General features: G+C 38.8%; 9 protein-coding genes and 1 pseudogene across 15 annotated transcripts; 6 read left to right on the forward strand and 4 right to left on the reverse strand.

The window, feature by feature from the left end:
• The first annotated feature begins 25,640 nt into the window (after window positions 1-25,640).
• Window positions 25,641-70,034, forward strand: LOC127623250 (potassium voltage-gated channel subfamily G member 4-like). The gene is made up of 3 exons (XM_052097606.1): window positions 25,641-25,813; window positions 27,057-27,989; window positions 69,086-70,034. The coding sequence occupies exons 2-3, from the start codon at window positions 27,240-27,242 to the stop codon at window positions 69,956-69,958; spliced, it is 1,623 nt and encodes a 540-aa protein (XP_051953566.1). The 5' UTR covers window positions 25,641-25,813; window positions 27,057-27,239; the 3' UTR covers window positions 69,959-70,034.
• A 23,345-nt stretch (window positions 70,035-93,379) lies between these two features.
• si:dkey-246g23.4 (uncharacterized protein LOC559426 homolog) lies at window positions 93,380-109,863 on the forward strand. 3 transcript variants are annotated; one of them, XM_052097768.1, is made up of 7 exons: window positions 93,380-93,514; window positions 96,074-96,212; window positions 97,319-97,589; window positions 98,653-98,796; window positions 99,503-100,336; window positions 106,069-106,256; window positions 108,829-109,862. In XM_052097768.1, exons 3-6 carry the CDS (start codon window positions 97,367-97,369, stop codon window positions 106,221-106,223), a joined length of 1,356 nt encoding a protein of 451 aa, XP_051953728.1. In that variant the 5' UTR covers window positions 93,380-93,514; window positions 96,074-96,212; window positions 97,319-97,366; the 3' UTR covers window positions 106,224-106,256; window positions 108,829-109,862. The 3 variants fall into 3 exon arrangements, with proteins under 3 accessions (XP_051953728.1, XP_051953726.1, XP_051953727.1); XM_052097766.1 differs by having other exon boundaries at window positions 106,069-106,211; XM_052097767.1 differs by lacking the exon at window positions 96,074-96,212 and having other exon boundaries at window positions 93,381-93,514; window positions 106,069-106,211; window positions 108,829-109,863.
• A 16,349-nt stretch (window positions 109,864-126,212) lies between these two features.
• Window positions 126,213-145,713, forward strand: LOC127623104 (WAP four-disulfide core domain protein 1-like). Of its 2 annotated transcripts, XM_052097358.1 has the most exons (6): window positions 126,213-126,341; window positions 144,139-144,334; window positions 144,473-144,556; window positions 145,046-145,186; window positions 145,464-145,514; window positions 145,637-145,713. In XM_052097358.1, exons 1-6 carry the CDS (start codon window positions 126,222-126,224, stop codon window positions 145,693-145,695), a joined length of 651 nt encoding a protein of 216 aa, XP_051953318.1. In that variant the 5' UTR covers window positions 126,213-126,221; the 3' UTR covers window positions 145,696-145,713. The 2 variants fall into 2 exon arrangements, with proteins under 2 accessions (XP_051953318.1, XP_051953319.1); XM_052097359.1 differs by lacking the exon at window positions 145,464-145,514.
• A 1,441-nt stretch (window positions 145,714-147,154) lies between these two features.
• On the reverse strand, window positions 147,155-163,358 carry LOC127623103 (U3 small nucleolar RNA-associated protein 4 homolog). Its single transcript, XM_052097357.1, has 17 exons — window positions 163,242-163,358; window positions 162,760-162,928; window positions 162,422-162,610; window positions 160,759-160,843; window positions 160,581-160,670; window positions 160,266-160,477; window positions 159,931-160,102; window positions 156,495-156,586; window positions 156,311-156,407; window positions 156,150-156,214; window positions 150,410-150,532; window positions 150,098-150,254; window positions 149,431-149,537; window positions 149,251-149,346; window positions 148,955-149,140; window positions 147,536-147,646; window positions 147,155-147,418 (listed from the first exon to the last, which is right to left on the reverse strand). The coding sequence occupies exons 2-17, from the start codon at window positions 162,916-162,918 to the stop codon at window positions 147,302-147,304; spliced, it is 2,058 nt and encodes a 685-aa protein (XP_051953317.1). The 5' UTR covers window positions 162,919-162,928; window positions 163,242-163,358; the 3' UTR covers window positions 147,155-147,301.
• An 883-nt stretch (window positions 163,359-164,241) lies between these two features.
• Window positions 164,242-191,736, forward strand: LOC127623296 (VPS9 domain-containing protein 1-like). Of its 3 annotated transcripts, none has more exons than XM_052097692.1 (13): window positions 164,242-164,374; window positions 171,815-171,895; window positions 175,059-175,121; window positions 175,721-175,773; window positions 175,977-176,064; window positions 176,212-176,297; window positions 176,396-176,919; window positions 177,290-177,419; window positions 178,102-178,307; window positions 180,048-180,132; window positions 182,798-182,902; window positions 185,274-185,386; window positions 190,555-191,736. In XM_052097692.1, the coding sequence occupies exons 2-12, from the start codon at window positions 171,824-171,826 to the stop codon at window positions 185,383-185,385; spliced, it is 1,524 nt and encodes a 507-aa protein (XP_051953652.1). In that variant the 5' UTR covers window positions 164,242-164,374; window positions 171,815-171,823; the 3' UTR covers window position 185,386; window positions 190,555-191,736. The 3 variants fall into 3 exon arrangements, with proteins under 3 accessions (XP_051953652.1, XP_051953654.1, XP_051953653.1); XM_052097693.1 differs by lacking the exon at window positions 164,242-164,374 and adding an exon at window positions 168,705-168,906; XM_052097694.1 differs by lacking the exon at window positions 171,815-171,895 and having other exon boundaries at window positions 164,248-164,374.
• A 1,335-nt stretch (window positions 191,737-193,071) lies between these two features.
• Window positions 193,072-196,179, reverse strand: LOC127623248 (uncharacterized). Its single transcript, XM_052097604.1, has 6 exons — window positions 196,021-196,179; window positions 195,231-195,338; window positions 194,977-195,116; window positions 194,665-194,761; window positions 194,035-194,159; window positions 193,072-193,898 (listed from the first exon to the last, which is right to left on the reverse strand). Exons 1-6 carry the CDS (start codon window positions 196,103-196,105, stop codon window positions 193,722-193,724), a joined length of 732 nt encoding a protein of 243 aa, XP_051953564.1. The 5' UTR covers window positions 196,106-196,179; the 3' UTR covers window positions 193,072-193,721.
• Window positions 196,180-197,081: 902 nt separating this feature from the next.
• On the forward strand, window positions 197,082-200,860 carry LOC127623217 (uncharacterized). Of its 2 annotated transcripts, none has more exons than XM_052097550.1 (3): window positions 197,082-197,159; window positions 198,230-198,560; window positions 198,679-200,860. In XM_052097550.1, exons 2-3 carry the CDS (start codon window positions 198,231-198,233, stop codon window positions 200,206-200,208), a joined length of 1,860 nt encoding a protein of 619 aa, XP_051953510.1. In that variant the 5' UTR covers window positions 197,082-197,159; window position 198,230; the 3' UTR covers window positions 200,209-200,860. The 2 variants fall into 2 exon arrangements, with proteins under 2 accessions (XP_051953510.1, XP_051953511.1); XM_052097551.1 differs by lacking the exon at window positions 197,082-197,159 and adding an exon at window positions 197,170-197,262.
• A 411-nt stretch (window positions 200,861-201,271) lies between these two features.
• Window positions 201,272-205,412, reverse strand: LOC127623006 (peptide deformylase, mitochondrial-like; annotated as a pseudogene).
• uri1 (URI1 prefoldin like chaperone) lies at window positions 205,174-213,665 on the forward strand. The gene is made up of 11 exons (XM_052097738.1): window positions 205,174-205,597; window positions 207,442-207,476; window positions 207,758-207,836; window positions 208,060-208,195; window positions 208,299-208,390; window positions 208,511-208,571; window positions 208,660-208,846; window positions 210,178-210,424; window positions 210,626-210,777; window positions 211,352-211,595; window positions 212,850-213,665. The coding sequence occupies exons 1-11, from the start codon at window positions 205,499-205,501 to the stop codon at window positions 213,030-213,032; spliced, it is 1,515 nt and encodes a 504-aa protein (XP_051953698.1). The 5' UTR covers window positions 205,174-205,498; the 3' UTR covers window positions 213,033-213,665.
• A 20,805-nt stretch (window positions 213,666-234,470) lies between these two features.
• Window positions 234,471-248,270, reverse strand: tshz3a (teashirt zinc finger homeobox 3a). Its single transcript, XM_052097424.1, has 2 exons — window positions 247,868-248,270; window positions 234,471-237,847 (listed from the first exon to the last, which is right to left on the reverse strand). The coding sequence occupies exons 1-2, from the start codon at window positions 247,905-247,907 to the stop codon at window positions 234,888-234,890; spliced, it is 3,000 nt and encodes a 999-aa protein (XP_051953384.1). The 5' UTR covers window positions 247,908-248,270; the 3' UTR covers window positions 234,471-234,887.
• Between the last annotated feature and the right edge of the window lie 13,702 nt (window positions 248,271-261,972).

The raw sequence follows: 261,972 nt of genomic DNA on the forward strand, positions 1-261,972 counted from the left end.
CAGAGTTGTTGTTTTTGGTTTTTTCATTTTGAGATAGGATAGTTTAGCATAATTGATAATCTATACCTTGAGAGCAAGAAGATTATTTTAACAGCAGAAAGATTTATTTCATTAGCCTTTTCAAAAACATGTTTTATATTACATTAACCAATTAATATCTTGAGATATGTACTTCATAGCAATTTTGTACAGATTTCACTAACAACACACACCAGCGCTTGCAATCCCATTAGCCAAGCTATATTTACAGTATCACTTTTTTTAAAAACAGTTATTACATAATAAGTTAATATTAAATATTAAGGACAAAAATGTTGTTTAATTACTATTTCATTAGGCAAATTCATTAACTTCTATCCTTCTGGAAGATGTAGTCAAGAAGATATCTATAATAGATATACAGTATTGCCCTTGATACTGTAAAGATTGGTTAAAGGGATAGTTCACCCAAAATTACAGTTCACCTTTCATGATTTACTCACCCTCATGCCATCCAAGATCACAAACAATGATTTTTAGAAGAATATTTAAGCTTTCAGCTTTTTGGTACAAAAATGTTGATGCTACAAAAACCACATAAAGGCAGCATAAAAGTAATCTATAAAACTCCAGTGTTTAAATACATTTCTTCTGAAGCGATATGATAGGTGTTGGTGAGAAACAGATATAACTTGTGCTTCCTGCCCGGTGGATGGCGATGTGCACAAAGAATGTAAATCGCCAAAACACTAGAAGAAGAATGTGAACGTGAATGTGGAGATTTATAGCAAAAAATCAAACAAAAAAAGAGACATAAATATTTATATGTTTCTCATATCATATTCTTTATCACTAACATATTCACTCAGAACAAAAATATATATATATTGCAGGTTGTTCACTTAATGAAAATGAACTATAACAACTCAATTCTAGAAAATGTTGTTTTAAATTTAAATTAGTAAAAAATGAAGTTTACTTAAATCCATTTGAGTAAAGTCTACATTAATATATTTTGGAGCATTGATGAAACTGGCCAGGAGATTTTGATTTCCCAGCATGCTTTGCAGGGGACTGGATGGTGTGAACAAATGTTGAAACAAAGTGTTATTTTATTCATTTCTGAGCAAGATAAGACCAGGATGAGTTTTGTTCATGTTTATGGTTCTGTTGTATAATTTTTGTAGTGCTTGTTTGGTTGGAGTTTGGTGAGTTACCATTTTTGTGAAGACTGGTGCTTGTGCTTTGTTTGAGGATGGACTTGCACAATCTAATGATGTTTCATTTGAATGCTGCTGAGCTCTATAAGCATCAACTATCTCACGGACCATGCAAGCTTCACTGTCCTTACACTTGCTCGCCTGGCATGTAACGATTAAAATAAATAATTTGATCCAACATAAGACAATTAATAAAATAAACTGTAGTACATTACTAAAATTACATTAGACCAACATAAAATAATTAAGTTTGATTAACCTAATAAAGTAGAGTTAAACAAACTATAGTAAATTGATTTGACCTAATCCAACTATATTATGTTGGTTTAATGAAACAGAATTAATTAGAAGTAACTTAATTAAATTGCTTGTAAAACATTTCTTAAATGAAGTAAAGGTAATTAATTTGTTTTTGAGTGTTGCTTCAGAAGAGATGGACTTAACCATTGGAGACTTATAGATAACTTTTATGATACCTTTATGTGGTTTTTGGAGTGTCAAAATTATGGTACCATTCACTTGCATTGAATGGACTATACGTAGCTGAAATATTCTTCTAAAAATCTTTTTTTATGTTCAGCAGAAAAAAGAAAGTCATACTCATCTTGGATGGCATTAGGATTTCTGGGTGAAACAAATAGATACATAGATGTTTCAAATGAAGGCAAAAGCTATTTAGACAATTTCTGGATGTCAAACGTTAGTGAAACATGTCCATAATTAATGTGATGAACAACACCTAAGGTTACTCTGCTAGAACACCTGTTTGAACTTGTGGGCTGGTGACTTTATGCATTTACTAAAAGTCACCTTCGGACCAGTTGGCTAAAGGTTATTGCAAAATGTACTTTATTGTTTTGAATCTAATGCTATTTAAGTCTTACATTTTTAGTAGTGTCTAACATGCCCTTAAAACCTTTGGACATTTTTCAAATTTCTTTTTATACCTACTGTATCTATACCAACCTGTCTTTTCTCTCATCTCCTCCCTACAGATAGATTGAGGCACAGGCAGCAAAATGGCACCACAGCAGGCTTCAAGGCCCTGTTAAAAGTGTTCTGTCAATGAGTTATGAAGTTATTTAGTACATTGTAATGACAGACAGAGCAGTGAGCTCTAAGGAATGGCGGACTCTCTCTCTCTCAATCTATATATATATATATATATATATATATATATATATATATATATATATATATATATATATATATATATATATGGATGTGTGTGGATATATGATAATAAAACACCTCAAGGGCTTATTCTCACATCCTGAAATTGATCATGGGATTGGGGGCTTCTCTGGAAGAGCCTCTCTGCTCCACTTCCTCTCACCTGTCCCTGACCCTCCTCTTGGAGCAGAGTGAACACTAAAAACGTATTAAACAAACCCAGTGATTTATCACAAGCTGAACTTCAGTGATGCTCAGAGGCTCCCACACACCTAAGAGGAGCTTGATGGAACAACCAACATAAAACTTTTGAAAGTGTGACCTTTATGTGATATTATAATTAGCTTATATTATAATTCATGAACCTTGTTTCTTTATATTTCTTAGTTATGTTTGTTTGTTTTGTGAATATCAGTGAAGGGAATAAAGTCCAGCTGGAAGAAAAGAGGAAAATTAGCTCATTAATATTCCACCATGTCTGTCTTTAATTTTCTCTTTCCATTTTTATCTCACACCTCCATGAAAACAGCTGACCTGTATGTGGTGTTCACTGGCCAACCATATGTACATACTGTATGTTTTTGTGTACATCCCCTGAATATCTTAAGGTCAATAATATACATTTCTCCACATGTGTCTCACTCATTTCTGTCTACTATGGATTAGTGGCTCGCCCTGAAATGGTATCAAAATAGGCAAGCTTTCCTTCCAATGGTAATTACATTGAGTGAGGAGGCGAATGCACTGTAACCATATCAGCAGTGAATTAGAAAAAGCTCTCCATTTCTGCCCTTTGAGAGCCATTGTAGTGGATTCAAGTAAGTTATTTTCCATTTACAGAGTTCCACAACTGGAACAGTTTCTATGCATGTCCACACAAAGACTAAAGCTAAAGAACAAATCACAGAGAGAAGGCTCTGTCATGAGTGCCTTTGCTTTTAATGTACCGTAATAGCAGTTGAAGTATCTATGTGGTAATGATACTGGCATCACATCTAATGGGAAACATGAGTACATTTCTATCATTGCAAGGCAGCCTCAGAACCTTGAAATGTATTTTCTCAGGCAGGATTTAATTCAATCATGCATCTCATCCAACCCTCAGCTTTCTTTCTGCGTGCACTGTAACGTTTGAAGTTCTTTACAGTGAAACAGTATGCAACGGAAAGTGGGCTCTCCAGTGCGATTACACAAACTGGAGATCAAATGTTACTTTCTCTTGTCTTGTTCTGCTGCTTGGCTTGGAAACAGCATGGAAATGTTGTACTACCAAAAAGTACTACCAAATTACCACAGATATTCTGAATGTCATTGCAATAGATAACTAATTATCAAACAAAGTAGAATCTATTTTTAAGATGAAGTTTGTAGTTTTTTAGATGGATTTTGAATACCTTCTACTCTCTCAGCTTTAAATGCATAGACAATTAAGATATCTTAAAATTTCTTTTGGTGGTGGTGTGGTGGAAAAATAACACATTTCACTTTTAAAGAAAGATAGCATATAGCAAAATATTGAATGCAAATTTAACGAAGGGAAAACATGTTTAGTTTCTTTAACATTTCACTCTGCTTTTTTGTATTATTCAGTATGCAGATTTAAATTCCCTATTTCACTCAGTAAGATACAAAATAATTAGTGGCTTCACTTTGAGTAGTACGGGAATAAAAGTGGCATTTGTGTGTTTGTGAAGGTGTGTGGTAATCTGTTTGAGTATTAATAAGCAGAGGTGGACAGTAAAGAAATACATTTACTTGAGTACTGTACTCAAGTACACCTTTTGAGTATCTGTGCTTTACGAGTATTATTTTTTCTGGATACTTGTGACTTTAGCTTCTCTTCATTTGAAAGACAAATGTCATATTTTTCACTCTACATGTATATCAAGGTCCTTGAGTAGAAAGTCGTTACCATGTAGCAGCAAAAAAATCTGTAAATCAGTGTAAGATTTTTTTTCTTCCCTAAATCGTGATTGTTTTTTGCAGGCGACAGACAGCCAAGCAATAATCACTTTGTAGAGTCACGTGTCATGAAGTTCAATGATTTCCCAGCATTTTTTGAACACCGATCAGTTGGCAAAATGGAAGAGGGCAGTTACTCAGCTCAGATTGTGCACCCATGGCCATACTTCGAAAATATATTCCAGTTTTCTGAAAATGTTAAAGATTTGTTTCGTTTTAAATGTTTGCTTTGTTTGCCTTAAATTAACCATATCGCAGCCTTCAAAAACTTGCCGTCCAACCTGCAGAAGCATATTGAGGTATGTAAATTTTAAATTTCTCGTGAAAGCTTGAAATTATCTGTGCTTCAGAGCTAAAGTTTCAGTATGAAGTATGATCGGTCAAATAATTTTTTATGGATTTGCCCAACAAGTTGACACAGCCTTGTGGATATACCGCTAACGCATAGGTAAGGTTCGACAATGACGTTAGTTTGCTTATGCAAAAGCTGTAAAAAATGCAAAATATAAATGAGCTTAAGGGTTAAATAAGTTAATATCTTTTAAATTTTATAGTTTTTTTTTGTGGTTGTTACCTTGCATAATTACTATAGTTATGTGTAGAGCTGCAGGGTTAAATCATAAAAAGATTGTGATCTCGATTCAAACACCCACAAGAGCTCTTTCCTAAATTATATCGGTTTGCCTGTCTATTAACCCTTAGACAAAAATTATACCAGATCAGTCAAATCTGCATTGGTGCTGCCGCTGAACCAGAGAGAGCAGCTATCATGTATAGGTATTTTTTAGTCTTGGACTTACAAAGTACATGGTCATGTCTGTATTTACAGCAATTTCATTGTCCACTTGATTGAAATGTGGAGGAATGTATACACATAGATGTGTTCACACTGCCAGAGCTGTGTGAGAACACTACCATGCTGCTTTTGTGGGTAGGAGTGTTAAATAAAAAAATAAAGATGATTATGGCTTTTTTGTCAATTCAGTTGTTTAATTACTATAGGTTTTGTAACATTCTAAAAGCTCTTTATTCCACAGATACTACAAGCTAGTCAGTGTATTCAGTAGGTTTCTTCAGAGGCATAATGTATTGTAAGTATTACATACAACAATGCAACAATAATAAAATAATGTGTTGACATAAAAAAGGAAATTGATGCTTAAATACTTTTAAAACCAAGTACTTCTGTACTTTTACTTAAGTTAAAATCTGTCTTTACAACATTCATTTGTAATGGAGTAATATTTGACCAGTAGTATCTGTACTTTCACTCAAGTAATGGACTTTTTTGGGTGTTACAAACTGGTAATTACATGGGTATTATGCTATAAATGTGGTTTATGAGGACATTTCTGGCGTTACCATAACTGAAATCGCTAGTTTTAGTTTTAGTTAGTTTTAGGGGATAGAATCTATAGTTTGAACACACTGTATAAAAATCTGTATGTCTATAGAGAGTGTCCTCATAAGGATAGCCACACCAACGTGTGTGTGGGTGTGTTTGCATTAACATTCTAATCTGGCCGATCCACACTTGAGAATACCTCAAACAAAGATCATTACAATTCATTTTCATCTTAAACACGTTTCACAACAACAATCCTATATTATCAGCCAATAATAGCTGAGATGCTTTGAAATGTTTACCTCTGTTCACCCAAATATCTATTATGCTCACTAGACTGAGGATAACTAGATAACTAGACTGAGGACCACTGTGGAAATATCAGGGTTATATAAAGAGAATACTCTGTCATTGTTTACTCCAAACCCATTGGACTTAGTTCTGTTAAAAGGATAGTTCAACCTAAAAATAAAAATATCTTATCATTTACTCACCCTCATGCCATCCCAGTTGTGCATGACATTCTTTCTTCAGCAGAAGATTTTTAGAAGAATATCTCAGCTCTGTTGGTACACACAATGCAAGTGAATGGTGATCAGACCTTTGTAGCTCCAAAAATCACAAGGAAACATTAAAGTAATCCATATGACTCCAGTGTTTAAATCCATTTTCTTTAGAAGCAATATAATAGGTGTGGGTGAGAAACCAACACGTTCTCACACCCAAGGCGTCAAAGATTGTTTACTTGTGCAAGAGCCCAGCGCGTCAATCTACAAACGCCAAAAACCCCCTCTGGTTTGCAAAGCTTCCGGCAAGTGCGTTCTTTTCAAAAAGAAACATTTGATGTCAAATGACTTACGTGACGAGCATTCAAATTTTTGCATCATTTAAGTATACGTTGTGGTACTATTTTGTCATCGTGACATATGTTGGGGGTATGATGTTCATTTCATGTGAAATAAGCAACATTTATTTACTCTTTGATTTGGTTAATATTTAATTTGTTGTTTATCTTTCAATTTAATCTGTCTCTACACATCCTGCACAGCTGAAGTGACCCGTTTCATTCTGGGTGTATTCCGAGTCTAACAATCATTTTATTTGAAGAACAAACCTAAATGTATGTTTTTAGTCACCAAACACATTCCCCCTGTATCCACCGTAACACAACCTGCACAAGTTTCATTCTAAGACATTAAAAAATTGCCGCCTCAAGCGTAATGACACGGGTTTGATGTCAGACGCTAATGTCATTGGCTCTAATGTGTCTTGTGACCGATTGTCACAAGCTCAAGTTTTTATCATTGGCTCTCGCGTGCGTGTCTTGTGGCTGATTACAACGACCTCAGGTTCAGATGTACATGTATTTTTTTAATGAGATGTGCTGGTAGTATGGTTTGGAATATTATTATAGTTTATATTTTTTTAAATAAATGAATAAACATCTTTTCCATTGTTGAGAACTGGTTAGGTTTAGGCATAAATGTGCAGTTGGGTGCATAAAAATATCAATAAATAGTGTAATGTATATAAAATTATATATATCAAAGTGTCTCTTTCATGTTTTATATTGTTGATTATCGGTTTAGAAATGTGTTGGGTTAGGGATCTAAAATATTATATATGATTGTACAATGTAATTTCACACTAATATATTTATAAGTATAATAAAACATTTGGGTTAAACATTTAAAATAAGATTCAAAGACTGATAACTGACAACAAAATGTTCTCGCTGAAAACAATGGGGTTTCTCACCGCATCAATAACAGAATGCCAAGGGTCACCTTTGGCATCATCGTGCAGATTCTGACGGCTTCTGAACAAGCATCAAAACTGGACGCTTAGGGAATGAAAATGGGTTGGAGAAACATACAAATTTAAGCCCCCGTATAGAACTTACACCGCCCCTGGCTTGCAAGATCGAAATGGGAGAAAGGTGCTCCAAATCGTGCCTACCCGCCCCTGAACAAAGCTTGAAGCGATGGAAAAAAGATGTCCCGACAGGCTACTCAGCCTTAAAGGCTCTATATGGTTAGAATTATATGGGTCTATATGGGAATAGAATTGGATGATCATAATGTATTCTTACATTATGAAGAAACACATGATAACCATGATCAGCAGTGCAGGTAGGTACACCATGACACAGGATCTTCTCAGTGGTCTTGCAATAATTAGCATCAACAATGTGATTGCTCAGCAGATATGACTAAGTCATTGAAGATTTTGCATCACTGAAAACTAGGAGGGCAGGGTTCAAATTTAAATTAGGTGAAATAGCACAAGGTAGCAGCAAATTGTAAGAAATATGCCATTTTCTTTATGTATTGACTATAATTTAGTTGTGCAATTTAAGTTATGTACTGTGTATATAATGTCAGTGTTAATAGAATGTGCCATTTAAATATATACTATATATATATATATATATATATATATATATATATATATATATATATATATATATATGTAGTTACTTCATTTCTAAATTAATTGTCTGGCCATTTTAATTTAAAGGGTTAGTTCACCCAAAAATGAAAATTCTCTCATCATTTACTCACCCTCATGCCATTGCAGATGTGTATGACTTCCCTTTTGCAGAATACAAATGAAGATTTGTAGAAAAGCATCTCAGCCCTGTAGGTCCATACCAGTGGTTTAGTAGTGTCTGAAGAGTGAATTGACCCCCCACACCAAAAAAAACAAAAAAAAACAAACAAACACATGCACCCGATCTTGTATATTTACATATATATACAGTACATATGTAAAAAATTATTCCATTAAAAAAATTATCTGTTGTAGTTATAGTCTCACGTCAATTTACAAAATGTTTCTCAGGGTAAGTTTCTTGTGTATGGTAACTTTATGTTAAATTTGTATTTAAATTTATAGGGCATCCTTTCATTATGCTATGAAAATTACTCTAATTAATAAACTAATACATACATAATTCACAGTATACTGTTAAGCATTGTATAGCTTATATGAGTTTAGTTATGTTCACATTAACACATTATCTTGTATTACATATATGGCCTACATAAGAAGTAATGTTTTTTTTTTTTTACTTGTGTACTATAATGCTTTTGTGTGTATAGTGAAAATTTTGTCCTACTTAGAAACACACATTTTAATGATTTCATATCATGAGAAAAAGGCACACACACACATATGTTGGTGCAGCTCACCATAGACATAATGATTTTTATACTGTACAAACTATAGATTCTATCATAACCCTAACCCTCACAAAAAACCTTCTGCATTTATACATTTTCAATAAACCATCGTTTAGGTTCTTTTTTAAGCGATTAAATTATGGGGACACAAGAAATGTCCTCATAAACTACATTTATAGCATAATACCCTTGTAATTGTCAGTTTATAAACTTAAAAAAAGTCCTCGTAAACCACTTAAACCTGCCCACACTCACACACACACACACAAAAGAAGACATTTGATATAATTACGGGACACAGTTGTCCAGCATCTGCAAACAGCATCAATAACTAGCACGGGTGCAATAACATGCAGTATTTTCACAAAGTTTAATTGCATGAGTTAAATTTACATTACTATATATATATTTACATTTAGCAGAGAAATAAAGGTCGGATCTCTGGTGGTTCTGGAACTTCCACCGGTTTGAAGGTTAACTTCCAACATGGAAACTCGAGTTTCACAATCATTATTACAACTTGAGGGTGCATTCATATGCAACTTTTGAGTGGGAAACACATATGTACGATTATTTATGTTAGCACGAGAAGGCAGCATAATCCAATAATTGGGTTATAATTGATGATATGGAAATAAATCAAACAGTATTTTGACCGCTGAAACCAATTTTATTGTCTAAATGCCTTATTTGCCTGTTGCCAATATATGATGTAATGCATTGGAATGATCAGAATTATAATATATTATATTTATAATTATTTGAGTTATTAAATAATACATTATTTTGGGAGCCTTTCTCCTGTAATATTTACAGTATATATATGATTATTTGTGATTCATTCAAATAAACAAACATCATGCAGTTCGTTTGATTAAAAATGTTTATTGATTGACAGCCCTAATTAATACACATTCATACTGTGCATGATTCATAAGTGCATTTTATTCCAAAGAAAAAAAATTGTCTTCATAATATTTCAGCAAAAGGTAATAACTGGCTCTGCCTTTAAAACAACATTGAAAAGCATTGTTTGAAGCCACTGTTGTAGGTAATGCAGCCTTTCTAAAATCTTGCCAATAGTTGGCACTGATCTAATAAAGGTTATAAAAATAACAGTAAATAACAATTTAAAAAAGGTTTGGAATAAGTTAATATGCCCTCTAGGGTGAACTTGGCTTCCATGTCACGGTAAAAAGTCTCCTCAAAAGTGAGTGCGTTGGTGTTTCAGGTGTTCCACATCTGGCAAACTTGCAGTCAGGTCTGGCTCCATTCTGATATAGAACATATTTTTTTTAATTTTAGATGGATAAAATCAAGTCAATTTAAAAATGTTTGTCTTGAATATGTCAGAGTAGCGATGTGGGCTTGTACTGATCAACTGTATTGAAACTACCCCAAATGGGAAAAAACTGACAAAAAATAATAATAATAATAATAATAATACATAAGTCTTATATAGCGCTTTCCAAGGAACTCAAAGACGCTTTACAAATGAAACAATCAATGGTGAGAGTGGTATTATAGATTGTAGGCAAGGTGAAACAGATGGGTTTTGAGCAGTTTTTTGTAGGTGGTTAGTGAGTCCGAGTTTCTGATGTGGATGGGGAGTGAGTTCCAAAGGGTGGGGGCAGCGATGGCGAATGCTCGAATGCAAGTTCGGTGTATTGATTTGGTGATGGGTTTGAGAAGGCCTAAGTCGGCAGAGCGGAGGCGTCGGTAGGGGCGGTGATGCTGTAAGAGGTCTGTGAGATATGGAGGTGCCAAGTTATTGAGGGCTTTGTAAGTGATGAGCAGAACTTTGTAATGGATGCGCTGTTGTACAGGGAGCCAGTGAAGCTGTTGAAGGACAGGGGTGATGTGGTCTCTGGAGCAGGTGTGGGTGAGGAGGCGGGCAGCGGAGTTTTGAACGTATTGCAGTTTTTTTATATCAGAGGATGGGAGACCATATAGGAGACTATTGCAGTAGTCGAGTCTTGATGTAATGAATGCATGAATGAGAGTTTTCGCAGCAGATGTGGAGAGGGTAGGGCGTAGACGAGCAATATTACGTAGGTGGAAAAAGGCAGTTCCCTTCCGAGGGAACTCGCACTGCGTCGTTGAAAACGACTCTTTGGGGAACGCTCCTTAGCGTGCGCCTCTGAATTATGAATGAAACTATTCCAATCTTGATTGGTGTTGCGTCATGACGTAACATGTGACGGCATAACCGGATGCATAAAAGTGACGCCGGTACACATACACATTAGCTTTCGCTCTTCAGCAAGCGCTCTATGTTGAAATTGTTTGTCTTATTTGGTGTTGTTTGTCTGATTTAAAAATATTATGGCCACCGAACAGTTCAAGAAGTGCGTGCACTCCTGCCCTCGTTTCATTACGGGTAGGGACACGCACGCTTTATGTGTGAACTGTTTGGGAGCACAGCACGCACAGGCAGCTCTCGAGGGATCTGCCTGTGAAAGTTGTGAAGCACTAGCATGAGAGTGCTGCGCTCCCGGTTGGCGTGCTTCGATGAGCACGGTCAGGCTCGCGTTCCCCATGGTTTTGGTCCCGCGTCTGTTGAGGCAGCGCGGCGATTGAAATCGCGGGGTTCGCAGCGGGATTTTGCAGATGAGAATGAGACTGCTGCGGCACGTTCTCATTCTTCGTTTGAGGATCCCGAGCCTACTGTGAGTGGTGCAGAAGCCCGCGTCGCGGCTTCTTCTGCCCATGATCAGGTCCCCTTGCTTGAGCTCACTGCTTCCGAGGAAGTGGATATGCTCAGCATCGATGCGGACGACCGTGAGCCAAACACGCCAGTTTTTGGCCAAGCTTATGAGGAGCTGATTGAGGTTGTGACGCGTGCCGTGGCCAGACTGAATATCAGCTGGCCACAAAATGAGCAGGGAACGCAAGTTGAAAGCAATTAGACGTGCGTTTCCTGCGGCACAGATCACAAACTCAGCGCCGGGGTTTGCCGTTTTCCCCGATCTCCACAAAGATATCTAAAACGAGATCGTGGGGTAAACCGCATTCGTCCCGTATCTCCAGCCCCAGTGTTTGATTACAGATGATGTTTTGGGGGCACGGTATATGGGCTAAAACCCGGCGCTGCCTAGTAAGCCCTGCAGAGATACATCTGCTTTAATAAGTAGGGCTTACATGGCCGCACACAATCGGTGTTGGTTTCCCGCCGTCTCTGACGCTTCGGGCCACATCAATTTCCAGCGAACGCACAGCGAACGTTCGTGTCAAAAAAAAAATAAATAAATAAATAAATAAATAAATAAATAAAAAATAAAAACAACAAGCATCAATTGTGGTCACAAGATCCGTATCGACTAAATCCTGCCGGTTTCCCGCTTCAGGAAGTCGGGTACAGTGCTCGAAAAACACCCAAGACCAGCCTCGAGAGGCTGGTTCCCTTAGTTGAAGCTTCAGGAAAGAGGTCCTACCGAGGTGGTAGAACCTCGGAGGGCTGTCCCCCCCCGCTGCAGAGCAACCGAGGTTGCTCTCGCAGCGGAGTCCTCAGGAAATCGGTGTCGGTTCCCGCCGTCTCTGACGCTTCGGGCCACATCAATTTCCAGCGAACGCACACCGTGCCGTTCGTGTCAAAAAAAAAAAAACAAGCATCAGTGGTGGTCACAGAAACCGTATCGACTAAATCCTGCCGGTCTTTCGCTTCAGGAAGTCGAGAACAGTGCTTGAAAAACACCCGAGACCAGCCTCGAGAGGCTGGTTCCCTTAGTGGAAGCTTCGGGAAAGAGGTCCTACCGAGGTGGTAGAACCTCGGAGGGCTGTCCCCCCCCCCTCAGCGGAGTCCTCAGGAAATCGGTGTCGGTTCCCGCCGTCTCTGACGCTTCGGGCCACATCAATTTCCAGCGAACGCACACCGTGCCGTTCGCGTCAAAAAATAAAAAACGCACATCAATTGTGGTCACAAGGACTGTATCGACTAAATCCTGCCGGTATCTCGCTTCAGGAAGTCGAGAACAGTGCTCGAAAAACACCCGAGACCAGAGGGGTGGTTGGAGGAGAGGCTGGTTCCCGTAGTAGATTTTGTAGAGGCATGGAATCATCTTCCCAACATATCTGCATGGGTCCTGCATATAATAAAATCAGGGTACAAACTGCAGTTCGGGCACCGCCCCCCCCAAATTCTCTGGGGTGGTGCAGACTACAGTGGTTCCGGAGCAGGCTCAGGTGATGGAACAAGAAGTGCAATCTCTGCTGCTGAAGGAGGCCATAGAATGTGTTCCTCATTCAGACAGGGAGTCCGGTCTTTACAGCCGGTACTTTATAGTTCCAAAAAAAAAAAAAAAAAAAAGGATGGGGGTTGAGGCCGATTTTAGATCTCAGAGTTTTGAACCGGCCTTTGAGGAGGTTCAGGTTCAAAATGCTTACCATTCCTGTCATCGTGAGTCAGATCAGATCCGAGGACTGGTTTGTCACGATAGATCTAAAAGACGCCTATTTTCATGTACCCATCCTTCCATGTCACAGGAGGTTCCTGAGGTTCGCTTTCGGGGGCAAGGGTACCAATATCGGGTTCTTCCGTTCGGCCTAGCACTCTCTCCCCGCACATTCACCAAATGTATGGATGCAGCTCCTGCTCCTCTGAGACTTCAGGGCATCCGCATACTGAATTTTATCGATGACTGGCTCATTCTGGCCCAGTCTCGAGAAATGGCGGTTCGGCATCGAGATGTCGTCCTTGGCCATATTCGAAGTTTGGGGTTGAGACTCAACACAAAAGAGTGTGTTACAACCATCCCAGTGCACAACGTTTCTGGGTGTTGTGTGGGACTCGGTTACGATGCAGGCACGCATGTCTCCTGCACGTATCGAGTCCGTTCTGGCGATGGTGTCCGGGTTAAAACTAGGCCAGGCCATCACCGTAAAGCAGTTTCAAAGACTGCTGGGCCTCATGGCAGCGGCATCCAACTTGATACCTTTGGGCCTTCTACACATGAGGCCCCTCCAGTGGTGGCTGAAAGCCAAGGTGTTTTCCCCAAGGGGAATCCATTTCGTATAATCAGAGTAACGCGCAGATGCCTTCGTTCTCTGCTAATATGGAAGAAACCTTGGTTCCTGTCCCTAGGGCCAGTGTTGGGAGCGTCATGTCGCCGGAAAACCGTTTCGACAGACGCCTCCCTCACTGGCTGGGGCGCGGTCATGGACGGCCGCTTTGCCAGGGGTCTGTGGCAGGACCATCATCATTCTTGGCACATAAACTGTCTAGAGATGTTGGCTGTGTTCAGGGCTCTGAGGAGCTTCCTTCCAGACATCAAAGGTTACCATGTCCTAGTACGTTCGGACAATACATCAGTGGTAGCTTATCTGAACCGACAAGGAGGACTCAGATCGCGCCCTCTGTGCAGACTGGCGCATCAGATAATTCTTTGGTCCCAAGGGAAAATACTGTCTATCAGAGCATGTATATTCCGGGGGTTCAGAATCAGGGAGCAGACATCCTGTCGAGGCAAGGGCTGAGGCCCGGGGAATGGAGACTTCATCCAGAGGTGGTGAAGTTGATATGGGACAAATTTGGACCATCAGAAGTGGATCTATTCGCGTCTCGAGAGACGTCCCACTGTCCACTTTGGTTCTCCCTCTCACATCCAGCCCCACTGGGGTTGGACGCCATGGTACAGGCTTGGCCGAGGCTTCGCCTGTACGCATTTCCCCGATCGCTCTGCTCCCGGGAGTCCTGGAAAGGGTCCGCCAAGAGGGCATCAGTCTACTTCTGGTTGCCCCATGTGGCCGGCCGAGTATGGTTCTCAGACATAATTTCACTCCTGATAGCTCCGCCATGGCAGATTCCTCTGAGGAGGGATCTGTTGTCTCAGGCGGGGGCATAGTCTTCCACCCTCGTCCAGAGCTGTGGAAACTGTGGGTCTGGCCCCTGAGGGGGTTCAGTACCTAAATGCTGGTCTATCAGCGGGGGTGGTTGAAACCATACTTAGCTCTAGGGCTCCGTCTACTAGGAGATTATATGGCCTCAAGTGGAATGTGTTCTCCACTTGGTGTAGAGAACATGAATTAGATCCAGTTAACTGCCCGGTGGCTTCAGTTCTGGAGTTTCTTCAAGATCGTTTCTCTGCGGGTCTCTCCCTTCCACACTTAAGGTGTACGTGGCTGCCATTTCGGCGTTCCATGCACCACTGAGTGATGGGCCTCTGGGGAGGCACCAGCTGGTCATTCGTTTTCTCCGTGGTACATGGAGGATGAGACTGACAACCAGGTCCAGGGTTCCTGCCTGGGACCTGGCGGTGGTTCTCGAAGGGTTATCCCTGGCCCCCTTCGAACCCCTTCAGTCGGCTTCAGCCCAAGGACCTGACGTTCAAGATGGCTTTTCTCTTAGCTATTACCTCTCTAAAGAGGGTGGGTGATCTTCAAGCCCTGGCAGTGACGCCAGCTTGCTTGGAGTTTGCCCCTGGCGGAGTTAAAGCCATTTTACACCCGAGACCTGGCTATGTGCCTAAGGTGCCGTCTAACACGGCACGGTCTACGGTCCTGCAGGCTTTTTATCCTCCACCTCATGTGTCGGCAGAAGAAGAGAGGCTCCATTTGCTCTGCCCTGTCAGAGCTTTGAGTGTTTACCTCGAGAGGTCCTCTTCTTGGAGGAGGTCGGACCAACTGTTAGTGTGTTTTGGGTCACCTAAGAAGGGGCTCCCTGCCTCGAAACAAACCATTAGTAATTGGATTGTTCAGGCTATTATCTCGGCCTACAAGGTGCGCAATTTGCCTTCACCTTTGGCCGTGAGGGCTCATTCAACTAGAGGCATGGCGTCCTCTAGGGCTCTCTTATCGGGAGTACCCCTCCAGGAGATCTGTGAGGCATCCAGTTGGGCTACCCCGCACACTTTCATCAGGTTTTATAGTCTGCACCTCCCTAGTACGCCTGGCGCACGTGTGCTCTCGTCCTAGCTGAGTGCCTGAGTTCAGTTTCACCCTAGGGCAGGCCTTTTTTCGGTGCGTGGCCTAGTGGGCATTCATTCCCCAAAGAGTCGTTTTCAACGACGCAGTGTGAGTTCCCTCGGAAGGGAACGTCTCGGGTTATGACTATAACCCTTGTTCCCTGAGAAGGGAACGAGACACTGCGTCGTCCTGCCATGCCCCTCAAGGCCTGAGAGCGGCTTGCTTCATCGCTAGGCTAATGTGTATGTGTACCGGCGTCACTTTTATGCATCCGGTTATGCCGTCACATGTTACGTCATGACGCAACACCAATCAAGATTGGAATAGTTTCATTCATAATTCAGAGGCGCACGCTAAGGAGCGTTCCCCAAAGAGTCGTTTTCAACGACGCAGTGTCTCATTCCCTTCTCAGGGAACAAGGGTTATAGTCATAACCCAAGACGTTTTGGTGATATGACGGATATGGGGCTTAAATGTGAGTGTGGGGTCAAAAATGAAACCACGATTTCGGATCTGGGTAGAGGTGGTAACTGTATGGCCATCAACGGAGAGAGTGAAGTCTTGGGAGGAGGGGAGGAGTGATTTGGGACCAATGACGATGATTTCCGATTTATTGCAATTTAGTTTAAGGAAGTTGGCGTTCATCCAGGATTTTATTGCAGAGAGGCAGGTTGTGATGGTTAATACTGTGGCAGGAGTGATGGATCTGGTGTTAAGGTATAGTTGTGTGTCGTCTGCGTAACTATGGAATTTTAATCCATGCTTATGAATGATAAGTCCAAGGGGAAGCATGTACAGTATAAACAGAAGGGGACCTAGCACCGAGCCTTGAGGGACTCCATGATTGACAGGTATGGTGTGAGACGTACAGTTGTTGATGGATATGAATTGAGATCTGTTGGTAAGGTAGGAGGTGAACCAGGAGAGAGCTGAGCCAGAGATGCCAAGATGTTGTAGGCGTTGTAAAAGGATGGAGTGGTCAATGGTGTCGAAGGCGGCAGAGAGGTCAAGTAGGGGGAGGATGGAGAGGGAACCAGAGTCAGAGGCGAGCAGGAGGTCATTTGTTACTTTGAGTAGTGTAGTTTCAGTAGAGTGATGAGTACGGAATCCAGACTGAAAGGTTTCGTAGAGCTGATTTGATAGGAGGTGGTGTTTTAGTTGAGAGGCGACCGAGCGTTCCAGGATTTTAGACAGGAAAGGTAGGTTAGAGATAGGGCGGAAGTTGTTGGGGTTGTCAGGATCCAGGCCAGGTTTTTTAAGTATTGGTGTGATGGCTGCAACTTTGAAGGAAGAAGGAACTGTTCCAGAGGTGAGAGAAGAGTTGATGATAGCCATGATGAGTGGGCTGAGGCAGGGGAGGCAGTGCTTGACCAGTGCAGATGGAATGGGGTCCAGTGGGCAGGTTGTGAGGTGGATATTGTTGAAGTGGTTAGTGAGATCGGTTTCTGTAATGACTGATAGGGAGGGGAGAATGATGTGAAATGGAATGGATGAGTCAGATTGAGGGTCTGTGCTGGGTGAAATGTTCACAGAGGGTTCTTGGTGAATGCTGTCGATTTTGTATTTAAAGAATTCGATGAAATTATTGCATTTGTCCATGGTGAATAAGTGAGTGATGTTGTCAATGGGTTTGAGTAATTTATTAACTGTGGAAAACAGAGTCCGAGGGTTGGAGGATCCAGAGTGAATGATCTCAGAGTAAAATGCTGTGCGGGCTGATGTGAGCGCTGATCTATAATGATGGCTGTGATCCTTGTAGGCTTGTAGGTGTACAGTGAGTCCAGTTTTCTTATGTAGGCGTTCCAGTTGTCTGCATTCTTTTTTGAGTTTGTGCAGTTCAGGAGTGAACCAGGGAGCAGAGCGGGAAAAAGTAACTGTTGCAGTTTTCACTGGTGCGAGAGTATTGAGGCTTGATGTGAGCGTGCAATTGTAGTGAGCTAAAAGGTCGGCGGTGGTTGAGTTTTCAGGGATGCTGGGTATGGAAATTTTGTTTGTGATATGGGAGGAAAAGGCGGTGAGACAGAGAGACTTTAGATTTCGGTAAGATATGGTGCATGTCTGCTTGAAGTGAGGGCTGGGGAGGTTGATGTGAAATGATATGGCGAGATGATCGGATATGGCCAGGTCTGTGTGTGTGAGAGTGTCAATATTAAGTCCAGTTGAGCAGACCAAGTCCAAAGTGTGTCCACGGGTGTGGGTGGGGAAATCGACATGTTGTGTGAAGTTAAAACTGTGTATAATGTCCATGAAATCCATGGTGGGTTTGGAGGTGGAAGAGTCGATATGGAAATTGAAGTCACCTATGAGTAATGTGGTTAATGAAGTTGTGCAGAGTTGAGTTATAAATTCTGAGAAATCTGACAGGAAGGAAGGATTTGGTTTGGGAGGGCGATAAATTGTTGAAATAGTCAGAGGAGTGGGGCCTAAGAATTTAAATGAGAGGTGTTCAAAAGAGGGAACCGATGGGATGGGGAGAGGGCGAAGCTTGAGAGTTTGTCTGTGGATGACAGCAATACCACCACCCCTGCCTTCAGGACGAGGTTGGTCCATATATGAGAATCCAGTCGGGGTGGCTTGGTTGAGGGAGAAATAGTCATGAGGTATTTGCCAGGTTTCAGTTAAACAGATTAAATCTAATTGTGAGTCCAGGATGAATTCGTTGAGAATGATGCTTTTATTGTTAAGGGATCTTATGTTCAGTAGCCCAAGCTTGAGAGACTTTTGTTTTGAAAGGGATGATGCGGAAATGGGAACTGACCGGAGGTTGAAATGGTTCACGTGACGTTGGCTCTGATGACGTTGTGCGTTGCTGTTTTGATGCCGGGACGCAGAAGAGAAGCAATGAGGAAGTGTTGCGCCGAAGCTGTCATTCCCGGTGGATATGTGTATTAAGTTTCTACGGGAGCCTCTGTGGATGTAACAGTGGCGTTGAAGTAGTCCGACGGTTTTTATTTCAGCGATGAGCTCCGGAGTAGCCGATGGATAACAGTTTAGCTGGAGTAGCTGTTTGGCTGAGTACCGGAAAACCATGAAGTTGTTAGTGGATTTTGGCAACCAAGTAGGCAGAATGAAGAGCAGAAAAAGAACTAGGACCAGGTACTGCATCGTCCGGGAGGAAAGATTGACTCATCTTGGGCAGGAGAAGTTTGCGTAGCCGCCCGAAAGCGCGGGTGTTAACCCGATCGATCCAGCGGCGTTGCCAACTATACGATCCGTAGTCCCTAAACGCAGCCGAACCAAACTGGGTCGGGTCCTTCGGCAGCAGAGACGTGCAGGTGAAAAGGTCCAGGTAAGTGCTGAGGTAGTATTAATTCAATAAGAAGGTTTGTTTTGATTTCCCGGATAAAATAAAAACCGTAGTCCGACGGTTTTTATTTCAGCGATGAGCTCCGGAGTAGCCGATGGATAACAGTTTAGCTGGAGTAGCTGTTTGGCTGAGTACCGGAAAACCATGAAGTTGTTAGTGGATTTTGGCAGCCAAGTAGGCAGAATGAAGAGCAGAAAAAGAACTAGGACCAGGTACTGCATCGTCCGGGAGGAAAGATTGAGTCGTCTTGGGCAGGAGAAGTTTGCATAGCCGCCCGAAAGCGCGGGTGTTAACCCGATCGATCCAGCGGCGTTGCCAACTATACGAGCCGTAGTCCCTAAACGCAGCCGAACCAAACTGGGTCGGGTCCTTCGGCAGCAGAGACGTGCAGGTGAAAAGGTCCAGGTAAGTGCTGAGGTAGTATTAATTCAATAAGAAGGTTTGTTTTGATTTCCCGGAGATGACAGCCTGGGCTGGAACAGACAAAAGATGACAGCCTGGGCTGGAACAGACAAACAGGAACCAACTGGCAGACACCTAACAGGGAACAAATCCACAACGAACTGGCACAAGACAAAAAACATGATGGGGTTAAATAGGGAAGAAAACAAGGAGATATAGGGTCCACCTATTGGTCCAATGTTGGCATCCAATAGCGTGGCTGAAGGTCTCCAGCGCGTTCTGTCTTTTCGTGAGCATTTAATTAATACTTTGTTTATTTGATTTGATTTCCATGTTTTATTAATCTTATTGTTTATTCTTCTCTTTATTTCATCTGACTCCAATCATGAAAAACCTTGTTGATGTATCTATACTCTGAATTAAAGTTTTGTATCTTATTATTTTTAACAATTCTCTCTTCTAGACTGCATTTGTTATTTCAAATTTATTCGGATCCTGTGCCGGCTGGACGCACTACAAATTCATCAGTTTCAGATATTAGTAAGTTTTAGACTAAGTCCTCATAGTTTCTCGGCTTTACCCGTTTAGTCTTATTTGGCTAGGTTCAATATAGATTCTCGAACTCACCATTTATCCCCAGTCAATTAAGTTCTGTTTTAAATATTCTCAGCCCTACTCTTAGTATTCCCGTTTAATTATACTTGGCTAAGCTATATTATAGATTATCGGTTCGCCGTTTAGACTTTTAGTACATACTTAACTAACTGGGTTACTACTGAAGTAGCTTAGTTAAGCCAACTCTGACCATAGATTTGTAGTTAATTAGAAATATACTAGAAAACAGTCCTTCAGAATGAATCATAATAACAATTTATTTTACGAGGTAATAATAATACATTCGAACAATCCAATTAAAATTATAAATCAAACTCAAAGCTATCAGTGAACCAAGCATGATAATATAATTAAAGTTGCATTCCATTCAAACATTTACCAAGCATAAGAAATTTAAATTGCAATTACCTGGAAGAGAAAAATGACACACAATGTTTTCTGTGTGGGTCATCCGAATACAGACTCCCTGAGCTCCACTGCCATCCTTCCTTAAGTACCAAACAATTCTATTGTTATTTCAGATGTGTATGTTTGATGTTATTTAGGATTTGGTTTACAATTATGGAGTTATGAGTAGATTTTTGAAACTTGTGATTGAGTAGGTCATTTGATTTTTACAAAGAAAGCACCTAATATGCATACAGCATCTGGTCTCTGTGAGAGATCTGGGAGGTGTCTTGCCCCTGAAAGTATACTGTATTTTACTAAGTTCTTAAATCTTACTTGTGATTTGACCTTGCTAAAAGGGAATGAGACCAAACATGTATGATCAGAAAACCTTTTACATTAAAGTACAGGATAAGTCATAACTTTGTTTTTGGTGTCCTTGGAGTGAGGGGGAGAAGGAGAGAGAGAGCAGATGTTTTGCAAGAACAGGATAAGTCATCCTAAATTTACCTTAGGTGAGATAGAGGTCAGATGTGAGATTAGCTTTTTATGGTCCTTAAAATTTAGGGAGTGTTGTCTTAGGTGGAGATGCTCATCTGTGTGAGAATTTTATGACGTTGGGTCTCGCAGAGTTCTTTGTCTTTACCGGAAGTTATGTGGACAATTTGGTACCAGTCTAACTAAGATAATGGGCAGGTGGGAACAATCAACTAATAATGAGACAGGTAACAAGGCAAACGAAAGGGCGGGGTTATCACTGAAGACAGAAACAAATGCACAAGGGAATGAGAAAACACAAACCCAAGTACATTCACAAAGCAAAATACAAGTGCCTGGACTCAGAGTAAATAAATAAAACCAAACAAAGTTGCAAATAGAAAAGTCCAGGGTGGGGCTGGGGGAACAGACCGAGGGGGGAGGGAGGGGTAAAACAAAGATGTGGCATCACATTAAGGGTCCGGCAGGCGGCCTGAGAGGAGGGTCCAGGAAGGTGACGGGGTCTGGCAGCCTGAGAGGCGGCTCTAGGTAGGGAAGCGACCGCCACCTCCTGGTCCCTCAACCTCCTGCCCATCAGCAACTGGCTGCTCCGCCTCCTGGCGGACAGCAGCAGGCCCCTTTACCGCCTGGTGGACAACAGTAGGCCCCTCCGCCTCCTGGCGGCAGCAGCGGGCCCCTCCGCCTTCTGCCGGTCAGCAACCGGCTGCTCAGCCTCCTGGCGGACAGCAATGAGCCCCTCCACCTCCTGGAGGGAAAAACAGGGCAACAAACAAGATGTTGGGATGGGCTGGAGCAGGGCTGGAACAGACAAGCAGGAACCAACTGTCAGATACCTGACAGGGAACTAATCTACAATGAACTGGCACAGGACAAAAAACACAATGAGGTTAAATAAGGAAGAAAACAAGGAGATAATGAGGAGGGCAGGTGGGAACAACCAACTAATAATCAGACAGGTATCAAGGCAAACAAGAGGACAGGGTTACCACTGAAGACAGACACAAATGCACAAGGGAATGAGAAAACACAAACCCAAGAGCATTCACATGGCACAAGACAAAACATAAGTGCCTGGACCCAGCCACAGAGTAAATAAATCAAACCAACAGAAGTGGCTGAATCCAAGACATAAAACAGACATAGAACTCGTACATGTCAGGGATCTGCCTCAAAGGGAAAAAACCCAAAACTAAGGGTAGAACCCTGACAGAATATCTTATTTCACTGGGAAATACTTCACAATATGGTGGTCAAAGGGTTTCATGATGACAGTGATGGGCAGAGGAGAGGAGACAGTGATAATTAATCTTTCATTCAATTCAATGGCACAGTGACAAAGTTTAAGGACACACTGAGTTTGAAGATTGAGTCTCCTGACATTTTAAAATTGATGGATGCACTCAATGTCTTGTAATAAGAAAGAGAATAAAAGAAATGTGTCCCCACAAGTCTGATTTGATCCCGCATGGTGAAGAAATGGAGCAGTGGCATCTGTAAACTGATCAGAGATTAGGGAAGTGAGATGATCGGGTTGAGGTCTCAAGTTCTTATCCAGGTGTGTCATTACAGGTAATCTGATCAGCAGGTAAGGACTGCTGATGTAAATACTGTAGACTCAATAAATGTGGAAATAAAACACAGCACGCACAGCAGAGGACGGTCCCATGTTAGTTTCACTGCTGGCTGCAGTTATGGCAATGTCATGTGTTCTTGTCAAATAACATTCCTGTTGTTCACAGATGTGGACGCTTCTAGAGTTGCATGTGAGAGTTAATTGATAGGCAGATGGATTCATTCGATAGAACATGAGAATTGTTCAAAATGCTGACAGGGCACATTTGGCACAGGAAAGGCTCAGATGTGCTTCACTCCATGCAATTGATGAAGACGATGCTATTTTTGGCCCTCCTTTATGGGGATATCCGGTCTGCTATTCACTCTTTCTCTCTCCCATATGCACACACAGAGAATAAGAGAGGTGTGTGACTGCGAGGGAGTTCTACATTCCTGGCTGTTCTCAAATTCCAACTTAAGCTCAAATGGGTGTTTGATGTCTGCATAAAGGGGTAGGTCCATGCATTCCCGCTTCCAGCATTAATGTGCAATACAGAACACCATGGAAGGCTTCTCTCTCTCTCTTGAAAATTGCAACATCTGCAGCCCTCCAGCAGAAAACCCATTTAACCTGCTTCTCTTGGCTAGCTGCAGGGTTTGATTACACATTTGAATGTTAAGTAAATCATCCTGGATTAGGATTGCTGACCAGATGACAAAAGAGAACATGGTGATGTGCAAACCAGCACTGCCTCCCTTCACATGCCAAAACTCACCAAGTTGTGGTGCTCAAAGCACAAAATCATTCTTTGATTATATCAACTCAATCAGCAGGAGAAAGAATTAATCAAACCCCAATTATCGGGATTGAATTTAGAGTGAGAAACTCTTGCCGGCTCGCACATTTTATGAACTCACTCTGTCACTCACTTACTCTCCTTTGCTCCATCTCATTTTCCTGGCAGGCCACCATTTGGCAGTAATCTACTAGCTATTCACACATCTGCTTGAAGAGCAAGGTTGATCAGAATGTGCAGTGGATCAAACAAATTTCAGGGGGACACACAACTGCCCACCAGCTGCCAGAGCTGTCTGTCCCCCAACTCAATACACTCAATCATTCAGGCTGATCTCGTCTCTCTCTCTCTCTGTTGCTAGAGATTACAATTTAATCCTCAAACTGATTTCTGTCCTTTTTTCCTTCATTTAACTCTCAAACAATCACTTTCTCTCTCAAATTTAGCAGAACCATCCCTCCACCACAGCACCATTAACGAGGCCACTCATTTGCGTGTATATAGGGGAACAAGTGTACATATATGCTGAAATGACATACAAATCATTTGAAGATGTATTGAAAATCAGTACAGTGTGTGTGTGTGTGTGTGTGTGTGTGTGTGTGCAGAGCTGTATCAAGGAATTCTGGGCCCCTGACTGTCTATTGGTCTGGGCCCCTTTCATATATCCCCTTGGACCTGTGGCCCCTAGAATCATTATCACCTTTCATTCCATTAGCAACAGCCCTGTCTCTCTCTCTGTGTGTGTGTGTGTGTGTGTGTGTGTGTGTGTGTGTGTGTGTGTGTGTGTGTGTGTGTGTGTGTGTGTGTGTGTGTGCAAATATTTGAAATACAGTTGCATGTGTGTATTTTACTGAATGTATTAATTCTGGATTTCTGTACTACATATGAGGAAAGTATGCTGGTATTTTATTTTTGCACTTTATTCATTTAAAGGAATATCCGGGTCAATACAAGTTAAGCTCAATCGACAGAATTTGTGGCATAGTGTTGATTACCACATATAAAAAATAAAAAAATAATTTATTTGACTTTTCTTTTAAAAAAAAACAAAATCTGGATTACAGTGAGGCACTTATGATGGAAGTGAATGGGGTCCAATCCGTAAACTTTAAAATACTCACTGTTTCAAAAGTATTGTTTAACCACAAGATTATACTACAAGAATATGCGTGTTAACATGTTTTTAGATAAAACCGCTTACAAGTCTTTTATGATTAAAATTACAGTATATCCAATTTTACAACTTCCTTGCAATGATGACATATTGTTGTAAACCCTGTAATCCCACAAAACAACGATTTAAACAACTTTACAGCTACAAAAAAGATTTAAATGAAGAATAAATGGAAGTGCTTTTATGAAATTATAAGCATCACATTTCTTCCTTCAAGACCCCAACAAGAATTGGCTCCATTCATGTTTTAAGTGCCTTAATGTAACCACGATTTTTCTTTTTTTTTTAGAAAATGAGGGACGAAAGGAGGGCTGGGAACCTGGAATATTTCTTTAAAGTTGAGAGAAAGAGAGTGGTCTTGCCCATACTTGTGTAACTGTTCTTGGATTTTATGTGTGCAGACCACCCTCACATACAGTGATGGATAGTGGAAATGCACAATGCCAGCTGTCTCGCTTTCAAGTGTATTACTGTAATATGCCACCAGGACCTATCCAAACATGCTTAGCTATTTTTGCATTTCCCTAGGCAGGTGCAACCTATTGTACAGTATGCTCACCTTGAACGCGTCTGTTTGGATGCTTTAGACTTCATAACATTGCTGCCAGGTAAACAGCATGTATGCAAAAAACTATATGCTGTTGAAATCTGAATCAAACTAATTGGACTGACCCATGGTGCCTGATCTGCGTGCAATGCGTAAACAGAGAGTCAACAAAAAGAGATCATGATCTCTAATGTGTGTGTATGCAGATTTCTGTAGATGTATGAACCTTGCAGCAGTTTGAACTCACGAGGGACAAAAACAGATGTTCTGTTGCGAATTTGCGACTGCAGACTATTCTGCTTGTTTCATTTTCAAATACATTAAAATCGTCTTTGTCACCACGAAAGCGGTTAAAATGGGGTTAAAGTTTCTAGTATCCGTTTTTATCACGCGCTCAGTTCCTTTGACGCACACATGAGACATCGCAAACTAGTTTAAAATAATAGTCAGTGGTAAGTTGTTTGTGTGGGTGCGCGAACTTTACCTGACCAGGGTTTTCTATCAGTCTCTACGTTAGACTTCGCTTTAAATTTAATTTCTCTCTCTCTCTCTCTCTCTCTCTCTCTCTCAGGGACAGGGTTGATGTGTCAGCAGCGCATAATTTTCGCAATCTAACACATTTCCCGCCTCTGACTTAAGCGTTACATCAAGAACCGTTAGTTAAATAGTGAAGCGAGTTTGTTTTAAAGGATATGCAGCATTATGGAGCGTATATGTCTGTGCTGAAGAAAGTGAGGACCGGTTACTGTGGAGTCGTGTCGAGGGGTGAGTTGGGACTTTTAACTTTGATATATATATATATATATATATATATATATATATATATATATATATATATATATATATATATATATATATATATATATATATGCATTCGTTAACTTTTGCTTTTGGTCTGGCAGTGAAGCTTTTTGATTAGCTTTAATTTAATGCCTGTTTGTGCTTTCGAAGCCTGAATCTATTCTAAGATGTGTTTCGAATCTAATATGGAAAATGTTTATACACAGAAGAAGGACAATTAGGCTAGATTTGAACTAATTTTTTTTATAGTTTAAATAAAAACATTAATTAATAACACAAAATTATTAGTGCCACTAATATAAAATTAATCTGATTATTCAGTAGGCTAGCATAGTCAGAGGTTCAGTGACTTTTTCCATAAATTAGCATTTTTTAGGCACATAAAGTCACCCTTGAATATTCCTGTGTTTTGTCTGCTGTTGTTAAGGTCTCTGTTTTTATGTTTAGACAGTTGAAATTATTTAGTCAAATCATTGTATAAAGCACATAACATATATCTGAACCAAAGTATAAGTGATACAGTTAAAAGTGTAACTGTATAACTGAGGAAATTATTGCTGTAATAAACAAAGAAACAATGAATAAGGGACAAAAAGTGTAAATATTTCAGATTAATAAAATAAAATATCTTCAGTACTATTTTGCCAATCATTAGCAACATTTTTACATCCTTCCTAATTTCTGCCTCATTTTAACACTTAAGTGTGACTGTGAAGAATCTTGCTCCACTCTCTGTTTGCTCATCAGACTGTACTGTAGATAATGTTCCTGACAGAGCCACTGGGATGCTCAACACACTTCCCTCAATTAACTTTCCACACAGTATAGCAAGCTTCTCTCCCAACGGGAATACTCTTCTATTAATAAATAGTTTATCACTCTCACTTTCTCCCACCCTTTCCAAGCATAATGAAACACATTGACAACAGCAAATTATTCAGTGTCTGTAAAGAGTTGTAGGATGCCTGGAGGATAGAGCTCAAATGCCCAATCTCCAGAGACTTTTGCGGGTTCACTCAATCTGTGTCAAAGAGCATCCTGCTTTATTGAAATTAGGAGGAGCATGGCTGTAAAGATTACCTGTGAAGGATAACATTGTCAAGTAATTTCAACAAAAAGCAATGATTGCTGGTTATTGTACAAATGCAAAGTTAAGGTAATTGTTTTGCCTTGTTGACTTTTGTTGTCTTCTTGTTGTCTCTAACAGTGTGTAAATGATGTGGACTGTTTGGCTCTTCGCTGAACTCTGCATTAGGTCCTATGGGATCCACCTTGGTGTTTTTTGGATAAACATCTCAATGCCCAGCACCCAGGTAAAAAGCTAACACACAACACTTAGTCAACTTGAACATAACCCTACCGCTTGGTCAACATTTTCTTCAATGCCACCATGCCAATTATCAGCAACGCGAACCATGACTTCAGCAAGCTCTCGGTCAGTGACGACAGCAGCTTGGACCACATCTTTACAGAGATCCCGGAAACAGAAACTATCAAAGGTGTGTACTATCAACGCGCCCAGTTCATTCGCCGACCAGAAGATCTGCTTTCGATGGACCATGGCCTGCAGGCCCTTATCAACGTGGGGGGAAACCGTTACACCTTCCCCTGGAGCACCCTGGAGCAGTTTCCTTTGACACGCTTAGGACGTCTGAGACCCTGCAGCAGCCCTGAGGAAATCGCCCGAGTTTGTGACGATTATGACGAGGCACATCGCGAGTTCTTCTTCGACCGTAGCCCCAGTGCATTCCGCATTATTCTTAACTTCCTAGCGGCGGGAAAACTGCGTATGTTACGGGAGATGTGTGTGCTTTCGCTGCACGATGAGCTGAACTATTGGGGCGTGGAGATGGCGTACATGGAGCGTTGCTGCAAGCGCAAGATGTACACGCGTATCGAGGAAGTCGCGGAGCTGGAGCGGCGGGAGGAGGAGCGACGTCGGCACAGTATGCAGCTGTGCCCTCCTGTCGAGGAGACACGTTGTTGCAAGTTCATGAATGGTTTGAGGGACATGGTGGAGAACCCTCAGTCGGGCTTGCCAGGAAAGATGTTCGCCTGCTTGTCTGTGTTGATGGTGGTGGTGACAGTGGTCAGTTTGTGCATCAGCACCATGCCGGACCTTCGAGAGGAGGAGAATAGGGTGAGTGTGTACAAATGCTGATACAGCGAATGTGGCAGAAACTCAAGCAGATAAACATTTGGTCTGTATATTCTCTTGGCAGATGTTTTTTTAGCAAACCAACTTACTGGAAATAGAGTCATTTATATGTAAATCCATCTGTAATTGCTTTCTGATGAATTGCTCAGCTCTTTTTGGTGTAGTCGGGCACATTTTACTTCTGTGCATTTTTGCCTGTGACCACATGTCAGGATGTAAGCAGCAAACACCAAACACATGTTCTCTTGTCAAACCCCCCTTCGCCTCAGGTAAAATGTGACTACATTGCTGGAGGTGTTCCTGGTCATCATGCAGACCTTTGTGAGTTATTCCTAGTGAGGAATAATGAATGCACCTCGGCAGTGCTCTCCAATGTCAGTAAATACCCAGAGTGTAATGAGCTGGACTAGTGATGCCTCCGCAATGTCAGCAAACACACACCTAGTATAATGAACCAGCTCCTAAGAGATTTCTGGAATGTCAGCAGGCACACAAGGGGGTCTGCTTGACAAGACTAGACCTTTTTGGTGCTAAATGACTATGCATTTTAATTGCCTTAGGTAGACACCTCACTTCATCCAATGTGGTTGTTGTAGACAGCATGTGGTTTCTGTTCACACGTTATTGCTTCCATACAAAAAAATTATACTGTGTGTGTTATGCTGTGTATGTCAAGTTAAAAATCTGGCAAAGACAAGCAGTGTCTAGTCAGTGACACTAGCATGTAGTGTCCAACAAGCAGAGTCCAGCTTTCTACTGGAAGTAGCAGGACTGTCATATTTAATTCCCACTGCTGGGCTGTTTGTCACTGTCGCTAGCATGGTTGAACAGGAATGGCCTGAGCATGGAGTCATTCATCTCTGCTCATAAAAGTGTGTACGTGTTTGTTTGTGTGTGTGTGTGTGTGTGTGTGTGTGTGTGTGTGTGTGTGTGTGTGTGTGTGTGTGTGTGTGCGCATTTGTACAATGAGTGATAACATTATATATATCTCCCAGAACTTTAAAATTATTTTTGTGAAGTCGAATGTGAGGTATGTGCAGATGTTTCACAGTTCATTAACATTCATAAAGTTTAATGCCACTATAAATTTATATGTGACATTTTATCTTAGAGCTCAATTTGAGATTTTGGAAGATGAGGCAGAAAATCTCTAGTAAACAAGAAACTCAAACACAAGTGTAAACATGTGAGAAACAGTGTGGAGAACACTGTGTGCAAACTCAAAATGAGCTGAAAGATAAATACAGTGAATACATCCAGCAACTCACTGGCTTAGCTGAGTATTTGACATCACTGTGATCCTAACAGACCCATGTAGAAATATACTTGGTCTACATGAATCTACTGTATGTATCTATCTACAGTGGCCCTGGATATACTGTACACACAATATCAAACCAAATGGTGTTTATTTTAAAGAGACAGAAAGCTCAAGAACACTGAAGTCAAGCAAAACATTGGACAAAAAAGTTAATAAGGTTTTAAATTGTAATATGTAAAACAATAGATATATTTTTTTCAAATTAAGATAAAGTATTTGGACACTTTCTGGTTGTCAAAATGTGTGGAACATGCTCACAGTTAATGTGATGAACTACACATGTGGTTACTCTGTTAGGACACCTTTGTGAACTTGAGAGGTACTAACTTCATACATTCATTCAAATTTCACTTGTGACCAATTGGTTAAGTCAAAAATGGGTAAGAACAGTGAAGTTAGTATACATTTTTAAGTGTCTAAATTCCTTTTGGGGCCACTGTATACTCTCAAGTATGCTCTCAATTTGACATTTGAACTGTTGGGTTCAAATTAAACTGTGGTTTAAATTTTAAGTGTTTCCACTTGAGACTGTGACAAGGGTAGAAACGAGATAAACACTTATTTTGTAGCATCTGAAAATACTCTTTAAACACTTTTAATCAAGCAACCTTGGGAATCAGTCTGGTGAGATCAAGTGTGTTTTGCACTTGAGGGCAGACTATGTTCTCATAATCCCAAACAGCATTTAATTCATTGTTTAGATAACAACAAATACATTCTTGTAAGGTGATAAAATTAGTTTTATCAGGCAGCATATCCCCTAATACCATTTATCTTTGCTGGAGCTTCTGTATAGTTTTCTTACAGATTTGTATATGTATTATACCATTTCTTTTAATTAACCTTCATTCTATTGTGCTATTGGTTATGTTTTCAAGCCATATAGTATGTGGATGAAAGGATTAAAACATTAGCTAGTAAACAGAATCCATACCACCAGTGGTATTTGTGATCTACTCATTTTTCCTTTTATTTGCCTCTCTTCACTCCAGTCCTGTTTTCTCTATGTCAAATATACATTCAGATTTTAATTTTCTTCTTTTGGGTTGTCTTCACTCTGCCCTCTTATCTTTTCTCTGGCTTTTCTCACCTTCACTTTTGTTTCTCCTCTCAACCCATTCTTTTCCCCTACCTTTCCCCTTTTATCTCACTTTTACCGCTCCCCAGGGCTGCAGGTGTAAATTTTTGCTTTTTTTTTAATCTACAGCAGTGAGGACTCTCACTCACCCAGTGCTGGTGACACATACACTTATTCATTGTGTGCGTGGAAGTGTCTTGTATTGTTCAAAGTAAACTTGTACTGCTTGTATGCCTTGAAAATGTTTGGGAACTGGAAACCAGTTCTTATTTGGAACCTGCTGCAAAAAAATTGCGTAAGCAATTAACTGTTCTTGAACGTGCAACTTTAAATGAACCAAGAATTCAGTTATTTCTGGAAAGTTGTTGATATAAGAATGTGTAAAGACTCACATTATGAGTTTTGTTGAAATTAGTGGTATTTTATAAAAAAAGATTATGAATGAATAAAATATCCTAATTAAAATGCCTGTGTGAAATCAATATGCAAGAACCTGTTCTGTTAAAATAGGAAATTGTCTTATCAGGCTGCTAAGGGCAGTAAATCCATAAAGAATTACATTTCTTATTTCCAAATATTTATTTCTCAAAAACACTAAAGGAATCGTAATGGAACCGTTAAGTAACCGTGATCATTAAGAGGAATCAGAACAGGAATTGTTAAATTCCTTACAATTCCCATCCCTAGCCATGATAACTCAAGACTCTGCAAATGGCTTGTATTAGAATATTTGCTCATTAATTTACTGTTTTATACACAAAATGACCTGAACTGAAAAATGTAGAGAGCAATAAACAATGAAGCATGATGTTTTCAAGCCAGTGTTTTTAATTTGACTAAAAGTCCTTGGACAGTACCAGTACCAAGACCGATCACAATTTTGCTCATGAGTAAGTCACTTAACCCCAGGAGTGCTGTTCTTAAAATCATTTAATTGTTAAATATAGGGCTGTCAGTAACAATACCAAAATTATAGTAGTCAATACCTGTAAAATCAAGGCTGATATCATTGCTTTATTATTATTATTTATTTTTCAAATTTTACTACTGATTTGCTATCAATGTACTGGTTCTTTTGACATCCTTAGTGCTGTTCTATGGTGCAATAGTGTGATTTTGCAGTTCAGAAACCGTTGTGATTTATTATGGCTTTTAAATATTATTTAATTATATTTTTGCCTTTAATTCAATAGGATACCTATAGGATAGAGCAGAAGTAACAAATGAAGTGGAAATAATAGGGAGAAGATGGATGGGCTGGGAATGAAAACGCCCCAAGCCGGAACCAAACTCAGGTCAACTGCATATAAGTGCCACTGTGCAAGATGTTGGAGCATATGCACCATGCCACATATTCATCTTTCAGCTTTTCTGATGGTGTGGTGATGCTTTGGAATTTAATGTATGTGGACACGGCTAAAAGTTTTTCCTCTTCTGTTTGCTCATCTTTGACTCCGATATAGTATCTGAAGTAAGTAGTTTCATCCATCAGAAAACTCATTCCACAAGTTGCCTCATCCTAGAATTAGAGAAGCATTTTTCTATAGCATACCTGCTCACTTGGATCTTCCCATATTATTTTCTTGCATAAAATGTGCAAGGTACACTTTGTGCACTGTGCGCCTTGCTCTCCCTTTGGCTCACTTTCTATACTTTTACATACTGCATAGATGTACAAACACATACACAAACAGGGGCGTGTGAAGATGTTTAGGGGTGGGGGGGTCTTATTCACCACATCATAAATACGATAAAGAAATCATAGGACCTTTATAAAACACGTTAAAACTCCACAAAGCAGTAACAAATTGGTGAGTACACTAGTATTTTTGACCATTTATTACTAGTGCTGGAAAATGTAGCCATTAATTTCTGCGATTAATACTTCTTTTTTTTTTTTTTTTTTACTTCCTTCATGTGATAGTAGGTAGTTTTCCTGAGTTGTTCCTAGCAGGCTATTCAGCCTCACAGGCTCTGATTAGGGTGGGGTGTGGTTAGGACATCTGCTGCCTGCCAGAAACAAACCCAGGCACTTTTTGTACAATGGCGAAACTACCAATATTTTTCCCACATTCTGTAGCTAACATTGCCATATAAACATTTTCAGGAGGTACACGCTTGACTCAACTGCACATCCTCGCACAGAAACTGATTGTGTGGAGCAATGCATGCTTATTCATTTAGTACGAAGCATGTCCCGGGCATAACAAACATGGGAGCGGATTTACTGTATTGAGAATGAAGACTTTATCCGCAAGTGGGCGAGTGATGCAGGCAAGCTGCCGTATCTCTTTGCATCCAGTGAAAACGCTCACTGAATTTCATCTGAAACTGTTTCAAAAGCAAAACCTCCCGAGAGAGTCCCAGTGTGCGCGCGATAGAGTCTGAGAAGAAGGACCTGTCCATTCAGCAAGCTACGCCCAGGTATACTTGTAGAGACTGAATGGCAGTCAGAGAAAATAATCGTTTTGAGATTTTAAACTTCAGCATTCATTATGTTTTATATCTGCATTTACAGTATAGTGTCTAATAATGCATTGGCAATGTACTCTTTAAGTTTCTCTTACCAATAAAGTTTGATATGAATTGAATCTGCCGATTTGATCCTATTATTAAAAAAAGTCTTCTGGAAAACATGTATAAAACATGTGGCATGTATACATATGCTTGTATCAAAAATTAATACCTTTACAAATTTGTCTAATTAACTCTATCCGGAAAAAACAACAACTTTAAAACTTAAAAGATTTTTACATGTACACAATTAAAAATTTAAATAAATGATGACTAACCAATTTCTTGCAAGTTCTTTGACACAGAGTATAAAGTATATATTTATGATGATTTTTTTTAATCACGATTAATCACTGAACATTTTCACAATTAATTAGTTAAAAAAAAAAATTATCAATTCACATCCTTACTTATTACATATAACATATTTGACCGAAAATAGTGAGACATTGTATGCACATGTAACATTATGGTCCACTTTAACACGAAAAGTCAGGTTAACATAAAAACACAGATCCATTCAGTCCATTGAAGCTGTTGGATTTATGGTGCATTACAGTGGCTTCTCCCACTCTTACATCAGTTGAGTGCAGAGAACGCCTCTGGGCGCTTCAGCAGCCTAAAAGAGTATATTCTTCTTCTAAAAGAGCATATTTCCCTTCTAAAATAGTGTCACTCACGGAGAGCATCTTTTTAAAGATGCCTTTTCCGTTTGTGTATATTTCCTGGTTGCGATCGTTACCTCTCCGCTTCCCATGGCCACTATCGAGGCCGTGTCGGTTAGCACTGGTAGGGATTTGGGGACCAATTTCTTGCAAGTTCTTTTGATTTCAGAGTATAAAGTATATATTTATGATGATTTTTAAAAGTTTGTAGTAATTTTCTGTAATTAATCACGATTTATCACAGAAACTTTTCGCAATTAATTAATTAAAAAAATGTTAATTGATTCACATCCCTACTTATTACATATAACATTTTTGACCGAAAATAGTGAGACAGCTATGTACATTGTATGCACATGTAACATTATGGTCCACTTTAACACAAAAAGTCAGGTTAACACAAATTGCGCTATTTAAATGACTAGTGGGCTGTTTTACACTGCCATATAAAAAAGCGACCCTGCGCTGCAATAGGAAAGAGTCAAAAAATAAATAAATAAAATAAATCTGAAATTTGCATTTGTATCATCATCAAACTTCTGACTCTTCGAGTTGAACCGCAGTGTCATGTGTGTGAAAGTCAATCAAGAGGGACAATAAAGGCTAATCCTGTTTCTTATATAGATGGATTATGCTTAACTATTTAATAAGAGCATAGGTTTATAGCCTGCTTACAAGTTAATTTAAATTAAATGCCTTGCTGAAAGTGTTCTTTTAAAAACACAATTGACTATACGTACACCTTGAATTAGAGGAACAAGTTACTGCATAAATATATAAAGGAATCATATACTGTATAAAACACAACTCAAATGCAGGCTATTACAGATGAAATTGTATTTCAGATTGTGAATTTTAATAACAAAATTGATGTTGGTGTACATTTCTATCGATCATATTAACAATAATTCAGCAAATAATCATCAAATTATGGAGAACAGTTTTTTTAACTTGGCATATATCCAGATGTGCAGTGTAGTGAAGCATACTTTTAGCATGTTTAAGAGATGATTCAGGTGTCTGGATCACAGTAGTGTAGTGATGCTGTTCAGTCCTTTCAAAGTTTTCAGATAACGGTGGGCTGCTGAATCGGCCCGCAACATCAGAATTGCATTCAGCAGTGATTTTGTGGGTAGATGTGCGCCGTTGCCTGATGAGACCGCTTCAGCACTGGCTTCAGACTCAAGTCGCGAGATGGGCATGGCGCCACGGTGCACACCGCATGCTCATCACTTGTGTCTGTCACCATCTGTTCAGCCCTTGGTCCGACCTAGCATTCCTATGGGCAGGAGTTCCCCTAGGCCAGGTCTCCAGGCACGTCGTGGTTACGACAGATGCCTATTGATCTGGGGCAAGCATTTGTTAGTCCGGACAGGCAGCCTACGCTCTCGTCAAATGTCGCAACTCGCCCGCCGTCGCCTCCTCTTGAGTCAGCAGCGACTCAAGTCCTTGCGAGCCACTCATATCCTGGGCAACCTCAACAGCACAGCTGTCGCAGCAGGTCACGCTCAGGGGAGAGTGGAGAATCCACCCTTAGGTGGTCCATCCGATTCGGTCAAGCGCAGGTGGACCTGTTTGCTTCCCGGGAATCCTCTCACTGCCCTCTCTGGTATTCTCTGACCAAGGCTCCATTCGGAACAGACGCACTGGCACGCAGCTGGCCCCTGGGGTTCCGCAAGTATGCATTTCCCCATTGGGCCTAATTGCACAGACATTGTGCAAGGTCAGGGAGGACCAGGAGCAGGTCATCCTAGTGGCACCTTATTGGCCCACCCGAACTGGGTTCTCTGACCTCGAGCTCCTCGCGACAGCCTCACCCTGGCAAATTCCCCTGAGGAAGGACCTTCCTTCTCAGGGACGTGGCACCATCTGGCACCCACAACCAGACCTCTGGAATCTCCTCTTCTGTCCCTTGGATGGGATGCGGAAAACGTGGCCTACCACCGGCAGTGGTAGAAACGATCACTCAGACCAGGGCTCCCTCGACGAGGCACCTGTATGACCTGAAGTGGCATCTGTTTGCGAAGCGGTGTTCTTCCTGATGCGAAGACCCCCAGAGTTGCGCAGTCAGATCAGTGCTTTCCTTTATGCAGGAGATGCTGGAGGTGACCTCACCTCCATCAAGAGGATAGGGGACCTGTAGGCATTCTCTGTCAGTGAACCATGCTTATTTTTCAGTCCTTATTTTTTGAGCAGGTGACTTGTCCCTGAGGTGCAGGGTACCGGTTGATGCCTACAAGTGCGTTGGGGATAGTTACGCGACAGCCTGGTGCGCTGGCTACGAGGCACACAGAGCTCTGCCCGTCTCGCACTGCCAGTCAACATAACACAGTTCAGTAGTTGTGCCGTTTTCCATAGGGACCCCTAGTGTCACTACATCGACACATCGTCTAGTGAGAGACAGAAGGGGAACATCATGGTTACTAACGTAAACTCTGTTCCGTGATGGACGGAACGAAACGTTGTGTCCCTCCTGCCACAACACTGAACTACCTGCTGAAATGGCCGGGACCTTGTCTCGGCTCCTCAGTGCGAAACCTGAATGAGTGGTTGCATTCCAGCTCCTTATATACTCGTATGTCTAGGGGAGTGGCATGCAAATTCCACTCGCCAATTTTCATTGGCCTTTTCTCAAAGATCAGAGATGTCTGGGGCTCCCAGGAGTGACCCCTAATGTCACTACATCGACACAACGTTTCGTTCCCTCCATCAAGGAATGGAGGTTACGTTAGTAACCATGACGTTTTGAGAATGGTTCTAATTTACAAATAATTTTACATATTTATTGAAATAACTATAGGTCACTCCAGGACATCCCTGTTTTTGGCTTTATTTGTGTCTTTTGCTGTATGCTTCAACGAACTGCCTGTGGGAAAATAAATCACCCTTGAAGTCCCACTACTCTTGAGGACTGTAGCATGTTTTCCCCTGGGACTTTTTTTTAACTAAGCTTTACCTATTTTTTTCTTTTTTACATCGAAGGTATATTTTTATAACGTTTCTTAAATGCTTCCCTCACCGGTATTTTTAACACTGTCTTGGATCTGTTTGGATTGCTCTTGGTGGTGTATAAGTGTTTCCTTGGAAATACATGGATGCTTCCAAACACAATTCTGAAATTAAACCATATTCAATCACGTGAAACACCTCAACTGCAGGAAGATGGACCTTTGTTTACCATCTGATGCATATTGTACACTAAAATGTCAAGAGCTGATGAGATCCAAAAAATAAGTCTTCCAGGAAGCAATGTTTTACCATGCAGTTGCAATGAATGATTTTGATTTTGAGAACAAATTAGTCCTTCAATGGTGTTTAAGCAGTTGGTAGCCAGTTTAAAAGTATATTATCGTGGTAGCATTGGTTTCAGATTTACATGTTGTGGGACATGTCCCTAAACGTCACATGGGACAGGTAAATCTCTCTGTGGTTAGTCATTTTACATGCTGGTCAAACTTCCTGTTTTAGTGAGTGAGCCATAGTAAGCCACAATGTGCTCCAGACTTTAATCTAGTCAAAATGTAGTAAATGTCAGCCTAGTGAGAATACCTCACTGTTACGATGGTTAAGTCAAAACACAGTAGTGAATTGCCTAATATTCTTTTAACACAGCTTTTTTTTTTTACTTCAGTGTAATTTCTTGACATTATGAGTTCTTTGTTCTATAGTTCTAACTAATTCTCAGTTATACACCAGGGTTACATGTTCAGTTGAAGTCAGAAGTTTACATACAAAGAGGTTGAAGTCATTAAACAATTTTTTTAACCACTCCACAGATTTAATATTAGCATACTATAGTTTTGGCAAGTTGTTTAGGACAACTTCTTTGTGCATGACCTGAGTAATTTTTCCAACAATAGTTTGCAGATGAATAGTTTCACTTTTAATTGACTACATCACAATTCCTGTGGGTCAGAAGTTTACTTATACTAAGTTAACTGTGCCTTTACGCAGCTTGGAAAATTCCAGAAAATTATGTCAAGCCTTTAGACAATTAGCCAATTAGCTTCTGATAAGAGGTTTACTGAATTTACACTACCTGTGAATGTATTTTAAGGCCTACCTTCAAATTCAGTGCCTCTTTGCTTGACATCATGGGGAAATCAAATAAAATCAGCCGAGACCTCAGATATTTTTTTTTTGGAAATCCACAAGACTGTTTCATCCTTGGGAGCAATTTCCAAACGCCTGAAGGTACCATAAAACAATAGTATGCAAGTCTAAACACCATGGGGCCACGTAGCCATCATATCGCTCCTGAAGGAGACACATTCTGTTTCCTAGAGATGAACGTAGTTTGGGGCGAAAAGTGCAAATCAATCCCAGAACAACAGCATAGGACCTTGTGAAGATGCTGTTGGAAACAAGTAGACAAGTGTCTATATCCACAGTAAAACGAGTCCTATATCAACATAACCTAAAAAGACTGCTCAGCAAGGAAGAAGCCAATTCTCCAAATTCGCCATAAAAAAGCCAGACTACAGTTCGCAAGTGCATATGGGGACAAAGATCTTACTTTTTGGAACTTTTTGGCCATAATGACCATTGTTGTGTTTTGAGGAAAATGGTGAGGCTTGCAAGCAGAAGAACACCATGGGAGAGGCAGCAGCATGTTGTGGGGTGCTTTGCTGCCGGACGGACTGGTGCACTTCACAAAATAGATGTCATCATGAGGAAGGAACATTTTGAGGATATATTGAAGCAAAATCTAAAGGCATCAGCCATGAAGTTAAAGCTCGGTCACAAATGGGTCTTCCAAATGGACAATTACCCCAAGCATACCTCCAAAGTTTTGGCAAAATGGCTGAAGGACAACAAAGTCAAGGTATTGGAGTGACAATCACAAAGCCCTGACCTCAATCTGATAGAAAAGTTGTGGGCAGAACTGAAAAAGCGTGTGTGAGCAAGGAGGCCTACAAACCTGACTCAGTTACACCAGTTCTGTCTGGAGGAATGGGCCAAAATTCCAGCAACTTATTGTGACAGGGTTTCCACGGGTCTTAAAAAGTCTTAATTCACCCTTCTGCAAAATAAGGCCTTAAAAATGTCTTAAATCAGAGCAACAAGTCTTTAATTCATTAGGTCATGGCATTAAATGTTGTACGAGGGATTGTTTTCTCGTTGCGGGATAGTTTTCTCATTACGTTTAAGTATTGTGACCAGACGTCCTGTTTTGAAGAGGTGTGTCCTGACAATTCTCTAAACATTGTAATTATGTCCTGGTTTCAGCTGGTAGGCTCACTGATTTTTTGTACTTACATTTGATGTACACATTTTCCTTCTCGCTCTTGTCTTTGGTATTGTTTGCAGAGAAGAGAAGCAATTTCGAAGCATTGCATGTTGATTTGACGATACTTTCATTCTAGTCATTCTGCAAATGTGCTGAAATGTATTTGGATACCATGGCAATGACGTCATACGCTTGGTGCGCACTCTTTGTCATCCTGTCAGTTAACACAGGTAGAAATGCAACGAGCTGAAAGAAGCCGATCCATTTCTTCGTGCAGCACGTGAATGTGTAAGCGAGTATTTTTCTGTAATGTTCATTTCCCCATGAACATGGAGGTAAATCAGACAATGTCACATTTAGACAGCTACACTGCACTTTTTACATAGTACAAGCACTTATATGTACAGATGTGGGGGTTGTATTTAGAATTTTTGGTTACAATGTTGTGAATTATTGTGAAGTCATTTCATAATTACTTATGCAATATGACAACTAAATCTAAAATAATATATATATTTTCACAAACTATATAGCCTATACAGTTAAGTGCAGAAGTTTGCATAACCCATTTGTTTTTACAAGTTTCCACACCCCTTTCAGAATATACACAAATAGCTATAAGAGATTATATTTTATATGTAGTACAAATTATATTTGTACTGCCCTTCAAAAACTACATAACTCAAAATGTACTCTTATTTACACAAAACGTATTGTTCAAAAGTTTGCACCCCTTGGTTCTTGTTATGTTTTCTTCTTGAGCATCAGTAATTGTTTGAACCTTTTGTAATAGTTGTGTTTTAGTCCCTCAATTGTCAAAATCTGGACCTCATAAATAGCCACTGTTGGGAAGAACTCACATGTACAGAAGATGCTGAGAAACCAAATAATTTTACTGTAGTTGGGTTTTATTCTTCACTGCTCAGGACACAGCAGGGATTCATGAACAATTATTACATAAACAGTCATTGGTCATCGAGAGTGTAACACACCATATTAGAAACCAAGGGAATGTAATCTTCTTAACAGGATCATGTGTGTAAATTCAGTTACTATTTTGTCCTGTATAATATATGTGAGGATGTGTCATGTCAAATAGCTTCTTAGGGGCAGTACTAAATAAAAACAAAATGCAATCCCCCCAACCCCCCACAGACACATTGATTCCTTACATTTTCTTTAGTTGGTCTTAAAAAAAGTCTTACATTTTTCTACATAAAACCTGCAGAAACCCTGTGTGAGAAACTTGTGGAAGGCTACCCAAAATGTTTAACCCAAGTTAAACAATTTAAAGGCAATGCTACCAAATACTAATAAATTGTATGTAAATTTCTGACCCACTGGGAATTTGATGAAAGAAGTATAATGAGCTTGAATACCTGAAGGCAAAGGTAAACCAATGCGCTTTTTAAGCACTTGAAATTGCATCAACTAGCCAATGAGACAATCTTTGCTTGGACACCGAAACACCCCTGTTGCAGCCATCAAAGCACACAAAAAACTCCTCTTACTTACGCCACTGGCTTGTACGTTCAACATAAACTCACTGTGCCCAAACTAGGCAAAGCATATGCAATCTTTCATTCTCCTCTGGCTCAAATTTAGAAGGATAGAAAGCCTGAAAATTAATAGTCTGTCAGCGAAATTATGTAGAAACGACCTTGGGCAAATAGCCCAAGTGATGTCTTAACACCGCCCTTGATCACCCTGGTGAAAAATCCATACATAAGGGATTAATCGACAGGGTATGCAAATCATAAATAGCTTTATATAAATGTTTTTTCAAGATCTGCTGTTGTAAGAATTGGTTTCCATGATATTTAAATGTATATTTACCCATATAAGGCAATACATATGAATTATATGAAATACTATTTCAGTTTCAGACAATGATCATTGATTCATTGCTATCTTTTCAGATTTTCCCCATGCTTTGCCCATCAACTTCAAGCACTGAATCACCTGCTCCCAAACTCAGAGGTTCCAGCTCCAATGCAGGATGCATTTTAAAATTTATAATATGCTCCTTTATTGTTCTCTGATGTGAAATCAGACTTAAGTAATATTTCCATGTATTCAAATGAAAGTGCAATAAACATTTGCCTAAATAATTAATATTGTGTTCTTTTGGCTGCATTTCTAACGGTTCACCCAAAAATGTAAATTATCATAATTTGCTCACCCTCATGTTCTTTCAAACCCAAATGTTCAATTTTTTCCCCCTGTAGAACACAAGTTGTAAATGTTGACATTGCTTTTATTCCCATGTCATGAAAGTGAATGGGAACTGAGGCTGTTAGTCTCTATACATACTTCCTAACATTTCCTTTCTTGGGGCTTGAGTAAATGAGGATATTTTTCATATTTGGGTGAACTATCGCTTTACATTTTTCATTCAGCGTTTTACCAAGACATTTGAATTTAGTAAGGTTTAAAGTTAAGCCTTTAAGTTTAAAGACAATGCTTTGACCTTGAGCTAGTCTTTGTCAGGTCAACCAAAATGAAATTTTTCTTTTTTCATTTTCTTTTTTTTGTTCTCAGTTGAAACAATGTATGGAAACAATGGAAAAATTTAAACATTTAAGAGACCACTGCAAAATTATTAATTAAACTATTTATTTGTACGTGTTTGAGTAAAATGGGCATTTTTTTATTTTATTCTATGAAGTACAGACAACATTTCTCAGCATTTCAAGCCAAGTACAAGGTTATCCTGGAAGAAATCTTGCTTCATTCTGCTCTGATAATCTTCTACAACTCTGAGGATTGGTTTTTCCAGCAGGACAATGCTCCATGCCACACAGACAGGTCAATCAATGTGTGGATGGAGGACCATCGGATTGTATTAACAGTATGTGAGCTAGGAATTAATTTAAACTGTCCTTATTCTACATCATTATTATGTAAGGAAACTTATAATATAATTAATCTTGTTCGGCAACAATTATAAGCAAGATAAATTACAAATAATTACATTATTTATCTGAATACAATTCTCCACAATTAAAATCGTAATTTTTGGTTTAATAACGTTTCGTTGTATCCGCTCACAATTTCTATTGTAAGGAATTAGCTTTAATAAGGGAATTAGGATTAATTCACTTATTGGAGTAATATTATTCTCATGGTTTATTGACAATAATATCACACATATTTTGGGTATAGCTTTAAAGTGAGATCTTTTAAAAACAGGGATGAGATTATTTATCAAAATATACCACAGTCAAATTATCTTTGAATACAGACAAACTTTATTGCTATTCTAAACGTAGACTAATCTAACACATAAAACATGAAACAGGTTAGTGAGAAAAGTGACAGAATGATCAATACAGAGAAAGTGAACTTTATGGAGTCTGTTTACAATGCCTCAAGAACCATTTATCCTTCTTTGAGTCTAATTCTATTTGCAATCGGATTACCCAAAGTATTTAAATAATACCCCTGCACTTTCAGCAAAAGTCTGGAGATGTATTTGCGTGTCGTTGCGTTTCCTTGTGTTGCTTGGTTCTTAGGCGTTTGAAGAAAGTTTGTTCCGTTGATGTCTTGAATTATGTTATGATTGTTGATAGTTGTTGTCTAGATGGATGATGAGGTTGGCTTTGAAGCAAGGCCTTCTGCAAGGTGTGTGAACTGTAGAGCAGAGAGTGAGAAGCTTCCTCAGGAATTCGTGTCCTGAGTTTCCTTGGACTCTACATAGCACGGAGGCTGCAAGCCGTGAGGGCAAGAGCGCAGAGGAGCTGCAGAGGAATGTGAAGAGCAAGAGAGCCGAAGCAGAGAGTAGACAGAGAGAGAGTTCTTCCTTGGTAGGAAACTTTTGAACTGAAATTGGCTGCACCCCAAAGATGTCCTGAGCCAATCAGATGTGGCTTTTCAAAGTCAAAAGGTCAACTGGTCTGTTCTTTTCAAAGTTGATTTACAATCCTTTGTGTGGAAGATTCTAAAAAAACTTCCCACTCATAATTGTGCATGTTTTAATCATTTTATATCTTGGATACAACTAAATATATACAAAATGTATTAACATAAACATTCCTGATGTGCAGAAAGGATTTAAACAATAGTAAACTTGAGGTGTTTTATCCTGAATAGTTACCATTCTTAGTAAAAATTACACGAATAACACAAGATTAAAGATTATAATCATTGATTTGTCAGTTATAAGTGATTACAAATCACTACACATTTTAAAAGGTACATCAGGCTATAATCATTAATTTGTCAGTTATAAAAGCAATCACAGGTCAAAGTAATTTTCTGAATTATCTAGGTATTGTGTACATTTTGGGTCCAAATGCATGCTGTACATTTTAGAGGGTTAACTCAGCGAAGTACAGTGACTTTGTGTGTAATGTTCATGGATTAAGATGAGATGTCTTTATATTAGGATTGTGCAAACATGAGGTGCTTTAAAAAGGAAACCTTTAGAAGAAAGCCTGCTTTAGCTCTGTGTGAAAGTTCAGAATGTCATACTAAGTATGCACCAAGTCACCATTCCATGGGTTGAGGGGTCTCTGATCAATGGCCTCTTTCAATGGTAGTCTTCGCCCCATTATACACTTCAACAAACATTATTTGTTTTTGTTTTTGCTTGTTTTCCAATAGAAATATCTAAAACTCCTTTAAAACAACATACATTTTCTTTAGCAGCTATACTGCAGAAGAAAAAATTGTTATCTGAGAATGTTGAACATAATATTAAAAATACAAATATTTTTAAATATCTAAAAATACTTAAAAAAAGATGCATTCACCTGAGAAGCAGCATAGAAGATATTTAGACATCTTGAATAGAAGTATATTTTGTCTTTACTGCACTCGCAGAAGTATAACCAAGTGAAAAATTAAACGTATATACAAAATACACTTACTGTATATTTAAGATAAATTCTCTTAAATATCAATCTTATATGTTGCTTCTCAAGTAAATGTATCTTGTTTTAAGAATTTTTAGAAAAAAAGACAAAACACTTGATAACAATATATTTTTTTGCAGTTAAATTCTTTATGAATTAAATTAATAAAAAGTATGTTTCCCCTTTAATTCAGTGAATGTCATTTAGAGGTATTTTTTTATCTTTATTGTTAGTAAGCACATTTAATACAACCTTTTAAGTTGGGGCACAAGCTGAATAATCGGTTAAGACCTAATGATTAATCACTGCAATAATCTCAGAATAATCATTCTAATAATCGTTAGATTAATCGATTATCAAAATAATCATTAGTTGCAGCCCTAATTACAATGTAATATATATTTTTTCCTGGATAAAAAAAACATTAAATAACTATGTGATGGGGTGGGCGATATAAGCAACAAAGTATATGGTAATATAATTTACATTTTTGGTCAATAATGATATGTATTATATGGATTATAGCCGTATAAAAACGTATACAAAATTATAAGTTCCTTTTTTATTTAAAATTATGCCCAATGTAGCCTAATGGAAGACCTGTCATGTCCATTACAATAAAACTCTTTATAAATAAATAAATATAAAAAATAATATTTGTTCTATTTTTATCTACTCTACATCACTTTTTTAATACAAGCACAAATAGGCTGTTCTATTTGAATATAAGCATTTTCTTTGATTACATTTCCTTCAAGACTATTCAATTCAATTAGATGGAAATTTGTTGTTAAATTGAAATGATACATCTTAAAAATAGGCAAAAATATTGTGGGAGGGCGGGGCCGGGACTTACACTCTAAAATGGTCTTTTTTCACCTTTTACAATGTGACATGGCATTATCCATAGTTATATATGAGAAAAATTTAGACAAACCTTTGATTCTTTCTGCTTATCTCAGACGCTGTTTGTTTGAAGTGGCGTTTGTGAACTGTGCATGCCGAGTGACCTTGTGATTAAACCGCATCCTGCCTGATGGTACTTCTGTAAAATGAGACTACCGTCTAGTGGTAGCTGCTTTTATTGCACAAAGTTACATGTGAATCATGCAAGGCAAAACCAGTGGAAAAATGAATGAAACAGAAAACACACAAAAAGATTTCAATGAATGCACGCGTGTAACTTGATCCACATATGCACGTTCAATGCTTCACAAGGTCTTTTTGTGTTTTATTTGGAATGTTTTCCTTTGGTTAGACTCACAAATTGAGTTACATTTAAACAAAAGGGAACATTTGTATTCACAAATATGTCTCTATTTGTACAAATCGCTGCACATTCATTTAATTCGGAATATCACAGACACAAGTTGAAAGGCAGATGTGTGTGGATAGTAGGATGCATGTTGGACATTTATCGAATTGATGGATAAGTGTTTACGCATTTGTGAATAATTCTGAAACTATATTTATCCCATACTATAGCGCCCCTTGTGGCAACATTGAGAGTGCAATGCTTTCGTGGTGTTTTGAATTGCATTCTGACATATGTGAAATCGAGCTTACTTACAGTATCTGGAAATGTTTGCGTTCACATACTTCCAAAAAAAAATTTAGGTTTTGTGCCTAAGAGTAAAGAATGCATACATATTATCCGAGAGTATTTCTATAATTAGTCTGAAGCAGAGATGCCCTGACAGATGGAGAGGACAGAGAGCTGCTGGTGCAGGATTACAGCAGTAAACCTCGCTTGACAGGATTTGCTGTAACCTGCTGAAAAGGACAGATCAAATGGACCGAGCGCAGTGTCAGTCTCCTGAGACGAGGGAGGACACAGATGAGAATGAACAGAATGAGAGTGCTGCAGTTAGATGAAAGGTGTGGGTGAGTGTGACTACTGCATCAAAAGGTCATGTGGGTGCAGTCAAAGGTAGATGTAAGAGGATACTGTGTGTATGTGTATGCGAGGGGCACTTTTTGGGTTAGAGGTGTATTTGGGTGAGCTGATCTCCTTCAGCAGATTCTTTGCAACCCTGCTTCACACACACACACACGCACACATAGTAGCTTATCACAGTCAAGTTGAGTGGATGCACCAGTGTCATGAGAATGCAGAAGGCAGGACACAAATGCAGAGATGAAAAATAAAAGGGAAATGTTTTAATAACAAGGGCAAAAACACAAACCAAAACTCCCACAGGAGGGAAAAACAAACATAAACTACCCCGAAGGGGAAAAAGGTTAATTCAGGCTAGGGCAGTGGGAAACCGGACCGAAACAGGAACCAGGTGGGGAAACAGGACTGACAGGGAAGACTGAACACACAAGACTGGAAACAAGATGAACTGGCACTGGACAGCAAACACAAGGAGACTAAAATAGGGAGAGAAATCAAACTGGTTAACAGGGGACAGGTGAGGAAAATAAACAAATAATAAGCAGACAATGAGGCTATATACGCCCATGCCAAATGACAAACAAGATGAGAGAATGCGTAGCAACACCAAACAAAGCGATGCCACGCATTATCACACTAAATTAGATCTGAGCGTACACACAACAAGACAGGACACCTGTGCGAGAGTTTGGCCACACACACACCCGACACCATAGACCAAAGTGACTGAACCTCAGCACAACATGAAGACAGCTCGCAACCCAAGTGCACAATGCGAGCGCAACACGAGGCACACCCATGTTCGCGAGAGACAAACTATTGACGCAAGTGCAAGCTGCCAAGATGACATAAGCAGGATGCACCCACGTTAATAACAGACAGACATGGAGCACTAGTTTCCTGATCCTGACACAGACCGAAACCGAACCATACATGAAATCAGGATCCAGACACCATACTCCCAACCAGGGCTGGACTGGGACAAAAAATCGGCCCGGGCATTTTGACTAGAGACCGGCCCACCAGGTATTATTGGCAAAGCCATAAAGCCTTTGAATGAAAACAAATGCTGTTCTGACAGCGATGTACACTGTCTTGTTGGTATATATGTATCAATCTAATAAACTTAAACCTACACCATCCTCCCTATTCTGGTATTCTAAACAGTAATTAGCGGAAAACAAAAGACTGCTTGGTTAAGTTAACCTCCTCCTGAACTGTCTATATACAACACATGGTGGAAACCTGAAATTAAGACAGAGAAGACTAGAGGTGAGACATGATCATTAATGAATATTAAAATTAATAAATGACAGATTTAGTGGTATTTTCATAAACTATTTATTTACCACATCAACAAACAGCATGGCAGCACAAAATATTTTTTTTAACATGGCAGCCTTTAAAAAGTGAAAGGAGACAGAGAAAGAAAGGTGAGAAAGAATAACACTTAATTTACTTTTTGATGGCATTTTACACAGTACTGGTACAGTATTTAGAAAATGTTGGAAAATACTGACATCATATACAGTACTTACTTCTTAAGAAATTATGATGGGACCCTGAAAAACAGGACACAAGTAAAAAGGACAGAGAAGGGTGAGAAAGAATGGCATTTGTTGGACTTGCTCATATGATCACACTACTTGTATCTTTATTCCACAAAAATAGCTGAATCATATACAGTAGTACTTACGTAGGAACTTAAAAAGTTGCATGGTCTAGAGAACCTCTTAAAGTATGATTAGACCCTGAAAAACAGGACATAGAGGAACAACGATTAGATAAATAATAAAATCTATTAAGGACAGATTGTGATTGAATTGTATCACCAAAGACTATTTACTCACTGCATCAATAAAAAGTCACCCACAACACTTCCACAGCAGCAACACTGAACATATCTTAACATATGGAATATGGAAACCTTTAAGAAGTGAAAGGACAGACAGCTGAAGGGTTAGAAAGACTTGCACTTAATGGATTTTTTCAGACGATGACACTACTGGTATGTTTACTCTAGAGAAATGGTTGAATCATATTCTATATAGTACTTACTTAAAATGAACCCACTTCAGGCTTCCAAAATTGACTGACAGTCTGAAACGAAACAATGACAGATTAAGGCTGAAAGAAAACTCTCATATTTATATTATCTAATATTTATTCTATCTACTGTCTTATGCATTAAAACCTATTAAAATGGACACATTCTAAGCATTTTCTGAGCACGTGACTTGTTTGAAGTGAAGATAGATACAAAACCTATTCATTTGACTGTACTTTTAGGCAATAACAATAAAGTTGAACTTAATCTTAACTGAAACATAATTAGGAATGTTTTGATAATTTTATTTCACCCCACCAGGTTACAAAAGCAGCTTTCTCAGCAGGTCACTCTTCTCAGCTACCCTGTCAATGACCATGTCGGAGTCCAATGACATGAGAATGTCCTTTTCAGTGGCCATCAGCATAAACATCTCAAGCCTGTTTCCAGACAGGCTGCTTCGGAGTCTGCTTTTAATGAATTTGAGTGTAGAGAATGTTCTTTCACAGGCAACCTGAGTGAGAGAGAGGGTCAGCAGGTACTTGTATGCCAGCCCAAGGAGACAGTTGGCATCAGACAGCATGTTGAACTTTCTTCGTCCCATTCTTCAGATCTATCCTTTGCTGTTCTGGTCCTGTAGTCATCTACATGTGATGTCTTAAGCCTTTCCCACTGTCCAGCAAAACTTTTCAGTTCTGACTGAAGGTTATTTACTGTAGCCCTGCTGTCAAATTTCAGGAGACATGTGCTGAGGTTTTGAAGTGCATTACTAGGAAGAGAAACTGTTCTGACCTGGCTAAACTTCCTGGGGTCCAACCAAGCAATAACTGTGTCCAGGATGGTGTTGTGCACTTTCACCTCATATGTTTTCTCAGCATTGATTTGCAACTCATCTTCAGTCATCTCTCCGGCCATGCGTTTTCTCTTCTTGGCTCTCTTTTCAGGTAGTGCAGCCTCCACTTCCATGTCTGTGTTGTCCTCCCTCTCCTCGAGTTTCTGATTTGTCTGTTTCACAAATGTGTCTGCAGCTGCCTTCACAGTTGGGAAGTCCCTGGCGATACTTTTGAGGCTATCTTGTGTGGCAGTCACCATATGATGGGCAGAGAGAATGTCCATCCCCGTTGACTGGAGGTACTTCGACAGAGGAGTTGTTTGCTCAACCACTCGAAGAAATATCTGTGCTGTTAAGACAGTTTTATGTGCTCTGGCACAAACAGCTGGCTTTTCTTTTTCCCTCTTTTCAATGGCTTCCAGCGTGAGCACTACATCAATGAAGAGGCCATCATCTGGTTTTCCAAAATGTCCAAAGATTTTTTGGAGGACATCATGCTTGGCCCACCACCGTGTCTCACCTATTGGACTGAGGCGTCTGTGTCTTGTCTCTTCTTGGGTTTGTTTTTCCCACAGATTAACCCTGTGATAGGACTCCTTGATGAACACAGCTATGTCATTAAGTAAATTAAAGAGTGATCCACTTTCAATGACACTTTGTGTTGTGTCAGCAAGCACAAGATTAAGTATGTGTGCATAGCACCACACATGCACATGAGTTGGAGACTGGGCAATCATAAGTGCTGAAAAGCCTTTGTACTGGCCCTGCATATTTGAAGCACCATCTTTTGCATTCCCAATGCACATGGCCTTGTCCAGATTCAGATGCTCTAAAACTCCAGAAAGCAAGTTTACAAAGTACTGCCCCGTGGATGCTTCGCACCTCACTATGGAGACAAGCCTCTCCTGCACAGCCTCAGTAACATACCTGATAATTACTGAACACTGATCATAACCTGTGATGTCTTGGTTTGTGTCCAGCTGAACAGAGAACATCCCAGCTCTCTGGACATCACTGGTGATGCTCTCTTGAATGAAATGGCCAATTGCATCAATCACTGAGTTGACAGTTGTTTTGGAGAGTAGGGTGACGAGAGACCCTCTACCTCTTGATCCACTGGACTGATGCAACTTCTTGCTTTTCTCAATGCAGTCATTCAAATGTTCTCTAAGGCACATATCATACTTGCCTAATAACACAATCAATTCCAGAAAGTTACCATGATCGATAGTGTTATCACCCAAAGTGTATGCAGCCTCATTCTCCACATGCCTATAGCTGAGTCCCCTCTTCCCTAGTACTTTGACCACGTCCACTATACTCTCCAAAACTTGCCGTCTCTTTTTCACTTGTGCTCTGTGAGCTGACAACTGACTGCCAGCAAACAAGCTGCTGATGTTGCCTTTTGAGCACCTTAAGAAAAAAGCTTCAGCACAGGTCTGGTGTGTAGTGTTCTTTTCATGCTCCTCTGTGTGCAGATGTACATGTCGCCAGTCACTCATGCCTGTTATAAATGCGCTGGTGTCAGTCCGCCTTGTAAATGCCAGACACACAAAGCAGAACAATAAATGGCGTTCTTTGCAATAAGTAAGCCACTTCCTGCTGGTGCCATCTTTACGGCTGAACACCCTCATCACAACTGCATTGCTGGTGTTCTGCTGTGGGTGGTAATCTAAGAATGCCTGTAATATGGCGGGTTCAGGGCGAGCAAAGTAATCTATGCCCTGGCTCTCACTCTCCTGGTCTTCCAACTCTCTCTCTTGCTCAATCTCTTTCTCTTGCTCCATCTCTCTCTCTCCTGCTCTTGCATTTCTCTCTCCTGCTCTTGCATTTCTCTCTCCTGCTCCATCTCTCTCTCCTGCTCTTGCATTTCTCTCTCCTGCTCCATCTCTCTCTCCTGCTCTTGCATTTCTCTCTCCTGCTCTTGCATTTCTCTCTCCTGCTCCATCTCTCTCTCCTGCTCCATCTCTCTCTCCTGCTCTTGCATTTCTCTCTCCTGCTCTTGCATTTCTCTCTCCTGCTCCATCTCTCTCTCCTGCTCCATCTCTCTCTCCTGCTCTTGCATTTCTCTCTCCTGCTCCATCTCTCTCTCCTCCTCTTGCATTTCTCTCTCCTGCTCCATCTCTCTCTCCTCCTCTTGCATCTCTCTCTCCTGCTCCATCTCTCTCTCCTGCTCTTCTGTCTCCTCTGTTACAGACTTCTCCACTTGTGATGATGGATCAACCTGGTGTAACATGTAAGGATTGGCACAATTTGTTGAGATTTTGGGGAGTTCCTCAATAACAAGGTGACCAAAGACTACAATAATCAGTGATAAAATTGCCTAATTACTGTTTAATAATATCAAACATAAATTAAATATAATTATTATTATCAATATAACAATAATGTACCAAATGCAATATGTTTATTTTTAACCTTTAATTATTAAAGGTTACAAGTAGGGTGGCCCCATACCATACCATAGTTATAACATCAAGGTCCAAAAATATTTAAAATTGTTTGGAAAAACGCAGACATTAAATAATAACATGGCGGCACACAACAGTGCAGTAGTGGTCAGTTAACTATTTTTGTGAGCTCATCTAAAGTGAGGACTATTTATGCCTTGTAAAGCATTTACAAAAGGAGATTTAAATGCTGTTAATAATTTCTCTGTTCTGTATCACTGTGTTGTGTTTGTTTCATTTTTCTGTTTAGAAGATAACTGAGTCTTTAAATCTCCTTTATAAATGCTTTACAAGGCATGAGTAGTCCTCACTTTAGATGAGCTCACAAAAATAGTTAACTGACCACTACTAAATGCTTTATAACTACCTGAATTTACTCCATTTACTTACACTTTCTAAGTGATCTTATGAACCACTGACAACTCTTAAATAACTGGTTTGTAAATAATGCTATACTTCATTTAGAAATTATTAATTAATCATTAACAAAGTATGAAAATACAATTATTAAACACATTATAGATATGCTTATAAATCAAGAAAAAAGCATTTATAGCTGTATTTACAAACTGCTTATTAATGTCTATAAATGCTTTTATAAATGATGAATTAACTGTTTACTCATGCTTACTTAATGATTAATAGCGTGCAGTTATTATAAAGTGTTACCAAAATATCTACCACTAGACCATTTAAGAAGTCAGACAAAACTTTCGGATCATCGATGGATGCATTTATTTACGGGTTGAGAGAGGCTGCACAGTTTGACCAGAGGGCAGCGGGCGCACACCAGGCTGCCGGATGGTGTTGCTAAGACTTGCAATGTATAACTATTATCAGACCTGGCCTCGAGTCACGGCCCCGACTCTCCCGATTGCCACTCCGCCCTTGCTTAGTTATAATAATTTTCGTTCCGCCTCGTCCCTCATCTCGTCAACGAAAACTCGAAAACGTCTCGTCATGTTTTAGTCACCTTAGAGCCAGCCAGCCATTTTTAGCTAGTCATCGTCGCGTTATCTTCATTAAAAAAAGTGTGTCAACTTACCTCAAGTTCAGTTCTGCCACTTGGACCGGCAGCCGCCTCGGGTCTCTCCTCCTCCTGCCTCCCCTTTCCCTCTTCAACCTGCTGCTGGCCTCCATCACTTGCTAATTTTACTGAAGTGGAAGCTCCACTATAGCCACCACCAAACAACTGTGATATTTTAGCACATTTGGCAGCATCTGCCTGAAGGGCTAGTTTCTTTTTTGCCCTAATTTTTTCGGCTCCTCCTTTACGTTTTTTGTTCTCCATTTTTGTTCAGCAGCAATGATATGTGATTGCTGATCCGTTGACGGGGGAGGGTGCATCTGACCTCCTCGGCTGTAATTGGACCAGCCCAGAGTCGATCATGACCAATTGGCCAATCCACCACCTTTAATAGTTTATACCGTTGCAAAAAAAAACAAAAAACATCGGCCCACAAAAGAAGAAAAATCACCATCAGTATGCCCGATGTGCGAGTTTTATAGGCCGTTCAGACAAAAAAAAAAATGTAAGTATGTAGGCTACCGGCCCACAAAGCACGTCGGCCCACCGGGCAAATGCCCGAAATGCCCGATGGCCAGTCCAGCCCTGCTCCCAACATGAAACAAGACAGACTGAAGAGCACACGGTAGGGAATACAACCGAAACTGCTCGCTCACAAAGACAGACCACGAAACACAAGACAGACATGGGATGATGATGCCACGGTCCTATCAGTCCAAAACCCAGACTGACAGAATGACAGGACAGTGACAAATTTTAATAATCTGCGCATTTTTGACGCTTGCATAGAGTGATAGATTGAAGCCACGTGAGGAAACAGATAGAACTTGTGTACGTTTTAAACCCTTGCATGCCTTAATTGACACTTGCGTGTGGTAGTTCATTGCTGCGTGAGTAAACGGGAAGAACCCACGGCCTCGTTTTACCTTGCAATGCAATCATTGTTCATGCAATACAACCTCTCGTGCAGTAGGGAAGCTCTGCTGCGTGAGCAAGATCATTCTTCTGCCTTTGCTTACGCAAACATCTTTAATTTAGTCATTCGTGGGGTGGGCTCTTAGTGTTTTGTGTGTAACCTCAAATATTATTGGTTATTCCCCTTTCCCGTAAGTTAGTTGTCACCTGTTCTTCACAAGAGACATGGCTTCACCAAGGGACCATCTGCATGTGAGTCATTATTACTTTATTTGTTGCAATTTTTGTTCATGTAATAGGGCTGATTACATTCTACATAATGTTTATCTTTGACACTTTAAAAACAGTAAGTTTACAACCAGATTACTAGCTAGCTGTTGCATTCTTATGATGTTAGATACATAGAACCATTTATCATAAAAAATGTATCCTGTATTAAGACTCCAGTAAGTGGCAAATCGAGACAGTCGATTCAGCAGGATGGCTGATCAACAGGGGAGGTGTGTGCAGAGAACAGACTGCTGGTTATTCAACATTTTAGTTTAACATTATTCATTTTGAATAGTCATCTGCTTGATCCTGTCATAAAACACCTTTGTGATGAGGAGGAGGGTGGGGCCAGGCCGTGAGTACACACGGCCTGCCCTGGATCAGGATAATAAGCGGGGAGGGGGGGATACAGGCGCCAGTTCGAGAGAGAGATAGATGCACACGGCCGCGCTGCATGTATGTCTGTGTTTGTCTTATGTTTTATGTTGTTTTAAGTTAATTTTGTTAACATTAAACCTTTATTTTGACTGTTCAGCCAGTTCCCGCCTTCTCATTGCCCATGTTACATGTTCTGTAGTATCTTGAATCATGTTTGTCTTGGACATATACAATTAGCCAATTTGTACTATTAATTTCTCACCATTTTTATAACATGTTGGGCCTAATAATGGTTTCTCTTTTCATACATGATTGGCCGAGTTGCGGGATCCTGCTAGGTATGTTGTTTCCCTTTTAAAAGGTGCTCTAGCTAATGAGTAGTTCAATATCTCAGATTGGTAAGTAAATCCTGTTGAGTGGCTTGTCATTGAATTTAACATTGCACTTCTGTATCACATTGGAATGTCATGATTACCATTGACCACAATAATATTGATTTATTGCTTTATGTGTAGTATAAGGCCTCAAGGGATTCAGTTTTTTTCAACAGTTTTGAGTTTTTTTCTACAGATGAAGGGCAGGTTCAGTGAGAGCCGGTCTAGAGATACAGCTGCTGGCAACATGGAATCCATGTAATCCAGGTCAAGTGGAGTTCTCAAAAGTGGTAGTTACTCCAAAAGTTGGCACTTCAGAATGTGCTGCAAAATAATGTGAGGAGCGGACGTGTGAACGGCGAGATCTGCGCACTTTGCTAGTTTTAATACTGTTTGTGTCATAAACAGGTGAGATTCAATCCACCCTGATTCTTAACTGTTCTAAAATTCAAAATCCTCAGGCTCTAGAGACATTAACATGCTCAAGCTGATTCCCCTTAGCGGTAGGCCAAAAGCCCCAGACTCAATTCAGACAGTGAACTGAAAGAAATCCGGAGTGAATTGATGAATGTGTCGGCAATGCTTACGAAGGTCATTGCAGACAGATCTTGCTGTGATATGTTGATTGATCATTTCCATGAAGATGAAAGTTGGTTACAAGATTGTAAGATGTCGAGAAACTGATCGATTATCTGGAGTCATCAGATGCTGCTAATCCGCTAGCGACCAAGGGAGATTTGGATTGCATTTGGGAAAAACTGGAGGATTTTGGAGAATTGTAATCGACTAAACAATGTCCGTATTGTTGGAATTCCTGAGCATGAGGAAGGCCGAGATATGATGAAATTCCTAGATGAGCTCTTCCCGAGTCGCTTCACATAACAAGCCATAAGCTGGAAATCGGCTGGAGTTTGTTTTTAGTAGTATAATTTCTTCGGGACAGCTTATGGATGATCTGCTCGTTTTGGGTTCTTATGCCTTGTGTTGCCTGGAGTTGGTTTTGTGGAATATTTCTTTCAGTGAGTGAGTTTGACTGCCCAAAGAACTGAATGGCTCATTTTTTGTTTGTTTGTGCGGGTTCTGCTAGTAGCCGAAGCTTTTTCTGAGGGGCAGTGGTGGCTCAGTGGTTGAGGCTTAGGGTGACTGACCAAAAGGTCAGGGGTTCAAGCCCCAGCACCACCAAGATGCCACGGTTGGACCATTGAGCAAGGCCCTTAACCCTATCTGCTCCAGGGGTGCCGTATCATGGCTGACCCTGCACTCTGACCCCAGCTTAGCTGGGATATGTGAAAACTAATACATTTCACTGTATATATGCAAAAATAAAGGCCAAATTTTGTGACCAAAATAAAGGATTCTATTCTAGGCATTATAGACAATAACTATAAATAAGTGAGAAAGATTAATTTCAGATTATTGGACTGAAAGATTGTTTTGAGGGGATGGAAGTCGGCTGGAGTGTCCCCATTTCAGGAGTGGTGCACGGAGATGGGAGGGTGGCGGCATATGAGGAAATGGTATTTAGTTGACTGGGTCATTTGGATTTATTTGTTTGGAAATGGGGCAAATGGTTGCCGTTCTTGGAGGGCTCTCAGGGAGAGGTAGTGGAGAGAGAGGTTTAGATATAGATGTGTGTGATTATTATATATACAGTACTGTGCAAAAGTATTAGGCACTTGTGAAAAATGTTGTGATGATGTCTTCAAAAATAATGCCATAAATATGCAATTTCATCTATCAATTAACATCATACAAAGTCCAGTAAACATAAAAAAAGCTAATTAAATATTTGGTGTGGCCACCATGGAGTTTAAAACAGCCCACATTCTCCTACATACACCTGGATACAGTTTTTTCTTGGTTGTTGGCAGATGGGATGTACCAAGCTTCTTGGAGAAATCACCACAGTTCTTCTATCTATTTAGTCTCAATTGCTTCTGTCTCTTTATGTAATCTCAGAATGACATGCTGTTCAGTAGAGGGCTCTGTGGGGGCAATGCCATCTCTTGCAGAGTACCCTGTTCTTCTATTCTAATCTTTTTTTATTTGCAAAAGTAATGTTTGGGAGTATAAAATTAATTTTTCCACTAAAGATGACGATATAAATAACCATCTTAAGACAAATGTTTTTGTGAAAAATCTTAAGTGCCTAAAACTTTTGCACAGTACTATATATTTATTTATTTTGTATTTTTTTTGTATATGCTCATGTGTCCATGGTAGTGTTTGTTGGGGGTCGGGTGGGGTTGGGCATTGGGAGGGGTAGTGTGGTAGGGGTAGTGTTAAATGTTGATTCCATGTATATATGTTTTGTTTCTCGTGTTTTCTGTGTGAATCAATACAAATTATAATCACAAAAAAATAAGAACAAAATATAATCGAAACAAGCAACACATATTACATAATTAGTGATCACCTAGTAATCTTAAACCTTAAATGTTTTTTTGTTTCCTATGGGGGCAACAGATATTTGAGAGGCCGGGGGATGGACTTTGAGTGGGCCAAATATCTTCCAATTAAAAAGTGATCTGCAATTACTCAAGTGATGTGGAATGAAAGCTCTGGTTCACCATCTTTATCTAGCATCATGGCATACTGTGAGAAGTGCCACAGACCTTGAAATAATTGTCCGTATCTTTTACATCATGTTTGTAACAGTATATAGATGGGCAAGGAGGAGGCGGGAACCAGCAGAACAGTCAACATAAACTTTAATGAGAAACTCAATTTAAAACAAACATAAACAGACACATTTGCAATGCAGCCACGTACATTCTCTCCCGAACCGGTGTCTCCGGCTGCCCTTTATCTCACTCTCCTGCTGATCAGCTGATTTCAATATGTTATTTTGATAGGTGAAACTGTAAGGATAAAAAAAAAAAAAACTATATTTAAAAAAATGAAATTGAATTTGGTACTTGGATTTTTTTGGTTTGGTTGTTAAAATGTGTTAAAAAACAACATTAATTTTCTGAGGTGGTTTATGTTCTCTCACATTTAGAGTAAAATCATCTATCTACATTTGTATGACAGCAATTATCTAAAAAGTGTCATTTCTGAAAAGTATCCTGTGAAGAAGGCTAATTTGCCACTGGTGCAGTAAACTAAAGCTATTACTTACAGTTTAGGCACAATTCAGGACTTAAAGCATAGCGTTGGTTGATGTGTAGGAACCCTTGTACAAGGGATGGAAAGCATACAGTAATAAAACACAATCAAACATGCAAAATGACAAGATAGCAATATCTAGGCTTATAACAAAAAGAAAATGCTTTCTCTAAAATGTTTATATTGCATGCTTATTTATATGTGCAAGAAATTTACTTTTTTTATCTAATGTGACATACATTATGCTAATTAAAGATAGTCCCCTAATAGCAACTTTGAAATCAATGGTTTAAAGTCACCAATGTAGACGCAGGCACTTTGCAACATTCTGTTACTATAGCTATGATGTATTTTCCTGGGGTCACAACCATTCAATTAATTATAACGTGTCTTACAACTGCAATGGCAAAAGGCGGATTCTACATTATATTATATAAAAATAAATAGCAGTTCTTAATGTTCTGTATAGTAACATCACATGAATGCAACAGCTAGGTCGTAAACTACCTGTTTTTAAAGTGTCTTCCAAAGATCTACAGTTCTTGCATACATTATATAACATTAAATAAGCCCTGTTGTTATATGAAGAATTAGCAACAAATAAAGTAATATTGACTCACCTGCTTAGGGACCCTTGATGAAGCCATGTCTCTCACGAAGAACAGGCGAGTTTATGGTTCTTTGGAATAACAGTGAGCCAGTCACAACTGACTTCTGGAAAAAGATAATAACAATGATATTTAAGGTTACACACAAAACACTAAGAGCTCGCTGGTGTTTGCGCGAGCAAAGGCAGAAGAATCTAAATAATTGTAGCATCTGGACCAATCAGACACACAAAGTTTCATTAATTAATGAATAATCCAACAGACGTCTCAAGACCGTAACAAGCAAAGGTCCAAGTAGGCCCAAGCAGGCTCTGAGATGTCTGCTCTCCCACTGATCATTATCAGCTTTTACTCTCTCTTTGCTGATCCAGCTACTAGTGGACCTCAGAGACATTCTAGGTGGGGGAAGGTAGCCACATGCAAAGCAAAGTTATGTAACTCACTCCATTGCCCCATAGGAAAGACACATAAAGCCCATAAAACAGACTTTTCTTTGTTAATTTATAGAAAAACTGTTCTATAAATGAACATGCATATCCTCTGGACATTGTGTATATGATTATTACTGTTAATAATCTTGTTATTTTAATCAGAGCATAAATCTGCCAGCTTACTCCAATCAAGCAAATGAGTCAGCTTCCAAACAAAGGAACTTTTCCCGCTGGAAAATTGCACCTTTCTCATTGGTTAAGCCAGACTCAAGAGGAGTGACCTCCCTCAGGAGGTAAAGGGCACTGTCGGAGTGACCTCCTTCTCTCTTCCTTCTCTTCCTTCTTCTCCGGATTGCTGTTTGTGTGAGACCGGAAACACTCGGTCCGTCCGTGAGGTCACGGGCCGGCAGGTCTCAAACACATCAAGCCATGTGTAACTTCTCACCACAACGGAGTCAAACTAACACTGCAAGTTCATCATCATTTCTTCATTCAACGTGGAACAAATTGATTGCAACTTTAACACCATCGACTCAAGGAACCATCAAGACTTTCTCTTGAGACTGCATCCGGGTGTTCTCTCAAATGCCAAGGCATTGCAAGTATTGCACAATTAACTAACTAAACAGAGGTTTAGTATAAGCTGTGATCCCCTTTGTTAACAAAGGTGCTTTGAAGTAAGAAACTGATGGTTTTTCAGATGGTTAAATTACTCTTTTCATAGCTTCAGTCTCCTGTTCTGTTTTCATTCACTTTCATTTTTCCATTTCCCATGTATGCGTGATTTGTGTGTATGTGTTTGTTTAGATTAGTGGTGTTCGTGATTTAGTTAAATAAAGGTTTTGTGTACATTCTTGCGAGTTGATTCTGGTCTGCTTGTAAATCAACGCCAATTTAATGATTTGATCACTGCTTCATGCTAAGAAAAAGTAATTTTTCTGTGGTCACGAAAAATATCCTTTCCGAGAGTTGGTAGACGATCAATACCGAGCAGTGTTGTATTAAGTATCCATTTGTCATACTTGAGTAAAAGTAAAGTTACCTTCATGTAAACTTACTCAAGTAAAAGTTAAAGTAGCTCATGAGAAAACGACTCAAGTAAAAGTATTAAAGTAACTGTATGTATCAAAAGTGACGGAACATTTAATTAAACCCATGGCAACTTACAGTATATGATTGGTATTGCTCATCTTTACTCACCCTCATGCCATACCAAATGTGCGTTTGCCTTGTTGCACAATGTAAAAATAACTGGAGTGATAATATACTTTTGTTGGGTACATGCACATGTGGTAGGGGGTGGTAGAGAATGAGATAGCGGATAAATTGCCAAAAAAAGCGCTCGATAAAAGAGAAACTGATGTTCAAGTACCGTTAGGGAAAAATTAGGTTAAAGCTATAATTTGGAAGAAATTAAACAATGAGTGGCAAGAAAGATGGGACAGTGGTTATATGGGTAGATGGCTTTATAAAATTATGAAGACAGTGGTAAGCAAAAGGCATGTAGGGAAGAACAGAAGAGAAGAAGTAATATTAACCAGGTTAAGGTTGGGACATCCTGGGTAAACACGGGGATGTGATGTGTGATAGCTGTGGGGTCTTAGAAAGTGTGGAGTGCGTATTGTTGTAGTGTAGTAAATATTGTACATCTCGTAGATGTTTAATGGAATGTATTGAGAAGAGGCCGGTGAGCGCTGAGGATTTATTGGGCGCAGACAAAGGGGATACAAAGCAATATTTACTTTTTACTTTTTATTAGAAGATACTGTAGAACATAATATGTGCAAAACCTAGGTCTGGACTGTGAGGGGGTTGGGTGGACAATGGAGGAGCTGAACACTCAGCACCATCTGAAATCTGATCCTTAAACACAGATATGGGGCCTAGGCGGAGCATCTAGGTACCTGGTTCTAGGCAGAAGATATAGTATAGAGAAAATATACGGTGAGTGGCGGTAATACACCAAGGAGTGAATGGAAGAAGAAGAAAGGGAGAACAATGATCTTTCTCGCGCTGCAGACGTTTTGCATGCACAGGAGCTCTCATTCGTTCCAGGGTTTAAAACGAGCGGCAATCAACTACTGCATGCCAGTGTCAATAATGCGCACACATGCTTAAAACGCCCACACAAGTTCTTCCTGTTTCCTCGCGTGGCTTTAATCCATCGCGCATGCGAGCCTCAATAATTATGGATGGTCTATGCCACTTATTTTCTTTTCAATCCGATACTAATAATTTAATGTCCAATAGCGTTGAAACAGACACCAATACCGATATTTTTAAATAAATATTATTAGTTAAACCATAGTTACCACACAATTAGCCATGGCTAATACTACAATATTACTGTAGTAAAACCATGGGTTTATTGAAATATTATGGATATTATTTAGAAGGTAAAATTCAGTGGAGTGCATTTTGAAGGATTATAAAGATTAAAATGTTGGCCTGAAAGTGAGAGAGAAAGAGAGAGTGTTTGTGTTGGTTTGGAAGACATGATGAGATGTAGAAAGAGACAGCCCATAGGAACGAAAAATCACAAATCTCTTTAAAATCAGCCTGAAACAGCATACACAACCCATTTCACTCCGGTAATGTGATGTTTTTCAAAGTTAAAAGCATGTTAAAGGAAATTCAAGGAGAAATAATGTAATCTCACTCTCCTGTCTCATCTATAGTTTTGGAAAAGATCTCAACCATTTTATAAACTGTCTGCAATAAAAAGTAAAGGATTTTAATATGAACACATTTACCAATACCAAATTATCTCAGCAATACTAGACACATTGATTTAGTTAACCCTGTACACTTACTGTATGTCAACAAATGTCTCATTTGTGTGCACTGTATTTGTATTTCTTCCAAGGAATGTTAAGAGAAACATCTGAGACAAAGTTGATACTGAAACATATCTAAAAACTCAATAAATCTCTTGAAATATAGGTATAATATTTAGAAAGTGTATGTGTGTGTTTGCGTGTGTATATGTGTTTATAGTTTCCAGGGAAGAATATGGAGGTTGGTTGACCCAGACGTGTGTATATCTGATCATCTGTCATGTTCCTGTATATCTCTGATCTGTGACTGTATTAGTGAGCACCAGAAGGTTTAGGGTTTCTGGGTTACTGCAATGTAGTACACAGTTCTCTCAGTGTCTCAGACGCTCCATCTCTGTCTCTGCCTCACTCTCTCAATCCCTAGCAGTGACCTCAAAGTGATTTTAACATATGGCCTCATCAGCACACACAATCTGGTAAACACCGCATGACAGATTGAGCACACTTTTATAGATTTTTGCTTACTTTATCCTTTATGTCTTTGAAACAACACTTAATCAGAATTTTGAATAGAGAGCAGCTGGGGCTGAGAGTTCAGGGATTTAAATAAAAGTAATATGCTGACCTCACCAATTTTCCAACTGTGGTCTTTTCTAGAAGCTCTTGGAATGACATAGCATTAATGACTCCTTGCCAAAAAAAAATTCAACAACACATATTTTGGCAAGAGAAAGTGAACAGAGAGAGAGAGAGAGAGAATGAATAATGATGGATCAGATGATGGAAGAGAGACAGAGGCAGGCGTGTAGGCTGATGTCTGAAGTGCTAGATCAGGAAGATACGGTGAGCAGCAACAGAGACCTAATCGCATTACATCATATCAGACTGTACAGCTTTACTACTGTTGCTGTAATTACTATAGCACTATGTTAAATGTCCATTTACCAGTAACTCTATTTCAGTTTGTTTTTTTGTTTTGTTTTTATGTTTTCTGGGCATTATTCTTGGTGCTTTACTGTAGAAAGGTGTAGAGTGTAGGGTGACGCAACAGCATTAAATCAGAGGGTTTTACAAACTCTATGGAAAATGTTTTTTAGAGAGTCCTCTGTGTTATCTTTTACCACTTCTATGACAAATTCACAAGCTCCAAAACATCAGTGACCAGTGTTGGGGTGTCTGTGAGCTTTGTGACATTTTTTCTTCAGACTTTCAACCACTCCAACCAAGTTTTTTTGTATACCTTTACACTTCAAGTTTTTTTGTACAGAAATATTAAATGTACCCATTTTCTACAAAGCTAAAAATGTAATTTAAGAAATATGTTTTTGGAATGGATGAGTTGGATATCATCGAGTTCGTTGAAAGAATGCTAAGAGTGGGCAAAACTGCTATCGAGGCAAAGGGTGGCTACTTTGAAGAATCATTTTGGAAGCAAATGTGACCACAGCATTATTCCCATACAGTATTTCCATTCATGTAGAAAATAAATAATAATCAAGAATGTGTAGTTGTGTCCAAACTTTTGACTGGTACTGCATGTCATCAGCACAATGAAGATCAAGATTCAGAGATACAAAACAAATAGAAAATTAAAGATAATTGTTGTTTTGCATGTACATTATCTTTTATACTTAAGGAGTCCCTAATAATCTAGCACAAGTTTATGTAGTATTTAAATAATTCTCACTATTCTGGCAATTCTTTTTTGTCCCTCCTCCATCTGGCTCCTATCTCTTCATAGTTCTGTCCAAGAAGGAACTTTGAGTTTAAGACTTGTCCTAATGCTACATTCAAGTCCTCATGGGAAGTTCCTACTTACGAGAAATTACCACATGATGTGCCTTTGAGTGATTTTGGTCTGAATAAAATGGATGCATCAGGCAATTTCAGATTTCTTTCTCTTTATCACTTCCTGAGAAAGACAGGAAGCATTTAGCGCTAATGTAACAAAATAAAGAGCAAATAATATCCATTAGGTATCCATTACTGATGCTTTGTCTATAAGTTTTATCATTCTTTTGCTGCCACAAAGAATATTAGAAAAAGAAGTTTGGTTGCACAAGTCTGTCTCCTCATTAAACTTGCTAAATGAGTGGTATTTTGGCAAGCTTTATCACTGTTCTCCAGTAATAGTACACAAAATGTGAACAAACTATATTGTACTGTCAGCATTTACAATTACTTCTGATTGTGATCAATAGCATTTGCTTCCACCATAATGCTGCAATTGTCATGCCCCCAACTCAGTGTTTCCAATTAATTCCTGCTCATTTCGACATGACTTGATCACTTGAATGCAGCAGAAGCCTTTTCATTACTTTATAGACTTACTGTAAACACCCGTCTATCCACATACCCCTCAATCATTTTATGAATTGGGGAGACTGGGGCTAGCTGTGGGTGTCACAAGGGCTTCATCGAAGCAATAATAAGATTTGGAGTCAAAAGTCCAATTGTGAAAATGCGTGTTTTCTCTAGCAGAGGACTTGTATGTTGGTTTCAGTTACCTAGTACAAAATGCTCTTAAAAGAGAAAAAAAAATCTCTATCGACATATTTTTGCCATAACCTTTGGGTGAACAAGCAAACATACTGTAATCAAACCACACGGGGAAAAATGAAGGTAAGGATCAGCTATGAAGGGATGCAAACTATGCAGGGATTCAAACTACTCGCCTTTCAGCTAGTTACTTCTTTTAAGCTAATTTGCCCAAATTGTTTTGTAACATTTTCTACATTAACTTGTTAAATCACTTGAAAGGGTTGTGTTTGTGCTCGTTTGAATCGGGATAGTCTGCTGTAAGTTACAATACATCAGTGTTTATGTTACATATATGATTTGGGAATTATAAGACAAAAAACGTGACAAAAAGACATTTCTGTTTATTATATTTAGAGTATGTGTATCTGTGAGAATTTCATACACTAATACTCACTGCAGTTTGGCCTCTTTATATAACACTTTATATAACACACAGCTATCTCATCTTTTTTATGGTTCATTTTTTTTCACTGGTATAAGCCCAATCCAATGAATCCTATATATATATATATATATATTAAATATGTTAAAAAAAAGGAGTACAAAATGTATAAAAAAAAGAGTTTGATCAAAAGATCTGATGCAATCTTATAAACAATCTTACTGGTCGGTCATTTTTGACCAGGAACACACAATGTGTTAGCACAAAACGAACACAACACAAAGGGTTAAAAGCTTTAAATGCAATAAAAAAAAAGCTTTAAATACAACAAGCTACTTTTTACATTTTGCTTAAAAGTTTAAAATACACTGTTTAATGTATGCCTAGATTTAAAGAGAGGAGTAGATTTTGTTTTTGTGGTAATGACGGGGACATGTTCCTCCATCACCCCCTAATGTTCACAGTTTTATTGTGACAACTTGCCCCACATCTTGACAACATACCCTAATAATGTGCGTTCAATTAACTATTATTTTCTTGGGCAATAACAGTGAAAATGTTCAAGCTTTTTTATAGCTAAGATTTTAAGGTATGTGGCTTTGTAAAAAAAAAAAAAAGATCTACCCTGAAAACTAGTGACAACTAGCCCCAGTCTCCACTATATGCTCACAGTGTTATTTAAATGCTATTTAATTTTCAGTCATGCAGTTGCCCTTAGTACCAGGAGCTGGTGTGCAAAACATTTTCATAGAATATGAGAGTATACATGTCTACTTGCAAGTGTTTTCCATAACTTCATTTGAGTCTTGAATATTAAATGTTGAGAGAAATCCTGTTTAAGGTTTCCCAGGCCTGCCATGCTACAGCACATGAACACTTATGCATATGGGCTAGATATTGCAGCTGTTTCGTTTCTCATGCATAATGTCTTTTTTGATGAATAACTAATGTATTTTTTAACATTCCTTGAAATATTATATGTGAACATTTTTGGAATTCCGAGTTCAAATGAGATTTTTCGGAAACAGCTGACCCAGGAGTTTTTTGTATGTGGTCTAATAAACAATGCTGAAAACATTAATACCAGCAGCATACAAAATTCGTAACACACTACACTTCCTCTTTCATATGTGAAAAAGAATGTGTACTGTAAAAAATTTGAAAAGTTCTGTATACTGCTGGTACTAATGTTTTCATTGGACCCTCTAGAAGTGTGTTGTCAGATGAACTATAGTGTGTATATGTACAGTTGAAATCAGAAGTTTACATACACCTTAGCCAAATACATTTAAACTCAGTTTTTCACAATTCCCGACATTTAATTGTAGAAAACATTCCCTGTCTTAGGCCAGTTAGGATCACTACTTTTAGCTTTTATTTCTTTCATCACATTCCTAGTGGGTCAAAATTTTACCTACACTTTGTTAGTATTTGGTATCATTGCCTTTAAATTTATTAACTTGTTTCAAACTTTTGGGTAGCCTTCCACAAACTTCTCACAATAAGATGGAATTTTGGCCCATTCCTCCAGACAGAACTGGTGTAACAGAGTTGTAGGCCTCCTTGCTTGCTTCTTCAATCGGATTGAGGTCAGGGGTTTGTGATGCCAACTCCAACACCTTGACTTTGTTGTCCTTAAGCCATCTTGCCACAACTTTGGAGGTATGCTTGGGGTAATTATCCATTTGGAAGACCCATTTGCGACTAAGCTTTAACTTCCTGGCTGATGTCTTTAGATGTTGCTTTGATATATCCACATAATTTTCCTTCGTCGTGATACCATCTTTTTTTGTGAAATGCACCACTCCCTCCTGCAGCAAAGCACCCCCACAAAATGATGCTGCCACCCCCATGCTTCACGGTTGGGATGGTGTTCTACGACTTGCAAGCCTCACCCGTTTTCCTCCAAACATACTGATGATCTTTATGGCCAAACAGTTACATTTTTGTTTCATCAGACCAGAGGACATTTCCCTCGTGTTTCCTAGAACTCATATTTTGAAGTGTTTCCCCAAGACTACGTTACCCAGTATGCACTGCCCTCATCACGGCCATCTGTTCCTGATTGTTCTCACCTGTTTTCCATTCCCTCATTATCTTTTGTTTGTATAAATACCCTTTAGTTTTTGCATTCCTTTGTCAGTTCTTGTTTGTTGTTATTTTGAGTTCCTGTTTGTTGTTTCACTGTCATAATTTTTATTAAAGCCTGCAAATAGATCCTACATCTCCTGTCTCATCTCACCAACTACTCGTGACAGAAGAACTGACACAACATGGATCTAGTTGCTGTTCGAATTCTGCTTCTCAAGCAAGGGGACCGTCCAGTTGAGGATCATGTCCGTGAGTTCTTAGAACTAGCGAATTTAGTGCACTATTCAGACCACTCTCTGGTGGATTGAATAGTGCACTGAAGGAACTGATGCCTCCAGCTGATCCTCACTGGACAGTCTGAATATGTTGAGAAGGCTCTGGAACATTGCGGTTCCCCTTTCACAGTGGATTATGGCGGGAACCCTGGGCCAAAACCTGGATCTTCGGCTCCTTGCTCCAAGCCTTCCGTGGCTCCTTCGTCCAAGCCTGCCATGGCCAACGAGTCAGCACCCATGCCTGTAGCCTCAACAATCCCAGAGCCAATGCCTGTGGCCTTGCCCGCTCCCATAACTATGCTCCCGGCTGTCCGGAAAAGGAGAAGGAAAAAGACACCTTCTAACCAGTCTCTGCCAATGCTCACTACCACGGAGGTCGTTCCCCAGTTGCTGCCAGTGCTCATGACCACAGAAGTTGTTCCCCAGTCGCTGCTTGTGCTCATGACCTCAGAGGTCGTTCCCCAGTCACTGCCAGTGCACATGACCACGGAAGTCATTCACCAGTCGCCGCCAGTGCTCACAACAATGGAGGTCAGTTCCCAGTCGTTGAAAGTGCTCACGACCACGGAGGTCATTTCCCAGTCGCTGCCAGCTCTCGTCGAGCTTCCCACGGCTCCGCCTACCATGGCTTCGCCCCTCGAGCCTCCACGGCTCCACCTTCTATGGCTTATCCCCTCAAGCCTCCCACGGCACAAGTTGGGAGAGTGACAGTATGAGGAAGAGAGATAAAGAAAGAGGACAAATTGTCTGGGCTGTGTGCATGCTGAACATTTCGGAACTCAAAGCTGCTGCATTTTAATATTATGGTAGCTCTAACTCTGAGTCTGTAGCTTCAATGAATGATTGAGAAATTATGATAAATTTTACTGATGAAAAAAGAGAGCATTAATGATAATGATAAGCTTAAAGTGTTTGTGAAATGAGGAACCTTGTGTCTGCAGTGCTTCAGTTTATAGCAAAGCACTGTTGCATTCTTAATTGTGTTTTGTAGAGAGATGATTTGAGAGAAGCATTGATTCCTTTTCTATAACTTACGGATTCCAGTAGTTCCTGGTAGTTCCAGGTTTGTTGACTGCTTTACAGTACCATGTCACATTGTGACATTCTTTCAGAATCTTTAACAGCGTATTAGGCTGTGCAAAAAACTTAAATTAAAATGTCGGGTTCTATACAAGTTAAACTTAATTAACAGCATTTGTGGCATAATTTTGATTACCACAAAAAAATTATTTAAACCCCTCTTGTTTATTAAAAGAAAAAGCAGTTACAGGAAGGCACTTGTCAGTATAATGGAAGGCCAATTGATAAGCTAAAATGCACATAGTTTCAAAAGTATAGCCACAAGACGTCATACTATGTTAAAATATTAACATAGTATGATAAATTTGCTTATTACATGGGTCTCTGGAATACTCAATTCTGATTGGTCAATGGTACCATCAAGCGCTCTTCTATTTTTCAGTAATTCGGGTATTGCGAGCCACCATTCTTGCTTCTTTGATCACTGTGCATTCTCTACAAGTAAGCTAATACAATTATTTCAACTCAAATCAATGTTTCATGTGAATTTATTTATTTATTTGACAAGTAGTCTTGTAATAAGATGCAATAGGACCAGTCAGACATTCATTAATAGCCTAAAAACCAACAGAATTCTGATGCAAACCAGAGGTGGATTTCAGCATTTCTTCTCAAGTTTGTTTTTGCTTAGTAGCCATTTAATAAGCAGGATAATGTACAGTCAGCCAGTTGTTATTGCAAAATAAACCCCTTCAGGCAGACTACACAGATATCAGTTTGCAAGTAAGGGACAACCGTAAATTCAATAACGGGATTGCAAGGTTTCTTTGCAATGACAACTAAGTAGTATTAGATTTAACTTTATACACAAAAGGTTATAAGCATATTTATAACACAAAATTCATGTTAACATGAAAAAATCATGTGGCAAGACATTTGAAATGTTGTGTATTTTAGCATCTATGGACTGGCCCTATTCACTCCCATTGTAACTGTAACTGTATAACTTTTTTTTTTTAAAGAGAGGAGATGATCACAATGATTTTCTTTTGTGGAAAACAACATTACGCCACACAAATGCTGTAAATTATGTTTAACTTGTATTGAACAGAGAATGTTAATTTGATCTTTGCTGTAATGAGGTAGTTCTACACCCAGTATCTTGAATTAAACACATTATATAGACATGTTTTTGTGATATCCATGGTATAAATCTAATGATTGACCCTAGTCTTTTAAATTATTGAAAATAAATGGTGTCACAGGTAATCTTTAATTCTTCTGTACTTTATTCTCTGGAGCCATGCTGCTAATTTGCTAACATAGCATGATTGCGACAGATTCCCTCGAGTTTTGCTTGAGCAAATGCATCTCGTCAAATATGAATTAAATCTGCTATCTCACCTTCTCTCCACTGATTCTCATTGCCCCTCCCCCAGTTGTTTTATTTTTTATAATGAGGCACTTGCTGGCACCGAATGATATATGCACATGATGTGTGATGTTTTCCAAATTGATTAATTCTAATTTGACGTGTAAATTCTGATCTGATTGCATCAGGTATGCATAGTTTCTAAAACCACAAGAGAAATCATATCAATTCAACATGATTTGTGAACAGTGTTTTAATTGGCATTTTCCAAAAATCAATCTGAGCTCTGACTCTTGCTTATTAACTGATACCACCTGACTTATTGGTTAATGTTACTTGAATACTAAAAGTAAATACAAAATTATTCTGGAGGATGTGATGCTATCTGCCCTCTCCTTATCTTATTCATTTCTCCTCCCCCCTTTTTTGTATTAATGACTTCTTGCGCCGTGACTAATTTTAAATCTCCCTTGCCTTTCATTAAGCCTAATTTAACTTTAATTTGCTAAACCTATTGCTTTTAAAGCTAAATGCAAAGCATACTTTATCAATAATCAATTGTGAATTAAATTAGACTGTCTTCTCTTCTAATTCTCTCTTTCTCTTTCCCTCTTTATAGGGTGAGTGCTCCCAAAAGTGCCATTACATGTTCGTGGTTGAGACCGTATGTGTGGCCTGGTTCTCCCTGGAGTTTCTGATACGTTTCGTGCAGGCTCGCAGCAAGCTGGAGTTTATCCGCGGACCTCTGAACATCATTGATGCCATGGCCATCCTTCCCTACTACGTATCCCTAGTTATGGTCGAGGAGAACCCCAACAATGAATATGAGCGACCCACAGGAGGTAAGGGCTATTTGGACAAGCTGGGGTTGGTATTGCGTATCCTACGTGCCCTTCGGATCCTGTATGTGATGCGGCTGGCCCGCCACTCTCTGGGATTGCAGACGTTGGGGCTGACAGTTCGGCGGAGCACGAGAGAGTTCGGTCTGCTGCTTCTTTTCCTTTGTGTAGCTGTAACACTCTTCTCACCATTGGTGCACCTGGCAGAGAGCGAGCTTACCGGGACGCAGGACTTCAGTAGCATTCCCGCTTCCTACTGGTGGGCAATAATTTCCATGACAACTGTGGGTTATGGGGACATGGTGCCAAGAAGCATACCTGGTCAGGTCGTGGCACTCAGCAGCATTCTGAGTGGGATTCTTATCATGGCTTTCCCGGCAACTTCCATCTTTCACATGTTTTCTCGCTCCTACCAGGAGCTGAAACAGGAACACGATAGGCTCTTAAAGGAGGAATGCGCGGCAGCCACCGCAGCTGCTATCACTGGGTCCGAGGAGGAGCAGGACAAAGGATGGTTGGACTATACACCTCCTAGACTAGTTCTTACCCCAGACACAGAGACGCCAGGCTCTATCGAAGACCTCTCTCTACTGGGGAATGTTGGAGAGACTTCCGGGAATACCAAACACCCCTTACCAACTGGCGCCTTTTAACTTATGCAGACAGTGTACTCATCCCTTGACTGAACTGCATCAAACCTGTTCTTCCTTGCCCTCAGACTGAACCCTAGTGCAGTGGACATAATTTTCATAGACAGCTCTGTCTAAAGAGTTAAACCTTCATGATTTGAGTGAAGCTATTTTGTCTTCCATCAGCCGCAAGCTGACTTCATCTCATTAAAACACTATTTCCTTTGTAGTTCCACTGTGGACCTAACTGCTCAGATATATCATGGAAAATCATTTAGTGGTTAAAAAAGTTAGTCTAACTTTTTCTCTCTGAAGCCTTGTCCCACACCATTAGATACAGCAGTGAAATATTATTCCCTTAATTTGACTGTCTGTGTTTTATTTATTTTTTTTACAAATCCAAAGATTTCTTTTTGATGATGTTTTAATTTTTGTTCAGGTTCAAGAATTTGCTCTTCCAGTAAATGGGCAATTACATATTGGTCAGAATAGACATGCAATGGCTCTTGTACAGTTCCAAATAAAGACAGCAGTAATCTCACAGCCCTCTCTGGATTGTTGTTTTGTTCATAGGATTTCTAATCTTCTTCCATGAAACCCTCAATCATTAGACACAGTCACCCTGTTCTCTTTGTTTTACGAAACAGGCACATATGTGCCCTCACCATCTGTCGACTCACACATGCAGCAATGACGGAGCACTGAGTATGTGTTTTTGTGTGTTATGAGGTCAGTCCCCTATTATTGAGAGGTGTTTTATTATTTTTTCATAATTTTTTTTGTCCTTTTTGAAGATTTCCCCCTTGGTGAATCTGCTGCCCCCAGGTGAAGAGCTCCTTTGTCAAATGTCTCAAACTTGTACCAATGATTACAGGGGAGGCCGATCCAGCTGTGGGGTAAATTTTGATGAAGCTAGGGATTAAAAATGATGCAGTAAATTCTCAGAGATGCAAGGCCTTCCACTGAGTCTTAGCAGGTTTTGCTTTGTCAGCAAGTTACAAATTTGCACTTCTAAACCAATTATTCTGTCACATTGAATCAGATATTCCATAAACAGCCTTGCCACTCCACCGAAAGTTACTGAAAGCTGAATCATGGATCGGAAAATGTGCAGAAGAATGCAAAAGAGTTTAATGGGACAATCAAATTGCACGTGTACCTTTTCTGATAATAAACCAGCTGGTTGAATCATTAAATGGGCATCAGCTTGTTCTTCACATAAAGGTTAAACGCGTTTATTGCTTGTTTTTCTATTATGGTTGTCACAAGAATCCTGTCCCAAACCATCCAGTAGTGTTTCGTAATCTGCTCCTGAATTCATTAATAGATATCCTGCCCAGGGAGTCAGCAATTTCAAAATCATTCAAGTGCATGGAAATATTCACTCCCTAGAAATTTGGTTGCTAGCTTTATTACTTACCGTAAATGTAAACGTGTCTTCTTCGATCTCTCAAGTCATAAGATATTGAGGACGAGTGCACTTTTAAAAATAACACTGTACATTTAAACAGTTATGCACAATACAAAAATACACAATAAACAAAAAAAAAATATGCCAGAAGGATATCGGTCATTGTATTTTACACAGCGAATATTTATTATGAGATGGACCCTTTTTACATTTTTAGATTTGGAATGCAGAAGCAAACTATAGCAGTAACATACACTCAGTTTTTACAATGGTTTGAATTATCTTAGTTTTTTTTATGGTAATTTTCTTCACCACAGATTTAATTGAATTTAATCTAGAATTACAGTTGAGACATTTATAATGTTGCAAATGACATTCTATTTAAATAAATTATATTTATTTTTTTATTTTTTTCTTCAAACATTCTGTTTACCCACAAATCCTCCACTTGCAATTATGGCACTTTACGGATTTTAGCATATTTAGAAACACTTCAAACTTCTGCTCATCGACCTATAATACTAATTTATAATCATGTATTATCCAGTCTTTACATTATTTTACCCATTCTACCCTTTTCTTCATATTTGCCAATTTCAGATGTGGCTTTTTATTTGAAACTCAGTCTTAAAGGCCATTATCCCAGAGTCTTCTCTTCATTCTTGCAGATGAAATGAGTGTTTGGCATGTACTGGTCATTAAAAGATGATAGACTAAAGATTTTTAGAGAAATTTGTTTCTTTTTGGCCATTTTTAAAACCAAAATTTTACTTTGAAGTGCAAAGTGACAAAGGGAATTACAAGGATATCAATAATTCAGCAACTGAAAAAAGTGTTTTGCCCATGCTCTCTACGTTGTTTTAGTGTCTGATTGACTTAAGGAATTTTGCAGATCAGCAATGGCGCAAACATGCCAGCAAAATTGCCATTGAGCGCAATTTGCCGTTGAGCATAATTCTGACCGCAATAGAGTGAGGATGCCGCGGACCATCGTATTTGACACACCCTGCTGGGACTGTACAGCATAACTTTGAACCTGACACCTGGATCATCTCATAAACGTACAGAATGTGCGCTTGATGACACTGGATGTATGCCAGGTTATAAAGCTCTTCTCCATCATTTGATGATTCTTTGACTTGTTGACATGATCGATTGAAAATTTTCACAAATATCTATTTTAAATTAAATTCATTGTACTGCCTACTTTCATTTGGCAGTAATAGCATGATCTAAATTGCACTAGGCAACTTTTGTGAATGAAGCGCATTCTACAATGAGCCTATTGCGAATAGAAAAAAGGCTTGTTTGTGTGGAAAGGATTGACAATGACTTAAATACTCAAGATACAGTGTAATTTCAGTGCTAATTGTTAAGGAATCCGACACTGGTTTTGGCTCAGAAATGCCATACGCGAAAGTGGTGCAAGTTAGTGAATCTGCCCCAGATATTTCAAACAGTAATCATTTTCAATCTTGTTTTGGCAGTATTCTTCAATACTTTCAAAGGATCAATATAATGCATCCTTGGTAAACAGAAGAATAAATTTCTTTCAAGAACAAAAATGTCTTAGTGATTCCAAACATTTGAACGGTAATGTATATAGTGGTGAATGGAAGACTAAAAAGAAAATCTCCACTATAAAGTATCTATGACTTCCCAAAAGAGGGGAAAATTTGAAAGAGTTGGATTACGATAGAAGAGACAAATCAGAGACAAAAAGACAAATCTGCTGTCATTCCCTCAGCAGTTATATTTGAAACCTCATTGTAGCAGTGTTGGCTATTTTTTATTATAATTAATGCCAGATATTAAAGGAAGTATGCAAAGCATTCTTTAAGTATTACATTTACACTAAATAGAAAAAACTTTATAAAATATACAAATGTTTGCTAGATTTACAATGCTAAATAAGGTTTAAATGCATCATCACAATCTGTGAAAAGGTCCACTGTAATCGTGTCGCAGGTAATTGAGTATTCTGCATACCAATGTTTAATGTATTAAAGCCCTTTCTAGCCTACCACAAGGTAGGTTTAGGATGAATCTCAAACGTTTTGCAGAACAAGGTTTACTGGGGCCACAACCATAAAGTACTTATAGTAAATTGTTATGTAACATAACCTAAAAGTGAGAGCTAGGGCCTTAAACGTTTTGATGGTTCGTATTCGATTGCAGTTATGACAATTTACCACTTAGTAACCCTCTGCACCATTTAACAGCATTATATGTTTCAGGCTTCTCGAGATATGCTATAAGACTGGCTTTTAGCAGTAGCACTTATTGAGGTATCTTGTTAAAATGTTGGCTAGAATTATGTATCGTAAGCCATAATTTACAAAAGAAGCCCATATCTAGATGACAAGTGTCTTCTCCTAGCATCAGTGATTGATGGAGAAAAGATCAAGAAGGCTTTAAGACGTCATCCATCAGGGCTATTTGATAGTTAGATTGATTCCTTTTGATGGTCAAGTTGCTATTCAGACTTCAAAGTGTTGCAAACTTTTAAGATTTAGCTCTCAAGTCTCAACCCATTTACAGTGCAGTTGACATCGAGGTCTGAGCAATCAGGTCAATGAAGTGTGAGTTAGGACATTTTCAAGCACACACACAGGTGAAGTGTTGCTTGAATGGTATGGTTGCGTGTCTATGACAGGTACACTATAAATGCAGTCCAATGATGGATGGATGGATGGGTGGCCATTCCAATCTATCTCTCATTGTCTCATTGGACTTTTGATTATGGCCTTCAGTGAAGAAAATCACTCCTGCTGCTCTATTTAAAATTATGGGTTTTAAAGTCAACATGAAGTCAAAATTGATCATAATTACTTTTTTAATGCAAGTTCCTGGTTGAATTGGGCATGATTCATCAATTCATGTTATTCCAAAGAACTGGACCTGCTTCTGCAACACATTCCCTTTTTGGCTGACATTACCTAGGCCACGCAGGCGATCAATTGCAAACTAGATACTCAGTCATTGTTTTAGGCTATTGAAGGCAGCCTTTCTAAAATCTTAACAATTGTTAACAGTAATATAATGGCAGTTTTTTCATGACAACTCTTGGAAAGACAAATTATGGCAATAATGGCAAAAAATGATAGACATTGAGGTTGGTCTCCAATCTGGTGTGGAATGCCCACTTTTCACAATCCAAGCTATTCCCCAAGGGGTCAAATTAAGTCTCGTCCTACTTTTTGAATATTCTGTTTCACTTGGAAATACGTCATATTATGTAAGTAAAATGGGTTGCAATTGGCATTTCATGTTGACTTTAAATATTCATATCTCAAGTACAGCTTGTATGAGCTCTGCATATATGTCTGGAAGCTACAACTGTAATTTTATTATCATCCGGTATTTCAGGCTCAAATGTGTCCCTTTATGGCAGCATTTAGCCAAAGCATTTGATCTTGGCAGAAAGGCTAAAAGTGAACAGATGTTTGAGTTTGCAATATTTGGTTTTATTTGGTTTTATAAGTTATTGAGGTTATAATTAACATTGGCTTACATTTTTTTTGTCAGTCTGTCCAACTTGTTTGTTTGTAAGAAATGTGTCTCTCTTGATATCCTGTCCTTTGTCTAACACTACAGTGACCTACTGTACTGATATAGCCTACAGAAGTAGATATTGGAATGAACCATTTAATCCCATTTTCACTTAAACAGTCCACAGATTTTAGTAGCAGCATCGAGCATTGCTATTTCAAATACACAATCGGTAATAGAAATGTTATCTTTGGCATCACACAGTGTCATAACCATGATAAAGCTGAGGTCAAGGGGCTACAAATTTCCGATGGAATTTTGGAAGTAAAAAGATTTTACAAATTGTTATTTAAGGCAGTGCAGTTAAATTGTTAATTATTAAGACATTAACTAAATCTGTTTATTACAAAAATATATGTGTGGACAGTGGAAACTTGACATGGAGTCTTTCTCTCCTCTGTCTGTCATGGTGGTATGAGCCTCAATGAGCCAGTGTGTTTCCCGTCAATTTTAGCTGACAGCATGACCAGAGATCTACTGTAGTGTGGCAAAGTTTTGGAATGGGTCTCACTTGGGAAGTTAAAGCATTATATATAAGTTAGTATAAACAGTCTTCTCCTTACTCGCCATCGCTGGCATGCCAATGATTACATTGGCACGCGTGCAATAGGTTGCCAATCTCTACTCCAGTGGGAGACATTTTCAGTGATATTTTTGCAGGTTTACTTCACAGTGTGCATCAATGTATCATTTACACACCTCACAAACCTGAGCGAAAGAGCAGGAAGGACAGTTAAAGCATACATTCATAGCAGAATAAGTTGTGTTCATTAAAACAGTGCCATATAAGGTGCTATCGCTTAATACATTTGCTCGCTTTGGGTGATGTGTTATCATTAGACATTTATTCTGTTCATTCGTAGCATCTGGCTCATAGAAAATCCCTCTTTCCTAGTTTTCTTTATTCTCGATTTAAAAGAAAAGTTCCTCTGTGAAACTCTAATCTTCATTCTGATAACCCAACAGAAGGTGGAGTAAAATAGAAACAGCAAACATTAAAATAAAGGAAAGTTCTGGTTCGATACAACTTCTCTGTTGACAGCATCTGTGATGTTTACAGAAATTAAATTACAATGGATATCTATGGGGCAAATCATTGCAACAAATAAACTTTAAAGTACACAAAAATTGTCATACCCACCTTTATATTTATTGGAAAAGACATATGAGACTAGTATGATAAAATCGCTTGCCTTGTCTGTACAAAGTTATGTCCAGTCTTTCCAATCTTTCTGAATATCCAAACTCCTGTCATGACCACGTAAAGCTGGTAAGCTCTGTACATGTATCACATGATACTGTTTGTGAAAGGATACCAGAAATTAGTGATGTCAAAGTACCAGTACTTTAGTGCCAAGTTGGTACTAAAATAAAAAAGATGTCACAATACCAGTTTCTGCAGTACCGGTAGTACCGAGTACTGACTTAATTCGGTCCCAGAGAGCTGTTTGACTAACACTTCGACCGCCAAAGGCTGCAATCTTAGTCTGCATAAGCTGCATGCTTTTAATAAATGTGTGAAGCAGACTGCTCATATACTGGAAGTTCCATAGACATTGAGAATCATTAATTGAGATTACAAAGCAAAGCTCTAATCCACTGTGAAGCATGCAGCACATGTAGACTTATATATAATTAAAGCATTTGTGCTTTAACGATCACACTGGGCCATGAAGCAGACTATTTTTCTGAACAAGTGAAGCTTCCATCCAAAAAACTTCAAAACAAAACTCACTTCAAATTGAAAGCATGATTTAAAAAAAAAAAACCTCAATGTTATGTTAAAATATAGTTGTTCGGGGGCCTGGGTAGCTCAGCGAGTATTGATGCCGACTACCAACCCTGGAGTCACAAGTTTGAATCTAGGGCGTGCTGATTGACTCTAGCCAGGTCTCCTAAGCAAACAAATTGGCCTGGTTGCTAGGGAGGGTAAAGTCACATGGGGTAACCTCCTCGTGGTCGCGATTAGTGGTTCTCGCTCTCAATGGGGCCTGTGGTAAATTGAGCATGGATCATGGAGAGTAGCATGAGCCTCCACATGTGTCATGCACAGTGAGCCAAGTGATGAGATGCACCAATTGACTATTTCAGAAGCGGAGGCAACAGAGACTTGTCCTCCACCACCCGGATTGAGGTGAGCAACCGCGTCACCACGAGGACCTACTAAGTAATGGGAATTGGGAATTCCAAATTGGGAGAAAAGGATATAAAATAAAACAAAAAATAAAAACATTTTGAGTCGATTACAGTTGGGCACTATTAATAACACTTAAGCAATGCATGCTTAAAGGTGCTGGAAGCGATTTTCTTCATGAAAAGGTATGCAAAGAAATGTACTACTCCCTGAAAGATATTAATGAAACAAGAGTCGTGAGATATCTCACCAGTCTCTGTGACACTTCTAGACTCTATTAACAGCTATCAAAAATGTGTACACAAGCAACAGACACTGACACTTTCAGCCAGTCAATCATTTTGCACGTTCTCATAGTTTCGAAGTTGTAGAGAATTATTAAGGCTTAAATGTGCACTTAGTAACTTTTTGTTTGTAGCATCATTCAAAATCAATAGTTTTCAGGTACAGATACTACTGTAGAAATTCACTATTCACAATCAGCCATGATTTATTTATTCCAAGAGTGAAAGTGTCCAATAACAAGACTTACTTGAGTTGCATTCAGCTGGTCATGTGATTCTAAAATGGCACCTGCCCCATGTAAAATAAAAAAAGCTTTTATAAGGTTACCGATATGACAAGTCTTCATCTAATTTTAGTGCTCATGATTTTATATGCATTTTTCAAAATTACAATTAATTTATTTAGGAGTGAAACTTTTTTAATTGGGAAAAATTACTGAGTGAACCATTAATGACATTTATATGCCATGTTGCTCATAACAGTTGTCAGGTGAGGGTGCTATTTTGACTATGTTTCTGCTTGTTGTTGGTCACAATAAAGCAAATTTAGTATCTTTGGAGTGTGGGGTTTTGGAAAGAGGGGGCGTGGCTTATCCAACATCTCAGCTTGTGGAAATTCTAGAATGGCTAAAATTGCTTACAGCATATTTAATTGAGAAACACTTGAGGGAAACATGCATTTTATTTTAATTTATTGTTTACCATAGAGGTTAACTTTAAATAGGCTAAAGGAGTGTGTTCATTATGATATTACCATATTAGCATTTGCGGTGTTATCGAGAACCGTGAAACTTTACTGGTATACTGGTAAACCAACTACTGAAATTTTTATATTGTGACAATACAACCAGAAAGGGATCATTTAAACAACTTTACAGCTCGAATAATATTATTGTTATTATTATTTATTTAATCATTTTTAGAAATAATTAAGATAAGTGTTTAACAAAAGTACAGCTTCACATTATTGGTTTAAACCCTTTGAAATACATTGCCCATGAAACCTCTATTGCAAGTGTTTGTAAGTGTAATTGCAATTTTTGTTTGCTTTTATAAGCTGAGACGCAAGATAAAATTTCATAGGTAAAGTAAACGCATGTCAGAGATGCTGTCCAGCTTAAGTTGTATTGAACCCTTAGCATTCCTATAATACAATATTTTACAAATAACAACTGAAATGTAAGATGTAAATGAAAGCCATGGGTTCTCATTTTCCTTATAATTTAAGATTCTCAGACACTTAAGCAGGTGTTTGGGCATGATGGCTGTGTCTTAATCCTGTTGTCAATTGAGACGTCTTGCAAGTCTTTTGCTGATGTCTATACTTAATGTTTAGCTCAGGTTCAAATTATTCCTTCGGAGATCAGCAACATACTGTGTCTGATTTTGATTTGCATTGCCTTCAATCTTTCAGACAAGCTAATACACTTGACTTTTTTCAGTATTTTATGGTGAAAAATGCTGACTTTAAATTATGCCTTCTCTCTTATGCTGTAATGAAAATAGCATCTTACCCAGGTGGCATGTTATGTGCAATCAGCCAATCAACATCTGTTCTTCTAAATTAGACTTTCAGAGAAATTTGTTGTAATATGACATTATATACAGAAATAGATTAAAGAGAGACAATGAATCACAACAATAAACACTAATACAAAAAAGTTAACGAAATGAAAAGAGATTAGTGTCTGTTTCATTACTGCAAAGCCTCTATTTCACTCCAATGGGACATTATGCTATGCATCACATCTCTGGTTCCAGAATTGCCCAGACTCTGTGCTTTATGATATTGCATCTTTTTGTATCATCAAATAAACACATTTAATGTCATAGCCAATGTCGTACTTGCATACTGCATATTGCACCAAACACTAAATGCGGCATACTACTTTTTAACATTATACATTTAGTCATTTTGCAGGCACAACATTATAAGCAACGTAACAAGCAGTTAGTCATACAAAAGTCAACAACATCTGCAGTATCGCACTGCCAATTCTCACAGTGACTAGAGTAGTGATGCTAGCACAGAAAAAAGAGACAGACAGAGAATACTGTATATATATTTATGTATTTTTTATTTTTTATTTTTTTTAAATAGTAAGTGCATTTAGTGTGGACTGGTTAAGTGCTCACAGAACAGATGTGTTTTCAGCTGTTTCTTGAATGCTGAGATCGTATCAGCAGATCGTGTGGAGGTTGGAAGCTCAATCCACCACCGAGGAACAGAAAGACTAAATGATCGCGAAATGGACTTTGTGCCTTTTTGCGTTGGGACCACCAGGCACTGCTTGTTCATTTACCACAGAGAGCATGTTGGGACATAGACCTGGAGGAATGAATCAAAGTAAGTGCTGTTACATTGGCTGTCCTGAAGGCCAAAATAATTTATGGAAACAGTAAGCATTATGAAAATATGACATCTGGTACGGATTACACATTACAGAACTAAAATATTAATTATTATTGTAATATTTTAGATTACACTTTTAAGGAAATCTAATCTGATTACTATTAGATTACTTGTTGCATGTTTTGATGAAAATCTAATTTTAAAGTATTGTAAACATGAAATTTGCTATTTCACAGTTCCTCTATGCTCTTTATTGGCATTCAGGTACTCTCCACATTCAGAATACATGCACATTCAGTATACATACTGCAGAAATATTAAGAGTAGTATGTAAGTTTGCTATTACAACTATATATTGTGTCATTAGTAGCTGTTATGGTGTAAATGGCAGTAATTTGTCTTTCTGTGATTGTTATAATACAGGCTTGTTCTCTTGTGCTCTACCGAGGGGGGTGATGTTAGAATCATACATTAGCTAAAGATATTAAAGACAAAGAGATGAAGTGAGAGAGATGTGGGAGGAGAGGGTACAGAGAGGAAGCAGGCATATAGCAATAAAAAGACAGGACACTGATGATTATTGCCTTTAAGGACAGATTAAAGGGCCACGTTTATCATCTCTTTACCATGGGTAATTAGTTCCAACTTCTAACTTTCTAGAACCAATAAATTAAGCCCACCTTAAATAGCCCATATGACAGGGATGAGCTAGTCTAGAGGCCATGATGACCGAGTGATGTCATGTCAGAGCATGTAAAAATGTCCCTAAATCAGTGTGACTGTAATGTATTAATGAGCTTCATCAGACCTCACGAAGTAAAGTGATGAATCTATAAAATGTCTGCTTAGAAATGGTGTGATGAGTCCATTTATGACTTATCATCACCTTGTAAAACTCCTTTTTTATTTTTATCAGGGGCGGTAGAGTGTTAAAAGTGTGTGTGTGGGGGTATACAGAATTAAACTGATTAGCTTTGCTCATAAATATTAATTATGAGTTAAGGTATTCAACCTGTTGTCCTGTCTGATTTGCTGAAAGGTAGACTTTGTGTGCATTCCATTACAAAGGACTCCCTATAACCTAATCCCTTCAAAGGAGTGTAGGGCTCAATAATACCAGTCATTAGGAATGCACTTCATCGTCATTTATCCATGCCAAAGGAGCCGCTGCCATCGCACAAAGGCTGATGCTAATAATGACCATCACCTGCACCAAGTCAGAAATGTTTATACATGATTGTACCTTACAATTAACTATTTTCAGAATGCAAACGAAATAAATGCTTTAAAAGAATTTTAAGCTTCATGATGAAATGTTTGTTTTAGTAACAAAAAAAAATTAACAAAAAAATGACCCAGTATACAAATGTACAGTATATGTTCAAATATTAAATAAATAAAATGCAATAGTGAATATTTTTTTTTATTTCAACTCTTTCAACTAGAATAACAGATCAAGTGAATTTACAGGAAAATAACAAGCAAAAGCAAGTTTCAAACAGAAAGCCAGGGGTTTACATTTTTCAAAAACTTCATTATAATAATCAAAAGACTTTATAAATCACAGATTTTTGTTATAGAACCAGAGTGTGTTTAGAGGTGCAGCTGGTTTAATTTACAACAAACCTGCAGATTTATGACATATGGACCGGTTCTGGTCTGCTTGGCAGTGAAGTGTCCATCAGTTGAACCCTATGGAACCCTTTTTGGAGAGCCCTTCAAAGCAGCTTTTTATGAGCCCTTTGGTTTGGAATGACCCTTCAACATGGCAGCCACAGTTGTTCCCCCTTTAAAGTGCCCTTTTGGAGGTGGACTTATCCCATTTGGAATGCAGGTTTTGGTATGTTCAACCCAATCTCATGAAAAGTCATACATCATTTATGAGTTGGCTATTTCGTATGGTCTCACACAATGTTGTTCGCATAAACTCGAAGAATTCATCAAGTGCAAATCCTAGGATGTATAATGCGGAAGTAAGCGGAAGTCTGTGCACGAGGCGTTAAGGACATACCTATTAATATTATGCACTTACCCAAACCCCTTCTCTAAACTTAGCCAATTAGTAGAGTGTGTAAACATGATAGGAAGCTGTTGTGTGTGACAGACGCAAGTAGCTGTCACGTATTACATGGAAATGATGTCCAGCGACAGTGAAAGCTGTAGTGAAAGTCTTGGGAATTCAAATGAGTGCAGTTGCGTGATATCATGCGAATTAGCCAAATTTAGATAAGTTGTATGAATCCTGACGATTTCGCCATGAGAGTGTTTCACGTAAATTAGTGCTAGCCAAAGTAGGACTACTTTTTACTGCTTGCACTGTAATGGTTAAAATTATTTTGTTTAAAAGAGACATTTGTGTATAAATACAGAGATGTTGAGCAGTTTATTGCACATTCTGCATTTTAAAGAGCCTTTTCAAGTCTAGTCTACAGTGGTGGAGAAATACTGTACAGTTCCAGTAAAGTGTGCTAGATTGTAGTCTGCTGCACTCAGAACTCGTCTGAAAGATTGACCATTGGTGGCATTCCACAACAATTCATTCTAAGGGCCGTTCACAGAGTACATGTTCTTGTGTTCCATTTGCACAGTTTTTTTTAACTTGTTGGACTAAATGTCTTTGGCTGTTGCATCTTGTTTTGTTGTTTTTTAAGCATCTCATGCCACGAGTATCACATTTTTAAGACCCTGTGTCAAGTTAAAAACTATTTAACTTTTAAAAACCCTTCCCGAAACCCCTGTGCTTGTTCATTCAGTTACGCACCATATAGCTGTTGTTGGAAGCAGGAATATCCTATGTTATTGGCTTCTTAGTGTCTTGTATTGTCTTGTAATTTAAACTGTTTGTGCTAACTACAATGCATCACAGAAACATGTTTCACAGTGTTATCCTCTTATTCCATTTAATTTCAGTTACACAAGTCTGATACTGTAGAACTGGCTTTAATTTCCTTTCTGTGTCTGTCCTGCTTAACACCAGCAGAGATATCACTGGTCTCGGTCTGGATCACTGCCAAATGTTAGCCTGCCTCAAATCAAGAAATTGAACACCTCAAAAACATCCTATAAAACTTGTCCACAGGGATCTCCATGTGTGACAAGAATCAATCAAGCCACCAATTTGTCCCCCCATTTGTCTTCAAACATAACAATGATGAAGAAAAAAAACCCAGATCAACTGGATTGAAATCAGGTCCCCCAAACCATGGAAGATCTTTGGCATACCATCTAAGATGTATTAAGTGACATACTGTATGAAGAACTGGCCCCTGCTCTCTTACTTGCCCATTTGGCAACCAAGTCAGGACCCATACACCTCTACACCACTGGTTTGTTGGCACAGTATATAATGATCAATATGACCAATTTATGATGCCTTGATCATTTTAACCATTTTACAATCGTCTATAATGGTTTAACACTTTTAATCATGCAATCAACAAGGAATAAGTGATCCTTTTTTATTCAGGTCTCCTAGCAACCAAATTGGCCTGGTTGCTAGGAAAGGTAGAGTCACACGGGGTAACCTCCTCGTGGTCGGTATAATGTGGTTCGCTCTTGGTGGGGTGAGTTGTGTGTAGATGCCACGGTGGATGGCGTGGGCCTCCACACGCACAATATCTCCATGGTAACCCGTTCAACGAGCCATGTGATAAGAAGCGCTGGTTGAATGTCTTAGACCCAGAGGCAGCTGAGATTCGTCCTCCGCCACCCGGATTGAGGCGAATAACTACGCCACCATGAGGACTTGGAGCAAATTGGGAATTGACATTCCAAGTTGGGAGAAAAAGGGGAGAAAATAAAGTAAAAAAATAAACAAAAAAAATTATTTTAAGAGTTAGCCTTAATATTAATTGAAAAACATAATGTCAGACCACTTATCTGAATCTATCTATCTATCTATATTTCTATCTATCTATCTATCTATCTGCCTGTCTGTCTGATATCTGTTTTACCCTTACATAAATTTTTTTAAGTTTCCTCCATAATTCATACAGTATAGCCTACCTTGGCGAACATTATGTTCAGTAATATTTTATTCATGTTTAAACCTTCAAAACGTACTTTCTCCAAGATAAATTAAAGGTGCTGTAATCAATATTTTTGGGAATATCATCAAATGGTTCTGCTACATGATGGATATCACTGAAATAGATGTCTTGAGAAGTCAGACCTGTATTTGTGCCCTAGGCTCTGTAAAGAGTCAAAAAGCTTTTAAGCAGAAACTCATCCTGCCTTTCGGTCATTGTGCATGTTCAGGTTTGCTGGCATCAGGTTGGCTGATATGTCTTTGGAAGACTTGGTTACAAAAACCTGAAAGGATGGGTCAGATTAATTCAGTGTCAGAAAGTAGCAATTACTGAAATGACTTACGGCACATTAAAATCATGGAAACGTACATAATGCCTGCAGGTTTTTAGACAGTACATCGACACTATAACCAGGTAAGTCTGTATGTAATGTTGCAACCTGCACAGCTTAAATCAGATGACATGCGAGCAATCCAAAGGAAATACAAACTCTCACATCACTTTGTTTTATGAGTACACGACCATAATAACCCTCAGGAGCCTGACTGTTGTATTTTCTGACTCATTTACACATATGATCCACCCTTTCCTTATCCCCCAGTTTAACCTTTGGAGATCTGACATCATCAAAGCAGCCCAGAGGCTTAGTGCTACAACACGCCAGGAGGATGCTCACTGATGCCTACGGGTAAGACTACATCTTAACTCTAGTTTTTTAGTTTGCTTCCTATACTGCACATAATATGTGATAACACACTCTATTTTGGTTCCAACAGTGTATATTTCTAAGCTGTGGTAAAACCATGGAGGAAGGGATGTTTTTGACACTGTGAAATCAATTCCTCTTGAGGACCAAATATGGTCACCATGGACACCAAAACACAGCCATGACGCAAGCATTGGGGGACCTTTGGAGTCACACCTTTCTGATAATTACAAGACAGTAGAATCATGGTAATAGTTAAACACATACACACAAGATTGCTCGTCAATTTGATCAGTTTCTAAAAAAAAACATAAAACTATATACATGTGTGAAATACTCCATCATTTTGCATCAATTTGTCCTAGAAACATATTTAATGATTTAGCCCACATTTAAATGATTACACCAAGCAATGGTTAGGAGAAACATAATCATTATGTTGTTAGAAGTTTACTCTAGTCTTATGCATAAGCTAAAAATTGGTTTTCTGGGCTAAAGTGACTCAAAATGATGGAGCAGGTCGTATATACTTTGTTTATGCATTTGGCAAATGGTTAGAGTGGTTTCCAGTGCATTCAATTTATATTTTCTATTTCACGTGTTCTCTGGAATTCGAGCGATAACCTTGCTGTTGCTAGTGCCATGCTCATTAGTTGAGTTACAGGAACATTGTTGCAAAACTCCATGCACTCCTACTGAAATTGTTTTTGAAAAGGCAATATTCAATGGCATTGAAAAAGACCCTTAGAGGATCTTGTACATGATGAATTTGTGTCTTTAGTTAAAGTAATTTAGACCCCAATGAAGTTGAATGTAAACAAATCCCTCCATCATTTCGGGAGTCAAGTCTGCGCCATCTTGCATCTATGTTCGATCCTCATCTCGTGATAAGCTCGCACCTCTCTTGAGAGGGACAACTCAGCCAAAAAATAGGAGAGCAGACTATTACTTGGAAGAAAAGAATCACATTTTAATTTATATATTTTTGTCTCAAAAATTGTTCAACCAATTTGTGTCACAGAAGTGTATTTGAGAAATGGCAAATTGTCTCTTCATTCTGGATGAATACACATAGACAGAGTACAACCTTCTGGGATGGTAATCAAACAGAGCAATTTCAGTGGAATTGGAATTTAGAAGTTCTTTATGGTTCAGAGAGACCCTGGATGGCTGCTGTCTCAACTTTTGCTCCGACACCCTAGTTCAGTTATCAACAGCAAAGCCATCTGTGTACGTGCACAGACACCTGTGCTTTTTGTGTGAAAGCCACTGGAGTGTAAGGATTGCCAGAGGAGGATGCCCTTCTAGCAACGACAATGCAAAAAATAAAAACAGTTAACCGTCACAACATGTTATTCCACTATTCAGTTTATTAGCGTCATAAGAGCCACTCTAAGGAATAATACTCATGCATTCTTTTTAAGCCTCTAATTCATTTGTCATGTAATACCAGTTTAGTGTGCATCTGCACATTTTAAAGGGAAATTTCACCCAAAAGTTTTAATTCTGACATAATTTACTCAAAATTATATTATTGCAAACTTTTATGACTTTCTTTGTTTCATGGAACACAAAATAATATGTTATGTTGAATGCCTCAGTCACCATTTACTTTCACTGAATGGATAAAAGATGTAATAGATGTAAAACATTCGGTCAATGTGTCATTTTGTGTTCCACAGAAGAAAGAAAGCGATGTTCGGTTTGGAACATCAAGATGAGAAATTGATGAAGTAAATATCCCCAAAATATTAGAGGGACCCTGAACATAGAGTCCCTTATAAAATGATCCACGGCTCAGTAAAATCTAAATTTAATTTGATTAACACCTTGCTTGCCACATCATTCAATTCGAGATCAATCTAAAGGCTGATATCCACTTTCATAACCTTAAAATCAGAAATGTTTTTTTTTTTCTTAAATTAACATTCCAGGTTCAATACAAATTAAGCTCAATCAACAGCATTTATAGAACAATCTCGATTACCAAATGGAAGTGAATGGGGCCAATCTGTACACATTAAAATCCTCACTGTTTAAAAGTATAGTCACAAGATGCAAATAATATGTGTGTTACTGTAAACATTATTTTAGCGATAAAATCACTTGCTAACCTTTTCTGTGTAAAGTTATAATGGTGTAAACCGTAAGATGACCATAAAAATCCAAATTTAAACAACGTTACACCTCAAATAATACATAAGATTTAACAGAAGAATAAAGTGCTTTCATAAAATTATGAGCTTGACGTTTCTACCTTTAAAGCTTCCCAAAAAAATGGCCCCATTCACTTCCATTGTAAGTTTATTTTTGAGAAAAGGAGGGCAGAGTCGAAGTTATTTTTTGTGGTCCTCAACAATATGCCACAAATGCTGTCGATTGAGCTAAACTTGTATTGAACCCAGAATATTCCTTTAATAAGATGTTTCAAGGTACATACCTTGAATATACAAAACCCCAAGGTTGGCCTCCTCACAAGCATGCAATGTGCACTCTTATAGACATGTTTTAAAACATGCAGGGAACTGTTCTTGTGTGAGCCATGTTTTTTTTCTCCTGATTGTGGGCTCAATTGGCTGAGGGTTGTCTGTTGCAGTTGGTTGGTTATCAAAGTTCTTTTAATTGGCTCATACTAAGGATTTCATCCATGATTGGACCAAAGACACATAGCAATTAGTAAGAGAACCTCCAGCCTATGAATCTTTCTTGATACGCAACATTCAGCTTAACAGCTTATCACGTGACTATAATGTATGTTATCTTAACCCTTCAATGCTGTTTGTGTTAGGAATTCCTTGTCTTGTTTCACTGTTGCCCTTTTTCTGCCACCTTTGCATTCCTTAGTTTTCACTTTTGTCTTTTGGTTAGCCTTCGTGTTCACTTGTCATTGTTTAGAACTACACTTCCCAGAATCCACCTGCCAACTTCACTGCCATTTTGTTCATTGTTTTCACCTGTATCTCATTCAGTCATCACTCACTGTGTATTTAAGCCCTGCTTTTTGTTCACCCCTTGTCGTTCGTTGAGTGTTGTTAGCCTGGTATGTGTTTCCTGCCCGTTTCCTCTGTCTTGTGTTTATTTCCCCATTGTGGGTTTTTTCTTTGTGTTTATTTGTTTATCTGTTTATAATAAAGTAAGCTTGCATTTAGACCCGCTCTCCTCGTTTGCCTTCGCTGTCTGCACGCGTAACAGAACGAACGACCAATATGGATCTAGCAGCTTACCTGATGGAACTGACCCAGGCGGAGTTGACCATCCGCGAGTACTCCCACTTCTTTTCCGCTGTTGCCATCCACACTGGCTTCGACGACACATCCCTGAAAACCATCTACCAGCTCGGGCTACCAACATACCAGCTGAGGGGATTGTCGAACTCCAGAGACCTCACGTGGAGGGAATATGTGGATCTAGTCTTGGGAGAACTCGCTGCCGGGGAACCACCTCTCTCGATCCCGGTTTCCGCCACTGGGCTTTCCGTGCCTGCCACGGCCAACGAGCCAGCGTTGCCAGCTTCGTCCGCCCGGCGGAGGAGGAGAAGAGGAAAGGCTTCTGCTCCCCAGTCTCTGCCTGCCACGGCCAGCGAGCCAGAGCCCTCGCCTGCCCTGTTCTGCGAGCCAGAGCCCTCGCCTGCCCTGTTCTGCGAGCCAGAGCCCTCGCCTGCCCTGTTCTGCGAGCCAGAGCCCTCGCCTGCGCCGGTCAGCGAGCCAGAGCCCTCGCCTGCGCCGGTCAGCGAGCCAGAGCCCTCGCCTGCGCCGGTCAGCGAGCCAGAGCCCTCGCCTGCGCCGGTCAGCGAGCCAGAGCCCTCGTCAGCCAAGGTCAGCGAACCCAAGCCAGCGCATACCACGGTCACCCAGCCAGTACCTGTCGCCTTGGTCGTCCTTGAGCCAGCGCCTGTAGCCTCGACCGTCCCTGAGCCAGCGCCTGTAGCCTCGACCGTCCCTGAGCCAGCGCCTGTAGCCTCGACCGTCCCTGAGCCAGCGCCTGTAGCCTCGACCGTCCCTGAGCCAGCGCCTGTAGCCTCGACCGTCCCTGAGCCAGCGCCTGTAGCCTCGACCGTCCCTGAGCCAGCGCCTGTAGCCTCGACCGTCCCTGAGCCAGCCTGTAGCCTCGACCGTCCCTGAGCCAGCGCCTGTAGCCTCGACCGTCCCTGAGCCAGCGCCTGTAGCCTCGACCGTTCCCGGGCCAACGCCAATAGCCAGGACTGACCAAAAGCCAGCGCCAATGGTCATGCCCGTCCTAGAGCCTGTGCCCCTCGAGCCTCCTGAGCTTCCCAGAGCTCCGCCTCCCGAGCTTCCCAGAGCTCCGCCTCCCGAGCTTCCCAGAGCTCCGCCTCCCGAGCTTCCCAGAGCTCCGCTTCCCAGAGCTCCGCCTCCCGAGCTTCCCAGAGCTCTGCCTCCCGAGCTTCCCAGAGCTCCGCCCTCTGAGCTTCCCAGAGCTCCGCCTCTCGGGACTCCCGAGCCTCCTACGGCTCTGCCTCCCGAGCCTCCTACGGCTCTGCCTCCCGAGCCTCCTACGGCTCTGCCTCCCGAGCCTCCTACGGCTCTGCCTCCCGAGCCTCCTACGGCTCTGCCTCCAGAACCTTCCAGGCCTCCGCCTCCAGAGCCTCCTACGGCTCCGCCCCCAGAGACTCCCGAGCCTCCTATGGCTCTTCACCCAGAGATTCCAGAGCCTCATATGGCTCTGCCTCCTGAGCCTCCTACGGCTCTACTCCCAGAGACTCTAAAGCCTCCTATGGTGCCGAATTCCTCTGCTCCGCCTCCTGAGCCTTCCAGGGCTCCACCTCTAAAGAATCCTATGGCTCCGCCTCCTGAGCCTTCCTCGGCTCCGCCTCCTGAGCCTTCCTCGGCTCCGCCTCCTGAGCCTTCCTCGGCTCCGCCTCCTGAGCCTTCCTCTGCTCTGCCACCTGAGCCTCAAGAGCCTCACTCAGCTCCGCCTCCTGAGCTTCCAGAGCCTCCCTCAGCTCCGCCTCCAGAGCCTCCCTCAGCTGAGCCTCCCGAGCCTCCTACGGCTCCGCCTCCCGAGCCTCCTGCGGCTCTGCCCCCTGAGCCTCCCAAGCTTTCCATGGTTCCTCCTCCCTCGGCTCTGCCTCCTGAGCCTCCCACGGCTCCACCCCCTGAGGCCTCTGAGCCTCCCGAGCCTCCCTCGGCTCCGCCTCCCGGGCCTCCTACGGCTTCACCGCCAGAGCCTTCCAGGTCACCACCTTTGTGGCCTCCTGACCCTGTTCCCGTCCTGTGGCCTTTCCCCAGGCCTCCTGACCCGGTCCCTGTCCTGTGGCCTCCTCCCAGGCCTCCTGACCCAGTCCCTGTCCTGTGGCCTCCTCCCAGGCCTCCTGACCCAGTCCCTGTCCTGTGGCCTCCTCCCAGGCCTCCTGACCCTGTTCCCGTCCTGTGGCCTCTTCCCAGGCCCCCTGACCCAGTCCCTGTCCTGTGGCCTCCTGACCCTGTTCCCGTCCTGTGGCCTCCTCCCAGGCCCCCAGACCCAGTCCCTGTCCTGTGGCCTCCTCCCAGGCCTCCTGACCCAGTCCTTGCCCGGTGGCCAGCTCCCAGACCACCTGAACCTGTCCTTGCCCTTTGTGCCCCCTTGAACTTCCTGCCTGCCATCTGTGCCCCCTTGGACTTCCTGCCTGCCATCTGTGCCCCCTGGACTGCCTGTCTGCCTGTCGTTGCCCCCCTTGGTCTGTCTGCCCACCACAAGCTCCCCCCCAGTCAATGGACATTTTTTGTTTTGTTGATCGTCTGGAATCCGATCCTTGAGGGGGGGCTATGTTAGGAATTCCTTGTCTTGTTTCACTTTTGCCCTTTGTCTGCCACCTTTGCATTCCTTAGTTTTCACTTTTGTCTTTTGGTTAGCCTTCGTGTTCACTTGTCATTGTTTAGAACTACACTTCCCAGAATCCACCTGCCATCTTCACTGCCATTTTGTTCATTGTTTTCACCTGTATCTCATTCAGTCATCACTCACTGTGTATTTAAGCCCTGCTTTTTGTTCACCCCTTGTCGTTCGTTGAGTGTTGTTAGCCTGGTATGTGTTTCCTGCCCGTTTCCTCTGTCTTGTGTTTATTTCCCCATTGTGGGTTTTTTCTTTGTGTTTATTTGTTTATCTGTTTATAATAAAGTAAGCTTGCATTTAGACCCGCTTTCCTCGTTTGCCTTCGCTGTCTGCACGTGTAACAGTTTGGCTGAAAGGATCAGTTTCTCTAGTCATATTAATCATTCTGCCTCTACCCTCAAGAAATACATCTCTGTCTGGGCCCACTGCCAGCCTGTTCTTTAACTCAAAGAAATGGATCTTTATTTAAAGAAGTGACCACTTCTCAGATATTATGTCATATTAAAATGTCAGATATTATTGAATGTTTTTAAGCTCAGTTTTGTAAGAAAACCATGTCCTCTGATATAAATTTTCAGGGAACGTTGAGGATTAGGGTTTTTCCATCTTTATCAATCACCCAGGAGAAAATTGTTGGAAAGAAGGAGTGCAAGAGTTTATAATCTAAATTCTGTATTTGCATTTGAGTCCACTGTTGCACTGATCATGGGTCTCTTTCAATAACTATAGATTGGAAATGTCTGCATGTGTTTTTAGACCGTCCATGCAGAATTCAGGTTTAGCACTGAAAGATAAAAGCATTGAAAAGTAAAGGGAGACAGACTAACATAATATGATCTGTGTGGGATAAGTAGTAATCAGACTAATTTTTGTATTCAGACTCACTTTGACACTACATGTATTCTTTTCACTAATCTGCTGTAAATCCATTTCAGAGCATTAGTAGAAATCAATAACTGGAGTGGCGCCTAATTACATTGTTATGCAGTCATGATGACTGACCTCTCATTCTTGTCAATATGTGCACCAAAGCTGCCACTCCAGAAATACAGTATATCTATATTAGTGCAGTACATCTCACAGTAAATCTGTTTTAAAACTATAGAGCTGTATTAGATCTGTATTAAAACTACAATGTGTCTACTTTACAGGATCTATACAAGATCTTTAATGTAAGATACGTGTATATAAAATCATAAACAGAAATCATAAAATCGTAAACACAGAGAAGCTGACAGTTTAAAACGGTGTATCACTGGCACTTTTGAATATCCAAGATTTACAATGTCCATTCCATAAGGTCATGTATTGCATTAAATGGTAATGATAAATGGTCTGCACTTATATAGCACCTTTTTAAACTTAACGGTATTCAAAGCGCTTTACATTGTGACACATTCACCCATTCATACACACATTCATACACCAATGGCAGCAGAGCTGCCTTGCAAGGTGCTAGCCTGCCATTGGGAGCAACTTGGGGCCCAAGGACACTTTGGCATGTGGAGTCTTGTGGGCCGGGATTCAAACCACCAATCCTGAGATTATTGGCCGACCCGCTCTACCAACTGAGCCACAGCCGCCCCATTCATTAAATAAGTAGCTATACCATGTTGGGCCATAAGAAATATTCTTTCCTGAGAGACTGATGTAGTTTTCATTTTCAACACTGTGGTTTATGGAGATCAGATTTATAGTATCTCTGTAATACAACTCCCTGTCTTTTTTATATAATGAACAGCTGTTTAAGCACCTGTCCAAGAACAAAAAAAGCTGATTGTGCTGTATTGGCAATTTAATGCACATTTGACAATTTAACCTTCCTTACTGCACTTTATATGCACAAAGGGGGAGGGAGAACATCAATGAAACAAGTTTTTTTTTATCGACCCAGAGCTTATTTAATTTGAACTTTTTATTTTGTTTTTTAAAACTCTTTCAGGATTTTGCTCCCTGCTGTGAAGATCAAACATCAGAGATTGAAACTTAACTGACCTCCACTAATCAATGGACTCAAGATGAGAGGTGTTTTGATTCTGTGGGCAAAGAAGTGATGTTTGTGTCTCAATGTTTAGTTGAAATAGAGAGTCAATAGTTTCATCATTAAAATCCAAAATTACAAGATGAAATGACCTCTTTTGAACTTGTTTGTCAGTATGAAAATGTGAAACAAAGTTCAGAATTTGTGTGTGTGTTGTACAGTTTTGTGAAGTTAACATGGTGTATAAGGGGGCCTGTGTTGCTCAGCAAGTAAAGATGCTGACTACCACACCTTGAGTCGCAAGTTCGAATCCAGAGTGTGCTGAGTGACTCCAGTCAGGCTTCCTAAGCTACAAATTGGCCCGGTTGCTAGAGTTATGTTGGGTTAGCCTCCTCGTGGTCGTTATAATGTGGATCTCGCACTCGGTGGGGCGCGTGGTAAGTTGTGTGTTGATGCCGCGGAGAATAGCGTGAAGCCTCCACGGTAACGTGCTCAACAAGCCACGTGATAAGATGCGAAGATCGACGGTCTCAGAAGCGGAGGCCACTGAGATTCATCCTCCGCCGCCCGGACTGAGTCACTACACAAGAGTTTAGAACTATGTGATCTGACTCTTATAACTTAGTGCGGCTAACATTTCAGTTAGGTTGATCCAGTCATATAAAATATTTGGTTACATTTTTGGATTTAAATTTGTAGTTTAGATGTTACCTCATGAAAATAACCACATAACATAATATACACACACATAATAACCTAACCTACTTACACATATACATTACTCTCTACAATAATACATTCACAAAACGGAACTAAGCCCCTTCATGGTCAGGTCCAGAGATCAGCTGTCTGTGCAGGGGACCTCAACAAATGCGAGGCTCAGGCAGTGCCATTGTGCAATTTATGCAAAATAAGAAATACAAATATGTCATCGTTATAATTTTATTTTGGGGTAAAATATGACCTGGACATGATTTCATGAGATTTACCCATAGACATTCTTGTGACAGTCAACATTATTCAATGTATATTTCATTAAATGCACTGGTGCTCATCAGCTTCTTTAACTGTTACTTTAATCCACCTCTTTTCTCAAGTTACCTCCCACTTGCTACTTTTTCACTGCATTGACCTTTGTATCTGTGTGAAGCATTGATATGCAGTGTCGTGGAGGATGAGCCTGTCAAAAGTTTCAATATGTTTGAAAAGGGAATGCAGCCCCAGTGTAGCAAAAGAAAATCTTGTCTCATTCCACAGTGGATGCTCTACATTAATGAGGAGTTCCTCCAGACATAATGAAGGGTAAGATGTTATTTAAGCAATAAAATATGAGAGGCAGTACTATATTGTGGATAAAGTTGTCGCTAAGGGGCATTGCTAGACCCTGACCTGTAACCCTGTTTGATGTGATTATTTTTACAATATTGCAAGGTCACCAGTGCTTTCTTTTCATGATAAAATGGTTACTACATAATACAAAAATTAGGGAAACAATTATAACATTATTTTATTAAGTGCATAGTTGGCCTCTATGGGCGCTTCATGGTGATAGTCACAGTAGCTAGGTGATAGGTATTTCACATAATAGTCTTTGCTACAGTATATTATGTAGTGTCACTCAATGGGCTAGGACCTCAATATATTGCAGATATGCTCACTGAATATAAACCCAACAGATCACTCAGATCATTAGGATCACATCAGCTAGAAATCCCAAGGGTTCATTCTAAGCAAGGAGAGTCTGCTTTTAGCTTTTATGCCAGCCGCAGCTGGAACCAGCTTCCAGAAGAGATCAGATGTGCTCCTACAGTAGTTACATTCAAATCCAGACTCAAAACACATCTGTTTAGCTGTGCATTTACTGAATGAGCACTGTGCCACTGTGTGTCCAACTGTTTGTACTGTATTTTATTTTATATTCTATTTCAATTATTCTTATTTTTTATTTTTTTATTCTTATTTTAATCTCTTCTATGTAAAGCACTTTGAATTACCATTGTGTATGAAATGTGCTATATAAATAAACTTGCCTTGCCTTGCCTAGTGTAAAGTATATAAGTGCAGCTGGTTGTTTTTTTTTTTTTGCTTTTTTTGTAGTTCTGTAGTTTATAACATATCACACATGAGGGGTGGTCATCATGTGTTTACCTCTCTTAACTGATATCCACTGTCCTTCAAGTTGATATGCAAGTAACTCTTCACACCTCTACATACATAAATATGGGCTATAAAACAGAACATTTAAACATGACAGTTGGTGGCTGGAATGGGACTTGAAGAATCGCCTCCATGCTGGTAATGGAAGAGACCAGTATAAATATACTCCAACTGTAAGTTCAACTGACTGCTTCAGCACTGACATTTCAAACACTGTAGAACTGTACTGAAAGGGTGACCGTTAGCCTATCAATCAATTTTGGTAGCCAAAAATGAATGTAAGAAGCATTTCTTCAGATGAGATTCTTTCTTACTTTATATAGGTTCTGGGAGGCTGTCAATTGAAAAATGTACACTGTGTATCCATAACTGTTTACTTGTTTCTTTGTTCGTTATATGAATGATATAGTTAATGCCATACAGGTAACTTGGTATGTGAGTGATTTGGAATATACCTAGGTAATTGACCTTATTTACAGCCTGGAATGACAATGAGGCTGTGAGGGATAGACTTCCAGTCACTTCAGCACTAAGGGGCCCAGAAATAACATACAGTCAGGGGGGGACAGAATTGCTTTTTAAGTCTATCCCTCAATTTCAATGGTGCTACTGTGAATAAGGTCAGATGGATGGATGTATGTATGTATGGATATTCTGCTGAAACCATTAGGTCACCAGTGTTAGCTTTCAAAATTACAGATGCTCCCTGGTATACGATTGGAAGTGTTCTTGGTTACACAATAATCCCCTCAGAAAAAGCACATGTGCACACCGCATGAGGTCAGTGTTGTGCATTATGTGATTATGCAAGGATGTAGTAGTTAATAATTGAAGATCTGTTGGGCACTCAAGAGATAATAATTAATCAACTATCACTTTCACCACATATGTTACAGGGCAAATAGAACATCAGTGCTGACTAAGCTATGTCTGCATTTGTTTTTGTTAAATTGCACTTTCTTACCCCCTCACAGACTTTGAAAGCTATTGTTAACAGAACATCTAGAGTATATAGACTATGTGAGACATCTGCATATTAAAATAAAATGACTTCAATAAATGTTTTCCATTAAAAATTAGAATAACAATTTGAGTAAAAAGTTTAATTGAAAAATTTATTTTGGAATATGTTGTATGTCCATCGTTTTGCTTTAAAGGGTTCATGATATACAATTTTTTTTATTTTATTCTCTACCTTGATTTTCACTTATAATGTTAGTTAAGTTTTTTGCACAAAAAAAACATTCATAATGAAGTATTACATGAAATATTTCTACCCTGTCTTTGGCCCTCTGTTTAAAACGCTCTGTTTTCTGTGTACTTCACCTTTAAGACATGCCCATTGTTATGATTGGCTAACATAATTGAAAATCAAACGCCCTTACGCCATGAAAAGTGTGGAACTGTATTTTCCAAGAATTAAAAAATGAAAGGTTGCAAGCGATTTATGAAATCCCCTAAATGCACTAAGTCTAGGCAATCATTGATAGCTACAGTATATGTCCCAATTTATGTTAAGCACACAATCAAACTACAACAGTTGTTCAACTGAAATAACATCTTAACTGAACAAAATTGTTACACCATTTTTCGCCAATACTTATCAGGCATACAAGATTTGGTGATAAAATAAAACTATTTAAACAGCAATAACAGGTGAACACAAACTGTGAATGTGGGGGGTTAAAAAAAATGTGTTTCCAGGTCTAGGGAGAGTGTTAAAAGGGATGGTCGAACCGGCGATTCCCCTGTTTGAACTCCCAGCTTCAATACGCATCCTGTGTCAAGAAATAAGCGATGTACGCCAACTGAATTTTCCTCAAATGATTCTCCAGTCGACCAGGTGAGGGGATTTCCCTTAATAAATTCACCACTTAATACTGGAAAGTGTGCCCATATAGCACACGTACATCTCCGAGATGTCGGTTTTAGATCTTTTCATCTGGAATAATCAAAATCTAATTAGCATCTGCTAAACATCTTAAAAAGATCTGATTTTCAACATTCTAAATTATAAGTGTCTCAAAGACATCTACTAAATGTCTTATTGACATTCCTAGACATACTTATTGGCATATGTCTTATCTACAATACATCTATGAGCAAACAATGCAAAAAGTACCCTTTCCAGATGTAAACACACACATAGAATAAATGTCTGGGAAATGTATGTGTGCTATCGAGTCATCCTGGTGTGCTAATTTCGTCCAAAATGTGGGACATTATGGCTAGAACAAGGCAGATGAGAAAGCAGACAGCCTTATTGCCACATACTTCACCTGTGTTTTCACTGCTCTCCACGTTCTTCTACCATATTTAAATAATTTAATCTCAAATCAATATTTTGAGAGGAATTATGTATTTCTTTGGTAAGTAATTGTTAATAAGCATGATCTGTTCTGCTTTAGAAGTTTCTTTGCAAAGCCTGAATCCTTGTTTCTCAGAAGAAATCATCCATGAATCCAAAGAATACAAACATTTATTCCCAAAATAATGCATTCAGGAACTTTGATTGAATTAGCCACTCATTCTTAAAGTTGGGGTCCTTCAGAAGGCTATTTGTAGTATCCCAGCAGCATTCTTTTACAGTTAACTTACTGGCCACAACGATTACATATGTTGTTGAAGTGGGAATTATGCCAATGACATCACACTGTGACATCACAATGTAGCCAATATCAAGTCATTTTTGCAGGGTGGAATCAATCCTCTTTTTGGACTGGAGGGACAGCTTTGAGTTCTAAAACTTACAATAAGATTTTAAAGTACCATGACTTCTCACATGTCAAAATATCAAGGAAAATTGTATTCCTCATGTCATGACCCCCTTTAATGGCTGCATGTACTTGAGCTGGTACTGAACTTCGTTTTTTAATTGGTCTTAGAATTTTGGACCCCAATGTATGTGTTTCAATTGTAAATAGTTATATACTGTATCTCTTCTTTTAGATATATGCAGATGATGTTCTGAATACTGACTTCCCTTCTGATCTTTAAATGGAACTGCAAGAAAAAAGACGAAAAGTCCTGACAACAAGTCCCTCTGATGGAGGCTATGGCTGGTTCATTGTGCTTTCTACCTTCTTTGTCTTTGGGTTGACATTTGGCATCATCAAGTCCTTTGGTGTGTTCTTCATAGAAATCCACCATTATTTTGCTACCACTGCAACAGCAATCTCATGGATCACATCCATCTCTGTGGCAACTGTACATTTTGGAGGTATGAGTCAGTATGTCTTTTCCAGCGACAAGTCATTTGTCTGTCCATGCAGAACGCGAAAGTGCACCACAATGAAACACAATTACAGCCAATCAAATCACAGTTGATGTTTAATATAGTTGTGGTGAAGACACTTCACTTTGGGCAGGGCTACCAACATAACGCAACAAAAATAGAACCCAAGCAAACACACAAATGGTCATTGCTCATTAGTCGTGGATGATTTGGACAAAGACTTAGATTATCATGGAATAGATAGCTTTTAGCACTTGATGCTGTATTACATCGGGTCAGGTGAGGACAACTGTAAGGCCAGAACAGTATGCAAATGTGGCCACAAAACTAGGCCAAAGCGTTGCAAGTGTGCCCCAACTGAGCATACCTAAAATTTGCTTTTGCGGTAACAAACCTCAAACTCAAAAACACAATTAAGTTGCCTTCAAGTGTCTGTTCCACTTAATCAGATGTGTTATTGTCCAATTATCTGGCTATAAACACCTCAAATTTAACTAGCTTGATCAGCAAGACTCCCTTCAATCTGTTGCTTTGCTATGACAGCAGTGGACCTGTAGTGCTCCAGACAGTGGTAAAACTGGCTAAAGCAATGATACTTTACAACAGCCTACCCTAGTGGGTTAAATGAGATCCAGTTTAAGCACACCAGTGGGCGCCCTCAACTCCTACTCTCATAAACCTTAAAATGTCTGAACCTCAGACATACACAAACTGATTGTACTTGTTTGCAAATTTTCAAGTTTTTGCCACACTTGATTTCAACTTTGCCTGGTTATCTGCCAACACAGAGCATTGTAATCGTTTGATATTTGTTGAAGTTACGCTTCTAAATAAAAAAAAATGATTGTTTCCTCATCTCTTCGCATAACAATACACCCACTGGCACCATCAGACCTTTAAACAATTTGAGACTACAATAAATCTAAGAGACTAGACTAGAAATCTGAATTTGTGTTCAACTCCATTTATTACAAGTGCTGATAGAGCACTTGGCTCCTGGCAGTACAGTATGTAATGAGTGTGTACTTCCTGTCTGTCTGTGATGCAGCCCCTTTTGGTTCTGCACTGAGTGCATACTTTGGTCACCGGCCCGTGGTAATGGCAGGGGGTCTGCTGAGCAGCATAGGGATGGTGGCGGGGTCATACTCCCAGGATCTGCTACAGCTGTACATCACTGTGGGTTTCCTCACAGGTAAGAGCACCACCAGCAATGGAGCATATGGTTGTCCTCACTTGCTCTCGCTCTTGCAAACAGACATACACACATGCAGTACAATCACACATCAGTACTAACATTTTTGACTCAGAAAAGGTCATTAGCCATTTATAGCAGGTGTATGGGATATAATATTCATAAAAATCTCACATTCAGAACTCTGCAGGAGGAAAAGCATATGAAAAAATACTAAAAAATAAAGAAAGAATGAAAAAGAATCAATTATCAAAGAAAGAATTAATAGTGTTATTGTTACCACTATTTTTGACATTTACTTTTATTTAATGTGTTAATTTCTACATTTATATTTCATTTTATGTTACTTTATTTTTATTTATGTGATAAAGAAAATAAAAGAAACACTTAAAAAGACTAAGTTGGGCACTGGGGCAATGGCATGATGACAGTAATGAGTGCTGTGCAGTTCCAACAGTAAACAGATTAGCACAGAGTAAGTCAATTTCAATAATAACAATGTTACTCTATATAGCACCTATCAACACAGCCTTATAAAGTGAGGGCATATCAGGCCAGAGAGTGGTACTAGATACTTTATTTATAATACATACTGTATAACCTTGCAATGCTGTTGTCCATTTAGCCAGCAGCATTTATACAATATTTTACCCTTGGACAATTGATGACTAATGGCTCAATGTAATTTTTGCTTTGTCCTCTGCAGGATTTGGCTATGCCCTTACCTGGACCCCTACTGTCACCATGCTGGGATGGTACTTTGAAAAGCGACGGCCTGTAGCCAACGCTCTAGCCAGCACAGGAGAATGTATCCTTACCTTTATTCTGACCCCATCCCTCCAGTTCATGGTTGACCAGTATTCCTGGAGGGGAGCAATGCTGATCCTTGGAGCTCTGCAGCTCAATCTGTGCTTGTGTGGAGCTCTATTGAGGCCACTTGACAGACACGGTCCTTCTAAAGATCTTACCATAGTGGAGACAAATATAGAATTGGAGATGCTGTCCCAGACTCACAAAAACAGACAAGACTCAGAACAAAACTTTGAGCTTTTGAAAACCAAAATCATACGTTACGTGGACTACACGCTTATCACAAATTTTTCCTTCATGGTTTACTCAATGTTTGGTGTCTTCGCTGCTCTTGGCTTCTTCGCACCATCACTGTTCCTGGTACCTTACGCCCGCAGCCTTGGAGTTGAGGAGTATCAGGCAGCCGCTCTCATGTCCATATCTGCGGTACTGGACCTGTCGGGCCGCTTGTTCTTCGGGTGGGTGGCTAACCTGAGGTTGTTGGAGACGATCCATCAGTTGATCATCACAGTGATCTTGCTGGGCATTGTTCTGCTGCTCTGCCCACTAGCAACCACATTCACCCAGCTGGCGTTGTTCAGTGCTGGTTACGGACTGGTTTTCGGAGCGACCGTGGCCATTCACATCACAGTGCTCGCTGAAGTGGTGGGGGTAGAGAGGTTGGGGAGCGCTCTGGGTTTCTTCATGCTCATCCGCAGCAGTGGTGGCCTTCTTGGACCACCTTTGGCAGGTGGGAAATTTACATGCTGAAAATTTGCAATTTTGGAAACCTTCCAAGAACCTTCAGGAACTTTCTGAATGAATAGTTCACCCAAAAATCAACATTTTGTCATAATTTACTCACCGACATGTTATTTCAAATCAAAAAGAGATATTTTGTTTTCCATTCAATGATAGTTCAAAGTGACCATAAGTGATTCAAAAAAGTAATCCACAACAAATTACCTGTGACTTCTACAAAACTGTAATCAGAATACTTCATTGATGGCTTTATAAAACGTTTTCACTATACTAATTACTTTTAAGTTGCTTTCTAAAACACTTTTCACAGAAAAGTTGTTGTTAGTTTTCTCAACAAATTCAAAATAATGTCTATATTTCCTCATTCATTGTTGCACACAAGCCATACACACATAACCACATGTTTCACCTTGAAGGGGTGTACGTCCTTCGGATGTCACAGAAACACAAAGAGACGTACAGTACATATGAACATAATTCATGTTTTAAATTTTACATAAATAATTTTTCAAATGTGTAATCCATTTAAAATACTTAAATATAATTTACTTAACTGAAAGTCAGTAACTATAATCTGATTACTAGAATTTAAAATAAAAATCATTGCACAATGTTTTTAAAAGTACATAGATTAAAGTATTAATTTGTAATCAGATTACATGTATTTCAAGATCAAAAAAAAAAACATATTGTAATTGTACACCATATGACTCATGTCGTCATTAAGTTATGGGGTTTTAGGCCTGTTTTGGTGAATATTCTTCAAAGATTCTAACTTTGTGTTCCATTGATATAATAACAGTGTTCGAGTTTGGATTTAAATGCAGGGTGAGTAAATAATGACCAAGATTATTTATTATTGATATCTTTCTAATTTTGCCTTTATAGAGCTTTATAAGATGTTTACTATCCAAATTCAATATACAAATGGTTTCCTCTATACTATTTAGTTAGACATCAAGCAGTCACAAACATCCCAAATCCCTGATGGAGGGAACGAGACGTTGTGTCGATGTAGTGACACTAGGGGGTCACTCTTGGGTGCCCCAAAACACCTTAAAATCTTTGAGAAAAGGCCAATGGGAATTGGTGAGTGGAATTTGCATGCCACTCCCCCAGTCATACAGGTATAAAAGGAGAAGGAACCAAGAAGTTCCCCTTCTGTCACTCGCTCGACGTTGTGTCGAAGTAGTGACAATAGGAGTCTGTATAGAAAAACAGCAGAACAGCTGAACCGTGTTACATGAACTGCCAATGCAGGTGCAAGCAAGCTGCTGTGTGCGTAATTGCAGGTGCATCAGACTGCACGTAACTTCCCCCAACACCCCAAAAGATGTTATGTAGTTCCCCACATCCCTGAGGGTGGGAAGCGACATAACTAGCATGGGAGCAGGCCTCACCAGCCACAGCCTTTTCTCTATATATTGTCTCTCCTCAGAGTATAAGATTCGGCTGGGCAATCTAATGCTATTCTACGCATTGGGGAAGGTGTTCTTCGGGGAGGTCAACATGTGGCAATATGACACAATGGCTCACCAGCCGCACATGGAAGAGGCACGGTGGTAGATCCTGCCGAAGGGGGGGAGCTCTACAAATACAGCAACCGGGGGCAGAGAGAGCTCTGCCCAAGGGAGATGCCAACCATGAAAAATACATCACAGGGGGTTACCAGCGTAATCGACACCTGTGGAGCTCCTATCCTAGTACAGGGCATATTAGTACCCATTGTGGGTCTGGCTGCTAACTCCTCTGCCAAATTTGTGAGCCACAGGACTAGGGAGGAAGGACATCCAGGGTCCACAACTTCGTGATCTCGACTAGAGGTAAAAACACATGTTTTCACCACAGGGGAGGGGAAAGGCACTATACGCAAGCGATACACATGGCCAGCTGTTCCGTTTCACCAAACTCTACCTGTTCGTACCTGAAAGAACACGGGAAAATACCGGCTAAACCCAGAGATTGTAAAATCTTGCGAAGGTATTGGGTGTTGCCCAGCCCACTGCTCTGCAGATGTCTGCCAGAGAGGTGCCATTGGCCAGTGCCCACGAGGATGACACACTCCTTGTAGAGTATGCTCGAAACTGCAAGGGAGTGAGCACACCTGGGTCTGGCAGGCCAATGCGATGTTGTCCTCCATCCAGTGGGCAAGCCTCTGTTTGGAGACAGCGTTCCCTTTCCGTTGTCCACCAAAGCAGACAAAGAGCTGCTCAGAGCGTCTAAAGCTCTGCGTGTGATCCAAGTAGATGCGCAAAGCACACAGCAGACATAGCAACGATAAGGCTGGGTCTGACTCCTCCCGGAGCAGTGCCTGCAGGCTCACTACCTGATCCCTAAAAGGGGTCGTGGGAACCTTGGGCACATAGCCCTGTCGGGGTCTTGGGCAGAGGGCGTGAATGTCATGCGATGTGTGCTGCAGTGCCATGCACATCTTGGGACTCGAGTCTGAAGCCAGTACTGAAGCAGTCTCATATGCATCAACCCGAGCCATATGCCCCAAGGAGCCTCTGAAAGTGTTTCAGTGGAACCGCTGTCCTTTGCCTGAATGAGTTCAGGCACTTCAACATTGACAGCAATCATCAACACCGAGTTTAACTCCAAACTAAGAAAAAAAAAAATTCTGAAACGGAGAGAGCTGGCTATTCTCCCAGTTGATCCGAAGCCCTAGACGGCTGAAGTGCGTGAGTTCCAGGTCCCTGTGTGCACACAACCACTCTCTCGAGTGTGATAGTCATCAAGGTAGTTGTGTATGTGGATGACCACTTCCCTTATCGGGGCAGGAGCTGCCTCTGCGACTTTCGTGAAAACGCAAGGGGACAGGGACAGGCCGAAGGGGATGACCTTGTACTGATATGCCCAGCCATCAAAAGCAAACTGTAGGAAGGGTCTGTGTTGAGATAAACCCGAGACATGAAAGTGCGCGTCCTTCAGGTCTACCACTGCGAACCAATCTTGATGCCGGACGCACGTCAAAATGTGTTTCTGCATCAGCATCTTGAACAGGAGCCTGTGCAAGGCCCGGTTCAGAACTTGCAGGTCCAAAATCGGCCGCAACCCACCGTCTTTCTTTGGGACGATGAAGTAAGGGCTGTAGAACTCATTCCTCATCACGGCTGGAGGGATAGGCTCTATCGCGCCCTTGCGATGAAGAGTCGTGAGTCGTGGGGGATTCAGGCTACGCCACGTCTAGGAGCGTTGCTTTGACCCGAGGTGCCTGCGCTGAGGCGAACCTCAGCGCAGGCACCTGCATCTTCATAAAGACGCGTCTTTAAAAAGACGTTCGCATCAATGTGTTTTCTCTTAAAGAAGAAATATACTCTTTCAGCAGAAATATACTCTCTTATTAGTGCTGTCGAAGTGCCCAAGGGCGTAGAAGGAGAGAAAGCCGCTGGAATGCGCCATATAGCCAACAGCATATGCTTCTTTGAAGAAAAAATCTGAATGAGAGTTGGCATTCCTTCTCCTTTTATACTCGTATGTATGGGGGAGTGGCATGCACATTCCACTCGCCAATTCCCATTGGCCTTTTCTCAAAGATTTGAAGGTGTTTTGGGGCTTCCAAGAGCTACCCCTAGTGTCATTACATCGACACAACATCGAGTGAGTGACAGAAGGGGAACTCTGTGTTCCAATATATTGTCTAGATATGGAAAAGTTCCAAGTCACTTTAAAGCATACCTTTCCCTCAACTTATTTCTTTGGCCTTAAACGTTTCTCATTAATGTTTCATAAGACTCAATTCACAGTAATAATGTTTTTTCACATAAGCCATTGCCCATCATGGAAATGCATCATTGTTCGCACTTGGCTATTGGGTCAATTTCATGCATTACTGGTCACCGCATACATTTTTTTATAGCGGGCCATGCTTCGGTTGCCCAGGTCAAAGTTAAACAATGTTTCACTGGCTGTAATTCATTGCCTGCCGTTCTCCACTAACACAGTTCATAGAACACTTCATAAATTGTATCGTAACAATACATCAGTGGAGTGCCACAGAAGTGCCTAATGAATCATCAAACAACAAACAGAAAGGCTGAGCACAAAAATGCAAATAATAGCTGTAGTTGTTTGCCACCTATTCAACTCTGGAGCTTCAGGAGCTTCTGATAGGAGCCACATATTAACCTCTGAAAGGCGATTTTATAATGTGGAAATGGTGACATTTTGCCCAGTGCTAATTTCTAAGTTGGAAGAGCTCTCACCCCATTTTATGGACATCAGCTACCAAAACCATGTCAGTATCTGTAGTCTGAAAGAGTAATGTAATTAAAATGAATCTCATGGGTTTTTTTATTTCATTAAATAGAGCATAGATTGAAGTTTGGGAGGAGAGGGAAGCCCTTATTTTGGGCACCACAGGTAAAGAGTATAGTCTGCAGGGCTCCATAACCGTCTATGTAATTACACCATAAATTAGTGCTGATGTCTTGACAGCACAGCAGTTTCTATGAGTAAGTTTTAATCAGGTTGTAAAATCCCAAACTCTTTTACTGTGGCATTTTAAAAGATGACTCAAATAATATCGGCATCATTGACTATGTAGGGGCTCTAAACCTTGGTGCTTTAATTGATTGATCATTTAGAATAAATGTCCCGAAAAAAAGTGCATTTTGAAATCTAGCTGGAAAAAGTGAAGTGGGATGGTGCCAAAAAAACTGTAAGCAAGTGGTGCTTCCTAATGCAAGTGTTACTATTACTGTGAACAACCATTCAGAACATCTTAGCAACCACATAACAACGCACTAACTACGCACTATGCCGCATTTTGCATCTCCTTCAGACAATGCAATTCTTGTTGTTCTAATTGCAAACTAATAGTTTTTAGTGTCATGTAACCTGCCCAAGATGACATCTACCTAATTTGACCAAAAGAAACTGGCTGCATAGCCTTTGAAATAAAAAACAAAAGATAAGCATTTCTTTCTGCATTTGGCTTTTCATTGGAGGTTAGTAAGGCTCTATTCCTTGTGAACAACCCTTTAAGCATTGCTTCAATGACGTGTTGTGTAAAGACACTGTGTATGTGTTTTTCTCATACAGACGACCCGGGTTTGATTCCTACTTTTGCCCCAGTTTTCCCCATCCTGTTTCCTGTCTCCACTATTAATATTTCCTTAAATACAAATTAATACAAAGGTTGCTTTCCTCGTGGTGATTTAATCACAGTGAAGGTCAGGGAGTGTCAAGAAAGTTTGATCAGGGTAAAATTAACCATGGATTTACCATAGTAATATTGTAGTAACCATGCTTTATGATGGAATCCATAGTTTTAATGCAATTAACCATGGTGTCACTACAGTAATATGGTGTTAATATAGTATCCATTTTTTAACTTTGTGATTACTACGATTTTACCTCAAAATACCAAGGTGATACTATGGTTACTGTAGTACAATCATGGTTAATTTTGTAAGGGAAGGGTAGGGTTAAGTTTGGGATTAGTGTAGGGTGTCTGTGGGACTCTACATAAACACAATAAACATGCTGTATTGATGCCCCTGAACTGTGTGTTTGTATTAGGGGTGCAAACAGCATCTAGCATGATTTGCACTTAGTGCAAAGAAGATGCTTTTGGTTGCTACTTACATGTGTAAGTAGCATCTATTGCAAATATCCTCTGCCTTTTTTTAATGAATGCACAGAAAATGTGACTAAAATGCAAACTTAGTTTAACAGAGAATTACAGTAATAAAATGTTTGCTTCTCTTGTTTCTACAGGATTGTTCATTGACAAAATGAATGACTATGGTGCTGGCTTCCTGATGGCAGGCGTGGCTCTCATAATCTCTGCCCTCTTTCTACTTTTGTTGCACCATATGAACAAGAAAGGAAAGCAAAAGGGAAAAGACATCCCCTTGGAAGTGAGGAACTGAATTTCCAATTTCTGAAAAAGTTTAAATTAAGAGGTAATTGGTAGGCACTGTATATTTGTGGTCGCACTCGAGTAGCTACTACATGTATTTTGCAATGTCACGTTAAAGTGAGTTTGTCAAAATGTACTTACCCACTTTATACTGTGCATACAAAAAGTATTCACAGAGCTTCAATTTTTCCACATTTTGTTATGTTACAGCCTTATTCCAAAATGTATTAAATACATTTTTTACCTAAAAATTCAACAAACAATACCCCATAATGACATTGTGAAAGAAGTTTGTTTGAAATCTTTGCAAATTTATTAAAAATAGAAAACAGAAAACAATTTTGCCATGACAATCAAAAATTGAGCTCAAGTGCATCCTGTTTCCACTGATCATCCTTGAGATGTTTCTACAACTTGATTACAACCCTAAGCATACAGCCAAGATAACAAAGGAGTGGCTACGGGACAACTCTGTGAATGTCCTTGAATGGCCCAGCCAGAGCCCAGACTTGATCCTGATTGAATATCTCTGGAGAGATCTGAAAATGGCTGTGCACTTATGCTCCCCATCCAACCTCATGGAGTTTGAGAGGTCCTGCAAAGAAGAATGGGAGAAACTGCCCAAAAATAGGTGTGCCAAGCTTGTAGCATCATACATAAAAAAGACTTGAGGCTGTAATTGGTGCCAAAGGTGCTTCAACAAAGTATTGAGCAAAGGCTGTGAATACTTATGTACATGTTATTCTTTTTTTGTTTTTTATTTTTAATAAATTTGCAAAGATTTCAAAAAACTTCTTTCACGTTGTCATTATGGGGTATTGTTTGTAGAATTTTGAGGAAAATAATGAACTGAATCAATTTTGGAATAAGGCTGTATCATAACAAAACGTGGAAAAAGTGGAGTGCTTGTGAATACTTTCCGGATGCACTGTACAGACTTCTCTGCTGTGGACAAATTTGATTCACGCAACTCCCACAAAACATGCTGTCATGTAAGATGAGATTCTAATTAGAGATGACTATCAAACGCAATAAGGTGTAAATTGACAGCATGGCCTCATGCCAGTGACATGAATCATATTAATTTACCCTAAAAACTCTCTCTATGTGACACTGAGTTAATTGATCATTTTCACCTAAATGAAGACTTTGATGGATTCTGGAAAGTCTTCTCGGCCCTACACTACAATAATGCCATTGCAGTGCAATCATATTTCATCAGACCTATTGCTCCAGTAAGTCAGTCTTGATTGACTGAATGCTGACTAAGGGTTTAGCTACTGCCAAAGACGAACATATGCAATCAAGTACACTATCTAGTGATATTGCTTTTTTTAGATAGCAACTGTATGAAGCTACATGGATTCAGCAGTCTCTTTTAGTTAGTTTGAATAAAGATCTAAAGAATCAAATTGGTGTTTGAAACATGGATTTTGAGTAAGTAGGTCTTAGTGAAAATGCAAATGCAGGATGGATTAGATAAAATGCATGCAACAGGAAACCAAACTATACATCAAAATGTACTGGATGTATTTTGTCAAATTTCAATACAAAACCTTAAAGTGTGAATGTTAAAAAAATGTTCCTTTCCAATGTTAAAGAAATATTCCAGGTTCAAAACAAGAATTTGTGTCGTAATGTTGATTACCACAAAAATTATTTCAATTTGTCCCTCCTTTTCCTTAAAATAAATAAATAAATAAATAAATATTGGTTACAGTGAGTTGCTTAAATGCAGACATGTAATGCTTGTAATTTTCGAAAGATTTTACATAATTTTTGTGGTACACAAGATTATGTCACAAATGCTTGTGCAAGTTGATTGACTTGTGTTGAACCTGGAATATTCCTTTAATATGCCAACTATAATCATGTACAGGTTGATTTCCCTGAAAATGTATAAACATTTTGCTGCTTTCAAAAGATTGCTCTTTTTATTTGAGCATCCTATCCAGCCCGACACAGCAACAATTGACAGAAATTAAACTCTACCAATGTAACATTTTAATGTAATCTATGAATCAATAGGGCAAATGTGTTTCTTTAGATCTTTCTTCAATTTAAAAACATGGATGAATCCTGCTTTGAAGAAAACCACATGATAGATACTATTAGATAGTTCTTAGACATTTCCTGTTTATACTGTAGCTATTCAAAGCTAAATCATCTTTAGCATATCAAAGCATACTTCTGATGCACTCTTCACTGGAAGCAATATCTATTCCCACCATCTGCACTTTGTTTTATGCATGCTGGCCTGTGTACATCTTTCATAGAACAGTGACTTTCATCATTTGAAATAACAGAAATAAGTACACTTGTTACTTCCCAATCTGAGTAGAAAAATGTTATGCTAGACTAGGAGAGCCTCTTTGTAACCTTGGAAGCATCAACTGCATGTAAATGAGCATGTGCTTAACCTGTTTAAGTCTGTTCACACGCACAATTGAGCACATACGTTTACACACACACACACACACACACACACACACACACACACACACACACACACACACACACACACACACACACATAATATGTAATATACATATACTCAATCTCAAAATCACACTTTTCCTAGTTATAAGTATACATTCTTATGTTTTCTTTTTCAGAATAGACATGCATATCTAGAATAAACAAAAAGGCATCAGATGTGGGAAGTGAAATCAAAGCCTTAAACTGTCTGCCCCTCATTTCCGGCCCGCAGAACCACAACCACAATTAAAAGGGGACCCTTTAATGTCTTTTGAATACCATTCATTACCACATAAACTGTTTATGCCCTCTGCTGTCACAGACGCTATGTTTAGTTAAACACCTATTACAGGTTCTCTCTCAACTGAGTAATAAAATACCAGGATAAGAGGTTGTAAGACTGCTTAGGTGTTGTTTTTAGATTTTTTTAGATTGTTTAATTTGAACCCTCTCTCAGACTCATTAGAATTATACTAAAACTATTTCACAAACTGCAAGCTGAGAAACAAGCTGCACATTTGATGACGGCTCAGTTATCATTTTTAATGGCTAGCGCCATCTTTGATTTTTAATGGGAATGACAACAAAGCTGTGAGGGATAGACTAAATGTTTCTTCAATGGGCTGTACTGCAGTGTAAAGTGTTTTTGGATTGTTCTGCAGACAAAACATTGATAAAATATCTGTCCAAGAGCATTCAGTATACAAACAACTCCAGACAATATGAGTTGTGGAAAATAAGATGTGTCTGTCATCTGCTACGTCTGTCAATTTGTTTTTTTAATGTGTTTTTGGTCTCTTTAATTTCAAGTTGTTTCGATGCTATTAGTGTACGATCGGCAAACGCTCATACATTTTCAAACCGCAACTGAATTTCTGCCTAATCAAGCCCAGAGTGGCCCAAAAGACTCTCCCCCTCCCGTCCTAGCGTCCTTACCGACATGCCTACGGCGCCCTCTGTACCTCCTCCTGGAAGTGCCGGGGGGAAAAATGCAAGCATTACTATTACAGTGAACAACCACCCAGAAAAAGCTCCTGCTTTGGCAGGGTAGTGAATCTAGTCTTCGTCTGGACATGTTTACGCGTTATGGTGATTGCAAACGATTCATCAACTGGTGTTCATCAATCTATACATATTACTGGAATAGTAGTAGTATACATACTACTGGATAGTATATATATATATATATATATATATATATATATATATATATATATATATATATATATATATATATATACTACTAATAGTATACATACACTGGAACCTAGAACAACTTAGAAACAACATAACAATGCACTAACATTGTGATGCTGCATTTTGCATCTCCTTCAGAAAAAAAAAATGGGGAAAGTGGGGAGGTGTGGCTGTTAAGCTCAAGCTCCTGCTTCGGCAGGGTAGTGAATCTAGTCTTCGTCTGGACATGTTTACGCGTTATGGTGATTGAAAACGATTCATCAACTGGTGTTCTTCAGTCTATACATACTACTGGAATATCCCCATCATACCGATCTCTTGTGATCAGTGGCCCCTGCACTGCTCTGTGTCGATCCATCATCTCCGCGTCGCGCAACGCAGCTGTCCGAGGACCTAGTGCAGATATAGATGGCCTTGGTCAATGCGAGATCCATGGTAAACAAGACTTTTATTCTTTTACCTCACGAGCCTTGGACTTTCTCTTTATTACTGAAACGTGACTCTCTACTGAAGATTTGTCTCCTTTCTCTGATGTCCTACCACCCAGCTGTACATTTAAATTTGGTAAGGAATACATATTACAGGTTTGAACTGCAAGTGCTGGCTTTGGATTCTGAGATCCCTCTGGCTGTGGACTTGATCTAACGTCCACCAAATTCACATAAAGATTTTCTGGCTGAATCTGACTTTTTGCGAGGTATTATTCCTAATTTTGATTGACTCTTAATTATTGGGGATTTTAATATACATTTATGTTGCCAATCAAATTGTTTTATTAAAGACTTTATTTGCTTCTGTGAAACATTTAAACTAGTGCAGCTTTTGAAAGGCCCTACTCATAAAAAGGGCCACACACTTGTAGGGTATTTGATATGCTAAATTTAGACAAGAACCGTTAAAGTTCTCATCTTCTCACACCAATATAAGTAAGGGAATTTAGGGTCTTGAAATATATGAGCTATGAACTAAATTAAACTGTCCTTATTCTTCATTATTATGTAATAAAGTATAATATGGAATTAGTCACATTCGACAACCATTATAAATTATATAAATGACAAATAACTAGATTATTTGTCTGAATAAAATTCTCCACCATTAAAATCGTAATACAATGTCTCGTTGTATCCGCTCACAATTTCTACTGTAAGGAATTAGCTTTAATAAGGGAATTATGATAATGCGCCAGCTATCTATCCTCTTTTTCATCTGTGTTTATAGCATTTTTTAAATCTTCAGACTTTGCGTCACTTGATCTAAGTCCCGATGAGTGCCTCCATTGTTTTAATTCTGGCTGCTCTACCATCCTAGAATCTGTTGCCCCATTGAGGACTAAACATCATAAACCTACACCTGAGCCATAGTTGAACAACATGACGCGTGCCTTCAGACAGGCTTGTAGAAGGGCGGAAAGAAAATGGAAAAAGGGAAAGCTACAGATTTCATATTAATTTCTTTAGGTCGTCTTCAGGTAGTTCAAAATGCGGCTGCTAGAGTTTTAACAGGGGCTCGAAAGCAGGAACATATTACCCCTATTTTACGGTCTTTACATTGGTTACCTGTTCTCTATAGAATTGATTTTAAAGTGCTCTTAATGGTTTTTAAGTCAGGTTTACCACCCTCATATCTCTCTGACCTGTTGATAGATTACCACCCAGTGAGAGCTCTCAGATCTGCCGATCAAAGCCTTTTAGCGGTTCTTCTTCGGACCACCAGACGGGTCCTACGCCAAAGAGAGACATTACTTTTCTGTTTTATATTCATCAAATAAATGCCATCTTAAATCTCACTCAAGTTTGCAAGTCTTCCTGATAGAAATACATTTGGATACACAGGCAGTTTTTTTTTTACATTGGAATCGTGCAAAAAGCTATGCAGAGTGGCAGGTGCTACTCATAGACTGCGTTTTTTTTTATGAATGAAACTTTTAAGGAAACTGGTCTCAGAACAGTTCGAAATGCAAACCTTATTTTATCCTACTTCCATATAAAGCCTCCACAGTCAGCATTTTCAGTTTTCAGACACTGCTTGTAGAAAAAGCACAAGATTTGGTTGAATTTCATACATTTTTGTTTTATAGTAAATGGTAAATATTTTTGGTGGAAAATCAAACTATTTATCATACCTGGCATGCCAAGACTTTGTTTTACACAGAAAGACTCACTGACAAGAATTTGTTCTAACAAACTATTTTGCAGTTTAGTTTCAATAAGATGTGACCTATGTAAAGTATGTAAGTAAACGTTTTCTATTCTAATATACACAAAATAATATCGTACATATCTTTTTAATCTCTTCACATTTTTTGTTACTCAATGTGGTGCAAGTGCACAGTCAAATTTTAATTTCAAACAGAAACTGATCAAACAATATTTTATTTCAAACTTGACTTGACATGAATTGTGCTGTAATGAAAGAAAAACATGCTGTTTTGCTATGACCTGAGAACCATCCATTCTTTTAAACACAGTTGGGGTGATGACTCCTTTTAAGTCTGTTATTGGAAACAGTTGATTGAGTAAACTGGAATAACTCCAAAGGATCCCAGATCTATTTGCCTGCACATATCAACCCCACCCATCTCCCAGGCCTCTCAACTTTGACCTCGATGAAGTACACAAATTTAGGTAATTTGGCCCCTGGAAAAGGTCAGTCAAAATGCTTTATTTGTGACCTTGCACTGGGTGTAATTCAATACAGTGCCCAGGATACAAACTGTATTAGACTGCATCTAATATTAAAACACAAAAGTAAAAATAACAATCGGACAATTAGAAAATTACAACAAAACAAAGGAAATTTGAAATCTTATCATGATTACTAGTAGCAGAATGCATTATTAATTCTGTGACCAACCCTACAAAAATTAAGAAATTACAATAAGCCCATACAATGTATAGACACATCAAACATAACCTTTCCATTGTGACAGGGAAACTCAGACAGCCCTGGACATTACTGCACCAAAAGGGATTCACTCTTCCGCTTCTGTATACAAAATGAGATTGTAATGAAATTACACTTCTATGCCACATTTCCCAACTGCACACAAATTAGTGAAACTCTTTCCCTATTTTGCAAACCACCAGATTAGATTAGAATCTAATTTAATACCGAATCCAAAACTTTCAAACTTTTATATTGCTATGAAGCTCAGAAAGGCTATGTCTGGTATAGCAATGGAGATAGCAATCACTTGATAAGTAAATTAACTCCAATATGTGGACAGTGGCCCTATTAAGTTTTTGGACACTTAAAACACATTTAAAATGTATGAAATGCATTACATGTGTAACTGGTCCTACTCTACCCACTCCGAGAGGAATTCGAACCGGCATCTTCGGCATAGGAGATTAGCAAGCTAACAAGGAGGCTTTAAAGCTACAGCTCCTAGCATCTGTCGCTAGTGTAGCACAGCTACCTACCAGCTGGCTACCGTTACACTCACCCCCTAAACCTTCCTACCATCCAGGTCACAGCACCACAGTTAGTGGTCCTGCTTGACCCGCTATGAATGCGACTCAAACCAGCATCTCCGGCATGGGAGGCAGGCATGCAAATGAGGAGGCTAAAGACTACAGCTTCTAGTATCAGTCGCTACTGCACCACTTGAGGCCAGGGGAGTGAGGTTTACGCACTGCACAGAAGAAATGCCACTCTCATTCAGGTTTTGTGCTGAGGAGCCGAGACAAGGACACGGCCATTTCAGCGGCTAGTACAGCGTTGTGGCAAGAGGGACACAAAGTCTCATTCCCTCCATCAGGTTGGTTATGACGAAGGTTACGACAGTAACCGAGACGTTCTCCTTCTGTCATTCATTTGACATAGTGTTGATGTAGTGACACTAGGGTTCCCTATAGAAAAACGGCACAACATCTTTACCGTGTTATGTGAACTGCCGATGCAGGTTCAAGTAAGCTGCTGCGTGCATAGTAGCAGGTGCATCAGACTGCACATAACCTCCCCCAATGCCCCAAAAGACGTCATGTAGTTCCCCACATCCCTGAGGGGGAGAAGCGACGTAACTAGCATGGGAGCAGGCTGCACCAGCTGCCTTTTCTCTCTATGAAGTCCCAGCAGGACCACGGAGAGTTCCCATGAGGGAAAGAGGCACGGCCAAGGAAGGTTCAGCCTCCTGGCACCTCTTAGGAACCTGATGATCAGGTTGTGCTTACCAAAGGACTTACCTTCAACTGTGTCCTATACCTATAGCAGCTACGTACACCTTCAGGGTGGAGGGGGACAGCCGCCCCTTCAGCTTCTCCTGCAGGAAGGAAAGCACTGACCCGACAGCACATCTCTGGGGGTCTTTGCAAAGAGAAGAACACCACTTAGTTAACACACACCACTTTAGGTAATACAGCTGCCTTGTAGCATGAGCCCTGGCCTGAGTGTTTGTGTTTACCACTGCGGGTGGTAGACCACATAAGTCTTCCCATCCAGGGATCAGACGTGGAGGTTCGAGCTCCTGCCCATAGAAAAGAAAGGTCTGTCCAAGGGCTGAATAAGTGGCGACAGAGGGGCGTAACAGCCACGTGATGTGTGTCGCGGTGCCATGCCCATCTCAGAACTCGAGTCTGAAGCCAGTGCTGAAGTGGTCTCAAATGCATCAACCCGTGCGGTGTGAGGAGCCTCTCAAAGTGTTTCAGTGGAAGCACTGTCCTCTGCCTGAATGAGTTCAGGCAGTTTAGCACTGAGAGTGCACAATCGCTTGTGAGGCGTGCAATCATCGACCCTGAGTCTAACTCCATTTTGAGAAAAGAGATGCTCTGAACCGGGGAGAGCTTGCTCTTTTCTCAGTTGACACGAAGCCCTAGACGGTTGAGGTGTGTGAGCACCAAGTGCTAGAATCAGCCAGTCGTCGAGGAAGTTGAGTATTCGGACGCCCACTTTCCTTATCGGGGCAAGAGCTGCCTCCGCAACTTTCATGAAGATATGAGAGGACAGGGACAGGCCGAAGGGGAGGACCTAGTACTGATACGCATGGCTGTTGAAAGCAAACTGTAGGAAGTGTCTGTGCCAAGGTAAAACTGAGACGTGAAAGTACGCGTCCTTCAGGTCTACCGCCTCAAACCAATATTGATGCTGGACGCACGGCAAAATGTGTTTCTTTGTTAGCATCTAGAACAGGAGTCATCTGATAAGTAAACATCTACAAATCAAATGTCTCAAACAGATTAAAGATAAATTAGGAAAAGTCATTATTGTTTTAACTGAAATTCAGAGGCAAACCACTCATGATATAATATTGGGAGGAGACTTTAATCTTTTGATGGATTCAGTCCTTGATCATAGTGAAGCAAAAGTGGGCAACCCCCCTAGATCAACACTGATGCTTCACAGGATGTGTAAAAATCTTGGACTTGGAGACATTTGAACCCATCTGGGAGGGACTAAATGTTTTTTTTTTCATCAGTCCATAAGATTATTTTTCATATATCTAAGTCCCTCATTCTATCTGTTGGTGATTGCTCAATTGGAAACATTTTAGTCTCGGATCACGCCCTAGTGCGTTAAAAGGTGTTGCCACATATGAAGAAAAGGAAATAAAATAGTTGGTGCTTTAATGTATCCCTCTTACAAAATCCTGAATTCCAACAAATGTTAAAGGCTGAAATCAATGTCAATATAGAGACAAACTGGTCCTCACCAAATATTTGGGTGAATTTTTTGGCATTCACCAAAAAATCCAAAGCACAAGAACTCATGGAATTGGAAGGGAATATTAAAAGTGCTGAGGCAAAGCTGAAACACAGAATGTCGTTTAATGGCCTCAGAGAACTGACCCGATTGAAATACATGTATAATAAAATGATGTCGCAGAAGGTGGTGTTTTGGCTATTCAGGGAAAGACAGACATTCTTTGGAAGCAGGGAAGCTTCTGGCTAGATATAAAAAACAGATAGTCTTTTTCTACCATTCCCTGAGTAAAATTTGCTGGTGCGGAAATATTTACCTTGGTCACTGATAATAATAATGCTTTTAAAGAATTCTATCTAGATCATGACAGTTCCATATCTTTGTCAACTGAAGAGGATATTAGAAACTTTGTGGAACTATTAGAACTTCCTAAACTGTCGGCTGAGCAAAGATGTTTTCTTGATAACCTTGGAGGAGCTTGGCAAGGTAATTAAGGCCTTGCCTACAGATTTTGGAAATGTACAGGTTCGGAAATACTTCTATTGGATGGATTAAGTTACTTTATAGACACCTGGTAGCAGCAGTACAAACAAATTGATTAATTTCAGATTATTTTACTCTGAATAGGGGCACTCGGCAAGGTTGCCCTCTTTCCTCATTATTGTTCTGTCTTGCCCTGGAACCCAGTGGCGGCTTGTCAATAGAGGGCGCTGGGGCACCAACCCCATCAAAATTCCAGAAATATACATGAATACAAAATTATATAAAAATGGAAATAAAAATAAAAAAAATTAAATAGTTTACTCATACAATCTGCAGGCTGGTAGTAAGAGCCTCAGCATTTAATAAAAACTGGCTTTAATCGGTTAACTATTTTCTATGTTTTTCAATATGTTTCATGCGGTTTAATGGGCAAGGGACGCCGGACAAATGGATGTCTATCTGAGTCCTTAAATTTTCGGGCAGCATGTGACCTGAAGCTGGTCTCTAATTGGTTTCTTAAAGATTCTCCTCCAGGCGCAGGTCGCTGCGTCCCTGGCGAATCAGAATTGGATACATGTTATTTTATCCAATCTGACTGGTTCTCGTTACCTGTCATTCAACTTAATGCTCTATGCTCTCGCGAGTCGCAGGCGACTCCACCAAAACTTTGCTAGGATGATCACTTTCGCAGAGATAATGGCAGCAGCTAAACCAAACTCTGTCATTGATTTACAAAAAAACCTTTCACAAGGCGTTAGCTAAAAAAAAAAAAAAAAAAAAAACATTGGTGAGCAAAGCAGTGGTTCTTGTCCAATACAGATGCGCTGGCGCTTAGTCCAGTAGAGCGTGAAAGAATCGCAGCAGAGGTGAGTTTGTTATAGAAATTAGTCAAATTACCAATTTACATTATTGTTGTGCTGCAGAGATGTCCTGCCCACATATCATATTCTACAGACTCAAGAAAACATTTTTGTTTGGTATAAATCCTTACAAAAATTATAATTTTAATATTATACAACAGCATCTCAAAAATAATAAATTGGCAACATAAAAATAAATGATTAAATGAAATATATAGCCACCAAAAACTACTGTCTTGTATGGGACAAAAACTCAAATGGCTCTATTTTTATTTTGAAAGTCATTGCAACTGTGACAACTAGTGGCCTACTCCAGGTTACTACCTTACATTTATACATATATATATATATTTAATTAACTCTATAGGTCTGTGACACCATCCTGGGACACACTAGGGAGCGTTTCTCCTTCACAGACCACCTTGTCTGTGCCACCTTGTTAAAGGGGGACAGGTTTGATGAGTACAAGGATACCTTTCCTGAAGATGCATTGAGCAGCACCATGAAAGCGTACCCGATGCTCAGTGGAAGCAAGCTGAAGACAGAGCTCAGTCTCATCTACAGCAAGGAAGAATTCAAAGCCTGCCATGGTGCTGTGGACCTATTCCAGCTGTTTCAAATCAAATCAAATCAAATCAAACTTTATGGAGAATAATCTCGAAGAAGTCTTCTCCTAAACTGTGACTCTCCTAAAAGTTCTCATTACCACACCCATGACCACGGCTGAAGCTGAGAGGTGCTTCTCAACCTTGATAAGAATAAAAACGTTTCTCAGAAACACCATGACCCAGGAGAGGCTGAATGCACTGGCATTGCTCTCCATGGGAAAGAGACTTGTTACTGAGATGACTGACTTTAATCAGAGAGTCATTGAGAAATTTGCTGGCCAGAAAGAAAGGAGAGCAAAATTTATGTTCAAGTAGTCAACATGCTTTTTGGTACGGCTTTGTATTTATTTTCGGCCACAAAAAGCGCCCCCAAATAATTATCACCAGCCGCCACTGCTGGAACCATTAGATAAGAATAAGAAAGGAGGCTAATTTTCCAAGGGTGGTGGAGGGAGGTATGGTGCATACGCTTTTGCTTGAAGCAGATTATATTTTATTATTCATCTCCGACCCCACTAAATCTATGCCTTGCCTCCACAGAATTATGAATTCCTTTTCCAAGTTCTCAGCATACAGAGTTACTTGGTCTAAATCCAAAGCTTTGGCTCTGACAGCATACTGCCCTATTACAGCTTTTCAGCCAGGCGCCTTCCAGTGGTGCAAACATGGCATCAAGTATTTGGGTATTTTATTCCCACCAAATTTGTGTGATTTAGTTAGAGCTAATTTTGACCCTTTAATAAAAAGGTTTTCGAGCGATGTGGGCAGGTGGGCTTCATTTCATTTATCTATGATTGGAAAGGTTAATGTTATTAAAATTAATTGTATTCCAAAATTCAACAACCTGCTACAGTCTCTCCCTATAGATGTCCCCCTCTCTTATTTCAAGCAATTTGATGGCATTGCAAAGTCCTTCATTTGGAATAGTAAATGTCCCAGATTACAGTAAGTTGCATAGGCCGATTGACAAAGGTGGGTTTGGTCTACCCAAGATTTTGTATTATGCATTCGGTCTCAGACATTTGGCTCATTGGTCGCTTCCAATAAGACAGCCCCTCCCTGGTTTTGTATTGAACAGGACGTTCTTGCCCCTATTTTGGCATTGCAAAGCCTTTCTGTCAAACTAACCATTGAAGTTAAGTTACCCCTTTATCTTGCATTTGCACTGGGTATGGACAAAAGTGTCCATAGTGTTTAATTCTGACATTTATTTAAATGTAGCCTCGAGGACATGGATGAACCCAAAATTATGTATTATAAGTCTCTTTTATGTTGGACAGAGTGGATTGAGAGGGAGGTTAATATGTTCAGTGACCTATATGAGAGTGGAGTGTTGAGATCCTTTGAAAATATGGTTCAACATTTTGGGACTTACAGTTGCGCCACTGGCTCTTTTTGGGAGTAGCATACACCCCCTTAAAGTGGCTGATACTCTGGGAGTGGTGATTACTACTTTTGGAAAAGGTCATGAGGCATCAGTGTATAACTCGTTGCTAATTCAGAGTTTGGGGGTTGGAGCTTAGGCTTCTCTCAAGAGATTATGGGAGAAATATCTAAACTTGGTATTGGAGGGAGTGTTTTATTAATCAATAAAAAGTGTTAATCAGAAAAAATACCTATCCAGTGTAAAATGTCTCCAAAAGTCAATTTAAATGCTGTTGCATTATAAGCAAATGTGCAAATAATTGTAAAACCGGTTAACCGGTTTCTAAGATGGTAATCTAACCTTCAAAAATACACACCGTGTCATCCCTACATTGAATATACTTTATCTTTTTGAAGAAACATTTAAGGGTGAATAATAATTAGGCTTCCTCCAAGAAAATGTGTGTCTTAGCTATATCAGTTGATAGTTTCAGACCATGTTACACTCAGTGTCATATAGGTCTTCGAGTGTCTGACAACACACACTCAAGCCCACATCACTTACATGTACCTACGTGCAAGTATCGAAGGTATTTGTTTAAAGGGAGAGACATAAAAAGAGAGAATGGGACAGATAGTATATCATAAAAAGTCTATTCTCAAAATCATGTTATACAAATTAAAAAAACAACCCCACAAACAGATATTTTTTTATAACATCAGAGGACACTTGCATTCACTTCTTTCATTGTACTCCTGCAATACAGGTGTTGAATATTATATGCAAATTTTATCTCAAGAGACATTCTTTCTTTCATTTGTAATTTACAGTTGAAGTCAGAAGTTTACATACACTTAGGTTGAAGTCATTAAAACTTATTTTTTAACTATTCCATAGATTTAATGTTAGCAAACTATAGTTTTGGCAAGTCGTTTAGGACATCTACTTTGTTTATGACACAAGTAATATTTCCAACAATTGTTTACAGACATATTGTTTCACTTTAAATTGACTATATCACAATTCCAGTGGGTCAGAAATTTACACACATTAAGTTAACTGTGCCTTTAATCAGATTGTAAAATTCCAGAATATTATGTCAAGCTGTTAGCCAATAAGCCAATTAGCTTCTGATAGGGGGTGTACCTGTGGATGTATTTTAAGGCTTACCTTCAAACTCAGTGCCTCTTTGCCTGACATCATGGGAAAATCAGAAGAAATCACCCAAGACCTCAGAAAAAACAATTGTGGACCTCTACAAGTCTGGTTCATCCTTGGGAGAAACACCTAAAGGTACCAAGTTCATCTGTACAAACAATAGTACACAAGTATAAACACCATGGGACAGCTATCATATCCCTCAGGAAGCAGAAACATTCTGTCTCCTAGAGATTAATTTAATTTTGTGTGAAAAGTGCAAATCAATCTCAGAACAAGTGGGACAGATGTGTGAAGATGCTGGAGGAAACAGGTAGACAAGTATCTATATCCACAGTAAAATGAGTCCTATAGTGACATAACCTGAAAGGCTGCTCAGCAAGGAAGAAGCCACTGCTCCAAAACCACCATAAAAAAGCCAGACTACATTTAGCAAGTTCACATGGGGACAAAGATCGTACTTTTTGAAGATATTTTCTCTGGTCTGATGAAACAAAAATGTATCTTTTTGGCCATAATGACATCTCGGTTACTGTTGGAACCTCCGATCTCTGATGGAGGGAACGAGATGTTGTGTCGATGTAGTGACACTAGGGGTCACACTTGGGAGCACCAGACACCTCTGTTCTTTGAGATAAGGCCAATGGGAATTGGCGAGTGGAATTTGTATGCCACTCCCCCAGACATCCGGGTATAAAAGGAGCTGGAATGCAACCACTCATTCAGGTTTTGTGCTGAGGAGACGAGACAAGGTACCAGCCATTTCGGAGGGTAGTTCAGTGTTGTGGCAGGGGGGACACAACATCTTGTTCCCTCCATCAGGGAATGGAGGTTACAACAGTATCCGAGACATTCCCCTTCTGTCTCTCACTCGATGTTGTGTCGATGTATTGGCACTAGGGATCTCTAAATAAAACGACACGACTAACTGATCTGTGTTACCTGGATTGGCAGTGCGAAACGGGCAGACCTCTGTGTGCCTCATAGCCAGTGCACCAGCCGGCCGTCACGTAACCTCCCCCAACGCTCTTGTAGGTGTCAAATGGTCCCCTGCACCTCAGGGACAAGTTGACTGCTCAAAAATAAGGACCGGCTGACCCAGCTGCACCCTCTTCTCTTTTTTCTCCCCAAAAGGAAAGAAATCGTTCAGATGGGGGCTATATAGGGTCTGTGTCAGGGGGTGTCCCTCCAAAGAGGAGGACATCGCGGAGACCACACCCCACCTGGAGAGGGGTGCATTACATAGTCTTACCGAACCCTGTTGGAAGCATCTCATGTGGAGAGGTCCCGTGGTAGATCCTACCCGAGGGGGGAGGAGTTTCTACAGACCCGGTGACCAGGGAAAGAGGGACCTCTGCCCAAGAAAGGGAAAGTTGCAATTGGAAAGTTGCTATGCGCAAGCGGTACACCTGGCCAGCTGTCCTGGAACTTACCTGTTTGTACCTGACAACATATGGGATGAAACCGGCACAACCCAGAGGTTGTAAATCCTTGCAAAGGGGTTAGGTGTTGCCCAGCCCTCTACTCTACAAACGTCTGCTAAAGAGGCGCCAATGGTCAGAGCCCAGGAGGCCACTACACCTCTGATTGAGTGGGCATGCAGCCCCATGGGGAGCAGGACATCCTGAGTATGATATACCATAGCAATGGCGTCTATGACCCAGTGGGCGATCCTCTGTTTAGAGACAGCGATTCCTTTCCACTGTCCACCAAAGCAGACAAAGAGCTGCTTGGAGCTTCTAAAGCTCTGCGCGTGATACAAATAGATGTGCAAAGCACACACCGGTCACAGCAACGCCAAGGCTGGGTCTGCCTCCTCCTGAGGCCACGATAGCAGGTTCACCACCTGATCCCTGAATGGAGTCGTGGGAACCTTGTGCACATAGCCCGGTCAGGGTCTCAGGATCACATGAGAGTAACCCAGACCAAACTCCAGGTACGATTCGACAGAGAACACCTGCAGGTCCCCTACCCTCTTGATGGAGGTGAGCGCCAACAGAAGGGCAGTCTTCAAGGAGAGCGCTTTTAACTAAGCTGACTCTAGGGGCTCAAATGGACATCCCAGGACAGCGAGGTCCCATGAGGGGGTGAGGCACTGTCTGGAGAGGTTTAACGTCCTTCCTCAGGGGAAGTCGCAGGGAGGGGGGGGGCTTTTTGTGAGGAGCGTGATGTCTGAGAACAAAGTCTGGGTGGGCCATTAGGGTGCCAATAGAATGACCTGCTCCTCGTCCACCCTGACCTTGCACAACATCTGTGCAAGTAGGCTCACTGGGGAACATATACTTGTGTAGCCCCAGGGGCCAGCTGTGTGCCAGCGCATCTGTGCTGAGGGAAGCCTCGGTCAGGGAATATCAGAGTGGGCAGTGGGAGGATTCCCAGGAAGCAAACAGGTCCACCTGTGCTTAAACGAATCAACTCCAAATCAGCTAGGCCACCTGAGGGTGGAGTCTCCACTCTACCCTGAGCGTGACCTGCTGCAACAGCATGTCCACTGTGCTGTTGGAAGACATCCGTCATAACCACAACATACATGAAGACCTGTTCTAGGGGAACCCCTGACCGTAGAAATGCTAGGTTGGTCCAAGGGCTGAACAGACAGTAGCAGACCGACATGACGTGCACATGGTGTGTGCCGTTGTGCCATGCCCATCTTGGGACTGGTGTCTGAAGCCAGTGCTGAAGCAGTCTTATTTGCATCAACCCAAGTGGCGTGACTGCCGCTGGGGATGCCATATGCCCCAGGAGTCTCTGAAATAATATCAGTGCAACTGACGTTTTCCACTTGAACGCTCTCAGGCAGTTCAGCACTGACTGCGCACGCTCGCTCGTGAGGCGTGCGATCATTGAGACTGAGTCTAACTCAATGCCGAGAAAAGAGATGCTCTAACCCAGGGAGAGCTTGCTCTTTTCCCAGTTGACCTGAAGCCCCAGCCAGCTGAGGTGCCTGAGCACCAGGTCCCTGTGCGCACATAACAGATCCCCCGAGTGAGCTAGAATAAGCCAGTCGTTGAGGATGTGGATGTCTACTTCCTTAATGGGGCAAGGGCTGTCTCTGAGACCTTCGTGACGGCGTGAGGAGACAGGGACCGACCAAAGGGGAGAAGAACCTTGTACTGGTATGCCTGGCCATCGAAAGCAAATCACTGGAAGGGTTTGTGTCGAGGTAGAACCTAGAATCTATGCCGTGAACCAATCTCGATGCCGGATGCTCGCTAAAATGTGTTTCTGCATCAGCATCCTGAACGGGAGTTTGTGCAAAGCCTGGTTCAGAACTTGCAGGTCCAAGATTGGCCGCAACCCACAGAATTGTTTTGGTACGATGAAGTAAGGACTGTAAAACCCCTTCTTCATCTCGGCTGGAGGAACAGGCTCTATCCACTTGCAAGGTAGTGGCTTTCTTGCCTTTGACCGAAGTGAAGCGGACACCGCAGAACCTGGTTGGGTGCCTGGCGAATTATATTGTGTAGCCAAGTCGGACAGTCCTGATCAACCACCGAGACAGGTTGGGGAGCGTGAGCCACGGGCTCAAGCGCCGAACAAGGGGGACGAATGGAACAATCGCATCGGGGGGAGGCCCTTGGTGATGGGAAGACAGGGTGCGGGACCTTGAGCCGTACTGGAGCAGGATATGTTGTATATTTTCCATCTGCCTCCTCACCATCGAAAACAGCCAGGCAAGGTCTCAAACAGTGTCGACAAATAGGCCAACCTGGGAGATGGGGGCGTCAAGAAATCGAACCTTGTCAGCCTCCCTTGATTAGACCAGGTTAAGCCAAAGGTGGCGCTCCTGGACCAACAGGATGGACATTGCCTGCCCGAGAGACCGCGCCATAACCTTCGTCTTTGACGTTCGCCATAACCTTCGAGATTGGTCGCCTAGCGCAGCTCATGCATCAATCCCGGATCAGGATTACCCTCATGCAGCTCTTTAAGTGCGTTGGCTTGGTGCACCTGCAGGAGAGCCATGGCATGCAGGGTGGTGGTGGCCTGTCCAGCAGCGCCGTAGGCCTTAGCCGCCAGCGATGTAAGCCTACAGGTCCTTGATGGGAGACTCGGACAACGGAAAAGTAAACTGCAATGCTTGATCCACCTGGAGAGTACCCCCAGGTCACCCCACCATCGAGGGTAGTTAGAGGGGATGAGCCCGCAAACCGGGTCCGGTCAGTAAAAGGTGACCACCACGATCGCGTAAACTCATCATGCACCTCCGGAAAGAAAGGAATGAGGGCGCAGCACGGCCATGGCCTTTTCTCAAAGATTCAAAATCAGAGGTGTCTGGGGCTCCCAAGGGTGACCTCTATTGTCACTACATCGACACAACTATAAGTCAGTGACAGAAGGGGGAACCATCGTTATGTTTGGAGGAAAAAGGGTGAGGCTTGCAAGCCAAAGAACACAATCCCAGCCATGAAGATGGGGGTGGCAGCATCATATTGTGGGGGACTGGTGCACTTCACAAAATAGATGGCATCATGAGGAAGGAAAAATATGTGGATATATTAAAGCAATATCTCAAGACATCAGCCAGGATGTTAAAGCTCGGTCGCAAATGGGTCTTCCAAATGGACAATGACCCCAAGCATACCTCCGAAGTTGTGGCAAAATGGCCTAAGGAAAACAAAGTCAAGGTATTGGAGTGGCCATCACAAAGCTCTGACCTCAATCTGCTAAATTTTTGGGCAGAACTGAAAAAGTGTGTGTGAGCAAGGAGGTCTACAAACCTGAATCAGTTATACCAGTTCAGTCTGGAGGAATGGGCAAAAATTCCAGCAACTTATTGTGAGAAGCTAGTGGAAGGCTACCCAAAATATTTGACCCAAGTTAAACAATTGAATGCTAACAAATACTAACAAATTGTATGTAAACTTCTGACCCACTGGGAATGTGATTAAATAAATAAAAGTTGAAATAAATCATTCTCTCTACTATTATTCTGATATTTCACATTCTTAAAATAAAGTAGTAATCTTAACTGACCTAAGACAAGGAATGTTTTCTACGATTAAATGTTAGGAATTGTGAAAAACTGAGTTTAAATGTATTTGGCTAAGGTGTTTGTAAACTTCTGACTTCAACTGTATCTGTCCTTCAAGTTATATAAACCAGAAGAAAAAGAAGAATGGGCTTTTCCAAATAATCGTGAAAGTACAGGGGGTACTAAGTACAAATACTGCAGGTTTTGGATTTTTGGAAAATTCGGTAAGCATGTATTTCACCCTTAAATATTTTAATCTAAACCCTAAAACAATCAGACGTGTCTTCATCCTGTAAAAGTATTGGGAATAGAGGATTGAATTGGCTTGGCATTCCTTGCTTTTTTTCCCACATTCAGTAGCAGGGGCACAGAAGGGTAGAGAGAGTAAGGGGCTGCAGGCAGATGTCCTACTTGAGGAGGGAACTTGAATTTTCAAAGACTAGTGGCCCCTTCCCCAGAATTCACCATGTGCTTTCATTCTTTCTGGTTGATCAGCGAGTCTGTTTTATCCCGTGAAAATGAGTACACACACACACACACACACACACACACACACACAGTTCAGTCATGCACACACAGGTTGCAAAGAAACTTCAGAACAAACATTAAAGCACTTTATTTATAATTTATATAATGGTTGTATGTTAAATGTCTTGTATATTGCATCAAAAACATTGCACTTCATTTACGTTGCATTTTGTATCACAGATCTGTGCATCAGGCCTCGTAACTTCATCTATGTAACAAAAATACCAGAAAAAGACATGGGGTAAAAGGAAAGGTGTAAGAAAATCTCATTGTCTCAAACTTTATCTTCACTTCCTCCTCGTCTCCCCCCTCCCCTCCACCGGGGAGAGAGAGACCATGTGCGTTTCGTGTCAGTCACATTGAACCCTCTCCTCAGAATAACCTATGCACAGACAGCTGTCTCTCATTTTCCACACCCTCTCATTCCTTTTCTCCTTATGTGGTTCCCTCTATTCTTTCTCTGAAGCTTTTTCTTCATCTATGTGGCATTAGAAACTCTACTGTATAGGAATTTATGGAAGTGCAATAGGACAGAAACCTCAAGCATTGCCACCTACAAGACACACATATCTACACACACACTGGAGGAAGCCACAACATAGAGTTAACACATTCAACAACAAAGCAAAAAGGGGACGTTTGGAACAGAGGGACCAACTTCAAAAAGTCTGAGGATTACTGTGAGGGAGAAGCTGTAAGACGAAAGAGCAAGACCATGCCGGACTGTCAGATCCGAATCGGGTTTGTGATGGTGCTGATGGTCTGTTGCTTGCTGTTGTTGGCATCTGGTTCAGGGAATGCACGCATGTTCAGGAAGAGGGGGCTCATCCAGAAGGTATGAATTTAGGGAATGTTTTGTGATTCTATGGAGATGCATGTTTGTTTAAGTGTAATGGATAGTAGAGGCCTGGTTTCAGCAACACATTTCTGCAGTCCAGATAGGGAAGATGTTCATGTGTGGTGTTGAAGGTTTATTATTGTAGACATTTATTGGAAGAGACTTTGGGAGAAATGCTTACTTGGTGATGCTATCAGATGGTAATACCATGGTAATAAAATTATATTATTCATTCACCATATTCATGTCCTATGGTATTCACATATTTCTCCAAGATACCTCACATTTCTTGATTTATTAGCAGTTTATGATATATTATGATGGACTATGATGATTAGGATATATCAATTAACGTATACAGATTTTAAGATTTCCATGTAGATTTATGGGTTTTTAAACATTGCAGAAATACCATTTGAAGACAATAGGTATTTAGTGTACAATTATGTACCCAAAGCTAGAGGTACAACCCCCCCCTCCCCCCACATTACCACCCCAGTGACAGCCCTTATACCACAATTTCTGAGAGTGTATTTAGACTACATAGTAAACTAAGGTACTTCAAAGGTACCATGGTACTGCCGTGTCCAAAAACAATTTTAGTGCCATGGTACATTTTGGAACTTTTTTGTTACTTTTGGGCAGAGTTGGCACAACTTGGCATCTGTAAGCCTGGTTTTCAGAAGCTTGTTAGTTCCAGTAAACAGTGAAAAAGGAATGTACACACATATCTCTAGAACTCCTATTGAGCTGATGTGGTCATGGCTGAATACACAGCTGGTATAGAATGCTGTGTGTGTGTGTGCGCGTGCGTGTGTGTGTGCGTGCGTGTGTGACAGAAGCAGGGGGTATTTCAGGCGGGGAGTCTCTGGGCCTCTGCTCATTAGTAATGATAAGTGTAGGTTTGATTGATAACAACTAACAAAGAATGGCTGGATGGAATTTGCTGGATGGATATCCCTTCCCTTCCAGAGTTTTTTCTGATCATGGCACTACTGTGGAATTCAAGATTGACATTTCCTAGCGGATCCATTCACATGCCACTGGAAATGGTCCATGCCCAACGTTACCTCCTAGTAACTCATTTCCCCCTACTTTATAGTCGTCTGTCTTTTTCGGGCACTCAGGTCTGTCATTAAATGTTCTCTGATATTGTAATTACCTTCTGGTTAATTTGTCTGTCAATTTGAAAATGTGACCTATGCTGCCTTCACTTGTGTAAAACTGATGAATCATGGGCAGACACAGTATAACACTGTTATAGTAATTAATCATAATTAGGTTCATATTGAGGGAAATTGAGATCTTTGCAGCAATAAAAATGGATCTGGAAAGAAGGTGAAATTTCCCAGTTTCAGTGTTTTGTAACAGCATTATTGATGAATACAGGGTTTGGATTCTACTGAGCTGTGTGATCTGGGTGGGCCCAAAGCAGTTCAAAAGTTATCCTGGTCCAACTGGCTCCCAGCTCACTCGTGACTGCAAACAACCATGGACAGTTTATCCATTCAGAGTTTCTCATTGCTAACGTAAAAGTAGGAAGTTACATTTAACGCAAAGGGCTTTGTGAAAAACAATACCAGATATAGCCAATAGGCTATGGGTTTGTTAAGAAAGTGTTGAAATTTAATTTAACCAGCTTTTAGAGAGAGCGGGTGGTTTTTATTATTTATGTTTTATGCACAGGAATAGGAAATCCAGCTTTTTTGAGTGAATTTTGGCATTTTGATTTCCTTTTCATATAAGGTGAAGACTATCTACATGGTCAGAATAGAAGTTTTGAATAAGGCAGTTTATCTTTAAAAAACATGACATTATGTCTTACATTACAATTTATTAATCAATCGTTTAGACACTGCTGTAAGGTAAAAATGATAAATATTCTCATTTATGTTTGTATACAGTGCTGTGGAAAAGTATTTGCCCCTAGTGTGTGTGTATACTGTATCTCATACTAAATTGTTTCAAAGATTCCCCAAAAATCTTATTTAAAACAAAGGCAATCTGAGTAAACATAAAAGACTGCTTTTAAATGATAATCTTATTTATTGGAGCAAAAAAATTATCCAAAACCAACTGGGCCAGTGTGAAAAAGTATTTGCCATTAGTTACTAAATCCCCAAATCTATGAATCTGCATTCATTATGGGGTTCAGCTGTACTAGTCGCACCCAGGCCTGATTACTGCCAGCCCTGTTTAATCTATTCAACACCCAAATATAACTTTTTCAGCAGCATGAAGTTGGCTAAAAGGTCTCACCCAGTAGCACACTATGCCAAAGTCAAAATAAATGTCAGAAATTACGAGGAAAAAGGTTGAAATACATCAGTCTGGGAAGGGTTACCAAGCTATTTCAAAGGCTCTGGAACTCCAAAGAACCACAGTGAGAGCCATTATCTCCAAATTAGCACAGTAGTGAACCTTCCCAGAAGTTGCCGACCTTCCAAAATTCCTCCAAGAGCACAGCGTGTCTCATCAAGTAAGTCACAAAAAAGCTAAGGACAACATCTAAGGAATTGGAGGCCTCTGTTGAATCAATAAAGGTCACTGTTTATGATTCCACTATCAGAAAGACACTGGCCAAAATTGCCATCCATGGAAGAGTGGCGATGCGAAAACCACTGCTAACCCAGAAGAACATTAAGACTTGTTCTTCCAATTTTCGTATCTACCCCAATGTTCTTCTCCAATGTGCAAAATGAAACATGTATTGGCTAAATGTATGCTATACACAGGGTTGGGGAGTAATGGAATACATGTAACAGGATTACGTATTTAAAATACAAAATATTAGCAACTGTATTCCACTACAGTTACAATTTAAATCATTGGAAATTAGAATAGTTACATTCAAAAAGTATTTTGATTACTGAAGAGATTACTTTGCATTTTATTGTCATTTGTTTCATTTATTATTTAGTCCTTTCAGATGGAAAACATTTATACATATAAATGATGCGATCCAAAATGCATTTGAACAGCGATGAAACACTTTCTTATGATGTGTTACATTCATACGAGCAGACAGAGAATTAAATTTGAAGTAAGTTTGGAGCAGAAGAAATAGAAATGAACCTTGTGTAAATTGTCAGCTTTACGCTAATCTAAAATGCTATTTCTAGCCATTTTACATGCACATGTTACCGGGCACATATATTTCTATCAAGAAAATTCACGTTGGATCATAATTTCTTCATTTTGAAGAGCTGCTACTCGACTCTCTCTGACACACCTATGTTGTCATAGAAACAAACACATACCAGATGCATGCCTAATATTTTCTGCTTCCTGTATCTTTGCACACTTTATGGATGAATACATTAAAATCATACGGCAAGTTAAATTGTATACTGCACATTTCTATACAATATTTTGTGCTTCAGAGAATTATTAAAATAGACCCAATACAGTAATCACAAACGACTGATTGGTGATTGGTGCATCCTGAACAGCGCTGAGAAAAGTAACAGGTGCCATGTTACAATGCCTTTTATGTGCCACTTCAGAAGACATCGGACAATAATTTATATAATTATTACTATAATAATAAAGTTTAAGTATTTTATAAGTTTTAAAATTGACCAAATATTGGTCAGGAACTTTTGAATTTCTGAAAGTTGAAAGGGACATATCTACCTAATGACATGTCTATCACCCCTACCTAAATCTACACATTTGAATAGATGCACGGTTTCTCACAGTGTCTCTGCAGAACATGTGATGGCATGTGAAGGAGGGTCGTCTCGATGATGCTTTGCCCCCACAGCCCCATCAATCTCTGAGCTCCACACTGATGAATAACAGGTCAAAGAGGAAAGCTTAAAAGCTAACAGAGATGATAGATGTTTCAAGGATACCTGTCAACAATCTCCTGAGATAATATGGAGAGTCTATCTTCCTCTGTCATACTCTTGCCATTTTCACATAGTACTCTATATCCCAAAGAATACATGAGTCCAGTCTGAGGCTAATATGCTTAAATCAATACTGCAATATCTGCTTGCATGGCAGGATATTTTAATCTGGTTGTGTTGGTGAATGGATGTAGCGGCATATCAATTAACGCCCCTACCTTCTCTTGTACATTATTAAATATAATGTTCTTGAAGAAGCAGCCTACCCGAGACCCATCTGGCCCATCAGGAGTTAATTCAAAAGCAGTTGTACAGCAGTCATGCATTCTAGGTCCCAGTGTGAGTTGAGCATTAATCCCATTTAGATGAAGAAACTGTTTAAATACTAATAGCAGGCCTAATTTTACAGCATGATTGACTCACTATAGTGATAAAAAAGATTTAAAATCACACATAAAACTATAACGATCATACAAATATTTTAATATATTAATGTCTAATGCATATATAACATACATGAATGTTTTTCATCAAATAAAAAAGCCTTTACATTTGGAGAGAGCCAATAGCCAAAGGTTGGTCTAACCAATCTGTGTTTTGATGGAGGTTGCTTTTGGCTTGGGTGAAAATGAATGTTTATGGCTCTTTTTCTGGATTTGTATTATTAGTGGATATAGTCTTATTTTCAGCTGTGCAGGCATTATTTGGCATTCCCCATCTGTCACTCACTCAACGTTGTGTCGATGTAGTGACATTAGGGGTCACTCTTGAGAGCCCGGAAACACCTCTGATCTTTGATAAAATGCCAATGGGAATTGGCGAGTGATATTTGCATGCCCCTCCCCCAGACATACGGGTATAACAGCTCATTAGATTTTCTCTTCGGAGCCGAGCGGGCGATGGTTCAAGCTGAGCAAGCGATTTCCATCCCTCGCCTCTGCTGGATCCTTACAGCGCATTACTATGGCTTTCTCCCCTCTCTGCATGGGTGCACTGCAGAGATCGCCCCTGGGCGCTTCAGCAGATCTAATAGAGTATGCGTCATGCGTGGATACGTCATGTCCTCATTGCGAGTCAAGATTCTCTGCGACTCCCTCCTCGGTCCTTCTACCTACAGCTATGAGGCCAGCACAGCAAGCACTGGGGGTGATTCGGGGACCCCAATGGGACCACCTCTGCCGGTTAAATCCCTGCTGACCTCCCATTCCCCGGCACGCTCGTTTGCCCTGGCTAGGCATTCGGATGAGTGCACCAGCTCATCCCAGGGCAAATTTGACCTTTTATTCGGTGCCCGTGAAGGTGATGAGCTCTGGAGCACAGTATCGAAGAGAGGGCCTGTCCTGTCTGATGCGGAAACCTCTGCTGGGCTTACCCCATCGGGTGTGGTCGCCCAGCCACAGGCGGACCCTTCTTCCCAGAAGTGCACGAGGAGGTGACGAGTTTATGGGAGGCACCTTTCTCTGCCCGGTTCCGATCTCTTGGCTCCCCTGCCCTCACTACCCTCGATGGTGGAGCGGCCAGGGGTTACTCGGTGATGCCCCCAGTGGATAAGGCGCTCGTGGTGCACCTATGCCCGCATAGTGCCGACACCTGACACGGGCGCCCAAAGCTCCCATTCCCTTGGATGTGAGGCTCACGTCTTCCCTGATGGCTAGAGCCTACGGTGCCGCTGGACAAGCCACCTCTGCCTGGTTGCAGTGAAACTATTTCAGAGGCTCCTGGGGCATATGGCATCCTCAGCGGTAGCCACACCACTCGGATTGATGCATATGAGACCGCTTCAGCACTGGCTCCAGACTCGAGTCCAGAGATGGGCATGGCACCACGGCACACATTGCATGGCCATCATGCCGATCCGTCGCCGTCTCTTCAGCCCTTGGAACGACCTTGAATTTTTACGGACAGGGGTTCCCCTAGAGCAGGTCTCCAGGTGCACCGTGGTTAATACCAACGCCTCCAAGACAGGTTGGGGCGCCACATGCAACGGGCACGTGGCCGCTGGCCCCTGGTCGGGCCCGCAGCTACGTTTCCACATCAACTGCCTCGAGTTGCTGGCAATACTGCTCGCTCTGCAGAGTTTCCGGCCGTTGATCCAGCGCAAGTACGTATTGGTTCGAACAGGCAACACGGCGACGGTTGCATATATCAACTTCCAAGGCTTGTTACTCCCCTCGTATGTCACAACTCGCCCGCTGTCTCCTCCTCGGGAGTCAGCAGTACCTCAAATCGCGGCGAGCCACTCGCATCCCGGGCCATCTCAACACCACGGTGGATGCACTATCACGACAGGTCACCCACAAGGGATAGTGGAGTCTCCACCCCCAGGTGGTTCAGCTAATTTGGAGTCGATATGGGCAGGCACAGGTAGACCTGTTCGCCTCCCCAGAATCTCATTGCCCGCTGTGGTACGCCCTAGACATATTGGCACACAGATGCCCACCTGGACTATGCAAGAATGCGTTCTCCCCAGAGAGCCTACTTGCACAGACCCTGTGCAAGGTCAGGGAGGACAAAGGGGTCACCCTAGTGGCTCCCTACTGGCCCACACAGACTTGGTTCTCAGACCTCATGCTCCTCGCATCAGCCCCTCCCTGGCAAATTCCCCTGAGGAAGGACCTTCTTTCTCAGGTACGGGGCACCGTCTGGCACCCGCGACAAGGAACCTCCATGTCTGGCCCTTGGACGGTACGTGAAAGACCTCAGTGGCCTACCACCTGCCATGGTAAACACCATCACTCAGGCTAGGACCCCCTCTATGAGATGCCTGTATGCCTTAAAGTGGCGTCTGTTCACTAAGTGGTGTTCTTCCCGACAGGAAGACCCCCAGAGACGCGCAGTAAGCTCAGTGTTTTCCTTTCTGAAGGAGAGGTTGGAGGGACAGCTGTCCCCCTCCACCTTGAAGGTGTACGTAGCGGCCATAGTTGCGCACCACGATACAGTGGACGGCAAGTCCTTAGGAAAGCACGACCTGATTATCAGGTTTCTGAGAGGTGCTAGGAGGTTTAATCCCTCCACACCTTGCCTCGTTCCCTCATGGGACCTCGCCGTAGTCCTGCAAGGCCTGCGTGGGGCTCCCTTTGAGTCAGTAGAGCTTAAGGCACTCTCCTTAGAGACTGCCCTCCAGACGGCGCTCACCTCAATCAAGAGGTTTGGGGACCTGCAAGCGTTCTCTGTCAGCGAAACGTGCCTGTAATTGGGTCCGGGCTACTCTCACGTAATCCTGAGACCCCGACCGGGCTATGTGCCCAAGGTTCCCATGACCCCATTCAGGGACCAAGTAGAGAACCTGCAAGTGCTGCCCCAGGAGGAGGCAGACTCAGCCTTAGCATTACTGTGTCCTGTGCATGCTTTGCGCATCTATTTGGATCGCACGCAGAGCTTTAGGATCTCTGAGCAGCTCTTTGTCTGTTTTGGTGGACAGCGGAAAGGAAGCGCTGTCTCCAAACAGAGGATCACCCACTGGATCATAGATGCCATAGCTGTTGCCTACCAGGCCCAGCAGGAGCCGCCCCCTGCAGGGCTACAAGCCCATTCCACCAGGAGCGTAGCAGCCTCCTGGGCTCTGAACAGTGGCACCTCTTTAGCTGACATTTGCAGAGCAGCGGTCTGGGCTACACCAAACACCTCTGCGAGATTCTACAATCTCTGGGTTGATCAGGTCTCCTCCCGTGTCTTAGCAGGAACAAACGGGTAAGTCCGGACCGAACGGCCAGGTATACCACCTACTGGGCAGGGAGGAGATTTTTCTTCTAAAAATCTTTGTTTGAATTCAGCAGAAGAAAGTCATTTCACTATTATGTGGTTCGCTCTCAGTGGGGCATGTCATGAGTTGTGCGTGGCGTGAACCATCCACATGCGCTATGGTAATGCACTCAACAAACCACATGATAAGATGCACGGATTGACGGTCTCAGACATGGAGGCAACTGAGATATGTCCTCCGCCACCCGGATTGAGGCGAGTCACTAAGATACCACTAGGAACTAGAGCGTGTTGGGAATTGGGCATTCCAAATTGGGGAGAAAAAATAAATAAATAAATAAATAAATAAAAGTAGTCCATGCAACTTGTGCATCATACTCCAAGTCTTCTAAATGCATACAAGTTTTGTAAGTAATTTTTTATTTTATTTTTTAAACATTGACGTCCTTTGCATGTTCGTGAGTGCTACGAGAGAAGCTTGTTCACAGTCGCAAGAACTTGCATTTCTTGTATTCCTTCAGAAGACTTGGAATATGATGCACAAGTCGCATTGACTTCTCTTATCATTTTTTATTTATTTATTTATTTTTCTCCCCTTTTTCTCCCCAATTTGGAATGCCCAATTCCCAATGCGTTCCAGGTCCTTTAGGTTTTCTGGAGCTTTTTAAGCTTTAATGTGAGTCACCTGCAATTGTATTGAAAAGACAGACTGGAACATTTGTTACATTTTCTACTTTTCTCTTCTGCATTCGGGATTGGAACGTCATGACAAGAACATCTGTAAATTATGACAGAATTTTCATCTTAGGGTAGATTATACACAGAGTTAAGGATTTACAATAATTACACTATAAATCACCCAATGAGGGAGAGTTCAGGAAAATAATCTCCAATCAGGAAAATAGGTGAAACACGAAATTGACATTTACACTGTCACTCATCAAGATTTCTCTTCTCGTCTTCAGATCTGCCAATCATCTACAGACCCTCTACCTAAAGCCAAAGCACTGAAGCACCTCAGCAGCTGTAAAATACATAGAATTAGGTCTGTAGCATGCAGACGTCTAGACCTCAATCACAGCAAACCTGAGCTGAAATTTGAAGAGAGAGGAAAAGGGCTATTTAGTTTTCCTCTCTTAATTACTGTAATGCTTGCTTTAAAAACCACACTACAAAGCACTATGTATGTCAGCATGTATTTAGTTCAAATCTTATTTTCTGTACTAACAGGGGCCCCAACTCAGTGAACCTGAAGTATATAGAGCAGTAACAGGGTGGAGTTACATGGTAGAGATGTGTGTGCTTGAAATCTGTGTCATTGCATGCTGATATCAGACACACTGAAGAAGACCCGTGATGTTCTTGTGCTTATGTATGTATTTGCTTTTTAAAATTTTCTGATCGGATGGTTATTTTCTTTCCACTTGCAACTGACAAAATGTAAACTCTTGTTGTAGCGTAGTGGTTAATTGACAGGTGAGGGGTGGCGCTTCGCTGCTGTCCGGAATGGATTTGCATTTACACCTGTGATGTGGTTACATGTTTTTTTACTGCCTCTGTATGGGGTTTTTGTGATCGATCACAAAACATTTTGGACTTTACACCTGTATTTAGTGCTGACTAAATGTTATCGATCACCTGAAACACATCTTAATACCTGGTGGTAGATTCAACTCTAAAGATCTCAATCTCTCCAAATTTCTTCTGAATGTTCCACTACAATTCAGAATGATGAGAGTACTGATATATTCCGAGCAGGAAATGAGAGTTTGGGATAGATAAACCAAACATAGGCACACAGTTTAGCACCAGGGGACCCATAGTTGATAAGAAGAGCACACTAACACTTCCTCTCTGTCTGATCTACAAACTCTTGGGAAAGGGTATATTGCATTATGGTTCATTACGAGCAGTGATACTAGGAAATCATTAGAAAGCATGGCTAATATCCTGACAGTATTTTTACTTTCACCATTGGTAAAATATTTAGAATAGTATGCAGTATTACTGTGGCAATGAAGGAGGCTGTTATTCAAACTACTTTTACATTTTCTAAAGAATATCTGAATGACACATTGCTTTGCTGTTGCTATAGTCTTCTGAGCGCTATGTGTTTGATAGGGTGTTGGCTGGTTACTTACTAGCCAAACTCAAAAATGCCCACCCCCAAAACTCTGATATTTTGATCTCTACTGTAGAGGGCTCAGGTCCCTCTTTCAATGAAAATCTTTGCCCATTGTCCACTGGATGAAAATTGTACATCTGATCACTTAGAGAAGTGATAGCGTGCCTCTTCTCAAAAAGTGTCCGATTTAAGGTCTAATTCATGTTCTCAGTACAAATAGTTCAGGAAAAGTTCAACATATCTTATGATAAATAGTAATAATTTGTACGAGATGACGAAATCGTTCAAATTGACTTGTCTCATATGAAAAAGATTGACTTTTATTCCCAACTAATTAAACAGAATTTGAAATTCGATATAATGTTGGCATAAAATTTTATCTAGCCTCCCATCCAACACTTTGATTAAAGAACAGAGACATCAGTGAACAAAATTCGTTACTCATTCCATACTTATTTATGTAATTTATGACTGATGTATGTCCGTAACATGTAATGCTTCCCTCGTCTCGTTCAAAACTAGATGCACACAGGGAAAATAAATCTTTTCTGCATATTGCTGCCCCCTTCGGTATATTGCGGCTCCATTTTGATGCCCTCTTCAGCCAATCATGGCCTGTTCGGCATAACGCGGTGGCCCGTTTCAGCTAATAGCCACCCATATGACCCTGTTTTGCGGCCGGCCCACCGGGAAAAGTCCTGGTTCTCTCTATTGCCAGTCCGCCCCTGTTACAAACCCTGATGTACACAAAAGTTATTTCCCTAATAAAATCATGGTTTAGGGTTTATGGTTTGGATAAGAGTAAGGGTAAGGGTAGGATTAGTAAAATAGGATAAGTAAAATTCATACGATTTTGTATGAGCTAACTAGTATGATTTCTTTCGATATTGTGCTATATTACGACTTGTCAAGAGACTTGATTTGTTATGCAAGTTAAAAATTTTAGTTTAATACTTGCTTAAGCAAGCAGCACTAATGATATAATGCTCTAAACTTCAAGGGTTATAGGTTAACCAGTGGTCTTTATGGGACCCTAATGTATCAAGTAAGGAAGGACTATTCGCCAAAGATATCAAGTACATTTATGAAATTAGGTCCAAAGTTGTGGCCAATTGCTATGGAATCAATTCCATGCCACATATATTTGCAAAAATATAAAGTATAGCAAAATAAAATAAAGTTTTGCAAAACAAAAAAAGTATTGAGCAAACAAAAAAAAAATTTTTAAAACAAAAATTAAGTATCACAAACGTAAAATAAAGTATCGAGAGAAAAAAAGAAAGTTTTGCAAACAAAAATAAAGAATTGCAAAATATAAATAAAATATAGCAAAAATCAAGATGTAATTAATTGCAAAAATCAATGACTGTTGTAAAATAATCTAAAGATGTTTTATCCTTTTTTATCTCTGCAACAGATTTTTAGGCAGCAATGATTTTGCCTCACATCTTTTTCTTTGCAATGCTCCTTTTAATCTGCATTTCCATCACGTGTGAGCTCGTGATACCGTTTTGCCTTTGCGCTTCACTTTTCTCTGCGTTTCACTTTATGGCACTGTTTTGACGTGGGGGTGGAGTCAGGGGATTGGGGCGTGTACAACGGGCTCAGTGATGCCTCTCTGGAGTTACGTCATTAGCTTGAGACACAGATCAAACATCATGGCTGAGCACAGGCATGCAGGTGGATCTCAGGTATATAAAGTTGATTGTTTCCTTTCATTTAATTAGCATTAAATGTGCTTTAACAGCGTTTGCTTCAGATAAAGAAGTTAGAGATCAGTTAAAGCGGTGGATTTATTAGCCATACTCGCTAACATAGCCAGCATCTGCAGTTTATTCTCTCTCAATTGATTGGACTATTGATTGATTCTTATGTTTATTTTATAGATTATAATTGTCTATACCATAGTATGTTGTCTTCTAAAAAAATGTAAACTCCATATTTAGATGTAACATTATCACTGTTAAAGGAGACAATAAATAGATTACAAATAAAAAGTTAAACGATCGTAACAAACGTGCACGTGTTCTGTCTTTAAAAATAAAGTTTTGAAATATAAAATGTTCACATCCCCTATATTCTTAACCCTGCGTTATACAGCTATGTGGCATGGGGGGCGTGGTCGTGTGTCAGTCTGCGGGAGAGAGAGCGGTAAGGCTTGTCACCTGGTTTGTAATTATCTCTAACACCTGTGTCTTGTTGTAGTGATACGGAGAAAGACATTTAAAGGGGCGCCAAGTGTCGAGAGGGAGAGCATCCAGAAAGCTCCACAGAGTGTGATATTGTTTTGTTTATGTTACATTTCTACGGCGGTGACCGTCGTATGTCCGTATGTGAAAGAAATTAAAGTGCTGATTTCAAACCTGCTTCGCTGTCTTCTGACTCCTCCATTGCTCAACGAACCTGTTCACAAGCTACTTAAGTTCTTACAATGCTCACAGTAAATGTACGTGTATCTAGGTCATCTCATGTAATGATTTGCCATGTCACATTTAGCAGAGAGAATATCCAGATGTCGTGACGAATCTTATTAGTGTTCTGACTCAAATCTTCGGTCATATTCAGGCGGGTCAGGGTCAGCAGCAACAACAACAACAACAGCTTTCTCCTGCTGTTTCTCTGCCTCGAGTAGAGCAGGATATAACCAGGTTATCAGCACCTACTCTTAAGAATCAATCTGTTAAATTTGTTTTGCTTTTGCACAATTAACATTATAAGTGATGTTCTTTTTATTGTTTGTAGATCGTTTCCTGGGATGCTTATTTGTAATCTATTTATTGTCTCCTTTAACAGTGATAATGTAACATCTATTTATATATTTTTAAATATGGAGTTTACATTTTTTTAGAAGACAACATACTATGGTATAGACAATTATAATCTATAAAATAAACATAAGAATCAATCAATAGTCCAATCAATTGAGAGAGAATAAACTGCAGATGCTGGCTATGTTAGCGAGTATGGCTAATAAATCCACCGCTTTAACTGATCTCTAACTTCTTTATCTGAAGCAAACGCTGTTAAAACACATTTAATGCTAATTAAATAAAAGGAAACAATTTTTTATTTTATTTTTTTTATTGAACACCAAGTACAGAACAAAAAACAGAATGTACATCTACAATGGCATTGGTAAGTACAGGTAAATGAGTATTAAGCAAGGCACATATCAGTTAAAATAAAATAAATAAATTCAATGTATAAAATACAAATACAGAGGGGTCTCTTTATTCCTATTTTAAGAGCTCAAGGTCTCTTATTATTCCAGCCAATTTCTGGGCCTTTTTACTTTACATACATTCCAACGCTGGAAAGAAATTACAAATCAATTCTCTTTTAAATACAGAAAAATAAGGTTTCGTCTTTGTACATTTGGACTTATGAATGAAAAATGTGCCCAGTATCAACATTACATTAATAAGAAATTAATTTCTTTTCTCGTCCAACAGCACTCCAAACATAACATGTTTCCTAGCAAAAGTGGGCAGTGAGTGAATCTTTGATTCCAACCAATAAGACATATTTTCCCAAAAAGTATTTGAAGAAAACGAGAAAAAAAAAGATGATCAGAACGTCTCTGTCAATTTGACAAAAAGTACAGGCATTTTCTTCAAAATTAAACCGTTGTCTTAAAAATTCACTTGACGGGTATACCCCATTGAATATTTTAAAATGAGTTTCCTTAAACAATCAACTTTATATACCTGAGATCCACCTGCATGCCTGTGCTCAGCCATGATGTTTGATCCGTGTCTCAAGCTAATGACGTAACTCCAGAGAGGCATCACTGAGCCCGTTGTATACGCCCCAATCCCCTGACTCCACCCCCACGTCAAAACAGTGCCATAAAGTGAAGCGCAGAGAAAAGTGAAGCGCAAAGGCAAAACGGTATCACGAGCTCACACGTGATGGAAATGCAGATTAAAAGGAGCATTGCAAAGAAAAAGATGTGTGGCAAAATCATTGCTGCCTAAAAATCTGTTGCAGAGATAAAAAAGGATAAAACATCTTTAGATTATTTTACAACAGTCATTGATTTTTGCAATTAATTACATCTTGATTTTTGCTATATTTTATTTATATTTTGCAATTCTTTATTTTTGTTTGCAAAACTTTCTTTTTTTCTCTCGATACTTTATTTTACGTTTGTGATACTTAATTTTTTTTTTAAATTTTTTTTTTTTTTTGTTTGCTCAATACTTTTTTTGTTTTGCAAAACTTTATTTTATTTTGCAATACTTTATATTTTTGCAAATATATGTGGCATGGAATTGATTCTATAAATTGCCAAGAACTCAATATTCTACACAAGTCCAGGGAAACATAGTTTTTTTTTAGCAGTTGCCCAGATAGATGGTTCAACGCATGCACTAGTATTTTTTGCTAATGCTGATGCAACTAACAGAACCGTTGGGCAAACTTCCACCCTCAATTTGCTCAGTGCAGCCACCCAATCTGCGGGACCGAGCCTGTATGTGAGTGTATTGATTTTGAACAATTAACTGCCTCAACAACCTGTGCCAGACATATGCTTTTATTTTAACAGTTTGTTTGAAAACAATGCTCCAAATCTGACAAATGATCACAATGAATTTTCAAGGTGGCATGCAGATCACAAACCCGTAATCTAATTAGTAAACAAAATCTCAGCCACATTTTGACTTGTACTTGAATGAAAGGTTCTTTGGAGAAGAATGAAGAATTGTATGCCATCTCCTCTAGCACCCACAGAAAAAGAGAGAAATATGGTCTGCTTTCTAAATGGTCAGTTTCAGTAGCGGAATGTATTTTATAGGCTAATTGTCCAGTGTTAGTATATACTTTATATTACTAGTGCTACATCTAAGGCATACAGTGTTAACATGGCTATATCTTTCCTTACCTAACATTCTTCAAGATGACATCACTCTGAAGTACTGTGCAAAGAATTGCCCACATTCGCCCTTAGTGCGTGCAACAGGCCACGCCCAAATGCCCCATTTTCTGATACAAATTTTTCTAATTTTGTACATCGATACTACAGGCCAACTGGAACCCCTTTTCCAAGAATGGCCCACATTCACCCTTAGTTACAGGCCATGCCCCAAAGCCCAAAATGATGTGATTTCCACCCCATTTGTCCAATTCTTTTGAAACTTGGTGCACATGCCTCATTTCTCATTGGGAACAAAAAAGCCTCAAGGATCAATAAGGTCCAGCATAGACTGAAAATTTGGGAAAACATAAAAAAAAATCCTCTTCTCTAGAAACGTAGATACAATTTACTTCAAATTTGGTACCCATGTGTTGAATTGATGTCTTTCAATGTGTTACTTAGCAAAAATGACACGATACAAAATGGCTGAAAGGGGCATATTTATGTAAATATACACACTGCCTCAATATATATGTGTCAATATATCAAATGTAATTTTGACTGATGATTTTTCAAACCTAACATGCTTCAACATGACATCACTCTAAAGTGCCGTGCAAAATTTCACCTTGATATGTCAAAAGATGATTGAATTACAGCTGTTTGAACTTGGTCCAAATCTGACAATGCTATCCAATAGTTCTTTTTTTATACCGAAACTGAAAGCAGAAATACACAGCAATGTGTACATCAAAATTGGCTAAGATGTTGTGCTGTTAAGTGAAGGGACAGAGGTTCAAATCCAGCCACAACCATCATTTTTCATTTAGGATTCAGACATAAAGACGTGTTTTTTACGATTCCTCCATCATAAGGGTTTAACCCCAATCTTCTACTGATACATTTTTTAATGATTTGCCATTTTGAGGAGGAATTCATATTGCTGCTTGCAGCTATATTTAGATTTTTCATCTTTGCCTCGTGGCAGTTTTAATTTGGTTCTGGAGGCTGAACCCAGCGTCAAGCGCCACATTGCCCTCGATCCACATGACAAGAGTTGCAGAAAGCGTCACAGAGGGGCGATTTTGCCAGTCTGCCACGTAAAAAAGTGGGAGGTGTGCACAATAAACATTGAAAACATGTATTTCCAAGACAGAAAAAAAACCTTACGGTTGCTTTGGTAGCAGAAAGTAATAAAAGGACTCGTTTATGTTTAGGTCTAATCGTTTTCTTGGTGAATTTAAATGAGTTCAATAACAGGGGTCTCTGATATTCATAAACAAAAAGGTAATATTTAATTAAAAGAAATTTTGAGACATTCAATGTCTCTTCACAATTTTAGACAGTTTTTAAATATATCTTGTTGCTTAGTACTCTCATAGATATTATTGGTGAAGCAAAAACGTGTGCGTAAAAACACTTTGGTGTAAAGTCACTTCATAGACTTCAGTGTATTCTGCAGCGCTGAAGTGAGTCATGTGAAAGACCCTTAACGCCTATAAATATCACTCACTTTTGCACATGAATCATTGCTCTTCACAATCACAAAAGTGACTGATTATGGTTTCAAAACGGAGAATTTCTCCAAACGGTGAGGAGTTTATTTTTTTGTGTGGAATTTGATAATTTTCCACTACACACATGACAATCATTCATGGCACACTAGTGTGCCACGGCACAGTGGTTGGGAAACACTGTCTTAAGGTACCCTTATAGTTAGGTTGGAAGTAGTCTCCTTCTTTTTGGCTCTAAAAACTTCTACCGGGTAAGGATCTATTGCGGCCTACCAGTCTTCTTTGCTCAAAAAACTTTCTGAGGGTGCTAGTTTCTTGTACCGTATATACTGTGTTCGCAGAGAATCCCACCTCTTTCCGAGCTTTTTCTCTGAAAGACAGTCAAGTTTTGTAAGCATTGTGTTAGCATGTCAAATTCATGTCTATATGCAGTGCAAACAAGTCTATTTTTGCTCTTCTTGTTGCGACAGGACGGATTCAAGACGCAAAACAACTGCCTGTTCCATAACAGAAATAAGCCTAATTTATTATTTTGGTAATCAGAAAAAAAACTATTATATTTTCTGTGCAATAGCGAAGAATAACACAAACAATTATAAACCGTTTCTGCTAAAGAGCCCAATGGCCAAAAATAAAATCTTACCTGATATAACAAGTTAGTCTTCGATCTCACACCAAAGTTCTGCTTTCACCACTCAATTGGCATTAAGTTTTTCTGTAGTGTCGTACAGAGCTGGCCTCTCCTGAATCATGTTAATCAGTTGGTCTTCAGTTTCTTTATTCCAGATGTGTATTGGAATTTTCAGATGAGATGATGAAAAATGAGAAGAGCTTTCTGTGTGTGTGCCGTCTTGAATTTGTTGTTTGCTTCCTTTTCATCACTTCTGTTTTTCTTCTCGTGCACTGGTTCACTAAGCTACACAGCCAATCAGGCTGATCTGTCTCACCGACATCTGTGCTCAATCGGCCGAAAAGCTGCCGACAGGGGTCCGACTTGTGCCAACAGTGCAGAACACACAGCAAAAACTAGGCCGACAGATGCTCAACGACAGCCCGACATTGGCCGACCATCAGCTTGGTGTGTCACGGCCTCAAGAGACTGGAGCAAGGATGCAAAGAAAGTAGCAAGGAAACGAAAAAAAGATGCACTATTACAGAAATGAGAAGCACCCAGTCACTCATGGATAAAATTAATCATGGATAACTGTGATTAGTGAATTTCTGCAATGTCATTGGTAATTTAAAACTATTGCATTTGAATGATACTGCATCCATGCCACTAGGTGTCAGTGTAAGTCGAAGACGACGTGCATAAAAAAATTACTGAGTGCACCTTTAAAAGAAATGTGTTTTGTTTTTTCTTGGAAAGTGTGCTTGTTTTTATTTTATTTGTATAAATGCTACTTGGTTTTTATCTAATTACACGTTTTTAAGTATGGCCCATGTTCAAATACTTCAGAGGGGAGCTATATTCTCTTTTTATGTAGGCTACCTCAGACTTTTGACAGTGTCAATAGTAAAGAGGTGGTTGGCAAACCCTAAACCTTATTTTGCCATATGGCTGTTGTGTCCATACTGGAATATTATTAAACATATTTAAGACTTCAACAGAACATTCTCACAACTTACCTGCTAACATCTGTTTAACACAAAAAAATATGTCCTCAAAGGCTAAAAGATGAAGTTTTGGAAGTTTGCTGTAAGAGTGTGCTTTATGTTTGTGCATGGATTTTTACCTCAGGACTACGAGTACCTCAACCATCTCCAGGCCATTCAGCACCAAAAGAACGACCGTTGCCCTCCGCCGCCTCAGATGCTGCCTGAGCGGGCCTGTGAGGTGCCGGGCTGTCGGTCCGATTCCGAATGTGAGAGACACAAACGGTGTTGTTACAACGGCTGCATTTACGCCTGCCTTGAGTCAGTGCAACCTCCGCCAGGTGAGAAAAGCAATGTTCGCTCAGTCATCAATACAGGCAAACCGTCCACGGACACGCACAAATGGATCTTAAAATTCAATTATTTTGTAAATCGGACCCCTGGCCGTTTTGTTTTGTATTTATTTCTAATTTTCCCAGTACTGGACTGGTTGGTGCAGCCCAAGCCGCAGTGGCTGGGAGGAAATGGCTGGCTTTTAGATGGACCAGAGGAGGTTTTGCAGGGTGGGTATTAAGTTATCAACAACATGAATAAATTAATAAACATGAATAAACACAGTCACAACACGTTAGCTCACACTGGTGCTACACCTTTAATTGTCTGAAGAGATATGAAGAAATATGACTCCATCTAAATGTTGTCTACGGCACTTTGCTTGCTCATTTGTTTAGTAATTGTGCTTTAAGCTTTATGACCTCTTATTAATTCAGAGACTATATGGAATATTTGTACTTTAAACAGCAAAAAGATTAAATCAGTGACAGACCTGAGATGTATTCGCTTATAGATGGTCTGTTGACATGTCTTGTAGTGTGAAAAACTATACTCCATATTTTAAACAGCATCTACTACCTACACAAAATATATATTTTAACCTCGTCTTAAAGTTAATTGAAAAAATACAAATAAATCCATGGACATGTTATGTGTGAACTACCCATGCAATGGCACAAATCAGCAAGAGTTGATTGACTGTGATTTTCTATGTGCAGCTGAGGCTTGCAGCACCACAGAGGATGGAGATGAACCTTTGCTCTGTCCCACTGGTTATGAGTGCCATATAATCAATCTAGGCAACCCTTCCGCTGGGATACCAAACCAAGGCCAATGCATCAAACAGCGAGGAAACTCAGGTATGCAGGAACTCCTTCACACCATCCATCCTTCCACTTAGTGGCATATATTCCCCCCAATAATCAAAAAAGCAAGTACAATGATCAATGTAAACATGTAAATTCTTCACACTAATCTACGCACTTGCTTCTACATATGTTAGTAAATAAGGCTATAACCCTACTAGTGTGGTGGTCATAAGCAGGGTTAGTATCAGTCACTTCAAAAAACATTAGCTAGCAATAACTTAAAACATTCATACAATAAACACATTTGAAATAACTGTTCTCCCTCTAGATGGACGTAGCCTGAGACACAAGTACTTCAAAGATTACAAGGATTATTTAAGTTAGTATGACCACCAATTTATGTGAAATCTTTTTGCCACAGGGAGGGAAGCATAAAAGTGGTCATCAATGACAGATTGACAATAGACTGGCCTTTAAATATGTGATTTCTTTATTCAATAGGAAGCAACTCCAACAATGCAGTGAGCTATGAGAAAAATCAACACAAGCACTCTGGCTGAGACAGAGGTGAGTTGAGTTTCACCAATATGAAACAACACTAAATCCAAATTTTTGTGATTGCTGTTTATAAGAGGCATTACCTTTTTTTTATTAATTTAGGTGACTAACTGTGGATTCCACATTAGTGCACTGTAATAACCGCTGATCCTTATACCTGAACATTACTACAGTGGAACTTGTCCAGAGACCGATTCATATCTGGTGCTCAAACATTGTAACAGAAATTAAAAGCTAAAATGTCCTACCTCTTATGAAAACCAAAACATATGACAGTATCAAAGGCTAATACAATAAGTTTTACTCTTCTTACATATGCATACTTGATGTATATTGCAAATGCCCTCAGTCAAATTTGACAAGCATATTTGTAGATAGTTTGATTTCGACAAAGCAAGTTTAACTCTGGAAAATAGGGGTTAATTACAATTTCAAGATGGAAAATATGTAAGCTAAACTGGTTAACTATATTGGTTATTTACATAATGATGGCTTTTTCTAGCTATGCCAAACCAACTCTCAAATTGGGGTGGGGTTTAATTGACAAGAGCAGCTATAGAACCCTTGTGTGATTTCTATGCTGCTAAATCAGAGCTCTTTTTTTTTACTAAACACCAAAAATAAATTCTCAGTTAATTATTTTTCAGATGTTTTCAAAAGTAAAACAATGTAATCCCATAAAACACAGCTGTAAACAATGCAAATTTCCTCATTTTGGAATATGAGTTTGGGTAAATCACGTTTTCCTCTTCATTTAGGTGTAACCAAGCAACAGTTCTACTCCAAATACTGTGCTGTCCATTACTGTGAAATGTTTGTCATATGGTGATCCAGTCAATAGCTTGCTCGGGTTGTTTACGGAGCCAATGACTCGCTGTACAGGCCTGAGTCTTAATCCACTAGTATCTGATAAACTAGTAGAGTGTGAAAGGTGGGACAAACCACATTACAACCTTCAATAAATCACAACTCAAAACCACTGAACCAAATCTACTGTCAAAACTGGTGCTGTAATGTTACTGCCTTGTATTTCCAAATAAAACAAGTTGTTTACACAGACCATATGTTGTTATTCAAATGTGTTATACAATTATTTAGTCCTGGGTGTTTAGCTAATGTCCCACATTTGTGAATTTTGTTCATTTAAATCTGGAAAAAAGTTTTGGAATTTTGGAAATGTAAAATAAAGAAGTGATTTTTAGAATTCTGACCAAAATAGGAAATGTACCATTTGCTAAGAACATTCTGAAAACATGCTGGGATAACGGATCATCGTGTTTTGGACATATTGCAACTTGTGGAATCTATGTCAGCTGGAGTGCAAGCTGTCCTTAAAGCAAAAGGAGGACATACAAAATACTAAGAAATGTAGACATTTGCGTTCATGTAAAACCTTGAAAGCCACTATAACAAAGCATTTTATGACATCATACTAAACCTTTTTGCAAATAATACCAAGACAGGAGTACAGTAAATATTTCTTTTAATACTGTCCAAGCAGTTTTTTCTAGGACGTGGGAACAGTGCTCATATTTTTGTAATCTATTGGAATAAAACACACACACTTTCTCATTCATGTCACATGCATACAGTGGCACAGTTTTGTTCTTAAGTAGCAAATTTCTTCTGTTTGATGGGTGCAGGCAACTGAGTGGTGATCTCCGATATAGGGCGCTCGACCACCACCAGGGACTGATCTGACATCATCTCCACACATAGGATCTCCTAAATAATGAAGGCAAATAAAAAGTCACACAATGTACTTTTCATCAAAGTTCAGGCAAACATGTGTGGTTTCTTTAAACAAAAGGAAAGATTCATAGGTATGTGAACCACACACACCTTGAAGGTCTTGCAGACTTTGAAAGCATGGCTGTGAGAATTCCTTTGTTCCTCTGGGAGGCTCCTCAGAGTCAGCTGGTTGTAAAACTGAGTTTTTTTATCAGGGAGTGGCTAAAAAAAAAAAAAAAAAAAAGGCACAAAGGTTTTTGTAAATACATTAAAATGTCCATAAACTTGCAGCATAAGAACTAATAAGCTCATTGTCTTACTAATATAAAATGACTATAGTGCTGGTCCTACCCCATTTGGCACCCTAGGCAAGGCGTTATCGTTATGCACAGGGCGCTTTTTGTTCGACACAGATTGTACACATTCTAAAATGGGCTTTGTAGATCGGTGCCCCTGAAGCAATTCCGCTCTAGGTGCAACGGGGTTGACCGGCCCTGTATGACTACTAGAGCTGCCAAAAGAAATAGTTTGCTCAAATATGAATATTCACTCATTTACTCACTCTCGTGCCATCCCTGAAGTGTATTACTTTTTCTTTTGCTGAACACAAAAGATTTTCAGGAGAATATCTCAAATCTGTAGGTCCACACAAGGCAAGTCAATTGTGGCTGAAATATTAAAGCTCCAAAAGCACAAAGGCAGGCAGCATGAAAGTAATCCATACAACTCCAGTGGTTAAATCCATGTCTTCAGAAGAGATCCAGTCGGTTTTTAGTGAAAACAGACCAAAGTTTAACTTCTTTTTTACTATAAATCTTGACATCAGCAGTCTCCTTGGTGATGATAATTTCAAGGTCGATTACACTTCCTTGTGCCATCTAGCACTCTGAGCATGCATCAAGCACTATGAAATGTAATCAAGCTTTAAATCATGATGGTGCCTAGAGACTGCATTGACAAGATGTGCAGAGAAAGAGTTACATTTTGGTCTGTTCTCACCCAAAATTGATTTGATCGCTTTGGAAGACGTGGATAAAACCACTGAGTGTTATGGATTATTTTATACTTCCTTTATGTTCTTTTTGAAGTATCAAAGTTCTGGACACCTTTAACTTTCATTGTATGGACCAACAGAGCAGAGATATTTTTCTAAAAGTCTATGTTTGTGTTTTGCAGAAGAAAGTAAGTCATTCAAATCTGAGAAGAGTAAATTGTGAGAGAATTTTTATTTTTGGGTGAACTATACCTTTAAAGAATCAATGGAAACAGCAATGTTAATTTCTCTCGCAGATGTTATGTATGGAATATCTTGACAAAAAAATTAAAAGGTACAGTGGCCCAAAAAATGATTTTGAACACTTAAGCCACATTTAATGTATGAATACTATTGCAAAAGACAACAAAAATGTAAATCAAAATACCAAGTTGCATCTTTAAACAAATGAAGGAAGACTTTTTCTAAGAGCTAAAGTCACTGCTCATGCATTTTTCAGATTCAGGCTACTCCAAATAATGACAGATTTGTCTCACCAGGCTTTGGTCAATGATGCATAGCATGTACGTATCATGCAGGATGACGTGGGAAGGATTTTTGGGGTTAAACATGACATTGGTCACCGGTGTGTCTCTTTCTAGCCAGATATGGTGAAGCCCCTTCCTCTGCACCAATCTGCTCCAATCCGAATACTGTTTCTGCTCTATAGAGTATTCAAACATCTGTGGTGAAAGAACAACACACAAGCCAAGGAAATAATTAAATCACACTTGTATTTCCAGTGTCTTTGTGAATAACTTATGAATAAGAGCTCATATAACTCATTGATTACCTGTTGATCTGCATGTACCATGAACAGACAGTTTGTGGTTGGGTGTATTCCCATAGCACTGACAGCTGAACTATATATAGGAACGGTGCAATGAGCCTGAAACGTATGATGTAAGGTCATTATTGTAAACAAGGTAATTTATCAAGCTCTGTAAACAAACAATGTGGTAGTAATACTCACCTTCCGTGTCTGAAGGTTGTAGACGTGAACTTCGTGGTTACTGTTTGCAGAGGCCAACCACTTGCCATCTTCACTAACTGCTAATAAGTGAATGGCCTGATGAAAACCTTGAGACAAAGGACACAGAGAAATGTTATGTAACAATTTCAAAAGAAAAACAATTTACATTGTCATTTTGATACAGTTTATAAAAATAACATTATGTTTTTCCCAGGGTCCTGGGTAGCTCAGCGAGTATTGACGCCAACTACCACCCTTAGAGACGCAAGTTCGAATCCAGGGTGTGCTGAGTGACTCCAGTATGGTCTCTTAATCAACCAAATTGGCCTGGTTGCAAGGGAGGGTAGAGTCACATGGGGTAACCTCCCTGTGGTCACAATTAATGGTTCTCTCACTCAATGGGGCACGTGATAAATTGTGCATGGATCGTTGAGAGTAGCATGAGCCTCCACATGCTGCGAGTCTCCGCGGTGTCATGCACAACGAGCCACATAATAAAATGTGAGGATTGACTGTCTCAGAAGTGGAGGAAACGGAGACATGTCCACCGCCACCCAGATTGAGGCGAGTAACCACACCACCACGAGGGCCTACTATGTAGTGGGCATTCCATATCGGGAGAAAAAGGGGAGAAAAAAAATAAATAAATAAAAATGTGTTATGTCACCTGACTTGGGCTTTAGAGTGCCCACAAACTTGCACCCTGATTGGCTGAGAGAGACCATGTGTACTGATGAAAGTGTTGAGGCAGAAAACAAATGGGAGGAGTCTGAGGAGAAGCAAAGCTGATTGGCTGAGCTGAGAACCTTTGGGAGCTTGGAAATCTACAAGAGAAAGTGGAAAATGCTGGTTTAATATTTAATAAATTTTCATTGTGCTGAAATCTGATATCAAGATCTCAAGAATTCTTTGATGTGGATTCCAGTAGCATGATTTAAAATCGTGTAATGGGTTGTCATGCAGCTCTATGGAAATCTACCTTAGTGATGCTGACGTTGGTATCATCACAGTGTAGTTTGTAAAGCCGTAAACTGCTTGCTGTGGAGTAAGCAATCCATTCTCCACATGGAGACACAACACTGCAACGAATGTGCTCATCACCCTGCAGATGAACATCACAGGTCAATTGCTTCATTCATTTGAGCACAACTCTTACCACATTCTACATAAAGTTAAACTGATGACTAATCAATAAGAATAAAGTAAATATTTTAATAACTTTTAATGCTCATCTATGTGTGAAATGTTCCCTTCTAATTTTTGTGCTTGTGGATGCTTTATGGAACATTCTTGAATCATGCTGGGAGAACATGGAAGGTTTTGTACAAACTTGAGGAGCCCAGACTGTAATTAAAGGAAAAGTGGGACAAAATAAATACTTAGAAATTGATGTTAAAGTGATAGTTCACCCTCATGATATCCCAGATGTGTATGACTTTCTTCACCAGAACAAATTTCAGGGCTCCAGACTAAAAAAAATGACTTGGGAGCCATTGGCTCCTAAATTGAAACATTGAGGAGCCAAATGGCTGTTTTTATTCACCAAATCACAGAATTGCTTGATTTAGATTGCTGTTCAGAAACAAGTCAGATAGCGGAGGAAAAGGAAGACAGCAGATGACCCATTAATCGAAGGTTTAATAAACCGTATATATATTTAAGAAGTTCGCATTCCCTTTTGTCTCATAAATGTTCACACCCCTTTCATAATTTATACAATGAGATAATTATATTTAGTATTGCTCTTCAGAATCTACATTACTATATGCATACTATACTTTATGTAAACATCTGTAGTGTGTTGTCTTCTTGAGCATCAATGAATGTTTGCACCTTGTGCAATAGTTGTGTACAAAGTCCCTCAATTGTCCTTAATGTCAAAAGCTTGATAAGTATATACATGCATGTACACACACATCGATCAGCCATAACATTAAAACAACCTGCCCAATATTGTGTAGGTTCCCCACATGCCACCAAAACAGCACCAATCATTTCTGAAAAGCATTATGAGGTGCTATTCTTCTCACCACAATTGTACAGAGCGTTTATCTGAATTACCATAGACTGCCAGTTTGAACCAGTCTGGCCATTCTCTGTTGAACCCAGCCCGTCTGGCACCAACAATCATCCATGCAATTACCTAATCAGACAATCATGTGGCAGCAGTGCATAAAATCATGTAGATACGGGTCAGGAGCTTCAGTTAATGTTCACATCAACCATCAGAATGGGGAAAATGTGATCTCAGTGATTTGGACCATGGCATGAGTGTTGGTTACAGATGGGCTGGTTTGAGTATTTCTGTAACTGCTGATCTCCTGGGATTTTCACATGCAACGGTCTCTAGAATTTACTCAGAATGGTGCCAAAAACAAAAAACATCCAGTGAGCGGCAGTTCTGTGGCTGTAAATGTCTTGTTGATGAGAGCAGTCAACAGAGAGTGGCCAGATAGGTTCGAACTGAAAGTCTACAGTAACTCATAGAACCGCTCTGTACAATTGTGGCGAGAAGAATAGCATCTCAGAATGCTATTCGGAGATGCGAATTGGTGGTTTTAATGTTGCGGCTGATCGGTGTGTTCTCTCTCACACACACACACACACACACACACACACACACACACACACACACACACACACACACACACACACCCCTCTGGAAAAAAAAAACAAGAGACCACTGCAAAATCAAGATGATGGTGGCGATCAAGAGGAAGATGGATGGCCACAAGCCATCAAACAACGCCGAGCTGCTTGAAACTTTGCACCAGGAGTGGCATAAAGACACCCAACAGTAATGTGAAAGACTGGTAGTCCCTAGCTCTGGCTGCAGTCATTTTAGACCCCGTTTACAGCTGGTAATAAGACGCATTTCAGATTATCCAATCGCAAATGTGCAACACTAAATATAGTTGTAAACGGTTTGCAAAATGTTTTGTGATTGGATCACAAAAAAAATAAATAAATAAATATACAGGGGGTAGTCAAGAACCACACTTCATTTGACGTTTAAATGCATCCTGATGTGACATGGACAGCAGCGAAGCACCACCGCCCTGTCAATCACCAGCCGAACAAATGTTTAAATTACATGCTGATTTAAAAGGATATAACCGTCGAATCGGAAAACTAGAAAAAGCGATTACATACCCAAGTATGAGAACTTCACAGCTCTTTATTGTGTCTGTCTGATTTGAACATGCAGGGTGACAAGCACACACATGTGAAGCTGAACTAACACAAGTACTCCACTAAAACAACCGATAATTTTGCTCTAAATGTTGCGTTTGTGCTTAGATTAAATTTAAAGGCTTCTGTGAGAAACAGTGCAGCGGTTTTGTTCACCATCATCTTTTAAAAATACCTCTAAACGACATTCACTGAATTAAAGTGGAAAAAATACTTTTTATTAAGCTTAATTTAGTAAAGAAATTCACTGCAAAAAATCTGATTGTTATCAAGTGTCTTTGTCTTATTTTCCATTTAAAATTTTTTAAAAATCCTCAAGATACATTTACTCAAGAAGCAACATAAGATATTTAGACTTGCTTTAAGAGAACGCATCTTAAAGTGTATTTTGTATATACGTGTATTTTTCACTTGGTTATACTTCTGCGAGTGCAGTAAAGACAAAATATACTTCTATTCAAGATCTCTAAATGCAAGTCTAAATATCTTATTTGCTGCTTCTCAGGTGAATTATTATTTTTCTATAATTATATTAATAAGATTTTTAGATATTTTAAAATATTTGTATTTTTAATATTATGTTCAACATTCTCAGATAACAATTATTTATTCTGCAGTATAGCTGCTAAAGTAAATGTACGTTGTTTTAAAGGAGTTTTAGATATTTATATTGGAAAACAAGCCAAAACAAATCAAAAACGTATTTTGATGCAGTGTATAATTGGGCGAAGACTACCCCCTCTCACCTTTGTTCACTTCAATAAATTTTTAACTCACAAAAAACAAACTCTCTCTTATTAATGAAGCTGTGTATTGACCATTTTCTTTACGATAAGAAATGCACAGTGACACATATTATGATTCAATAAGTCGTGAGCAATCACGTTATAACCCAGCTCCATTAAGTGTGTGTGCTTGAGGGACGAGAGTCCCTGCGACAGAGTGTACATCAGCCGGGTACAGTTTCAAACTCTCCCTTTTAGATCGGGACATCTCCCTTAGATTGAGAGTTTGTAGTTATTTACATGACCTGCTTAAATATTATTTGAACTTTAATAAAGCTATAAAATATAATTGTATTAAAGATGTAACGATGGGGTGTTTCCTTAAAGACGCTCAACATGCAAGTTTTGCTTAAGCGGATAGTTTAGAGTGCACCTGGGGGCGGTTGCATAAAACTGTTTTAGACTAGTCTTACTACTAGTTAGTCATCTAAAATGTTGGTCTTAATCTTTTCAGTCAGTTGCATAAAAACTTGTATCGGTCTAATTTAAGACCAAAATTAAGACAGCACAGCCCTAGGCTAACATTTGTTTACATTCTATGTTGCCATGGAAAATTACTGTCAGCTGATCCAGTGGGGGCTTGAGTTTAGACTTTGTAGAAGACTTTGACTTCAACAATGGAAACAAAATGTCATACGTTTTTTATTATTTGGGTTAAAATCACTACATTTGTACATTATAATCAAATTTGAAGCACTGTAGTAGTTATGCAACAGCCTTTCTATGGCATCTTTAGCTAGGTCAAACTAATTGTTAGACGCAGTCTTAAGTTAATGGCTATGTTTATGCAACCGGCACCAGACTGTGAGCTGTGTAATTCTTCCTTCTTCACCATTATTAGAGTTTAACGTGATCTCGTGTTACGATAATTGAGATCAAACGACTATTCGACAACCAAAAGTCATCAACAGTTGTTTTTATTGTCAACGTTGTTGATAACATTGACTAAGCGTTTCAGCCCTAAAAATCATCAACGGTTGATCTTTAGTGATAGTTTGTCATAAATTTCCGATATGGCTTAATGATTGTGAACAGCTCTGCAACAGCTTAAAACACTCACAAGCCCCCACATGCTTGGAGAAAATATAACAATCACATTTTCACTCTGAAGGATGCAGTGCATGCATTTATTTAATCGTATTCGTTTGAAGTTTGATAATCACATTAGGTCATATCTCGATTCCTGGCTTTCCTCTCCCAAATTTAAGACTAAATGATAATTAAGACTTGTTGTATCATTTAAGATTTTTAATGACCTTAAATTTTGGAAAACTGAATTTAAGGACTTAAAGGATCCACGGGAACTGATATGACGTCATGAGCAATCCAGTTCCATATATATATATATATATTCTTTTTTTATCCCCAGTGCTTGGGACTCTTATTTGGAAATGTCTGCACACCCAGTTGTGAGCTCACTGACGGCTGAATCGCTGAGAAAGTGAATCTGATTCAAACTGCTAACCTGAGCTCCTAAGTTCAAACCCTCAGATCTTTTCGGTAATTTATGAAAAAGACCCTGTTCAAACGAGTCATTTATTCATGACTCTCTCACCCTGGGAATTATGCAGTGTGCAGCGAATTAGTCATCACAACAGAACGGGTGAAAAGCAGTGCGAGACACACTGGTGCATGCTCTATAGATGAATTCAATAACTCAGAAGAAATCTGATGAAACCGCAAATTAATGCACATAACCTGACTGTCGCCAATGCCGACAAGATTTTACATTACTGTCGAAATGAATTACTTTTTGTTGCATTTGCGACCATTTTAACTTAGCTCAGTAGGTCCTTAAAATGCAAGTGGATGGTGATCCAATTTAAGCTCCAAATATCACAGACTGTCAGCATAGACGTCATCGATACGACTACAGCGGTTAAATTAATGTCTTCTAAAGCGATACGATCACTTTGTGTAAAAAATTATCCATATTTAAGTACTTTTTAACTATAAATCATCACATCTTTTTTACACCAAAAGCGATCGTATCGCTTTAGAATACATTAATATAACAGCTAGTGTCATATGCATGCCATTTATGCTGGTTGTCTGTGACTGAGCTTCATTCAGCCATTCACTTGCATTTAAGGACCTACTGTGCTAAGATATTTTTCTTCAAATGTGTTCTTCTGAAGAAAGTCAATCAAACACACCTGGGATATCATGAGGGTAAGTAAATAGAGAAATTTCATTTTTGGGTGAACTATCCCTTTAATTTTTTAATTCAACTCTTCACTCAAATTGTTATGCTGATAATATAATTTGTAATGAAATATGCAAAACAGAAGTTTTTCCATAAGAAGACTCAGACGTTTAAAATGGTATGGTTATATCGTAACTTTATGTATTATATATGATTGAGGAAAAACAATAATGCATAACCACTGTGGGCTTCTGTATATTTGGAAACAGTCATTATTTTTGCAATTCTATTTACTGTGGTTATGAACTTGAAAACTGTGCACTGTTTTCAGGCACTTTCCTTATTTTGTGAATATATCAATGCTGCTTATTTCCACAAGATTTAACACAGCTTTGTTTCCATACTGGAAAACAATGGACATTCGGATGGATAGTTGAAATGTTGTCTTTTAGCACTGATTAAAAAAAGTCTGCCCTCTGTTTTTGTTTTCCCTGTCCGCACAGAAGAATCATTAAAAGTGCGTGTCTGCACAATGTTGTTCATGTCATGTTTTGATGCAAAATATAACAAATAAATTTTCAAAGCAAGCACAGTACCTTCACTTTCAAATGAAGCAGTTTCTCTGGCTTTCTTTTTATAGGTAAACTCATTCCAGGTATGTCTGAAAACAATAGATAACAGTTTAAATAAGACATTACTGTCCAAGTAATCTCTAGAAACTATACATCATATATCAAGGGTAACTCTTAATTTTCACCTTTTCCTTCACTCTCTCCAAGTCTCCACAGCTCTAGATTATTCGGGAACTGGAAAAGCATCAGACCAGCCTTCCTTGCACAGGACACCAGACTCCTCTGAAATGACACAGAGCAAACCACTAATAAAGAATCCATTACAGACATATCATCTACATAACAGTCGCAAATTTTACAAATACTCACATGTGGAAAGTGAATCTTCCGCAGGGCTGAGGCCGATGACCGCACTTCAGTCTTGTCTAACAGAGGTCTCACAACCAGCTGTGTGTCCATGCCTGAGACAGGATAAAAGCAATCCATTATTAATAAAAATCCTTCAGTCATACATTAACCTGACAACAGAAATTATTCTCTATTGGAATATTGTGAGACAGGGCTTTCGATCTTTACAGACCGCCAAAATACAGAAAGAGATACAAACATTATTATAAGCATTAAAACAATTAATATTACCTTCTAAAACACTAAAGCAGATAATAATGTACCACAATTAGATATACATTTTAAAATATTTAGAGTATTTTATACAATTTAAGAAAATAGTATGCTTTATATCTCTGTCTTTGAAGTCCCTGCAGAACCATAAAGTGATAGATCACCCAAAAATTAAATATCATCATTAGGGTTGCAGCGGTAGACCGGTTTGAAAATTGACGGTTATCATACCATTTACATTTGCTTATCTACGGTATTGAGAAAAAAAATACAACCGGACGGAGAATCTCACATGCGCATCTCCTTTATTCCTTGTCTGCCTGTCAGAGTCATCAACTTGCGCGCGTCTCTCTCTCACACACACACACACACACACACACACACACACACACACACACACACACACACACACACCGGAGAAAATGTCAGAGAGAAGTGAGGCAAGGGGGTCTGACAAGAGTGTGTGTGTGAGTTAAAGCAGTGTTTCTCAACTGGTCTAGTTGAACTAAAATTTTAAAAAAATCTGAAAATTGAGTACACAAGTATTTCTGGTTTTAAAAAATACAAAAACCAAATCAATGCAGAACATTGTATCCCTATGCACTAATTAAAGCCTGATGTGGCCCCTTTAACAAAATAGTTGCCCACCCCTGAGCTAAAGGCTTCTCATCTGCACTTTTGCATTCTGCACTATTATTTAAGACTAGCACACTGACCTAACCATGGTAATGAGCCTTTCCTTCTGTGTAATATGTCTATAAATGGGTAATATTAGGTAACAAACGGGATAATAAAGTACTCATACAAGTAAATATGTTCTTCAATTTTTAAAAGGGGGGAGAGAAAACTTCCTGATGTCAACAACAAAAATAATGTCACTTGATGCATGTCTTGTACTTGAAAACCATGAATAAAACTATGCAACATAAAAGGAAATGCAACCCAGGATACATAAAATACAGGTTATGTTTAATCGATTTTACACTTCCAGTGTAAAATCTGTCCTGAAGCAAAACCAGTTGAGAACCACTGAGATAAAGCTACAGACAGGAGCAGTATATGTTAACTGTTAATAATCATGGGACATTACTTTAAAAGCTCACACAGCTGATGTTATTTTTCATTTAGTAGATCATTTAACATGCTATGCTAACATGCTTTAGTTATATAACATGTTATAGTTACATTATATTTTATCATGTTTATTATTCGATTTATTATAATTCTGTTAGCTTTCTTATTTTTTTCTATTTATTTTAGGGAGTCTTTTTTTTTTACACTTTTCTTTTATTATAAAATAAATGGTTTCAAGTTTCAATTATAATAAAAGGTTTGCACAAAATAAATAAATAAAATAACCCTTCTGTTTTCACTGATAATAGTAATTGTGTAATACCATGTACCGTGATATTTTCTGAGACGGTTATCATACCATTGCAACCCTACTCATCATTTACTCACCCTCATGCCATCCCTGATGTGTATAGGGCTGGGTGTCGTTCGAAAACGATAACTTTTCGATACCAATTTTATGAAATCCGTTTTTTTTTTTTACAGACTCAAAGACTCATCTCCTGAGCCTTCTGGTCTCATCATGCCAGGGTCGGCAGAAGCTATAACTTTAATGTGAAGAGGGAAAAAAACAACAAAGCTAAACTGTTAATTGTTATCCCTAAGGATAAGTACGGTTTAACAAGATAACTACGGTAGTTTAATGTGAGTTAAACTTGATCAGTTACTGTCAACCTAAAAGTATTTTTAGTATCGATTTAGCTAGCCATTTATATCCATACATCCAAACAATATCTAACATAATGTAGGTCCCAGTTTATAGGACTACGTCACCGCGCACATAAATGTTAATTTAACAAGTACACAAGCATGTACCAGTCATTGCGCCGCTGCATTCATCAGTAGTTTTGGAGGAGGATACGTGGTGGGCATGTTGAAGGAAGCTGTGGCAGAAGGACGCTGAGAGGATGACTGCATCGGCTCGGCCTTCTTGCAGTCGAGGATGGAGCAACTTTCTGCTCTTTTAAGTTTATTTTGTGCACTGTCAAGTGCTTCAATTTGTCATGTTGCCGGTCTTGACAGCAATTATCTTGTTGCAAATATTGCATCGCGAGCTGTTGGCATCGAGCCTGGTGAAATGTAGCCACACTTTTGAACTTTTCCACATATTTTACATCTAAGGGGTTTGAGATGCATACACACTACAGCCTCACGTGTGAGCCGTGTCTCTGGGCATAACCGGCGTAAACTAGTGCTTTTCCTTGATGCCTAAACACAGCCAATTCTGGCACTTTTAGATTTGGGCACATCTAGCATGCTACATGCTTATCACTGATGTTAACCACTTAGGTATCGAAATTTGGTACCGAACAACAAGAAATGTTTTGATACTCAATTGTTTAGAGGCAATTCGGTCAGCTCCTAAAATGTATCGAACTTGATACCCTGACCTAGGTGTGTATGACTTTCTTCTGCAGAACACAAATTAAGATTTGTAGAAGAATATCTCCACTCTGTTTGTCCATACAATGCAAGTGAATGGTGACCAAAATGTTTAAGCTCAAGAAAGTACATAAAGCAGCATAAAGTAATCCAGTGGTTAAATCCATATCTTCAGAAGCGATCTAATCAGTTTTGGGTGATAACTGACCAAACGCCATTTTCACTGCACATCTTGCAAATGCAGTCTCTAGGCACCAACATGATTTTAAGATCAATAAGACAACCTCGTGTTTCATGCATGCTCAGAGCGCTAGACGGCACAAATTGTAATAAAGCTTGAAATCATGATTGTCAAGGAGACTGGTGATGTTAAGACTAATAGTGAAAAGAATTACATTTTGGTCTGATCACCAAAATTCGATTGGACCACTTCAGAAGACATTGATTAAACCACTGGAGTAGTATGGATTAGCCGATTTACATGCTACCTTTATTGGCTTTTTGGAGCTTTAAAGTTTTGATCACCATTAAATTGCATTGTATGGACTTACAGAGCTGAAATATTCTTCTAAAAAGGTTTGTGTTCTGCAGAAGAAAGAAAATCATACTGTACACATCTGGAATGGCATGAGGGTGAGCAAATGAGAGAATTAAAATTTTTGGGTGAACTATCGCTTTAATGGTCCCCCAGGGGTCTTAAAAACTCTGGGGTCTAATAGAATAAACTCACCTCCTGACACAACAGCAGTTGTGATTTCCGCCACAGCTCTGACATCATGTGTGTGGTTCATAAATGTTCTGGTTCTGACCCATTCTTTGTCATCCTTATCTAAAACCACAGCGATGAACTGGAACTGCACCACACATCCCTCTGATGTCCCGGCGACAAGGCTGTCCTCATCCTGTCATTCAGAAGGATACAGTTAGACAATCTAAGAGAAAAGTTCCTACCTGTATTCTTCTAATATGTAATACATCCAGGAAAATAATCAAGGCTAGTGCAGGTTGGAAGAAAGATGCATGATGCCACAAACACAGCACAAACACTTCCAAAACAAATCTCACCTGAGAGACTGATAATGCCAGCACATCACATTTGGTGACATTGTGGCTTTTGATCAGTGTACCGGTGCGATCATCCCACATTTTGACCATTCCCACGGAGTCTCCACTGATGATGGTCCCATCTGAGAGGTAGACCACACTCCACACCACACACTCCTTACTGCGGGACGTTCCCAGCCCTCTGTCCACCAGAATCCTGTGTATAGAGTGCCCTAAAAAAATAAAATAATTAAAAAGGTATTTTAACATTCAAGTTGAACCCCAACTGCATGACTATCTGCCAAAATATATGAAAGAAATGCATGTATTGGTTACCCGTCTTGACATTAAAAACCTGAATCATATCCATCATTCCAGCTGCTATTTTGGAATCTGACGGGTGCCAGGATAGAGAGATTATGCGGCCTGTGCATTAAAGAAATGTGTTCAGACAAGCTTTCTTTTTTTAAATAGCAATTCATGACCTGTTCAACAACATGAACAATAACTTCACCTTTCTGTCTGTCCAGATTTCTCTCAAACTGTATTTTGTCTTCATTTACCTCAAACAGTTTCACAGTTCCATCTTCACACCCAACCTACAAAAACACACAAAACAATTATAATAATTTTAGTAATTATTGAAGTTAGTACTTAGCAAATGTTGCCAAGTTCAAACTTCAATCATGTTGAAATGTGCCATCATAAATCATTATTGCTTTTTAGTGCCCAACGATATTATTGGACCATATTGTGAATTAGCCTTCACTGATATATCGGTATCGCCGAATAGGTTTACCAATATGCGCAGATATGAAAACTTTTTTCCAGAACATGTAATGTTGAAAATAAATAATTTATAATTGGTGTCATAACATAGTTTGTCCAGCAGAGCCCGATCCATCTCCATTGTTTACAGAGCCGACTCTGAACTGACAGTGGCGCTGCAGACAGGGCGGAGTTACGCGGTGCAGAGTTAAGCGGTGTTTTCTCAGTAAGTTGCGAACTAGTTTGTGAAATACATACTGTAAAGTTAATGAACAATATAACTAATATAACGTTAACCCTGTCCCTGACAACCATGTCACTCATGTTTATCACATCTGTTTGCTGTGTTAGCCAGCTATAGTTTGTCACTGCAGTCAGTAATCTAGCAGATTGAAAGGTAAACATCAGTGCATTTTTTTGCAGCTCAGCAGATAATGGTGCAGTGGTGGATTGTGTCTGTTGAGTGTTGATTTCACACTACGTTGTTACCTAGTTGGCGAGACGCAATGGTGGTCCATCTTTTACTCTCTGGAACAATGAGCTCATAGCTAACTATGAAGCTACTTTCATTGTTGTCAGCTGAGTGGAAGCTAATGTGTAAACATGTATTCACCAAACTGTTTTGTTCAGGATTCACAGTTTGGTACCCAACTTCAACCGAAAAATTAGTCATGGCATTTCTAAAATGTAATACTTAAAAGTCTGGTTTTCCACCACTGAAAGTTTCCACTGAACTTGTATAGCAGAATATGTTGTAAAACCGCTGCTGCTGTTTATCTCTTGACTCGGGAGGTGTAGTTTTGGGGAGTAACGGAATACATGTAACAGGATTACGTATTTAAAAGATGAAATATAAGTAACTGTATTCCACTTCAGTTACAACTTAAATAATTGATATTTAGAATGCAGTTACATTCAAGAAGTATTTTGATTACTGAAGAGATAACATTTTATTGTCATGTGTTTCATTTAATATTTGGTCCTTTCAGATGGAAAACATTTATGCATATAAATGATGCGATCCAAAGTGCATTTGAACAGCGATGAAACACTTTCTTATGATGCGTTACATTCATGTGAGCAGGCATTTTACAGCATGTATTCTGTAATCTGTAGTGGAATACATTTCAAAAGTAACCCTCCCAACTCAGGGCAGGTGTAAATGCTTCTTGTTTTACAACCTGCCAATAATTGACTGGCAAAATCCCATATCGGTCAGGGTCTATTGCTTTTATATCTAGATATCAGCCATTGAAAAATCAGTTGACTAATAAATAGCAACACAGAGCACACCGTTTAAGCTGGCAGAAGAATATTACTTACAGTAGATTATGCATTATCCACAATTCTGACTTGTTAGTATTAATGTTTAGTATGAATGTGTGCTCTCGAAGGGAAACCAGACCTACCGCTAAGTGTGTTCCTTGATGGTTGCCAGTGATGGCCCAGACTGGCCCTCCATAGGCATCCATCGTGTATTTAGCTTTCTGGTAAGTCAAATCATATTCAGTAATTTCACCATTCAGTCCTGCACTGAACAAACGCTCTCCAACCCAGGACAGAGCCTCTATCCCACACTGCTCTCTTCCAGGGATGATCTACATGTGGACACAGGAAAAAAAAACATCAGCATCCTAAAAAGCACTCCTGTGGAAACACTCTTGAATTAACAGATCTCTAGCACCTTAAGGCACAAGGGCCCGTTTTTACTTACGGGTCGACATTAAAAACACCAATGACTACATACCTTTTCTTGGAAAAAGTTGTCTGAACAGTGAAAGATCTCTACAGATCCGTCCATCCTCGCCACTGCCATCCTTTCGTTTTGTGGGTGGAAGGCTAAAGCTCTGATTCCGGTGGGCATATAGTCAAAGAACCGAACCCGATGGACTTTAAACTCTCCCATCCCAGAAGATCTAATATATTATGGGAAATGCACAATTTCATATTTTGATGAAGAATGCTGTATTTCGATCTGAATGTGATCTGGTCAGTACAAAACTCATGAAAGACAAACTCTCTATATAACCACAAACGACAAATAAAAAGTGACTTTTTTTCTCTCTTCTCAATAACAAAACTAAAAATGACCCGAATAACATGTTTTGTCCAGCATTGCTATAGTAGGCAAGCTAACTACTTATTTCGCTGATACATATGTATGGCTGTATGGCCAGCAAAGCAAGGAAAAAAGTTTATAAACAGCAGTTTAGTCTCAAACCTTCTTACCGTCTTTTTCAGTGTGTTTTATATCCTTTAAGTTGTTTCTGCCTCTTCAAAGTGGTGTGCACGTTGAGCTGCAGCATGCACCACGTTGGTTACCCTTGACCCGGAAAAGAAATCTCAGCTGTCTACATATTTAAAGTTGGATTTCAAACAAATATGGTTTTTTGTTTTGTTTTTGTTTTTTTACAAATTAAAATTAAATATATTATTGCAATAAAATATTGCGCTTATTTTAAGAAAATAGACAGACTTAAGTTTATGTTCCTCTATATCGAAATAATTAATAGGCTAATTTTTATTCTAGTGCTGTCTTGTTTAGTGTCACACATTACTCCATCCCAACATAAAACTAGCTCATTATCCTTGCTCATATTTTAATTCTTTATTTATTCCAATTAGTTTATTAGTTTAGCAAATACATTTATTTAATTTGTTTTGTTCTGATTATCACTTTTTATGATTATTTTATGATTGTATTATATTGTGATGTAAATAGGCTATACAAATAATACATAATTAAAAACAACCAAACAAAACGAACAAAAAACAAATAATAATACAATAAATAAATAAATTAAAGACATTACAATCTTAAATGACTGATGCTCCCTGGCTCATTTCTTTTCCTTCTTATTTTTTCTATATTTGGTGTCATTTATTTAGTTTTTGGTATTGGCATTAATAAAGTCGAACACACAACTTCGTGGTTTTATTAAGTGAAACAAGGCTGTACATTGGGAATATTAGAGACTTACTAAATAAAAACAAGTTTTATGTTTTATTACTTCCTCCCGCAGGCTGGCACTTTTCTTCTTCTTCTTTTTCTTCTTCTTCTTCTGTGTCTTATAAGAAGTTTTATACAAATCTTGATATATAATATTGAATATAATACATGTATAATCTAATGTCGACGTCACGCATAAAAAACAAACATCGCCGTAAAAGGGAAACTTTTATTTTGAAGTTATATGTGTGCATGTACTGGAGGTTGTTGCGGCCAGACTCGCTCATTGTTTTGGCAGGATGGCAGCACCTGTCAGTGACAGTAGTCAGAGACCACTACAAAATGCCATGAGACTCGTAAAAGTGGCCATTCAGCTGGACACAGGCAACAGACACAAGGCAACAGACACAAGGCAAGGTGGCGTTTACATTTTAAAACCTGTTCTGTTCGGTGCAGATATGTTCAGATTTTGGCAATAATGGTATGCGAGAGTGACGCCACGAAACAGAATGTAAATCAGTACCGTAGAATGTAAAATAGTAGCTGACGGATCATAAGCACCCCAATGATTTTCACTTGGACCAGTCGATCGCGTCCAACATGCGAACTTTATTTAGTAAATATGCTGATAAAATCAGTGGATAACATCATGTTACCAGTGATATGCATTGTTTACTTCTTGATATTTCCTAAATCGAATTATCTCTCAGCTGCTCTGCCCCAACACAGGGACCACAATTATTTATATATATATATATATATACACACATATACATACAGGGGTGTAAAGAAACAAATTACACTGTAACACACGTTACTGTAATTAATTACTTTTTCCCAAGAATTGTACTTTTTTAAGTAGTTAATTTTTTTTTATACTTTTACTTTTAATTTTATATATTTTAAGTGCTGTAACTGTACTTTTACTGTGCTATTTTCCCACCATCTGTGTTCGATACTTCCTTGTCCTGATTTTATTTTTATCTATAAACATGATTGGCTAGGGAGAGCCTTGTGGCTCCCGTCAAATCAAATCACACATAAAAAACTTGAAAGGCAGCTGCAGATCAATTGTGGAGAATGCCTTGATCACATTTTACAGCTGAACATAACTGGCAGCACCTAAAAGGGTTTTTCTGCAGTGAAAAAGGCCAATTGCATCATTGTTTCATGTGAGTTTAACTTGCTCAAGCCAGATATCTGCATTAATCCTGCCTTAAATTTGAAGAAACATATCAATGTATATTTCATATTTCTGCTTACTAGATTCTGTGTGTCTGTAATGTAGCCTATAATTTAACTTTCTATCACAGAGATTATTGGGCTGCTGTGAGAGATTAATGCAACTTTATCAATAGGGCTGGGCAATATAATGATCTAGATGTGTATCGGAAAAAAGAGAGATGTCCTCGATCAAACTTTTGAGTAGTTATTTTATATTTAGCCTGTTCTACATCTAGAACAGGGGAGTTAATTACATCAATCGCGATAACAAGAGCACCACTGGTTGGTTGATCTAGATTATATATATATATATATATATACACAGGTGAAACTCGAAAAATTAGAATATCGGGCAAAAGTTCATTAATTTCAGTAATTCAACTTAAAAGGTGAAACTAATATATTACATAGACTCATTACAAGCAAAGTAAGATATTTCAAGCCTTTATTTTATATAATGTTGATGATTATGGCTTACAGCTTATGAAAACCCCAAATTCAGAATCTCAGAAAATTAGAATATTACATGAAATCAATAAAAAAAAGGATTTTAAATACAGAAATGTCGGCCCTCTGAAAAGTATAATCATGCATATGTACTCAGTACTTGGTTTGGGCCCCTTCTGCATTAATTACTGCCTCAATGCGGCGTGGCATGGATGCTATCAGCCTGTGGCACTGCTGAGGTGTTATGGAAGACCAAGATGCTTCAATAGCGGCCTTCAGCTCTTCTGCATTGTTTGGTCTCATGTCTCTCATCTTTCTCTTGGCAATGCCCCATAGATTCTCTATGGGGTTCAGGTCAGGCGAGTTTGCTGGCCAATCAAGCACAGTAATACCATGGTCATTGAACCAGGTTTTGGTACTTTTGGCAGTGTGGGCAGGTGCCAAGTCCTGCTGGAAAATGAAGTCAGCATCTTCATAAAGCTTGTCTGCTGAAGGAAGCATGAAGTGCTCTAAAATGTCCCGGTAGACGGCTCCGTTGACTCTGGACTTAATAAAGCACAGTGGACCAACACCAGCCGATGACATGGCTCCCCAAACCAACACAGACTGTGGAAACTTCACACTGGACTTCAAGCATCTTGGATTGTGTGCCTCTCCATTCTTCCTCCAGACTCTGGGACCTTGGTTTCCAAATGAGATGCAAAATTTGCTCTCATCAGAAAAGAGGACTTTGGACCACTGAGCAACAGACCAGTTCTTTTTTCTTTAGCCCAGGTAAGACGTTTGACATTTGAAGCCCATGTCCAGGACCCGTCTGTGTGTGGTGGCTCTTGATGCAGTAACTCCAGCCTCAGTCCACTCCTTGTGAAGCTCCCCACACATTTGAATGTCCTTTTCCTGACAGTCCTCTCCAGGCTACGGTCATCCCTGCTGCTTGTGCACCTTTTTCTTCCACACTTTTCCCTTCCACTTAACTTTCTATTAATGTGCTTTGATACAGCACTTTGAGAACATCCAACTTCTTTTGCAATTACCTTTTGAGGCTTTCCCTCCTTGTGGAGGGTGTCAATGATGGTTTTCTGCACAACTGTCAGGTCAGCAGTCTTCCCCATGATTGTGAATTCAACTGAACCAGACTGAGAGACCATTTAAAGGCTCAGGAACCCTTTGCAGGTGTTTGGATTAATTAGCTGATTAGAGTGTGACACTTTGAGCCTACAATACTGAACCTTTTCACAATATTCTAATTTTCTGAGATTCTGAATTTGGGGTTTTCATAAGCTGTAAGCCATAATCATCAAAATTATATCAAATAAAGGCTTGAAATATCTTACTTTGCTTGTAATGAGTCTATATAATATATTAGTTTCACCTTTTAAGTTGAATTACTGAAATTAATGAACTTTTGCACGATATTCTAATTTTTCGAGTTTCACCTGTATATATATAATGTTGATCATTTATATTTCTTTTCCATACTGGTTAAAAACACTGGGTTTAGATGATAAATCATGTTGTCATTATTTTAGCGCAGTGTGAAGGTGTTAACCCAGGAGATCTCCCTTGACATCAACAAGACATCGAAGAAGGCTTAATTTTCTGGCATAGTGTTAAAAAATAAAACAAAATCTTTCTGCCACACTGTAGTGGCATAGGAGGCATACAGTGAATACTTAAAAAAATATATACTACATCTCTCATGCTCTGCTTGAAGAAGTTGCATGTACACGTAAATTATAATATATCACACCAGCATACTGTGTGTTCAAAATGTATTATTCTGATTTTCCATTCCAAACATCTTCCTCTCCTTCCAGACAGTCTCAGCAAGTTCATTCTCTAAACTGGCTATTTCACAATACATTCCAATTCCTTCATGTTCCAAGTCATTGTCATGTGGTGAACAAGCTTCCTTCTTAAAGAAGGAACAAGGTTCCTGAGGATTTTTAATGAAGAAGTTTCAGGCTTAGTTATTTATTATTTTACTCTATATCTAGCCTTGTTCATTGGCTTCAGTGACTCATTACATCATAGTGAATTTGACTGATCAGAGTGCGCATGCGCAATTAGTAAATTACACACATGGCCACTCACTGTTTTTGTGTGTTCAAATTTACGTTAACTTGTATAGAACAGATTACATTAAATTATTTTTAAAGGTATAGTTCACCTAAAAATGAAAATTGTCTCATCATTTACACAACCTTCTGCCATCCCAGATGTGCATGACTTACTTTCATCTGCAGAACACAAAGATTTTTTGAGGATTATCTCTCTCTCTAGCTCTGTAGGTCCATATAATGCAAGTAAATGTGATTAAAACTTTTAAATGCCAAAAAGGCACATAAAGGCAGCATAAAAGTAATCCATATAACTCCAGTGGTTAAATCCATGTATATAAGGTATATAAACTGGTTTTGGGTGAGGAAAAGAACAAAATGTAACTCTTTTTTCACTATCAATCTTGTCTTTGCAGTCTCTTCGCATGATCATGATTTCAAGCTCAAGTGTAATCAAGCTTGAAATCATGAAAGACAAGGTCAAGATTTACAGTAAAAAAATATATAATTTTGGTCTGTTCTCACCCTAAACTGATTGAATTGCTTCCGAAGTCATGGATTTAACCATGTTATGCTGCCTTTATGTCCTTTTTGGACCATCAAAGTTTTGGTCACCATTTTCTTACATTGTATGGACCTACAGAGCTGAAATATTATTTTAAAAATCTTTGTTTGTGCTTTGCAGAATAAAGAGTCATACATAACTGGCATGAGGGTGAGTAAACTATTTCTTTAAAGCTCAATAAAGATAAAACAAGATCTCTCACACTGGTACATGATTACCTTTGTTGGCAGCCAGATTTATAAGACAGCAGATGGAGCCAGTAGAAGTGGAGAAGATGGTGAAACTGGTTGAGCAATGTTTAGAGAGGGTCAAATTGTGCATAGAAAGAAAGCACAAGTCTACTGCTCCAGTCTCCACCACACCAACTCTACTATCCTCTGTCAAACAGACCACCATTCCAATAATTGCTGTAAAAAATTATCCCAAAATGACAGGTAAGCAGTACATTGATGCTGTTGTCCACAATACTCAATATCAGTGGTCTTAAGGCATAAATATCTAATACTTTTATTTCTGTAGAAACAACTAACGAGGTTTTTAAACAGCATCTTAACAGACATCGCAGAGTGGAGGGGCAGCTGGCTCCCCATTTCTCCCACCTGAAGTCTTCAAGAAGCTTCAGACAGTGGAGTCACAAAACAACAGAATGTGAGCCACTGAGTGTTACATAACAGTTGCATACATAACAGAAGAATGCAGTAGAATGTGGTGGAATCTATGTAATGATGGGTACAGAGTCCCAATAACTATTGATCGTCGAGTTCACAGCTGGGCTCTCCCAGAAACCCCAACAATACTGTTTGAGATACACTGACGTACAAGATAACAAACAAAAACAAAATACAAATAACTCTGGAAAAAAATAAATGTTTTCTGACAATCTTAGAACTCTACATTTAAAAGTTTCACTCAGAATTTTTTCATTATTTGAACTTTCTTTCACAATAGTTTTGAAAAATATGTTTAAAATTATTTATGCTCACATCAGAAGCTTTATAAAAGCTGTTTTATTTTTTTTTCTGTAACCCGCCTATTATTACAATTTTGACTCACTGAATAAATGAATCATGGCTGCAATAACGCATTTCTACAATGCATTGATAACCAAAAACTATTGCTTTGGTTGGCGTTAGTATAATTACAAGACGACGATTACCATTGGCCAGCGCAATGTAAAAAAAAGTTACTTTAATAATGGTGTTATGTTTCAAGTGTATCCAGAATGAGTGGCCCTGTTTGTTATATTGGATATCTGAGAACATTTACAATGGACGGAATCGCTTCTGTCAAATATCACCACAAAGCAAATATGTCAAAAAGAAGTGTTTTTCATCTGGATGATGCCTCTGTAAAACAAAGAACACAAATGCTTATTGAAAACTTTTCCTATAAAATGTAAGAATAATGTGTTAAGGCCTTGACACAGTTTGAAACAATGACATACTTTGGAACATTCAGACACCGTGTTTAGGGGAATATTTAAATGTGAGGATGGTAAAGAATACATGTATAACATCAACTAATATGACATTAAAATGTGTTTCATTGACTTCATGTCTCATTCTAGTAGAATCTCACACTAAATCAGTAAAACAACTACTACTACTCTATATATGCAGTAGAAAATGTGTAATTTGTCATGTTTACCTTTTGCATTCATGGTGTTATGCACTAACATGCTATACTCAGCTATAATATGTGCCGATTACACTGTTATTGTAATTTCTGATGACACTGATACTACTGCAAAGATGGGTGTATAAAAGAGTGTTAATGGGAAGAATATAGAGAGAAGCATGATGATGGGCATATCTTACTTTGGGCAGATGTGTGAATGGCTTTTGGCTGCAGATGGCACATGATGGAAGCATATCAAACAACAGAGTGAATGGGCACCTTAAAACAGTTGAATAGATTTGATTTTTTTTGTAGACTAATAAAAAAAATTGCATTACATGTTCTTGAAAAAATTAATCTAAGTGAAAGGTAGTACAGATGTTGGTAAGTGCATCAGCTCGCTTCTAACTCTACACGCTGGTGTGTTCATATTGACTGAACTTAACTGACTGAATGGGAATTAGCTTTCGGCCTTAAAGTAAGGGGAGCTCCAAATCAAACCTACCGATGGACATGGACCAATATCAGTAAGGTGTTTAGCAGCTGTTAAGAAGTTTTCCTGAAAATTTGCCCTATCGATCTGTTACGAACCAGTGAAATTAACTTAAGAACACCTTTTTGGCCAGATTTTTTTCTACATGACTTCACACCCATTCGTTCTCCAATTTTGTAGGTAGTGTGCTGGGGCCTTTAAAGTTTGTCAAACATTTTAGATAAGCACATTGCAACCTTAAAATTATTCATATGGTCTGTTCTATGATGGTGATGATATCAGCACACACACTGCTTTATATGATTTGTATCCTATTTTGACATTTTCAAGAGATATTCACACAATACCGAGCCCCGTTATTGGCTCCATTTATAATCTTTCCAATAGTTGTTTAAACACGATGCTTCATTTAAAATATGTAATTCATTGAATTTGGGGTTTCTTTTGGGGTAAATGTTTTTATGTCGGTTATGGATAGAAGGAAAATATAGAAGAAAGAGAACGCTCATCTTTCAGAGAGACTTTAAAATGTGGTTGTTCATCGCATTCATTTTTTCTTATTACATGGTTCACATGACACACCAGGTTTCACACAAGTTACACGCACATCTACTGGCCATTGACCCCAGTAATTGATCTTTCAAGGCTATCAGTTATGTGATAGGGGGTGAATCTATTCTGCATCTGTCTGAAGGAAGGTAATAGTACATTATGTTTTTACAAATTCTAATGAAAGATGATAGCTGGACTGTATGTACAGAATGATCATAATATGTTTTGTATAGTATACTACTATACTTACTGTACTAAAGTACTATATTTACATCCGAGTGTGTGTGTGAGAGAGAGAGAGAGAGAGAGAGAGAACTGATGACTATTGAGGAGGCATCGCATCAACAGAAACTTGAGGCTAATTATGGTCAGGCCACACAAAAGACCTCATTGGTACTAAGTCAGAAAAAACTTGAGTGGAAGAGAAAGAATGTGTATGTGTGCATTAAAATATGTATATGAATAAACAATTATATTTGTATTACCCTAATATAAATACATACATTTACCAAACTGATAAATGGTCTAGCCTGGTGTGTCAAATCCATTAACCCCAATACAATGAAAGGATTCTTTTGGGATATTACTGAATTGTGGTTTCTTACCTGGTTGTGCGCATGCCTAAAACACATCAGACGCCACACCTCTTCGTTTAAATGGCTTTGCGCGATAAAGTCCACTCACATGTTCCTCTGGTGTAACGCCTGTCGTGAATGTGGGAAACAGTTGGCGGATCAGAGCGATAGATTTACCGCATACACTTTAGATAATTCATATTTAATTTTATGTCACGTACTATCGCAGTTTTAATGAACAGCATCGCGTTTACCTACAGGGTAAGTGTTTACGTTTCGGTGGAGGGTCGTTTAACACTTTTGATTGTGTGTTATCCAGTTTTCAAGAATGATCCGAAGACGCAGAGAAACGCCAGTGGATCTGCGTTTATATTGGAGCAAACTAAAGGCGTTTTGGAAGGTATCGTTTGTTTTGACACATTTGTGACATGTGATTGACCAAAGGTTTATGATGCTTACTGTCGCTGGGCAAAACATCCTAGTTGGATATTAAATCTACGTTATTGTTTTATATAATAGCTTCAAAAGTGAGACATTTAATGAGGGTCAAGTGAAAGAATAATTTGGGGCGAGTTTACAAACTTCAAATGTAGCCTCTGCTTGCTTGCTTAGTGTACACTATGTAGGGAGGTACTACATGTGAATACGCCTAAATATTTTCTTAAATCTAAATGAAACTTTGCAATATGAAACAAAATAAAAATGTACTAAGGTATATTATGACTGTGCAAACAATGTATATGGGAAAAAAACAACAACAAAGTGATTTTTCTTTTACTGTGATCGAGACGTCAGTGGTTAATAACTGTCAGATCCTTTTGTCAAATTTAACAAAATATGTCATACAATTGTGTATATAAATAAACACACTTCTTGTGTAAATGCCCCTTAAAATAGCTGGTTTAAGAATTGAAAATGATCTATCCCTCTACAAAATGACACTTAAATGAAAAGGCCTTTGAAAGATGAAAACTAATGCTTTATGTGGTGCAGCTGATATAATGGCCAAATTTTTGCTTTTAATTTTTGTTGCCTATTATTTTTGATGCTTTCTGAATGTTTGGTAGTTGCAGTCAGAATTGCTGAATCTATTCAAAATCATTATTTACGCAGGTCCTTGTATGTGCCAATTGTAGGATGTGATACAGTTGTGCTGATATGTTTGCATGCTTTTTTTCTATCTTACAAGGGTACATGGCTTTTGAAGAATGTTAGATGTTTAAAAAAAATTAACTAAGAGGAATGATAGAAGTTGCATTCTGTTTTTTTTATTTAGCTCTACCCTGATCAAAGTATTTGACATAATCGATATTTAAAGGGACAGTTCACCCCAAATTGGAAATTCTGTCATTTTCTTGCCCTTATATTGTTCTACTCCTGTATAATTTGTAGACCCTATTTATACGTAGTGTCAAGATGCATTTCAGGTGGTCCGATCCCATGTGGTCAGCACAAAATACAGGTGTAAATGGGGTCCTAAACATTTTGTGATTGGTTCACTAAATCCACGTTCATATGTTGTCAAATACGCGTGTGACCATATTGCATTTGAGGTGTAAATGCTTCTCCGTCCTGATGCATCCTGGACCACAACGAAGCGCCACCCCATAGCTGTCAATCAACACTGCGCTACAATAAGAATTTAAACCTTTGCCTGTTATGAGCAGATTTAAAAGGAAATAATCCTCCAAGTCTGCAGTGACAGATGACAAGCATGAACATCTGATACCTGACACCATTAATATAGGTCTTCCAGTATAATAATGGATAATTCTGCTCTAAATGTTAAGTTTGTGCTTCGATTAAATTTTAACTGTACCTGGGAGAAACTGCGTGCTGGTTTTAATTGCATAAGAGTTTTTGGCGGTTTATTTTCATGCAGTAACACACTGGCATAATTAATGGATATTGTCATGAATTCAGAGACCCTCCCTTCGAAATCCAAACACAAGTGGTCACGAGGCCCATTTAAGCAGTAGCGATTTCTCAGGGCCAGCAAAGTCTTCTCTGCTGGTGTAACATGCCTAATAAATATATTCATTCTTTCTCATTGACCTTGTTGCCTATGTAATTTCAATTGCATTCCACTTCTAATACATCTATAAACGAATAGCAAGAAACTAAAATGTATCCAATAAGAATTTATTCCTCGATGCTGACAAGCAAAGTCTGACAACTGTTTCACAAATCGCATGCCGAAGCCATGCTCCATAGCCGAAGCGGTGCATGAATTTGAGCTCCACACCATCAGGCCTTCAGAATTTCCACAGAATCCCTCAACACTGCAGTGAATAGGCATCTAAATTCAGATTCATCAGCCAATCAGATTGATTTATTTGTTCTTGGTGGGTGTGGTCTTTAGAAAATTTCGCAGCCCAGGACCTCTAGCTGTCCTTGAATGACGCAATCATGCTTTCAGTGCATAAATTGAAACCGTAGAGCGTGAGATCTTGCTGACGAGTCGGCTGTCATCACTGCTGTAAATTAGGCTGCTTGAGCATTTAGTGTTGGATCAAGTTTTGAAAAGTAACCGTGTACCCTGACGAAACAAAATTTATAGCAAGCAAAATTTTAATTTGCTTAATGGCATGAATCGCACTGAAGGCCTAGACTTAAAATGCACGGGCCACCATTGCATTTAACTAGGTGTAAACAGCAATGTGTCTCACCCGATCATATGTGACCAGACAACTGAAAACGCATCTTTATACCAGTTGGAAATGGGGTCATATATTCCTGCAGTGGAACACAAAAGATGTAGTATATTAGTCTCAGTCATCATTCACTTTCATTGTAGATTTGTTCCATACTATGGATATGAGTGGAGACTGAGGCTAATTTTCTGCCTAATTGTTTTCCTTTTCTCATGTGGGTTTGGAACAAAAATTAGGTTGAGCATATGATAACAGAATCATCACTTTTGACTGTCCCTTAAGTATATTCCACAACACAAAATAATACATTAATCAACTAAATATACTTTTCAAAAGTTTACATACCCCTTGGTTCTTAAGTGTGTTGACCCCTCAAGTATCAATGACAGTTTACAAAAGGCTTCAAACAGTCATTGATGCTCGAGGAGGCAACACAGGATATTAAGTGTTTACATAACCAAGGTTATGTAAACTTTTGAACAGGGTTTGTGTAATTCCAGCCGTTATTTTCTCTTGTGGAATATTTGTCAATGTTATTTCAAATAGCTTCATGGAGACAGTGCTAAATATAAAACAAAATTGTATGATTCCTCTCCTTTTTTTACAAAACCTGTTGTAGATTCTGCAAAAGCATTATGTAAACTTATGAGAACTGTATTTCTTTTTCTCAAACAAAAATCTTACTTTAAAGAAACCCCAATTAAATTTGTCAAGGGGCCGAAAATTCTAGTTTCCATCTTGAGGCTGCATTATATTGATGAAAATCATTTCAATATTGAATATTTGTGTAGTTTTTTTTTTTTTTCTTGCAGTTTTTTTCTTCTACCAATAAATTAAGAATATTGTTTTGCTGATTTAATTACTTGTGTAAACAGTGTTGTCTGTCTTTATTCCTTCTCCTCTCTACAGACCCTCTCACTCCAGAGGCAGATGATGGAGAATCAGATTATAGCCAAAGCTAGGCAAGATGCTGTATCCTTTACAGTTCCTTTACTGAGCCGTGGCCATTACACATTTTTTTCCTTTAAATCTAGATGGGCTTGGACAGGTGTTAAAAATAGTAGTTTGTGACCTTGGTGCTTGTAATTGGATTGTTCTTGTAGTCTTTGATCTATTAATTATTATAATTATGTTGTTGTAAAGGTTGTTACATAAGTCTTTAAATTCAGCAAATGGCTTTTGAGGTCTATGATTAGATACCTTTGTCTTCAATGTTTGAGATAGATAGAAGGTCTGGACTGTCTTGAAAGATAAGTGGCAAGACTGTTCGGATGATAAGTTCAACAACTCTTTAATTTCCGCAGTACGATTGGTCCAATTATTCTAACCAAAACCTTTTGTACTTTCTGTAAGCAGAGGAGTCTGATTATTCATGCTCAAAAACGTATGGTATTATATGTATGCTGTGGTTTTATGGAAATCTGAGCATTGAGAAGAATTACTTATTTTGATTAAGTGTTTTAGATTTGATGTGAAGTTTGCCCTCTTTTGATAACTGAGTGGAGTGATTTATTTATTTATTTTAATTGTAATTTTTTTTTAAATGGTTTGAGTTTTCCTGAGCGCAACAGCTTCAACGGAAAATGGAGGAGAGGAGACTCCGGCTGCAGGAGGAAGCCAACAGGTGGGTTTTGAACCATAATCTGAACAATATTGTTAGTTGGTAGGCTATTTGTTGCTTTATTTGATTGCCCATGCTTTAGAATTACAGTGCAATTTATGTGCACATTTATGCCATTTAAATGACAAGCAGTTCTCTAGAACTATGCAACGATGTGTTAATTTGTGCACATGAAGGGACATGAAGTTGTGCATTTTTGCATGCAGGAGATTTGCCACCTGTGGGATACTGACACCAGAGGAACAAGAGCAGCGGATGCTTTATGCAAATGTGCTTGAATATGAGCAAGATCATGTGAGTTTTAATTACAGCATCAGATTTGATCTTCGTTTGTCTATGTTTGTAGCTATTATCAGTTGCGGTGTCCATCATTTAGGGATACAGATAAACCTATGTATGGGTGTGCATCAGTTTAAAGTAACACTATTTATTTTCATATAGGAATGGCCAACCATTTGGAGAGCTAATTTGAAAAAGAGTCCAAATGATCCAACACTGGTTTCAGGTCTTATCACCTGTCTTTTCAGGTAGTTTCATAGTGTCAGGTCATCAGTGCACTAATAATTGGGCGTTTGAACCTAGTTTCACTTCATGTCACCTGTTTTCTTTCCTATTTCTTTCCCAGCTCCCCAGATCACCCTGTCATGAGGTTGCTGAAGAGGCTTCAATACAGGGTGTATAACAGACTAAACCCTACAGTGAGCCAGCGTGTTCCTCTGAGCCCAATGCCATGTTGCTCACTACCCTTAAAGCCCTTCCGCAGTGTCCAGAGCCTGCTACTTGCCAACAGTCCCATCTTGCCACAGCAGCAGCGAAACCCACTCAAATCAGCTCTTAAACACAGTTTATCTGATGCCTCTATCTCCCTTTCCCACGACTTCAACGCCAATGACACAAAGTTAGAGGCAGACCTGAACGAGCCCCAGACTCTAGTTGCTACAGATAGGGAGAATTATTTTGAAGATCTGGATAATGTCCTTACTCAGCTGGACTGTGATCGTTCTTACAGTGGTGCAGACACAGACTGCGATGTGACTTTAGACTCAACGCACATAGACCTAGAGACTCCTATTCAAGATCTTGAGGAGCATGCTCAACAAGAACAAGAACATCTGAAGGCCATAGTCAAAGACATCCACAATGCTATTGGTAAATGTGTGTTCTTGTGTGTCAGATGTTTAATTTACATTGCAAGAATATCTAAAGGAAAACTGGCAGCAGTTACTGCATGGAAAAAAAAGAATTGCTTGTTCTTGGGTGTTGTGTTCTGCCCTTTTTGAGATTTTTTTTCGTCGAGACGTCGAGATGTATGTAACGAGGGTTCCGCATTCACAGAAATCCCCCATTATAGCCAGTGGGAATTGTTTGGTTGTATCAGAGTAAAATCAGAGTAAAATCCAACGCATGAGCCTCTTTACTGACCATAAAAATGTTCGTCAAAGAGTCCTTTTATGAAATGCTCTAGTTTGTTAATTCTTTATGGAAATTGTGTAACTTTATTTGTCTTTGTATGGAACAGATTGCCTGCTGTCTCTATGTCTTTTGTCCTTTGAATGTCTCAACACTGCAAGTTCTAAAGACCAATGTGTGGCAAGTATAGAGGAAGTCTTCTTCACACCTATTTGGCGCCCTCTGTTGGCACTTTTCAGGTAATGTATTACATTAATTGAATGATCATAGCACAGCAATTCACGTCAAAGCAAATAGGTATGAACTGAAAGACACAAAACATGATTTCATATGGATTAAAATTAAATCTGAAACTTGTTGATAGTTGTACATATTTTGTTTATAAAATGCATCCATATTCGGCAAATATATTACATGCATCTGTAATGTTAATGTCAATGTGTGTACGTTTTATTTTTTATATATATATTTTTTTCTGTATCACCAAACACAAATCTTAAATGTACAAAAATGTAAAATGCACGTCATAGCTTCATTTTAATAACTACACTGCTATGGTGATGAAGTAGATTCCTTTGAGATAGCTTGATCCATTTAATTACATATTTAGTCTCGATTCAGCTCTTATTTAAAATGTATATCAATGTTAGGTCAGCCTAATAGTTGTTGATAGATTGCCAAGTCATGATTGTTTGAATTATCTAGACATTGAGCAGTAGATGGCACTCTTCAGCTGAAAACGTTCAAATGTCAAAATGAAATAAACCTTCTGAGATCTGGAGTTATGATAACCTGCCTAAAAACTCCTAAAGAATTTTGTCTCAAATATTAATGGAAGCGAATTCATAGCTGCAATAGGGTAATCATTTAATACACATAGCATATAAATTTTTTCCTTCTGTCATCTTCTGATGCTTTTAGGAAGGTGCATCAAGAACGGGTGTTGGCTGTTGAGAGCAGCATGCATCTTTATCACAATGTTTCACCAGGTGATGTTGGTATAGCATCCAAATTGTTCCCCAGAGACCCTGCTGTTCTGCACGGTTCCTACCCATATGAGTCAGCAGTACAGGAGCTGAGACGTCTATGTAAAGACTATTGTCCACAGAAGAAACTGGATTGTATAGGTAAGATCTCTAAGATTGCTTCATGGGATAGTTGATCCAAAAATGAAAATCTTCGTCATTTATTCTCTCATGTTGTTAAAACCCCAAATTACTTTTTCTTCCATGTTCCTCAAAAGGAGATGTTGGACAGAATGATCAGTCTGTCACCATTCACTTTCATTGAATGGAAAATAAGATGCAATGAAAGCAAATGGTGACTACGGCTGTCAGTTTCTAACATTCTGCCTGTCATCTCCTTTTGTGTTCCACATTAGACAATAAGTTATACAGGTTTGGAACAACATCAAGGTGAGTAAATTAATACAGAATTTTCTGTGAACTATCCCTTTAATCGAAGCGTTACCATAAGTCTGTAAATCACTTTACAGAGTGCTAGTCAGATGCCGGCCAGACTATGCATGCTTTGTATATGGCTCAGCAAGAAAGTCCTACATTTCAAATTCTGGACATCTTAAATCACCAAGGACTATGACTGGCTTTAGGGGCATTCAGAACCTCTACTGTTCAGAGTCTTTTCGCAGAAGCCAGAGAACCTTCACTCCAGACAGTTGAAGTTGGCACTACAATATGCTTTGAAACTTCAGGCAAACCAAAGCAATCCAGCCTACCAGACAGTTATTCACCCCGAACGATTGTACTTCTATGAAGCCAAACCCAGATATATCAGACCTTTTGGAATGGGGATGAAACCTTATCTAGAAAACCTGGATATCAATTTGGACAACTTGTTTGCTCATGTATGTCCTATACCACAGTGGGATCTGAAAAGTATATATAATATATAATTTTGACAATGACCTATTTTCTACACAGAGACATCCTAGTGAGTACCACCAGCAATTTTTAGATTTAAGATGTGCTTTTCCTCTCCATGAACCTGTTTTCACTGATGGATCAGAAGCAGATAATAAAGTTTCGGCAGCAGCAGTATTTGGAGATCAACACGATGTAATCCGTATTCCTGGATGATGCTCCATCTTTACTGTTGAAGCTTGTGTGCTGCTTTTAGCCCTGGACATTTTTAAGAATGAACAAGGACGAAATGCTTTAATCTTCACAGACTCAAAATCTTGCCTTCAAGGTTTGGAATCTGTAAAGACTGATCACCCCATTATTTTGAGTATTTTAACTAAAGAAAACTTCAGTATCTTTTTCTGCTTGATCCCAGGTCATTTTGGACTGTCAGGCAATGAGAAAGCAGATATCGCAGCTAAAGAAGCCCTTTCTCTAGAAAGAGTGTATTCCACCCACGGACCTAAAACCCTTACTAAACTCTTATCTCTGACAAGTGGCAGATAGAATGGGACGAATGTAAAAACAATAAGCTTAATGAAATAAAGATAACTAATAATGTTTTCTCTAACTTTGAAAATAGGCATGATCAAATTGTATATACTAGGTGTCGAATAGGTCACTCTAGACTGACACATGGAGTTTTATTAAAATGTGAAGAACCTCTGTCACTTCTGTCAGACTATACTGACTATTAAGCACATTTTATTGGATTGTGCTGCTTTTAATACTATTAAACAAAGGTTTTACTCAGAAACAAGCTTATCAGACATTTAAAAATATCTAACATAAAACTAAAATTATTTCATTTTTATGTTTTTGATACTTAATCTGTTCTCACCGTGTGAATAGCCTTGTTGATGACATGGCGCTAAAAATAAACAAATGAATAAATAATCTTTAAATACAAACTTGAGTTTTTTGAAAATCTCTTGCTTTTCATTGTAGTGCGAACCCTACGAATTATCTGTGCTTGTGCTGAAGAGTACCGCCTCCTGCAAGAAAATGTCCCTCCACCCAAATCATCAGCCATGTAAGTCTACATGTCACCACACAATTTGCTCTCTTTAAATGTTGAAATGTGGTTAATGGAACTTTATGTTGGAGTTCAGACTTTAAGAACAAACTCCTGCCTGTCCGTTGGCCCTGTGTCAGACTTCATCAGACCCCACGGTGGCCAACGCTCAGCAGGGGTTCCGTCTTGACCCTCTGGCCTCTGCGGGGTGCTCTGAGCTGACTTCCTCTCTAAGTGGGTCGCCCTGTCTGGAACACGCTTTGGCCTTGACGCACTTTGAGAGCGGGGCTGTGTGTCTAGAACTGCTGCAGGAAAGTGAAAGTTAAGTTCCGCAGTACGATTGGTCCAATTATTCTAACCAAAAGTGAACGTTAACTTTGACTGATCTGAACAGATCTCTGTGGCCCAGAGTTGTAGCCCTGCGTATGTTATGAAGCGAGGCTAAATTCACTGGCTATCTCAGTAGACAAAGCTTTTGTTTTTTGGACATTTGCATAGCAATGTATTGGCGCCTCTACAATTTGTCTTACTAGCTCATGATGCCACAACTATTTTGAAAGTTCCGGATTCAACATAGGAACATTTGTTCCAGCACACAAAGTCCTGATGCAGCATTTCAGCACACTTTTCTTGGCCTAAGCTTTATACAAATGTTTCAAAAGTACTATTCATTTCTTTAGGAGAAAAACTTAATGGGTAAACAATGTGTGAAACGTTAAGCTTAAAGGTGATGTAATTTTCTGATGATAAAATACCTATTCCAGCTTAATATGCACGGACAACTACATAATTAAGCCATTGGTAGATTTATTTCAGTATTGTTGTGTTTGTTTGGGTATCCAAGCCGTTCAACAATTTTTGGCTAGACCAGTGGTGTGAGTTTAAGGCGGGCCTATTTAAGAAAGATATGAAAAAGCAGACCATTAGATTGCAAAACAACAAAGATACAAATAAAAATTATATTAACTACTAATTATTATTAAAAATGTTCATAAGTTTTTGTTGTATTCTAATGATTATGCTTTGACAATAAAAGTAGACATTTAAAATAAACTAAAAATATTTTCTGGATATTGGTTAGAGGACTCAAAGATTATTGCATTTGCATTGTTTGTATTTCTACTGATGAATGTATTTATTCCAGGTTATCAGAGTGACTATTTGGCACGGAATTCCTGTGGGAATAGGAGTATGGAATCAGTTTATCGCATGTTGCTGAGTCTGTCTGGCAACTTGTTTAAATCTGCCACAGACCTCAGCATCAGCTTCACTCGTTTGGTGTTAGAAATTTAAGATGTTTTCCTCCAGACTCATCTGGAATCATGAGAGTAAAAGTGCGAGTTTGCGCCAGCATCCAGTAAATGGAAAAACTGTGCAGGGAGATTATATGGGCCGTTATGATCTCTGTAAACTTTTGTCCCCACCCATCAAATCAAGCTGCCGGTTCCCTTTTTGCTCTTGTTTCCTTGCATCCTACACATTTCCTTGTATAATGAACCCTGGGATTAAATCTACATCTGTCTCTTTGCATCACTGCTTGCAGAGCATTGGCTCACTAGTGACGCACATGCTCATGTCCGTGGCTGATGCACGTGAATGTTTTCTGAGAACTATCGACAGCTCTTCTAACCGCCCATGAGAAACTGGGTGTACAGTTAGTCATATGTATGTTCTATCAGAACAAGATCCTGTTGAGAGCCGAATTCAATCCAATGGCTTGGGTTTATTAACATATTTGGGTGTTTTCCGTTCCGTGCTTGAACTTTGGGTTTAAGATGATCATGCTTTAAAGGCATTAGCGATCTGAATTAAAATGTTTAATTGTGTGACATGCCCTGATTTTGCCCCGGTCGCACAGCTGAGGCGCATTCTGCCTTTTTAATTGTTTTTACTTCAAAGGTTGTGTTTTGGTTGTGAAGGAGAATGAACGTCCTCATGCATGCATGCATGCATGAACATGAACAATTTAGCAATTCTCACCCTTCTTTCGGTTGTTCTGTTCCATTGTCTCTTTTTCTTTCGCTCTCTTCTCTTTCTGGATTACATTCGCACACGCTTAGAATTTATATTGCTGTGTTTCCTATGTAAGTAATTTCTTCTGTCCTTTATTTTCTAATTCTTTTGTCTTTTCGGACAAGATCTATATTGATCCACATTACTTTTTTTTTTTTTTTTTTTTTTTTTTTAGGCTTTTTTCTCTTTGCACCGGTTCACTTTTTATAATATTTTCTTGAAATAACATTCCTAAAAGCCTCTTGGTGGCATGTTTTTCACTTAGCCAAATGCAAATTTGGCACTCACCGTTCCAAGGAAATCAAGATGACTGCTCATATTGTGCCAGTGAACAGGCTTGAACAAGCTAAGGACATCATCATCCCAGCATGCCTTCACTGTGCGTGTGTGTTATTTTTGATAGCAAAGCAAAAGCAGTGTAAGAGGAAAGGAGGATGATGAAATGCAGATCAATTCTCACCTGTGTAAAACGTATCAGGTGTCTGGCAGGAAAGGGGACACCCAGCAACTTTCTCACCCAAGCCGTCCCTTCAGCATGAATGATGGGGGTTTATGTGCTCTATAAGACAATTGACAAGCTTATCTTGCGTGCAAGATATTTCTTAGAATTTGTTTACACTTATAATTTTGTATAGAGAAGGTCTAATCATTTGCTCTTTCTTTTTTTCAGTGGGGCCGATGACCTGCTGCCCATTCTGGCGTTTGTGGCTTTACGCAGTGAAATGCCTCAGCTAGTCTCTGAATGTGCTGCTTTGGAAGAGTTCATCAACGAGGGGTGTGTCCTCAACATCCAGCGTTCCTTTAACCTTTAGTTTCTCAAACAAACTAAAATTCTTTATGAACTGAAAGTGAACCGAGAATGCTTGCAATTCACCACACAAAATTAAGAACGCAAGCCAAGTCATGCACTGCCGTAGCCAGCAATATTTTCTTCAGGCAGATGAGTAATAGATATTGTGCTGTCAGCTAATCACCCTGAAGAGGCTTATATTGTAATAATGACTGGGTGACTGGATAATATCCAGCCAAATAACTTCATAAATGGACTTGTAGAGAGAGAGAATATGGCAATTATAGTCAATTATACGAACATTTGTAACTGTAGAATGCAGTGATAAGTCCAATCAGAATCAGAGAGCTGTGTAGTATTGGCAGAGAATGATTAACTGGCCTATTTAAAGGAATAGTTAGCCCCAAAATAAAATGTATCTAATTTACTCACCCCTATGCCATCCCTGATGTGTATGACTTTCTTTCATCTGCTGAACTCAAATTAAGATTTTTAGAGGAAGTTCCCAGCTCTGTATGTCCATACAATGCAAATGCATTGATGCCAATATTTTGAAGCTCCAAAAATCCAGACAGGTCAGCATAAAAGTAATCCATAAGACTTCAGTAGTTAAATCAATGTTTTCAGAAGCAATATGATTGTGGGAAATGAGAAACCGAACGCATTATTCTTGTGTTTTTGGGGTTTCACTTTCTTCATGCATATCGCTCCCTATGGGGCTGGGAGAAGAATTTCTAGCAAAAAAGGAGTTAAAAATGTATCTGTTTCTCACCCACAACTATAATATCACTTCTGAAGATATGGATTAAAACACTTTTGTGTGCTTTTTGGAGCATCAGATTTTTGGCACCCATTCACTTGCATTTACTGTGCGTGCAGAACTGAAATATTCTTCTAAAAATCACAATTTGTGTTCTGCAGAATAAAGTCATTCACATCTGGGATGGCATGAGGGTGAGGAAATGAGAGAATTTTTATTTTTGGGTGAACTATCCCTTTAAAGAGTAGGGCAACAATCATATTTATTTTCAGGCATGTTATACAGATAGCCATTGGCCAATAACTTATGGGGGAAAATGTTCTTAAGAATTTAATGTTAATGTGGTTAAAGGGTGAAAAAAAAGATCTACACTTACCTGACTAAATAGGACATGCTGTTGCATCAAATCTCAAACAGCCTGACAATTTGTCAAAATATTAGATTTTTTTAATAGTTGTTGAGTATATGATGCTGTTTGGAAATCTAGCTTGTCAAATCTCATCCTTCTGCTGTAATGTTGATTTGGCACATTCTCTTTGTCGTTTGGGCATGCAGAAAAGATTGAGAGCAAGACCTAATCCTTTGCCAATTATCAAATTGAATACCCTCCCGTGTTCTATGCACAAATATTTCCATACAAGTGAAAATGCCCTCAAGTCTAAACTTATTTTGATAAACCTATAAAACAAACAAAATGTCAAAGTCAAGTCAATTTTATTTGTATAGCGCCTTTCACAACACACATCGTTTCAAAGCAGCTTTACAGAATATGAGCATTAACAGACGATAAAACTGTAATGTCTATAAAGTCGATTAATCATCATTGTGTAATTTAGATAAAATACAATTTTTAATAGTGTTTAAAAATAATTAAATGATAATTGTATTAATAACCCCAGTGAGCAAACTGTAGGCGACTGTGGCAAGGAACATGTCTTGGTAATGTAAGCCCAACTTTGATGTTTATGTATTTGTTGAGCAGAGGGTGACCGCACAGTCAGAACTCAGTTTGTGGGGGTGACCATTTGACCTGTTTCCTGAGTGGCGTTGTGGGTATTTGTCACCCCTCCTGCACTGTACCCTTGCGTGTCTACTCAGACCACAGCCCTGAGCTCTGTTTATCAGAATAAAACTGGACATTTTTACAAGCTGGTTAGATTGGCACTTAACAAGGCATGTGGGGATATTCTGGTTTGTGTTTTTCTCTATATAAAAATACAAATAAAAGCTCTTGAGATGTTTATGTGGCTTGGAAGCCAGGGTGGGACTCAATATAGTGCATGAGAGCAAAGTTGTGATAGGAAGTTTACTCATTCTTAGTCATAATTAAACAAAACCCACCAAAATGTGCCTATGTACAGGTATTTTAAACCACTTTAATGAACAGGATTGTCTCATTCTCTCTTTGTTTCTCTGTCTCTACATTCTGTCTTCACACTCTCTAACACATTACACATTGATTCTCTTGGCTTCAGCTTGATCTCGTGTCTTAGCCTCATTAGCTGATGGGTTCATCTGAAGTTGACCCTCTGTGGAGGAGAGATTGTTTTCCCTAGTGAGATGAATCTCCATTGAAATGTTTATTTATGTCCACAGGTATCTGATCGGAGAGGAGGGTTACTGCCTGACGTCATTGCAGAGTGCGCTGACCTATGTGGAGTCATTGTTCTTGGGTGGGATGCCACCCCTGGCTGCCAAACCCTCATGATGTAGGTAAAGCCAGGGACATTATTTTAGGTTTATCCTCTCTACTTCATGTCATCACATACTAAAATACTGTAGCTTCCCAAGCTACAAGTCAATACTACTTTAAAGTGATTAAGTTCCAGTCAAACTACTCTTGAAGGTAGTAATTAGCTACACTACAAGCTGCTAACAAAAAGTAGCTAACTAGATTGAAAATACAGGTGACAATATCTTTTTAAATATAAAACTGTCTGATTTAATAATTTTAATATGAACAATTTTTCTGGCACAAAAACAATGAAAATGTATAAGTGAATGAACAGTCTGAAAAGAACAAAAAATTGAAGAACAGGGAGCTCTGCAACAGATAGCATGGCCCCCACAAAGCCCCCACTGAACATCGAGTCAGTCTGGGATACATAAAGAGACAGAAGTATTTGAGACAGCCTAAATGGGTTGAACTGTGGTGAATTCTCCAAGAAGCTGGGAACATCCTATCTGCAACAACTAAGGAAAACTGTGCAACTACAATTGTAATATATTTCTGTAATGGAGTAATAATAATAATTGTTTTTGTTGTTGTTACTTTTAAGTATTATTATTATTCAATATTATATTACAATGATATAATCAAGTACACTTGGTTCAAAAAAAATGAGGAAAAGTGGGCCCCATCATAAAATGCACAGTCTAATTAATCCTTGACTGAATGAACACTGAATCAGTGATGATCAATGTTCATTAGATGTGTAGCTAGCTACAGATACTTTTGCGATACATTTAAACATGAAAATGTTAATAATATAGTTGCCAAATTTCTATGATAATTGTATTATTAAATCTTAACCTCCTGGAAGAGTTAAATGTTGTTGAAAACATTGGTCCAGGATATACTGTACTTCTGTGTGTGTGACGCAAATTACACACACACACAGCATCAGTAAGGCAGTGGACGCATCATAGTAACATTTAGAGCTGAATGGATCAAACAAATGTGCAACCACAGATGTATTTACCAATAGATTTTCCAGATTTCCTTTTATTATTTGATTGACTTCATAGCTTTGTGCCCTTCAGGTATTATCATCTGCAAGAACTTGAAGTCATATGGTAGACCCTCCTCTGCAGTACTCACACCCAGGCAATAACACTACCCGACAACGTCATTCCGCTTCATCAAAGTTGTCTGTGACCGAATTATCCCATTTTATCTAAATGTTTTATTTGCAAATTGTACTGTCTGTAAAGCTGTCACTTATGCTAAGGTGGCCCACGTTGAGATGCACATTGAGATGCCACACTTCACCTGCAATGACTGTTTAGCTGAAGTGTGTTCATTCATCCACTGCAAAACAGTTTAATGATATAGATCACTCTCCAAAAATGCTCTCTTACCTTAATGGATGGATTACATTGACCTTGCTGAACTTTCAAACTTCAAGTGAAATGTCATGGATTCTATTTGGCCACAGGGCAAATTTTCTACTTAAGGTTGAGTTACTGAAATAATGATTGCCTACAGTGGCTTAAGTTCTAATTTGATTACCCAATGGAGACCGTTAAACATGCCAAAATGTCAAACAAACTTTCCACCTCTGCCAGAGCAATGGAGAACACTTTAATTCACAATTAATATTTTTTTTGTATTTGTTTCTTTACAGATTCTGCTCTTAAAGTAGTATGTTCATTTAGTTGAACTACAAATGTTTGTGCTTGCGATAAGAAAGGAAGATGATTTTCCAGGGGTGAGGGCGGGAGGTGTGGCATACAGTCAGGTCCATAAATATTGGGACATCGACACAAATCTAATCTTTTTGGCTCCATACACCACCACAATGGATTTGAAATGAAACGAACAAGATGTGCTTTAACTGCAGACTTTCAGCTTTAATTTGAGGGTATTTACAGTGTAGGAATTACAACAGTTTGTATATGTGCCTCCCACTTTTTAAGGGACCAAAAGTAATGGGACAATTGGCTGCTCAGCTGTTCCATGGCCAGGTGTGTGTTATTCCCTCATTATCCCATTTACAAGGAGCAGATAAAAGGTCCAGAGTGCTATTTGCAGTTGGAATCTGTTGCTGTCAACTCTCAAAATGACATCCAAAGAGCTGTCACTATCAGTGAAGCAAGCCATCATTAGGCTGAAAAATCTAAACAAACCCATCAGAGAGATAGCAAAAACATTAGGTGTGGCCAAATCAACTGTTTGGAACATTCTTAAAAAGAAAGAATGCACCGGTGAGCTCAGCAACACCAAAAGACCCGGAAGACCATGGAAAACAACTGTGGTGGATGACCGAAGAATTTTTTCCCTGGTGAAGAAAACACCCTTCACAACAGTTGGCCAGATCAAGAACACTCTCCAGGAGGTAGGTGTATGTGTGTCAAAGTCAACAATCAAGAGAAGACTTCACCAGAGTGAATACAGAGGGTTCACCACAAGATGTAAACCATTGGTGAGCCTCAAAAACAGGAAGGCCAGATTAGAGTTTGCCAAACAACATCTAAAAAAGCCTTCACAGTTCTGGAACAACATCCTATGGACAGATGAGACAAAGATAAACTTGTACCAGAGTGATGGGAAGAGAAGAGTATGGAGAAGGAAAGGAACTGCTCATGATCCAAAGCATACCACCTCATCAGTGAAGCATGGTGGTGGTAGTGTCATGGCGTGGGCATGTATGGCTGCCAATGGAACTGGTTCTCTTGTATTTATTGATGATGTGACTGCTGAAAAAAGCAGCAGGATGAATTCTGAAGTGTTTCAGGCAATATTATCTGCTCATATTCAGCCAAATGCTTCAGAACTCATTGGACGGCGCTTCACAGTACAGATGGACAATGACCCGAAGCATACTGTGAAAGCAACCAAAGAGTTTTTTTAAGGGAAAGAAGTGGAACGTTATGCAATGGCCAAGTCAATCACCTGACCTGAATCCGATTGAGCATGCATTTCACTTGCTGAAGACAAAACTGAAGGGGAAATGCCCCAAGAACAAGCAGGAACTGAAGACAGTTGCAGTAGAGGCCTGGCAGAGGATTAAACCCAGCGTCTGGTGATGTCTATGCGTTCCAGACTTCAGGCTGTAATTGACTGCAAAGGATTTGCAACCAAGTATTAAAAAGTGAAAGTTTGATTTATGATTGTTAATCTGTCCCATTACTTTTGGTCCCTTAAAAAGTGGGAGGCACATATACAAACTGTTGTAATTCCTACACCGTTCACCTGATTTGGATGTAAATACTCAAATTAAAGCTGAAAGTTTGCAGTTAAAGCACATCTTGTTCGTTTCATTTCAAATCCATTGTGGTGGTGTACAGAGCCAAAAAGATTAGAATTGTGTCGATGTCCCAATATTTATGGACCTGACTGTATAAGCTTTTGCTTTGCGCAGATTATATTTTATTATAGAGTCAATTGGTCTAAATCTGAAGCTTTGGTTCTGACAGCATACTGCCAAGTAACTGCTTTTCAGCCGGGTGCCTTCCATCGGCCCAAACAGGGCATTAAGTTTTATTCCCAGCAAATGTATTTGATTTGGTTAGTTCATTTTGAACCATTAATAAAAAGGTTTTGGAGCTAAGTGAGCAGGTGGGCTTCATTACATTTATCGATGATTGATTGGGAAAGGTTGATGTTAATTAAATTAATTGTATTCCAAAATTCAACTACCTGCTACAATCTCTCCCTGTAGATTTCCCCCTCTCTTATTTCAAGCAATTTAATAGCATAGTGAAGTCCTTCATTTGGAATGTTAAGCATCCCAGATTACATTTCCATAAATTACATACTGTAGGCTGATTGACAAAGGTGGTCTAGGCCTACCCAAGATGTTTTATTATTATGCATTCTGTCTCACATTTGGCTCATTGGTCGCTTCCACTTGAGAGAGCCCCTCCCTGGTTTTGTATTGAACAGGAAGATCTTGCCCCTATTTTGCCATAAGCGGAGAAGTTAAATTACACCCCGCTATCTCACATTTGTGCACTGTATGGACAAAGGTGTCTGACATTTTTTTTAAATGTTGCCTCGAGCAAATGGCTGAACCCAAAATTACATGTTATTAATTCCCCATTCTGCTGGTCAGAGTGGATTGTGAGGGAGGTTAATAAGCTCTGTGACCTACATGAGAGTGGAGTGTTGAGATCTTTTGAAAATATGGTTCAACATTTTAGGAATCCCAGATCTCAGTTCTTTAGGTATCTATAGCTGCGACACCTGCACTGTACTATTTTTGGGAGTAGCATACACCCCCTTAAAGCAGAAGATACTCTGGAAGTGGTGATTACTGCTTTTGGAAAAGGACATGAGGCATCAGTGTATTACTCCCTGCTAATTCAGAGTCTGGGGGATGGAGCTCTAACTTCTCTTAAGTGATTATGGGAGAAAGATTTAAACTTGGTATTGGAGGAGGGCGTGTGGGATAGGATTCTATAAAACATCAAGTGTACATCTAGAGATGCAAGGGTGCATCTGATGCCATTTAAGATTTTACATAGTCAATTGGACCCCCTCTAGATTGTATAGGCTTTGTCTTAAAGACACACCTACCTGCTGGCAATGCAAATCAGAAGATGGGGACATAACCCACATTTGTTGGGGATGTGTTAAGATTCAATCATTTTGGTTGTGTTCAGAGCATTATGTGTGATGTATTGGACACTCAGTTTTCATTTTGCCCCAGACTCCGTATCTTATGTGATGGGGCAGTCATTCAAATTGGTGATAGTCGTTTAAAAAGTTGGGTCCTAGCCGGAGTTATGATCAGCAGAAAAATCGTTCTTGGGGTTGGAAGTAGGCTTGGGCACCCTCATTTCGGGAGTGGGAGATGGGTGGGGTGGTAGCATTTGAGGAGGTGATTTTTAAAAGGCTGGGAAAATGGGATTTGCTTGATAGGAAGTGGGGTGTATATTTGGCTTTTTTTGGAGGTTTCTCAGGGAGGGGCAGTGGAGAGGGATTTCCAGTTTAGATGTGTATGTGCATTCTTGTTGTTTTTTGAAAGTATACTTTTTTTTCTTCTTTTTTTATGTTCTAATTGTTGGTGACCACTGTTGGGTGGAGAGGGAGGGGTGTTCGGGAGAAGGATTTTAATGTATATAATTGATTTCGTATTTTATGTTGTGATTTTATCTTTTTTTGTCTTATGAATGGAAACATTGTTAATAACTGTTTGTGCTTTGGTTCTAGGTGCCCTAGCTAGTAGAGATTTCCATTCATCTTGATGGAGCTCAAACTGGATCAGCTCAGGGTCAGCTCTTCTGCTTAGCCTGTTTATTCCCAGGCCTTCCCATCCTGCAGTTCTGTTAAAATCTTCCTTGCATACCGTTCTGCACTCTGAAAGGACTGCTGACTGGTTTAGGCACTACAAGGAACGTTCATCAGAATTTGATTAGAACTGAAATCTGTGTTGTAGCCAAGGCAAAAAAGAAAAACCCTTTTATATGAGACTAAATAGGGATGAAATAAACCAGATGATATGAAGGGACTTGTGGAAAGGTAATGCTAGGTTATTCTAAACGGAATGAGCTCTAATTACATGCTTTTTATCTTCTAGTACCATTGAATTTTGTGTTGTTAGAACAGTATTTCCCAAAGCATTTTACAAATTATATGGGAGACACAAGCACTACTAGCAGTAGGCATCCTGCAACAACATATTTATTAATTAATATACAATATTAAAAATAGAGCAGCACTAATTTGTTTTTGCTTTTTTATATATATTTTTTGTCTTATTATTTTAGCTTAGAATTTTAGCCTTCGTTTAAACCTAACTGTGTTGGAAAATAATTATGTTTGAATGGATGATCAAATTGTTTATGGGCCTACCTAAATTGTTGAAACAATTCCTGTATTCGCAAAATTTGTATACTCTTAGCTGTATATTTCTCTTGCAAGTCAATATACTACTATGCATCATGCTTGTGTATGGTTCTTGCCAAGTAGGCTTTAGAGCTTTTATATATTTTTAATTAACCTGAAGTTATTTAAATGCTTTTCACTAAAGTGAGGTTTGAAATCAATGTGAAAAAAAGTTTGGATATGCCAAGAAATGCTCATGCTGCTGTAGCATCTGTCTTATGTATAATGTTACTTATGTGAGAGGATTTTGAGTATATAATAGCAATAATGATTTTGTATAAAAGCATAAATATATATTTGTTTTGTAATGTATGCAATGTATGCAATGTTTTCTTGCTGTAAATCTGTAATGTGAATTATAATCTGAATTCATCCAAAATCGCCTCGGTGCCGGAGAGACAGAAACCATGTATTTTCTACCAAGAGAATCTAACTAGAATTTGTCTCTGATCTGACAGGTCTTTGGGAGTGCATGGCATGTGAATTTTCTAATAATAAAGACTATGTAACCCTTTAACGGTTTAGTACTGTTGATGGTATGTTGAGGCCCAGCTCTCTACTTTTTTTCTTCCTTGTTCTCTCATGTCAACCATTCTAAAATACATATTCAGTGTTTTGGACCACATTTTAATCAGTTTCTTAAAATTAGAACTACAAGCCCTGTTCATGCAGAGTAGTCTTGATGGCTAGTTTAGGCTTGGGTGTTCTTCAATATCATTGGGAGAAGAGGGCAAGTGACTGCACAGAGGGTGGCAGAGATGCCTAATGGGCAGATGGCTGGATTGTATTGAATGTTTCTGGGCCATAGGAGAAAACATGCCACTCTGAATCAGTAGGCTTAACCTCTGTCCCAGAATACCCTCTGCAGTGCATGAACATTACACTAATGGCTTCACTGTGTGACTCTTTGTCTATGGGCGGCCCTTTAAATCCCTTCCAGTCCACTTGTCTTGTCCCTCTACATAAACGCCCCAGTTCCTGTCTGTGTTTTGGAACTGGCACTCATTCAAATGTCTGCAAAAAGCCCTGTAGTCAAAAATCAAAGCACAGCGAGAGTGCTTAGGGAAAGTTTGCAAACCCAGTATAATGATATGAAAATATGATTTAATCATAATCCATGGTTTCTAAACATGCCAGATATTTTGTGCTGTCCGAGTGTGTTTGTGAGTTTCTGGTACCTCAGTACAGCTTAGTTTGTGACCAACTCTCGAGACCACTTGACATTTCATGGTTTCTAATTTTGTCTGTGTTGGTCTGGCACTGAGATTTTCATCTTTGCATGTCTGCATCACTTATGTTTAGTCCCTATAACCTTGAGATATAAAATATTGATGGGAAACAATGATGTTTTGGCACTCGTACTGTACCTTCTCACGGAAGGGTGATCTTTGGCTGCCAATATAGATACTTTGTTTTTCATTGTTTTCAATATTTATATTCCCAAACCATTTTTGAAGAGAGGGCTCGCAGCCAGATTATAATGAAATCCAGTGGACTAAAGTTCATGTCACTATGGTCACTACTTCAAGCACAGGTGGTCAGCCTCCTGAAAACAAACTAAGGTTCTGGGAGTTTGCTCTTTTATTATTATTATTTTAATTTCCTCTGACACACAATGTGCACCATATTATAAATTCAGTCTTCTCTCAGACACTCATTAAACAGAGTAAAAAAGGAGACCATGTTTAGGTTGCATTAAGCAATGATGCACATTTTTATCTGTAGATATTTCAGGTTTAATTAGATATTTCAGGTTTAATAAGATGATGCAAAGCAAAAGGATAGCCAACAAGCTGCCAAAGCATGCTCACCTCAATAACCACTTAGAACCACTTAAAAAACCACTTAAAAAACCAATTAGACACTTCACTGAATCCATATTCTTTTATTGGAAAAATTACATTGATGCCACTAAAGTGTTTATGCAAATATGATAATAATAGTAAACAAAGATAACAATGCCCTCTGTTCTCTCTCCTTTTGGGGGCCAGCTATTCTTGAACCCCTAGCCCCATACACACTGTTTAATATGGGCCACACGGCTGGGAATAATTGGAGCCATATAAATAGCAGCCAGATAAATTTTGGGTGAACCAGGGCAGGGAGTCACGCTAGAGGGTCGCAAGTGTGCCAAAAACCTGCCAATTTTTTTCCCCTTTTTCTCTTTAACCAAGAAAAACAAGATTTCACATCCTGTTCTCACATTTTTCTCTCCATTCTTCAATGTCAAGATCTCTTGGCTGGGGCCTCATTTAGACTAGATGCTCCAAAACATCTGTACCACTCCATTGGATATTATGTTGATTTGTTTCAAGCATTAAGAATATTTCAACGCTGTGATTTCAACGCTATGACTGTACTATTACGAAGCTTGGAATGCTCAATGCAGAAATGTTTTTATGACATGCAATAAAACAATACACGCATACTGGTGACAGGAAAAAGTGATGTAGTTTTGAGTTTTTTTTTTTTTTTTTTTTTCTTCATTATGGTTACAGATTGCCCTCCAAGATAACAGTTTTTAGGTCAGCAGGAGAGCTGACAGGGAAGACGGTGTGAGACGTGTTCCGGCGCTCCACCAGCACAGCCACAACCTTGCCTAAATCCAAATGATTCAGGTACCCAGGGGCCATTCGTTCTGGGGCTGCCACTCCTGTATTGATTTTCACCTACAGATTTAGATTTGCAATTTTGATTAAATAATTTGTATGATAATTGATTAGGCAGATTTACAGTGATTCATCATGTCATTGCTGAAATATAGCAACATGAGTTTGTCTACATCCATATCTTTAACACACTCACCTGGTTGAGTTTGCATGGCACATCTGGGTACTCATCACGCAGAACCTGACAAAAAGCCAGAGCACTAGCTGCCCCTACAGTCAAGAACCCTGTGCCAGGCATTAGCAATTTCTCTCCAGCCCCTCCTGATGAACAGAAAATGGATCTGTGTGAGCAGGGTCTAAAATTGACTTTTTGTTACACTTGCCAGTCAATAGCAAATTAATTGAGAAAATGTACAGGCCATAAATATTTCCAGCTATGGAACAGTATTTAGCTTTTTAATTAAAAAAGGCAGTTTTTAAACATTCAAATCAAATTCCTATATTGCATCCTATAGCATTTTTTGCTTGCAATTCCTAAAAAGTAAAGGTACCTGCTTATTGGCCTGTGATTCTGTCACAGCCGACTTGCGTTCTGTGCTTGCAGAGTGTTAATGTAGGTCCTTATGCACATATTTTACTATCAAGAAGATTGTTTTCCTTTTTGATTATTCATGCTCAGTTTATGAACCATGTGAAAATGCCTTCGGAAATGTGAATAGAATGGAATGACAAATAAAATTGCAAGATCTTTATTTTCCTCTCTGAACACTCACAGCTACCATTTGTCATATCATTCATATCTCAACCAGCTGTGCCAATGACTCACCTGTGATGAATGTGTAGGTGCAGTTAGGATCATCTCTCACCAGGGGAAAGAAAGCTTTCCAAGACACAAAGGTGCTGAACAGCAGAGTCTCCATAACCTGTTGATCAGAAAATAAATACTATCTTAACACTGATCACTAAATCTGATGTTTAATTGCGGGAATTAGGCTAAAAGTTATAGGATTAGAAAACATGAGATTGACATTGACATGAGCACTTTGTGAGACCCAAAATTATCATATTTATTCATGCAAAAGGATGGTAATGTAATATGCTATAATCTATCTTTATTTGATGCCCTCGATAAACTCACCCAGTGCAGTTCTTTGAGGGGTTGGGTGTGTGGCAGACCTCCCTGCCACCAGCTGAAGCCCAAAGAGGAGACAACGTCTGTGATTTTTCCCACAGACTTAAGCAAGGACTGTTTCACCTCTTCTACTCCTTCCTCTGAGCCTGATAATAAGAAGAGTAAGTAATTAGAAACATCATACTTCAATGAGACCTCATAATGTCTCTTATCTCCTTCCCACAATTGTAAAGATTACAAATTAGGGAGATAATACTTACCAACATTGCCTACTAAAGTGGTCAGGTTACTTTTTGTGTTAGGTGAAACAAATCCCTTGAGTTTCTCCAACTTGCTGTTGTCTCTGGAGATCACAGCAACCTTGAAACCTACATATATGTTTAAAAAGTTACCAAACATGCAATAACTTTTTTTTTTTATTTTGCACAAAGAGGTTAACCATTTTTATCAATTTAAGCAAAGATAAATTAAAATCTCCAACTGATTTACAGCTAAATTAAGAAACCAGGCAAAAGGATGACAGGCAATTTGAATTTAACCACAAAATACTCAATCAGAACAGGTTTAATGGAATGAATAGTTGCTTTCTTTAGCAATAACTGAACTGAATGCAGTTGTAAACAGAGTAATACGTTCAGAAAATGTTTAGCAGTTTTTTTAAATAATTATTATTTATTTAAGCATATTGCACAATGTTTAATTTTCTGTGATGATATAAAATGTTTCATGTTTAATTAATCAACAAATAATACTGGATTCAGTTACTGTCACATGCGTTTGAAGGTGTTACAAGCAGCCACAGTAATATAAATTTGAACACTACCCATTAAATAACAGTGAATAATTGCACAAATATCTTGAGAGGAATATAATAATATCAACGATTATAATAATAATTGTATTATTATTGACTATTAACTCAAAATTTAATTATTATTATTATTATTATTATTATTATTATTATTATTATTATTATTATTATTAGCCTACTACTACTACTACTACTACTACTGTTTTTTGTATAGTATGTAATATGAAAGATGCTCTTACCTCTATCCAGGAGCGCTTTCACTATTCCGGACCCCACAGTTCCTGCTCCGCCAAGCGCCAAAACTACCCTCTCCCCGTTTGACATCGCGCACACAACAGCAGCAGTGCAGACGTCTGAGATTGATTATGGTTTATCGGATTCATATCTCTTGCTGCTGAAGATATTTAAATCGAACCGCAGCATGAAAGCCACGCCCAAAGTCCCGCCCTCTTTAGAATGACACGCTTTTTTTTTATCCTTTATCACCGAGAGTTATCATATTTCAGGTTGGAGAATCTTAAATGAGATCATTGCAATAATTGATCTTATACAGTAATAAATATCAGTAATATCGTGTCATATCAGTAGACAAAGGTTTTATTAATTAACGTGATTTTGATAATAAAAGGTACAAACCGTGGGCACAACTAATTGATAATATCCAGCATAGATTATATCGCCCTCTTGTGAACAATCACAGGAATGTGCACTAATTTATTGCAAATTCGTCGTTGGGTGTGCCGATTAGAGGGCTAAACTGCGGATTATTTATTGAACTAAACATACCAAATATTTTTAAATGCAGGACAGTTGTTTTGACAGTTGAATGGGGAAAACGAATCTAATTCAAGTAAATGTTAATCAGCATCACATAATCAAATAATTTTATTTTAATTTAAAGTTTCCCCAGAGATTTGCCATAGAAAACATCCTTCGGGATCGATTACGACATTAAGTCTCCATTTGCGGATACTATTTAAATGAATGGAGAGCCGTAAACGACATCTACCTGTCGCAAAATTGGCCCCACGACTTTTCCTATAAAACAGCAATTTTATCGAAGTAAAATCCACACAAAGTTCATTCCAAAGGGATTTTTTAGTGTAACACATGTTGAAGATTAGCAGAAAAGTGGTCAAATAATTAATTTATGAGCAGTTTCTTTACAAAAGCAGATTATTCAGCACACTCAAGTACCTACATAGACATTCATTCAAAAAGAACGACCTCTTGTGTCATGTCTATGGGACCACAGACACTTTGGTTTCAAATATCTTAGAAGGGCTCTGGTTTCGCCTGAGCTGAACACGGAAGTAATGACAAAACAGTTTCTCCGACGCTCTTCCATGCGGCTTGTGCGGTAAAGAACGTTGATTAGGTAATAATTGATCATGTTCTATCGATTCCGTTACTGTGTCCCGCGAACATTGCTGATTTGAATTTAGTCAGTGGAAAATATACGAATGACGCTTTTGATTTGGGTAGGCAACAATAAACTAACTTTATTACACAGTAGTAACTTTATTGGTTTATTTACGGTACATATATAAGAATTTGAATCTATTTGAATTTCTCAAATACAAAATTATGGAAATTAGGATGTATTTTCGTAGCTAACGTGACGGACCTATTTTCCACCTTCACTTTCACTTCAATCTTTTGACGTCTGAGTGATTTAATAGCATTTCCAAATAGTCAACCTTTGTACGGATGTAGAGTAATCGTTATTCGGATAATACTGAATCTGAATATTCCATCTTTAAATAATGTCATTATTTCTATATAGTTGTTTTGTTTAAACCCGTCACTCAACTGCATTATTGCTAGTTTAAAGACGTCATCCTTGGTACTGCCCATTTGTTAGACTGTTTTAGCTAAATGTTTGTCACCTTGATTTTCAAGCATATTAATGAACACAATTTTTGTTATGGAAACATTGATTGGTCTCATGGAAAATCATAACAATAAACAACCATGTTATATGATAAACATTTTATTGTTGGCTAAATTTCATATTCACAAATGAACATTTTCTGGTAAGAAACATTGCTTTTTAGTTTTTAAGAAAGGAAATGGAACATTGCATTGACTCAATTCGGAACTGTCTGAAAAAAAGCTTTTTCAGTTTGGACCTGTCTGTAATTTCTTGAATAAATTATTTATATAGATTTGTATTATGCTTTCCCTAATGCTTAATATGTATATGTATTATAATGCATTATAATGATACACAAATGTAATAATAATAATATAAAACCTTTCTAAATCCTGATCAGTACTGACAGAAAAGCTATTACAATTCTTAAGATTTATTTGTAATAATAAATAGTTTAGGGGTGTTTTATGTCTTTTGTTTGTTTTGTTTTTTTAAAGACCTGGCTATTTATGTTGTATTGTTCTGATAAAACGCAAATCCCTTATGTTCTTATATTGTCTTTTTATTAATAGAATGAGCTGGAATATCAGACAGGAGGATTTTGTCCAAAAGTACCTGACCAACTTGGAGAGCCAGATTGAAAAGGGGGATCGAATTCTGGTGTGCAGAGATGATCAACTTTGCAAGGAAGTAGAGGCATTTCTTTCCAAAGACAATGCCCAGAAGATCTTTAACACATGTGGACTAAATCCACTCACAGTGATGGAAAACTCACTCCGTGCATTGCCCTTTAGAACTGGCCATTTGTGTCTTGAGAAACTTTGCAAGTCCTTTGAAGTGTTGGAGCTTGCTGCATTAAACCTCTACCTTTATCCTTGGAGAAGGGAGTATAGAGTTGTGAAGGTATGTAAATACTGGTTTTACACCTATACATACATTTTTAAGATGTTTAGCAAGATGAGTATGTACACTGGCCATCCTCCAGTCCATTTTCACTGTCTTTTACCTTTCCTCCCAACAGATGTTTTCAGGTATATTCACCCATTCAATCAAATCTGCATTAACCCTACAGCAGGCTAAAGAGCTGTTTGGGTTGCTTGGATACCAGCCTTTAGGTCCTACTGAAGAAGAAGAGCTAATGCTCGACCCCAAACTAGTTCCTGCTGATTTGTTACTCAACCTGGCATGTGCCTACTTCATTGCTCGAATGGAGTGCCATCTGCTAATTTCCACCTTGAGCGCTCTGGACAGAGGTGTTGAGTGGGTTCTGCAACTAGTTAAGGAGAGACAGAAGGGCCATTGCCTTCAGGTAGCATTGGAGAACATCAAAAGGAAGTTAGAGTCTACCCATGCTTCAGATGTCACCCTAAGCACTAGTATAGATTTGGAGGTGGATCTTTACACTGATAAGGATTTGCTGAGCAAAGCACAGCCAGATCCTCATCAGTGGACAGCTACTTCTTGTTTGCCACCTCACCCTTCTTTGTGTATACAACCAAAGGAGGGCCTCCTACAAAGCAATCCTTCATACGGGGACATGTCCCATTCAGACAGGGTGAGTAATGCAGATGCAAGCCAGGAAAGATCGCTCTGTGTCTCAGAGCTTCAGTGCCAGACCAACAACCCCAAAAACCTTGTCTCACCTCCACAGAATATAGGACCACTGGAAAGCTCTGGTAAAGTTCAAACTGAAGGTCGTACCCAGAGACAAGCAGTAGAAGTTGGACCAGAGATGTGCAGCTGTATCACACCATCATCTTTGTATGTATACCAGTGTGACCAGTGCAAAGACATTCACAATTCACATTGTGAACATTATAAAGAGTGCAGAAACAAAGGGCATACTTTAGCACTGTGCCCCGACAAAGTTGGACTGCAACAGAAAATCAGTGTGCAACAAGACGAGCATAAAGAAGGCAAAGAAAAAGATTCTCTGAAGAATCATTATTGTATTAGCACTTCAAAGTTGGATACCTTTTTGGTGTGTTACACCTGCCAATCAATCCATGACCAGAGCTGTGAAAACATTAACATATGTAAATCACAGTGTCACTGCTTGCAATCCACAGGAAAATTACAGCCCCCTCAAGGAGAAAGAGCCAATGCTCCAAAGAGACACATGTGTCTTACTGCAGAGGCTCCAGCATATGTAATTTGCCACACCTGTAACAACTACCACGATTGCATATGTGAACATGTGAAAAACTGCAATAAACTTGCCCATGATGTGCAGTACCTCCAAGAATTGGGTGATTCAGAAACACCCTGTAAGCCAATACCATTTCATCAGTGCTGCACTGCTAACCAGCCTTGGCCTGAAATTTTATGCCTCGTTTGTAATGTCTTTTATTTTTCCGGCTGTCCGGATGGAAGGCAGTGCTCTCAAAAACACAAAATACTACGACTTGAAACTAAATGTGTCACTTGCCCGAATTCTGAGCTTTACATCCTATGCAGGTATTGCTGTGCTCTGTATTGCAAAAATTGTTGGTTTAAAAGTCCAATGCTTTGTAAATGTGGAATGCCTTTGAACAACTCCTCCCCTGTTTAACCTGCACTTCAAATCTGCATATATATATATATATATATATATATATATATATATATGTTTGATATTTTAATCTAAAGAAATCTAATATCACTACTACTATACATTTATTCCAGTTTACTGGAAATTAGAAATGTAAAAATCATCCTTAAAAAAAATTAAATATGAAAAAGTAACAAGGCAATTCACTCTTCCTGGTTGGAAGGATTGGAAGTGGTTCAAGGATACAATATATGCCATCCCATAACAATGTCCATAACTGCCAAATGGTAGTGATTCAGTGCAATATGTGATTTTGGTAGAATCAAATGCCATGCCATTCTTCTAGAACGTCTTCACGTAGCTTATTGTTTGCTCTGCTTTCAAAATACATTCTTTCATTCTTGCTTTCTATGTCACACTTTTGTGCAATAGAGAGCACAAACCTACTTGCCTCGTAAAATGTAACAATCTGTTAATTGTTAGTGTACAGATACAGTTTGGAACATGTTGATTATAATTGTCCTGATGAAGTCTTGGCAACATCTCTAATATGCTGATTAGAAAAATGTACTGCTATTTCATATAACTAAATGTATTTATAGATGCCCTTTAATTGCAAATTATCTGTATTGTTGCAGTTTAATAGAACTGATATCCAAAATAAAGGGATTGAAAGGGAGTCCTGCTTGAAATTATTATTATTTTTAAGAAAACCAAAATAATGTTATTATAATAAATGACCTGCACAGAATAAAACGGAGTTGGACTGTAAGTCTTGCTACAAAGTCTTATTAAAGATGTTATTCTATTGTCAGTATCCCACATGATAGAAACACAATTGTTTATTTAAAATAAATATATGGATTGGGCATATATTAATTAGTTGTCCTTAATGAAGCTTCTAGCTGGATTGTGCCATGGTAATCATAAACAAGAAAAATCATTTCCAAGTGTGCAGTGATGAAATTATACATTATAGTGTAGATGCAATAAATCCAACACAGGATTGATGTGAATGTCCATTTTGTCCCCTATGAGTTAAGTATTGTCATTTCTTGAGGTTAAGTTGCAAATAAGCTAAAGTTTATTCATTATAATCTTCCCAGTTGGCATTACTGAAAGTTTTACTGTCCATGCGATCAATATATAGCACTCCATTTAGGTGATCCATTTCATGCTGCAGTATTCTGGCTGGCCACCCACTCGCTTGCCAGGTGACAGGCTCTGCTTTCTCATTAAGATCTTTGAAAAGAAAACAAATCTTTAACATTTTTAGTTGATCAGTAAGTTTGCTCATTATATAAACTTGTCTATGCTTAAATGGATAGTTCACCCAAAAATGAAAGTTCTCTCATCATTTACTCACCCTCATGCAATCCCAGATGTATATGAATAATATTTTAGCTCTAAAACCTCAACAAGTGAATGGTGGCCAGAATGTTGAAGTTCCAAAAAGCTCCAGAGGTTAAATCCATGTCTTCAGAAGCAATACAAGTGTGGGTAAGTAAAAGATCAATATTTAAGTCATTTTTGTATATACCATAAATTCTCTTCCATGCCCATTAGATAGTGATATACACTCACCTAAAGGATTATTAGGAACACCATACTAATACTGTGTTTGACCCCCTTTCGCCTTCAGAACTGCCTTAATTCTACGTGGCATTGATTCAACAAGGTGCTGAAAGCATTCTTTAGAAATGTTGGCCCATATTGATAGGATAGCATCTTGCAGTTGATGGAGATTTGTGGGATGCACATCCAGGGCACGAAGCTCCCGTTCCACCACATCCCAAAGATGCTCTATTGGGTTGAGATCAGGTGACTGTGGGGGCCATTTTAGTACAGTGAACTCATTGTCATGTTCAAGAAACCAATTTGAAATGATTCGAGCTTTGTGACATGGTGCATTATCCTGCTGGAAGTAGCCATCAGAGGATGGGTACATGGTGGCCATAAAGGGATGGACATGGTCAGAAACAATGCTCAGGTAGGCTGTGGCATTTAAATGATGCCCAATTGGCACTAAGGGGCCTAAAGTGTGCCAAGAAAACATCCCCCACACCATTACACCACCACCAGCAGCCTGCACAGTGGTAACAAGGCATGATGGATCCATGTTCTCATTCTGTTTACGCCAAATTCTGACTCTACCATCTGAATGTCTCAACAGAAATCAAGACTCATCAGACCAGCCAATTTTGGTGAGCTCTTGCAAATTGTAGCCTCTTTTTCCTATTTGTAGTGGAGATGAGTGGTACCCGGTGGGGTCTTCTGCTGTTGTAGCCCATCCGCCTCAAGGTTGTGCGTGTTGTGGCTTCACGAATGCTTTGCTGCATACCTCGGTTGTAACGAGTGGTTATTTCAGGCAAAGTTGCTCTTCTATCAGCTTGAATCAGTCGGCCCATTCTCCTCTGACCTCTAGCATCAACAAGGCATTTTCGCCCACAGGACTGCCGCATACTGGATGTTTTTCCCTTTTCACACCATTCTTTGTAAACCCTAGAAATGTTTGTGCGTGAAAATCCCAGTAACTGAGCAGATTGTGAAATACTCAGACCTGCCCGTCTGGCACCAACAACCATGCCATGCTCAAAATTGCTTAAATAACTTTTCTTTCCCATTCTGACATTCAGTTTGGAGTTCAGGAGATTGTCTTGACCAGGATCACACCCCTAAATGCATTGAAGCAACTGCCATGTGATTGGTTGATTAGATAATTGCACTAATGAGAAATTGAACAGGTGTTCCTAATAATCCTTTAGGTGAGTGTGCATGAATAATGTGAATCGCCAAAACCAAAAGAAGACTGGAAGTTAAAGATAATTGAACATTTATAACAAAAAAGGACTTTGGACAAATATTGATCTGTTTTTCCACACACACACACACACCTGTCATTTAACTTCTGAAGATATGGATTTAATCACAGGAGTTGTATAGATTACTTCTATGCTGCTTTTATGTGATTTTTGGAGCTTCAAAGTTCTGGCCATTCACTTGCATTGTATGGACCTACAGAGCTGAAATATTCTTCATCTGTTTTCTGCTGAAGTAAGGAAGTCACACACATCTGAGATGGCATGAGGACGAATAAATGATGAGAGAATTTTCATTTTTGGGTGAACTATCCCTTTAAACTAATAAGATTACAAACCATTCAATTTAAGAAACTGACCCTTTGCAGAGTTTACTTTTGCTCTCATATGCTAATGTGCATCAGAAAGTAAGCACTTGGGTTGCCTCAATGGCTTTATCTTCATAGGTATGTCATTTACTGTGTTTTTTAAATGTTTTTTTGTTGTTCATATTGTATAGTTTGATATCTTTCTTTTACATGACACCTCAACAGACACTTAGTGTGGAACAGATGCTGACACATGCCTCTTAGAAGGTGACAGTGCATCCATCCAGTACATGCAACTGGTTTTACGAAAATCGTTAGGGACACTGCCACCAGATCCCTAACTTCAACAGAAGCTGGTGAGCTGTCCTCCAGTATTTTCTTTGGATTCTGCACGGTTAATATTCACAGAGGAACTCCAATCTGAGGTGCACTTAGACCAACACACTCAAGCTGTCTCATCACCTTGACCGGGGTATTTATGACCTGCTGCACCTCTGACCACTGAATAGCTCCAGGTTCCACTGCTGCAGCCTGTGAACATAACACATTATCTCCCGCTTGGCACACATGATTAAATGGAGGGGCTGGTGCTCCTTTAATTTTCCGTTTCATATACTGCAAGTAGGAACTCATCTTAATGCTGCTATGATTTGTATGTGATGGTGCAGTGCATGTGAATGGTGACCAGGGTCAAAAAGCTCCTTATTGGTGATGAGAGCATATCATTTGTCTGACTTTTTAAGACATTGTGAATGTCCTCAAGTGCCTGTTCATGGCTGGGTGCTGTAATCAGCTAGTTCAGTTCAGCAACTCTAGTCAAAAGACAACTGTCATTGCAATAAACATTCATTATGCAGTAAACATTAATGAATGTAGGAAAGTCTGGTTTAGCTCTCTTCGTAAAGAGGATATGAAATTCAAATTCACATTTATATAAGTAAACAGTCATAAGTTAAACGGCAACATTAGATACAACAGTGTCTTGATATATGAGGGCAGACAGAGAAAAAACGGAAAACGTGAACAAATGACCGGCGGGAAAGGGTCTCTTCAAAATAAAAGACTTCAGTAAAATTTAAATAAAATCGTAGCGTTTAGCTGTGGAAAGAAGGTTGCGGCTAATAACACGTTTTTATTTTTCTATTAACAAACAGGTTATTTGATATAATACTCACATTAACTTTCATTCAACATAACATATTTATTAAAAAAATATGAAAACTCATTGTTTGTTGAATATGGCATGCTATTCTGAACTGAATGTCTAAGGTTGTAAAACATCTGTATTTTTAACTGTATTGTACAAAACTAATAGTAATCGTCAAACTATATTATAAACTATATTGTAAAAAATATTACAATACAATAATTATTCTTACTTTAAGAATATTGCTTGATATTGTGATCTTTGTTGCTTGGGAAATTACAACATCCCATAATGGATGCCTCTTGTCCTGTATTTTTGTGGGCAGCGAAACATCCGATTGAAGGCTTTTTTTGCCCTATATTTAGCATAAAACTGTCGGACAGCGAGACTATTTTAATAACGGAAACTCAACAAAATGCATTGGCTTTTATTTTGCCACAAATTGAATGTGTACAACTTCACTTAGCGTTTCATGGCGTCACGTGATATAGTTGGCGTGGAAATTGTTTACATTTCAGGCCACGCCCCCTACACGATAGCATTTTTTAAATAAATTATTTTATTAACAGACACATTAAAACATTAAAAATAATACGACATATATATCAGGATAATAGAGAAAGAAGTAATTTATTCTTATTTCGTGTTGATATATTTTTTAAATCCCGCAACTGAAAATGAAATTAAATAGGTGAGGAAGGCACAACATCACGTGTTTGCATCTGTGTATTATGTAGAGAGGTTTACCCAGAGTACATCCGTGTGATCAGATGAACATGGGGCAGGGGAAACAGGCCATCGCTCGACTGTAAACAAGAGGAAATTTTGGGATTAGGTCGACATCGTACCATGCTCGTGTGAAATGGTCTCAATGTCGATATATTGGATCACTTCATCTGCTTCATTGATGACTACAAGGCGACAGATTGAGTGCAACACATCCAATTGCATTCATAAACATTTCTATAGGACTTCAAACCCCTGAGAGTATTTAATTGTTTTTGATATTTAAACTAAAACGCCCTGTTGTATTGTGGATGACATCCTCGCACGACCAAATGGCTGCACCTGGAAAAGTGACACGGAGTAATGATCTGCCTCGAGGCGTTGAGAGGCTAAAAGAGGAGCACAGGAAGGTCAGGAGTAATGTTTATTTCAAAAACAGCCAATGCCTTGCTGCAAATTGAACTTCCTTTGCTCATGGATTGTCGATGCACGTGCATCACTTCATGATTTTTCGGTATATCATTGATTGATGGTGTTTCTGCTGTTTGAACGCAGTATCAGATGTTTTATTTTTCTGGAAAGTTCCTTGTAGATCACGTGTTACTTGTTACTTCAGCTGCTGGCTAGCTGGCTGCAAACAGTTTTTGTGCTTTGGTTTATCTTTGTCTCTGCTCATTTGCAAAACATTTTTACCTTCACACCTACCTACAATATAGGCCTAAGTCTACAATGTTATGCATATACACCTGTATAGTTATACACTGCGGCGAGTTAGCAACCAAGTTAAACTCAAGCTTTATCCAACACACGGTGCAATATTGCCCAAGTCCATTAACATTCAAGGAAAGGCATACGGTATAGATCGGTAAATACACTCACGCGTTATTTTAAGGTAAGTTTTAAGTGACCTACTTTTGTTTACATTCCATTTTTGTGCCATTAAGTAGGCTAAAGGAAAACAAAAAGTGTCTTTCATCCATGTGTTGACATTACAATCAGCAAGAATGCAGAATTTTTCTTTTGAAAGTCCTGAAAATAGACATTCACCCCTGGTGTTACATTGACCTCAGCAACATCATCTCTTGTCCTTCACCCTAACAGTGGCTTTCTGTTAGAAGAGAGAAAATATGAAAAGTGAAAACATGAAATGTCTAGACAATATGTGCATTTTAAATGACAAGAAGAAAATAATTAAAGAGAATTGTGGGGCTCTGATTATCATGAAAGTAATGTCACTATACATAAAATATATTTATGTCCCTGAAATGTATTTATTTATGTTTATTGTTTATTTTTATTTTGCATTGGAAACTGATATCCTTTAATGAGATGTGTTCTGTTAGCTTTCACTGCAATCTGCTGGATTTCTATATAATTTTATGGAGTATGCTATATACACATTGCTAGATAGATTTTGAGGTTGGTATTGCCATAAAGATGCTATTTAAGGTTCTTATCATTAGATAAGATAACCCTCTCAAGTCCCCGTGAGCAACTTTAAAGGTGTCATCAGTAATCTTTTGTTTGTCATGTATTCGTCAGCGCTACGCAGCTACAGTCAAAAAATATAGCTTCGCTTCTGAAAAGCTACTTGATTTAAAAACTAGCGACACTCCCACCTTGCTACTCAGAAATGTAGTTAAGCTAATAGTTTTGCTATTTTTAGGGAAGCTACTGCCCAACACTGGTCATGTGATGCTAACATGGCCACCCCCTTGAGGGGACCCTCTCCATGTATATTAAACAAGCTTTTAAAAGGCTTCTGATATGATTTCTATAATTTGAGTGGTCATGATTTTATAAATATTAATTTATTTTGGATAAAAGCTTTTTTTTTTAATGAGGAAAAATTACTGGATTTACCATTTGAGTAGAACATTCACTTGCTCTGTAGTGAACAATTTACATAACCAGAAAATCACAAATAGTTTAACAGTTTTGTCCATGGTATGTTTTGTAGAGGTCGACCATTATATCAGCGTCGATTGTTTATAGTAGTTGCAGTTGTTTTTTTTTTTTTCTTCCTCTGTTTATGGCACTGAAGAATTCTACAGTTAGAACTTCTGGGATCTACAGTATAATAGCGGCCATTAGAAGGGGGAAAAAAAAAACAATAATTTACTCTGCATGCAGTTTGTTGTGCCATGTGTCTACTTATGAATGATCTACTGTTGAGTATTTTAATCCACTTTTGTTCAACCTCTTATTTTGGATCACAGTTGGTTGTGAAATAATTAGCATGTTTTCACAACAGGTGGTGAAAGATTGCGGAGTTCAAATTGAGCACTGGTGAGTGGTCTTATAGAGTCATAACATTATACTATTCTTAACAATGCAGGTCAGTACGTCTCAAAAAATAGCTACAATTAGTAATATTACATTAGCTCATGTTATTTCTAATATGTTGCTTGTTTAGGTGTTGAAATGCCACATACAATAAGTATTTAACAGGCCTCTATTACATTTTTTCAAGTATTATAAAAAAGTTATGGAGTTGGAAAGAATTGACTCTTTACATCAACAAATCATAATTTCTTTTCATTTCTTTTTTTCTTTTTTCTGATTGACAGGAAAAAAGTGGAAAAAGATTACGAATCTCTTCAGGACCGTCTCAGGACCTTGCCTGACAAGCTGTCATATGATATTATGGTATGGTGCCACCTTTTACTTATGTTATCCCAGAGTAACAACATATTTAATGCATTGCTATCATAAAGTGTTACACCATTTAGCAGTTTACTTTAGTTGTAGATTTTTTTTTTAAACAATTTGTAGTTTCTTTAGCTTATTTGATGTATATGTGGCGCTTCGATCAGAGGACTGCCTCTGATTTTGCTCTGAATTTATTATTTTGTGTTTTCCAACATGATAGGTACCATTTGGTCCCTTGGCTTTCATGCCAGGAAAGCTAGTTCACACTAATGAGTTAACTGTGCTCCTTGGGGATAACTGGTTTGCAAAGTGTTCTGCCAAACAAGCCGACACTCTTGTAGAACACCGAAAGAAACGTGAGTAAAAAAAATTCTGAATGAGCTAATATGTTCTTCAAAATCATTGAATCACTGTTTTAGTGATATATTTCTTGACCTGATGTGTGATAATTTTTTTCAGATGTAAAGAATGCACTAGATGATTTACAGAAAACAATGAAGAACTTTCAGAACAGAGCTGACTTCACAGTTGATCTTGAAAAATTGAATGATGTAAGTGTCCTAACCATGACCTCAGCACTGTTACATCACATGGAAGCCTTATACTAATGTTTCCTTCTATGGTAGAAAGCACTGCCCACACCTTAAATAATTTCCACTCTTTCTTTACAGGGCACTGGAGATTTTGTAGACATTAGAGAAGAGGTGGTAAATGAGGAAGAAGTTGCCAAAGGTAAATCTAGTTTTCAGGTTACTGAAGTTTCTCCAAGAGGACTGTAAGACTTGGGCATCATTACCCTAACATTGTGTTGCTTCCCCAGGAAAACATCGGTTGGCCCACAAACCCAACTCTAAACCAAAGCAGGAATATGTGCTGAAATTGAAAGAGGAGAATAACAAAGGAGAGGGGGATGAAGGGAGCAAGAGTGGAGTGCTGTCTGAGGAGGAGCTGTGGGCTCGACTTGATGAATTGGAGCGTCAGGAGGAAATACAGGACGAGAGATACCGGTATAAGAAACAGCTGGTGCCTTCATTACATTAGACTGGATTCTATTAGAGATTCCTACTCATTGGGCGGATGGTTTTTAAGGCCTTGCTAAGAGTGTGTGCCAGAAAATGTTAAATAAATAGTTCACCTAAAAATGAAAATGATCTTATTTACTCACCCTCATGCCATCCCAGATGTGTATGACTTTCTTCTGCAGAACACAAACAAAGATTAAAGACATATATCTCAGATCTGTAGATCCATACCATGCAAGTGAATGGTGGCCAGAACTTTAAAACTCCAGAAAGCACATAAACGTGTTTTACCTAAGTCTTCTGAAGCGATCTAATCGAATTTGGGTGAGAAAAGACAGAAATGAAGGCCTGGGTAGCTCCGTGAGTATTGACGTTGACTTCCACCCCAGCCAGGTCTCCTAAGCAACCAAATTGGCCCGGTTGCAAGGGAGGGTAGTGTCACATGAGGTAACCTCCTCCTGGTCACTATAATGTGTGGTTCTCGGTGGGGTGCGTTGTGCGTGGATGCCATGGAGAATGGCGTGGGCCTCCACACGCACTACGTCTCCGCGGTAACTCGCTCAACAAGCCACGTGATAAGATGCGCAGATTGACGGTCTCAGATGCGGTGGCAAATGAGATTCATTCTATCCACCCGGATTGAGGTGAGTCACTATGCCACCATGAGGACTTAGTGCATTGGGAATTGGGCATTCCAAATTGGGGAGAAAATCAACACAAAAAAACCTGAAATGTTACTATTTTTTTCACTATAAATCTTGTCTCCTTGGCGTCATGATTTCAAGCTTGATTACACTTCCTAGCGGCATCTAGACATGGGTTAAACCAATGGAGTTCTTTGGATTGCTTCTATACTGCCTTTTATTTGCTTTCTTGAGTTCAAAAATTCTGGCCACCATTCACTTGCATTGAACTACAGAGCTGAGATATTCTTCATTTGTGTTCTGCAGAAAAAAAGAAAGTCATACATCTGGGATGTTGTATAAACTATAAGAGAATATTCATTTTTGGGTGAACTATCACTTGAAGACCTTTTAAGCACGGTCATGGAAAACCTGGAAATGTCACAGAGTAGGTGTTTGTATCGGATAACATACTGCCAATAAAAATGTCTTCCTTATACCATATAAAAATAAATATTTTAATTACAAACATCGGTACCTTAATTATTAAAAAAAAAGTCCTTATACAGTTGTCATAACTAGCACAGAAAACATGGACATTGGTTTGTCAAAAAGTACAAACACAAGCTGCTACATCAGCCTTTTTACCAGTTATACTCAGTTTTGGCTTTCTTTTTTCTCTTTGTGTCCCAGATTGGACAGCACAGACACTAATGGAGAAGACACCACTTCCTCTTCATCGGAAGAAGAAAAAGAAGCAGAGAGTGACAGCAGTGTGCAGGTTAATGGCTTTAAAAAGGAAAATGGCTGGGTATCATCATCATCATCTCAAACAAGTCAGATGAACAGCACCAATGGGTTATATCTTGAGGAGGATTGTGAGGAAACAGGCAACAGTCTTCCAACTATCTACTTTTCTCACACTGTGGAACCCAAAAAGGTAAATGCCTTGTCTTAGTTACATAAACCCCCTTTATTTAATATGTTTTGACAGCTCTTATATGCTTCATGTACGTTTACATTACAGTTTAAAACTTTTCTAGTTGGATAAACATTGCATTAAGTAAGTGTACACAAGACCAACAGTTCACTCAATAAAGCAGTTGTTTTGAATAGGTCTTTCGATGTTCTTTTTTTAAAGGTCAGAATAAACACAGGGAAGAACACCACTCTGAAGTTCAGTGAGAGAAAAGAACAAAAGGAGCAAGCCAAACGAAAAAAGAAAAATGGGAAAAGTAACGGCCATTCTCCTCTTGAAAATTACAAGATCACCAGCCCAGCAGACATTTATAGGTAACAACCTGCTGCAAAACATAACCGTATCATTCATTACACTTAATTATATTATTGCTGCTATTGTTGTCGATTTATAAGCACAAATTCTATAAAACTATGTTAGCATGGCAATGAAATAACGAAGCTGAAATGTTCATTTGTGTAGTTGAGATGAAACGCTTATGGAAATTTGACATGTCCTGCGGTATTATTTGCTGTACTCCAACTAAAACTAATATAAATAGCATCTTGCTAATTCTTCTGCTTGCAGATTTATGACCTTTTATTAATTGACCAACTACATGGACTATTTGTTCTTTTTATAATTCATTTTACACACCATAGGGTCATTTAAAAAAACAGGCAAAAAGGTGATTGAAAATGGTGAGAAACTTAAAAAGAAAGGGAGACCTAAAAATAATCACTTTCCCTCAAGCAGTCACATCAATTTTAAGCTAAAATATTGATGTTAATGAAAGTCCAATGGCACCTTACGTCAACTGCCATTTATTTCATTCACTTCATTTTCTATTCACATCCTCTACTGTTTGATGCATTATTTTCTGTTGATGTCAATTTGTCATCGTTTTAGGGTGTTTGTGGATTTGGTGAATGGAGAGCCAATACCGCGGAAGTCCATTTTGAAATCCCGCAGTCGTGAGAACAGCGTGTGTAGTGACACCAGTGAGAGCAGCACCGCAGACTTTGAAGAGCGGCGTGTGGCTTTCGGTCGTTCACTGAGCCATGATGATGCCACACACAGTGACACCAGTGATGGCATTACAGAGGAGGACAGTCCTACAGGCAGCAGCCCCCACACCAATGGACGTTTTGAGGTACAGGAAGCCTGTTTGTTTACAAATTATTGGTGCAAAGACAAGCATCTCGATTGCAATAGCGCATACTTTGGGTTGGGGATTTGAACAAACCCAGTGTATTAAACTTTGCACTTTTGCTGTGAGTTTTACTTTGGCAAGTAATGCGAACATTTTCTTTGAGCATTTAAAAATCTAGCTTTTATTTTGACACTTGCTTTGTTCACACCACAGTTAAAATGTGTGAGTATTCAGCAATGTATATTTAATTTTTTTTTTTAAATGTTTTTCATAAAAGTAGTTGGAAAATATTAACACATTCTTCACTGAAAACTGCTTACGAAAAAAGGAGAGGTAGCATATGCAATGTTTGTTGCTTGGGAAATTACAACATCCCATACAGGATGCCTATTGTCCTGTATTTTATTGGGCAGCGAAACATCCCTTATTGAAGGCTTTGTGCACTGTACTGAAGCATAAAACGGTCGGACGGCAAGACTCATTTTAGAGGATCCCGTCCTGTTGTGAAGTGCTCAAATGACCCATATTCGCAAGAAACATTCAATACCTTGCAGCCGGTGTATGTTACTGCACCGGGTGAGTAAAGCCAGTGTCTGTATTATTATAAAATACGTTTACACTGCTTTTTCTGCCCGGTAACGCATATGAGTGCATTCCATTCAGAAGTGATCGTCCCTATGCTCTATTCCCCTCATAGTTTACCTTCCACTGTCAGAAGGTTGAAAGGTGTAAGAAAATAGTCATTCTGAACTTGCTTTTGAAGTCTTTTTTTTTTTTTTTTTTCACAGTGTGGATATCATTATTGATTCCCCTTTGAAGGCATCATTATACTTTTTGGAATGCAGTATATGTTGTCTTGTTGCAAAACCTCATGAAACATCCCACCGTGTTCAACGAATGACAACCCCCCCACACACACATGAAATCTGATCTGAATGTTCAGACTAGCATAAACTGGTTTTAATCAGATTCCAAACCAACTACATATGTAAAAATCTGATTTTTTTGTCCTGTTCAGACTACATCAACCTAAACATATTTGAGTCAAATAGGCCATAAATTCTGTCAGTGTGAACATAGCCAAAGAATATGGTTTTAGTTTCACTTAAACTAGATTGACTTGGATTTGAATTTGAGCTGTATAATCTACATCCAAAGTTATTATTATTATATATTTTTTTTGTTTATTTACCTGCATGGCCACAATCTCATTAAATCTTCTTCAAATGTCTGGTTTTATTCTTTGTATTTTAGGCTTTTACAGGCACAGTGATTGAAAAGGATCCCTTGCCTATCTCAATCCCACACCTGATCATCGCCCCTCCTGCCTTGCCCACAATCCCAGAGAGGAATCTGGAGGAGCTGGGCACAGAAATGCCTCAGGAGGCCCCTAAAAGGATGTCTAAGTTTAAAGCTACACGGTTGCATCATAAATGAAAGCTAATCTCACCAAGATCCAGCTATGCTTTTTTTGTTTTTATCCCCTTTGAACAACTGTAACACTTGCAGACTGTTGGCCGTTTTTGGCCGTTTTTTTTTTTTCTTCAGTGTGATATGTATCCCTGAAATTGTATTTGCTCTATAAGAGCAATAGCAATGTTATATGATTTGCCTGACAGTTTGCGTTTTTTAGGCCAAATGGGTTGATTTAGTATTGACAGGCTGCATATTTTGGTATCTTCTGTGTGTATTACTTTAGATAACAATTAAAAAAATATATGAAACCTAAAATGGAAAAAAAAAAAAAAGTGTGACATCAAGGCCTCACACTACTGTCATTGTGATGTGGTCTATGATGTAAAATGGTTATGAATGCAGCTTTTTCAAAGTTATTGTCATTGTTTTAATTTAAGTGCTTATTTGACTTCGGCAACTAAATATCTGCTAATTTCCATCAGCTTTAAAAAGCATTTTTTATTCTGAGCTTTTACTTTGCTTCTCCTTTATCGCTTGTTTTCTATGTTTTTTTATTGTTTTGGCTTTGTTTCTTTGCCCTTTAAATGTATATCCTCCATGGCCCCTTTTTGGGACTGCCAGGAAAATATTGATGTAACTGAAAATAAATAAATGATTTTGAATATATTGTATTGTTTTGACTATCAGGAATTTATTCGTAGCAAATATATAATTGGCCAAGGACATCATTCAGTTTGTTTCGGTAGGAAATTGAACAAAAGTTGAATTTGCTTTAATTTCTGGGCCTGAAGCACTCTTACAGAAGAAGAAGAAACGCCTCTAGAGGGCGCGAAAGCACAGTTTACATTTCTGCTTTCAACGTCAAAAAAAAAGCTACTGTGTCTAAAGTAAACTAAACTACAAAGTATAGGACGTCGAATGCAAAGTATACCGTGCTACAAACCCAGCAACATTTCTGCAATTTAGTGAAAGAAAACTTGCACTAAACTACCTTTTTTTTTTTTTTTTAATATAACACTTTTAGGGTTTAGCAAATATTGAGAAGCAAATAAATCTAATAACTTTATCTATATATCTAGCTATCGCCGTAAGCAAAACGTTTTGAACACCCCTGCTCTGGATGGAATTAGCCAGTGACGTAGGTAAAGACATACTCATGACACCAGGGTGACCTTACTCCAAAAAAAGATGGGAGAGCCACCAAACCCAATCCTAAACGTGTCTGGAAGTGTCGGCCCCTTTTGGAGTTGGCCCAACCCCATTTCGAAGTGCAAAAATAGTCCCTTTAAATGTTGGGGCATTTAAATGCTCCCATAGTGTGCACTTATGTTTTTATTTTATTTATATATATAAAGTTTTAGGCACTTAAGATGTTTCACAAAATCATTTGTCCTAAGATGGTTATTTATATCTTCAGCTTTAGTGTGTCAATAGGAAAAATACATTTAAAATCCCAAACATTACTTTTGCAAATAAAATAAAAAGAGATTAGATTAGAAGAACAGGCAGCCCTGCAACAGATGTCATGGCCCTCACTGAGCCCCCCACTGAACTTGAGTCAGTCTGAGATAACATGAAGAGACAGAAGTAACTGAGCACAGCCTAAATAGATTGAAGAACTGTGGCAAATTCTCCAGGAAGCTTGGAGCAACCTACCTTCCAACAACCAAGAAAAACTGTCCAGGTGTACCTAGAACAATTGGTGCTGTTTTGAAGGCAAAAGTGGCCACACCAAATATTGATTTAGCTTTTTATTTTTACTAGACTTTGATGTTAATTTATAAAAGAAAATATTGCAATATTTTTGAAGAAATCCTCTATTTTTCACACATGCCTACAATTTTTGCACAGTACTATATATACTTTAAAATAATTGGTTCAAATATGCATTTAGTGTGTAGTGACTCATTTTAAGTATTTGACATAAATGGGCAGGGTTGGGAGGGTTACTTTTGAAATATATTCCACTACAGATTACGGAATACATGCTGTAAAGTGTAATTTGTAACATATTCTGTTAGATTACTCAAAGTCAGTAACGCATTCCAAATACTTTGGATTACTTCTTCAGTACTGGAAAAAAAAATTCAATTGTTTTGACTATAAAACTCTGCCAGAACTGTAAAACAAAATACACATGTTAAAAATACATTCTCTCAAATATCTTATGCAGTTTGTTTGTTGGAATTTTAGAGGAATACAATACAAAATTGATCAAGAATATGCTTTTTGCCCTAATATAAAATATACTAATAGAAAAAAAATATGATTTAACATGAATTTTCGTGATAAAAAATATGATCGTGTCTGGTAACATGTGCATGTAAAATGGCTAGAAATAGCATTTTAGCTTAGCGTAAAGCTAACAATTTACACAAGGTTTATTTCTATTTTTTCTACCTCAAACTTATGTCAAACTTACTTCTCTGTCTGCTCGTATGAATGTAACACATCATAAGAAAGTGTTTCACTGCTGTTCAAATGCACTTTGAATCGCATCATTTATATGTATAAATGTTTTCCATCTGAAAGGACTAAATAATAAATGAAACAAATGACAATAAAATGCAAAGTAATCTCTGCAGTAATCAAATACTTTTTGAATGTAACTGCATTCTAAATTCAAATGATTTAAATGGTAACTGTAGTGGAATACAGTTACTTATATTTTGTATTTTAAATACATAATCACATTACATGTATTTGTTATTCCCCAACCCTGTAAATGGACAACAATTATTAGTCTACATTGAAAAATATGCTCTCAGAAAATAAATGCCCCTGAAAGTCATATCCAGGTGGCAAATATTAATATGCACACACAGTTTCTGCACTACAGGACACACATTTTTTGCTTTGGGTCTGTATATGATGACCATTGGTCATCATATACAGCGGTTCATTTTAAATAGAGACGTTTGAAAAATAAAAGCAAAAATCTTAAAATGTGTAGGTAAATCTGACAATATTAGGCAGTTTTGTCTTGCATAATAGTGTATGCTCAGGATTCCGATCATAAGATGGTGTATTCAATTTGTTTTTAAACACAGAATATTTCTTCTTTTTAGTATGTATTGCAATAAATTAGTCTTAACTGAGCCGGCATCTGTGGCTTTCAAGAAAAGCAAGTCAGACGTCCTGGGAACAGGAGATGGTAAAGTGCCCGATTATGGGCATTAAAGGCAAGAACTGAGTACTTTTGAGGAGCGCTGCCATCAACACTTTTTTTTGTTCCTTTATTAGTCACATGTATTTTAACGGCAGACTTTTCCATCAACACATTGACTTTGGAGGTGGTGAAATGGGGTTGATGATATAGTAATATATATGTCATATTTATTGAATTGCAAATGCAGTTATCAATATTAATACTGCATAATTGGATGTGGAGGCAGATGGGAATTTACTGAAACTAGCAACAATAAAATGTGTAAACCGTAATCTAAAGCTATGATTGTAGGACTTAACTGATATTTCGCTTTCATCAGGATCTTCATTTTAAGAAATGAAAATATTTACGGATGAAAAACTCATAGCTTAATCCTTAATTTAAGCCAGTCCAGGCATGAAAGCTCTTGTTAAATTCTCCTTTGTACTTGCCCTTATGATAATTTACTACGGTTCTTGCATAATAGGCCTATACATGGTATATTAGTAAGAGCATGGTGATCACAGGTAAAACTATGCTCGTTATTACCAGATGTAATTAGTTTCTATATATTAAAAAATGCCAACCAAGGAATTAAACATTATGAAAAACAACATCCATGTAGAGACTATAAAAAACCTCAATCCCTCTCGTCTCTTGTGCTGCGGCCAGTGGACATATAGCTCGGGAGGGCCGGTCCGGCTCTGCTCTCGCTCTGCACAGTTTAATCGGGTAGTGCCGTTTCATCATACATTCAGAGTATTGCATTTTCCCCCCCATGCACAGCAGTAAATCCCAGTGATTAATAAATAAAAGTAGGGTGACTGACCCATTACTAGCCAGCCCACCGGGAAAATGCCCGGTACAGCAGATGGCCAGTCCATCACAAGCTTCTTCACTGGAGTCCGACTCCAAACTAGCTCTGGAAATATTAGTGCCAGCAGGTGAAAGGAGGGTGTTTGGGCTCCATCTTTATACCACTCCAGCAGGAAATTGGACTATACCATCTCAGTCAGGAAGGAGGGTCCCTCATTCACCTGTTTACATATTTACAATAGATTTGGAGATACATTTTATATTAGTTAAGTTTTGGATAAATTTGAATTCATATGTAAATTATTATGGATATTATTTTAAGGTTCATTTGAGAGCCTGGTCAATGGAAATTATCCTTGATTGAGGATGAATACAATGCTTAATTTTCCTAAAAATAATCACACTACAAAAAATGGAAGTGTCTGAAAAGAATACTTCATCTCAAATGTTTCTGGGCATCTTCATGAGATTCTCCTGCCAGAACAATGTGTAATGTCCTGAGTGCATTACTTGCCAACTCCGTTGCTGCTAACAAAGTTAAATTACTGTATTGTCTTCCATTGTATTGTACAGTCTTGAAAACTTGGGGCATCTGTGTAACTGAAACTGTCACTGACAAGGATCACACTAATAATCTCCTCTGTGCCTGTGAGCTCCATAATGTCCAGCTGGTCTCTCATGCTATTCGACCATTTTAGTGGTCAGAGTCTCAGAGGTGAATGAGTTGAGTCTGGATATGTAATCATTAAACTCTGTGTATCTGTTTTACCAAGCTATGGAACCTCAAAAAGGCTTGTTCCCCATAATTGAAACATCTGATACTCATCTCAAAGTGACAGTTGTTAAAGGCAATTACACACCAATTAGTTGTGTAGTTAACACATCTAATGGAGGCAGATGGGAAATATCAATTTATGCCCGAATGACAAACCTGCCTTTGGTGCAATTAGCTGTATAAATGAAACTGAAAAGAAAGACCTGCTCTTTTTGCATACTTGTAATTGATCCATGTTTCTGATGTTACCGTGCATGTTATGCATCTTCTGGGAAAATGTTATAGGCAGTTTCTGGAATGCATGCAACTTCTGATACTCCAGGATACCGGAGAAAATGAAACATTACATTGATTTTGTGGATTTGTTTTCAGTGAAAGTGTTCCACTATGGGTTTGACTGGTAAAACAATAGAACACCACAGGCAGCTGTGTTACCTCCTCTGTTTCTATGGCAATGATGCTGATTGACAGTTACCCTGACAGCAACCACCTGCTAGCTGTCAATCAGACCTGCCATCCTGGGGCTATTGACAGAGCTGTCAGTCTGCGTGAGATGTGCCTGTCAAAGCTTCCACACACTTGTGGTGGCAGGGAAACATCTTTTTTCCCCATTCACAGTCTCTTCCCTCTCAAACTCTGATATGGGCAGAATTTACATTTACATTCACATTTATATGCTAGGGATATGCCTTTCTACCAATAACTATTTTCTGTAAGATGTAATGAGAACTGAGGTGTGGATAAGTATTGATTATTAAACTGTAGAGGCCATAAAATGTCTGCAGGAGAGACTCGAGGACACTGTTTAAATATTTCTATGTTAGAATGGCATTTTCTAATGATTAACATCTATAAAGCAACCTATAGCATTTATCAGCAAATCCCACCCTCTCCAAGTAGCAGTTATTTATAAATTTATATATATATATATATTATGTAAAAAATGAAATAGCATTTTATCCAGTTTATGGGAGGTTTTGAGTTACAGAAACTCATAATGTAAATTACTTTGCATCTATATAAAAACACATGTTAGACCAACAATAATCCCCTAAATGTTGTCCCAACAAGTCAAAAAAAGTTGTCTGAATGAAAATTTTCATTGAACAGTGTTGCTGATGTGTGAGTTCCCAGCATGCATTGCAACATAAATAAATTATGTGATTAGTGTTTTAGGCTTGTTCCTTGCTGTTTGCTGACTTTATGCTTTTTGTTGTTGTTGTTGTTTTGGCGCTGTTATTTAATAGTTGTTAGGAGCTCATCTTTTAACTTAATGAGGTTTGTTGATTGTCACTGTTATTGAGGTTTGTGTGTTAAGGATTGAAGTCTATTGTGTGTCCACATCAAACAATTGTACATACTGCCTTGCCTTTCACCCTTGAAATAGAAACTGAGTAACTATGAAGGGGTCAAGCAAACTTGATGTACTAGAGCACATAAATGTACATGTTTATCAGAGGGGTTACCAGGATATCATGTTTGGGGGGGGCATTTGGCTTGTTTGGGGGGGCAACATAAACAATTGAAAAAATCGGCGCAAAATTAAGCTATACTACACACAATCTGTTTTAGTGCATATCTTTTTCTAAGCCAGGAACCCAGAGATAGGCACAGGGCCCCTATTAGACTATACGGCATAAACTGGAATTTGTTGTGTCAGACCTCACTCATCTGCTAGCGATGGAAAAATATGCACAAAACAGTCCACTTTTAAATTGTAATTTATCATCAGATGCAGAGGCGTTTCCAGCATTGAAGGACATCCGGGGCTTAGCCCAGACAATTTTATTTTCACACTAGCAACCACTTCTCTGTAGTCCAAAGCTGGTGAGAGGGTATTCTTTGAGTTTTGCTCTGGCTGGGCCTGTTTCTACAGTTCCTAAATCTTCCACTCTAGTGCTATCCTCGACATCCTCTCTCCTCCATGAATCATCTGTGATGCAAAAGAACAGATACAGCACATAACTTATTGCAAATCAGCTTCAAACAACTAATTCATCAAGTGCTACATATGTCAAATTGTAGACCAATACCATTGAAGAAAATGTACTGGGAAGAGCAGATCAGTGGGATTGCCCTTAGATCTATCATGATTCTTGAATTTTCATGTACATTAACATAAAGTCACCACAAAAGAGTTATATTATAGTGAGTAAATAAAATATTGAATATAAATAATTTATATTTTTTGACATAAATAGTCAAAATGATGTATAAGATCCTAAGTTAAAGCAATACATGAATGACTTTAGTCTAAGTTCATTGACACACCATGGCATCGAACTGTATATAATTCTCATCATCTCTATGAGAATAATTCATCTGTCAAAATCCTTTCATTAGGATCATTGGGATAAACAATGTTTCACTTTTAACTTTCTCTAAAGTAAAGTGACTTATTAATTGTTCCCAGTTTCCATGCCTGATTCTGGCACAGCTGCTGCTGCTCCTCAGTCTGTTGCTCATCTTTGCTACCCTCTACAAAACCATTGAATCAAATCAAAGTGTATATTTCCTACAAACTAATTTCACAAAACAAGTCACACATACATTTTATGTTAATGCTTATTGGTTATCCTTAGCGAAAACAACACCTGATAAACAAGAAAAGTACACTCTGAACGGGACTCGGACCGCGGTCTCCGGTGTGAGAGGCGACTGCGTTAACTCAGAGCTACCAAGCTGCGTAAATCTTTTCGGGGAGGTTAGAGGTTACAACTCTTGAGGTTTAGCCTACTGTGGGTGAAAGTCAGCTAGATGATGATCTTAAGACTTTAAGGACAAAAACAAATGTGAATTTTTACCCACTGACTTCTTTCGGAAAAATCCCCAAAGCCTCATTTGCTTAATTTTTGCTGTCTTTCCTGCTAATTGCCGTTAACTCGCCACTAAGTAACGTTAGTTGATGTCAACGACTGTGCAAGCTCCTCCTCTACCTGCTGCATATTCAACAGAGAGGAATAAACGGAGTCGCCCATAGGCTACCGACAGCAAAGGAACTTATTCTATAGACTAGATTATGCCTATGTCTATTTTTACAGGCTGTATGCAGTATGTGCAAAGCCAAAACACAATGAAATAAGGCAACTTATGATTTCAGGGGTTTACATAGGCTTTTGTCCGGTTTCATATTTGTCAGTCAACTATTCAAAATACATTCGGGGCTACACTCAAAACAACAGATGGACAGATTATTTCTCAAATTCTCAGGGGAGGCAGAGCTTATCCTAGGGGAGGCACTGCCTCCCCCAGCCTCCCCCTAGACACGCCCCTGATGCTTATATAAAAGAACAACTATGTGGAGTCGCATTTTTTGTGTTTTTTGTTGGATCTGTTGGTGTTGTGGCTAGACTTTTGAAACAGTGGGTATTTTAATGTTTACGGACTGGCTCCATTCACTTCCACTGTAAGTGCCTCAATGTAACCAAGATTTTTTATTTTATTTTTTATTTTTTATAAGGAAAGAATGAACAAGTCAAAATAATTTTGGGGGGTAATCAGTATTAAGCAACAAATGCTGTGATTTTAACTTAAAATGAACCAGGAATATTTATTATAATATTTAATATTAAATGGTACTTACAAATATCTTTGAAATCATGCAGAAACAAACCCAAATTACAGAGAAGATTATAAAGTAGGAAGTTAATAAGCTCTGTGAAGAGAATAGCTGTTTTGCAGGAAAAAACGAAGCAGAAATGTGAGAATGTTTAGATTAAAATTGGGGAGATCAGCCAAAAAAATCTGTGACATCACAGCTTCATTAAGAGAGCCACACAGGAGGATGCTATATAATTTCTCAAGGTAAGAATCATTCAATTTGCATTATAATGGGGAAACAGAAATTTTATTTTAGAAATATTTTAAGATCTTAACTGTATTGCTTTATATTTTTGCAGAACTTTTAAAGGTGTCCTTTGTTTTCAGTACAGTATACTTCTTCAATTTGTATTCATAAATCCCTTTTAAACATACAAGCAATATTTCATATTATAAATAATATTTTTTATATATTCCTACAGTATATCTTTTTGAATACCTTACCTCATTTAAACACTGAATATTTCAGAACTCAAGGTGTAAATTGAGATCCAGAGAATGCTTCATATGCCCTGATCAAACATCTGAGGAATCTAAACTTCAGATTATAGTCCAAAATGAAGAAAATTATACAATTTTGTAAGTGTTAAGAAGCCCTCAGATGAACAAAGTGACCTTTACTAAATTATCATTACTAAAATTACTAGGGTAGAAATTGCTGAATTAATTTAAATTGCACATTAAAGAAATAGTTCATCACAATACAGAACATATAATCACCCTCATTTCGTTCCAAATCCTCATGACTTATTTTCTTCTATGGAACCCAAAAAGAGATGTTTTTGTGAATATCACAGTTCCTTTTTCAGTACAGTGGCAGTGGATAGTGCCTCAGTTTAAAACATAAAATGGACCAAATGTATTGCAAAAGTTGTCCATTTTGTCCAACAAATTAATCTTGTTTTAAGGATTTTTAGATATTTGTACAGGAAAACAATACAAAAATGATTATCAAGAAAACGATTTTTGCCCTAATATCAAAGGTCTTACTAGAAAAAAAGAAATTATGATCCAATGTGAATTTTCTTGATAAAAAATATGATTGTGTCTGGTAACATGTGCATGCAAGAAATAGCATTTTAGCTTAGTGTAAAGCTGATAATTTTCACAAGGTTTATTTCTATTTCTTATGCTCAAAACGTACTTCAGATTTCTCTGTCTGCTCGTATGAATGTAACACATCATAAGAAAGTGTTTCACCGCTGTTCAAATGCACTTTGGATCGCATCATTTATATGTATAAATGTTTTCCATCTGAAAGGACTAAATATTAAATTAAACAAATTAAAATAAAATACAAAGTAATTTCTTTAGTAATCAAAATATATTTTGAATGTGACTGTATTCTAATTACTAATTATTTAAACTGTAACTGTAGTGGAATACAGTTACTTATCATTTGTATTTTAAATATGTAATCCAGTTACATGTATTCCGTTACTGCCCAACCCTGAGAACAGACAATAAAATAACTTCTTTTTCACAATAAATCTTGACAAAAGCAGTCTTCTTGGCCATTACACTTCTTACTGCTTGACGCATACGCAGAGCGCTAGATGGCGCTAGTAAGTGTAACCGAGCTTGAAGCTTGATGAGTGACCTAGTCCTTTAACAACTTCATAGCTGTAAGCTAACAAATGTACTTTCACAGGATTTTTCCTTATTTAGCTACCAAAGGAAAAGCACATTCATCTATTCTATGTTTTTGTATATTCATTGTTTGCTGACAGTCAGAAGTATTGAGCTTCTTTTGTAACCATTGCAAAACACGCATACGCGCGCGCACACATGCACACAAACACACACACATAAACAACAAAAATAACAACAAATAACTTATTTTCAACTGTAGGAGGAAGCTGATATTACAACTGTCCGGATGAGGCAGTTCCAAAGAGATATCTTGGCCATATTTCAAAGCCTATCATCGCCTTTACATTAAGGCTGATCCTGATGTCTGCCAATTTACATGAATATACCAGATTGTCACAAAGTGTTTTACAACCCTTTTAAAACAAAATTTTAAAATCAATGCATTTCACAGTTCCTCTGCACTGGATTATCAATCATTATCTGTGATATTTGCTGTTGAATTTGGATAAAACCCTAACCATCCAAACAGTTTCCATTTGCACTGTCTGTTTTGTCAAAACAGGTTTGATTCCTGCCATGCAGAAGTCCAGTAAATGGAAACTCATCTCCTGTGCATTTACATGAAGTGGAATTGGAAGAGACAGGCTCGTCTTTGACAAGTACACCTGTCACAGGGTAAAGTCAGATCACATTGGCAGAGTCAAGAATGTTGCGCTTGGTGTTTGTGTTTATTTCAAAAACATTTGTTGGAGTAAAAACAAGCTAGCCTGTAAAGCAACAAAGAACAAATTCATAAAAATGTATATTAATATAATATGTATAGTAATAATTACTAGATTCTAATATATCATTTATGATGTATAATAATATAAAGTCATTATAAATAATTTTGCTTACTTAAACAATGCAATATTTTGTGAATGCATTTTTTTTAACCATCATAACTTTTTATAAACTCATAATCTGCTGTTCTCTGAAAGTTAATGGCATGTCCAAATGTTGTGGCGTAGTGGGCTAAAGCACATAACTGTTAATCAGAAGGTTGCCAGTTCGATTCCCACAGCCACCACCATTGTGTCCTTGAGCAAGGCACTTATCTCCAGGTTGCTCCGGGGGAACTGTCCCTGTAATAAGTGCACTGTAAGTTGCTTTGGATAAAAGCATCTGCCAAATGCATAAATGTAAATGGATGTTATTATAGGGGCATTTTAACATGAGGGAAGGACTCACTCTGCTTTGACAAGATTCTGAACCTCTTTGATGTCTTTATGTGATGATGTACATGTGTGTGTTCACCAACATGTTATCACGTGACTAACTGTCATTCTTCAGTGCTGAGCTAACATGTTGAATGTTTGGGACAGCAGACTGTGTGTGTGTGTGCTGTCTGAACAGTAAAAAAGTCAAACAAGTAAAATAAAGTAATGATGATGCAGCAGTCATCAGTTTTGTTTTGTAACAGTACAAAAGCACTAAGTAGTGTGAAGCCAGACAAAATATTGCATTGTTTAAGTAAGCAAAATTATTTATAATGACTTTATATTATTATACATCATAAATGATATATTAGAATCTAGTAATTATTACTATATATTTTAATTAATATGTTCTTTGTTGCTTTACAGGCCAGCTCACTGGGTCTAAGCTGGGAGCCTTAAATTGTCCTTGTGCCCCCCCATCCCACCATAAACTTCTGACACTCCCTCCTGGTCTGATAAAGAGACAACCACTTACCCACCCTAAAAATCAAAATGACCCTTTAGAGATCTAATCTTCTTACCAGCCCTGCTCCTGTCCCAGGTTAAAATACAAAAACAACTGTAAATAAGCCATTTGTAGGTTCATTTTCTTCAAGCACGGTATCTCTGTTGCACTATAAATAATGCTGTTTATTCTGAGCGACCTCCCAGCCTGACATCACAACATTGATTCAACCAATGGCGTGATTTTAGGGGCGGGAATATCTGTTTGTTTGATCTACAGATGAAGGGGGGGCGAATTCTTAAGGCTTTTTGAAAACAATGTTTATTTTTGCATTTCCGCTCGGTGGTGCAGGAATTACACACTTTAGCTTTAAGTATAATAGACCTTGACATCACATCCAATTCTGAGAGATATTACCCTTTGAAGGTGCACTCATTCATTAAAAAAAAAATGATTTAAGTTATTTAACGTACTTAAAAAAAACATTTAATATGTTGTGATCACATGACCAACTTAATACTACTCACTTTTCCTTCCTTCACGAGCTACCAGAATTATCATAAATACAAGTTTCCAATCTAAAATTTGTACATGAACGCCCCCTCAAGTTGTAATTATGACTGGGAAATTTTGAAATAATTTTTATAGCTGAGTTTTCGAGTTGGTAGAAGACATAAACTTTCAACATGATAGTTTCTGTGGTGAATGATAAGTTATATCAATTAATCTCAATGCAGTTACCTTGTTTTTGCTTGCCGTTGCAGTTATAAACATTTACATGTATCAGTAGCCATTTGATGCATATTGTAAATTGTATTGTCCTCTGCAAGCAGACAAACACATATTACAGTGTCAATATAAGTGTTCCCCAAGATATATGAATTAACCTGGCATCTTCCATGTGTTCTATTCTATCTGACAACAAAGCACTTGAAAGTGAGTTGACATGTACTTGATGTACTTGTAATTACAACTTCAGAAGTGTGAAGTAGGATCATTCCGAAAGCGAGTGAAGCAGCATAATCTCATTAGCCGGACACTTTCGCTCACAGAATAAATTAATCAAGTGAACAAACGTAATTTAAGTGAATGCATTTGCATGATGCAGCAAATAATAATACATATATATATATATATATACAAACAGTTATAATTTAAATCATTGGTATTTAGAATACAGTTACATTCAAAATGTATTTGGATTACTGAAGAGAATACTTTACATTTAATTGTCATTTGTTTCATTTAATATTTAGTCCTTTCAGATGGAAAACATATATTCATATAAATGATGCGATTCAAAGTGCATTTGAACAGAGGTGAAACACTTTCTTATGATGTGTTACATTCATACGAGCAGACAGAGAAGTCTGAAGTAAGTTTTGAGCATAAGAAATGTAAATAAATTGTCAGATTTATGCTAATCTAAAATGTTATTTCTAGCCATTTTACATGCACATGTTACCAGGCATGATAATTTCTTTTTATCAAGAAAATTCACATTTGATCATAATTTCTTTTTTTCTAGTAAGATCTTTGATATTAGGGCAAAAATCTTATTCTTGATGATACTTTTTGTATTGTTTTCCTGTAAAAATATCTAAAAATCCCTAAAACAAGATCAGTTTGATTGATCTTGTTTTAGAAAAAACACTACATAAGATATTTAGGGTTTTCAGAGAATGTATTTTTAACGTGTATTTTGTCTTACTGTTTTTATAGTCAAAACAAGTGAAAAAAATCTTCCAGTACTGAAGAAATAATCCAAAGTATTTAGAATACGTTACTGACCTTGAGTAATCTAACAGTATATTTGACAAATTACATTTTACAGAATGTAATCTGTAATCTGTAGTGGAATACATTTCAAAAGTAACCCTCCCAAAGCTGCGTATATATATATATATATACAGTATTATCAGGGCCGGTTCTAGACATTTGGAGGCCCTAGGCAAAATGTATGTTGGAGGCCCCCCGCCATGCCCTCCTCCCCTCCACCTTTCAGAATTCACGAGTTCACACTTACATCAAATTAAATAGAGTAAAGATTATGCGTATTTGGCATGCTGTCCAGGGGAGGGCTCCAGGCTCTGAATTTTGGCCAGATTTACACAGTATTACATTGGATTGCATTGTATTTTGGATTTGTGTTGTTTACATCCAATAAGAGATTATTAAAAATCAAAGTGAGGAGATGGGGGTGGTGGAGGGATGCTGATAAACTGTCAATGAACAGAGGCTTATTGTATGCTTATTCATATGCTTAAGATTGCATACTTATTTTCAATAAATATTGCAACAGTATTTATAATTGGAAAACGAAAAAAATGAAGTCTATTATGGTCTATAGTCTATTATGATAGACTAGAGCAGTTAATGTAGGCTAAACATTTGCGTTTTAGAAGATATACAGACTGTTTTAACACTTAATAAACAATGCTTTAGTATAGTGCGTTTGCTCTTTGACTGACAAACTTGACTTTTCTGTAGTGTTTTATGAGTCAGCTCCTGACTAGGGCTGGAAATCGATTGTAGCTACATACGCTCGGATTCAAAGTGTCAGAAGCGAATTCAGTCCATCAACGGTTCTCGCGCTCTTTTGAACTGGAAATAACCGTCAAATGATCTATCTCAAAATGACGCTGATCGTTAGAATCAGTTTATTTTTTACAATACATTACAATCACTCAAAAATAGATGATACCTGAATCACGAGCTGCACTTTCTTTGCGTGCCTGCTTAGCCACCCCTGAAGGATGAGTTCGCTTCGGCACCATCAGATAAATTTACAGAAAAGTTGGATTTTATTCATCTACAATCTCTTCAATCATAAATTCAGAGGTTGGGAGTGACTCGCATGTAAACGGTGATATTAACTGGTTTAACTACAGGTGAATGACAATTGTTATATCCAATGGACAAACAGCATAGTATTTTGCTGCTCTTGATTGGTGGATAAGCATGTGTATGTTTTGGAGGCCCTGCCTCCAAGGCCGAGGCCCTAGGCAACAGCCTAGTTCGCCTATAGGTAGCGCCGGCCCTGAGTATTATTCAGTAGGTACAGTAGCACATGGCTGGTATCTCTGCTGCTCTGTAAGGCAAATGAGAGCTGGCAGTGACGTAGAATGAGAGGTGGCCCAACTTGATCATGTCATTCAAAGAGAAAGGCCAGACAAGCAGACAGATGTCTGATCTGTGATTTTCAAAACGCTGTATTTCAACTCCCTCAATGTGTGAATAAAGAGGACAGGAAGTGGCAGTTTGGCAGCTCCAACCAGGAGTGTCACACTGAATCGTGTCCCCTGCCATCTCTGGACGGCCAGCATGGCCCAGGAGGTCGATGAAGCGCTCAGCTCATGCATTTCAGGGACATCACAACTAAACGCCACCTATGCATACGGCTGAGATGTGCGGAGATGGACGATGGACAGGGACGAGACCACTACCACATTTCAAATGACCCTGACAGAACATGAGTGGATGCCTTGTCAGATAATTCGGAATACATGATGTCAGAAGTCATGCCACCATGTCAGACAACTTTAGCAGTGGTAGGAGCTGGCATGCTACAATTTTCAGTTTTTCTTTTGAAATTTTGACATGCCAGAGGTGTCTGCTCAAAACAAGTTCATTTAAAGTCAGAAGATATATATATATAAAAAAGAAATTATTTGATTTGTTAAAAGATAAATAAAAAAATTGCAGTACACAAGTCTGAAACCACTAGTGATGCTTCTGTATTGCATTCTTTTATAATATAACGCATAATCATCCATTACAAATAATATTATCAGCATGAATTTGATTAAAATGTGAAAAGTGTTCATAATTATGTAGATATATCTCTCTTGCGCTCTATTGACAGCATAAACTCAAGTCAGCATGGAGTCCAGTTTGTGCAAGGCCTAATAATCCATTTTATAAATCTTCATGGTCAGTGCCACATATTTGCCTATGTTTCATTAGTGACCCTAGAAATCATGCAATATCTTAAATATTTCTTCCTACACTATGACATAATTTTCTAACCCTATCCCTAAACTTTAAATCCTAAAACGTTGTATATTTCCATGTTTATCTTGATTTTCAATGTGGTCTCAGTTTTTGGACACCACTGTGTGCAGACATAAATTAAAGTAAATGTAACTAGAAATACTGGAGCACACATGGAGATAGTCGATGAACAACATCTCATGTCTCTCTCTCTCAAACTGGAGTCTCTGGCTCCCCTTTATTTCGCTCTCCCGCTGATCAGCTGATTCAGCGCCGGCTGTGTACCCTCACAGCCCGGCCACGCCCTCCTCCTTGTTACAGATATCTTGCCAGATATCTTCCATTTGTAATCTTTGAAATTGATTTATTTTTATTTTATTTTATGTTTTAGATATTTTGGTACATTTTAGTAAGTTTCTGTATGAGGCCAGGGTTTAAGGGTTAAATCTTTAATAAACGATTCTTTGAATTAGCCTCACATAATTACACAATGTATTCAAATTCTGTCCTGAAGAGAGGAAAATAATTGGAATGACTTTTAAAAAACATATAGCATATAGAGATATCCTTGGGGGTAGTTTGATACATTATAATATATATATATATGTATATATATATATATATATATATATATATATATATATATATATATATATATATATATATATATACACTAAATATACTGTATGCACTTTCATTTTTGCTTCAGCTGATCTTGGTTTAGACCTTTCTTTTCTTGCAAAATATAGCTAGTTCAACGAACATGTTCCTCTCAAGCTTTTTACTTGATCGGCATTTCTCTCCCAGTTGGAAACATTGCTTGTGGTATCACTGAAGGTGTTGGGAGATGGAATGAAATGAATTGATACACAGCTTTTGACAAACTATTTGAACATATAGCTCACTATAATTGGTCGTGTCATCATGCATTAAATTAACAATGTATAGTGTAATGCCCTGAAACGTGTTTCTTTTGCAAATCTGTCAAGATATCATGCCAAAATGCTCTTGACAGCTGTCTGGAGAAATGCAAGTGAATTGCAGTGCATCTGCACAAAATATTCCCTGTCCAGCTGTTAAATATTTTGGACTTGAGACTATATTCTTAATTTAGTTATTTATTGGGCAGATTGAAATTAATATGATGGATGGCTAGGACAATGATTTTTAATGCTGTTTTCTTTATTAACTGTAGATCATCCATGGTTGAAGAAATATCATATAAAAATGATATTTAAATAAAAATTATAATAAAAAAAAACATCACACATGAAGATAAATTATGTCCAAACTTCAAGTCAACTGAGGTTATTTAACAATTTTAATGGGACTTCTCAAATAAAAATGTTGTCATTTACTCATGTCGTTTCAAACCCGTATGACTTTCTTTTTCCTGGAACACAAAAGGAGACATTAGGCAGATGTTAGAGACTGACAGTCTCAGTCACCATTCATTTCCATTGCATCGTATTCCCATTTAATAAAAGTATGGTGACTGAAGCTGTCAGTCCCTAACATTCTGCATAATGTCTCCTTTTGTGTTCCACAGAAAAAAGAATGTCATATAGGTTTGAATGGGTAAATGGCAAATTTTTTGGGGGGTAAACTAACACTTTAACATTCATTAAGAAGAGAAAAATGACCTTTATCCATGCCCTTGTGCTGAGAATAATTCAGTCAGTGTGGACTATGTGTGCAGCTGCCTCGTTTCTGTCTTTTGCTGTCAGACAAAATGTGACAGGACCAACTCATCGCCATAATCATACGCTACATTTAGTTCTGTCATATAGTGTTGATGTTGATACAATAGAAATTCTACCACAGAGCGATGACATCTCAGATAATTACCTCATCTCTTGTTTGCTGCGATCAGCTAATGTCACTCAATCTACATTCAGGTAGAACTATTCTTTCGACCACTAAATATAGCTTCTAAATTCTAAATTCTGGACATCTTCCAGAATTGTCTCACATATTCAGTAAGCCAAAAAGTCTAGAAGAACTTGATGTAATAACAGAAAATATATATATACAGTCTTTTCTAGCACTCTTGATAGTGTCACCCCCCTTTGATTAAAGAAAATTTAAGAAAAAAGCCCCACAATGTTCACACTCATGCTCTCAAGAGAGCAGCTCAGAAAATGGAGTGTAAATGGAAGAATACAAATATAGAGGTATTTTGCGGTGCATGGAAGAATAGTGTATGTAGCTACAAACAGGCACTAAAAGCTGCCAGGTCAGCATATTTTAACAAACTCATAGAAAATATCCACAACAATCCTAGGTGTTTATTTAGTACTGTGGTTAGGTTGGTTAGGAAAAAAGCCTCGACTGATCCAGATATTCCATCGCAGCACAATAGTAATAACTTCATGAATTACTTTACTGATAAAATAAAAATCATCAGAAATTAAATTGGAATTATGCAATCAACTGTCACAGCACCTCAGAAAAAAATTGTCTCTTAATTTTCCTCATGAGCAACTTCAATCCTTTGCTGTCATAGGTCATGAAGAGCTAACTAAACGTATCGAAACATCAAAAGCCTCAACATGCACGTTAGATCCAATACCAACTAAGCTCTTAAAAGAGGTATTCCCTGTAATCTCAGAACCACTTATTTTTTCCCCTCCCCTTTTCTCCCCAATTTTGGAAAGCCCAATGTGCTCTAAGTCCTTGTGGTGGTTGTAGTGACTCACCTCAATCCGGGTGGCGGAGGACGAAGTTCAGTTGTCTCCACATCTGAGACCATCAATCCTAGCATCTTACCACATGGCTTATTGAGCATGTTACCGCTTCACGCTATTCTCTGCGGCATCCATGCACAACTCCATCATGAGAAACTTACTCCATGTGACTCTACCCTCCCTGTCAACCGGGCCAATTTGGTTGCTTAGGAGACAGGACTGGAGTCACTCAGCACACCCTGGATTCGAACTCTCGACTCCAGGGGTGGTAGTCAGGGTCTTTAAAAATCCACAAAAGGAGGTAGATCCTTTTCCTATTTGGCTCCAAAACTATGGAATAGTCTCCCTAACACTGTTCAGGAAGCAGACACACTCACTCAGTTTAAATCTAGACTTAAGACTCATCTATTTAGTGAGGCATACACCTGATTTATCCATCAACTGTTTTAGTTAGGTCTGCTGGAACCAGAAACATTTCTCAGAAACATTTCTCATAATCTACACTAATATTATTCTTTTTGTTTCCCTGTCTCAAGTGAAGTGATGTCTTTCTCCCGAGGTTACCAGAGCCGGCCAGATCCAGCTCCTTTCTTGCTTGGTGTCGGACTCCACTGTTACATGTCGCTGAGTGATGATGACAAACTACAGCCGGTTCTACCCAGACATCACTTCAGTCTTTTACGATGGACTTCAGAGGATGAACTGATGCCAACTCCAACTGAAAGACATTGGCTAATTCATATGCCACTGCCTGAAATTGAACTTAGGATGGACCTCAACGAACCTCACCGAAATGACCTCTGGTTGATCTGCAATGCACCTCATTGATCTCTGCCTGCATCACCTTTGTTTATTGATGGACTACACTCTTGAAATGGAATACATAGACTATCAATGAATTGCCAACAAAAGCCTTCATCATCCAACTAACGAAAGACAATTACATCTATGTGAACTTCTGCAGTTAAACCAGGATGGACTTTAAAGACATTAGTCATTAATATTACAATTCATACAAAATCTTTGTTTAAACACTGGCCCTTAACACTTACTTCATTTTAAAAGCTTGCACTGCACAAAAATCACTAATATTGGTATTACATTCATGCTGTTTAGCCAGAGGTGAACTGGCCCCCACAGTGGGCCTGGTTTCTCCCAAGGTTATTTTTCTCCATTTACCTACATCTTATGGAGTTTTGTGTTTCTTGTCACAGTCGCCTTCAGCTTGCTCACTGTGGTCCTAAATACAATTATTATTTAACTACTGAATTATTTATTTTATACACAATTTACAATTACATTAAGACTTATACTTTATAGACTAAGACTTTATAGAACAACTAGTACACATTCATTTTCTGTTAAAGCATGATTTTCTGTAAAGCTGCTTTGAAACAATGTGTGTTGTGAAAAGAGATATACATATAAAAGTGACTTGACTTGTCCCATGAGTGCTCCGGAGCTGTCACAAACTGTCACGTCAACTCAAGCCTGGTCACAATAGGAACTGACACTCAAGTAGCGGGTGAACATGATTTCCAAGAGGCCATGATGAGTTGAAGATTGTGCTGGCCCAATAATCAATTTATTTTTAGTTTATCCATGAAAACTTAACACAGTCATAAGGAACACTGCAAATTATATCTACAAACAATACAGCTTGAAGTGAAAGTTCACCCAAAAATGAGAATTCATTTTTGATCATTTTCTCACCCAAAATGTATTTTATATTTTTTGGAACACAAAAGGAGATTCCACATTCACTTTTATCCATACAATAAAAGAGAAAGGGTACTGAGGCTGTGATTACAACAACTAAATTTCTGTTGCATGTAAGGCAGAAAACCATATAGGTTTAGAACAAGAGTATGTGTAAATAACGAAAAAATTTAAATGTTTTCTTTTTTAAATGTTTACAATCAATTATTTTTTAGATTACATATATTTTATTTTCCTATTTCAACAACTGACTTATCAGAGGAGACAAGAAATAATGCAAATGTTGCTGGTACAATCTGTATAGCGTTTCATATCAAATCTAAAGAAACTGTTTTCATATCTTAACTTTTTTCGACTGGCATATGTGTCAGAATTCTTGTTCAAACTTGTCTGATCAGGTTGAAACTTATTGCAGTGTCAAACATAGCTCTCTTTTCATTAGTCTGTGCCCCATCCCATCAGTGTATGCACTTAAATTAGATTGACATTCAAACTGTTCAGATATACAAAGCAATTTAGATGATATTCATTAGAGAGATGACATAGGCTGATGTGACTCTGACGGGGAGCACTTCCCTCTCTTATTTTATTACCACTGAGGCGTGACTATCCCCACTGAATTCACAGTATCAAAGGCACAAAACAAAAAGACAATGAATATGTAAAACAACAATGTGTATTTTATTCTACAGTATCTGCCAATATTGCATTGCAAACAGCCTTACCATCCCATTCATGCCTAGACATTTACTCTAGGTCAAAACAGTGATCAACGAGTTAATGGATCTGCCTTTAAGAGGAATTAAGATTTTATGCCAAACTTGTGTATTTTATTTACATGGAGTACATCAGTTAAAAATGTAAATTTAATGGAAAATGGAAAGAAGTCAAAAGAATCTGGCTCCACTGAATGTCTGTCTGATAGGGGCCAATGATTTGAGAAAGCAGTTTTTGTTTTTCTATAAAGATCACTGAAATGGAACATACTGAATTTACTTTTTAACAATACAGATGGCATGCCTTCTTTATTTAATGATCTCCATTTAATATATTAACATTCAACAAATGGTTTAAATCAAGGCTTTTAAAAAATGTCTAATTAAACAGCCTGATTAAAGAATCTTGCTAGAATGAAATTTAACAGATGTGATGTGAATGTAGAAAAAAGCAAATCTGTTATTTGTATCAACAAAAAAACTTTTAAGACTTTGTTAACACTTTTAATAAATGTTTTAATCATATAATTTAAATAAATCAAATTCTTTATGCATGAACAAACTATTGGCACAGGGAAGCGATATATATATATATATATATATATATATATATATATATATATATATATATATATATATATATATATATATATATACATATATATATATAGAGAGAGAGAGAGAGAGAGAGAGAGAGAGAGCAGAGAGAGAGAGAGACAGAAATTTAAACATTACAGTTTATCTATGTACAAATATACAGTCTTTTCATTTAAGAATAGAAACTTACACAAATAGCAAGAAAAGCAATATCAGACAGAATTTTAAAGCCTATATATTTACATATAATAGTTTTCTTATACAGAGTCTCTGGCATTAGCCACCTTTACAACTCTGAACATATTTTAAATGTTAAAATACAATGATAACATCCATGACCACAGTGCTCTGCTGACCCTTAAGGCCAAATGTGTTTATTAATTTATTAAAATAACTAATTGCATATGAATCCTTACTTAGATTGTGAGACTATTGTGCAATCTCAACATCCAATAAATATCCTGGTATACAGTGCTAAATGTGTTTACGTTTGATGTGTTTTAGCATTACACCGTAAATACTGGATTTTTACAGTGCTGGCACTGTTAGCAGATGCTCTTGACCTCTTCCAGCAGCTGGTACAGAAGGAAGCAGAGATTTTTCAGGAGGAGAAGTAAGCTTGGCCAAGTCTTTCATTTTAAACCCAAGGTGTGACTCAAGGTGACAGATGTATGTTGAGCGAGCTTGGAACTGTGTTGAACATTCACTACAGTAGAAGACTGGGTGCCCAGAGTCAACGTTCTTTATGAATTTTGTTCTGCCTGTTCGTCTCAGCTGATATTTCACATTGGCCAGCCAGTGGCTAATGGTTGTCATAGACAGACCTGTTATATGTGATATGACTATCCTTTCCTGGGAGCTCAAGTCTAATATCACATACTTTCCATCAGCTGCTTGCCTGAGGCAGGAAGTGAACTGAGCCTGCAAAATCAGTAAATGCTGGGGTTTCCAGTGTGACTTCCTACCTTTACGTTTGTGCACCATGGACATATACTCTTCCTCATCTGAAGTGTGAGAGCCCTCAATTTCTGTCTGCTCTGTCCTACATAAAAGTGTTGGAGGCTTTAGAGTTTGTGAGTCTGACAGATTACGCAGCAAGTCTGATATGTCCGAGAGAGCATTTTCATGCAAAGGACTAACTGGTGTAAATATTTTGGAAGCAGTTGATTCACTCACAGTTGTGGAGGAACTCAATGCTTTGCCTGGAAGAGTGGCAGCCTTAAGACATTTTTCAGTTTTTCCTTTGGACAAGTCTATTGGTTGGTCTCTGCAAATTTCATGGCAGTCAGAATGTAACTGGCTACGTTTCGGCGACTGTCCAGATGGAGTAGCCAGTGCAGCCCTTTCCGCCATGCTGTTGCTCATCCTGAGAAGCATACTCATAGGGTCCTGGACAGGCCTAACCGGTTTGGCAGCTTTAACCAGATGAAGATTCATAACGGACTGAAGGGCACTTAGAGGACTGACAGAGGGTTGTTTGGGCTCTGTGTGGGTAGATAGTAGAGAAGTATTATCATACAGATCTGAAATAGAAGTGGGAGGTTTTCGAGAGCGTTGAGTGTGCTTTGGAATATTCTTCTCAGCTGTGTTACCCTCAGTGGCCTCAACTGGGGAGCTGGATGCTAGTGATTTCCATTTCACAGATCCCTGCCCATTAAAGTATTTCACTTGATCCTCCACATTTGCAACATTTTCTGTAACCTTCTCCAAATCATCTACTTCATGGTTATTTACTGTGGTTGAGGAAGCACTTGGTGGAGTGCTTGGAGTGACCAGTGGACATTTGCCTAAAGACTGGCCCTCCTGCCCACTGGCTGACTGTTTCAAAAAGGAGTTGTGCAGAGAAGGTTTCAGATGGTTTTGTAACTGATAAGCTGCGTGAATACTTTGGTAACCCCCACAGCTCGGGGCACCCTTCTGTGCTTTGTTAATGGCCGAAGTGACTGTATTCTCTAATGATTTGAGAATATCAAAATCCATTTTAGGGCTCTCTTTAAGATCCTCTTCAGTAAGGTAATCATATTTTGATGAGATGCCAAATCTCTCCATGGCATCACTCGCATTTGCAGACTCATTGCAATCGTTGTCTTTCAGGGATGTTATTTCTTGCATCTTATTCTTGATGTCCCTGGTTGTTGGAGATGGACAAGAAGATGGATCATTGATTCCTGTTGCTAAGAGAGGGGAGGAACATTGCATACCAGACTGAGCCCTCTCACACTTATTTTTTGGAGGAGGATTCAATACTTTTTGTTTTAAAATGGGCTTGTCTCTTTTTTTCAATGACTGGGTGACTCTGACAAAGTGACCGGTCAACATCATGTGAGCACTCAATTGCTGCAAAGAGTCATGTGAAATTCCACACTCCATACATGTGAAGTTCTGTGACTTTGGTTGCATACCCCGGCGAGTGCCTTTCTGATTTATTAAGTCTGCTTTGTTGGTAAAAGCCTGTTTGGAACACATCTGAAAAATATCACTGGCTTGTCCTCCATTGGTACTTCTCTGCTCTGTGGTGCGCAGAGATTTTCCAATATTCAACTCCACCGGAACCCTCTTTCTGAAAGAAGAGACAACTTTAGCAGCAATTGCTGTTCTAGGTTCTCTCAGAGGTACTTTTTGGTAGTGCTTGGTCTTTATCATGTGTACGCTGAGGTCTTGCAAGGATTCAAAGGAGTGCCCGCAGTACATACAACGTAGGACTTTCTGGGCATCTTCCTTGCCCTCCATCTCCAAAATAGAGCGCTTACGTGGCTTGGACCAGGACTTGGTGCCCTTGCTAGCACTTTCATGGTTGTCATCACGGTAATGGTCTGTTTCGTTCATGTGAATAGTGAGATCAAGTAGAGTGTCATATGATGCACTACAGCTTTTGCAGTGGAACTTGCTGGCACCGGTGAAGATGGATCCATAGAGTTTAGTGTTTTGGTGGTAGAGCTGGACAGTGGAGAAAAGACTTGGCTCAAGTGTAATTGGTTGTTTCTGAGACATGTGTTGGAATGTCTTTGCAATAGCAGACTGGTGCCAGTCATTGGAGTTGCGACCAGGACTACTATTGTTGCTACTACTACCACTGCTATTGGCAGGCTGTTCCTCTGCATATGGTTGAGATGAATTCAAACTCAGCAAGGACCAGTAAGGATTATTGAGGACGCTTTTGTAAATAGCCTTCATCTGTTCAAGGCTATCTGAACTACATACTGAGTCCTCAGAGCCATCTTTTAAGATGTCTCTGGTGGTATCCTCCTGATTTTTGACCGAGGTGCTCTCAGCATCTGATGTAGGGTCACTAGATTCACTAATGTGAGATTCAATGTCAACATCATGACCTGAGAGCTCAGCAGTAGTGGAATCTTGTTCATCCACTGGACTTTTGACTTCTTGTTCCAAGTAATTTTTACCCTGTGTTTTTTTCTTGGTCGCTGAGCAATCATTTCCAATGCCATCAATCTGTGTGGTGGTCTCCTTAACATTCTCTGAATTATAAGCTAGAGGGGGAAAAGAGAAAGATTTTCAAATTTAACATAAACACCACTAAAAGAGGTAAAAAAAAACCCCATGGTGTTCTCACATCTATAAATCAGACATTTGTTTAATACTTGGTACCAAGAAACCAGATATTTTCAAACAGACAAGTTTAGTCTAGTCAAGTGAACATCAGAGGCTCTTTATCTGATAGTTTGATATTAAGCTTACAATAAGGCTATTTACACAATGCACCTGCTACCATTAGGCCAACCTCTTCACATGTCCACATTTCGACACACCTGTGCAGATATGAAGAGACAAATAAGTAGAAAGAAAAAGTGGACAGATAGATTGAGAGGATAAGGGGAATGACATAAGATGGCGGCACATAAGTCACCTGTCACTTTGAATCCCACCTGATGACCGTTCACCATGGACAGGTGACGTGTTGCAAGAAAGGTGTCTGGTTGAGCACCTCCATATGACAAATCCAAGGGGACACGGTCGCCCTTCTCCCTGCCAGCTGCCCTCACACCCTCAAAAGAGCCCATCCACCACCATCCTCTGGGACTGACGATCCTGTCTCCTGACAGCCTGTCCCCTGCTAGTTTGACACTGTCACTCTGACTCCGTAAGTGGAACACATGCCCCCTTGAAAGCCATACCCCCCATTCAATTCTATTCACTCTTGATTGTGAGCACATTTGTGATTATGTTGCTCATGTCAAAACGAAAACATTTTACATGTAAAATACAGCAGGCCTTGAATTACAACCAAACATGGTGTGCTGATTCATGTGCGATTCAAGTGCATGTTAGCACAATAAGGGGCTATTCAGACCAAATGTGTTATTATTGCACTTAAAAGCTATGTTCTGCACAACAAAAAGAACAGGATCCCTGTCTGTCTAGTCATGTTTTTAGGGGCCACACCCAGAAAAAGCAGAGTGCCTATTCCTTATAATTATTAATATTATTCCTCTGTCAGTGAAGTCTATGGCAGCCCCTAGAACCGTTTGGAGGGGAGTTGCAAAATTCAGCACACTTATTTGGGTGGGTCTCAATAATCCTCTGACCAACCATGGTGTCACCCAGAACAAGCCTCTAGCATCACCACCAGTTCAAAATTTCACTTTACCTTTTTCTTATAACTTTTCAACCATTTAGCCTAGAAGAATAATTCTTTATCTTCTCGTTTTCCTTTAGGGTATGCTATCTTAGCAGGCAGCTTACTCAAAATTTGGCGTCTATGTTTATAGTTGTTAATCCCTCCCAGCCTAGTCTTAAAGTTATACTTCTGCCTTAAGTGAATATTGGCTTTGTGTGGACCCGCCATTGCTGCTTGCTGCTATATTTAACATTACGTTTATTCATTTGGCAGATGCTTTTATCCAAAGTAACTTACAAAAGAGGAAAACATAAGCAAATCATCGTAAGGAGTCAGTGGTACGAAAAGTGCCATATTACAAAGTTTCACTAGCATCAGAATAGTAACATTCAAAACAGACTAAAGTGCAACAAGATTTTAAATTTTTGTTTTACTGACTGGTTAAGTGCTCATGGAAAAAATTTGAAGTTCTTTTTAACTTGACATGGCATCTTAAAAACAAGGCACTTCTGTATGAGGCAGCACAACAGCTTGGTGCATGTTTTCATAGAAAAACTATTGAAGATATATGGATGCAAAAACACTATCGAGTGAATGAATAGCCCCTAACTCCTTTCTCTATTGTTCAAGATCTACTACAGACTTGACAAGGAGTGTTAAAGCACAAATAGCTCTCATTTGGAATGATAATACACAATCTCACAGGCCTGCGCTTCCCTCATTTAGCCTCTCACTGGCTGTCAGCCAGGCGGCCTGTGGGATGGGGGACTCTAAAGGATAACTGGCAGGTGCAGGCCAGTCTTATCCACTCTGTAGATTTGGATTGTCACTAGGTATCCATTACTTGCCAATCTCCTATGATCGTTCCCGACAACCTTGATCATAAGATGTCATTTGTACTGGCTGATTTGGCATGAACTTCAAAGCAGCTCGAAAAGAGTGTGAACCAGGTGTAACTACAATGACATGATCATTTTCCTATCCTCTCAAATACAGGAGACAATTACGTTGACAAACCGAGGGTCCACATTGGCAAATTGCTTTTTTCAAACAACACAAATCCTGAAGACTAAAACACTATTTTAAACCAAGCAATATATAAAATAGATATCAAAGAAACAACCCCAACATTTTTAAATGTATGTCAACTTTAACCCACTCAGTTTATATTCTGTTTCTGCTTGTAACATCAGCATGTCATGCAGCCAGATATATTCATGTCTGACCTCATAAAAATCCAGGTGTGGGTGAGTTCAGAAGACATGCACCTAAAAAGAAGACACCATAAACTCGAATTTGTATCTGTGTGTCAAAACCCTGTCCCACCACATTTTAACACAATCTTTAAACTTGAATGATTTATAATCCATCTCAGGAGGCAACTACCATAACAAATTATTCTCAAAGGCTTGATTGACAGCCAAGGTGATTTATTAAGCTAATAAAATGTGACGTGTGCAATAAGCTCTAGCAGAACAAAAAGCCAGGAGACTTTAGTGGCACCCACATTGCTTGATTTATGTAACTAGTATCTGTCTCAATTTAACCAGTCATTAAACTCATCACATCACAGACAGAAACCACAAAGATCAGATTTAAATTTGAGCATCTCAACTACAAAATATAGAGTCTGTATATTGTGCATGCATATTTGATTACTGTAAAACAGCTGAAAATTTAGCCAAATGATGAAGGTAGACGTATATTTGTGAATGTGCATCTCATCCTCTATCCAATCACACCTGCCTTGTACTAAACGTGACTTAAAATGTTTTATTGTTTCTAAATTGTAAAAAATCAGCAAGCGAAAATCAGAGATCAATTATCTTACATACAGAGATCTTGTAGGGTGAATGTCACAATAACACACACACACACACACAAAGAATCAAAAGAAAATGGACTGGTTTTTTTTTTTTTCATTTAATTTTTCAGCATTACAGTAACAAGAATTTGACAGGAAAATGTCCTTAATAGTAATAAAAAATAATGTAAAAATACAAACTGAAATCTTAAATGGTCCTACTGATAGGCTTTTTCTTAATTTCAAAATAATTTATAATTATTACTTATTTATTTCTTCTGACATTGGGATTAAATATCACCCAGACATTCAACTTGTACTCTATAGTAACACCCTATAAATGTATTATAACATGCATATGAACTGCCATGAAAGAGGTTGCAAAATTTAAGGATTCTTAAATTGAAGGTTTCTTTCTGTAAATATTGCACTTTTACATCTAACATGAGTCACCCAGAACCTCCTAGTGAGATACAGACTGAAGCTAACTGTGAGAATTGTTCTTGCTTGAGGCCATGCTAATATCCAACAAACAAGGCTTTGATCAAACAAAGCAAACTCCAACATTCAGACAGCATGTTGAGATAGTGTCTCCATGCCAAAAATAGTGTATTCTTCACTGCAAATGATGCGAGCAAAGTGTGAATCTTTCCAATCGAAGTGGGCAGTCTTTAGATTAAGGAAAGAAAAATCACTGTGGCCATTAAATGTTATATTGGGTCCTGTAACCTCTTTATAATGTTTCTCTTTCTCTGCTGGAAAAACATAAAACTGATCATTTACAGTAAATGCTGAAAGTCAAATAGTCTCAGCTGACTGGAATTCCATAGACCAAAAACATCCTTTCAGGGCAGATATCACTCTAATTATCACTCTGTGTGCCTTTGATTCCTTTCCCCCCCTGACAACAGTGTATTTGATGTGCCTCAGCTGCCAAGAGTGATTGGCAACAATTCTATGTGTATCTAAGCCAGCAGCTGCTGAGATGATGGCCCAGCATCAAAGAACTCAGTGAGATGGATGGCACTCATAATTCTACTCTGCAGGGAAAAGGTGGGGAAGGTAGGGGGCAAAAACCAACATTAAAAAAAGAAAAAAGAAAAATTCAACCCCCACCTTTCAAGCAAGGCTTTGTCCCAGAGTTACCCTTCCTTAATAAGCTTCCGGTAACTGGGAGTTGAGTTCATCGAGATATTAGAAGGGTTAGTTGGGGGGATGCAATACCAAACTCCCAATCTTGTACGACAGTGACCACCCGGTGGACAGCTGGTGTCTCGTAACAAACACAGAGAGAAAGCAAAGCTATCCATCATGGAGAGGACAACTAAGATCCTTTGCTCTGTCTATGCCTCTCTAACTATCAGGTTGCAGGCTTTTGCAGCCGTCCAAATAATATTCACTGTGATAAATGGTCCCCTAAACCGCCTACCTCTCATTATTCTCTTTCTTTAAAGGAGCATCCATCATGGGGCAGGGGTAGAGCTGTGGGAGAGAAAGCTAGAGTTCATTTACAGGGCAGCTGAGCTTGAGTGATGCATGTCATTTTAAGCTCGGACAGGAATGCGCAGATGTGAGCATGTACAAATGTGTGCACACCCACACACAAAGACAGATGCACACATAAATGTGAATTTCTGACAAACACAATGTTGGTGGTTGATTAATTGCTTGATTGATTGATTTAAAAACATGGTTTATAATAGAAATGTGCAAAGCAACATTTTCAAACATTCACCAGACAGGCTAATCGGTTTAAGGAGTTCACCGGACCTCGATTAGTCCCGTTTCTTAGGGGGCATTTACGTAAGATGTATTCTTTTGTTAAAAAACAGTTAGAAGGAGTGCAATGTCCCAAGATGCATTTTTAAAAGTTGTACATCATAAAAACATGATGCTCATGACGGGACACAACAAAAACTATTTTTGATGTGACACAACTGCCAAAGACCTTCTTCTGAAAGTGTATGGTTGAAGCAGTGGTGCCTTACAGAGGAGTTTAAAAATGCAACTTTCAAAGACAAAGACATTGACATTACTCTATTGTGGCAGACAAGTTAATTATTAAACAATACAAAAAGTGCCTTCAGAAGTCAATATATTGTTTGATTTATTTACATACCATTGAACATAAGCCCAACACTGGCCTGCTGTCCACAGCAATCCCTTTTTTCCATTGAGTTTGTCAATCTGTCCCAGGTAGACTTGGGCTGTTCTCAAAGGACACGTTCTTATGGCCCATATGTACATACTGTAAGTCAGATGGAGGTTTTTGGTGTTTCACTGGTTTTCAGCATCTCTATCCATAAACGCTATGGTTTTAGGATGCTGTGTCAAGTTAAATGTAGTTTGAAATTTAAAAAAAAGAAACGTGTCTCAAGTACCCTGCATTCTGTTGTGCTCCGTTTGGCTGCCTTTGATCAGCTGTTGGTTTGTTGTCTACACTGCTGCGAGTCACAGTCTATTCATGTAGTGCTATCTTTGATTTCTGATGGAAATGAAAACAAGGCTGTGAGGGATAGACTTACCATCTCTTCAATAGCACAAATGGTATAATGCTCCTGATCACATCTGATTTTCAACTCGTGTTGTCCGGAGTTTTTGTTTTTCGGAATGTTCTTGGAAAGATATTTTTCAAAGTTTTGACTGCCGAATGATCCAAAAACTCTTTACACTGCAGTACAGCCCATTGAAGAGATTGTACAGCTTTGTTGTCATTCACGTCAAAAATCGAAGATGGCGCTGCAGTGAATAAGGTCAGCACAGCCGGAACAGCGTTTACTGTCCCTTGCTGACTGGGTTTCACAAAGACATGAAGGTGGCACTTCGAGTTTGAAATGCTCTGTTTCTTTTTACATTGGTGTGATAACTTGCGCTAATTAATTTTCACAATTAAAAATCGACAGCCTAATTTAATATATATATAAATAAATATAAAGACTACTCAACCTCACCAGTCAACTAGTCGTTTTTTAAACGACTAACTGACCATTGCAACCCATCTCAAGTTTAGATGTTGATACAATTGGAAATGTGCAGAGCAAAGAGACTTTCCTAATATTAAGTCACTCACTACAACACCTCACTGAAGTAGAAATTAGCGTGCATTAGCCTAAATTAGAACACATTTACCGTTTTACTTGCTCAACACTTAATAAATCTCAATCTGTCATCAGCTGAGGTCTCAACCTAAATATGGCTTTCAATGACATATTGACTTAACAGCTTAACTCAGCAGTGTGACATTTTGTTGAATTCTCTCGCCTGTGTCACTTTCCATTAGTTTCATGGCAAACCTTTTCCATCACAGCCCCATTTTCCTTTTAAACATTTGACCTGCATCTCTGTCGACTTCTTCCCAATTTTCTCCCTATTCTGTTGAAATCTGAACAATATTTCTCCTCCTTCTCTCCTCCCTCTGCATCTCGGAAAGCCTGCATGATAGATGACATGTGTCAGGATGCCAGAAGTAAAGGGTGGCAGCGTGATTAACGGCTCTGTTGAAAGGGTAATTGACGGTTTGGCATTGTGTTGATCTTCTCCACCAGGGTTTGGTTTCTGGACCCCCAAGGACCAGACTGACTCATTTTTCTAAAATGGACCACAAGCTAAAAGCCACCTCTCATGAGAAAGGAGATGGATTCTCCACTTCTTAACTTAAGATTGATATCTTCATTGTGAACACACCAAAGTAATATTCATATAAGTTTACAACCACAAAGAGCAGTTTGGATAGAATGAAGCATCTATTTATTTAGTCAGTTATGAATTTGAAAGTTTAGCTTGGTAGTAATCAACTTAAAGGAATATTCTGGGTTCAATACAAGTACAATCAACAGCATTTGTGTCATAATGGTAGAAATGTGAACCGTTAAAAAGGCACATACCTTAATTTCTCTGTTAAAATGTGTGTTTTATTTGAGCTGTAAAGTTGTTTAAATCATCTACCAGGCTTACAATGTTTTCGGTGTCACATTGTAACGGCAACGAAGTTGTAAACTTGCAAATAACTTTACACAGAAAAGGTTAGTAAGTAATTTTATCACACTAAAATCATATTAACACGCATATAGTTTATGTCTTGTGGCAATAATTTTGAAGCAGTGAGTATATTAACTTTTTACAGATTGTAAGTGCCTCACCCTACAACAATTTGGAAAAGGAGGGACAAGTCAAAATGTAATTCTGTGATAATCAACATTATGCCACAAATGCGGTTGATTGAGCTCAACCTGTTTTAAAAAATTGAATAAATAAATAATAGGCAATTTTAAAGACCAAATGTTATATTTAAAAAAATGAGAAGTCACAGAAACAGAAGTTCTGTTTGAGGTAAGAGTTGCATATCACTTTTGGCTTTTAAAGGTTTGTATAAACACAAAGATCTGTCAGTCACCATGGGAAAAAACTGATGCTTAAGGGTCCATTCACACCGAGCAAGTTTTTGTGTCCATCCATGCATTTTTTCCAATTGTTTTCTTATGTAAGCATGCATAGACAGATGTTTTTGACCATTGTGTGCCCTTCGTATTCAGCATGAATGGCCCCTAAGAGTGTCAAAACATCAACACAGAAAGAACGTAATTGACAATCTTGTATCATAAACCATTCCAAAGTAAACCACAAACTGCCCATGACTGTATCAAATTTAGGAATTATAATACACATTATAAATTAATAACACCTAGCCCACCAACCTATATCTGTGTGTGAAATGTGCATGCAGGCATGTGTAAGATTAGGTTAATCTTTTGTCCAAAAGACAGTTCAGCCGCTGTACAAATCAATGAGGATCCAGCCGTTTCAAGCCGTTGGCAGTGATTACAGGCATGCCTGGCTGGAGAGGTATGTTGACACTGTTTTGGATTAGGGAATTGTGGGCCTCTGTGGTTTCCTGCCCTTTCATCTCTGCCACCATCAACCTGACTCCTGCGACACATCTACGCAAGACTGATGGCCTCTTGTTCGGATGACCTGCCTCACATCTTAGATCTGACATCCACTGATTTTACCCTCAGAGAGAGAGAGAGAGAGAGAGAGAGAGAGAGAGAGAGAGAGAAAGAGAGAGAGAAAGAGAGAGAGAAAGAGCAGGGCCTGGAGTTGCACCCAAAAGTTGTGTGGGAGCATGAGACGTTTGTGAGAAGGTTTTGGCCAGGATGACCCATGGGATCTGCAGAGGCGTGTCCGATTAACTCACATTATCTACCCACACACAGACATAGACAGATCTAACTTACAGAGTTGAAACAAAGTACAACTCTCAAAATAGATTTGATGTCTTATCTGTCATTCCAAATATGGCTCAAATCCTAAAAGACAAATGAAAACATCCATTTATTCAGAAAGATTGTAGGTGGTTCCACATGTTTGTCTCCTCATAATAATGGTTTGGGTCATCTAGATTCCAGACAGGCACTAAAACCTAATTTGTCACATAAAGTTGCTAAACTGGGTTAAGGCAATAGTAAAGGCCAGCAGGAGTGGCTAATATCAACTTGATTACATCAAGGAAGCACAAACCTAAAATGACTTGGTGACAGACGCATAGCTTGTCATCTCCAATCATTACACCTGTCAGGAATCCATCAAGTTTACAGCTAATTAGATGTGCTCAAATTAGCTAATGCTAAATATTACCTTTTAGAGAGCTGCATGAACCTTAAAGTGATGGCTCACTTAAAAAAAAAAACCTCTCATCATTTATTCACCCTAATGCCTTCCCAGATGTGTATGAATTTCTTTCATCTAAAGAACACACGCAAAGATTTTTAGAAGAGTCCATGTCTTCTGAAGCAATATGATAGGTGATGGTGAGAAACAGATCAATATTTAAGTACTTTTTTACTTTAAATCTCCACCTTTGACCAGCCCCAACCAGTAGGTGGCTGAATGTGGAAGATAATGTGTAGATTTACAATAAAAAATGACTTAAATATGGATCTGTTTCTCACCCACGCCTATCATCTCGCTTCTCAAGATATAGATTTAACCACTGGAGTCATAAGGATTAATTTTATGATGCCTTGTTGGACCTTCAGAGTTCTGGTCACCATTCACTTGCATTGTTTGGACCAACAGAGCTTAAATATTCTTCTAAAAATCTTCATATGTGTTCTGCAGAAGAAAGAAATTCACATGTCATGGATAGCATAAAGGTGAGTAAATGATGATAGCATTTTCATTTATAGTGTATTGCTAAAGACTACATCCTCTGAAACCTTTTATCAAAACCTAAAAGACCAGGCTACTGATTAAGTTTAATGTATTGTAATATACCCAGTTTTTTTTTTTTTTTTAAGTAAACAACAGTTGAAAGTGGGTTTGAATAGGAAAAAAAGTATGAAACCACATCACCAAATGTCTTCATACCTGTAAACCATAAACTCATACTTGTAACCACAGTCACCACTCTGTCTACAACACGTCCATGAGCATGAGTTTAGATTGGTGGAGCATACTGATGATATAAAAGCCCAGGCAGGCTTGTGGGAAAAAGAAGGAGAGCACTCACATGGCCTTGCTCTGATTGACCATTAAAGCCTTTGATGGATGAGGCTGTCACAAGGATAACAATTAAATCCAACATGAGACAAAGCTGTTCTGACAGGCCAGTCTAACAGAGCAAGCCATACCCCTCCATTAAACTCCACATCATCTCTCCCTCAAACACGCACACACAAACAGCGAAGTCATATAATAATGGCTTTGTATCTCTACTACAAAGAGCTCTGCTGTAAATGTATAAAACGCCCAAGAACTCCTCCTCTTTCAAATAATAGGTTTGGATCTATTCTATTAAGCAGACTGATATCGTTTTAGTTAACATGAAAGGGGTTTCAATGTTTTCCCCCTCTTTAAAGAAGTTAGGAGTGTTTATAGCCACAGTACCACATGAACTAAAGATGATTAACTCAAATGAGTAGTAAGAAAACGTGTTAACTATTAAAATACAGGCAATTACAAATGGTTATCCCACGATATTGCCCCATTTTATTTAAATATCATGCAAACGAGGTGTAAATAATGAGTTAAAGTTAGAAATCCCACAAGAGGAAGAAAAATACTAACTAGCAGCCTACAGTCATCTAAATACAATCTATTCAACTGTTCGTCTGTTACAGATGTACTTACCTGAAGCACGTCTCGGCGCCTGCTGTTTTCTTCTCGGCATTCTTGCACAAATATTGGCTATATCTATAATAAACACGGATCTGATTCAACTATATGCTCCCAGTCAGCCGTGTCGCCTTTTGAGAACAGTACAGCGCATTCATAAAAGCTACGCCACAACACATTTGGCTTTCGAGAAAGATCAGATGCTCCGTCTTCATAAGTAATCTTTGTTTAGAGTCCGTCCGCTGGAGTGATGATGAGAACTGCGCGCCGCGGCAAAACAGCAAACGCCTAGTCGCTCGCTACGAGTTTGTCACGTCACTCAAAAGTGCACGGCTTCCCACCGAACGCAGAGAGTAAGGGGGCGTTCACACAGTATGTGTTATGAGTTCAAAAACAGCTAGACGGACGATTGGGGTTTGAGACGAGTTGTAAACCTATTTTTAATTCGCCACGCCGTCTTAAAAACGCAACGCGCACGTCGTTGACAAAACAGCGAGACGTCACGCAATGCACAAAGACTTCAGTTTGACTTATGCTTGGGGGAGATGGGTAAGACGCCCTCCTTAAGATCAATGTGCATTATATATGTTCAGGAGGATGATGATGATGCATCATCGAAGATAAATAGAAACATTTTCTCATTTTTTTGTCAATGCACAAAATGAAAAATTATGAAAAGGGGCCATCTTACCCCACTGCTGGGCAAGATGACCCGCCACATGGGGTAAGAAGCCCCTTGGAGTAGCTAAACTTGTCCCAGGTGTCATCCGCTTTTTACAGAATGTATACAATACATCTGGTACTATACTTAGTCATTTATTTCTGATTTTTAAAGTAAAATATTAAATCAAATATTCTATGTAATTGTATATTTTTCCACAATATGGTTATAAGAATAATAACTGTTTATACCACGGGGCTGTTAAATGCTTGAATCTGATTGGCTGACAGACGTTCTAAGGTGTTCAATTATTTTCAAGTAAACGCACTGCTATGAAGTAGTTCCAGGTCTTGACCATTACGGTTCCATATCACTTTTGCCAAATTATTTCATTTATTTCAAAGAACCCTACAGGCTACTACAGAAAAATAACCAATTAAGACATTGGTTAAGTACATCGGATAAAAATGACAAACAATGTCTATAATATCCTACATTTATTTAAATTTCAATTGAAAAGCATCCTTATGCTCCCTCTCTTTCTGTCTCCCCCCGTGACTTGATCAGTACAACAGTTTCTATTATCCAAAATAACTTTCACTATGTAAAACTTTTTATGTTTCAATGTATCTTGCCTAATCGGCCTCAAATAGCTATAGTGAAAAGCACCCCTACCCCACTCGAAAAGCAGCGCAACATCCATCGCTAGTTCTAAAGTGACGTTTTTGAACTAGCAACAAAGGCTTGAGCTGTATTAAAGCTAGATACACTTGATCAATGCAACAGTTAATATATTATCTGAAATATCTGTGGGAAACACCCTCGCGCTCCCCCTCCCCCTCTCTTAAGCTCTCTCTCACACACACACATATACGCATTACGCACACATTTACTCCGGAGTGAGAAATAGAGCCATCATGTCAGTCACCAGCATCTCAGTATCAAATCAGTTGTTAAGGTTTCCATCGGAAATATGGAGACACTTGCTGCTGCTGAGAAGTGCTTAAACTTATACTGCCGTTCAAAAATTTGGGGTCACTTACTAATTCTTTATTATTCTTTTCCCCCCATTTTAGAATAATAGTAAAGTCATTAAAACTATGGAACTATAGTTCCAAAGTAACAGAAATGGAACTACGGGAATTATGTTGCGACTAAAACTATGTTATATTTTATCATCTTCAAAGTAGCCACCTTTTCTATAGAATTTGCAGAAATATACTCTTGGCATTTTCTCAACCAACATATTGAGGTATCACCCTGGCATGCTTTTTAAACAGTATTGAAGGAGATCCCATCTATATGCTGGGCAGTTATTGGCTGCTTTTCTTTATTATTAAGTCATCCATTTCAAAAACCTTTGTTTTATTTTTTTATTGTAGATTTATAATGAAATAAATTAATATGTTGGCACAATTATATTTTTGTCTACAAAACTAATTTCAAACATTTAAGCATATGCCTTCAGATCAAAAGGTTTTTAAGATCATGAGAAAATTTCAGTCATGTGACCCCAAACTTTTGAATAGCAGTGTACATCTTTGCGATTTTGAAGCAATGTTACTGCTGACGAGAGCTACAACAAATAAAGGTAATCCCACTGGTGATCTCTCTCAGTTTCTGAGTTTCTCTCTTTTTATCCCTTAAAAACAATCTCACACACAAACACTCACACACGCACAAATGCACTAACTTGGTACTCCAGTAAGTGCTCCAGTAAAGCAGCGCGAGCCTCGATGTCCTCCATTGATTGTTCTAAATTGATGTTTACAAACTAGCAATGAAGGCTTGAGCAGTATCAGAGCAAGACGCTGAACCCGTGGTGGAATAAATTAGTTACTCACGAGAGCGTTTTAGGGCCGAAAACCAGAAAATGTCTTGAGATAAAACCCTGAATGGTGTCTTAATGTGTGTTAACCGTGTGTGGCAGGGTGGAGGGCGGGGCCGGGTCGTGATTATACACACCCGGGGCCGGTTGCATAAAACTGTTTTAGACTAGTCTTACTAGTTAGTTGTCTAAAATGTTGGTCTTAATTTTTTCAGTCAGTTGCATAAAAACTTAGATCATTCTAATTAAAGACCAAAATGTAAGACAGCACACCTCAGGCTAACTTTTGTTTACATTCCATTTTGCCATTGAAAATAACTGTCAGCTGAGCCAGTGGGGGCTGAAAGCGGCTTGAGTTGAGACTTGGTTGAAGACTTTGACTTAAAAAATGGTAACAAAATGTTTTGGGTTAAATCACTAAATGTGTTAATTAAAATACATTTTGAAGCACTGTAGTCCTCTAATAGGCAAATATTCTCAGCGAATAAAAAATTGATTGAGCGTCCACTGTCGGCCATTTTTTTTAAGCTGTTCAGTGTCTTATTTTTCCCACAATGCAATGCAAATTAGACTGTCTTACTAAAGACAACTGTGAGCTTGTTTTATGCAACAGGCTTTCTATGGCATCTTTAGCTAGTCAAACTAACTGTTAGATACAGTCTTAAGTTAATGGCTATGTTTATGCAACCGGCCCCAGGTCCCTTATCAGGCTAATTAAGCCTCTGAGAGGGATAAAGGCCGATGGCAGACAGTGGTGCGACGAGAGAGAGATAGTTTACGGACATGTCCGTCATGTGTGTGTTTGTATCTTTTTAAGTTTATCATTAAAACTATTATTTATATTGTCAAGGCAGTTCTCGGCTCCTCCTTTCCATTTGACTCCTTTTCACCGTGGTATAAGCAGAATAATTGACTCCGGCCCATTAGTAATAATATTGTTCATTGTTAGTTCATGTTAACTAATTTTGTTAACTAATGTTAACAAATGGAACCTTATTGTAAATTGCTACCTAATCATTAGATTAAATAATAATGACACCAGAAACAACCTTCTGCCCCAATTCAAGGTATTATTTGTTGTTGTTGTTGTTTGGTCCAATTAATTGCTCAGCAAGGCTCCAACAGCAGATTCTGTTTCTGCTCCTTTAGGTCTAATAGAGAAAAGAAAAGACAACGAAAGAACAGTTTGTGGTGCATTTGTCTGTTTATCTACTGTATTTCCTTTTCTGCAAACAGTCTTACAAGTAACCCCACTGAATGAGCAAATTATTAAGCTCACCCTTAAGCATTTCTTTTACAAATCAGCACTGTCTGAGAATGTCTTTTTAAGTACTGTAAACTCATTCAGATGTAGGGGCAGAGTCCAGACTGTGCCATTAAAACTCAGGCAGAGACATAGTGCTCTCATTTAACTGCTCGGATGCATCATATATCATCTGACTGCCACAGTGCTGCATTAGAGAGGATCTTTGATTTTTACTTTTAGAGCAACATAAATCAAAAGCAAGCCAAGGTCTGTCTGTGACATCCTTGCATTGGTCCTTACTGAATGTCCCATTGAGAGGGCTTGCTCACTTTGGCCAAGACCAAACAGAAATTTTATACTATGAAACAAAATCTATCTATCTATCTATCTATCTATCTATCTATCTATCTATCTATCTATCTATCTATCTATCTATCTATCTATCTATCTATCTATCTATCTATCTATCTATCTATCTATCTATCTATCTATCTATCTATCTATCTATCTATCTATTTATCTATCTATCTATCTATGTGTCTGTCTGTCTGTCTGTCTGTCTGTCTGTCTGTCTGTCTGTCTGTCTGTCTGTCTATGGCATGCTTGTTTTAAGTTTCATGCATTTCAAATTTGTCTCTCTCTTCTCGTTTGTGTTGTTCTACATCAATGTCAAGGCAAACATTAAGGAGCCAAGTCTGACTCAATTCCCAGACCTCTTTGGTCTTCCCCACCTCATAGCAAAGCTTGTCAAACAGCATCTAAAACTGGAAGGGACATCTGCCAGCAGGACACCCACCCTCCCTACAGCTCACAGAAGGGTGTATTTGAGCCACATGTCCATCAGTCCCATTGTGAAGATTTGATTTTCTCTCCTCCTGCCCTCTCTCTGCCACTGTTTTGAGAGGTGCTGTCCTCCACTTTGATCTATGATGAACAGATGACCTTTTTCCCAAGTCAGGTGTCTGACCCTGTAACATCATGTTCTAACAGTGTGTCAAAACAACATGGCTCACCTTCTCCAACTCTGGTTATTTGTTTTGGATAGACTCACAAATCTGTTTTGAAAAGATATAAGGAGAGGTGTTGGGGATGTCAGAAACTGGATGTGTTTTTTTAAGTGTTAAAAACAAAAAGAGAATAAAATGTTGTTTATTGAAACAAACTGAAGTAATCACAATTACTGCTTTTAGCAATAAATTGAGACTCAGTATTGATCCAGCTGAGAGATTACACACCTTATCCCATGGAAGCATTGCTCATTCCTTGATCAATGGCACAATCAGGATGTTTGTTCTTAACTCCTCAATAATTCAGTGAAACTGCAGTGGGCTGTAAAATGAAATGAGTATTGCATCCATTAAAACAATATGAAACCTGTATGTTTCATTAGAATATAATAGGAAACTTTGTGCATGTGTTTGGCCCCTTTGGGCAATAAGGAGGCTACAGTTATCACACGGGGAAGTCACAAGACTATAGCATTCTTTTCCACCATCGGACTGAATGGTCCTGAGCACTGTACAGAATGGTTACTATAGCATTTCCACATGAGCACAGTTCGGCATGGCATGATTGTTAATCATTCTCGGCACGGGATTCGCGGCAAGGTTAGCAAACTGTACCTTGCTGGTAGAATGGCTTTAGTACATGGCGACTCATGATTGTCAATTGTCCTACATCAAGGTAACTTATAGTGCTTTTAGTTGTGCTTAATCCACTAATATTTGGGGAAGTTAATAAAAGTTAAAGGAATATGGTTAGATACAAGTTGAGCTCAGTTGACAACAATCAGCAGAATGCTGATTACCACAAAAATTTATTTTGAATCATTACTCCTGTTCTTTAACAAAAAGCAAACATCAAGGTTATAGTGAAGTACTTAAAATGGAAGTGATTGGGGCCAAGTTTTTGGAGGGTTTAAACACAGAAATGTGAAACGTACAATTTTATAAAAGCACTTACTTTAATTCTTCTGTTAAAATTTTTTATTTTTTGAGCTGTAAAGTTGTTTAAATCATTATTTTTACCGTCATTTTAAGGTTTTTAGGGTTTGTTGACATTACATCAACTGGCCACATTCACTTCCTTTGTAAGTGGCTCAGTGTAACCTCAATTTATTTTGTTTTTTTATTAAGAAAAGTAGGGATGAGTCGAAATACATTTTTGTGGCAATCAACATTATGCCAAAAATGCTTTCAATTGAGCTTAACTTGTACTGAACCTGAATATTCATTTAAATGAAGTTACTTTAAGTAATGTATATTAGTACCCAATTAGGTGACTTGGGTTACACATATTTCTAAAGTAATATTATTTAGCATACATTTAAAACATGAATTATGTTAATATATGTACTTCTGTTTCTGTGACAGGGAGTAAGGCATTTGTAAAGGAGAAGCATGTGGTGCTAAGTGTGATTTGTGTGCGACTTAAACAGAGGATGTAGAGACATTATTTAGAAATCGTTGAGCAGAAAAAAAACATTTTCTGTGAAAAGTGTTTTAGAAAGTAACTTCAAAATAATCAGTAATGCGATTACTTTTATGAATTAGTAAAATAAATGTATTACAATTTTAGAGAATTGTTGTGGATTTCTTTTTTGAGTAACTTACCCAGCACTGGTGCCTATACAGAAGTTGACTTAAAATAACCTTAAATATTCACCAGAGCTAAACATGTGACAACTAGCTCTGTTCTCCTCGATCACAAGACATTTCATTTATGCTGTTATCACTGAGAAACCACATTCACATTTCCACTAATCCACATAACTTCCTCCCTAAGCTTCCTCTCTCAGATGACAGCAGAGGCATGGTCATAGACAGTTCTGAATAGATAATTAAGTCTTGATCTTAAAATATAAATGTACAGATGGGGCTTATGGCAAAAATGTAAATTTCTCACCTTTAACCACCATTAGTTTGACAGTGACGCAAGTCTCCTCTCAGTGAGAGAGTACAGTGGGCCGAGTTCAGTCAGGTGAGAGGTGACAGAGCCGTATGGTGGATCTCCTGCCAGTGACAGGCTGTCATTTAGAGACGTGTGCTATGTGGCTGTCTCTCAGCCTGTCTTTGTGTTGAAGGATGACCCCTCCTGCTCACTGGGGCTTCACCGGCCTTGCCATCCCTGTCTCTCAGCTTACACGTCTGACAGTAGACATGATGTCCGAGACACGTCAACTCCATCTTCAGATAGGCCTGTCCTGCGTTTTTGGTGATGGATGAGGCAGGGAGAGGAAATGAGAGAGAAAAGTGTGTGTGTGTATCTTATTCTTTCTGCAAGTTTAGAAGAGATGTTACATGTCAATTTTAAGGGACACCGGGGCTAGTTGTCACAATGACTATGTCTAAGTAACTCAAGTTTTGATACAAAAGAGCAAGTACACAAATGTGTGTTTTTCCTAGCAGTGGTTTTGTATGCTTGAAACACCTAGATCCTCTTAAATTTGATAAAGGTTTGTGAATTCAATTCTACAAACTAAAATTCAAGATCATCATATTTTTGTTATTGATCACAAAACCACACTTGCATACATTCAGTCAATGTAAACAGAGTGAAGGTGGATTTTAAATATGTAACAACATATAATTGTATACGTATTTATGTATATGATTCAAGTTACAATATTTGTTTGTATGATTTGACATTTTTGTATACATTATCATTTACCTCTTGCTTTTGGGGCATATTTTTACAAAAGGTCAACTGATCTCATTTTCCTCAGCAATAAGAGTGGAAATTTTAAATAGCTCTTTTTTGGTCAAGACTTTAAGGTATGTGCCAATCAGTGATTTTTTGGAGATAAGGGACAAAACATGTCTGTGGCATGGGGGCGTGGTCATGTGTCGGTCTGCGGGAGAGAGAGAGCGGTAAGGCGAGAGAGAGCGGTAAGGCTTGGCACCACTGTAGACTTGTTTGGTTGGGGTGATGGAGGAGTCAGGAGACAACCTCCTTCCCCCCAAACAAACAAGTCTACAGTGGTGCCAAGCCTTACCGCTCTCTCTCTCCCGCAGACCGACACATGACCACGCCCCCCATGCCACAATGTCCTATATAAAAGTCCTCTTTATGTTAAAAATCAAGAAATTCATAACAATAAAAATACTGAAAAGGTTCAATCTTAAAGGAAATGTGTAAACTCAGGGCATGTATTCCTTCAATAATTTCATAATAATTTTTCTTTAAATGCATGTTCTATACTTGGAAGAACATGCAACTTAACCTGTCTTCAGCAAGAGGTCACAATGTTAACTGCCAAACAATGTGTTTAAAAATTTAACAAATTCATAAATATGAATTTCAAATGAAAGTAAGGAAACTGTAAAATATCAAACAATATGTAAAGTAAATTTAAATTATATTTTCCATAGAAAACGGTCTATTAAAGGTTGTGTCCTCATCTCCATCAGATTGTTTTATAATCCTGAATTAATCAGACAGTGTCATTATTATTTATTAATTAATCAGCTTTAACTCTAAGGACCTCTTTCCCACTTCCTGCTCATGGTGGATGCATCAGGACACGTGGTCCGGTAAGTTTGACATTTTTTTCATATTTTTAAACAAACAATGTTTAAGTCCTTACGGTCACAGCTTTCACATGTCAACTCTGTCATCCCATTTGATCACTTATCTGCTCTACTGAACACCATTTTTAGTCTTGTTGGATGAATCATATTAAAAATAACATGCTTTTTAGCGTGTCTGACAGAGTTGACACAAATCACAATAAAATGTGAGTTATGAAAAAAGCTTTTTTTATAAAAACCTGTTCCCTTACATGGTTTGTCAGCTGAGACATTTGTCTACAAATATATCCATTTGAAATTAATTGAATATATTAAAAAAACACATATTTAAAAAAAGAACTTTAATCTCAAGAATCAGCGCTATACAGAAATTAACTCTAAGAAATGTTCACTGTAGTAAAAAAGAAATGTATATTTTAAAAGGTGTATTCCATGTCTTTTAAACCAGTCTAAAGACTGTGAGACCAAGCCTCAAGGTTGAGTGTTTTCATTGAGATGATAGGAGTACTTAAGAGATTTGGAGGATATTTTCACAAAAACCCATCATCGTTGACATAAATGCATTTCTGCAATTACCTGCCCTTCCTGAAAGAGTAGTTTAACTTGATTTGTAGCTATTTTGGAGGACAAAATGCATATCAGTTCTCCAATAGCAAACATGTACATCATTTTGTCACACACAGTTTATAAAAACAAAGAAATGAAAAAGCACATCCGTGGACATATAAGGACGTATATATTATTATATTAATAAATGTATTAATTTTTCCATAATTATGTAAAGCACACATGCATAATCTAAATGATGGAATAAAATTAAATGACCTCAAACACCAAGTACACAAATCTGGTATTAGGCGTGTCAATCCATCACAGCATAATAATAAAGGAGAAGATTAATTTAATGGACAACATAGTGCCTATTGGAACATTTTTCTACTCATCTCCAACTCCATTCTACCCAGCTCCTTGAGAGCATTCTGACCAGCTGCATCACAGGCTGGTATGACAGCTGCACATCCTCAGACCGGAAAGCCCTTCAGCGGGTAGTCAAAACTGCCCAGTGCGTCACTGGACTCGGCTGCTGGCCATCGAAGACCTCAACAACCGTCGCTGCCGGAAAAGAGCTCTCCAGATCATCAGGGATTCCACACACCCCAGCTACAGTCTGTTTTCTTCCCTGCCATCTGGAAGCTTGTACAGATATATTCGAACACAGACCACAAGGCTCAGGAACAGTTTCTTCCTTTGAGCTGTTGCATAAGCTAGATTCTGGTTTGTCCCCCATTGTCATCTGATCTATTCGAACAGCATCTTTCTATCAATGCTGCACCGCTAAATACTAATGCTTTACTTCACCACTATTACAAAACTGCATTTTATATAGGCCTACCATTTTTTCACACTAATACCATTGTTCATATATTGTTTAGAGTCAATATATATTTAAAGGGACAGTCCACCCAAAAATGAAAATTCTCTTGTCATTTGTTCATTCCATTCCAGATGTGTATGACTTTTTTACTTCTGCAGAACACAAATAAAACATTTTAGAAGAATATCTCGGCTCTTTTGGTCCAAACAATGCAAGTGAATTGTGACCAGAACTTTGAATCTTCAAAAATTACATAAAGTCAGCATAAAAATAATTAATATGACTCCACAATTCAGAAGGGATATGATAGGTGTGGGTCGCCACCTTCACTTATAAATTCTTCTTCTTTTGTTTATTTGGCAATTGGCATTCTTTGAGCAAATCATCTCCTACTGGTCGGGGCTGGTCAAATGTGTAGATATATGGTAAAAAAGGACTTGAATATTGATCTGTTTCTCACCCACACCTATCATATAGCTTCAAAAGATATTGTATGGATTATCTTCAGGAGTTTTATGGATTACTTTTATGATTGTATGTGCTTTTTTGCTTCAAAGTTCTGGTCACCATTCACTTGCATTGTATGGACCAACAGAGCTGAAATATTCTTCTAAAAATCTTCATTTGTGTTCAGCAGAAGAAAGAAAGTCATACATATCTGGAATGCATGAGGGTGAGTAAATGAGAGAATTTCATTTTGGGGTGAACTATCCCTTTAATATACTGTACATTGTTATTTCCAATGACATACTGTACAGTCTAAATATTTGCTAACAATTGCATGGTTATGTCACATATCTTTCTGTATGAGTTGTTTACATGTTGCCTTGCACCTACAGAGTTGCATTATAAAATTTTGTTGTATTTTTGTTGCATAATGACTATAAAAATTGAAATAAAATAAATGCCAATATATTTTTCTATGACCCTACAGCAATCTTTCTCACAATTGAGGTGCTTTTAAAAGCTACTTTTCTCTCCAGATTAAAATTATGTACATTGACAAGGGATACATAAATAAATGAAAAAAGACAGATATGAGTAAACAGTAACAAAGGATCACAAAGCTCCTCCCTCTACATTAATTTAAATAATTATATCAAATTTGTAATGATGTTTAAAAACTTTTAAAGAAAAGATATTCTTAGTCACACCAAACAGCTTTGCAGTGCAATAGTACATACTACACAATATGAATATATGTATTAGCTTAAACAAAAAATATATGAAGCATATGCAGTAGATTAAACATTAATCAGGCTAAGTATTAATCCCCTCAAGAGAGAAATTAATGCAGAGTGAGACAGTCTTTCTTTTTATTTATTTTTTTTAGATGTAAGCACATTGTCCTCCCCTGCTGCAATATCAGAGTGTAGCTGGACATATTTGCATGCTCAGCGCTGTGTGTCTGCAGTAATTCATCATTGATCTCTGAGGTATTGAAAGCATCAGCATCAGTCAGCAAGTTTATATCAATGACTGTGTTTTTGAAAGAACAAAATAATTATTTCTCATCAGCAGAGCTCTTATTTTTAATAGCCTTTGATTCGTGTCTCCAAAAATATCCCCAACTGCAGTGGAGAAGAAAGCCGCACCTAAGTTTACAATATTGACTAATTCATTAGAAGAAAGAAAATCAATGATCAAACTGCAAAACTGACAACAAAGATTGTATTTGCTTTAAACCCTTTATATTTTTACTGCATTTATTAATCTTGTTTAATGTTAATTTATAAAAAATATATAATTATTAATAGTTAGTTCATGCATGTTTATTCATTATGCATTAACTAATGTCAACATATACAACTTTCAATTTGAAAAATGTACTAGTATACACTGAAATGTACATAACCAAGATTTATAAGAGCTGAAAAGGTATTGTTCATTGTTAATTTATTTTAACTAATGTTGTAAACCAATACAACCTACTGTAACATGTTAGCATAACAACAAAAGTTCTGTTCAAAATATGCTCAGAAACCTAATAATCAGAGTTAGATGTAGCTACACATAAACACTGTCGTCAATGTCAACTAATGTACATTACTGTAATTACTGCTGTATTGGCCTGCTGCCTTCTCTATTATGCATTCATGTAGACCTATATTGTCACTTCATATAAAATGACAACAAAAGATCATGTCTGCTCTAAGCCCTAATGATACTCAAAGAAATCTAGAAATCCATTTAAACACACTTATGTCAATTCCCACTGACAATATGAGAGACTAGCCTCTCTCATAGCCACTGCATGGCTATTTAACATGACAACAAAAGATCAAATCGGCTCAAAAACACTAATAACCTAATAGACATATGTTTAAATACCAAATTCTATACCAAATGCAGTACTGCAGAAAAGGGGCTAAACAAAGCTATTACCCAAGTGTCTCTGTGTGCGTAAAGTGCTCTCTGTGTCTACTCTGTACACCCCCTATCATCCAGATCAGATCGCATTGCTCAAGATGTGTTTATTTCTGCTGCGCTGTCTTGTTTGTGACGTGGATCCATCAGTATACAGTCATGTCCCGCATTTGCAGCGGAGGAGCGTGGATATGCAGACGAGCGCGTCTGTCAGGGAAGATGACACGCGTGCCACTTTGCTGCGCGACTGACGGCGGGATGCGCACCAGTGTCACATCCCTGTATGTGTAGCCCGGAGCGGAGTGTGGGGGTCCCGTCCATCAAGAAGGGGGGGATGACGGGGAGGTGATGAGTGAGTGAGTGTCTGAGGCCGAGGCTTTTGCTGCTCCTCATTCTCACGATCTCCAGCTGCCAAATCAAACGCCTCCTTCTGCCCGTCTCCGGCTCTTTCTCCCATCAATTAGATTGAATCGCACCGATGGATCAAAGCCCAGCTGCGGGTGATCTTGGGCCCCCAAGATAGTTTTGATAAAGAAAAGTAGATTGCAAAAGATCAAAAGAACTACCAGGACCTGTTAAATAGTGGAGGGGCTGGTGAAATGGTGCGAAAGTTTTAATTTGTCACTTAACATTTTAAAAACAAAGGAACTGGTAGTGAATTTTAGAAAGACCTCTAGTCTCCTCCCTATGCTCTGCATAAATGGGGTGGAGGTTGAGAGGGTCACTTCCTTCCAGTTCCTTGGGACTACAATCCAGGAATCCCTATCATGGGAGCTTAACACTAATATTAAGATCAGTAAAGCACATCAACGACTCCACTTCTTGCGGCAGCTCAAAAAGTTTGGTGTCAGCCGAGTTGCCATGACCCACTTTATAGGTCAACTATTGAAAGCGTCCTCACTTTCTCCATGCTTGTCTGGTTCGGTCATACAACAGCTCAGGACAAAACTAGGATGGAAAAAGTACGCAGGGCTTCAAAAATCATAGGCTGTAGCCTCCCTTCACTATCTTCTCTCTTCTCCACTAGAATAATCAGAAAGGCTAAAAGCATCATAGCAGACCATTTTCACCCTGCTCACCATCTCTTCAATCTCCTCCCATCAGGAAGAAGATATAGGAGCATTAAGACTTCCACATCACGCTTCAGAGATAGCACCTTCCCTCTGGCTATTAGACTTCTGAATTTGCACTGACTGCTAGCAGCACCTTACTAACTGCAGGCACTGTGCACTTTCTGGGACGTAAGGTTTTTTAAAAACATTTTTTTTATATAATGTCTGCAGGGTTCTGGTCTAATGTCGTATTGTTGTTGGGGACTGTTGGTGTACTTTTGATGTCTGTCATTTTTGTCTGAGAGTTGTACCAAGACAAATTCCTATCAACTTGTTGACATGGCAATACATTATTATTATTTATTATTATTATTATTATTATAGTAATTGAGAACACACCTCACCACTCTTGGTCCAGTTATGTGCATACATTTATTTTGCTTTGGAACACATTGAGAGAAATCTAAATCTTATAGCCTACCAAAGGATGTAAAAATCGAATGTAACACCACTAAATCAGCCTTCATCAACTAAACTAATTTTGAAGGGATAGTTCACTCAAAAATGAAACTCCCATCCCAGATGATTTTATAAGAATATCTCAACACCGTAGTCCTTGCAATGCAGTGAATGGTGACCAGAACTTTGAAGATCCAAAATGCACATAAAGGCAGCATGAAAGTAATTCTCCAGTGGTTTAATCCATATCTTCTGAGGCAATATAATAGGTGTGGGTGAGAAACAGATACATTTTTAAGTCCTTTTTTTACTATAAATCTCAACTTTCACTTTCACTTCACAATCTTTTTTTTTTTTTCTTCTTTTTCTTTTGGGGATTCCTCTAGCCCCCTACTGTTCGGAACTGGTCAAAGGTGGAGAATTGTAGTAAAAAAGTGAAATATTAAATAATATAACTAATAAACTAATATAAAGACTTAAATATTGATCTGTCACCCACTATCATATTGCTTCAGGAGATGGATTTAACCACTGGAGTGTTATGGAATACTTTTATGCTGCCTTTATGTGCTTTTTGAAACTTAAAAGTTTTGGTCACCATTC

Source organism: Xyrauchen texanus, chromosome 29 (genome assembly GCF_025860055.1).
Source record: "Xyrauchen texanus isolate HMW12.3.18 chromosome 29, RBS_HiC_50CHRs, whole genome shotgun sequence".
NCBI classification, from domain to species: domain Eukaryota; kingdom Metazoa; phylum Chordata; class Actinopteri; order Cypriniformes; family Catostomidae; genus Xyrauchen; species Xyrauchen texanus.

Coding starts and splice junctions, on each gene's coding strand:
- LOC127623248 (XM_052097604.1), bottom strand. CDS start 196,105: ATGTCAAACGGGGAGAGGGTAGTTTTGGCGCTTGGCGGAGCAGGAACT. Junction 195,117..195,230: donor CACTTTAGTAGGCAATGTTG/GTAAGTATTATC, acceptor TCTTATTATCAG/GCTCAGAGGAAGGAGTAGAA. Junction 194,160..194,664: donor CACCTACACATTCATCACAG/GTGAGTCATTGG, acceptor TCTGTTCATCAG/GAGGGGCTGGAGAGAAATTG.
- LOC127623217 (XM_052097550.1), top strand. CDS start 198,231: ATGAGCTGGAATATCAGACAGGAGGATTTTGTCCAAAAGTACCTGACC. Junction 198,561..198,678: donor GGGAGTATAGAGTTGTGAAG/GTATGTAAATAC, acceptor TCCTCCCAACAG/ATGTTTTCAGGTATATTCAC.
- LOC127623296 (XM_052097692.1), top strand. CDS start 171,824: ATGATCCGAAGACGCAGAGAAACGCCAGTGGATCTGCGTTTATATTGG. Junction 176,920..177,289: donor AGACATCCACAATGCTATTG/GTAAATGTGTGT, acceptor TGTATGGAACAG/ATTGCCTGCTGTCTCTATGT. Junction 177,420..178,101: donor CCTCTGTTGGCACTTTTCAG/GTAATGTATTAC, acceptor TGATGCTTTTAG/GAAGGTGCATCAAGAACGGG.
- tshz3a (XM_052097424.1), bottom strand. CDS start 247,907: ATGCCGAGAAGAAAACAGCAGGCGCCGAGACGTGCTTCAG. Junction 237,848..247,867: donor GGCGCCGAGACGTGCTTCAG/GTAAGTACATCT, acceptor TTCCCCCTCTAG/CTTATAATTCAGAGAATGTT.
- LOC127623104 (XM_052097358.1), top strand. CDS start 126,222: ATGCCGGACTGTCAGATCCGAATCGGGTTTGTGATGGTGCTGATGGTC. Junction 145,187..145,463: donor CAAACAGCGAGGAAACTCAG/GTATGCAGGAAC, acceptor TTCTCCCTCTAG/ATGGACGTAGCCTGAGACAC. Junction 145,515..145,636: donor AGATTACAAGGATTATTTAA/GTTAGTATGACC, acceptor TTTATTCAATAG/GAAGCAACTCCAACAATGCA.
- LOC127623103 (XM_052097357.1), bottom strand. CDS start 162,918: ATGGGAGAGTTTAAAGTCCATCGGGTTCGGTTCTTTGACTATATGCCC. Junction 156,408..156,494: donor GGAAGATTCACTTTCCACAT/GTGAGTATTTGT, acceptor GTGTCATTTCAG/AGGAGTCTGGTGTCCTGTGC. Junction 147,647..148,954: donor GCATCATTGACCAAAGCCTG/GTGAGACAAATC, acceptor TTTTTTTTTTAG/CCACTCCCTGATAAAAAAAC.
- LOC127623250 (XM_052097606.1), top strand. CDS start 27,240: ATGCCAATTATCAGCAACGCGAACCATGACTTCAGCAAGCTCTCGGTC. Junction 27,990..69,085: donor TTCGAGAGGAGGAGAATAGG/GTGAGTGTGTAC, acceptor CCCTCTTTATAG/GGTGAGTGCTCCCAAAAGTG.
- si:dkey-246g23.4 (XM_052097766.1), top strand. CDS start 97,367: ATGGAACTGCAAGAAAAAAGACGAAAAGTCCTGACAACAAGTCCCTCT. Junction 97,590..98,652: donor GGCAACTGTACATTTTGGAG/GTATGAGTCAGT, acceptor TCTGTGATGCAG/CCCCTTTTGGTTCTGCACTG. Junction 98,797..99,502: donor CACTGTGGGTTTCCTCACAG/GTAAGAGCACCA, acceptor TGTCCTCTGCAG/GATTTGGCTATGCCCTTACC.
- uri1 (XM_052097738.1), top strand. CDS start 205,499: ATGACATCCTCGCACGACCAAATGGCTGCACCTGGAAAAGTGACACGG. Junction 207,837..208,059: donor AGCTGTCATATGATATTATG/GTATGGTGCCAC, acceptor CCAACATGATAG/GTACCATTTGGTCCCTTGGC. Junction 210,425..210,625: donor ACACTGTGGAACCCAAAAAG/GTAAATGCCTTG, acceptor CTTTTTTTAAAG/GTCAGAATAAACACAGGGAA.